At 38.9% G+C, this 260,240-nt stretch overlaps 1 protein-coding gene and 1 long non-coding RNA gene across 3 annotated transcripts; both read left to right on the top strand.

Moving 5' to 3' along the window:
• The first annotated feature begins 5,921 nt into the window (after positions 1–5,921).
• Positions 5,922–12,289, top strand: LOC124164014. Its single transcript, XR_006865933.1, has 3 exons — positions 5,922–6,071; positions 9,031–9,100; positions 12,206–12,289. It is a non-coding gene; the product is annotated as an uncharacterized LOC124164014 (long non-coding RNA).
• A 28,934-nt stretch (positions 12,290–41,223) lies between these two features.
• LOC124163698 lies at positions 41,224–227,600 on the top strand. Of its 2 annotated transcripts, none has more exons than XM_046540764.1 (12): positions 41,224–41,656; positions 67,304–67,962; positions 84,628–84,726; positions 199,835–200,240; positions 212,634–212,770; positions 215,292–215,580; positions 217,122–217,252; positions 219,042–219,255; positions 221,697–223,177; positions 224,876–225,015; positions 225,518–225,724; positions 226,667–227,600. In XM_046540764.1, exons 2-11 carry the CDS (start codon positions 67,941–67,943, stop codon positions 225,674–225,676), a joined length of 3,078 nt encoding a protein of 1,025 aa, XP_046396720.1. In that variant the 5' UTR covers positions 41,224–41,656; positions 67,304–67,940; the 3' UTR covers positions 225,677–225,724; positions 226,667–227,600. The 2 variants fall into 2 exon arrangements, with proteins under 2 accessions (XP_046396720.1, XP_046396721.1); XM_046540765.1 differs by having other exon boundaries at positions 225,518–225,717.
• Positions 227,601–260,240: the final 32,640 nt, after the last annotated feature.

Consider the following 260,240-nt stretch of genomic DNA (forward strand, 5'->3'; position numbering starts at 1 on the left):
CGAGTTTAAGAACAGAATCGATTAATAAGCTTATGTGGAGAAGTGACTTATGCCACTTGCCTCCCATTTTCACGGAGTGAAGGTGAAAACAATAGTATTCGACGAATTTATTCCAGTACCGTTGGCGGAATGTTATCGTATACAGTATTACACTGAAATATGTGTACATTTGGATAGATTCAAACAACTTGATCAAAACAACTTAATTATATACTTCTAGTTGCTACGGCGCCAATTCCCATTAGAGTAATTAAATACGGCCTAGATTCTCGCCGTTCAAAATTAAATGAGAAAGTACGGCAAACCAATCTTAGCTTTAAGTATTTAAAATTGCAAAAAGAATTATTAGAGCGCCGAATCTATAAATATCATATTTCAAAGAAAAATGCGATTTTCTCCAAAAATGAAAACCTTTAGCGAAATATTCTGCGGAAATATCCCTGAAAAGAAATTAAAATATTTCAAAATTTCGAAGCGTCAGTACTGAATGTTTTTCGGGTTAAAAACTCCATTGTCACCATTGGTGGATGCACCAAATGATTGGGTTCCATGATTGGCTGAGGTGGAAGTGACTTTCAAATAGAGAAATTAACTTAATTACACCCATCCTAACTGAGTATTTTTAGAATTTTATTCAAATTCGTAATTTGTAGCGCTGACAAGGAGCTCTCTCACTAGAAGCCTGGGTACGGCCTACATCTCCATGATACTCCATGAGTATTTGAAGGAAATACCCAACTATATCTGGCCCAAATAAAGGTCGAGGAGAGTCCATTGCCTATATATAAATAAAGTTCCTTGCCTCTCACTATATCCAGATTAGAAAGACTTGCCCAGCTACCTCATGGGATATTCCTCCTCTTCGGTAGGCGGAGGCGAGAAGTTAATTCCTTGAATGTTATCTTATACAGTATCACACTGAATTGGGTGTACATTTGGATAGATTCAAACAACTTGATCAAAACAACTTCATTTGGCTAATAGAGGGTAAAGAACTCAAAAAATCCGTCGTTTGGTTAAGAAAAAAAACCTACAGTGGCATGACGCTATTTAAGATCATATACGTATAAGATCATAAGTTGAGAAAATCTCAAATTCCATGAAAGTAAATAATAGTAAGTTAAATAGTTTTGTCAATCGAGAGACATAAAAACTATCCGGAGTCATCTAAAATGAATTTCAGGATAGACCGCGGTTTTTGCAGTAATTAAAGGCATGCATCATGAATTGGTCTAGGTAATAATAAGTCAAACTACGCCAAGTTAAGCTATTGTTGCCTGCTCGTGATGACACGACCCGAAGGCTGATTTGGACAAGTGACGGTAAAGCCCACCCCGTATGAGGCCATAGACGAGTGCAAATAAAATTTGTGAATGGAATCCTTCCTCCCGTCGTTTATCTCATCATCAATTTGACTTCTTCTAGGTTTAGGCACGTACATATATTCTTTCAGAATGTGTACAACATTGGTTTTATTCGTTTACGCAGAATAGATATTACTGAATTTTTTATCAAAGTTTTCGTATAAACCCACTCATATTTATTCTATTAAAACTGTTTTCGACGCTTCAATATGATATTACGGAATAATAACTAGATTTTAATCATCCCAAATTAATGCCAGAATAAGCTTAAATTTTATAATATTAATAATCAGCCGTTAATTCCCACTGCATCTCGCCACCACTGAATTTAATTTTTCAATGTCACCATGTAAAAAGTCTAATGGCAATAGCTAGGAGAGAAAACACTTATCCTCTACCAATATCATCTCTTGTAAACTCTTGGTTAACTCTCTGTTCCATGTTCTAGTCTTAAACTTATGATGTCACCCAACTTCATACTTTTTAGTACTATCATTAAAACCTTCTTCATAGTATTTCCAATGTTCATCATTGAGATGCGGTATAACCAGCAGGAAGTAGCATCTCTCTTCATTATCATGTCATATCTGTCTTATCATTGTTCATTATCATGTCATATCTCTGTATTCAGAGTACCTTCGAATTATATGCGTGTTTCTCATAGGTTAAGACACAAATTTTCTAAAAAGTATTTGCTGCACAGTGAAGTTTGAAGCTAACGTATTTATCATAAGTGTACTTCATTCAACTCCTCATTGCTTATTCAATTCAACATTTTGATTTGGTGGGAGTGGGACGTCTTCCAAAAGAAATGTGGCGCCTCGTAATGACTGGGGTCACGCCTCTTTTGCGCCACAAATGCAACAGCAATGTATAAATAAGCTACTGACTGGACTGAGAAGAAATCAAAGCGCGCAGCAGTGCCACAGAAGTTCCGGCCTATAGGTGTAGCATGTGGGCGAAACATTTCCCGCCGATATTGCCCCAACATTAAATCCCGCAACAGTTTGAACCATAATAAAATCAGTACAAATGCAAATACAAGAAGTGGATAGACAAGTGAATTTCAGGTGAAAGACTATAAAATTGCTGATTTTTGAGGGGCCACTACACCACTTTTTCACATATCCAGAAAACTTGGCCATGTAAACAATATCACTCACTCAGAGATACAACCCGACGGTTGGTTTGATTAGTTGAGGTTAGAGCTTTATCCTGGACAAGGCCACGGATGTATGAACTTCACAAATTCGAGTTAGGGGGCCAGTTCTTTTCACTGGGCCACCACGCTGTACTACCCACCTTATTGGGATACATTTAGAATTTATACTTCACAATCATGAGTATGAAGTGAAATTTACCAATTGTAACCCAATATAATTAGCTCTGAAAATGTATTCATGTTCAGCTCCATTCACGAGAGATTTAAACAACGTGTTCTTTTGGGTTGTAACGTTTAATGGCGAAATATGTTAGCTCCCACAATAATTATGACTGAGTAAAAATGTTTATTTTTTTCAAAATGAGAAGTGTTGTAATTCAATTTCTCCCAAAAGCAGCTCTGGGTTAGAAAGGGTTCAATATGAGGATATGAAAGAATGTTCATACCTGCCGCTTTCCTAGTCCGCGCCGACATTCCCACAGTTAGTAATACCAATACACCGTAGACGGCGCTCCAGCACAAGACATTGGGCAAAGTTCCTTTCCTCTTCGATAGGTGCCACTACCATGTTCGTCCCGCGAAGGCCATTGAAAACTGAAATACAGGTTGTAGAAAATCTTTATTTAAACAAGGTTTTACCATCCACCGCCAGGTCTAGTGTCGCTTCTCATGCTCCGCAAATCAATTGATATATTTATATTTTTTTCACCAGTTATAATTCACTTATTCATAAAAATATATTTCCTCTAAAATTTCTCACGACGTCACTCATAAAGGCTCATTACCGGACATATAATGACTTCTGAATCAAAATACACAAAAATTGTAGATATTGAAGCAGGAGCAATAAAAATGCTGTAAATCAAAATAATGAGAATTACAACACATTCTATTTGTTACTAGAAAATCTCTATTTGTCACGCGAAAGGTGATAATGTTTTCCCCCATGTATAATTATTCTCCTCCATTCGCCTTTAAAAGTTATTGCCGCCATAAGAACTGATGGTAAACTTTAGGCCATGTGCTCCTAACATTGGGCACTCACGCACCCAGAGAAACGGCGTGAAAAAGCAAATTGCAGCTATAAAACTATTTTTCTTATACGTCGAATTGTTTATGAAGTCTAAGTGAAATTTTCTTAATTCATCTTCATTAGTTTGCTTTCCAAAGCTGACGTAAAGTAAATTTTGAGAATGTTAAAACTCCTCCGAAAAATTCTTTCTTGAGATAACATTTTTTACTATCTTTATTCGCTCTGAAATAAAAATATAGCCAGAAAAATGCACGGTCACAACGCAATCAGATTGGGATATACGGAACTTCTGGCGTGGTTATGAAATTCTCAAAAAGGTTTTCAATCACTTCTTGTGGGAGAAAAAATTTTTAAGGGTGAATGGAGGAGAATAAGTATACTTGGAGGAAAACATTATCACCTTTCGAGTAGTGAACAACCCTCCACTTGCTATGAATATCAGGGCAGGTATCGAAAATATTTGCTAACATGCTCGAAAAGTAACCGCAATACATAGATTCATTCATGAGTTATCCAATGCTTTGAATAAATAAAGGCATTATTCACAGAAAAAGTTTTACAAGCAGCCAAATGAAATGATTTAATAAATCGGCAAATAAGAAGACGAGCTCGAAGCTTTGGAATCCTCCTAAATGTACTAGGGAATAATATTATCTTTCACATTCCCTCCTCAGCACTTAAAAATGTCATCCAATAACGAAGACGGAATTTGCGTCAGGTAGATTAACGCAGAAAACTATAAATATTGGAAACTATGCAACGCGAAGGAGATCGAAATATAATTTTTTCCAACAACCTTATGCAGATTTTATCAAATAGAATATAGGCTAACCACATTTTATACATCATTGGACTCCATTACGTAAAATAAGTTACCTACATAAATCCATTACCTACGTAAAGTAAGATGTCCAGACTGACAGCCTAATTCGTCAACGTATATCCCAACCTTATTGCGATGTAACCATGGGGTTTTCAGACCACACTTTCACTTCAAATCAAATAAAGATAGTAGAAAATATTATCTCGAGAAAGAATTTTTCGGGGTGGTGTAAATATTCTCAAAATTTGCTTTAACTTCAGCTTAGGAAAGCAAACTACTGATTATAAAGGAGAGAACTTTTCACTTGTACATAAACAATGCGATGCACAAGAAAAATAATTTAATAGCAATAATTTTCTTTTTTACGCCGTTTCTCTGATAATATTTGGGAGATAATCGCAGTCGCTACTATGTTACACTACGCCGATAGCATTTTGTTCACAGTACTGCCGATAATATCTTGAAGGGATGACAAATGTCCTAGAAATTGAATTGAGGAGTCACCACTCACAGAAAAAACAAAATCAAGGTTTCTTTTCAAATAAACATGCAGTTGGCAAAGGGACTCATGGAATTTTCATCGCCTGAATGTTAGAGAGTGGTAGTAAAAGGGGGCCCTGAACAATTTATCTTAGTATAGGCTACAAGCGATGAAGATCTGGGTTAGAAGAACGCGGAATGTGCGGTTGATGAGTAAAATAAAAAAAGACGCACTGAATGTAATTTGCAAGGAGACAATACCATTGGAACAGATAAGTAACACATAAAGAAAGCGGTTGAAGTAATTAATAAGGGAGAGTGATCCAAAATTTTCGTGTTTCAGGATGGGCGCGGATTTCAGCACACAGGAGAAGAAAGAAAATTCCGATACTTTGAAAGTGAAATATAGGAATGGTACTTTCCGTTATCAAGAACAGGTACAAGATCATACATATCATAGGTAGGTAGAGAGAAAGTACAACATTCAACTAAATCTGTCGTAAAATGTATTTTTGTTAAAATAGCTACCAATTAAATTTAAGGTTTTTAAGTTAATATGTGAGCCTTACAATGTTTATTCTTTTATTTTCCATAACGCAAAGGTTTCATACATTTAAGCCTAAAGTTATAAGTTACAAATCGAATTAATATTAAGACAAAAATAATGATTTCAACGTAGCATTTTTTCGCTTAAGCTTTCAGTTGAATTTTCTCGGTTAATAGCTAATGCATTATTAAAATGAATGCACTTCCTCTGAAAATTTTCCATACAAGGGTTACAAACAGAGAATCCCGCGTGGTAAGCCTCAGTAATAGGGATGGGTAAAGCAGAGATATGAGGAGGACTATACCCAATGGGGAAGAACGTGGGGGTGACGAGAAACCTCTAATTGGCTAGAGATTTGTCAGCTAAGGATGGGATGAGATTTAATGCCGGCGAAAGGATTGAGGGGTTTGGGTTGGCCACAGGTCACGGACATTATGCGCGCGCAGAGAAGCATTGCCGGAAGAAAAAAAATTAAGTTGTCGTTTTTCGTAGACTATATAGCTTGGAAGATGCGAACAAAACTTCAGGCCAGTTTGTTTTGTAGTTGAAGTTGGTTGAAGTGACTAGACAGCCTAAGGAAGTGGAGACGAAATACTTTCGCCGCTGAGACAGAATCAAGAGAAGGGATTCCAGTTGCTACTCCACGAAAACCAACGATAAACGTGAGTGGGCAGGAATTTTTTCTGAACATCCTCGTTGTTTCACAAAAGGGTTTCGTGCTATTTTGAATTGAACTTCAACGTTTCTTTTTTTGTTTTTATCCGTCTCGCTTGGTCCCATGGACCATGGTTTCGCCAACATCTTTGGCGAGGAGGTGGAAATACTCCAATTTCTGAAATAGAGAAGTGGTTGAAATTTCTTGTGAAATCTTTGCGTAGTCTAAATTACTGCTAAAATTCCCTCATATTCACCCCCATTCTACTCGTATTGTATGAAAACATTTTCATTTTTTTCATAAATTCCTTCATTACAGTGCTCACTTACCGATTTTATGAGATTTCTTGCAAGATAATTTTCTAACAAGGCGATTGTGTCTTATGTAATTATTATTTTAGTTTCATTAAGGAAACTGTAATCACAGAGTAAAAGATTGATAAAATTCGCGATTGGGAAAAAATCATTTCAAAATACTGAATTTGACTCTTCCCATTCATCCATTTAAATATAACAGTAGTATTGTCGTACATAGTACAAGCTACCTTAATCTTCGAAATTAATATATAGCACAATTCAATAACAAATAATTATTAAGTATAAAGGTTAACATACCGTTGTAGTAGGAGGCGGCGATTGGTGAAAATGGTACGCCTCTTTTTATTATTTTTAAACTGATAGATACTGATTTCGCTGTAAGTAAATCAAATGCTAGTAACCTTTTGTATTTCATATCTTTTGTTGCATTATTCAATGTCTCTCCACCCGGTTTCAATTGGCCCCCAATTCAGCTTACTTAACTACATAAACAAATACCTCAAATAAAAGCTCTCACTAATGGTTAACGTGTTAAAAAAATATGTATCCCTTTCCAGCATATGACAGAAGCTTAAGGCTACAATCTTAAATTATTTTCATGGAGCTGGTTCAACGATTCGTTAAAATGCTTTCAAACACTAAGTTTCAATAAATAAGAGATACATTTTACGAAACAGCTTCTTTAGTACTTCCCAAACGGATGTTCCAATGAAGGGGAAAGAACAAACGGATAAACGAAAGAGACTGATCAGCCAGTGGCGCTTTGCCCATAAGGACTCTCGGACGCCGCCCCTCCCAAAGATTTGAAAAAGGAAACAAAAATTAAATGTCCATCAATTATAATTATACATCTAATTAACCCAAGTGTTTTTTCAATCGCATACATCGAAAATGTGGGAAAAACACGAAAAAATAGCGCGAGAAGTTCGCATTTGTAGCCGCGGGGCGCTGGCCAGAACGTCCCAATCCATCACCATGCAGGTATATGAGGAGTGGTAGTGGTGGGGGCTGCTGGTGCTATGACGTGTCTAAGCGTATGCCTTAGGGAAGTCATGGGACGCCGCCCGATCATGCACAGAGCTACGTATCTAGTGAGTTGATATCGCCGCGCTGGCCGGCTACTGAATAATCTTGGTGTGGCAGTGTTGCAGAATACCTTGTTTTAGTGACCAGTTGACTTATTGTGTCAATTGTTTTAATGTAAATAGTGCTAGTTGTAGTTGAGTTAATCGAGTTAGTGATTGTTAGTGTTTTAGTGTTAGTGATTGTTTTGTGTATTAGTGAGTCATAATGGTCTCTAGATTGCCTTAAAAACTCACTAAAATACACAAAATATTAAAACATTTTGACCCCCTCCCCGGTGGGGAATGCCCCTCCCAGAATTTGACTACAAGCCGCCACTGTGATCAGCCGTTTATGACGCTTTCCCATGCAACATCATAATTGGTTTCTAAGTAATATTTTCTCTATATTTGTGCGCCAATTAAATATGAGAATTAGTTATTTCAAGGTGACAGAACACCGATGAAAATTCAAAGGGTGAGAAAGGCAGAGAATATTTTGAGGAAATTGGATATAGATAGAGAAGTGATAGGCAGTTAATCAACGTTTTTATACATCTCAGTCCTCCTCTGTCTCCTTACCGAGGAAGACCGAGAAACGGTCGAAAATTTGAATCTACACGTGTTAGTGATTATTTTATTCCTAAGCCTACGAAATAATTCTTGAGCCAATTTGTACCAATTTGTTAGCCTGAGCATGGAAGATTGGTGAAACGTCCTGAGTGGAGCAGTAGTTATTCTAATTACAAGAGAAATTGGCAGCACTGAATTACTTAGCTCAGCTTTGTCAAGTATTCCCCTATTTAGCATATTATACTTTAAAAAAAAGAATATTTCGGAATCCTTTATTTCACTGGGAGCTCTCTCATTGATAATTCAGTCCTTCTCTTCATAGGAGACGAGAAAGCTTTACAATAATGACGATGTATTAAAAGAAAATTGGCATATGAGTGAAATTCTCATGTTCTTAAATCAATGAGCGAACATATTTAGACAATCCATATACATTGTACATAATAAGAGATCGTTGAAGGCTATACTTTGTTCTAATATATGTGAATTTTCATATTGAAATTACTTATCATAAGTAATGTAAAGTAAATAGGGCTAGTTGTATTTGAGTTCACCGAGTTAGTGATTGTTAGTGTTTTAGTATTAGGGATTGGTTTGTGTATTAGTGAGTCATAATGGTCTCTAGATTGCCTTAAAAACTCGCTAAAATACACAAAATATTAAAACATAGTATTATTTAAATTAATCGATCTAATTTTTTATACGAGTTTTGGACAGAGGTCTTTAAAATCTGAGTTTAAGTTATAACTTTTACGTAAAGATTGGCGCATAAGACCATTATATCTGTTTTTAAAAACCTTTACCTTTCCTCCACCACCTTCATTCCTTCTAGCTATATTCTTACAACGCTTATTGCTTTAGGGGAGTTTCAACTGTAATATAAATCTTAATTATTAGAATATGTAATCACATTCAAATGCTCGACCATTTAAAATATCTAGAATAATATCTATCAACAATATTGAGAATGCATTTATCAACCTAATGTTTGATCACATCGTCTATTTTTTTCCAGGTCTAAAAAATGGACAAGGAGGGCAGAGACAATAGGGCGAATCAACTAAACCCAAATAATCCCCAACATCGTAAGTACATCTGCACTAACCGCTTTAATACTTCCTACACAAATTGTGGGGATAGGATATGGAAGCGCTAAATCTAAAAGAGTGGGGAGGGTAATTTCGGTACTTTGAGTCATAAATGCTCAAATAAAATTCATTCACCTTCCGAGTAAGGTTTCTAATCTAAATAAAGTAACAGTCATTTTTTCTAAACTTGGTCAAACACTCATCTAAAAAAAGCCGGAATAGTCGTAGCAGGCTTACGATTTTTCATCAGCTTCATTAGGGACCCTTGAAAATAGTTTTCTTCCATAAATGACATCCATCCGTGTAAGGATATATCAAGCACGGAAAATTAAATGTTTGCATTTTTTAATTTAAAATTTTGAAGCTCTTTCACGCTTCAGCTGACTGTCTTCACCAGATGAGAAGTGCATATTATAATTAAAATGAAAATAACGTGATTTCACTTCTATTAAATTTCCAAATTACTCACAACTATTAAGGTGGCGTGCTTAAGTTTTATTCTAATCATGATTGTCGTGATACAGCGTATTGTAAATCTTTCTTTTCAAGAACCGTTGAGGAAAGCAAGTTTCGCAAAAAAAACTCAAAACACTTTCAATTCAATTACTAGTACAAGGTATCCGTCATTGAGAATTCACCATCTGCTATATAGTGTATCCGATAATGAATCGCTGTAATATAGTATTCGGCGCGTTTATTTTATGTAAGTACCGATTTGCATCATAAATTTACCCAGTTAACTTTCTGTGACAATTCTATTTTTACTTGAAATCCACGCTTTAAGGCACTTATCGAATATTAAGTCTCATATCGAACAATAAGCTTTTGTATACCCACGTCACAGAAAATTGCCGCCTGATTTAACAGACACTGCAAAACTATCGCTTGTGCGATGTCGAATGCCACCATCTCATGGATTGCAGTTTTTGATGCAGGTGTAATGCAGGCTAACCATGTTCACTGCCTGTGACAATTTGGCTTAACGATAATACTGTTCATCATTACAACTTAGCAGGAATGTCAAGATATATGGGGTGCCCCATTTATCTTGACCACCAGAAATAACTTTTTGTCCAGATGTAAATTCAAAAATGTGTCAAGCAAATGTTCATTAGCCGTCAGGGGGCATTAATCAGCATGATTGCCTTCCTTGTAGCTTTGTTATTTACAAAGATATGAACAGCGGTATGTCTTTTTTAAAGGGCACCCTATATTTTTTATTCGGAACTTCATTTCCTCTCCTAAATACTTATTCAAAAATTAGCACAGTGGACCATTAACATAAACACAACGTTATGAAAAAGTAAGAAACTCGTCCACTGACTGTGGACGAGTTTCTTATGACCGGTGTGCATTTTACTATGTTTTCATTTGTTCACCGTCAACATCAGTAAGTGGAGTAGTTCCAATACCCGCGTACCTGCACTAAGCGCTAGAGAGTCAGTCATTTTTCATTACACTGAGTCTTTAGGAGAGGAAATGAATTGCCGAATAAAAATATAGAGTGCCATTTAAAAAAGACATACCGCTGTTCGTGTCTTTGTAAATAACAAAGCTACAAGGAAGGCAATGATGCTGATTAATGTCCCCCTGACGGCTAATGAACATTTGCTTGACACATTTTGAATTTGCAGGACAAAAAGTTATTTCGGGTGGTCAAGATAAATGGGACACCCTGTACATGACAATGCCCTTCCACCTGCAGCCAATTGAACTCAAGATCTCATTCCATCATTCGGTTGGAAATAATTTGATCATCCTCCATACAGTCCCAACCTATATCGCCAAATTACTGCCACGTTTTTTTACATCTGAAGAAACACCCACGAAGTCAGCGCCGCAATAATGACGAAAGCGTAAAAACGACAGTTTTGCAGTGGCTGTCAACTCAGGTCTATGCCGCCGGTATAAAAAAGCTTGTTGTTTGATACAAGTGCCTTAATATTAACGAAAGTAAAGACGAAAAAGAGTTTAAAGTGTGGGCTTTGTTTTAATACATATTTCAAAACTGTACTTTTAAAACGCGTCTCGTATGATATGGCATTAAAACAATAACAATGCTTTGAAGATATCCAAGTGATAAAGAGGACAAGGTATTAACCTACCGATAATGCTTTCCAGGGCTAAATATTTTTCCCATCTCATGCTTATCACGTTTCCGCAATGACTCGAGCATAGAGTTAAGTAAAATGTCACGCCCTATTTTCTATGAAGCATTTTATTTTCTGAAATGCCTGGGACTACGGACGAGTTTTTCTTTTATAAAATAAATTGCACCAAGAAACGAAATAAATGTCCTTTTCATGAGAATTTTAAAATACGCCCATTGCATCGTTTTTCTTCGACTCACAGCCAAAATAAATAACATTCTCCTTGCAAAAATAGCTATTATGGACACTAAATTTGAAACAGCAATTTTTATTCAGCTTGTCACGGCTTAGTGGCACAAAAAAGTGTCTGTTGCTGGTAAAATAAAAAAGTAGGAAAAATATAGTCGCGGTCGCATCTCCTTTATTTAAGCGTATTTATGCTCATAGTTGATTAAATGAGGCATCAAGACCCTTTACCTATTAAAGTCTAATATGATAATTGAAGTATAATCTTTCAGATAAATTGGATTGTTATATATGTATTAACAGCTCATTTTTATATTGTTAATAGCAAACGTTTGTGTGGACAATTGAAATAGTTACGATTAATTTAGTTTTGGCTACATAATTTGTTTCTTGTTAATGCATTCACTGCATTTAAAGTTGATTTTCATCTGTACAAGGAAACAAAAATTAGTTATAGCTGGAAATTGTTACAGGCGCTGGGGTGTGTAAGAATCTAGAACTTTAATCTGATTTGATCAATAAAATGGGTAACCAGTGGCTTTGGGTTTTTGATTTCATATTCCCTGCAATACGAACACTTTATTGAGCTAAGTATTGTTCTTTCCTATATTTTTTTTAATATCGAGATTTAGAATTTAGCGTCATGCGAGCAAATCTTTTCACAGCATATTTTTCTATTCAATTCTAATTTTCTAAGACATCTAAACTTAAAAATCACACTTTTCCGAGAAGTATGTAGACTAATTATTTTTTCAATTTTTTACAGCCGATAATAACCAGGCCTTCAAAGATAACCATGCAAACCAACTGAATCCCAAAGACCGTAACTATCAAGGGAAGAAGTGAAGAAGAAAAATGACTTTAATTAAGAAGTCATAACTTGTGAAAGATCACAAGACAAGGATGTAGAACTAGAAATAAAAATTATAAAATAAGAAAACTCGTATCATTGAAATAACTTTAAAAATATAAGCATATTGTACCCCAACACTTAATCACTAAGTAGGCAGCTTGTGAGTCACCTCAACCGTAATCTGTTATCTACAACGAGCTCAATGTGTTTTTTGACTCTTGAATTGCAAATATTCATGGAAATAATATCAAGATGTGTTCCAGAGAGGATACAGTAAGTAAGAAATAGTGTGGAGCCTTACCATAATGTTCCCTTATACCTCTACCATGAATTAGCAAAAACAAAAACCAACGAGATTCTCACTACTCAATGAAACGGCATTCGAACTTGAATACTCTTACTTGTAAAAATGAAATCACCGCATGAATACTGCCAAAAAAAGCAACATAGGCGAACTCAATAATTGTTGAGAACGAAATGGTCGTGCATAAAAAATAGCCCATGAAAGACATTTAAAATGATAGCTCTTTATTCAATAATTCAATGAGTATGAAAAGCAGAAATTCCAGTAACTTCAAGTTTCTGAAAAATGGAATATCATTATATCTGACTTCAAAATATCCTTCCATCGGCCCTTTTCCTCTAAAAATATTTTCAAACTATTCCTAAAATTCCACCAAAACAATTCACCACTCTCTAATCCGTAATCCCCCTTCTTACTTATATTTAAACATTTCATTTCTTGTTTTTTATTTATTGCATTATCTTGAAGCTGTTATTTATTTATTTATCGAGGAAAGCCAATGTTAAAAGCCTCTGGATCGTTTTTGGTGGTGAAATGAATTTTAAAGAATAATTAAATTTCTTGCAAGGGGAATCGTATAACACGTGAGACTTTTAGGGGATTCAGGGGATCAAGCCGATTCTCAACCAATCTCACGCGTGGGAAGTGTCATGTAATTTTTTTCCGCAAGAAACGGTGCAAAATGTGATCATAGATTACGATCTTAGTACTAGTCTAAGTCTAGTAGATACTAGTCTAATTAATCTTATATAAAATAATTGAACACATTATTACTAATGTATTCAACGCATTGAAGCATAGATTAACGTATTTACACTGCAAATACGCATTTTCAACAATCTCACGTGAGGTTAGGGGGACGGGGTCGAGCCAAATCCTACGATATCCCACTAAGGGGGGAGAGGAGGCCCAAAGATCGCCCAAATCATCTCACGAAACTAATGGACGCGATTGAGATGATGAAGGTCAATTGAGAGGGTGAGAAGCCAAGGGGTATATGAGATTTATTTTCTAAACTGAATTAGGCACAGAAGTTGATAGAAGAAATAAACAAGTACTAGGAAGCAAAGAGACACGGTCAAAGGTAGGAAATAAGGGTTTTAGACGAAACTAACACTGGGTAGCCTGAGAGGTATAGATTACCCGCCAGGGTAAACGAAAGGTGAAGGGTCCCTCCTTCAAATAAATGTTACGATAAATGGTTCAAAGTGGTGAGTTTTACGGCTTTCTGAGGGATAGTTTATAAATCCTTACATTTTTCTATAGGTAATATTGATCCAATTAACTAAAATGGATTTAAATTAAAAATTTCTCTGAGCCTTGGAGGACGGGGGGGTTTATCTCACAAAAAACCCTCGGTGCGCCACTGCCATGGGACATGAGTGAGTCTCTGTTCTGTGCTGACATCGAGAAGAAAATCAAATGCACTACTAAACATCAAGTTGATCTCGATTGCTTTCTTTACCTACTTTCTGTGCCTAACTCTATATAGAACAAGAAAACACTAGTATCTCTTGGCTTCTCACCTCTTCAATCAAGACAACTTGTTGGAGTTTTTCGCAAAAAACTAAAGTATGCTCACAAGCTGTGGCGGATCTAGAGAGCGACTAGGGGAACTATAGCCCTTCCCCTGGGGTATCCAATTCACACGAGATAAAATGGTAATTTGGTTCCGTTGCCAAAAATGTTCAGGAGAGGAGAGCTCCGAAAACCCAAAAATTATTGGATAACTCCTTGCGCCGCGGCACTGACCTTTATAGGCCGCTACTAATCTTTTATAATCTATACAATATGTAAAAGTTTGTTTGTCTATCCACTATGCGCTTCCGTACGGGGGCAAGGACGGATTGCGACCAAAGTTAGCTCATAGGTGCATCTCACACTCCAAAACCCCGTAGTGCTACTTTAGGTTTTTGTCGTTTTCTCATTACCGTTTGTTACGACACGTAACGTAATTTCTGCAGTTTGCCATCCTGCCGGGTAGCCACACCTCTTGACAAGATAGAAGAAAATTGAATATCATTATATCTGGTTATATAAGATTAAAAATTCTGCTATGCGACCATGAATTCCAAATTCTCTGAGTACTATCCTTCCCGAGCAACGCCAGGTGGCCTGCTAGCAAGGAATACAAACGTAACGTATGGATACATGCGCATTACGGAAACCAACTTTGAGGTAAAATTACTAAGAATGGACACAAGCGTTCGTTTTATAAGCTTCATTCTTTGGAAAATTAGTTATGAGACAAAAGCAAGAAAATTAGCGTTATTGCAAGCCTCGAAAGTCTCAAATTTTTTTTAACCTCCCGGACCCCCACTATTGCCGGGAGGTTACCCCTAGACCTCCAACCTATCCTAGACACGCCACTCTTAAACCTATCATAGACACGCCACTGCATAAAAGTCCACATTTATAAACCGAAGACCCCATCAAGGACTATGGTTGCGCATTTTCAATTACCGTAAACCGTAAAAAAAATTTTGCCATTTTTTTCTTTTTCAACTGCTTTCTTATAAGTTTAAATACGATACTGTTTTAAAATCATCATAAACCATTAGTCTTGGTCTCTACTTTCAAAATGTGTGAAAAAATTATGACTTTATTAAAAGCTTATACGTTAAAACAATTAAAAAGAGTTGGCAAGGATTTCCTGGAAATGGGACAATATTACCGACTGAGTTAGAACCAGAGGAAATCTCGATAAAATAATGGATAATTTTTTTGAAGACTCTTTAGTGTGAAGAAAGGTACGTAAAGATACTCAAAACATTAAAATTGGAATGTTAAAAATTCACAAACTAAAATATGAAACGAAAAATTTTATATTTTCGTCAGAAAAGGTAAATATGCCACGGTTTTCATTGTAAGGAGAGACAATTATATCTCCTATGTAATGAAAACATAGGCGCCCCTCTTGGTTAGTTCGGGAACTTGGTAGGGCGTCGAACATAATATTTTTCAAAAACCTGGCAAAACTGTCCCACTTGGCAAAGTTGTCCCTATTTACAGTACCCAATGTGACCAAAGGCACTAAATGGCACCAAAGCTTCTTCAGCGCTCATTTAAACTCTTCAGCTGGTGTGATTCAATAACACACCTCCATCCATGGTCTACAGATTAGAGCGTCCGGTTCGGCTGTCTAAATTTTCGTCCGAGTTTGTCGGTTGGAGGAGGGAGCGGTAAACGCGTGAAGAGCAAGATCTCTGGAGAAAGTGCAAGGGTGGGAATTCCCATGAGCGATTACTCATTCCATTTTTCCGTTCCATTAACACCTGATGCGTAGACGTCTTGACCAAAAGTTAGAGCGTCGCGGGATTAAATCCGGATCCCGGCATCTCCGTCGAAAATCGTCAAGGAGCAATCCTCTATATTATTTTTACTGTATAGATACCTTTTTCTCCACTTATACCCAGCCAAACTCTACAAATGAGGTACCAAAATGCACAGAATTCGTCAGAGAACATGCAACGGCATATCTTACTTCCTAAATATTGCTATTGTTTCCCAAAATTGGTTTTAAAAAATGGCCCTTGATATTTCTCTTAGGGGATGAGGCGATTCGCCATCTTGACGTCACGCACTTGCTCCATGGTGCAGAGCAAACCTTTATTTCAGGATATTTAATTGATACCAATTTAGTTTCAGATACATATTATTATATTTTTTGCCATATAACGCGCTTTCAACATTATATTTTTTGCAATATAACGCCATTAAGGTTTCCTATGCGATGACTATTAACAAGGCTCAGGGTTAGACTTTGCAAAGAGCTGCCTTATTCCTGCCTGACCCTGTATTCTCTCATGGCCAACTTTATATAGCATTCTCTAGGGTAAGATCTTTTCAAAATATTTTGTAAATATTAAGGAAAACATTAAACAAGTATTAACAGAGGATAGTGTAATTACTTCCAATTTTGTGTTTAAAGAGGTCTTCTGACCTCAATTGGTACATGAACATTCCAATTAAATTTGTACATAAGACCCTGCCTTTTTCCTACATTTTAACATTAGAAACGCACCTATCCCTCTGTGGAGCTGTATTGAAAAGAGCGGGGGAAGCCCGCTGGGAGCGGGCGCATCACGCTCGTTTCCTAAATACCATAACTTCACAATGAGAGGGGGGGCCCGAAAATACCCGGACCTAAATCGCTGCGCGCGTCACTCTTGTAGTTTGGGAATATCCCACCGCATGGGTGAATTCCAGGGATGGCAAGTGAAACGAGACGAAAATGTTTAGTTTCGATTCGGAGGGTAACGAAAATACGAGGCCTATGTTAACAAAGTTTCTTTCCCGCAAGAAATTCAAATCAACAAGGTGTTTAGTTTCCACCCGGGACGGGACTTTACTCCCGGGAGGAAAACTAAATTAATCGAAACTATGTTGCTCCTAGTTAAATTTCGATACCAGAAGTTGAGTGGACGGGGATAAAAGAGAATAGTTTCGGCTCATTACGTTTGACGTACGCGTAGAGAGGTTAAAACATTGAGCTTGAAAATCGAATGGCCAGTTTTCTTTCACCGTTCTCCTATTAGCAATAAAAATATGATTACTCCATGCATCTAATGGTGGTAGGCCGAACCTCTAATTTCAAAATATTCTTCCCTGGACTCTTTTCCCCAAACAATATTTTCAAATCCTTCCTAAAATTCCTTCAAAACAATTCACCACTCTTTAACCCATAATCCCCCTTCTTATATTTAATTTATTGCATTCTCTTTAAGCTGTTAGTTATTTATTGAGGACAATATAAGAGAGAATAGTTTCGACTCATTACGTTTGACGCACGTGTAGAGGGTTAAAACATTGAGCTTAAAAATCGAATGGCCAGTTTGTGTTCACCGTTCTCCTATTAGTAATAAAGATATGAGTACCACATGCCTTAAGGCTTTCGTTTAATTAAGTTCAAATATTAATACTGTAACGATACCCCAGCCTCCACGCTCGCCAGATATGGTTCCTTTCGTCTTTTCTCTATCTCCAAAAATATACAGAACCTTAAAGAGCCGTCGCTTTACAAGCAGAGAGGGCATGAAAAACGAATCGCTGAAAGAGCTTAGGGATATCCCAAAGATCGAGTTTCAGAAGTGTTTCGAGGATAGGAAGAAGCGCAATCCAGTGCATAATATCTCATTTTTGAGGGCGAAAATGTTAATTTAGACGAATAATAAACAATTATTTCATAAAAACGAAAATTTCCGTAATTTTCTCAACACATACCTCGTATAACACGCATCCAGTCGCTCCAAAATTTTTGCAAGGAAACAATGCATAAAGGCCGTTTTACCCGGGACAAGCAATTTCGAAGATAAGAACTGCATTAATTTCTCATTATGGCGTGAAATTGCACGAACGCACGAATGTAATTAGAACAGGTTCAATTTTGCCATTTCGAGTCCATGCATTCTCCCGTGCGTTCTAACATTTCACCGCTTTACACGACGCAATTTTGACTGCGCCTTCGTAAACGTCATCGTCATTAGTCAAAAATCTTAAGATTTGTTTGACCCAGCTCTCCACTCCTCTCTCCCAATTTCCTAGCGACGTACTTCTTCCCTTTTACACCATTTATAACCTGTACTATGTGACTCATTCGGGGCCGTCCCTTCCCCTCCTTTCCTTCCACTTGTCCTCCTACGATTGTTTTCATAAAGCCATCATGTCTCATAATGTGGCCTACTAAGTAGTCCCATCGTCTACTCAAGGTTTTTAGAAGGCATCTCTTTTCTCCCACTCTTCCTATCACTACCTATTTACTTACACAGTCAATCCATTTTATTTTCATTATTCTTCGGTCTTCACCGCGTTTCGAATGCCTCCACTCTTGACTTCTCTGCTGCAATTACGTGCCTTGCGTAAAACGGCCTCAACGCCCGCGTTATGATTGAGAATTTTGGGTGGATGTTATTTCCGTTATGTTCCTCAGCTTTCGCTTCGTCCCCTCCGTCATCGGCTCTTCGTTTTCCTCCACACTCGCCTCCAACGTTTATTCTAGAAGCTCCCCTCCATTACAAACACCCGAAACCCGCACTTTCCCTGTCACGTTTCCGTGTCTCCAAGCTTTCGCTTTCTCTCGTGCGCGTTACGTGCGTGTCCCTCCACACGGACGTGCGGCTAAGCCACATTCCCACCACCGGAGTGCTGACTGACTGACCCGCAGCACCACAAACACCAAACACCCCGCCTTGACGCGTGTTAGTTGCATTAACGCCACTACACGGAGAGAAAAATTTGTTGTAGATAACTTACCAAACTTTTCGCAAAGAAATTTGTTTTCCGGCTTAGTAGTGACAGAAGAATTCACTGCTGCATTGGCAATTTGGCGTCCTCTTGACTTCTATACAGCTACACGAGCCAAAGCCATGTGTTCGCAGTCCAACCACATTGGCCCCGGTTACAATTCCGATTTGGTCCTCCAGAAGTCAGGCTTGTTGAGGTAGCAAATCCTTTTTATCAGCATTCAGTAGCTGGTTTAGTAAGTGTTTTGAAAATGTAACATACGATCATAGAGTTTGTACTACTATGGGAGGCTCTTATTAGGTAGCAGTAGCAGCCTTGATTTGCACCCGGTTCCCGCGCATTAAGTTGCACTCCAACTTTAGTCACTGAGAATCGGTGTCAATGGATTTGGCGTCAAATTCCCTTTCGAACTGCATGGTCCCGTGGTTACGGAATTCTACTCCGATACTAATATTCCACGATCGTGTCCCATCTGCGGTACTTTCTTTCATAATTTCTCTCTAATCTTTGAAATACGAACTGTTATTCATAATTGTTTTCATGATTTTCAATAAACATTTTGTTCCCGTGCGAGGAAATTCCTTTTTTGCACATGAAGCATCGGGTTTTTCCCATTTTTTCACGCGGAAGCTTCCTTTGAATTATTTCATTTCCGTGTCGCAAAACGGCGCATTTTAAAGATACAAGTGTACTTGGTTTCCTTTTACGTTTCAATATTGTATTGTGGATTCATTCTTAAAATTTAATCCTACAGGCGCCGCTATTTATTGCGACCGGCGGGAATCAATTTAACTGCGTGAGTGGAGAAATCCTAGGTACAATATTTATCCACAAGAATTTTGCGGCGCTGGTATTCGCTACGTGCGTGTCCCTCCACTCGGACGTGCGGCTATTCCACTTTCCCTTCCACTGGAATGCAGACTGACTGACCTACAGCACACAGAATTACTAACACCCCGCGTGGATGCGTGTTGCTTTCGTTGCAGCCACTTCCCATTCAGTACCAGTGGTAAACCAGCTATACGGAGGCATGGTCTACTCTGTTCTTTCCCGATAAAACAGTAAAACTCAGCACATCGGCGAGAAGGGCCGTGAAGGAAATAATAATTGTTGTAGTACAATAATAATTTATATCTTAATCTACATAATCCCATGCAAGTCACCTCTAGGGTGTTTGGCAAAGGGTGACTACTTACCAAAATGCAGCGTGCAATAGCTTTTCCACGTGCACACTAAATAGGTATTCGGTGGAGGGGAGCGACAGCTGAGGCCATTTGCGCCATGAGGGAAGGGTATGTAAGGAAGGGTGGAGAGAAACCCGGTGTCGGCATTAGCCTGCTCTTAACAAAAGGCGCCAAGGGGACCTCGGCTTAACGTCCCATCCGACGAACGGAGTGTTCTACTTGAAATGCCCTTCACACAATATTCAAGCGGGGTCGGGGATTCCCTGAAAAATCTCTGCCACCGCCGGGATTTAAACCCGAGTCCGCCAGGTGGGAAGCCAACACTCTAGCCACCACAAAGACCCGATCCCCACACACTATACGGTCACAAAAATATACAATTATGAAAATAATGCCAACACATTTATGAAAATGCTGTGAGCTCCCACCAAGCGTGTATTGCACCATGAAAACCGTGACTATAACACTAAGTCACTTACACAGAAAGCTAAACTTTGCCGATCGTTAGCAATTAATGTAATTATATACATACATGCATGGTTAGAATAATACAAAGAGACTATAGTGAAGAAATTAAGGTCAAGCAACACTCAAGGTGCGATATCCAGCAGCAAAAATCCTTCAAAGCGAGACAGATAGCGTCAAATACAGTAATTTGAGTGTTTTCTGCAATCTATCGGGATTAGGATCAATTAGGCATGCATTCGTAACGACAAAAATAAAGCTATGGTAGAATTTTTAAAGGATGCAATGTATTAAAATCGGGTCGGTACTAACAATATCTTAGCTTAAAATTGGCTCACTACTTCTTAGATTCAGAAGAATTAAAAATGATTGGTTTAATATAGGCTTCAATAACGAAATATTACAAGCAAATTCCTATGAAAAAATAATTCATGCAGAATATTAGCACTAGAATACAGGTTTAAAACATGCTTACGAGGAATTATAAACAGAGACTTCCGATTATTATAGTACATACAAAATTTTAACTCAAATAACGTAAAACGATCATTATGAAACTCGTTAATTCGACAATGAGCGCTTGGGGATCGTTGCACACATTAAAACTGATTGGGACAAAATCTTATGATATAAATTACTCCATTGACAAAAACACCATTACATACGCTTAACGGTGTGGAAACATGGACACTTCGGAAGGAGGACGAGAGAAGACTGGAGGCTTTCGAGAAGTGGGTGTGGAGAAGAATGAAGAAAGTGGACGGAAAGGTAGAGGAACGACGAAGTAGTGTACATGGTGGGTGAGGAGAGACAGCTTCTGGATGATATACGAAGGGGACAGAAGGTATGGATGGAGCGAGTTCTTAGTGAGGAGGGGATGTTGAAAACAGTGATGGAGGGTAGAATGTTGAGTAAACGAGAGAGAGGAAGGAAAAGAATAGAATTTTTAGATATAATGAAAGAAAATAGGCCTTATTCTGAACTGAATAGGGAAGTACACGCAGGAAGGGGAGACTGCCAGACTATGGTACTCCATGCAAACCTACGTTGACAAGGAACAGCCATCTAATTACAGGCCGATATCTTTAACGTCCATCTCTTGCAAAGTCCTTGAACACATCGTAGTCAGCTCGGTAATGAAACACCTAGACGCGCAAAACTATTTAATGGGAACTCAACATGGATTCAGGAAAAGCAGATCGTGCGAAACTCAGTGAGCGCTTTTCGCCCACGATATTTTAGTCTCCGGGGAAGACAACATTCCAGTAGACGCGATTTTTCTTGATTTCAAAAAGGCATTTGATAAAGTACCCCACGGAAAGTTAATAATAAAACTGAAATCTTATGGTCTAGACGAAGATGTCATTTCCTGGATTAGAGAATTTTTGAGCGACCGCGTCCAAAGAGTAGTATTAGACGGTGCAGTCTCCAATGAGGTTAGAGTCACTTCTGGCGTTCCTCAGGGTAGTGTCATTGGCCCACTCCTATTCCTTCTTTATATAAACGACATTGGCGAAGTAGTGCAGAGTAAGTTACGATTATTTGCAGACGACGCTGTAGTTTACAGAGAAATCCGTTTCAGCAAAGATATAGATGAACTAACGAATGACCTTGCTGCTATCCAAGCTTGGTGCGATGCTTGGCAGTTAGAATTAAATTTGGAAAAATGCGTCGTAATGAATTTCTGGAAGAAGAATAACTCCCTACAGCGTAACTATATCATTCGGGGCACGCAGTTAAAGGCAGTTGAATCCGTGAAATATCTAGGGGTTAGACTCAATAATGATCTATCGTGGAATAAACATATTCGAGAAATAACCGGTCAAGCTAATCGTAAAATGGGTTTTGTTAAAAGAATATTAGGAAAGTGCGACGACAAAGTGAGAGAAATTAGCTACTTTTCCCTCGTTAGGCCACATCTGGAATACGCTGCCAGTGTTTGGGACCCTCATGAAAAAGACTTAATAACAGAGTTAGAACGCGTGCAAAGAAGAGCTGCCAGGTATGTGAAAGGCCGTTACGATAGTCTTGTTACTGTAACTGACCTCTTAGATAAACTCGGATGGGAATCTCTGTCGGACCGTAGATTGAAAAATAGACTAAACCTTTTAGATAAATTCAAGAGCAGTGTCTTTTCTGACGAAGTTAACCATATCTTGCGGACGCCAACGTACTACGGAAGATCAGATCATATAAATAAAATAAGAGAGATACATTGCAGAACAGACAGATTCCGAATGTCATTTTTTCCACGATCAATAAGAGATTATAACGGAAGCAATAGAACTCGTAAATAGATTGCATGACTTGTAGTGTAGCCTACTAACCTATGTAAAACTTAATGCATGTTTCTGAATTTCTATTCTATATTCTATTTCTAACAGCATATAGTAGTATAGTTTGTTATTATGCGGGACGTTTTTTGGACGGTGTGGTGTGCATGTGGGAGTCCAAATGCATGCTGCATGCTGGTGATTGATCACCCCCTGCCAAACACCCTAAAGGTGGCTCGCAGGGTATTATGTAGATGTAGATGTATTTTGTTGAATGGTTAAATGTCCTATCTTCTCTTACGGCTGGTGTGAATACTCTAGCCATGTTGCTTAGTCAGTTAAGTCAGCACAGTGACTGACGTATATAGCTAAAAGAAAAAGCTACGTTTTAGACTATATCAAACCCAAAATTATTTTACGAGGTGAAGTGAAATAGCGGCTTGCGGGGTAATATGGAGAAGTTGACGTTGCTCCGGAAATGCACCAATGCTCAGGAAATCCTTTGGTAGAAGTATCCATTGCAAGGGCCACCCAGAATAAATTCTTCAGCTGAGGAAGGTATAAACGACTGTCGGGAAATTCCCCATGATACAAACAAGAAAAAAATGGGGTCGCCTCAGGTAGACGAAAGGGAAACTAAAAAGGGTCTGGGAAGGGGTTCTGAGAAAGAATGAAAAAACCCGGATCTAGCGGCTGGGAGGAGCTTATTGAAATCCTAGACTGGCATTCCTCAGAGCTGCGTCAAGTCAAGGTCACGGACGAAAAGGTTCAGACAGCTTCGAGCATCCGCTATTTCGTGCCTATGCTAGGTAGTTGTAGCTCTTATCGCATTTTACAGTATTCAAGCATTTGATCCATCGTCAGTCTTCGATTTGTATAACTTCCAGTGGTGCCAATTAGGTGAAGTAATGATGGCAGAAATGAGACTCAATTATCATACAATTGAAATACTTATGCGCAAAACTGTCTTTTATTCGTATGTTTCGACCGCATTGGCACTCATGAATTACCCCAATGGCGATTGAAATGATGAAATAATCGAGTCACTAACCTAAAATTCTTCAGAAACATCACTATACAATGGATATAAGAGAATAAAGAACGTCCTATTTATCTATTAGACCTATTTATCTATCAAGTTTCCTTCAGAACCGTCAGCAAGTGCGATTGTGGCTTGGAAATGCAGCTTCATATTTTATTTGTGAGACAATCATGGCGATGCCTGCCATTTCATACGAATTATTACGTTTGGATTAAAATTTCATGAAAATGATGAAAAGATGCGCATTAAGATATAAGATAACCGTATTCATTCACTCCAAAAGTGATTCCATCCAAAGGGGGGAGCGGATAAGTGAGAGTAGAATACAACCCAGAATAGATGAATCTCTTCTCTCTACGTGATCTTAAGGCCTGTTTACACGGTACATCAGTTCGTACAATCTAATGTCTTCATGCACGAACGCAAAAATGAACACCAAAATGCACCATTTAACCACCCAACTAGTGCGAACGCATGAACAGAAAATAGAACCTGTTATAATTTGATACATCCATTCGTACATGTTCCGTTCCGGTCCATCAAAATCGTACAAGCAATCAGACATTAACTCGCACGTGTGTATGTATAGTGTAAAGAAGCCTTTACTCCTTGGGCCATGTGCAACACATCAAAAGGCAACATTTTTCAGCCGCATCAGTATATTCCCTTCGTATCGATCTATTTTCTGTCCCCGTTTGTTTTGCTCTCATTTCTTAATCATCATTTCTTCATTTGGTCCCATCAATTCAGAAGTATCCTTATTTTTTCATGATTTCCATGCGGCACCTCTGTCGGCAGACATTCCTCCTATTTACTAAGAATATCTCACTCACCCAACCGATGATTTAACCCGTAGGTATATATAGTATACTGAGAATATACAGGTTAGAATTGAGTTCTTAACCAAAGTGGTGTGATACCAAACATTCGCACGTTCCTCTCAATACTAGGTGAGATGAAACCCAAAAGAAGCCGGAGATAACCTTGGAAAAGAGGAGGGATTATTGTTCCTAAGAATCCTGGGTTAAGTTTTCAGAATAAATTTTTATTTTAGATAATCTAAATTTTAGCTTTTACCTGAAGATAAAAGCACCAAATGAAGGAATTTCCAGCAGTAAAATCATTTGAAATGAGCGGGAGTCGAAGTTAAATGATTTTTTACTTTGAATGCCAATATCTCCCTTTGGGGTTATTGTCTTTGCAAAATTACGCGTGATGAGTACCACCCCCCAATAACAATATTCAAAGTTCGCGGTGGCACAAGGGAAGTAATTTCACCCCCTATCCTGCATTTGTGGTATTATAGGGGTGTAACTATGGCTGAGATAAGACAAAACTTGGTCAAAGCTCCACCCCTCACTTACCTTCGAATTGATTTATTAATTAGGTGCATGTTACGATACCACTTATCATAGCGTAGCTCGTGTAAGTTTTTGCGGAATTTTGATTAAAATTCCTAGGGTTATATATTAGAAATTATAAAAGATACGAAATCCTGAATAATCAGGAAGACGGGATATCCTTACGAAAGGTGACGGAATTTAGCTGTGAGATGGAGTGCATGGAAATCATGAAGGGAAATAGCCTACGTCCCAAGGACTGTTTACACGATACATTAGCGCGTTCATTTTCGTGTGGTACGTTACATTCAGACAAATTGATGTCTAAATCTATGAACATGAGGGTTAACTCCAAAATACTCACTGTAACTTGAGTGAATGCAAGAAAATAATATAGAACATTTTCTAATTTCATTCATGTATTTGTAAATGCTCTGTTCCAGTCCACAAAAATCATTCATGCAATCAGACATTAACTCATACATGTTATTATATCGTGTATACAAGTCATAAGATAATGGAGGCTATGTTAAGACGGATATATGAGGGAACGTAGTAACAGAAAGAAAATCGATCCTGGTGGATGGGATTTGCTGAAGTGGTAAAAATATTGCCTTCTATGTGTTCTTACAAGTGAGAGCAAGCAGAAAAAAAATATTCCTGAACATAAAATCTGGTAGTGCTTATTATATGCCATGCTCAAAAATAATGGCCATCTTCCTGCCAACCTAACAGAATAAAGTTCTCTAATGAGAGGGAGGAGAGAAACCCAGAGAAGAGACCGTGGCCTTGGAACAAAATGAAAAAAGAAAACTTGAAACGTGACGACCTTTCCGGAAGTGTGACAGCATATGGCGTGGAATGAATACTCCTTATTCGAGAGCTTCCACTTCCTAGACGAGCGAATGAGAACAATGGCTAATGCCACCTCGATAAAATGTATCACGTCATTTATTTAAAAAGAAAACAACAAAATCCACTTCTCAGACTGGATACATGTTTAATCCAGGTCTTGGTAATAAAGAAATCTAATAATAACATGCTTCTGTTTATTTATATGTAAGTAAAGTAATTTTATGAAATGTTAAATAAGTTCAATAGCCCTAAATAGATACCGATAGGTATATTGCAAATGTTAATCTCCAATGGAACTGAAAGGAAACAGCGCCGTTACTGTGAGTGACTCCGTACGCAATCACGGAAAATTTTGCTAAGATGGCAACACAAAAGGAAAAAATTCGCATTCAAAGTCAAAAATCATTTCACTTCGACTCCCGATCAATTCAAATGATTTTACTTCAGCAAATTTCTTCTATTGGCGTTTATATCAGAAAGTAAAAGCTGCAATTCAGCTATCTAATTTAATATCTAAAACGGCTTTTTCTTTCAATACACTGTGATGATTATTTCTTAAACTGGACGATTAAATCCAAAAAATATACCAAATCTCTTCTGATAAATGTCCTTTTAGTTTTTAGATTGTCTAAATAGACTGTTCATTATTCTGGTGTCGACATCAAAAGTTATCGTGAAATCGAAGCTTAAATTTCACGCAAACGCAAAACTTTACGCCAAGAAAAAGAGCACGAGCGATGATGAGACTGATTAGAGAAATTTTTGGGAGATAAATTCATTTTTTTCTTAGTGCTCCAAATATAATTCCAGTCATTTTAACCTCCTCGGCCAATGTATGTTGTGTACAATACATCGTCATTTGCATTATTTCACCACCTGGCTAAGAGAAATGTCGTTATTGCGACCAGTTCAGTGCGTCATATTAGTGATACTGTGACATATGACAGCAACATACAGAAGCATGATTCACAGTAGTCGCTAATGTTGTTTGCTAACATCTAATTAACCAGAAATATGTAGATATGTCCCGGGACAGAGTTGGTTAAGGAAGTACAAAAAAGCTATGAAATCTAAATAAAGGTTACGCAAGACTTGTACCTAAAATAATTACCTCTAATCTACAAAAGGCAATTACGCTTACTAAGGGGAGTTTACATACGAAAATTCAAGGAGAAAACTCGAGATTTTGACCCTTTCAATTAATTAGGTTCTAAAAATAATGTCGGTCGAGAATGAGACTAAGCACAATTTTCAGCTAGACGCCTACTTCAAAGTAGACTTTCCCAGCAGTTCATGGAGAATATATGGATTAGTTATTTTGGAATAAAATATTTACCTAATTTTATCAAAAATAAAGCAGCTGTGAGAATTCAACTGACTTTTTTTCATTGCCGTGGTTGCTATCAAAACTTTTTCAAATCGATAAAGCGAATTATAAGAGAAGATATTGGTTCTAAACTCACTTTCAGCTGCTACAAGCTTAAATCATTCCTCCGTAAAACAGCTCTGCCATGGACAGCAGTGTTAGTTCCATCATCAGCTTTTTTAACAACTTATTTCGAGAGTCAACCGTAGATTTTGATAATTTAATATAAATTTGTGAACTGCGTTACTTCTGTAAGAGCGTATCAAGAATTTGCATTGCCTTACTAACCTGATATCTTAATCTGACTGTCCTCGATTCCGTGCATAACTAGGAATTGCATCGATTTTGTTCGATGTAAGAACGGAGAGAATTATCATGCAAGACATTTGTTCGGGAAATATCCTTTAAGTTTGAGCTTTATTGCCCCCAAACACCCCATTACTTCGACCTTCATAGCACTAAAACAGAAATAATTGCAACACGGCATTCGTCACCATTTTTGGAGGAAACCCGCAAGACAATTTGACCAAATCCTAGGTTCTGTATTTTTCACGTGCATATATAGCTAAGGTGGCCATAAATGTTTTGGCCTAGACCGGGACCTCTCAGTACCGCGGGGACGGGTTCCCAGAGAAGTCCAAAAACCTCAAGTCTTACTCAATGGAAATAGGTTTGTAAAATAAAAACTAAGAATTTTTTTATTTTCGTTATTTGAATTTTTCTCCTTCAATGACAAATTTAATTTAATTTCGTTTTGGTTAGGCTGTCAGTGATTAATTAATCTGTTGTTACGAAAACATAATTCCTGCACGAAATTCAAACGAAATTCCTGCATAGTTTTTGCACGAAACCGGGGCATTGTGGAGAATTTTCAGAAACTGATGTGAGGCCCTAAAAAGCGGTAAAATGGTGACTGTCTCCGCCAAACCTGGACGTATGGCCACTTTATAAATGCCCCTTAAGCTAACAGCGCGCTACGTGAAGAGGGTGAGTTCTGCCATCATACACTACCTCGTTGAAAGATATCTTCAAGATAATATTTTTTCAAAACAGAGTCGTTCCGGATTTCACCGGCTAAGTCCTCTCGATCTCTCAAACGCTTTTCCCTTCGTCGTCCGCTTGATTTGTAGTAACATAATTGAGGTTAATAATCGAAGCCAGACGCGAGGACGGAAGGTGCGCAACAGCTGAGTCCAAAGAAGTGAAATTGGTCCGTGCAATGAGAGAAACGGAGGGCAAGGGGAAAGGCGACTAAGATGAAGGGGAACCGCAGCTCAGCTACTTGAGTAGCTTCCACCGGTTAGTAATTCATGCACAGAATAACTTGGATATAACGTCATTTGAGGGACCACACAATAATTGACGCTATATCAGAGTGACATTTTAAAAGGGTCACTTAATTAATTAATCAATGACGTAGAAGAAATAAAAGGTCACGATTTTTCATGAAATTCATACTTTAATGAGATTATTGGTGTAAATACGACTAAATTCATAAGGGAAAGTATTGTACTATTTAAATTTTATGCAAAAAAGTCATAAAAACGGAGTGTTTTTTCATGCAAATAATACAGTATTACGTGAAAGTATAGGCACAATAAAGTATGTTAGCAAAATTTCAAATATTACTTGAAGGTTTAAATGAATTAATACTACTAAAAGAAATGTCTAATTTTCTTTTGAACAGTCCTTTGCTGCTGGAGCCGGATTTTGTTGACGTTATATACGACTTTTTGTAATCTATTTACGATAAATCCGAGGATTTATCAATGCTTACACTTTACGTTTGCTGGGACTTAGGAACGAATGACGTTATATCCGTGTTGACGCTACGGCCGAGGCCGTAATAACCAAGTTGCACTGTAGTATTCACTTTGCAAAATTCAGACTATATTTCACTCGACCCTCTTGGTTATATAACCAGCCTTACTCCCCAAACACATTGTAAACGCTGCACTTTTTATCGTTACAACTCACCACTAATCTGGCCGCCCTGCTTTGTACTCTACTAATTTCAGCAATGAGTCCTCTTCGCGACAATTGAAACATCACAAAATACAACAATCGTATTATACCCGTCATCTTAATGAGGATTTTTGGTCTGGAGGTTAGTCCGAGAAACCTTAAAGAAGATTTCAAAATATGCTCTTCTGCGAGTTCCTCATTGACTAACTGACACTAAAAATAGGATTCCGGTGCCATATTTTCCCGATATTACATTCGTAATTAAGCATTTTTATATTGGTCCTTACCGTTACACTTGTCTAAGATTACAGACTTATTTTATATTTGATAGTTCACGTGTATATTCCATAGTTTATCTTAGCAGATTAACACTAGAATATTTACGTTTCTATAAAACAAAGATATAACGTTCGCTATTGAGAATGATGATAGAGAGCTAAATGTGAAACATAAGTATGTAAAATGAATTAACTTAGGCCTAAATTCAGCCTATATTTTGCTTTACCCCCTTCATTAGATAATCAGCTTTCAGCTACACGCTGCACTTTTTATCGTTACAACTCATCTCTAATCTGGCCACCCTGCTCTATACTTAATTAATGCAAGCTATCAGTCCTACCAGATTTGAGTCCCACACGCTAGCATCATACTTTAAGTGAGGTCTTACTCGAGTCAAGAATCTTCTCTGTATCACTTTTTTATCGAATTCTGTGAGGATTCTTGTTACACATCCCAGTTCATGGTATAAAAAAAAACAAATGAGTAAGACTAGCCGGAGTTAATTACATGCTTTTTCTTAACTTCTTTCGCCTGTTTGATCGAAGGAATCTCGTGATTGATTTATAAACCACTTACCATTGTTGGATCGGCTTGAAATTTTCATTACATATCATAAAAATATAGCATTGCATTCGTACACTATTCCTAAGTCTTCAGGGGGAGTATGAGCCACAATTTTTGACGATTAAAATTTGCTAACTGATCGCTGAGCTTCAGGGTAACTATGAATGATTTCATTCTTCATCACATCAGCAGATGTCATCAGGCGCAACGTCTCCCTAGCGAACAGAATATTACAAATTGGAATCCTGAATGAGTCGGTTCAGAAGTCGGAATTAGATGTTCACTTTACGCTTCGTGCATCGAAGAAGGCTTCACTATTTCGCACTTTATACGCACTTGTATATATGGGAGTATTTGGTATTCTTATAAGACTGACTTTTATGGCATAAAATTATCGTAATAATATTACAATGGGTTAAATATTAATTCAAAATTCACAATAGTATTCTAATCTGCAAACAAGAAGATGAAAATTAAAAAAATATTTAAAAAACACTCTTTTCCCAAAAACAAAATTAAATGCATTAAATTGTAATATATGATAATTTCATCACTCGGAGATTAAGGCGTGGGTGTTAATCCTAACTCACCTATCAGGCTCTCCTACTCATTTTTTATAAACCTTACTAGCATTTATGGAATAAGCCTATTTTTAAAATCTTATTTTATCCATTTATTTTATTATTTACCTCATCGCTGGTCAATAGTCCTCAAATTGGTTTGACGCAGCTATCCATTCAATTGTCCTATAAGCTAATCTTTTCTCACTTACGTATTTCTTCTACCTCACATCGTTCTTTCTCTCTTCCATATATTTTGTTCTAGGCCTTTCTTTTCCGTTCTTGCCATTCACTTGTCCCTCGACGATTGTCTTCTTCAGACGATCACGTATCAAGATGTGGCCTATAAGGTTTTTCCGCCTTCTTATTAAGGTTTTCATGAGGCTTCTCCTCTCACCTACTCTTTTTAGGACTTCCTCACCACTAACTCGGTCGTTTCATTTCATCCTCATCACTACATTTCGAAGGCCTCTCTCCTTGCTTTCTCCTCTGCTGTAATTGTCCATGCCTCACTTCCATATAGGAGCAGCTATTTACCTAATCACTGGTCAACAATCCTAGAATTGGTTTGGCGCAGCTATCCACTCAATCTATCAGAATCTTCTATCAGATAATCTTTTCACACCTACGCACTTCTTCTCTTTTAAGTACTTCTTTTCCTCTTCGTTATATTTCATTCGAGGTCTCCCTTTTCCGTCTTCTTGTCAAGTTTTTCACGAGACTTCTCTCCTGTCCTACACTTGTTAGGTTTACCTCATTACTTACTCATTATTTACCTAATGAATAATTTTGGTAGTCCAAAGATAATAACTAAACGTTACTGAAAATAAAGAATGGGTAACTATATTTTGAACGATCAATTTAAATTTCTGCTTCTTCTAGAATCGTTCACTGCGTGTCGACTGCTCCTATCCTCAAAGTAGTACATATTTCAAATTAACATTCCATTCAGGCGTATCTGAAATTTCTTCCATAAAATCGTATGTCAATATGTACCCGTACCTCGAAAAGTCAGTCCAGATTGCCAAGAAATAGCTTTGTGGACTTTTATTCTGACGTACGATTTTATGGACGAAATTTCAGCTACGATTATATGCGAATTCTTCTCGGACTGTACACCAGGTTAAGTGTCTGAATGACCAAATTCACACTGACACGCCTTTCAATTTGGATATTCAGACATTGAGAATGGAAGACAAGTCGTTTTACGAATTGTCGGCCATTATGTCTGAATTAACCTGGTGTAGAACCCGAGAAGAATTTCTAAATATCATTTACCGGGAAAAATTTAAGTCGTTTAAGATTATATGACTCAAATTTTACACATACGATTTTCTGGACTGGGAAATCAAGATACGCCTTATTGGAATGATTTATTGAGACACTACTTTGCGGCTATGAGCGGTCGATGTGTGTATAATATGCCTCTGCTCTGCTAGGGGCGGATTCAGCATCAATTTTTGGGAGTGAAGACCTGGATACAGGGAGTGCGGAATACCCCCCAGGAGAAGGGTCGTTCTCCCGAGAAAAAATTTAAAATATCCATTTTTTTTACGCATTTTGGAGCCTAAAATTTCGTTTCCATACTTAAAAACAGACGAAATTGAACAATTTCATCTACATCTACATACCACCCCGCAAGCCGCCTAAAAGGCGTGTGGCAGTGGGTGTTGTGACACCAGCCGTTTACTGATTAAAAAATGAAGTGCTCTGACGAAGTTGGGGCCAGCGTTTATTAAAGTACTGTAAGGTTCGGGGGAAAAACGAATTCCCATATCTATCCGTTCGGCAAAACATCTCTCTTAATTTATCGCTTCTATCGGACCTGGAAATATAGAGTGGCTCTATTATTATGTTCTCTATGTCGCCCTTAAAGATATCCATTCTCAATTGTCCAAGCCATCTAACCCTAGCGCGCAGCCTCCGAGTCTCCAACGTCTCCCAGCCTAATTCGCTTAACATTTTCGTAACGCTGTCTGTACGCCCGTTGCAGTTTTTGACGAAACTCGCAGCCTTCCTTTGTATTTCATTCACTTCGCGGATTAAGTCTTTCTGCACCGGATCCCATACGCTCGCTGCATATTCAAAGTGCCGTCGGACGAGTGCGAAATAGCACCTTTCGTTTACTTTGAGACATTTAATGATGCAAAAATTACTAGAATAATAAAAATTAAAAATGTTTGGTAAAATTTGGGGGGGGGGGTATCATGACCCCCGTTACTCCCCCCATGGATTCGCCACTGCGCCCTGCTGTATGCGCGCTGCTGCATTCATTTGCTCGTATCGCTCGCGAGTGGGGCTCGCGTGAACGTCTCGAAGAGTGTTGCGGAGGAGGAGGAGGTCAAGTTATCTCTTTTAGAGCCTCTTTATGTGGGTCACGGAGGCGTGCGCACCTTTGCTGCTCGCACTGGAGCAGGAGGAGGTGGGGGAGGCAGCATATGGAAAGGGGACGGTGGGATGAGGGATTTTGGAAAAGGGATGGGGTGGGGGAAAGGGAGTGTGTGTCGGAAGTGACGAGGGAGAGTGGGAACAATTCGGGGAAGTGAAGAAAATCACGAGATCCGAAAATAAGTCGAGAGAAAATTACTTTACAATGACGGAGTAAGGAACAAAAACACTGCACTTGGGCATTTGAAATTTGCCTGTGATTTTATAGATTTTTCGTATTCAGATTTTTAAAGAAAAGGTAAAACTCGCGTATAACGATGTCGCATGTAACAAAATTCCGTCTATAACGAGGTGAGCTCCCGGTCCTTTTGACTTTCCTATGATCGCCAATATTAATTTCCCCGCATGGAGCATCATCATCATCATCATTAGTCAACAATCCTGATATTGGTTTGACGCAGCTCTCCATTTCTCTCTCTCTCCTATCCACTAATCTCTGCATAGCTACATATTTATTCTCTTTTACATCCTTTATAACCTGTCCTATATAACTCATTCGGGGCCGTCCCTTGCCCTTTTTCCCTTCCACTTGTCCTTCAACCATTGTCTTCATCAGACCATCGTGCCTCAAAATGTGGCCAACTAAGTTGTCCCTTCTGCTTAATGTTTTTAGGAGGCTTCTCTTTTCTCCTACTCTCCTTAGCACTTCCTGGTTACTCACACGGTCAATCCATTTTATCTTCATCATTCTTCGGTAGCACCACATTTCGAATGCTTCCACTCTTGACTTCTCTGCTGCTGTCAACGTCCAAGCCTCGCTTCCCCGCATGGAACGAGTTCTAATTATACAAAATCCCCGCTAATAAGAACTATTCTTCATTCACTTAAGGAATTATTTACTCTTTTATAAAGAACTTACGGCCACCTTCGCTACTTAACCGCCCCTTACCTAATTATTAGTTATTCCCATGTGAGGCCATCAACACCTAGTTCTACTATTGATCTTAAAATCCTTTTAAGATCAATAGTAGAACTTTACAGCCGTTTGACTTGTATCGATTGGCCTGGAGATGACAGGTTTGGAACAGGGACTCCTAATGGGAATTAAGCTGCAGAGAAAGAAGAAGAAAAAATAATATATGCATCTCGTTCATTGCAAAATAAAATTTGATACGCTTCTGGATTATTAAAATTAATAATTATGTTTAACTAGAGAACTTGTTTGAAAGAAAGCATAATAAATAGCTTTAAAATAGTGCGAGACATAATCCCATTCCTATCACGACGAGGGTCAGAACTAACGAACAGCAGTCTGTTCAGCATCGTGGCTTTGAAATTCCCCTGTAGCTATAGAGATTTTTCACATAATACTTTGCAGAGGACAATATATATTTTTTTCGTCCATTACGAGATAAAATTTGTATGGAATTTTGGAAGATAAAAATTAAGAATCATTTTTAAACTGGACAAATTGGATGAAAATGAGCAAAAAAGCATAATAAACATTTTTTTAATATTTTTAAATCCCATAACCAACCATTCTTAGATTAAGCAACGTCATGCTGGAACAAGGAAACAAGGTTGTATTTCAGCCAGACTTTAATATTAATATCCATGATATAAAATGATTATAACGTTAAAAAAACTGATGGAATTAACTTTATTCATTAATAACCAGGGGCATGAAGGAAAAGAAACAATTTCCACATTACAAAAAATTCCAACAAAATTATAATCCCCGTAATATAAAGGATGCTAAAAAAATGCGAAAACGCAAGGGATATTAGGTTTTGCAACTGGCCGATATTTTAGGATATTTTATACGCAACAGGATCCTACAAAACAAATAATGCCGCGAAATTTTCACAGTGGCCTGTTTTTGCTGTGCTCTTCAGACTGACGTCGATAAAAAATTGGAAATTTCTTGTCAAAGTTTTTTTTAATGACACTCGGGAAATCACTAGTTAAAGGAGAAATGTTCAGCGCTGACCCCACTCAGACTTTAACGCACGCTTTAATGGCATCCACAGTTAAACCATCCATTAGAAGTCGCAAATACATGAGATACAACTGATTTACCGCACCTTACAAGGAATTCGGTCGCACTTGCAATGTCAAACGTCTAAGTTTTCCACCTACTCCAGATATAATGAAGTTATGAAGATGAGGACCGAATGGATCGACCCAGTAAGTAATGAGAAAGTCTTAAGGAGAGTAGCAGATAAGAGAAGCATCATGAAAACCTTAAAAAAGAAGACGCAACTATTTTATTTTGAGACATGATTGCCTGATGTAGACAATCGTCGAGGAACAAGTAGATAGCATGAACGGAAAAAGGAGACATCGAACAAAACATATGGAGCAGGCAAAGAAGGACGTGAAAGAGAAGCAATGCGTAGGTGTAAAAAGATTAGCAGAAGTGGAGAGCTGCGTCAAACCAATCTTAGGATTGTTGAACGGTGATGATGATGATGAAGATAGTGTTGAGCCTAATTTTTGGAAAAATTAATTTTAATATTATGCACAACTATTGAACATTTTAATGCTGCAGTGCCGGTTTTATAATTGGTTTCAATCCCTCCACTTAAATTAAAATGCCATAGCCATATCTGCGTCGAAATTTGGCATCATTAATCCGCTTAGTACCGCTGGCCGATATAACGGCTTTTACTTCTCAGCGGAAAAGTGCCACGAACCGAAATATCGGCACTGAGAAAGCTAATTGCTCAAATTATACTGCTACTAAACTCTTAAATAAAAAAATCAGGCTAAACTGTACGGAAAAATTAAAAAATAAGAGTAAAATGTAACAAAAACATCATCTTGATGTACATAAAAATGGAAAAACAGCAATTGCTTCTCGAAGATGCTATATTATATTTAAATACCTCTGGTATTTCTCGCCAGAGCTACTCAAAGTCGGTGACACTAAAAGGACTTTTAAAAAATAGCCGGAGACAGAAAAGGAGTGGAGCGATAGGCCTACAGGGAACAGGGCTGGGCAGTATTTCAATTCAATACAATTTTAAAATATGTATTTGAAATACTTTTTTAATTTTTAATTGGTTTTTGAAATGCATGCCCTGAATTTATCTCGTATTTTGTATTTCAAATGCAGATTTATGGTATTTTTCCATTATAAAATAAAAAATACGCTTGTAAAATACTTTATAAGTAGTTCTGATAACCCTTCTGTGACATTATGCTTCAGAAATTACTCCGCTTCCGTTAGAGTCGTTTCCTTCATGTTTGCAACTATCCACAACGTGCCAGGGCAGGTTCTTTTTTTTACGATCTCTTAGTTTCCATATAAATGTACCTTATATTTTAAAACGTATGTGAAATACTATTTTGCTGTTTGTGTTTCACATACCCAAGTCAAAGGCATTTTGTATTTTGCATTCCAAATACATTTGGAGCAGTATTTTGTAATTCAAATACCTATCGGTCTTTAAATTGCCAAGCCCTGACAAGGAACAGCAGAAATTTTCACTACGGGAGTTCTGGGACTTCTACGTGGGAAGCGTGAGGCACCTGCCGATCCTCTTCAAACTATTTTGCCCCACAGGGAAGACCATCATCCCGGGAGGTTCCCACCACACAGGCGATCGCAAATAGACAAGAAGGAGAGCGGTGACCACGGCGATCAATCAAGAGAGGAAATATCCCAAAGTGATGGATTGCGGTGTCTTTCTTTACAACTGTCAATCCGGATCCTCCACTCCAAATATTGGAGCGTTGAAAAAAAAAACCTCACGGGCCATCCCCCGATATTTCAGCTCCCCTTCCTCTTGCTGACCAGATTCTCGACCGCGAAGATCCCGGACCACCGGAGGGTGCATGAGCCCTACCGCATGGGGGGTCTATTGGGAACTGGGCGTCCACCCATAAGCTTGTCATGAACATTTATAAGAAATTTTCCCGAGCCTCCACGACAGCATCGCGTACTTTTCCAACAACTTCACCCGTCACAGTCTTGATTTGATCTGAATATTTCGTCAAAAATGGTGCCGACGCTGAAATGAGATCAAATCATTCTATAAGGTTATTTTATCTTTGTATTTATTCCCATACCACCGAAAACGGCTCATTTGGCCTTTTAAATCGGGTGCTAAACATATTCAACAATTATACGCGCACGAAAAGCCATGCCCTGGATAAGGGCAACCTACCCCGGCGGGAATCTAACCCGCAACTTCTTGTTTGGCAGGCGAGAACTTTACCCCGCTGCCACCGAAGCCGTCAAAATTTATGAAGATGGCAGGATCGAACTCAGTACCTGTCACGTGTAAGGCGAACGCTCTACCCCTAAACTACATTCCCAGATATAGTTGAATTTAAGGACCGGTTTTATACATAATATCAGGTAAGCGTTCACCAAAACAAGACAAAGCCGTAACAGTCATTTAATGGTTGGCATTCACAGCAAAGAAAATTTTTTCCAAATGAAGCTGTTATAGTAGTGATCTTAAATTGACAACTTAGAAAAATTAGGTTTCCATGCTTCCCAAAATATTAACTAGGCATTATAATTAGCTCTAAGTTTACTTCTAAGGTTTAAAAAGAGACTACATGATTTGTTCGCCGCTTATATTTAAAAAAAAATGATCCAATTTAGGAACTCTTTGACTCAAAATGTACGAATTTGTGACAAAAATATTATTAGAAAAAGCCCCAGGTTCGTGCGACGACGGATAGCCATACCAGAGGCGCTGGGCCAAATGCACTTATTGTGAATTTTGAGGCTTTCGACCCGGATAAACATGACATTTAAGAGACCTTTGGGCAACAATTTTAACCTTTTTGTCGTATCTCTTCCTCTTCATACAGAAAAGCTGCCTCAAAGGCGCCCGCCTCACGCCCCCCGCCTCCTCTAGTCACGGCTATCCGTCGTCGCATGAACCTGGGGATTTTTGTATACTTCTTTTCCTACCAATGCGCACGTTCTGAGATTACGGATGCTTAAATTGGATCGTTGTTTAAATATAGGCGCCGGCCTACTGCATCGTGATAAAAATCACGAGGAGGGGAATATTTTATGTTTTGGCCCAAAAATTGTTTTTTTTTACTTATTTTATGGTAAACGGGATGGATTTCAAGCAAATAATTTAGATTATCCTTTTATATTGACAAGAAATCGACATATTACCGTAATCTTTGTGTGAACCCAAACATGAGGACCATGAATCACACTTTGGTATTTTGGTAAATTTCACGGAACACCAATTGATAAAAACCATCTCGTTTCCTGCAAGTGCTAAGAGACAGCATAATATATCGTGCATAGTTTTTCGATATGAAAACTTCGCCCTTACAGCACATAGTGGTGGACGACGTATGCAAGATCGGAGAAAACTGATATCGCCAGTTGCTCGCCCGGAGTAGATTTCTAGCAGAAAGTTGCCTGGCACACGCAAGAAATGACTGCTTGTTGACCTTTTATGGAGAACTCGCGCAATCTTGCCACCTCTGGAAACTCACCGAGGAGCTGACTTCTTAAAAGCGTCGACCGAGTTGTGGAGGAGATCGGAATCAGTATCGCGTATACTAGTGTACCACACCTTTGATGCCGGGTTTGGAAATGTACTCTGAATTTTCATTGCAACAAATCTATCCTATTGGTAATTGATAACCCATTTTTTTCCTTGGAAAAAATCCCAAATCGTCCCCAATACATAATTTGAAATTACTGAAATCTATAATATTTAAATGCATACCATGCGATTCAAATGCGGAGTAAATGCTATTTTTGTACAATCATTGCATTCGATTACATAAGTGTATCTAAAAGTTGATGTACTAATTGTGTATAGGCAAATTTGTAACGATTAATACAACTCTTGCACCACTCGATAGATACATGAAGGAAGGAGTGCAAAAGGAATGAAGGAGTTCGAAATGTTCGAACAAAGTAGCTATAACCAACTTGGATTTAGATTGATTGGAACAAAAGCAAAGAGGATAGATTCATACAAATTTATTACGCAGGGTTACATTTTAAATGATAAACGTACGCACTTGCATAAGAATGATTCCAGCGAAGTGTTATATACCAACACGTAATGGCTATTGCATGATTGCACTATCCTACTGATAACATTACCTTTTCAGAGTTATTACACGGAAATTATGTTTCATTGCACTAAAGTCTTTCACCATAAAAAATATATACTTACTCATGATTCCCACTCTACCACTGAGCAAAGAGTTTTTAACTTGATCCTAGTAAATATGCCTGGAGCTAATCCCCTGGATTACACTTTTTTGTGAAAATGGCATTGGAGATTCCAAAAAAGCAATACTTAAACAATGAGGTAAAAATCCAAATAATTCTCTCAAAATGCAGCAGTTAGATAACTAATGACGACCATGATAGCGCTTAGCTAAATGATCCGGCCAGACCTCTTCGTTGACGTGATTCGGGTTGAATTAATGGGGATATTGGGGATCGGACGATATTATCATTAATATTAATCAATGAAGGAAATATTAATTCAAATGCAATACAGAAGATATATCTTTTTATAAAATCCACATATTGCCCATTTAAATTTTTTATCTCTTTATAAGCGTAGAATAAACTTACTTTCGCTGAATTTCATAAGTACATAGCATTACAACCCCAGGATTGGTGTGTACTTCAGCCTTCCGTATCCCTATTCCAAGCGATCATAGCAATCATGACATCACTAAATAAAAAAATTTTTTAATTTTTTTATTTAGTGATGTCATAGTGAATATTTTTAAAACCATTTTAATGCGCTAAAGGTGATTTCCAAATATTGGAAGGTAAAAAAAAAACATTGGGCGCAATGAATATCACCATTTCCTTCCTAAGTAAGTTTTTCGGTTCATTCTCAAGTGACTTCTGCTTAGTGGACTTTCATTCAAACAGCACTAGTCCCCAATATCAAAATATATTCTAAAAATCGAGCTCCATTAATTTCCAAGTTATAATTTTGCCAGCGGCAAACTTTTGGTTTAGTTACTGGCCGTCGTTCGCGGCAAAAAAATCAGTATTATGGGAGGAATAAGTACTTTTAAAGTCTTTCGTTAGGACATCTTCAACAATAAGTGTTTCAGAAACTTCTCTGATTTATGTAATGAATTAGATATTCAAGGTTGCTGCTTCACCCAGTAACACCAGCTCAATCGATTAACCACGTGCTTTATTAAGCCAAAATTATTATAGTGAGAAAAATTACCGCTGTCATAAAACCTTAGTACCTACCATTCAGGGCGCTGCGCTGGTATGTATTTCCAAACAGCCTGAGGACTGACTTCGAATGGTAGGATAAATAAAGCCTCGGCAAGCAAAAAACGGCATTAAAATTCGCGTCCAGTGAGACGGCATGACAAAATACATCCAGCAGATAGGGAATCCATAAAAGGCCAATGGTCTGTATAAATAATAGTGACGGTAGGAGTTCTTTGTTTATCATAATTTCCAAACCCGGCATCAAAGGCGTGGAACTATAATATACGCGAAATTGATTAGGATCTTGTACAAAAAAGATGGATACAAAATTACATTTAAATATTGTACTGTTCGAAATTCATGCTGAGATCGATAAAACTTCGCCACCTATTCCAGACAGGTTAACAAGGAGGGGAAAATGCCACATCTACCTGTGCTATTTAGCAGCGCTTCGATCTAGCCTATTCTGTCAATGCTTCAACCCCCGCACACCAAAAAAAAGAACTAATACCTTGCATTCACCTCCAGACACGACTCCTGAACATGAAAAAATAGGCCCTGGCTCCAAAAAAAAACACTCCTTCTCACAGGACTTAGCGCTCAACAGTGCACCCGGGAAGCATTTTTTTTGGCTTCGCAGGGAGATGTGATCCCTTTCTCGAGCATTAAAAAAATAATAAAAACGGAAGCAACACGAAATGAAGAGGGGGATGGGGAAGGGAGAGAGTTTGAGGTGAAAGGGAGAAAGGAGGACGAAACGGAGGGGGGGACCCTTGTTGTGTGTACGGCCGTTGAGGAGCTGGGGAGGGGGATAGAGCGGGAGGGGCTCATGGGAGGACCGGGGGGAGAGAAGAGGGAAAGGCCCAAGGCTCCCAAGGACTCCTCGGCACACTCCACAGCGGAGAGTCGGAAAGAAACGAGGCGGAGACTTGAACGACCGACCTTCCCTTCGGCGGCAGCGGCCCTCTTTCGGCGGAGACTTCAACGGGTGTTTTGTTGAGTGCATCCACGTTCCCTCTGGATCGGGCGCGCGGCAATACATTCGGCAGATTGGCTGCACGGGATTTCCAAGTGAGAAAGTTCACCCGAGGTATACAATATACAGTACGAAAAATCCTCCTTTACTTCGTGGACGACCGAGACGGGGAGAAATTGAGTTTTTGCACGCCGCAACTACTGAAGAAAAGTGAAACAACTAATTGGTGAAAACCACTCCGTCCCGTGACACTATTGTGAAGTGAACTTACTCTTCGATGGTGTATTGAGCTGTGACTTCTGAAGGATTAATGTTTGAGGAGAGCAGTAGGCACCAGCCACAGGAATTCTGCTCGATGTCAGGTAAGATATTATTACATTATTTTGAGGGAAAGATGGCTATGGGTACGTATTTCAAGACAAAACTCGCATTACGCTATCGAAGCTCTACGCTAGCATTACGCTAGCTCGAAAATTTGTTCAGTGTTTTACATGGGAATTTTAACCTATTACAACAATTCTCAAAGGACAAGTGTCGAAGTATTGTGGTAGATACTTGATTCCCTCTCAACTTTCAGATATATATTTAGTGCTCTCATGTGAGGGTTAATATTGTCTAATCGGAAATTAACCCTTTTTTTAATAAAATTTACAGCAAGGATATGCGTAAATTATTACTCATAAACGCATGTACTCTCCAGATGCAATATCAGTACAAGTAGATCAATGATATTTTACAGAAACTTTGAATTCAAAAAATTATACTAAAGGATCTATTAATAGAACAACGGTAGTTTTCTAATGATTTCACAAGTAGCGACATGCTTTCTAAAAAGTTCTACCAAATTGATTAAAAACCATTTTTTGAACGTTAATTTCATAACTTTATCGTTTAAATTTCCGATTGAGAAGGTAGCGTAGACCAGTTGGATCAAAGGCAAGAGACTGCATGTTGTGATAGAATGACATGCATCTAATCCAAAGAGGGCGGCTTGACCCACCCATCCTAAGGTGGGTGCGATCATACCACAAACTCAGTAATATACTTTGCTACGCTTTCACTGCACTTTTTTTCAATCTAATTCCAACTCAGTTGAATATTTTCGGGTTAGAAACCCATATATCTCATCTTCAATATACGTCACGGCTCTCAAGCTAATTTCATTCTTTTTTACGCCTCTCTTGACTACGTGACTATATTTATTGTGAAATATTTTCGTTGATTTTTATGCATTAATACGTGAAAAATTGTAAAAAGTCATATAAAAAGAGTAGATTTTAAAATAAATAACTTTGTAAAACACTTAAATGAATATATTTTATTTAATATCTACCAGTGAATTACTAAAAATCATAACAAAATAATATGATATTTTTTTCATATTTCTTGAGAAATATCCGTCAGTGAAGGGGTTAAACAAATAGGTTATTTAGATATACATCGTTTTGATCGATTCGATTCTCCGTCTTCCACGAATAAAGAAAACCTAACTGAGTTCTTTCGTGCTCAGGATATCATGATAAGTCTTCCATCATACTACCATTATATTTAACACACCAAATTAGGGGAGAAAATTTATTGGAAAAGACGATATTAATAATATCATTTTTATTACTTAAATTTGATCCAAAACAGGAGAAGAGAGAAAAGAGTATATATGGTAACATAGGTAAAACATTCGCCGATTATAGTATCTAGCGAAATTCTAATAGAAATTAAGGTAAATTTACATTGCAAAGGTGACTTCTACTGTACGTGGCTACGTGGAATATAATTTCTCTTTTCAATAAATTATCTTTAAAATAACAGAAATTTGAGAACGAGAACGCCACAGTAATCACCGCCACAGGCAAGTGAAAGTTTTTCCGCCTTCCCTCACCAAAACAGGGGCGTACTGGTAGAATAACTACTTAAGTCAAGAGAAAAGCTATTTTGTAGATTAAGTTTTGTAGATTAGATGTAAATAGAGGATTACTTTTTTCACCATCCTATCCAACCACAAATATTTCTCCTCCCCTTGAGGGGAGGGAAAGGTATACCTACAACAACAGATTCTGCTAATTCAGAATGCACGATAAAGACTGGGAAAAGAATACGTCCTATTTTCATACCACAGTTTTCTAGTATGCTCTTTCTTATGATTGTAATGATTTCAACGCGCTGAGAAAAACCAACATAATTCCCTGGCGCGAGTTGTCTTCGAAATGTATAGGAAAACAATAGTTCACGACTGAGATAAGTGCTTCAATATTCAAAATAGCCACGAAAAGTTCATATATGATGCGTTTACCTAATCCTACTTAGTAAAAATATTTCGTAGTTAGGTCTCCTCATACTCAACGCGCAACCTGAGTTTGACGGAAATAACCCTTGCAAGTATTTATAAGGGGAGCAGGGTAACCTTCGGTCACCCCCAAATAAATTCCTCGAAGAGCGAGGTGGCCCAGGGAGAGGAAATGGCTTTACCATGAATTCGTGAAATTCACTACGGTTTAATTTTGGCTTCAAAACGACTTTCCGCTGTTGTTTTAAAATTTATATCTGGGCTTGTATTTTTATTTTATTTATTTTATTTTAATCTCAAACAACCGGATACAGCTCCTATTGGCCATTTTACACCGGGGTGTTCAACAAATGTAACAAGTAAACGTACACAAACGGCCATGCCCTGGACCAAGGAAACCTACCCAGGCGGGACTCGAACCCGCGACCTCTTGTTTGGCAGAATAAAACGTTACCCCGCCACCATCGAGGCCGGCAAAATGCAATGTATGCTAAAATGATTAATTATATGTTACTTCTAAGAAAATTCCATTTTTAATTCAATTTTTTTTTTGTTTAAGACAAAGTCAAAAATATAGACACGTCAGTGCCATAAATTAACTCCGTGCAAACGTAAAATTAGGCGATTTTTTCATGAACTTTTCAACTCAACCTAGGGAAAACTACACCACGCACTGCATCTACAATAAGTTGCAGAAATCAATGGAGACCCTTAAAATGGCTTTGGCGCATTTTTAGAGCGGATATTTTGTTGTTTATTAACGACAATGTTTAAAAATTATGTAGTCCAGCAGTTTACCCGGAAAGAAAAAAAATTAATCTGATAGAAACACTTTCTAAAATATTTTCATTTTTCTATGATCCATAAATTATAAATATATTATTATTTGTTATTTTTAATTTATATTATTTTTGTGTTTCTGTGTAGGATACTTCCAACCTTCCTTCCAACCAACCTTCGGATAGAATAACTGAGCAAGTGACGAACATACAACAGCGTTTTACAATAGCTTAGCTCACAAACCAATTAGTTTACATACCGTTCATAAGAATAGAGACCGTTTATATCCCTGCCAGCTCCACATTTCCTTCCCCGACTTTTCCTGCAAATTCAAACTTTCTGGCTTAACGAACTTTCGTTCGACCTACAAGCAGCAGTCACCTTGAAAAATTGTGTTCTTTCTAAAGAAAGAGAGTTGGAGAAAATCTTTGCAGGACTATAAAATCAGCATTCCAGAGATAGTAGCGTAGGACGATGGATAGCGATTGCGGCTTTCATCTTCGAGACCCCTTCCCGCCAAGACCTCTGTGGCCGCCTTAACGGTATTTTGCCGCCTCCAACACGGGCCGCTCGAAAACTTTCGATTCCCGCAAGAAAGGTGCGATACCATCGAGACAGTGCCAGCCGAGCACGACGCCAAAGCACTTCAATGGGGATCATTCCATTTCACCAGAAGTTTGATTACTTCAGGCAATGCAAGTACAAGACGGAAAGATTAAACATATGAAAATAGCAGACAATAGGGTGGTTTCCTATTATTTTTTTATTTCCTAAATCGAAATATTATTACTCCTGGAGTACGCATTTCACGCTTTTAGATTTTTAATAGACGATATCTATTTTTCGCGATTAAATGAAAAGTGAACATTTTCAAGCGCGCGAAAAGGCGACGGTTAACTGTGAATGCTGGGAAAAGCCCGTGTGACGTCAGTCTGGTTCCAGCTTTCGCCGTGTGAGGTGACCTTGGGGCGAGGATGTGTACGCCGCCGCAATGCAGGCTGCTAGCAGGTAGCAGAGTACCCTGCTAGCAGGCAGCGCTTGGCTTAAATAAGGATTATTATTCCCCTATCAAACGAAGGAAACTTTCCGACCATTGGCAGTTTTAATAGGTGATTATTAAGACATGTTTCCCTGAGCTCTGTGCCTCATACATGCATTGGTTATCTCAGACGATGTAAAACTCCTATCTACTCGTATAGAAACTAGGTCCCTGTGACGTCACGTGGAGTGGCATCGCATGGGCGACAATCTGGCCTTTTTCAAATGAGGATAAAATTGACCCTTGCCATTCGTCTAAACCGGTTTTTCTAAAACCAAATAATTTGTATATTATGAATACACTAATGGTGGGTAACGAGTCGCAATCAATGACTTCCGTTTTCTTTGATGAAGGAAACTACCCTATTGTCGCGAGCGCAAAAAAATATCTCTATTAACGAAAGTTTACTTCCAGTTGTACAGGACTAACATGAAAGGAAGTTCCGGTTTCATGAATTCATAGGCAGATAATTGGGATAGGATAGCAGAAATAAAGAGTTTTTTATTCCGTCAAGAAGAATTGTCAAACGAAGGAAACTTTCCGACCATTGGCAGTTTTAATAGGTGATTATTAAGACATGTTTCTCTGATCTCTGTGCCTCATGCATGCATTGGTAATCTCAGACGATGTAAAACTCCTATCTACTCGTATAGAAACTAGGTCCCTGTGACGTCACGTGGGGTGGCATCGCATTGGCCTTTTTCAAATGAGGATAAAATTGACCCTTGCCATTCCTCTAAACCGGTATTTCTAAAACCAAATAATTTTTATATTATGAATATACTAATGGTGGGTAATGATTCGCAATCGATGCCTTTTGTTTTCTTTGATGAAGGTAACTACCCTATTCCTGCACATATCACTCACTCAGGGATTCAACCCGACGGATGGTTTGGTTAGGTGAGGATAAAGCTCACCCTGGGATTTCCACAGACAATTCCTCTCAGTCTCACTTCGAGGATTTTGATTTGGGGTGTCCGAAGGCTTCATCTGGGATCTGAACCCGGGACCATTCGATCAGAAGCCATGTGCTCTACCCACTAGGCTACCACGCACGTACAATAAAACAGAAAAATAAGATTGAATATGTAAACTAAAATATGTACCCGATCACTAATCCTATTCGTGAGATGTTAGACCTAAAAGGGAGTAAAAAAAAGTAGTAGCGTGAAGAGACGATATGATTAACCCATTATAACCCAGTGTTGCTTCCAAGTAACATCAAAAATGTATAAATTTCCTCTGTATTTTGGAAATACCTAAACTACGCATTGTTTTGTGGTGTAAATAGTAGTAAAGAAATATTTTGCGGCCACAATAATTATGGTTGATAGCAAAATTTTCAAGTTTTCAAGATGAAAAATATTGGAATTTGATTTCTCCCAGAAGCATCTCTGGGTTAGAAATGGTTAAGAATATAAAGTAATGAATACAGGAAATAAAGATTGTAAGGATTATGACGAAAAGAAGTACGGAAACGCAATAGGATTCGCTATTAGGAGAATTAACCTCAGGTATGCGCCAATTAAATCCAAGGATAGTTGAACAATGGTAATTTGCAATTCTTTGGACGAAAGTGAGGAAAAAATTGGCATGTTACAATGACTAGTGTATATTCATTCGTCATATCGTTATTTAAAGTTGAGGCCGTCTTATAGGGTTTATATGTCTCATGTGAATTTGATAAAATTATCTCAGATATAATCACCTGTCGCGGCAGATGCAAAACAATGTTTCATGCAGTATACAAAACGAAATAAGGCTTTTACAATAAAATTAAAAATATTATTACCCAATGAATAGCACGCGATCTTAATGGCTCTTTAGAGAAGAAAAATATTTTATTGGGCGACTGACATCTATAGAAATATTGTTCAATTATTTCTAAATTTCTTTTAAAAAAGAGTCATGTTTCTGAATTAGATTCCATTAATGTAAAAGCAGTCCCATTAATAATGTGTCATTTCAATATCTAATTTTAGACAATAAAACTGGTGTGATTTTGATAAAATTTAAGGTACACTTCAGAAAAGGTCTTATGTTTTGTTTAGTGTTTCAACTTTATGAACATTACTAATCAACTTAGGGAAATCAACATTGTTTCGATGTTTACCTCTACACCCCATATTAACGATTCAAAGCCAAACATTCGCCTAGTGCGATTTAAATATTGAACATTCTAGGTAGTTTGAATTTCTATTGTTTTTGAAAGTAACATGTGATTTCACAGATTTCTGGACGCATAAAAATCAAAGGAAAAAGCTCTCATAATTGCAAAGAGCCAACCGTGACCCGAGTGAGGTCATAGAGGTGGCTTACAGAGAATTATTTTTAGCCCTATCTCCAACCTTTCTTAATATTGAATTCCTAGAAATTTTTATCGTTGAATTTAGGGCTTAAGAACAAACTCCAGCGTGTTCACAGGGCAGTGCATCATGATGAGGAGGGGATGCCTGAATGCTTGCAGTATACGTACCATAAATATTTGACATCCGTAGAGTAACTCAACCTGGGTATAGGTAGATGAGTCTTAACACTAAACAGGATTTCGTCAAGTATCACAGTTATAATTGGATATTTTGAACAATTTTTAAACTTATTTCTTATTTCTTTTATACATAGCAATTTCTTTTCTCTTCCCTCGGCCACCCATAGTTAAGGACTGAAAACCATTTTCAATTTATTCATTTTTTTTCCTTTCTCTTAACAAATTCCATATTTTTTCAACTTTATAAAAGAAATGCATTACTTACGTCTCTATTTTTCTATAAAAATAGGTTGAGCAGTGACGGCTAATGAACAATAGAAGTGTGTATTAACACCCTAATAGCCGTAAATAGCCTGTATAAACTAAAAAAGAGGCTTAGTGTCTACTAAAGAGTATTTCCTATTTTTGTGGTGCTTTCATTCTTAGCATTGACCTCAGGAATAAATAGACTGAAATACCTGCAGTTAGATTCATATCGCTAACAACGCTTTTCGTTTACAATGATTTTATAACGACTACCCAATCAATCCATTATATCCGAGATTGACTGATCAGGTAAAGAGGCGTTTAGAAAAAGGTGACGTGTCGGTTTAAGAAACTAGCAAACTGTAATATGCAAAAGAAGCTCCATGATGAGACACCAGGCAAAGACCCCGCACCCACGCACCAAAACTCGTTGAGCAGAGAAAAAATAGGTCAAGAAATGAATCATTAGGAATTCTCCGGCGTCTCAGCCACACGGAGACTTTATGACCGCCAGCCGCAACGGTGGATCGTATTTCAAAACAGTCGGCTATATCGGAACACTACAAGTAAAATGCTAGTACGAACATAAAAGATAAGAGGTCATTACATATGCGTCCAACCGGTCCTCATATTCGCCTTCTCGGGCCAGCTTCCAACAGTTTCCAAGAGTTTTTTTTACATTTTTAAGCACCCGGCCAGACACCAAAGGTAACTCCTCCAATCACCTTCAGATTAATAGTACAGTCTTAAGCATTAAAGTGAGTTGCGAGTTTTTTCCATATTTAACTAGGAAGGATTTTCGGTAACGGTGCAATGATCAGAATGGGATTCGAGAAATGCAGCTAGAAAACTACAAGAATCAGCGCCAACACCTCAACAATTCAGCGAATGTATCGCATAATATATTACGCTACAGTCCGTTTCATCGCAAGAATATTTCAGAGATATTCAAAGGAGGATGTATTTCCAAGTTTTACACAAACCACAGTCGTTTCACATAGATACTTATTTGGAATCCCGCTCATGTGCGCTTAATTCATTTTATTTGTAAATGTAGGAAATAAAATTGAATGCTTCTTTTAATATAATGATAGTGGAAATGATGAGCACAGAAACTTATAAGTTTTTTTTAATAAAAACCTGATGATAAGGATCCTCTAAAATCCCTGGACGTGCAATAAAATATTTTATGTGGACCTACTTATTATTGTCGCTCATTATTTCCATTGCTAAGCAAGAAGCGATCCTTGCCGCTAAGTACGACAACAGGTGCCAACTTGAAATAACTGAATGATTTATGTCTATTTTACCAAGTGAATTTTACCATATTTGGCCAATCGGCTGAATTAGATGAAACTCAGAGGATTAAATTCATTATTAATAGTTCCCAAAGGGATTCAAATGAACACATGTTGCTTTAAACACAATAAGCTCATGGAAAAACGAGGCGAATATTTTGGGAAAGCTCATGATATTTGCAGCGTATTCCGATAAATACCACTAATTACAGAGTCAACACTCATTCTGGAACAACATAGGAGTATGAAAGATAGCCGCGGTTAAATGCACACACTCAATTATGCATGTGCTTAAACCGAATCTACACTCAATTTTGCAATCCGTAAGTGCATATTTACGGAACAATAGTTACGTTTTTTGCGCGATTCGCGAGCTCGCTGAGTGCACACAACCTTTCACTTCCGAATGCTAATGGAGTGCTGAGTATATTCACGCAGGAAGCTCGTGATCTCACTTTTAAAAAAAGACAGATGGCGGACTGAAAGTGGCCATAACGCTCATGCGTTGCCGTGGGGTGTAAGTGGGTCGGGAGAAAATAATTTGTGCTCCTTCTCACACCAAACCCGAGGAAACAATCTCTTAAACACCACAAAATATGACACTGAAAGAATGGGAGGGACCGCTTCTGATTTATTTTTAGATGGTGTGAGTAACTTGACACGGGTCTACCTTCTACGTTCTGGCCCACGCAAGAGGAACGTACGAGGATATTACTGAAATGCACTGGCATCTCCTGGACGCATAGCAAATGGACCGATACCTACGTAAAAGATTCGGGTCAGTTATAAGAAATGGGATTTTGATATTTTTTGGGCTGTACAAAAAGACCCAACACATTTACATTCCATTCCTCACAATTTTACACACATCGTTTCGAGTCGAAGGCCATCCACGGTAACAAAAGAGACAACCTTTTAACGAAGTTAATAACACTAAGTCAATCATGTCAGTAGCATCTTATGGTTTTTCGTTCTATTTAAATCAAGAAGACTAGGACCTCTTCATCAAAAATGACCTAAAATACGACGAATGCAGCACCAACATGCATCAAGGAAAGATCTACATAATTATTTTGACATAGAAATATAGATAATAAATTTTTCCATGGACAACATGAACTAACTCTTTTTTAATTATGGTATTCCAAATATGGGCTTCTTGATTGAATAACTATTGCTTATACCAGTTATTTTTTTAATAAATCGACCCGGGTTTCGATGAATAATCATCATCACCAGCAGTAAATTATTAAAAAAGAAACTCTTTGTTGCCATGAAGACAACTCTAACCCGGATGGTTGTCCGTGAGAGTTTCATCAACATCATTCACCCGAAAACCTTAAGTCATTCATAAACAATCGTATTTGTATATAACATAATAAATACCATGAAGTTTCCTCGGGTCACCAATCAATGTATTTAAAGAGAGGGATTTAAAACTGATGACAACATATGTTACGTATTTTTATACTAATTTTAACAAGACCGTTAGAATGAAAAAATACCCAAACGATTAAAAACTTGCTCTTCCCACAAATCGTTTAAAATATATGTTTTTTGATAGTTTCAATGCTCTATTGAAACATTAGCAATGGCTGAACCCAACGATATTTAAAACTATGTCGATCCCGTCAATAATTTATACTCTTTAGATAATGTGGAAAAAAGTACAAAAAGAATGATTACCAAGAGTAGCCTAACCACCTCGGCCTAAGAAAAACTGACAAAGTCAAGAAGCACTTGGAGTTGTCCCTCGGTAGCACACGTGATGCGCTTCTCCCTTTCGAATACATAGGTACTTGAAAACCTTTCACTTGCGATTCCCTAACTCTATTTGCCATCTTCTTAATGTTGTCACTCCTAATTGAGTGTGTTATTCAATAGGAGGAAAGAGAAGTACGTAATATTTTCAGGAATGTGCCCGGTGATCACGTGGATTGGATGGGTAATGTATTGTTGAATTACAAGTTCTCCTGAAGAGAATATTGTATTCTTTTAAAACGAGCGCAAATTTCTTTCTAACGGTGGCATAAATATAAATTTTACAATACGAATTTAAGTATACCGGGACTAGCCACGGTGATAACTTTTACGGGAGTCACCCGCAATGCACAATTGTGCGAAAAATCCACAGAGAAAAAATCATTCGCCTCGACCGGGATCCGAACCCGGATCCCTCGATTTCCGGCCGAGTGCTTTAGCCAGTTAAGCTACGTTTAAAAAGCATTTATTGCTTACTTTGGCACAGTACAATATATAAAAATTTACATATTTACATATTTTTTAAATATGCTTTAAAATCACTTACAGTTATACAAATATTTAGAATAGTTATATGGCACACCTTTATACATGCATTTTTATAAATATTTATATAAAAAAGAGAGTGAAGATATACATAGGCAGCACTATATAATAAGAAAAAGAAAGAGAGAAATGAGCCAAAGCAGAGATCACTTACATTTTTTTTTTAATTAAAAAACATTTTGCAACCACTCCTTCTGTTCCTTTGTAATATTTACAGTTTTGTTTAGAAATCTCACTTTTTCAATTAAACTATACCTGATGTCTCCTCTATAGTGTTTGCTAAAAACATAAGCAGCCACAAGTTCAGTTAAAATCTTTTTCTTCGTGCATGGGAAGAGTTGGAAATTCAATTTTAATAGATCCTCATCGTTAATTCTTCCCGTGCCGAAAGCATCGAATTCTTTATATATGTTTTTCAACGTTTGCCAAAATACATCGTGCTTTTCTTGACAACCAAGAACAGTGTGCGGTATGTCGTCATGCCTCCCACAATCCGGACACTCGTCCTCTGCTCGTAGACCTAGTCTCTTTCTCATGGCATTAGTCACCAGGCAGTCCGAACATATGCTGAACATTATGCCCGCCTCCCTCGCACCACTTCCCAGCCTGGAGTAATTTTCCCAGGTTCTGCTTGACCTTGTGTAAGGAGTCGCTTCCAGCTCCTCCTTTAGCACGCGCTCGTATATTTGTTTAGTGGACTGCAGAGTATTGTTAAATGCATATTTGTCCCCGAAATTATTTGCTTCGTGCACGATTTTCTTAAAGTACCTCAGCCCCCTTGTTTTTTCCATGGAGTTAACCAATAAACGTTTTCTTTCGTTATCATCTGCGTGTAAGATCTTAGCGATATTTTTAATAGCTATTATCCGTGCCTTTATTGCTGTGTTGATTAGGTTTAGACCACCCAGTTTTGGGGGCGCGTATAGCCTTTTCCTTGCAACTTTTTGAAGGAAGCCGCTCCAAATAAATTTGTTCGTCATCTTTATAACGCTAGCGTTTACTCTTTCAGGCATTGGCCAGACGTGAGCCACATACCATAGGTTTGGGAATAGAACTTCGTTGAGTAGTTTTATTTTTGATGTAATCTGCGTGTTGTATTCCGCATAGCCAAATATGGTTTTCCGAATTTTTGCGGTTGCCATGTCCCAATTTTTATTAATGGTGGCGGCAAGGTCTTTCTCCCACCATAGCCCTAATATATTTTGGCCATCGACTTTGTTCCAACCTTTTGTATCAGAAAACTCTATCCCTTTAACATGGATGAGAGCAGATTTGGACATGTTAATTCTCATGCCTATTGAGGTGTATTTTTCCATTATTCCACTTATTCTGTCTAGTTCTAAATTATTTTTTACAAAGACAGTGATATCATCGGCATATATACAGGATGCGTAACTTTTTCCACACCTCCTGATTCCGATGCTGTGTTTCAAGTCTATTATAAGTGGCTCCATTGCCAAAGAAAACAGCAACATAGACAACGGACACCCCTGTCGGACTGAGTTTTTAATCATAAAATGATCGGATAATTTGTTCCCTATTTTAATTTGAGATGTAATCTCATGATAAAGCGTTTTAATCATGCTTATAATTCCTTCTGGAAAATGTTTTTCTCTCATAATCTTAAAAATCCATTCTGTTCTGATGTTGTCAAAAGCCTTTTCTAGGTCAATAGTTAAAATATATAGTGAGTTTTCCTCTTCTGGCATGCTACTTAGAATAATGTCCCGGATTAAAATACAAGCGTCAATTGAGGATTTCCCTTCTCCCACTCCAAACTGATTCTCTAGGCCTGCGCCATTCATTATCATGGTCATTTTTTGGACGACAATATGGGCTAATATCTTATAGTCTGTATTTAACAGAGAGATTGGCCGAAATTCAGTAAGGTGCTTCGCGTTTCTCTTTTTGGGAACCAGTGTGATTAATGCATTTTTCATCCGCTCACACATTTCCCCATTTTTTAAGATGGCGTTAAAGACTGCACATAGAATAGGTTTCATTTGTTCCCAAAATGTGAGATAGAACTCATTAGGCAGACCGTCCTCCCCTGGAGCCTTTCCCTTTTTCAGCTTTAGCTTCACATCGTCTATTTCGTTTACTGTGATCGTTGCCTCGAAGCTCTTCGTGTTTTCGGGGTTGAGCTTGGGGAGGGGGGGGATAGGCGGCCCATCTCCGTCTTCCCATACCCCGTACTGATTATAAAGTCGACTGTAAAAGCTCGTCGCCTCCTCGAGCCGCTTTTCGGAGTCAACTAGCCCTCCCACTTCACCTCCACTCGCATTTTTTATTAATATCCGTATTTGTTCCAAAGTCAGAGCTTCTGATTCACTCGTATCGTACCCTCTCTCCCATTCCCTCGGGGCAAGCTTTTCCACCTCCCGTCTGTAAATTTCTTTTTTTAGTTCTTTAATTTCGAAATTTACACTGGGTGTCCTGCAATTTGAATCTATCAGCTGTTGAAGCACCTCTCTATAAAATGCTATTCCTTCATTTTTCTCTCTATAATAATCACTAGTTAGTTTTTTAAGTTTTTTTATAATACCTGCTTTAAATATCTGTTCCCACCAGGTTAAAATGTCTTTTTCGCTAAGAGCGTGGTTTGAGAGCCTTAATATTTCATATTCAACCTTTTTACAGAATGTTACATCTTTTAGTAAGTTGGTATTTACGCGCCAAATTTGTTCCTTCTTATTGTATGTCCTCTGTGTAACAAGGTCCAGTTTAATTTTAATGTGAATTGCGTGGTGATCTGAAATGGCAATAGGGGTCGTACTATATTGAATTAAATCATTTTTTAGTTTCTGTGATATAAATATGTAGTCGATTCTGGTTTTCGAGTGTGTACCTATTCTGGTAAATTGTAATCTGTTTTGAGCTGTATTTTTACCGGTGTCTATTGCGTCCATATTGCTGACTAGAATTTTAAATGTCTTGTTTATTGGGTATCGTATTTGCGTATTGTTTGCCGAGCTGTCCTCCCTCCTATATATAGCGTTGAAATCTCCCCCCATTATAGCCTTGTCCTTGAAAAGGCATGCGTAAGGCAGAATTTCGCTTGCCAGGAACTCTCGCATGTCCTTCCACATCCCACCTCCTGCAGGGGCATATACGTTAATAAAGTGCGTGTCCCCGATTTGCAGTGCAGTTATCCTCCCGGAGGCATGACGACGCACATTTGTTACCTCTAAAGACTTTTTAGTTAAAATTGCTGTACCTAGAGAGGAGCCATCAGTATTGCCAAATATACAATAATGTTTGCTCTGCCAAGCAGTCGATTCTTTGTATTCTTGGATGAAGATGACGTCTGCTTTTAGATCATTGTACATAAAATTCTTAATAACATTGATTTTTAAGTTATTCGTAATACTGGCCACATTCAGTGACGCCACCGTTATCTCTCGTTTACTTGGAGAGGTACTCATTGTTGTATTTGAAAAAAGTTCTTTCTAATGTTGGGGAAACAAATAGAAACCGTTTGCATGACAGCTTCGGTATTTAAAGAAAAATATTCAAGAGAAAAAATGTTCAAATTTATAAAGTAAGGAATGAAAGTAAAGTCTGGCCCTCGGCATGGTTCATATAAAACAACTCTGATTATCAAAGCAAGGGTTATTTGACAATTTAAATGCATAGTTATAATCAAAGCAAAGCAAGAGCTATTTAAATTAATTAACGTTAGATTTACAAAGACTTTGGAGGAATTATTATCCATAATTTTTTATTTTTTTTTAATTGGACGATTTTTTTATTCCTTTTTGTGCTCACCACCCTGGATTCTGATGCCTCGTTTTCTAAGCCTGTCATTCCACTTCTTTTTCTTTTTCTGTGTGAGGTCCTTCCCAAATAGTTTTTTCGCGACTGCGGCTGCAGTTCTATTCGTTTCGTCATCCTCTGAGGGGGTGAGGGCCGCGTTATCACTAGAGCCCATCTCCTCGTCGTCTCGCTGCGACCACAGCCTGCTTGGACCTGGTTGTGTAAGAAAGGAAGAAAACACTCCCTCCCCTCCCACCCCCCCAACGGCCGAGGACGTTTTTTCTTCTTCCAGCACTTTCATATTGTCATCACAACCTCCCTCCCTCAAATCCATGATTTCGGTCGAAACCACAGTGCCTGAGGCATTCATTAAAACATTTCCTCCCTCCCCTTCACTTATGATTTCCACAATTTTACTATCGGGTTTTCCCCCCTTCACTACAACATTTCTCTCCAACACTACTGCTTCTTCCGTGTCCGTCTCGGTTGAGGAAACAAGCACATTGCTGTCGTTGTTTATGCCGTTGGATATATTTTTCTTACGTTGCCTATTTCTCTTTTTCTCCTTTTTCTTCACTTCCACCCCCTCTGTTGCACTCACAGCACTTTCGCCGTTATTTTGCGAAACATTGCCCCCACTTTCAACCGATTTGGGCGTCTCCTCCGCCACGTGTACTACCCCCCCGTCTTCTACTGGGATGTCCATCCTCTCCTCGTCGTTCTCATCTTCTCCCCCCCCGCCAGAATTTTTAAGTGCATTAGCGTATGACGGTCCCGCCTTCGTTTTGGGGCACTGTAGCCTCAAATGATCTTCACTCCCGCATCTTGAGCACGTTAACTTTTGCCCGTCGTAATGAATGACAGCGCGTTCACCTTCAATACTAATGACACTTGGTATATTTTCAGTGAGGGACATCTTAACGGTCCTAGTGCCCGTCAAAGTGCCCTGGTGTAACCCATCGCCGGCCCACCTATTTTCCACATACGCGAATATTTTTCCATATTTGGACAATGCAGCTTCCACTTGCTCACGTGACACCTCGAAGGGTAGTTGACACACTTTAACGTACGTATATCTCTCGGAAATAGACTCGCACCACCAAGAGAACCTTTGGGGGCCCTTGGTCGGGAACTGGAATTTTTCACCCGCTTTCACCATAATCCTTTCGAAGGTAGTCTCTTGCTTGACTTTGACGAAGATCGACTTCCTTGCCGGACCCAGCCTGATTCCGTATATTTCCTCTGTCTTCAGCCCGAGGTCTCCACCGAGCAGTTGGTGGACCTCAAGGACTGATGGCGCCTCACTCACACTCTCTATGTTGACACGGAGAGTGTTCTTCTTCTCAACTGGCATTGTGACGGCTCGCTCTGCGTACACCGACACGAAACACTGTCCGCACACCCCTGGTACAGGGGTGCGAACCCACAAAAAACAAAGCTTTTGCCTTCAACCGAAAGGCAAAGCACTCCACCGGGAACGCAAAAACCACGTTCCCGGCGATCAAGGGCTCGATCGCCGGGAAAAAAAACCTCGGTCGCTGACTCACAGATAGCTCCGAAACACGTCCACTCCGTCCGAGCTACCGAGGCGTCATTCTTCCCTGTGGAAATTTGTGAACTATACCGGACTATATCGAGGCGAATGATTTTTTCTCTGTGGATTTTTTCGCACAATTTTACAATAGATAAAAAAGTGAGCTCTCCGGCCTCAAGGTCAACTGGGAAACGAAAAAACTCCAATGGCCGAAACAGGGTTTTTTAAATAAATAAATACATAAATTTTACTCCTGCAGTTATCTCAGGAGGCCACTCTATCATGATACTTGGTGACACTATTTGCACGATTTCATCATTATATCTGGGTTTTTTTCCTGAGTTCTGGTATAACCGATCAAGTAACGATCAGAGATAAAGAAAGTCAGGCAAAAAAGTAAACGGGTTCGAGCCATGGTATGACAAAATTCAATTGTCTCAACGTAAGATCAGCGGAAATTTTTAACATAACCATGAAAATTCAATATCAATCATTTAATATCACTAGATCAATTAAAAAAACATTCCTTCAGCTTGTGAAAGATGCTGGAAAATGTTGACCTTCGGCTGTACAATAAATAGAGCCAAGTGATTTATACCACAATTTTTCAATGCGCAACACACATCAACGTAAAATCACAATAATGGAAAAGATCTGTAGTCACAGCAAACTTCAAGGCAATGATCTAAAAAATTGATACTATGGAGCTCTTAAATTATTACCTTTCTGTAACATATGTAAACTACTGAACAGTTTTGTATACTGATGACAAGTCAAGCTGAGTGACTAGTGAGTAAAAATTCAGAACAAGAACACGCGGAATATGCATCGTGAAGTTATTTCGTAACTTGAAACAGTGAAGCCTTTCACTTCCAATTTGCTTACCTTTTACGAGAGTTATTAAGCGGCATAAAAACCAGATGATTGGCCGGAGAAGGTGGTTTTTCCATTAAGCACCATCCCTTTCATCTGCTACTCGCTATTCCGTTCCTTAAGAAGAAAATGCGAAACTCCTCGGGGACAAGACATCATGTGAGTATTAAGAAGCAAAATATTGAAACAGAAAAAGCCATATATGGGCGACCAACTAGTTTTCCATCCAGCTCGTCGCTTCTATGTTACATACGCACCTCCACTCGGTCTGAGGAGCCAAATCGTGTGATTGTATTAAAGTGAACTAATGAAAACTGATGAAAATGGCAATCACTTTGAATAAATATTCTAATTAAGTCAGGAACTAAAATATCTAGATATTAATATTTGAATTCAACAACTCACTAGGCAACTTCATCAACAGAGTCAGTAGTAGGATTTTTGGTTTTGTGACGAGGTCTATATTTAGTACACGTTGAAATTTATTACAATAAACATTTTCCAGGTCATAAGAAGTGATAAGAAATGTCAGGATATGATATTAATTGATCTGACCCGCTTTAAATCAATAATGAACAGCAAAAACTTCAACCGTACCCATTGACATTAATTTAAAGTAATATTTGGGTATTTTAAACATCCCAATGGCTTTAAATTAACCATTTTCATTCTTTACTATTGGTATAACTTACATCTATAAGTGACCAATGGCAAGTCCTGTGGATGAAGGAACGTTGGACAAAAATTACATTTTTAAGTTCAATTGCTAGCATTATGTAAAATCTTTGTTTGAAACATTATCAGACTTATTACAATTATTATTAGGCTTTCTATCTTCTTCATCAAATGATAATTAATTAAATATTTCGCTGCTGTTAACGTCAATTAGTTCATATAATACTTCTCGATGCTAATCATCACCGATGGATAAAATGTAAAGACTGAACGAAGAGCGAAAGATGTAAATGATAGATAAGATGGCTTCCTTTATGAGTTGAATGTGCAACCCAAATTTATGGGAGACCTCCACTTTGTTGAACGGTAATATATCAACATCAGAATGCCGGCAGGTCTCATGAAATGATGTTTTAAAACTTTACGGCGACGTGGCAAGCGTGTGGATGCAATATGGTCTCATTCACTTTTACACGTGGAAAACAGATATAATGGTGATAAAAAACAATCACCAGAAAGTAAAATTCATAAATATTGCTACGAATGACTCTTATTATGCAATCGCAAGGGGGTGCAAAATTTTCTGAATTTAAGAAAAAATACACTAATTTATTAAAAGTTTACACATTATTCATACACATATCGAATAGATAGTAAATTCTACCAACCCATTTGATTACATTTTATCGCTGACATATGTTCGCAAAATCACTCCGTTTGCCTATACCCTTCTCTAATGGCGTGTGTTTACATAAAAAAAGTTCTTTTCTCGAGAGAAATCACAGTGGCAGTTCAGCCAGTTTAACCTTTCTAACCCAGAGCTGCTCCTGGGAGAAATTAAATTTCAAGACTTCTCATTTTAAAAATGTGAACCTTTTCTACTCAATCATAATTACAGTGGCAGCTACATATTTGGCCATTGAACTTTACAGCGCAAAAGATCACACTTCAAATTTTCAATTTATATGGTGAAAAGATCACTGGAAAACAATAAAATGCGGACTGAGACATGCAACTGATTCGATACATCTGAACTGATATCCGAGCCAGTATATGCGAAGGAAAACCTGGGACGTTTTCACAGAGTTTCAGAATGAGGAAACAATTGACAATCGTAGGGCGCTGGGATGAGAAGTAGCGGAAGTTCGCACGCCCGGGTGAAACATTGGCGAGAACGATGGGCTAGAGACGGAATCTTGAGGAAGGCTCAAATGGTAGGCATTCAAGGATGCACGCCCTATAAAAGCCATTCTCCGAATGCTTCGCGGTCCACATTCGCAAACCCATTCACATAATCTGTAAATTGTTTTCTGTTTGCGCTGGGGGTACCCATATTTGCATCTACATGTTTCCCCATTGAATAAAATACACAAGATTATTTATCACACATTCTACGATCGCCTGACATGTTCTTCTGACATCATATCCTTCTTTTCTTCGTCGTCTCAGCGCACTCTCTGTCTTCCTACCGCTTGCGCCTACTGGTTTTCCTTTTAGAACTTGTTTAATAATTGGACACTTTTTCATTCATTCATTCTTCACTTCTTCTATGGACGTGGACCAGCCATCTTAATCTCCCGCTTCTGATGTTTTCCACGACATTTTGGTCTTTGTAAAACTCTCTTCTCTAAACTAATCCCTTAACTAATTCTTCTAAACTTTTCCAACTACTTCTCTAACAAAACAAACTAAATTCTCGATTTTTCTCCTTCTTTCACGGGACAGAATATTCGTCGCAAAACATTGTTTCCAAACGTTTACGAACATTTGTGGATAAAAAAAATAAAGGGTCAATCGCCCAAACCACCTTGGACGTGAGGGAGCAGCACTGGCGTGGCCAGGAATTTCGTTCCGGGGGGGGGATCCAAAACTAGGGGAGGAAATTTTTGAAAAACCGGGCACTAAGTAATGGGTTTAAACTAATTTTAACACTTTTCATTATCGAAAACACTTAATTTGTTATAGAAACATTTTGTAAATTCCAGATTTTTCAATATTTTGTTTTCTTTTATGAATGACAATAATTGTGTTTTCATATTTCGGGGGGGGGGGGGGCTCCGGACCACCCCCCCTGGCTACGCCACTGGGGAGGAGGGAGAAATATAGAAGAGAGGGTGAGGAGTCCCAAGTACGATAAGAGAAACCTCCCCTTTCACCGAAAATGCTTCGCTCCCCTCACATGGGCAAGCGGCGAGCGTTCGCCCTCCGAGACCACCACCCTTTGGACACACTTCCGCACCTTTCAACGAGTGCGTGGCCTCGATTCGAGACGGTAGGTCAGTGATATATACGATACAGAGCCGGCGCCAAGAGAAAGGCAACAGACCCTTCCCCCCCCCCCCCTCATAGCACCTCGTCCCAGCATTAACAACACTGAGATAACATCAAGGACGCCAATCTCGCTGGATGATGAAAAAATATCCGTAATGGGGCAGTTTATGGCGTCTGGAACGAGGTTTCAGGAGGCGACGGGGGGCTGGGTCGTTGGGAAACGAGCAGTTGGTCGCCTATGCTCCGATGGGTTTGGAAATGGGAGTCGACGCCGGGGATTTTACTCTAGCGTCTCTTAGCCAATGAAATGAAGCTTGAAATGGAATTAATGGCTTTATTTATGCTTTGAGAAATCCATTAGAGCAAAAACCATATGTTAAGGTAACATTCTGCTCAAAATACAATAATTAGGAAATAAGCATATCATAAGCACTAGCGTAATTGAATGGAAATATTTTAAAACATGAAATTAATCAGCAAAAAGATTCTTACATTTTAAAAGAACACTGCTAATGTTTTAAATATTCGTGCAATTTCCTCTTAAATGATTCCAGGAAGGAGGTGCATTTTATTGAGGGGGAAATGAATGCCAAAACTTGGATGCTATAATCGGGAAGAAATTCATATACTGGTTCGTACAGACTTGGGGTATGTGGAGAAAGTTTACATTGGCTCGAGTAAAAGTAGTTCTGAGGGTGCATAGGTTATAGAGGTATTCAGGTATATGAGTGTGAAAGAGGGAGAAGAAGAAAGAACCAAGGAAGTAGTTCCTTGAGGAGCCAAGAGGTAGACACTTTAAGGCAACAAAGTACTCTGAAACATGATCATAGAATCGAATCGATCGAGACTGAATATAAATCTAATGTAGCGCTGTTCATTAATCGCTGTATACGAAATTCGAGAACAGTTGTTAAATCGTAACACACAAGTATATAATAGCCCATGATTTGAAAAATCAATGAGGGAACTTATAAGTGAAATTCTTGCGTAAATTTTTATTTTGAATTTTCAATAATTAGAGAATTATATTTCCCATGATGCACATTTCCAATGCATGCTGGTTCCATTTTAAGTTAGCTGAAAGAGTGATGCCAAGGTATCGAAAAGCTTTTTTTAATTAACGATGCTCGTGTGAACGCGAATAGGCGGATGATTATCATTATCGATGCTATTAAAAAGTCTTGAATTTCCGAAAATGATTGCTTAAGTTTTGGGCTTAAAATTTACTTTATCCGATGACTAAAGTAAAATATAAACCTCGATGGCCCCGCAGGTAGACGAACTCTTCGATTGGACGCTTTTGATTGGCAGCGATAGCCCACAATAGATAGCGGACAAAAGAGGGTCTTCTAATTTAGTGGAATATTTGAGTAAGTAGAAAAGGAGCGCTCAAGGTGGCTTCGCAGTGAGAAAAAAGCGGAGAATACTGAAGCCCCCAGCTACAAAAAAATTGAGGAAATTAAAAAAATAGCGTCTTCTTCTTCGTAAGTGTTAAGTTATTAATATTCGGTGGTGGCGGAGTGAAGCTCTCGCCTGCCAAACCGAAGGTCGCGGGTTCGAATTCCGCGTGGATAGGCGGTCCCTGTTTAGAGCATGGTTGTTTCTGATCATCATTAGTTGTTTTTTCTTAGTTTCCCCAGCCGTAAACTCCTTTAATGCGCTTCTTTCTAACTAAAGGCTATGGGGCTATGAAGGTAAATGGATTAAAAAATGGAAACAAAATTTTAAATAGAAAAAAATGTAAACAAAGTCTCCGCTACAAGTAAAACGATGCTATTATCGAAACGCGATTCATTGAAAGGAAATAATTTTGCGGGGGGTTCATTTGGAGGGAAGATAGTTGACAAATAAACTATATATAACAAAAATTTCGGGAAGTTTTGGTACCCCTTGACCACCTTTGAATATATGAGGATATTCTATTTTCCTAATTATGCATTGAAGTGTTCGCGATATGTCACAGAATAGCCTCTCTAGGTGAAACTATGCTTCCGGAATGGCACCTTTCGGGGATCTGGTTGGTGTGGTGGCTAGAGTGCTGGCCTTCCACCCGGCGGGCTCTGGTTCAAATCCCGGCAGTGGCAGAGAATTTCAAGAGATTGCCCGATCACTGCTCGAGTGTTGTGTGGAGGACATTTCAAGCGCAACACTTCGTCCATCGGATGGGACGTTTAGCAGTGGTCCCCTTGGCACCTTTCGTTAAGAGCAGGGTAATGCCAACGCCGGGTTTCTTTCCACCCTTCCCTCCATACCCTTCCCTCAGGGCGCTAAGGACCTCATCTGTCGGTCGCCTCCTCCAAATACCATACCAATGGTACCTTTCACATTTGTAAATGACCTTCCACTTACCCTACCATCCTTGCATTTTTCCGTAAACTATAACTTTGAACTATCCTGAATTTTGACACGGTCAAAAACGTTATTGGTCACTCATGGTTCAGATGCTATTGGTCAATCTTCGGTTATTCGTCAGTCATTTAGTGGTCAATTGTTTGACGTAACAGTCACGGTGTCTGTGGGCGCCGATGTTAATGCCAGTGGACCATTACTACTGAAGCACTTCGCTATCCATCCGTGGAATTACCCGTAGCTCATCTCCCCACCGAAACATGGACATAAACTCAACTTCGGACTGTTCTAGACGAGAAAATTCTTTTTTTAATAGTTTTTCACCGAATGGATTCTATCGTGATTTTAAATACAATGAACTTCGACAAAATATACATCATATACCTATGTATAAGTCTCTTTGTAGGCGTATCTTGGTTTCCGGGTTGTCCGCCGCGTCGATTCATCTTCATGACGGCAGTCTCGCCGGCATAGGCATCTTAAGGGTCAAAGTCAAATCTGAAGAAGTCTACGCTTCATAATCTCAAAACTTAAATGTGCGTGTAATTGTAAATTTTTACCATTAATTCAATCATGTATTCTGAATAGGTTAAGTGGAATTTTTTATACTACTCAAATGTGTACATTGAGTGTTTTTCGAATGAACAATAATCATTATTTTGTACGAATTGTATTTTTTCAAGAAACGTCGACGTTTACGATTAATCCATCTCAGGGTTGAAATTTCGATTTTCGTTGAAACATTATGCTTTTCATTTCGATTAAAAATCGATTGCTCCAAAAATCGACATTTATCCATCACAGTTTCCTGCTGTCCACCGAATTATTTTAATAACTTGCAATACCGAGTCTGAGCAAACGAATCCAATTCGCCGCCGACCCTCCAATGAGTTTTGAGCAATTACAGGCTTCTAACATTAATTCGGGAGTAGTGCTTGTATTATAAACAGTCACGGCCACATAATGTAGAAAGGAATTTACCAATACACCGGCATTGCGTAAAAGCAAACGGAATAAAAATAAAATTTACAAGTATTTCGGAGTATCCTACAGGGATTCCATAACAGAATGGTGCGGTTTTGAACATTGATTAAATGAGAAAATAATTTCTTACCGCAAATTCTTTTGAATTTTTTTAATTTGTCGATTCAAATAGTGTTTTTTATATATTTAATGCATCTCTAAACGCACGCCCTTTTTCGCACGACAAGAGAAAAACTCAGCGTCGGCATTAGCTTACTCCTAACGAAAGGCGCCAAAAGGACCACAGTTCAACGTCTCATCCGACGGATTTGACTTGACTTTTCGTTTCATTTAACGGAAGGAGAGCTGCACTTGTAATGCCCCCCTCAAGGCACTCAAGCAGCATCCTTTGAAAAATCTCTGCCACCCTACCCCTACTTTCATCCTATGAATTACTGAAACCGCACCATTCTATCATGTTAACCTCATATAACTGGAATTAAACTTCCGATAATAGGTTATCTTTAGCACTCGCGACAATTCTTCTTGACGGAATAAAAGACTCTTTATTTCTGCCATCCTATCCCAACTATCTGCCTATGAATTGCTGAAACCGGACCTTCCTTTCATGTTAATCCTGTACAACTGGAAATAAACTTTCGGTAATAGATACTTTTTTGGCGCTCGCGACAATAGGGTAGTTTCCTTCATCAAAGAAAACGGAAGGCATTGATTGCGACTCGTTACCCACCATTAGTGTATTCATGATATACAAATTATTTGGTTTTAGAAATACCGGTTTAGACGAATGGCAAGGGTCAATTTTTTCCCGATCCCGTGGTTTCCAATTTTTTTCTCTGAGAGTTGCTCATGAACACGCCCCATTTCAGGGTTCGTCGGTTTGTCGCTCTTTCTGACATTTTCATGTTTCCGAGGCCGCTTAAGTATGTTCGCCGCAGCACCCGCGTGCCGGGCATATCCTCTGAGCGGGCAAGGCTGACACCGTGGCCGCTTAGGTGTGTAGCGCCCTTAATGCCCCAAGCTTATCGTCTATGCTCAAAACATTTATTTTCCTGGAATCGTCATTTGAAAAAGGCCAGATTGGCGCTCATGCGATGCCACTCCACGTGACGTCACAGGACCTAGTTTCTATATGAGTAGATAGGAGTTTTACATCGTCTGAGATAACCAATGCATGCATGAGGCGCAGAGATCAGAGAAACATGTCTTAATAATCACCTATTAAAACTGGCTAATGTCGGAAAGTTTTCTTCGTTTGATAAGGTATTAATAACCCTTATTTAAGCTAAGCGCTACCAGCTAGCATGGTACTCTGCTACCTGCTAGCATGCTGCGTCGTATCAGCGCGACCCAAGGTCACCTCACTTGCGGCAGCGGGAACCAGAACGACGTCACACGGAGATTTCCCGGCATTCATACTTAGCCGTCGCGTTTTCGCGCGCTTGAAAATTTTCACTTTTCATTTAATCGCGAAAAATAGATATCGTCATTTAAAAATCTAAAAGCGTGAAATGCGTACTCCAGGAGTAATAATCTTTCGATTTAAGCAATAAAAATAATAGGACACCACCCTATTCTTCACGAGGGAACAAAACTCTCTTTATCGGAGGTTTTAAGAGCTGCAAGGCGGAAACGAGCTATCATATTGCGCTCTCAGGGTGCTAACATGCTACCTTTCTATATCCGGTGGTCAGAGTCACGCATGAGATCGCTCATCCTCAACTAAGAAAAAGAGTAACCGACAGGTTCCATTGGAGACGCGTTCAAGAAATAAGATCACTTCGGATCGCTCCTAAACACCGAGTACACTGAGAATACCAGCAGGCATTTCCCAGATGGAATAGAATAGGCAAAGGAAGGGACAGGGGAAGCTATAGAGCTTCCTAAGAGCGCCACCAGTGAGCGCAACTATAGATTTAGATTTTGTAACTAACCCAGCAGAGTGCACCAACTACAACTTTGGTTCTCCCACCCAAACTACCTTGACTAGACGCGTTTGGAGTGACACTCCTTGCCTTTGGTTCTCACATCTAAATAATTAGTTCTGACGTCGTCTAGCATATCCAAACCTCCACGACCAAAGGGGTTTAGGGTGTATCACCCAAACCTGTTTTCTCAATGTAGGAAGAAGAAAATCCCCCTCAAATTTCACAAAACCTATCTCTAAATAAGCTTCGTACATACGACGCAAAAACCAACTAGGATTCCTCGATAAAAAATCACATATTCTGTATCAAATTGAATACTTAGCTCTAAAATGCCGGACCACTTCAGATTCTAGTAGCTAAAACCATATAGTCACTGGATCTTATTGAGATATGTAGGTGACTTATAAAAATAACCTCATCTTACATTTCTGTCTTCTAAGTTCAGAGTGAAAGTCAATTTATTCCCCAAGTTGGTGTACGTACTGAATTAAGCATAAGCGCTATTCTAAATACGTATTAAGAGGAAAAAATTGTGCATGCCGAATGCACCGTTGACCTCCGCCAGGCAAAATAGTGCACTTAATTGAAGAAAGAAGAGAAAAAAACGGTCTAATGGAAGTACAATCTTAGATGCGGATATTGTGATCGTCTTTGCAAAACATTATTTCTACCAGGAGAAGAAATCCCATGAAAGTATGAAACCCGTGACTAAGCGCTCAGCGTCTTTCGGAAATATCTGGAACGTGCTTTATTTTATGTTTGAGCATACAAAATCTTAGGTGTTTGAGTAAATTATTAATTGAATAGGAAACGTTAACGATACTCAGATATTTACCACAAATTAATTTAGTATGCATGATAATAGGAAATTTAAAATTCTAATATTCAAATTCGAAATGAAAGAGCCAGATATGGAAATATATTTTATCCAAACTTACATCGTCTGGTAGTGTATCGATCCCGAAGGTTAATAGGTGAAGGTGAGAGTAGAGCTCCCACTTATCTAACCAACAGGCGAGTGAAATTCACTCAATCGGGGTAGATTAGGGGAAGCCACCATGATTTATGTCTTCATGTCCCAAAATCGTTTCTCGTTTCTCATATACTCGTTTAAAATACGCCCTAATCTCCGCCAATACCTATTTTTTCACTTAAACTCCACAAAACTAACAAGAATTTTTTTCTATGACTTTTCAGGTCGTCTACTCGCACTGCCAATGAACTGGATGACCGACTTGGACAACTTCTTCCGCTGAAAGCCAACGTGCACTGAAGTGATCCTGAAAGCGACAGAGACGGACCAGTGATTCTCATCACTCATAGGGCCTTTAGACTTCTAGAAGGTGGACTCGCCTGTCTTCCCGCATCCCATTTCTTATATTTTCCAAGACGGACATTTGCAGCTATACCTAACCCGGGGGAGCTGCTCGTATACATAAAATTGATTGTAAATAAACAAAAACATTGGGAAACAATAGGGAGATGATACTCAATCAGCAAGAACGCATATATTTGATAGCTTTATAATCAACCTAGGTGCTTATAATTATCACTAAATAAAAAAGTGAGTGAATACCTCAAAGAAATTAGCTAAAGAAGACCGCCGTTTTCAATCGCATTCCATTACGGCCAACGTGTCTTCATATCTTCGACGAGCACACGATAAATGGATTCCAACTACGATTTGAGAGAAATAAAGCAATGAGCTAGAAGTGCATCTTCGTAGTTTTGATTTGGTGACAGAACACTAAGAAATATTTTTTGAAACTTTTTTCTTCAAGAGTGTTGTGAGATCATTCGAACATTTGGATCGCTGGTACGGATACAGCCCAAGATGGGGATCCGGAAGCTTTGGGGTGAGTGAAAAAAATCATTTGTAACTTGTCTATATATAAGAGATTCTTGGTCAATAATGGCTTAAAGTTAAAACATGGTGAAAGAGGAATTTAAAATATGAAAAAATGTGCTTTTAAATTTTAAATCACCATATAATAACAGCATTGACACAGCCACAATATTTTTGGAACGTAAAATTTATCTCAAGAAGGTTACGCAAAATATAAATTAAAATTGGTCAAATTTGAGATGTTAGCCATTTACTATGATTTTCAGTCGTTCAAAAAGTAAGCAAAATAAAATCCGTTCATCTACGAGCAACTCGTAAAAGAATATTTGTTCAATATTCTGGTGAATCACTCGTGGTATTTAAGGATAGAAAATTTTTGCAACATCTATGCAATAAAAATGCTTCAAAAGATAGTTGATAGTAGTTTTACTCAGTTAACGACCCAAAAACGATCAATGCACAAAGGATAGTTAAAAGATAATTGAAATGGATATAATGATGAAGTAGCCATAAATCAAACAGGAAATATTTGTGTGCAGTCAATAAATCACAGATAAGTCAATTTGAATCTATATCATTTCTTCGTTCCTACTGATTCATTACTTCAATTATGTATATCAGAGATTTATATGGATATAAGAAAGATATCGGCAACCAAGTCCTGTTTTCATAACAGCAATGCAGAAAATAAATCTCCATGCTTTTAAAAAGTAAGTTGAAACATGGCATTCGTCCCACAACACGAGTGAAAGCTAGAATGAAGTAAGGCAGATGACGAATTTTATCTTCCATTGTTAGAAAGAGCCATAAAAAAATGTATTAATGTGCCATAAAAAGTTTTATGCAAGGAGAGGAGATAAATCTGACTGTCCAAATATCCGCTTTTCTACAAATTTAATTAAAGAATTAAATAAGGAAATATTTCATCATATTCAATCCTTTACAATTTCTTCTTGCTTGCTCAGCTATCCTGGGAGGCGACCAATCAAGGTATTTATTACGTCCTTGAGCGCAAGTCAGTATGGAAAGACACTAGCATCCGAATTAATTAGTCAATGACCTCAATGAAATCTCGGAACCGTATGTTTGATTTTCGGAGCAATGTTACAGCAAGTTCAATCATTAAACCGAGTGCCTAGAGTGACGTCAGCATAAACATTCATCAATCCGATGGCAGGATTCCAGAAGATTTCACTCCATTCATTATCCAGGCAAGGTCTAGGTTTATTCAAATTCGTTCAGTCCCTTTTTCAGCCGCTAAATTCACTCTATTTCGCTTATACTACGCCAATATCTGAAAAACTGAAGGTAAATAGGAAGAATATTGCGATAACAGCCACAAACACTCACCTTTACTCCATAAATTAACATCTCGGAAGCGAAAAATGCAATGCTGATGTAATAATAACTGTTTTGCGTAAAATATGAGTGTGCAGCATAACCCTTGAGAGAGGCACGAAGTCCTAAACAATTTCTAACCAATTTTAACATAGAAAACCAATCCTTAAAAAAAAACGATCATTAAAGTACCGTTAGAAGGGTTAACTATAATATCTAAAAGGAAATAAATATTTTAACTTCTCCTAAACTTAGGAATGCAGTTTTAAATGAAATTCACAATAAATTATGACGTGAGACAGCCAATTTTTAAGAACGATGGTAATAAAATCGTTAGAAGCATGACTTTTTGGAAGTTCGCTATATCCATGCATCCATGATCCGTTCAGCACTCAACAACCAACCATGGTTTCAACACATTGTGCCATTTTCAAGGTTACCTTAAAAGGTTGAATTAAAAAGTGTGGACATTACCATATGTGTTCTTCATCATGAACGATGGTAAATTTAAGAACATTCATGAAAAATTAACTTGGGTTCGACGTGGAGCCTCATGAGAGGACTGAACACCACTGAAACCTTATACGTTACGTGAAACCGATCGATCCCTATCGAATATCCTAAGCGGCATGATTCGATACATCTCCCTATCTCGAAACTAAGATAGCAGAAAAAAGCTCATCTATCGAACGGCTCTCATCTGAAAGCGGGAGTGGCATCGCTTGGTTTTGCTCAGTGCCCACGGAAACTCCCTCAAACACGGCGATAACCTTGAAAGTCGTGAGGAAGCCGTATCAAGAGAGAAAGTAGGATGATTCCGGTCCCGGATAATTAAACTTTGGGCTAGAGGGCATCGCTGCGGAGGCGAAACGCTTTTTCGCATCAGTTGAGTGACCACGCTTGAGAAAAAACCGAAAGACTTGAGTTTGAGTTTCCACCGAAAAACTAGCATCGAAGAGCAAATAAAAGAAATTCCCTTTTAAGGAATTTGCGTGAAAACTAAAATGCGAAATAGAAGCATGCTTTATCGTAACATCATACTACATTTTTTAATGAAAACTTCTTCCGCACGCATGCACGATTTTTTAAATGACAACAAGGAAATATGAAATGAAAGGGCTAATTTTTATGATCGCTGGTAAATTTTGGAATCTTCACTAAAATAGCATTAACTTCCGCTCCACGAGGAGCATAATAAGAAGATAAGACGTCATACTTAACTGACACCTTTTTTATTTTAAATATTCTTTTCTGATAGTACTTAATTGACTGACGATAAGGAATTGGGCTTTCCACCTTTTTTTTCTAAAATTTGCGATCGAAAATCAAAATTTTTACATATACTCACGGCGACGAGGTACCTACTTAGAATAAGAAAAACTTTTGAAAAACTAGAATAAAAATGTTGCAGCAAAAACTGAAGCAAACTTTACTGCATATTGAAAAATCAGAATAAAAATAAACGGAGGGACATTGCCATACTGCTTGTTGAGTTGTTGGTAAATAACTATTGTAATTGGAGTAAATTTGAAATTTATTTGTAAGAAATTGAGGCCAGGGTCGGGGGATAAAATTTGAATAAGTGTTATTTTTTAAATTGCAGCTTTGAATAATCTACATTCTCTGAACAAGGATTATTACACCAATGGTCGTTATTAATGAAAAAACCATTCTAAAATACTTGCATAGTCTCTGCTCAAAGTTGATCAGTCGCTATAGAAGCTAGAAGCTATACACGGAGCAATGGTTTTTGGAAGTTGAGTAGAGCATGAAAGAGGACAGGCCCTATTCACAATAGGAAAATAAGTAAACAAGAATAATTGTAACATAATTTATAAACGTGGCACGTGTATCAAGGAATAAATTTTTTAAGCAAATCCGATTTTTTTACCGTTGAAATTTCATAATGTAAGAGTAAAATAAAAAAGAGTAAATATCTCATTTTATAAAGCTTTAGTCGATGAATTTATGCATACATATTTTATGCATCACATGACAATGGCGAACAATGTGTACTTGGCTCAAAAATATTAAGAGGCAAACTTAAACACCATGAATAAAATTAGTACTCCAAGATTCATAGCAAATTTAAATACTTTTAGCGAAAGTATTGAGTGGAGCAAAATTGGCACGAAATGTATTCCATTGTCGTCATAACAGTTCCAGACTCGATATTTGAAAATTCCCAAGTGTCTGAAACTCCATCCTTCAGCTATTTCGCATCCGCGAGGCTGAATCCTAGAACTCTCCACGCGAGGATATTCGATAAATGCTCAGTGCCTCACTGCCTTCAGAATGGTCGTGTCGCATTTCACTGCAGCTAGACTCGCGCGAAATCTCCAGCGCCGACGTTTCCATCAGATGAGCACATCTCTTAACTTTCACCCGCATTGCGGCCGCTAGCAAAAGGCGCGCTTTCTTTAGGTCACTTGATCATCATGATACGAAATCCAAGGACACAATACACAGTCACCCTCCGCTTTCATACATCACTTCCTCCCATTAAGGATGGGTCAAGGATCTTTTTTTCCTTTTTCTCAAAAACATAGCAAAACCTCTAAAACACCGCCACTTTTTGTTCCTGGAAAAAATACCGTATTAGGGAGTGGTCGCCTAAGAGGGCATTTCGGGGTATGTAAATTACAAAATAAAAATGAGCATTTCCAATACATGGGTTATATCTTATTTTTAACGACCTTTGTTTACATATTCGGTTAACCGTTATATTTATTTCTTTAAAAAACTGGCGACTGTATTTATTTTAGTCGGCGAAATTTCCATTCCATCAAAATATATTGTGTACAACTTTGCAGCTTTTCGTATGATTCCACCGTAATGACATTGTGCTACTTAACGAATTTTGGTATAAGTATTTAAACTACATGAGTGAACCAATTCCCTCCTTTACGCTCAACTCGGTTGTTTCAATTTCGGTTTCATCTTCTCCACTCTCACATTCATCTACATCTAAGTGTGTTGAAGGGTGATGTGGTGATCGGAAGATACTCTGCGTGGCGGGAAAGGATGCGTGACGCTACTTTTCCCGCCCTGTTATGCGCGGGTCCAAGGACCATTTCTTAGAATTCGGACCATGCACTGGGGTCACACACCCCCCCCCCCCCTCCGCTCCTACCCCCTTCCTACCACCCGTAACCCCCAGGAACTAGATATATAGGGCAGAAAATCTGTCCCGCGGAGAGTTTTTAGGCAGTACAGTAGTGAGTGCGGTGTGTTAGTGCTTGGTATGAACGAGTTCGTCGTTCGGGGACTTCTGCGATTCTCCTCCGGGGACTCTTCGGGACCTTGACGCGGGAGCTGCGGTAGATCTCGAACGACGACTCGTGTGGCACTCGAACCGGGTACGACCAGGACCCCGACCATCAGCATCGCCTCTCCTTACTCGCCGCCACGTAAATTCGATACCCCAGACTTCCACCTCCGTGCGCGCCAGTCTCAATTCCCCCCGGGCAAGTGTAAGGACTGAAGAGCAAACACCAATAAAAGCAGTACGCTGTTATGTAAAGCTGCTGCCACTTCGGTCGCATTTTAATCGGCTTTCAAAAATGTCCGCGGCGCGGTGATGAGTGAAATGCGTTCCGCTTTCTTCCTATATTTAGCAGTGTAATATTTGGATCTGCGAGGAACAGGACTGAAAAGTTATGAATTTGATAGATCACGTAATCATGTAAATATATTTCGTTTAACATCCATTATTATTACATCTTATTTCCTGGTGAAGCTCGGATCACTTTGTCCGTCAGCGACGCGAGTGGCAACTTCTGTAAACCCATTTAAATTCGCGGTAGGTGACAGCACATTTAGAGGCCGACTTGAGGATCCTCTTTTGTAATATTAAAGGTTTAAGGTTTGACTTCTTTTTTCGTATAATGCCTGGAATTTTTCTTAGTTTTGAGATATAGTGGAGATGGCCGTTCGGAGTTGCTTAGGGTCTCTGAGTAATGGTCATTTTATGCCAGTATGATTGTGGGATTCATTCCTGTCCGGGAAAACTGGCCGCTTGGAGAGTTTTTACTGAATGTACGTGAATAAATTTTGAAAAGCAAGCAAAACTTACATTGCCACCATGAGTGCACCAACCGGGGGAGGAAGGGAGACAGGCGGGCTGTGGAAACGAAACCCTTGGGCGGGCTCGCGGGGATACACTCCTGGGGCAGGGACTGTAAGCGCGAGCTTTTCTCCTCTGCACCGAGAAGGGGAAGGACGGGAAGGCACAAGGAAGGAGGCGCCGCCGCGGTGAGAGCCCGACGACGCGACGCCTCCAGGGAGGGGATAGGGAAGGAAGGGAAGGGACGAGGAATCCCGCACCGTCACAAAGGCGGGCGGGCCCTACTAACAGCGAAATAAAATGAAACGCAATTAATATTCTACCAATCCTAGTGGATTTTCCTATGAGGAAGAAAAATCCATCGATCGAATCGGTAGATAGACAGGCCGGTATTGCAACATTTGATTTTGGGGTTAGCATCCCCCGTAAATCAGATATGTGGATACCCAGGATCCAGGATCATATCTAAGGGAGCAGCCATGGTCTAGGGGTGGGCAAGGCATGGTCTTGGGGAGGGGGAAAAACAAGTTGTGACATTGGTTTATGAGATTATTTCCTTGAAAAAATAGTTTTATTTTAGTTACATATCTTATACTAATACATATCATTTTTCGTGGGTTTAAAGAAAATGTATTGAATGCGCTTTCGTTTCAATTCAGCACTGATTTTGCTTAAAGACTTTTGCGATTATTGCTTCTGGGGGGGGGGGGGCAGCTGCCCCTCGCTGGGTACGCCCATATGTGGATATATGAAGAAGCTCTTTCCCGGTATAGATGAGCAATACATTTTCTCGGAATTTCGCTCATATTAAAAACTTCATCGCCGCCAACGTTTCAAAGAGCGCTCCGCTCATCGCCTTCAGGGAAATCTGATGCAGGGATCTACATCTATATACTAACCCGCAAGCCGCCTAAAAAGGCGTGTGGCAGGGGGTGATAGAACACCAGCCATTTACATATAAAAAGGTAATGCTCTAACGAATTTAGGACTAGCATTTACTTACGTCCTTTATGGGTCGAAGGAAAACCGATTTCCCATGTCTATCCTTTCGGCAAAATATCTGTCCTAATTTATCAGATGTATTCAACGGTGTTCGGCGAACTTCTATCTTCTGTCGGACCTGGAAATGTAGTGGGGCTCTGGTTTTATGTTCTCCATGTCGCTCTTAAAGATATCCCTTCTCAATTGTTCGAACACTCTAACCCAAGCGCGCAACCTCCGAGACTCCAGCGGCTCCCAGCCTAATTCGCTTAACATCTGCGTAATGCTGCCTCTACGCCCGTAGCAGTTTTTGACGAACCGCGCGGCCTTCCTGGCTCAGCGGGATCAAACAACCGGACTACTCTACGATATGCTTTGGGTTCAAGCCGAATGCAATTGGTGGATGCGCTTCATGATTGACATCCATGATCTGAGGTGGAACCCTTGGCCTCGGTTAAAAATTTTTCTTTTAGTCAGTCGAATTCCAATTTCCTCCTTCACCTCCCAGTTCCAAAAGCGAAAATGGAGTTTTTAACCCGAGCGGAATCCCGAGAAAAATTCATTGCAGAGATATGGATCACATTTTAATGGAATCTTCCCGATACGCAAAATTATTTGCGTCGTGTATAATCGTAGGTTTTCCCGTCTTATCAGGTGCAGGAAAGTTTCTCGAGTTTTCCACCGGTTGATGTTCTCCATATTTCCTCAAGTTTCAAGTAGCTATGCATTCAGAAGATCCCCTGAGGATGATCGGCGAGCCGCTGCTCGAAACGTAGGGAGAATTGGAGAACATTCTCCGGTGGAAAAAACGAGAATTTTTCCTTACTTTCGTCTTCATCCCAAGCAACTGCGCTCTTTTTTTTAGAACTGTGTGCAGAAGTATATTTAGAGATGATGAAACTACCTCCCATTGAAAAATAAATCTGAGAAAATTTTTATCTAGCCACATATATGATCCAAGGGCGCAACAACGGGGGTGGCGTGGAGAAATTGGCCCTCCCTCCCCAAGCTCATGATTTTACCCACCTCCTAACCATTCCCCTACCTCTCCCAAAGGGAGAGAGATTGCTGCGCCCCTGTTTGCCACATCACAATTTTCATTTAAATCGGCATAGCTGAAAGCTCTTTTGAAAACTGACGGTCGTGATGATGTGCAGTAATGTAACAACATCACCCATAATACAGGATAAGTTTAAGCATTAATTAAGTAAGAGTTAATAAAACTCGGAGAAATGCTTTTTCGAAAAATTCATTCAAAACAATCAAGGTGGATTAAAATGGCATAGCCGTTGGTTCAAATAGATGGAGATAGTGTTAATTGGAAAATTAATGATTTTACTTTACCCTTTTCTCTGAAGGATAGTTTCTATTTTGGAATCCCGAGCACATTACATGCTCAAGCAATATTTTTTTTACAATATTCTGGCAAGTTTAAAATAGGTATCTGTCTTCAATGTAGTAGCGACCTTATTTACTTCATCATGGCCAGATTTCAAAATATAAGTGTGCCTCGTGCGTTGAAATATGTTCAGTGCACCATAACTGAACTAAGAGGGTTAAACTGATTGCACTCCCGAGTAAAATTCTGCTTTGAACTACCATACCACTCTGCGTTCTCTCTCTGCGTTAAAGCTACCATAGTACTCAATCACTAAGTCAGTAGGTTGTCTCTGTATTCCTTACATTTTAAGAGCGTCATAAAGGGTCGAAAAAAGGTGGTCCATCAATCCGCACGTCTACATTCTGCAAATGTCCAGAAGCTGGTTGCTTTGTTTTGTGAAAAGAATTCTCAGGAATTGCAAGGACTAAGCAAGATAACCGGATTGCATTTCCCTCGTGAGACCTCAGAGTACGCTTCCGGTATAAGGAATCCTCATGAGATAGGCTAAATGGAGCTCGAGCGTAAGCAGTAGGATTTTAGTTTCATCAGTTATGCATAGTAAATGCTTCGACCAGCAAGCAAACTACTTTTTTCACAAACAATCACGATGATCTCTGCGGTCAAGGTAGCTTTGGGCACTGTGCGGAAAACAGGCGGCCGTATCAACCGAGGTAGGTAAATAGGATAGTTTCCTTCATCAAGGAAAACGAAAGGCATTGATTGCGATTCGTTACCCACCATTAGTGTAATCATATTTTAAAAATTATTTTGTTTTAGAAATCCCAGTTTAGACGAATGGCAATGGCCAATTTTATCCTCATTTGAAAAAGGCCAGATTGGCGCCCATGCGATGCCACTCCACGTGACGTCACAGGGACCTGGTATCTATACGAGTAGATAGGAGTTTTACATCGTCTGAGACTACCAATGCATGCATGAGGCACAGAGCTCAGGGTAACATGTCTTAATAATCACCTATTAAAACTGGCTAAGGTCGGAAAGTTTTCTTCGTTTGATAAGGTATTAACAATTCTTATTTAAGCCAAGCGCTACCAGCCAGCAGGGTACTCTGCTACCTGCTAGCATCCTGCGTTGTATCAGCGCTCAAAGCCTCACCCCAAGGTCACCTCACTTGAGGCAGCGGGAACCAGAACGACGTCACACTAGGTTTTCCCAGCATTCATACTTAGCCGTCGCGTTTTCGCGCGCTTGAAAATTTTTACTTTTCATTTGATCGCGAAAAATAGGTATCGTTATTTAAAAATCTAAAAGCGTGAAATACCTACTCCAGGAGTAATAATCTTTCGATTTAGGTAATAAAATAATAATAGGAAACCACCCTATTGTGCGGAGTACGTTTGAGTCGAGCCAGCAAACTCTCCACCTTTTCCGAGGTTCGAACCCGGGCTCCAGGGTGAAAGTAAGAAATTCATGCCGCGATAACGACCGATTCTCATATCTGGCTTGGAGGTGTCCGTTTTCCCGGTCCTTCCCTTCAAGAGGAGATAGGTATTCATGGTGTCCATTCCAAGCTATCCGCTTCTCCCTTCCCCACTTCCGACTTGCTTTCCCCCGCAAGTTTCTCGGTCTATATCCCACGTCGCAAGGTCCCCCCTCCCTTCAACACTCACTCCCACCAGCAAACCCTTTTCACATCCACGCCCCGCTCGCCCAAACACACCCTACTCCGTGGATCCTCTGATGGTATTCGAGACTCAAATCAACGCAGGCAGCGCTGAAGACGCTGACGTATTTTGCCAATATGGTCGACGCCATTATAGCGACGTGGTGTGATGATAGCGTTGATGTAACGAAAGGAATCGACGAGCCACTGCGAAAATTAAAGTAGGAATTGTTAAGGGAGAATTGTCTTGATTTTTAGGAGGCATTTCGATATCAAGGGGCAACAAAAAATAGCAACAAAGATTCAGGAAGTAATAAACAATTCCTGAAATATATTCTACAAGCTCACAGTGATTACTCAAGGGATTTCTTGTGACCATAAAGGCGTTACTCTGATAAAAAGACACTGTTATTTATCAGGGTACAAAAATAAAAACTGTTATACGTTAGTTACCTTAAACACCTTGAATCTACAAACCATTGTCACAGTAAATGATGAATTGTAGCAATGAATAGCAACTAAAAGACATTATACATAAATGTGAATGTATGAAATATATTATTTACGATATTATGATAGCTTAACACCAAAAAAATGGGACGAAAAATCATAAAATACCCAACAATACCAATTATTTGTAAACGTAGTTTCCTGAGGAGCACTACTTCCGAAACCGGCCTATAGTTGGCGACTCACTCGCCTGGATTCTCGAGTAGGTACACGACGAGGAAAAACTGCTCTCCATCCGTCCGAGAGCGTACACGTGCGTGCGAGGCGAAAGCCGGTGTTGTGGCCGCTGCGAAAGCAGAGCGTTTTTGCCGACCGCAAAGTCCGCATCACTCCGAGCAGGGTCTTCTATTTCGTCTCGGTAGGGTCACAGTCTAGTGCGGCGAACCCATCTCCTCCCACTGAGGGCTTCCCAGTACTCGAGGTTATTCTGATGGCAATTTTGAAACTTATAAATCATGACAATGAATATAATTTGCGTCCCTATATCTTTATCCACCTCATCACCATGGGCGAATTTCACCCAGTAAAACTGGAGGTATTCCATATTATTCCCCGCGGCGCTCTCCTTGAAAATTTGTTTAAATTAGCTTCTGAAAACAGCATTTTTAGTGCTATATAAGGCTAAAATTTATTTTACCCTTGACATTTTTGTTTTCATTGTACTTGGATCTACAAGTTTCGTACTTTTCTTGGACAAATTACCATTACTAGGCTCCTCTTGGCCTCCCTATTTAAGTAGTCTGCCTAAAACTCCCGCCATTTAAGTAGTCTGACCTTTAATTCTTCTCAGTAAAACCTGTGTTGATTGTAATCTTGTATGAATAGACTAACCATTCGGACCGCAGATTTTAGTATACTTTTATTTACGATAATGCGGTTATAATCAGAAAGATTTTGCTTTCCCGGAATAAATATTCTTCCTTTTTCTCACAGGGAACAAAAAAATAATCAGATAATTTCCAATCAGACAGAAAACGACTTTATTATTCACAACCCTTAAAAAAGTTTGCGGCTGAAGAGCTCAACAGCGGTCAGACATTTCGAGCGCTCAGAGGAAAACTAACAGAGACATGTCATTGAAACTAGAGTCATGTTGCTAAAATATTCTCGCCGCATTTTACAATCACTAAATAGTCCTCCAAGGCAAGGGTAGGAAGTTGCATCATGAATCATAGACATCACAATCTCGACATCACAATCTTTGGCATCGAGAATTATGTAATAAATCCTTCCCTCACCAAACTTTAATCATTACCACAAGTATTATTTGCGATTTAAGCCATTTACCTACATCCATATGAATTTCGATATACGTTCCAGATTAAGTTTATTTCAATAAGTTATGGGTTATGGTTTCACTGTCATGCTTTTAACCTGCATTAATTTCCGTTTTGCATTGATGAATTTTTCGGTTCTAATAATACATTTCATGGCCGACCATTGAAAGAGAAAACACGAGTTAGAAATCTTGAGAACGCAGAACTAGTCTTCGATCTTTTTCATGAAATCAGACGCGATTATCATCCGTAGTGATTGGTCTGCTAGGATTAAACACTGAAAAATTGTAAATAAATAGGGTAAATATAGCATAGAATGATGTTTCAGGAGTTATTTGCTGCTTTTAAAGGCCGTTTTACACGGTAAACGGAATTGCGCAATCTGACGTGCGTGCGAAGGCACAATCAAAATTGCGTCGTGTAAAGCGGTGAATTTCTAGAACATATGCGAGAATGCGTGGATGCGAGACGGCAAAATAGCCCCTGTTCTAATTTCGTTCATGCATTCGCGCAGTTCCACGCCATTTTAGAAATTAATGCAGCTCTAACTTGCGCAATTCCGTGCCCCGTGTAAAACGGCCTTAAGACAATATGATCAGGGGCGCGATTCTGTCTCCATGTCACGTTCTTTTTGATTCTACGGGACCTTAGAAAATGAAGGGTTGAAAACTAACAACTATTTACGCCGACCCTGAACTTCCATTCTGATCACACTATGAATAAGCTCAGAAAATGCAAGCAGATAGCGAAATTCGCAAAACAGAACCGCTCGGGCGGTTGTGATTCGTTATTTTAGGATAGGATTAGGCTTTATGGTGTTATTTAGAATTGCGCAACAGCTCTCGTTGCTAAATTACATAATTTTATAAAATTATTTTCAACAATACCATAATTTAGAGCTTGTAAAATCATTCAAACTAACAAACATACTGTTCTATAAAAAAATCTTCCAAAGATCTTGTCAACGTTAATGATGCTCGTTCGGTAAACATGGAAGCTGCACGCAGGCGTACTCTTTGATGCTTTGAAAACATCATCTATGATACAAGCGCTCCGGTAATTGAAATTTTGTAATGAGAATGGCATAGCAATTTGGAATGAGAGATGGCATAGCAATTACTCAATTTCGCCAAGTTAACGCAGCCATCAACTCAATCCTAGGTGATGAGGTATCATTTTAAATTTCACGGAAAAGGTTAATTGAGGAATGGTGATTGATTTTATCGTTAAAATCACGATCGCCACCAAGATTTCGACTTAAAATCAACGGCTCTAACGGTGGAAATATAAACTAGGACGATGAATTTATGAATGCATGATACTCAAGCAGAAGTGAAGCGGGGATCCTTTTACGGAAAGTGTTTTGAACAGAATAATGATGTCTGTGAAATTGAACAGCACTAAATTATTACCTCTGAGACTCTCTTGACGTGATGCATTGCAACAGGCGGCGATGGTTGGCATTACCGAGCAAAGATAGAGGCATATGGGCGTTATTTCAGTGGGCGGTAGTTAAATCAGGGTGGTGGCTTGTTTCCCCTAAGGTCGCAGGTTATAATGTTCCCTTGGGCGTAGGTACTTGTCTCACGTCAACGACATATCACTCAGATCTCGAGACATGAACACATTTACTAAACCACCATACATACTAATTTAAATATACAAGTACCTAGCCACGGTGATAGCTTTACGGAGTCACCCGCAATGCTCGAATTGTGCGAAAAATCCAAAGAGAAAAAAATCATTCGCCTTAACTGGGATTCGATTCCGGATCTCCCGATTTTCGGACGATTGCATTAGCCAATTAAGCTACCGAAATTTCAGGACTACACCGGGGGCATGGACTGCTCAGCATATGATGCTACAAGCAGTCCAAATCGAGTGTTCAAGAGTATAGTCAAGAGCGAACACCTCTTTGTGTTCAAAGTTCGGTCTTTGCTCCTCGGCTGTAGTGCTGTGCGCATGGATTGGACTGCTTGCCGCACCATACGCTCAGCAATCCATACCACATTGTCCGGTGTAGTCCTCAAATTTCCACATTGAAGAATGACACCTCGGTAGCTTAACTGGCTAATGCGCTCGACCGGAAATCGGAGGATTCGGTCGAATCCCGGTCAAGGCAAATGATTTTTTCTCTGTGGATACTTCGCACATTATATATATAGAACATTAACGGAACCATTACATATACATTCATTAAACCAAAAACGCTGATAATGCTAAATGACGGACAGATTTGTGGGACTTTAACTCGTTGATATAAATAAACACTCGGAGACAAGAAAAATGTTACGATGCGTCATTCTCAGTTAAGGTTACGGTTTTATCATGTTGCGGTTAAAGGTAACGAGACATTGTAAAACCGGTATTATGAGGCACTCATTTCATCCTCTGGAAGAAGTTAGGTTGCAGCAGCATGGGACAGGCTTAAGGGAGCTATTGAAAGGCTTTTTAGAATGCAGGTTTTCGTAGGAGGGAGCCGAAAACGGCCTAAATGAGCATATCATCATACGTCAACAATCCTAAGATTGACTTGACGAAGCTCTCAATTCCGCTTTCCTATCCGCTAGCCTTTTCGTAGAGATTCAGTTCCTCTTTTATACATCCTCTACAGACTGTTTCAGGAGGAATTTGCCACACTTCAGGATGTGGTAGGAGAAACGATTTTAAGCATTTTTTGTCCATACCGCAACTCCTTAGTTACTGAGCTATGGTAACGAAAACATTTTTTCAGATGCACTTTGCAGTTACCGTGAAAAAGATTTTTCTTAGGTATCCAGCCTTTTCAACATTTTTTTAGTACTCCGGATGTTTAAGGGCACTGAATTATTAAGGTTGGACGAAAATGAGCGATTATAATTGTCTGAAACAAATTTATCTCAAAATGGATAAGATTGCGAAATCGTACTGTTGATACCCGCTCAAAGCTCTCGTTTAATTAAGCTTATAGATATGTTGCGCGAAACCCCTGGCTAGTCCCGGTATACTTAAATTCAAAGATATATTATTTCCGATAATTATAATCGCATATTTTTGAGCCACCATAAATATTTAATGTCCGGTGAAAATCCGAAGTAATTAATGAAATGCCGGAAAGGCTGAATATCTAAGAAAAATCGTTTTCGCGGTAGATGCATCCAAAGTGCATCAAGAGCAAATTTATCCGAAAGCCTCCTATCATGTGCATCCAAAAAAATGTTTACGTTGCCATTGCTCAGTAACTAAGGAGTTGCTACCCCATATTTCTGGAAAAAAGGGCTTAATATCATCTCTCCTACCACCTTCTGATGTATTGCAGATTCATCCAAAAAACACCCTGTAAAACCTGTCTTAAGTAGCACCTTCGGGGCCGTCCCTTGCCCTTCTTACCTTCCACCTGCCCTTCTGCAATTGCTTTCATTGGACCATCACGCATGAAAATGTGACCAACTAAGTTGTCTGGTCTGATAAAGGTTTTTGGCCGAGCATAACGTTTAGAATTTAAACCAATTGATATGCTTTCCGCATCTACGCCTTCGTCTATGAGCTTCGCTGAGAGCTTGGAAACTCGCGCTCGGTGATCCCATTTGCGGCATGCATAGATGTCATTGAGGCGTGGGTGAAAATAGGTAGTCCGGGGAAAGTTGGCGAGGGACCGGAGGAAAGGATGTTTCGCGATAACGCTTGCTGCCGGCGAGAGTGGGAGAAAAGCCTAAGGAACTCACCGCGAATTTAGATCTCTACAGCACTCTCCCCTATCTTCCAACACTCTCAAGGTCAACCGTGGACAAGGTGATCTAGACAATTAGTCTCACAAAGCGAGCGAAAATGCAGTGCAAAAATAGCAAAACTGGTTTCTCGAGGTATATATTTCACTCAAGAGTGCCATGGCGAAGAATAACAAGATAGATTTATCTTTATTCGAGCGAGAAACTATACGAACTCCAGGGCTAGTAGCTGAGAACGAACTAGTTGGTAAGACTGCAGCCCGCCAAGACGCAGCTGATTCTAATCTAACGATGGCAATAAACAACGTTTCGTGTATTAAGTGTAGCCGCATATGATAAGTACTCCAGTTTCAATGTTTACTCCATTTTTCGTACATGCAAATCAGATACTACGACAAAATGTAAATAGGTCAGTAGGCTTGTTCAGTCGGCAATTTTTGCCATAGACTTTTGGACGGGTTAAATCATCTACGAGTTCCGATATCAATTTTGCCATCAAAGCTTTGGCAGGGTATCGGTGGAAGTTGATTTTTTTCAGATGAAAATGTTGGCCTTTGATTGTAGACGGCCATCCATAGAATCAATTACTAAGGATTATTCCGTATCATTGGCATTTTTCAATTTCCGGTCGTGGGCGGCAAGGTACTTAAATATTATATTGTTACATTAGAAAACCTCTCTTGAAGAATGATGAAGATAAAATGGATCAATGGAGTAAGCAATAAAGAAGTTCTGAGAAGAGTGGAAGAAAAGAGAGAGCTCTTCTTTAAATCTTCAGTAGAACACGGGACAACTTAGTTGGCTACATTATGGGACATGATGGTCTGATGAAGAAATTCGTAAAAGAGCAGAATGAAAGATGGGCAAGGGACGAATGAGTTACATAGGAGAGGTTTCAAAGAAGGTAAAAGACAATAAATATATCACTATTAAATGGCTAGCGGTCAGGAGAGAGGAATAGAGAGCTGCGTCAAACCAATATAAGGATTGTTAACTTATGATGAGGATGACCTTCAGATAGCCATTGATTTCTATAGATCACTGAGAATCTACAATCATCGACAAGAAAATATATTAGTCGTTTCCCAACAAAGGTGTCTCGAATGACCAGAACTATTCCTGAATACATCAATTAATCCGTCAAAGACGTTGTCAGTGCTCATACTGTTTGCGGCTGAGAGCGCGTATTTCATAGAGAAGTATCAACTATTAGGGTAGCCATTACCAAAAAAGTTCTTTTTGCGAATAAATAAGTTAAAAGTTCAAATAACGAAAGTGTATCAGTAATATCAAAGAGATTTTAAACGAAGGAATGAGGATTGTTTTCTAAACGTGGCAAAAATATTTTTCGATCCTTCAATCAACCAAACTATGGGTTTTTTCTTGGAGGTTTTTCGGGACTAACAGCCCCCGAGAAATATAAAGAAATTATTGTAAACAACAGTTATTGAGAGAAAACTCAAAACCATGGAAATGATACCCAACACACAACTCACCTGAAAAAAAAATTTGATGGTCAGAAGTGCATTTATAAACTGGCTTTTACGATATAACAGTACAAGTGCGTAATGATTCTAGATTCATAATCATATTCTCACACTGCGTAAGAAATGTTTCCATAAATTTACAACTTATGAAAATCAGTGTTTACCTCTTCGAAGTCAAGGAGTAATACTAATTATTCACAAATATTTACCATGCTATATGATAGAAATTATTCATTAGTTACATTTGCGGAGAAAACTGTAAATAGTGTTCAAAAATCTAATCGATAACACCTTTCTATTTCAGGTTTATCATGGATTGTTGCAATTTGCTTTGGAGTTTTAACACCAGCATCTAGTGGAGAAAATATTCAGGACCAGCCAGCACACCGGGAAAAGAGACAAAGTAAGTGTTATGGATTATGAAAAGTACAAAAAATCGGGCCAAATATTATGTTCCTATTCGTACTCTCTTGGATATTATTTTATGCCGTTGTAGTAACATATACATCAACAATTTTATGATAAAGTCGTAACTATGAAAAGCAAGTTCGACAAGCGTGTGAAAGCTTTGTAGGAGATTCAAACTTGATTATATCAGACTGATTGTCAACGAGTTGACTTTGTGGAATTCCATAGATAGTAATCATTGAAACAGCTGTAGTAATTTTACACAATTTTTTGACAGCTCTTGAAAATGATGCGTTAGTATTGAAACCGGTCGAGTAAAATTAAAAAACTGTGTAAAATTACTCCAGCTGTTTCAATTATTACTATTGATTATATCAACTCGATCCCGAAAATAGGGCTTTTACGGAATAGGTAATACGAAACAAATTTATGAAGTAGAACATGAAAAAATAACTAGACAATACATCCTTAATCATCACAATCCCTTATTAAGGATATACAGGTACTCAATTACCCAGGTAAAAAGAAATATAAAGGAGGAAAACTGATGGTTTATTTTCCATGAGCCAAAAATTCCCGATTAGGAGGTGCCACAGATGTTCTATTGACAGTAATACAAGTTATAGCGACTGTAACTTTCCGAAAATTGGTAATTGCGTCTTATTCATTGTTTTTCGCAGCAATAGGCTGAAACAGTAAATTTTGTTTCGTTTTAGTCATTAATACCATGAAAAATTACTCGTCTCACTCCTTCCTACCAAGTTCTCCACCCATTCGAATCGTGGAGAGTTCATCGATAGGGAAATTTATTGCTCCAAATCAGTGGTTACCGACTGGTGGTCCGTGGACCACAATTATCCCGCGGGGGCCCCAGTCGTGGTCAGCACGACTAATAAAACGTTGACCGACAAATGGCTATCTTGAACGATATTCATGAGCCACAAGAAATTCTTGAAATGTTAAAAAAAAAGCTCTGAATTTTAATATGACCAAGGCACCGAGGAGGAGCTGCAAACGATGAGGTTGTATTTGAGTAGGAGTACAATACATGATCTACTTTTAAGGCCGAGCGGTCCGCAACGTGCAACGGGTAGCGAGCGACTGTTCTCAAACAATGGACTGCAATATGAGGCTTTAGGTCTCTAATCTTCAATAAAATTTCATATTACTGAATATCCGTGAGCCAAATGTTCTAAAAATTAAGGCTACTATTTGTTTACTTTTTTTAAATTAAATTTATTGGTTAAGATAGAGGAGGATGCTTTGGAAAACTTAAGCGTCCCTCGAAAAAAATTTTTAATTCCATGATCTGCGATGATTTTACTATCGCGAACGTTTATGATGCTGTATTCACACATAGAAAAAAGGAAAATAGCAGAAGAACTGTGAGTGTTTCTAGGGCTTCCCATCGGGTTAGACGTTCCATTTCTGCCGACGTTTCGATGAAATACTTTCTCATTGTCCTTAGAACCCTGTCATCAACCGGCATACCCAGAATTGGAGTGCCTAACCGGGTGAGAAGCCCTAGAAATATTCACAGCCACCATTCGCCGGGAAATAATCAAATTCTTCTTACCAAAAGGACGATAAAAATCTACAGAACTTTAATGCGATCGCTATGCGAAAATTGCGAATACTTGGGTACATTTTCAATTACCAAGCGATGCATTGATAATAGGTATTTGAAAGGACGCTATAAATCAATTGATTCTCTTACTGAGTGGACATTGCCTAGGATTAATTTCATATTCAGAAATTCGTCCGTATATAGAGATACTCGAAAAATTGCGAAATTATTTCATGTTCCATAAGTCTAAGAGTTATAAAAGAAAAGAATTTCCGGAAGAAATTAAGAGCATTTTTCACGCTTATCGGTATAACTAATAATACAAAGTAAATGTTTAAAAATCAGACATGTGAACCGTGGCGAAAGTTTGTTTCGGGATGGCTTAGGTGAAAGAAACAATACATGAAACGGAGCACGAAAAAAACTTGGATACAGAATGGGTTCGAAAAGAAACGTGTAACCGAACCGTATTTTGAAACTTAACCACTTGAATGGATAAATGTAATCACTAGAGACGCCTTAAAGTCACGAATAATCTGTCTCTCCGTTACCAATATGTCTCCTTCACATTACTAAACCAGGTCTACTAACTCGCGCGTTGCTCCGTTGGAGATACAATACCTTTTGATGGTTACTCAATCATTTAATTGGAAAAATGAGAGTTAAAACTAATTTTAGCAGAGTTAATGTTTTAAAACAATTCTGAAACTGCATGTTTATCAGTCACTTACGGTTGTAGTAAGCAAAAGCGCAGAATTTGGAACGAAGGCACTTCTATATAACAAATTTTAATGTAGTTGCAGCATGGCCTGATCATGACCTTGTCTATTCGGTTAAAAAAAATCACCTCTAAACATCCAAAAATAATGGACGACTAATCAACTCTTTGGATACCCAGGATGAGAAATAAAACAAGAGCAGAGGTATCAGTAAATTATATCCGGCAATCAAAGAAAATTAGAACGATTTTCTGATTAAACACATTATTCATCAAAAACAATACCCCGAGTATAGAATATATACGAAGCTCCCCCGACTTTCAGGAGAAGGGAAACTAAAGAGAAAGGAAATAGAAGGGAACTCAACGAATGAGAAAAAATAAGCAGTGATTGTATGCTTCATTGCACTGGTCTTGGCAGCGGCCGAGCAGAGTCTGGAGGTTACCAAAGTCCCCTTACAGACAATATTAAGACGCAAATCATTCTATCCCTTCCGACGCGTGGGAGAACTTCGCTGTAGGAATAATGACAACACCTCCACTTGTACCTCCACCTCCGTTTGACACGAATGACTCACCGCGATATCGTACTTCACGTTCCACCATTAGTATAGCTAGGCAAACTATGATCTTTTCTTAGCCGTATTAGGAGCATTAATGATGCCAATGCGACGCACTAGGGAAAATGAACAAGATCCAACAATCCAGAAATAAGAATGCGTCAGATGATATGGATTCATTGAAAGAAGACTATACCCAATGTCATGTAATTAAGCGAAAAAGGAGAGTGTCAGATCATTACGCCTCCTAACGATCACTCACGGTATGACGCTACCTCCTGATGCCACCTCAGCAGGGGCGCAGCTAAGAATTAAGGCTAGGGGGGTTTTAGGCGCAACTAATACTTACGGATGTGGGGGTATTGCATACCCTCCAGGGTAAGTGGGAGTTGCGGACGCCCTCATCCAGAAAAATTTTAAGATTAATGGTTCTAAATGGCGAGTTTTACGGCTTTCTGAGGGATATTTGATTAATCCTAACACTATTCTATAAGTAATACTAATCCACTAAGTAAAATGGATTAAACTTAAAAATTCCTCCGAGCTCTTGGAGGGGGAGGGGGGTTTATCCCCCAAACTTCCCCCCCTCGCTACGCCACTGCACCTCAGTATACTCGATCCATACCCGTTATTACAACCCAAGGGCCTTCAACCCGCGGCCCGCCAGCTATTTTCTTGTGGCACCTAGAGGCTAAAGAAAATTTTATATCAGGAACTAAATGTCGACCCACTAGTCAAAAATGGCATTGATTTATTTCAACTTTTAACCAATAAAGGTTATTGCAATTTTACATTATACGTTATTTTTTTTATTGATGTGGTGGTAAAGCAACGTGGAGTATTGTGGCTATCCGGACGATGTGAAATCGATTTTTAGACCTTCTATTCAAAAAGGGTTGAAAGACCATTTTATAACCGATAAAATATCTTTACTTTTGTCTACTAAATGTTCTTTCGTGGCCTCCATTTTCATCACTTAAGCTTGTAGATAATTTCATGCATTGAAGCTGTGATGAATACAAAATTAATTTAATAAAACCTCAGATATAAAATAAAAAATGCTCCCCTCAAGTGCAATTATACAACACTTTTTGAGAAGTATATTATCAAAGACTATGCATTGTACCAGGAAATGATGTCTGATTTCAGTAAATGGAGAAATCAAGTATGCCTAACGTTGCACTGTTCGGATCGATTAGCTTAACGTCTTAGCTGCACTCATGCGACAAAAATATGTTCGAATGCACTAATCCCGTCACTCAAAGTGATACTTCCTGTTTTCATGTCACAATAATATTTCAAGGAGGTGTATTAGGCATTTTCTTTGAAAATGTTCTGATGAATTCAACGAGAGTTAGAAGAGAAATACTCAGAGACAATGGAGAAGGTAGTTGTCGAAACTTCGGTCGTAAAGAAATATCTCCAAATGAGAGCCGACGGATTTTCAATTCATTTGGGATGTCGATTAATTTTTAATAAAATATGAGCAAAATAAAACTGAAACGAAAGGATAGAAAGTTTAACCGTTCGAGTCAAGTGCCACTACACATTAAAATCGAACTTAGGGCATGAAAATAATGCGTTAAATACAACTTAAGAATCAAATTTCCTAAAATTAGCACTGCCAGTTGTTTTAAGAAAAGAATTATTATTTGATAGCATCTACCCCAACAATATTACGAACACTATGAACATCCACAAAATACATTGACTCCCTCCACTTCCTTTTGCTTTTATCAATGTCGAGCTATTGCTAGGTCTGCCAAAATATCTCCGAGAACGCCTTTTAAATAATTTCTTTCAAATTACGGCGAAAGGAAATTGAGACACTTTAAAGAAACTCCGTAAAGCTCTCAAGTTAGGAGCATTGTATGATAATCCCTCGTTTACTTCAGGTTTTTCTTAGCAAAACAATGAAAGGAGAGAAATGATTCAACACTAGTTACGTAAAACGTACAAAAGCATCAATAATTCTATTTAATATCTATAGATATCATCCGCTATTTTAACAGTTCCACAGTATGAAGTCTTACATAAAGAATGGCTTCAGTAAAATCTCTACTTAGTTTTAAGGAATTCCTAATAATAGTGTTTGAAAATTCAAAAGGTATTTATTCCGAAGTTCAACAAAATTATTTTAATGAACTTCCGAAGAATATTTGGCTGGAAATAATTGATGCTCAATAAATTGGTCAAAACGAAATGTCGAACGTGCTCCACCTAATATGAACATTAATTGACTTTGTTATTTAGAATTCTTTTCGCAAAAAAATACGCGAGGAAGAAATTATCGTCACGCATCACGTATATCAATCGTAATGGGTCGAAACTATTCCCTCTTACCCCTCTCCACTCAACTTCTGGGATCGAATCTTAACTATGAGCAAAGGATTTTAATTTGTTTCGATTAATTTAGTTTCGCTCGTAAAACATTTTCGTTTCGTTTCACTTGCCATCCCTGATTTCATTTTTAAAAATTCTATGGAAAAAAAAGCTACGCCCAGAAATATTTGGCCAATGATACCGAAGAGAACACAAAGCCCAGAAATATTTGGCCCACGGTACCGAAGAGAACACAAAGCTTCTCGATGGGACTTGGTTTATGGGTGGAATACATTTGCAGCTGGAGCGGTAAAGAAAGAAAGGCGTGGAGGATCGTCAGGCGGAAGCAAAGGCGACGACGAAGGGTGAGCCCACGCGACTCGGGTTAGATGGGGCGTGGGGGCGGTCGGAGTCCCATTGACCCAGCTCTCTCGAGCGAGAGGCCGCCTTTTGCCTACAGGATCCAAATATCTGTCTCATTATGTGTCGCCCTCCACCACCGACGATTGACCTCTCCAACCAGGGGAAGATGGAAGGGCGCCCCAGAGAGATCCCCTCGGTTTAAATATGCACAGGGGAAAAATAATATTGGCAAACTCATTTAGAACTGCGAGGTATTCCATTTTAAGGTTTCTTGGCTGGATAACCATTATTTATGCCAATTCGTTTTTTAATAAAGCGATCCGGGTTTCAATGAAGAATCATCATCATCAGGGGTAAATTATTACCTATTTAAATATATCATTATTGTAACCTCAGTTACGCAGCGGAAGAAGAGATGAATTATAAAACGGACGCAAGAATAGGGGAAAATGATGGGTAAATATATTCGTTTATGGGAGTGTTTTCATAGTGATTAAAAATGTAATTCCTCTATTAATTTTCAGCAGTTAGGAAATTAAAAATAATAATAATAATAACTTCAGCGATGGTTTTCAGTGACCAAAAGAGTTTCAGTGACCAAAATACCAGTCTTTTTCTGAATCACATGGTCATTCCAACCGTCCCTTTTTTCCATCGCTTTTACGGTCAATTTCCAAATATGCAACTCATTGGCGGATCTACGGGGAGAGATAAAGGGGCTATAGCAGCCCCCACCCTAAATTGGGTCGAAACACACACAAGTTAAAATCGAAGTATTTAGGGGTTACCACTTTGCATAAAAGTGTTTAGTTATATTTTCCTACATATTTACTTACTTTAACAAAGTGAAATACAAATTAGCTCTAAACTTATGGCTTATTCTACATACTTTTGGTACATTAAAATCCAGAGGTGGATCCAGAGAGGGGCTAGAAGGGGCTATACCCCCCTAGGTTAGGTATTTAATTTACACTAGATAGAATCGTAATCTTAGCCCCCCCCCCCCCCCTTTGTCCCTATCCTGGATCCGCCACTGATGCAACTGTCATTCATTAAAAAGCCAACCGTGGCGTCACAACTGCTGTTAGCGGCCGTGCGTTCTGATTGGATGAAGGACGGTGCCATCGATGGTTTCAGAGACGGAAAAAGGAACGTACCGAGGACCCTATGGGAAAAGTGTTGGGATTTCCTTCCCTCGAGCCATCGTGGAAAAATGATTGCGAGAAACGGTCATTATTTTCGCCCTCATTGGAGAGATCGCTGGAACTATTGCTCGGAAGGGACGTAAAAAATGATCGCGCGATTCAGGCTTTAGGATATTAAATATAAATAGAGGGGAGTCTTGGGGTAAGACTCAGGGTAAACATATGAAAGAGCGTGTATCGGTATCTGCGAGTGAGAGAGTGACGTAGCCATGGGGGGTGTCTGGGCCCACCTCCCTCCCCCCCCCCTCCCCCCCCCGAAATATAAAAACACAAGTATTTTCCTTCATAAAAGAAAAATATACGGAAAAATCATGAATTTTTAAAATATTTCTGTAACAAATAAAGATTTTTCGGCCATGAAAAGTGTTAAAATTAATGCAAAACCCTCTACTAAGTACCCTATTTTTAAAAAATTTTCCCCCCTGATTTTGGACCCCTCCCCATCTCCCGAACGAAGTTCCTGGCTATGCCACTGGAGCGAGACGAGGATTTAAATGTCAACATCCGAGATCAAGTGAGTGAGATCCGCGTCGGTGCTCTTCATCCTAGCAACTCAGTACAAGGGCCTATTGTTATCCTGCGAGTTATACATTACAGTTATATCCTGCGAGTTATAGGCGTTTATACGGTAGGTACTTTCCGTCGCTAATATCTCGAAAAGTATTGAGCCTTGGCTGCTGAAACAAAAACTACACCTCATGGGCAGTGTAGCGTAGCGTAGCCAGGAATTTTGTTCGGGGAAGGTCCAAAATCAGGAGCGAAAATTTTTTAAAAACGGGGTACTAAGTTGAGGGTTTTAAACTAATTTTTATACTTTTCCTAATCAAAAAAACTTCATTTTTCAAATAAATATTTTTTAAATTCATTATTTATCAATATTTGGTTTTCTTTTGTGATGCTAAGTTATATATCCGTACTTTTGTACTTCGGTAATCCGTAATTTTGTATTCGTACTTATATATTTCGGGGGGTCCGGACCCCCCGTACCCTCCCCCTCGCTACACCACAGTTCACTACGCTTCTGCACTGGGTAACCATTTCCTATCACCTAGCAAAATTTGAACGAGATCTGCTGACACATGAGGAACTGGGAGGGACGGAAGAAATTATCGTCTGATTAAAGCTTAGTAGTGAATATAAAATGAGCACTCACTGCGACTACATGGTATTAAAGTAACGAAGACAACTATGGAAGTTCCAACCTCTCAATATTTCGATACTATTGTGGAAAATGTGAAAAGGTTGTCGAGCCTTAAAATATCATTTAAATCCATATATCTACATTCCCTTCGTTGTGAATGTAAAATTTCACTCCCACGGCATAGATGATTTGGTCGCGAGAGGTCATGGGAACGCAAACGCCACCATGTCAAAGCTGCGGCGGTACACACATCACGGGAAGAGTCGCGTGAGTTAAGATGTTTACTCATGCTGTGGGACATCTGTACACTGGCATCTGAGACCAAAGCCATGATGCGCGCGCAGTTTCAGGTGCGACAGTTCCCTCGTAAAACACAAGCAGCGTGAAACCCGATCCCATATCACATGAATGCGTGATTTCCCCGAGAATTATTACTTAGCGGGAGACGGGAAGGTCTTCAAACAACAACAGAAAACTCGTATTCAGACTTGGTCGCTGTGGAATGTTGTTTTTGAGCGCTGTAACAAGAAAAATTAATGTTCTAAAGATTAGCAATGAACTGCCGCTAACCTAACATGAATCGTAATATTTCAAATATTTTATATCCTGGTGAGAATTGCCCTTATCTTACCTTAAAGACTGCCGGCGAGTTTATGATGCCAGTTTTGCATTTATAGAGGTGAAATTCTACGCGAAAAAAAAGAATGAGAGATGCCGTTTAAAGTTCCGCTTCGATTCTCGCGAATAATAGAGAAGCAGGTCATAAGAATGAGAATTTAAATAAATGAATAAAATTGGCGTTTCATATGATATAATTTTACTTGAACTTTATACAACGCCAATGCATAGAACGTGATCCATGTATCCTCAAAACGGACTGATCGTTACTTCGCAATGTCCGGCACAAAATCCGAAAGGTTAAATTAAGCCTAATAATATAAGTTAACAGGCTAGGAATGGATTTCTATCAAGTATACCTTCTATGAACACAACACGAAAAGTAACGATGAGATTATATTAATGTGGACTTAAAATCACAGCACATCCTGCATCTAATTGTAAGTATCTTAGTCTCGTAAATCTATAAAGGGAAAGTATACAATAAATATCTTACTTTTAAATCTAAATAAGAAGGAGATTTTAGGCCCAGCGCAAAATAAAGATGAATTTGATGTCATTGGATTATTGTTAATGAAGTTGGATGTAAATCAGGCATTACTGCTTACTTGACAACATAACTACATCGAGTTCCCGCATATTCCTCCAAATATTATTACGTGTGTCGGATAAGGTACGAGACTCAGTGGAGGGATTCAAAAGCGAAATAAAGAATAGGATCAAATTCCGATTCAATGATCTTTCAACCGTGAATCTCCATTTTTTCCTAGACCCCGAATGGCGAATCGCTTTTGACGATCAATCGCTTATTTTCATAAAATTACAGAGCATACTCGAGACTCACATGCCAGCCCATCCACTACGATAAATGTATCGAATACTTTTCAACAGTAGAATATAAAATGCATTTTCATCTAAATATGTTTTTTTTGTATTCACAGTTATTTAATATTTATTTTAATATTTTACGAGACAAAAAAGCAAACTGGGGTTAAAAGGTGTTTATTTTCCCCGAAACTTTTTATATCACGACGCGAAAAGTTCTATTTCGTCACTATAATAGAACCACACTGTAGTCTTTCGCGACGCCTAGTTTCAGCGTATACGTCAGGGTATAGGTCGCGTCAGTAGAGATTTTGTGACATTAATTTCATCTCCTGTCCGGGATACGCTCTAAGGTCGAGAGGTGATTATTTTGGCCGATATACAAGTACATACTGGTGGCTCGCTGAAGTTTTTCCTGCCTATGATTCTGATTGGCTGGTGGTTTAAGCGAACGTTTCCACACGGAGGGATGATTGTATTCTTCTCCTCTAAGAAGTTATTCTCTATTAAGAAGAACTTTTGTAATGAAAAGTCAAATTACGCGACTGTAATTGAAGTTCACCTTAGAATTGCACATGACACCAACCTAGCTCTGCGTGCCACGCATATGATGGTTCGCAACCCCCGGCCTAGATGGTAAAATATTTGCGAAGCTAACAAATGTATGCTGTCTATTCATATTAATTCTGCGTATCAATTTTCATCTATCATCCTCTATGCTCGTAGGGGTGTAGCCCCGAGTACAAGTTGTCCCGAGGCGTATCCGCCTCGACAGCACCCCCGCTGCCAAGGCAACCCAACAAACGAGAGTCATTACAGGAGTTCGCATGCAAGAAAAGACCAGGCTCAGCATAAATTCCATCAAAAATGGTCGGAACACGACCTGACCTCCACTAAAACAAACTTGGATACTGAGCGTTATGACCCAGATATTATGACATTCCCAACGAGGAAATAAGGATATGCGAACTCATAAAGATATAAGTAGCGACCATAAATATAATACGCATTCACTGCAAAGGTAAATTCACTTGACTAGGTCTCATTCCGGATTTTTCATCATTTGCGATGATCAGGTAATATTAGCAGCTCAAGGTAATCATTTGTTTTTAAACCGTTTGGCTAAGCGATGAGAAATAATGCGAAATATCTCCAAGAGATACTAGCCTGGCTTATATGAAATAAAGCAGACATACCACTGCTCGCAATAAATCAAATTATGGTCCATGATAATTAAAAGTCATTCACTAATTCAAAAATAGTAGATCTAATATTCTACGTCACAAATAATAGTATTAGCCAAATGTGATATTATAATTTAAGGCAGAACAAATGACAGACGGTTAAAGTATATGAAGTTATGCTTTCTAAAATATACCCGTCATCACATCGAAGCGCTCGTAATTAATGTCGGATAAAAAATTGAGGGAAAAATTGATGATATGGAAATTAATTTTTATTATAAAATGCGTATACATTCCTGCAAACAATAATGATCGAACGTAAAAATCTATCTCCAGGTGAAACAAAACCTCATTTAACATTATCTAACACTCTCAAGAAGCAAAAAGTTATTATTAATAGGATATTTATGATAACAATAGAACATCATTAAGGTGTTTAATCTACCAGTGAGTTTTCGAGGCAGGTGCATAGAAAAAATTCAATAATCACGTCTTTTATTCGAGAAATTACCTGGCGTAAACTTGTGTCCTTATACTTCCTTCAGTAAAATATCTTTGCTTGAGAACCGGTTCAACTACTGATAGAAATTTATTCACCGGGATGAATGAAATAAAATTAAATTGTTAAAATACAGTTAAGATAACCTGATGGTGATTTCTTAATCGAGATGAATTTGAAAAACTGTATTTTTCACAACGCGATTGAGGAGTGGATGAATAACATATCCACAACCGGAGGAAATGCAGTGGTCCGCACCGCTTCTGCATAGATGTCCTCATATCTGAAGCGAGACAAATACTAATGCAGCATCCGCGATTTATTTAATTCCTCCAAAAATTCTCCCGCAGGCAGGATAGATTAGCCTGTCGTGCCCCATGTCTGTTACTCAAGTATGCCATTCAAAGCACCATCACCCACTGCGCATTTACATGGGTTGACTAAAGTCCCCCTTCCGAATTGCATGGGGAAATAAGTTTTAATTTTAAACCAATATATATATTCGAGATAATATACCAAGATCTTAGTATGCAGCAGAAGAGAAGAAGTCAAGACCAACATTAAAATAGGGAGGCAAAAACTGATAGAGGTGGATGAATTCTGTTATTTGGGAAGCAAGATAACTAGTGATGGGAGAAGCAAGAAAGAAATTATCAGCAGAATAGCCCAAGCGAAGAGAGCATTCCACCAAAAGAGAGACCTGCTTACAGCGGGAAACTTAAATATAGAAGTAAAGAAACAATTCATAAGAACCTACATCTGGAGTATGCTCCTATACGGAAGTGAGGCATGGACAATGACCGCAGCGGAGAAAGCAAGGATAGAGGCCTTTGAAATGTGGTGCTACAGAAGAATGATGGAAATCAAATGGATCGACCGAGTTAGTAACGAGGAAGTCCTAAGAAGAGTAGGAGAGAAGAGAAGCCTCATGAAAACCTTAATAAGAAGACGGAACAACCTTAAACGCCACATCTTGAGACATGATGGCCTGATGAAGACAATCGTCGAAGGACAGGTGGAAAGCAAGAATGGAAAAGGAAGACCCCGAACAAAATATATGGAACAAGTAAAGAGAGATGTGAAAGAGAAGAAATACGTAGGTGTGAAAAGATTAGCTGATAGGAGAACTGAGTGGAGAGCTGCGTCAAACCAATCCTAGGATTGTTGACCAGTGATGATGATGATGATAATCTATCGAATTCATTACTTTTCGTTGCTATGCGTCGCGAATGGAAATATTCCATTGCAAACATTGCGAATACGCTGATCGCTCTGCCTTCATCGCCGCGCTGCGTGCAAATCGAGCGAAGTTGCAGCACAAATCAAGGTTCTACAAGAAGGACGGAAATTCCTCTCCTCGCTTTGTCATTCCCATTTGCAAAGATGCGTGCTCGGCGCAAACCCAAATATTGTCTCGCAACTAATGAACACCATCTGTATTCAGTATAATAATATGCGGAAATAGCGATACAGTTTCTTTCCAATAAAGTTACGCTACGACTACCCAAATCCCAGAAAGTTTTATAACCACAATTTTCGAAAAAAAATTCAAAACCTTGTGGTTTTATCAACGATATCACTCTATGTGAAAAATCAAAATGATGGCACAAAGTATTTTTTTTTAATTAAATATTCTATTTTCAAATTAGTATGTACCTCATTCAACTTTGAGCCGACCGGTGTGCCTCTTTCGTTCAACTAACGTATTTCTCCTTCCAAAATGAAGTTAAATTCAATAATATAACAAAAATTACCATGGTTCTAAGACACAATTTTGAAGATTGCTATTACTTGACACCAGTTTGAGTCCAAGCGGCGTATAAATTATCATTTTTAATCTATCTTTCTTCAACGTATTTTCAAGCATACTCATAAAATTCTAGGGAATATTTCATTTTTACATAAGATTTCATGTAAACATTTAATGAAAATACAACATTTTTGAAGGACAACCAATCTGGTACAATTGTTAAGGTCTACTTTGAAGTTTCACGAAAAAATCTTATCACCTACTTCATTGATGAAATATTGCAAGCCCCACTGCACATTACGTGAGCTATTGGACGTTATAGGACATTAGCGGATTCTGTGGGGTATCAGCGAGGACAAATAGCGAGGATCCGGAGATGCTGGGAGTAGTATAAGGGGGACAAGCTCTCGTGACAGGGCCTGAGTTGTCGCCGGGGTGTACCGTAAAAGTGAACGGCCGAGGGCAGGGTGGTGGTTTTGCGGGGCACGGAATAAAAACAATTGCTCGTAAATTCGCTGAGACGAGTGAGGTGGTGGGCGGAAAGAGTTTAACCAATGGACACGTGACCCCGGGAAGAATGAGAGAAGGGTAGCGGAGTTGCAGAAAAAAAACAGAATGGTACAACAGCGAGAGAGAGAAGAGGGTTGAGGACATGCATCCACCATTTCCAGCATGGATCGTACAAGCATGCGGTATAGATTAGAGGTGAGTAGCGATGGAAAAATGTCGGTAAAAATCGATTTGCCTAGCAATCGATTTTTCATGAAAATTCAAAGCTCGACTTTTCAACGAAAATAGAATTTTTAACCTAAAGGTCGATTAATCGAAAAAATGGCGGTACTTTTTTAATACAGTTTTTACAAAAATATGTTCATTATACTTTCGAAAAACACATTTGAGATGTAGGTATAATATCCAAAAAAATCTACTTAGAATACATGCGTGATTTCTTAGAAGTAAAAATTAACAAATGCACGCACATTTAAGTTTTGGGATCGCCGATATTTACAATTCGTTTTCATAAATTTTTTTGATAGATCAACTGATTGAGATGCTTTCTTAAGGTGCGACCGAGAGCGCGATTTCCAATTTTACCGGCCTTTGATAGAGATCGAAGTCGAAAAATCGAGTTTAGATCGAAAGTTGAACATCAGGGATCTATCTCGATTTCCTCGGTCTTTGGCATTAATAACTCGATTTTCGATTTTAATCGAAATCGATTTTTCCATTACTTGAGGTGAGCGCCGCCGATACTAAATACGCTAGTCCACGCCGCGTCTCCTATCCCACGTCTGATTGTGATAGCCCGGAATATACTCATGCATATGATATTTATTTACTCGATATAAAATGTTGACACTGCCCTCCTAAATTCTTGGAGATCAACTTTTAGTGACCATTGGATACCGTAAAATCCATCGGGATAAAATAGCAAAGATAAACAAAGATGGTGGAGGAAACAGGAGCTTAAGGGCCATATTCCAGAACTTTACTGAATATTGAGTCCTTACTCTGCCTCGGTGTTAAGCAGCGTGAGATCTCAAACTTGAGTTGAGTTTGAGTTAGAGTTCGTATTTTAGAAACTAACTTCAACTCAACTCACTCGAGCTAGATTAATTTTTGGAAAATTTACAAAGTATAATGCATTAATTGTTCACCAGAAAATAACAATCTAGCAACGTTCTAGAATACGGCCCTATGATGAAAAACGGTTGAGATCCGCGAATCCGCTGATGGTGAAGAGGAACCTAAAGGTGTCTAAAGGCGATGATAAGTAAGAAATCGTTGATTGAGCGATTTAAAATATCTAAAATGAATCTCCGTCCGAATCACACCCGAAGAATGTAAGCAACGCGTTGACGTGAGGCGAATGAGAAAGGAAAAATGCAAATTTGGGTTATACTTCATCCGAGAGAACGCTGTTCCACAGTATAAAAAAAATAATCTCATAATATACGGGACCGCCTCGATGCGTCAACTTCTATGAATTCGAAAGATGTTCTCTTGAGCGAGCTTATTCTTTTGTTTACGAATTGGGTCGATGCTAGCAGCGTGTGTACGTATACTGTCTGTAATGCTCATGAAATAATGGAAAAAATTCCTCATGATTCCTAATGCCACATATTTGCCCGCGATGAATTGGGTGGTCGTGCGGTATGAGGTTAATGATCTGGAACGATCCGGAACAATTACGCGCGATTTGTCCACGCCAACGAGCCAAAGAAACCTGTTTGATCAATACACGGGGGTCGTCGCGTATTAAAAACACTGCATTCCAGAAGGCCACACAACCATGCGCCCTCAGCTCGATTGGAGGTTAAAGGTTTAGCAAGAATAATGATTGTTTTCTTCTCAATCCATCACAAAAATCGTATCAGCGAAATGGCGTGGCTGACCCACTTCAACAAACAGATATGGAAGACCCCTACAATTGGAATTCACAGTGATGGAACGTAACTTCTCCATGAATTTCGGTCAGAAAAATATAAATACATACTGAAGTTTGATGAAGAGTTGATTAACAAAATGTAAAACTAAGCCATGTCATAAATCTGCATTGAAAACAATCCGACATTTTCTCATATTTCTTACATTCAACTGTGCGTCGCGTCTACGTAGAGCATTTGTGTCGCATTACCAGCTAGGGATGCGAGCAGGTGGTAAATATCTGTAGGGGGCACCACTGGTTTCGAGAGCGGAGTGAAGTGTGGCCGGAGTGGCGGTGCTTGGGTAGGACAAACCACGCCCACTTTGACCAAAACATTGACAATCCCATAAGGGCCAATGTTTTCTATTTGATGAAATTTTGGTCATAAATCGTTAATACTTTAATATAACTTATGGAACGCACAATGTAAACCTGGTTTTTCTTAATTCATCGGTAGGCTTCACGAAATTATGACTCTAACTTCTTTTCCCACGGAAAAATTATTATCAATCTCCACAGTTACGTTCTACAACCAGCTCAGCTGAAAATAAAACTTTACGAGTGTAATTGCCATTTCCCTGCACTTATGCTGGATTTTAATTTTATTATAGCCAACGGAAATCTAACAATTACAGTAATAAAGTAAATTTTCAAGGATATTTCCACCAGTAAAGTGGCTAACAGATACAGAGTATATACATTAATAGAAGTATCGTGAATGATGACAAATATCCTATGAAAATAACCAGCGAAATATTAATGATTATTGTAACATTTTTCACTTAATTTAGTTCATTTTTGTGACAAAACTTAGACACCTAAAAATATCAGTCGGAGACTGACAATGAGTCCGAAAATTGTCAAACTAAGTGGCGGAACATTGACCACACTAAAAACTCGGAAACAGCGCCTCCAGAGATTTACAACCTCCTCGAAGGAATCAAAGATAAAAACAAAACAACAATGAAACGGATGGATTAAAGGCGTGGAGGAGTAATAAGCGTCTATTTTTAAATCTGAAATACGCTGACGAGTCACAGTAAAGACGTCTATGAAATAATTAATAAACCCTCGGTATTCAATTCAAAACCATAGCAAATATTTTATTGGGGAAGAGACATTATTCGAAGGTCAGAGATTATCTAATACGTCACGTACTTCAAACACCATTTCATCAATCACCAATCACATACAACAAACACTTCCATTCAAAGAAATTCGGAGCTGGTTGCAGAGGTAGTCCAAAGTTACGGCAAACAATGAGTTTTATTCTGACAAATATTTCTCGGGTTTGCATCCAGGTTAAAGCTTTTAACAACCAACTCCCGAGCATCACATTTACCATGGAGGTAGAAGAGAATGGGTGACTTCCTTTCCTGGACATCCTAATACATAGGAAAGAAGATGGGAGCCTAGGTCATTCCGTTTATAGGAAGCCAACGCATACTGACCTGTATCTCAACGGACAGAGCCACCACCATCCATCGCAGAAGGCCGCTGTATTATCTACCTTGGTCCATAGATCCAAGTTAATATCAGATAATACAAGCATCTCAGCCGAGTTAGACCACCTTAAGACAACATTTTTACGGAATGGCTATGGAAAACAAGAGATTTTTAAGGCCCTAAGCAGACTCAACATAAAACAAAAGAGTTGCCTGGATGAGCCGCCTGAAAAATCGCTATCAACAGCCTTAATCCCATATGTGTCAACCATATCTGGTAAGATCCACCGCATTCTACGACGGTATAACATCAAAACTGTCCATCTGCCACCACCTAAATTAAGGCACCGCTTGGTTAGGGTGAAAGATCCGATTGGGTTGAAGACACCAGGGGTTTATGGAATACCTTGTGGATGTGGTAAAATGTATGTGGGGGAGACAGGCCGAACGATTGAGACGAGGCTGAAAGAACATCGGAGATTTTTCAGATTAGCGCAACCAGAAAAGTCGGCCGTGGCGGAACACAGCATTAATGAAGACCATGTTATTAAATGGGACGACACCAAAATCCTTTGCCATGCTCAACGTTACTGGGACCGCGTAGTTAAGGAAGCAATAGAGATCCGCCTCAATCCCAAAAATTTCAATCGGGACACCGGCTTTCATCTAAGCACTACATGGAGACCTGTATTCAGCTGTATGAAAAACATAAGGGTTAAACGTGAAGAATTTCAAAAGACCTACAGCCAATCGGACGACACCTGAGCCGTATTGTTGTTTCCGTAAACGGTCGATCCTGTTCAGTGTGAAATTGAACTTCATTCAAGTAACACAGCCTTGAGGATGGAAGACAAGTCGTCTTCCGAAACGTCGGCTTACATAAAAGCTTTAACCTGGATGCAAACCCGAGAAATATTTGTCAGAAGTATTCACCAGGAAAAACTTAAATCGTTTAATGAGTTTTATTGTTCTATGAATACGCAAACAGCATGTACTTACCGATTATGGATTGTGTTTACCCAATGAAAAGTGGAATTTTAATTAATATCGGTATTAAATGCGCGGTACTCGGTAACATAGAGTAAGAGACTTAGTAGAGATACTTACTCTATGTTACCGAGTGAAACTAATGTCGGCTCTCTTCTTAGTAGTCTCTTAAGTGACTAATGACGGCTTGAAACTCGGGATACAGACGCCACATCAATCGAAATTCGGAAGACGACCATGGACATTAGAGGGTCGGGGTGTTTACTACTGCTTTTATCCTCGCAAAATCGCAATGGAAATAATGATTTCCTCGCCAGTTTTCCGCAGCCTTGGCCAAGTTCTACATCATTCCTGCAATAATGAGAAATGTCAACAGTCGATAAACTGTTTGCGAAATGTGAACATTTAAATAAAGCTTAGAAATCGGTTGCAAGGGGAATCGGGAGATAACAAGTAATGATAGGCCGTGTTGGAAATTGGAAGATCTCAATTATGGTACAGTAGAACCGCGCTATGTGCTGAGTGTGAGTGATAATAGGGTGGTTTCCTATTATTTTCTTATTGCCTAAATCGAAAGATTATTACTCCTGGAGTACGCATTTCGGGCTTTTAGATTTTTAAATGACGATATCCATTTTTCGCGATTAAATGAAAAGTGAAAATTTTCGAGCGCGCGAAAACGCGACGGCTAAGTATGAATACTGGGAAAAGCCCGTGTGACGTCATTCTGGTTCCCGCTTCCGCACTGTGAGGTGACCTTGGGGCGAGGATATTGTGCGCCACTGCGATGCTGGCTGCTAGCAGGTAGCAGAGTACCCTGCTAGCTGGTAGCGCTTGGCTTAAATAAGGATTATTAATGCCTTATCAAACGAAGGAAACTTTCAAACTTCAGACAGTTTTAATAGGTGATTATTAAGAGATGTTTCCCTGAAGTCTGTGCCTCATGCATCCATTGGTAATCTCAGACGATGTAAAACTCCTATCTACTCGTATAGAAACTAGGTCCCTGTGACGTCACGTTGAGTGGCATCGTATGGGCGCCAATCTGGCCTTTTTCGAATCCGGTTAAAATTGACCATTGCCATTCGTCTAAACTGGGAATTCTAAAACCAAATAATTTGTATATTATGAATACACTTACGGTGGATAACGAATCGCAATCAATGCCTTTCGTTTTCTTTGATGAAGGAAACTACCCTATTGCAATTAAATTCCCAAAGAATGATTGTTGCTGTTCTGGAAGACACGGCAGAGTAATATGCGACGCAGAAAAACTCAGTCAGTCATTGAGGCTGCGTCTGCAGTGCCAAAAATAGACCAGAAGGAGCGGGAGGAAGAGGATGCGCTGAAGATACACGAAGTGTGTGAGGATCTTAATGTGTCGCCGCAGGTGGCCAGACGTAGGTTCTGAGACAAAGGATACTGTAGAATCTCTTCCGCTCCATCCCTAAACACAGCTGACCCAAGCAGGAGATAACATAACCTAATCTCGTGAAGAGGATTCATTTAGATCGTCTGCCGCCCACAAGAGAGTACGCTGATGACGCGAGCTCAGATTGGACGGCTTAATTGAGCTCTTCCAAGCCTTTATGACTGAGTCAAGCGGGTGCGAGAACCCTCCCCTCTACGTTAACGCCGAGGCTGAGAAAATAAGGCACTCCGAGTCGTAAAACGAGGGAAGAGACTGAATGGGCGATTGAGATAAACTGAAGAGATGGAGAAAGGGTCGTTGAGAAAACGAAAACAATACGTACTTTAAGTAAGCAATGCGAGTAATGACTCGTGGTTTGCAGTAGGTAAAGGTATTGGTTGACCGCGATCATCTGTGAAGCCAAAAAATAAAAAAAGCTATAGATTAGTTAAAAATTCAACGGGTTGGTTGTTTAAATATACAACTCATTGGAATTTTGCATTCCACTGCATAGTTTCCTAATAATGAAGGAAGAGCGATCGATAGATTAACGAAAAAGAATTAAATGCAACTAGTCATAGCTGAGATTGAGAAAGGATCGTTTACGAAACGAAAACAATGCCTACTTCAAGTGAGCAATACTAGTTACGACCCATCGTATATAGCAGGTAGAGAATTGGATGAGCGTGATCATCTGCGAGGTCAGGAAAGTAAAAAACAACAGGTAGGCTAAAAATACTAATGGATGGTTGGATAAAAGTCCAACGCATTGCAATTGACCTCCATACCATAGTATCCCTAGTAATGAAGGAAGAACGACCGATAGATTTATGAAAAGTTAATGCAGTAAATGCAACTAGTCATGGAAATATATTCTTTCAATCGATGTGGATTGCAGGGGATGCAGCGATTGCAATGGTGTATACGTGGGACAGTTAGGAAGAAGTTTTGAAATCAGGAAGAAAGGACATTTAAGTGCTGAAGATGAAAAAAGTAATTTTGCTAAACACTTAATATGCAACCGCCATAGGAGCGATTTTTAAAATGAATATTCTAAAATTTTGCAATGACCGCCGTGAATTGGACTCTAGGGAGCAGTTAGAAATTTTAAAAATTATTGAAAGTCAGGACAGTACTCTTATCAATGAATATCTCTATCCATCCTTTTCCCCTATTCTGGCGTTCGTTTTAAAATTCATAAAGTAGCTAGGTAACAATAATAAGATAAGTAAATCATAATTTTCGCCTGAAGATGATGACAATGCATCGAAACACGTAGCGCGGTTCTACTGTACGATAATTGAGCTCTTCCATTTTCCGACACTACCTATCATTACTTGCTATCTCCCGATTCCCCTTGCATCGATTTCTATGCTTTATTTAAATGCTCACATTATGTAAAATGTTTATCGATTATCGATATTTCTCATTATTGCGGGAATGATGTAGAACTTGGCCAAGACTACGGAAAATTGGCGAGGAAATCATTATTTCCATTGTGATTTTGCGAGGATGTAAAAAAGAAGTGGTATAAGTAATTATTGAATGAAATAAAATAACTTTGTTTTATTCCACACTTTATTTTAAATAGCACGACCCGGGTTTCAAGATCTAGTGTTATCATCAGGTACAATTTTTAAATAAAGTGTGGAAAAAAACAAAGTTATTTTATTTCATTCAATAATGAAGCAATTCCACAAAATAACGCCTGAGACGGTGTCTTATAGTATAAGTAGTTGTGTGATATCCAGGAAAACTTAAAATGGAATGCCACAAAGTTAATCAAGAGTTAGTAGATTTTGGACCCATAAGTCCCCCATCACCCTTTCAACGCATAACATATCCGATCCAGGTGAGCCGTTTCACCTTCCCGCACAAAATCACCCCCGGAACAACAGGACGCTGCGCACCCAAGCACCCTTCTCCCACCCCCCAACGACTGATTGAAGCCCGTTCGGACGGTCGAGAACTAGACGATCGCAAATGGGACGAGCACGAAGATAAGGCCGTGTTCTTCGAAACCGTGGAGAAAAATAAAGGAATACAGATTCCCGTTAAAACGCAGGCAGGCGGTCGTAACATGCACACTTTTCCCCCGTTCCAAGCGACACCCATGGCCGGGGAGGTACCTACGCATAAATTTCCGGCCGCGAAAATGTTTCAAGGCCCTGAAATTCACGAGATCGCCATGGGAATCGGTTCTTCTCGGAGTCTTCCCCATTGGGAATTGTCTCGATACTTCCTCCGTACCATGGATATGAACTCTTTGTCCCAACATTCCCTCGGTCTTGAGCGCCGTATGGAAATGTGGCATAAGGAAAGGCCGGAAGGTAGGAGGTAGGGTTAGGTTGGAATAAAGATGTTGCGCCCCTATATAGGGCAAAAAATACGTATTACCAATTGAGACCGTGAATTCAAAACAGCAAAAGTGCATTCCGCAAAGTTTTGAGACAGACCATATCAGCTCCTCCGTTCTCCGCATATTTTACCTGCCTCGGTAGATTAAAATGTCCGTTTTCCACACAGCGCCCAAAGATGTCTTGACCGCGACTTTCCGTATTCTGAAAATTACCCCTAATCCAAATTTCCAAACCGAGAGCTTCCGAACTTCTTAGAATCCGAAGAAGATATTAGAAACCGAAGATTTAAACTTGAAGAAGTGGAATTTTTCCACACTGAAATAAAAACTTGCAGTTTTTCACGATTATAAAATTTATTCCGACCTAAGTTTCAATGTTACTACATAATATTAAAGGTAAAAATGGTGTTTAGGGCATTCACACTAACTTTGAGATATAGTTTCGCTTGTACTGCCATGCTAGCGTTTCGAATAAAATCCGAAGATCCAAGCGTGATAAGGTGGAATTTTTCCGTTACGTAAATCTTGTTTAAAACTTACGCTATTATCTTGAAACTGCAAATAACGCAGATTGAATTCTTTTCAAAATAGGCCCCTATATCTAAAACAAAAATGTCACCTCGGAGTAAATTATGGGATTAAATTTTCATTGATGACGTACAGGCATATTTGTATATATGTGCTTCATTCGGTGTGACCTGAACATTTTCCAGGTGTAGTCCAAGTTTTCGATTAGTGATAATTCACGAAAAATCTAGTCGATTGAGAGTAAAGCATGTTCATATTTCTCGATGTTAATGGTTTCAATTACAAAAGATAATTGTAGGTTAAGGCTTTTTGCATCTAAGTACGTTTACTTATTGGTTTAGAGACACATGTATCATGATTTCCTCAGCAATGAAACTGGTAGGCTTCCGGAAATAATTTTTTTTTACGGTAACGAACTCTAGATTGCTAAATTTAAATTATTATTCGCCGTGAAAGGAAATTCAGAAGACTGGGAGTACATGAATGAATGAAGATAGGGTAGGTTCGATAAAAACTGAGATTCAACATGGTCCGACGGATGAAGAACGAGATTTCCAATTATTTGTTGGCGGAAGAGTTAATTGCATGCATCGGGTTGAGGAGACATGTGCGATCTAGCTTTTACCTTCCATTATCCGTGACTGGTAGGAATGCACCGACCTATTTTATAAGAATTGACGGTGCAAAATGTTTAGACGCAACACGCCGCAATGAAAATGGTAACTCATGCGCAACGCATGCCCCGTGTATGCCTTGGATTTTTCCTTTCGCCTAAAACGCGCATGGCAACCGTTGGGCTCCCTTCTGGGAATGGCGAAACTGTTGGGATTCCATCACGAGTCTAATTCCTATTTACACCTAAATGCTGCACCCCAAGCCGCCTCTATAAACGTGTGGAAGTGTAAGGGCGCCAGCCGTAACCCTTAGCGAGAATAATAAAAATCGGAGCGTGTTATGAGAGGATGCAGTGGCGCAGCGAGGGGGGGTTTGTGGGATAAACCCCCCGCCCCCCATTGCTTAGAGAAATCTTTAAGTTTAATCCATTTTACTTAATGGAGTAGTAGGTATTACTTATGGAATAGTGCTAGGATTAATCAAATATCCCTCAGAAATCCGCAAAACTCGCAATTTTTGAACCATTAGGTAATCTTAAAAGTTTTCTGGAGAAGGGCCCCCGTAACTCCCACTTACCCTGGCGGGTATGCAATACCCCCAACACCTCCAAGTATTAGTTGCACCTAAAATCCCCCCCAGCCTTAGTTCTTAGATGCGCCCCAGAGAGGATGGACTGCCTCAGTACGAAAAATATCCTTTAATCTTCGGGGGAAAAAGTAATGAGGAAAGCTAAACGCATGGTATGGTCATGAATGTTACAATAGAGGATCCTCAAGTGTGCCTTTAATGTGTTGTCACCCACCGAACATCTAAATAGGTTACAGAAGTAGCAACTCGCGTCACTGGCGGAAAAAACGATCAGAGTTTCATGGGTAAATAAGGTATATATATGGGTGATGAAGTTGTTTCGGGTTTTCCAACGGGTGAGGCTCTCCATCTCTGCCGACGTTTCGATGGCCTAGTCGTCCATCGTCATCACGGAGAGCCTCACCCGACGGGAAACCCGAAACAACTTCAACATCATCATACGTCGGGAAAGCGTCAGATTTTTCTTATGATTAGGGGTGTCAAACGAAATTCAACGCAATTTTTTTTAGTGGAACGCATTGCACTCAACACCGCGCCACGGAGTTTTTAGGAACCCGATTAAAATGCGACAGAAGTGGCAGCAGAAATCAATCTCCTATGGAATGGTATTGTGACTTCTCTATGCAGTCCCCTAGGGTATGGTATTTGGAGGAGGCGACCGAAAGCTTGCGCCATTGGGGAAGGGTATGGAAGAAATGGCGGTGACAAACCCGGCGTTGTCATTAGCCTGCTCTTAACGAAAGGCACCAAGAGGACCACGGCTTCACCACAGAATAGGGTCCTACGGGCCCTATTTTGTGACTTAACGTACGAACTGATGGACGGAGTGTTGGGCTCGAAAAGTCCTTCGCACAGCATTCAAGTAGGGATCGCGCAGTCTGAAAATTCTCTGCAACCGCCGGGATTTGAAGCCGAGCCCACACGGTGGGAATTCAACACTCTAGCCACCACACCAACCCAATCCCCGAAAGATTTCCGTTTCGGGAAAAATCCATCTTATATCATAGTTTCTCTCGGACTTGGAAAGTTAGAGCAATGGAAATGATGCAATTTCAGATTTGCGCCTAGTAAGAGCTATGATAAAGATATTGAATTACTGAGAAAAGAAAGAAGAATGAATCATAAACGATAACACAAGGTATTAACCTGCCACACTATCCACTAATTTTTATCACAGTAATTCAGTTTGGGATGGTGGATGAAGATTGACGCCACTTCAATTTGCCAGCTGGAAACATCTCTCTGATCTCTGTTAGGCCGTACATACTTCCACTTAATGACATCAACATCTAAATCACCGATCGTTTATCCTCCCTCTTTCTGGTTTAACCAGCACTCAACTCTCGGTGAACGACCCGCAACGTCTCCTTACCTCCAATCATTTCCTCCCGATCCAATAATCTTTCCTATTTTATATCTCTCAAATCAACTCCCTATCCCCTGCAGTAATTCCTAACACTCACTCGTATGTCTTCCAAGAAGCAAATCGAAATTTATCCACACCCATACTTCCAAGTATTTGATGCATTCCCATCCTCTACCATGATATTCAGTGTTTAGTTCGTAGATTATACTAGACCACATATTAGATCCCTAACTAGACGGAAAGCACAATTTTCTCAAGGATGCACCAATGCCTCTCCTGAGAGAAAGCCTCTTCCGCCAGCATTATTCGTATAATATTTCATAGATCATCTATACCGCCCGGGGACATATATATATATTAATGCCCGGGGACAATTTCCCCATTACATGCTATTATCGTACATCACTCCATTGTTAATCACACTACAGGAACCGGAGCTTCCTTGGCTCCTCGATTAAGTATGTCATGGGGTCTGTGAGGTGGGAAGGGAAATATCTGTTAATAAATTCACTTCAATTTTTAAAATACGTAACAATTTACAGTACCTAGAGCTTATTAGCTGCATATGTCGCCAGAAAAATATATATCCTGTAGAGGCACTTTACAGAGTGTGATTTATGCCTGGAAGTTACATATGACAGACAGTGTCCATGGGGCTAGTAAGGTTAAGAGGACACATCCTCCCGGTTGAAAGGTCTTTCCTAATTCCTTCTTCCTACTTATTACTCGTACAAAACGAATTCTACAATATTGAAAGTGGCATGGTATATAAATTGGACCCTGTCGACATTTAGCTGGTTCTCAAATTTAAAAATTGTGTCGCTAATTTATCAGATGTCATTGTTTTATACGTGAGACGCAGGAATTCACAGGGCTATCGTAAAATAATGGTGCGTTTTTTTACAAGGTTTCAATGAAAAAAAAATCACTAGCTGTTTCATTTTTTTTCAAATTTTTCGGCTCGAGGAGTTTTTTTTAAATGTTTTATAAATTTTAATATCGGGACCCTTAGTCGCTCTACAAGAGAGTAACGCGGCGTCGACATTAGCCTACTCCTAGCGGAAAGCGCCAAGGAGATGACGGCTTATCGTCCCATCCGACGGACGGAGTGATGCACTTGAAATGCCCTCCTCTAGGCACTCAAGCAGGGATCGTAAAGCATCTGAAAAATCTCTCTAATGCCCTGATGAAGGTATAAATATAAACCGAAACGTTGGCAACAAATGCATTCCAATGTTTTCAAGATTTATCATTAACTGTAGAGGTAAAACAAAACTCAAGATATTTTTTAGACAGCGAGGCCACTTTTTCCCCGCCAGTGCCATTAAATGGAAGAATGGTTGGACACACTAGCACTACTTTTGCTTCGTCATTTCACGGATCACGAGCCGGGAGAGGGCGTTCAGTAACTCGACCTTCTTCAATCAGCTGTGCAACAAGCGTGGTTACTGAAATACTACCCTCCCATGACCAGTGATGGAAAATCGCCAGTCGATCCTTGATCTTCGAGTTTCGATCAAAACTTAAATTTTCGACTCCGATCATTGGGAATTTCGTTGGATCTCAACAGCGCCACAACCGCCCTATGATAACGCCATTCGTCCCGATTGAAAGACTTTCATCAACGACCGGTAAAATTGTAAAGCACGCTCTCGATCATCAAGATAGCATCGCAATCTGTTGATCTTCCTGAAAGAAATTTAGAGGAGCTGAATTGCTCCAAGCGGAAATCCCAAAACTTTAATTTCCGTGCATTTTTAAATTTTTATTAGCCATAATTCACGTTCAGTTCGAAGTAGATTTTTTGGGATATTTTTCTACTCTTTAGATGCGTGTATTTTTTGAGTTATCGAGGGTGTAGTAAACACGTTTTAGTACAATCTGTATTTAAAAAATAGAACCGTCGATTTTTTCGATTAATCGGTCTTTGGGTTCAAATTTCGATTTTTGTTGAAAAGTAGAGCTTTTCTTTTCGATTAAAATCGATTGCTGGAAAAATCGAATTAAACAGGCATTTTTCCATCACTACTTACGACCGCGAAATATCCCTTAGCGGATGATTTATGCCAGCCTGCCTAAGATGCAAATCTAAGGTGGCATTCCAATAACATTAGCTAATGATTTAAACACGTATTGAGTCACTGCCGGTTTTTATTTAATAACTGCTCGTTGCCCTCTTCTTACCTCGCGCGAAACTCCGAGAGATCAGTAAACAAAGTTTACGTTGTACACTTTCACGATACAAAAAAGTTTACATTGTTCTTCGAACTTTCGCTCTCACAATGATGTGTCAGCAAACACTGACACCAAAGAAAGTGGGAAAGCAAGCAAAAAAAATTACCGTACGTTTCTCTCCCATTTAGGAACGATTCTACCAGAAACAACGCGTCATATGCTCGTATACGACAATTTGGTACCATATTTCCCATTAAAATCAGAACAACTATGCTATTTCCTATATTTGCATCGTATTATAGTTAAAGATAATTTGTATACATACAAGGCTCACCAATTTTTTCAATGTCCCATGCGGACCAAAATCTTACTCCTTCGTTTTATCGTAAGTCCTTCAAATAAAAGATTTTTGTGAGCTTTCAAGTGAAATTACCTTTTATGTTCAAGGTCCTTTAAGAATATACCGAAGAATTCATGTTTCTTGCCTCTCAAAAAGATATGTTTCTTGCCATGTTTAAATGGTTCACCCTGAAACATTTATTTTAAATATCCTCTACCCGTATCCAGCCTGGGTTTTACTTTATTAAACGTTTCTCGCCTTTCTATTTATGAAGCAACCTGCTGGGTATTTTATGGAAGGGTAAGTTAGGAAGGATGGAGAGAAATCCGGCATTAGCCTGCTCTTAACGAAAGGCGCCTGGGGAACCACGGCTTAACGTCCCATCCGCCGGACGGAGTAGCACGCTTGAAATGTCTTCCACACAACACTCAAGCAGGGATCGGGCAGTCTCTGAAAAGTCTCTGCCACCGCCGGGGTCTGAACCCGAGCCATCGGGGTGGGGTGAGGGCCAACAAATTAGCCACCACACCGACCCGATCCCCTATAACCTGCTAATCTTAAAGAGTCATCTTAAATGAATCCCCTTGTAAAGTAAAACTACAGACACATAAACACAACATCCAAGTTAAGTGAAATCAAGCTATACTTCTTTTTATATAAAGTACAATCGGCTCTTCTTTTACTACACGAATGGAGGTCTCCTCATAATAGTAAAGGGCTCCAAAGTTATCCAATAACGGCTTTACCTACCTACCTGCCGCTAAAATGACATTAATGTCAATACTTGATTTCAACCATTCAGTTACATTGATTTGTGACACTTCTCCAAGCATTCCTGAAGCCATGAATTCGCATCTCACTAGCGTGTTTTCAATTCAATGTCAACAGGGGGGATACAGGATTTTTTTCTGGGGGAACACAAGGGTCTGACAGGTCTTCTCATATTTGAGATTAAAAACAAAATACAACAATGACTGTAGAAAATATTCTCTTTGATATGAAATTTATTAATATTAAATTAAATGATAGACGCTCGGTAATACACAAAATAAAACGAACGTATTGATAACCGTATTAAAAATCTGGTCTATTTTTCAATCGTCTGGGGGGCACGACCCCCTGTGGACCTCGCCTAAATCAGCTTATGAATTTCAGCATTGAACTGCCCATATTATCAATAAAGTATTGTCATGAGTTGGCCGATTTATTTCATCCTTATGGCGCACCTTCATCTGTTTGTCGTCAAAATAATAATTAGTCTTATTTTCCCCTATTATTCTACGTTCTAGCATTGCAACAAAACCAGTTAGCAATGATCAGCTTTTCAAATACAATTTTTCACAAATAAAAAGAGGAAATGTAATTTCTTCAAATCTAGTCGGAGGAGGGTACTTAATTTGTAATATTTAAAAATCTTTGCGAAGATAGCAATCTCGCTTGTTTCAGATTAATTTTGATGTTGTTTGTCGACAGACCTATCCCACCCGCACATCCCTGAAGGCATCAACATATGAAATACGAACGACAAATTTTCCGTAACAAATATCTACGATAAATTTTTCCAAAGACAACTTGTCTCTCCGCATTAAAAACTAGTAAGTATTTTAATATATAGGATGTGAGCTATACTCTATCATTTCTTATCACAGCTCCTTTTAACTAGAAAACTAAAACTAAAACTGGATATCTGTGACGAATATGACCATTCTTCGGAGATACCCAGCATTCACGCAATCTCAAACGATACCAATATCAATAAAATCAATGGATACCCTGTCTCGTAAAGCGATAAATTTAGAGCCATCAGCGAAAATAAAAGTAAAAGCGGAATAGTTGAGGAATTTTTAAATTCTCAAATATTTTTGCAAGGAGTCAATATATTTCATAATTATTCGATTAACTTTCTTACCAAATTCCATTTATTATTATCCAACATAAAATTTTTATATTTTTAACTATAATAAAGCTTCAAAATGTATACGATACTATTTTCAATAATGATAAATTCACTTGCATTTAACAATATTGAAATAAGCGTCAAGTGAAAAGTAATGAAGATACGCAAAGATGGCTTATGTAAGCGCAATTTGAATAATTAATTAATTAATTATTATAACGTGACGTAACAATTAACGTAAAGCAATTAAGACTGATGCAGAAAATAAATTTCTTTTCACTGCTCCCAATATAAACGAGAGTGGCGTAATGCTTATGTAATCATGTCCCAGCATTAACACGACGTTAATTACTACAGTGAATTGAACATGAATGAGTGGAAGACACTACCCATTAAAGCGCGAGTTTTAATTATAAATCCCATGAATATGAATACTGCACATCGAAGTCTATTAGGCAAATTAATTTTTTTACTCTGTACCCTTGCGTAGCTGTCTTCTTCAAACGCATGAAATGACAAACTCACATAATATTTTGAGCTAGTTAACTTAGATAAAGATGGATTTCGACGGAGATACATGAAGTAAACTGTCTTCTCATGAGGTTTCGCGCAAAAACGAATTTCCAGTCATTTTCATGAAAATTGAAAAGGGAAAATACGTTCTTCATATTGTACTTCATACATTGACGTCCAAAAAGAAGGGTTACCTTGCCTTGCCCCTTGGGTCATCCCATTTGCACTAGATAGAATTTTAATTTTTTTCGGACCCCACTTTCGGACCCCCCCCCCCCTTGTCCCCATTCTGGATCCGCCACTGCAGCTTGCCATATTTTTCGGAATTTGCATTTGAAAATCCATATTTTTACAATTGATTTCATAGTTACTTGTCTGAAGTAATAGGGGGCTCAATAGATTTGCACATGAAAAATTCCCTGAGATTTCCAGGTTTTCCAGACATTCTTTATTTTCCCAGTGGAGATATTGATTCTTTTACGTAAATTATAAGAGAATTTTTTATATGTATCTTGAATGATTTGCTCTAATGATCATTTTTTAACTTGCATATTAGGTAGAAATAGGCATAAAATTGGTACAATACGAAACTAAAAAATAGTCTTAGAGAAAATCATATCGCTACCCTTCTCTAGGCTATCCCTATCGCTACCCAGATTTAAATGTCACGCTGGCGCTCGGGAACAAGGATAAGTATCAGCCAGATTGGGCTATTAAGAGTATAAATCAAAAGAATAACAGCTAAAAATTGAAGGAATAAAATTTTTCGGGGTGATCGCCTAAGTTGGATTACAATAAATTAAATAAAAAATATCGAGAATCCAGAATTTCCAAAAGCATTTTATTTGTAAGAAGGAATGCAAAATAAAGCAACAGCGCGAAGGAAAGGCTTCGCAACTTGCAGATATAGGCATGTTCCTTATGCCGCCAATAACATGACAGCCTGGCAACTGAAACGCGAAGTAACAGGGACAAATCTACGGTCTATTACCATTTCATTTCGCTTAAACAATAGATGAAGACGCTACAGATACTCCCACTGAATATCAATGCTAAGACGAAAGCGTTATTCTACAAGGAGGCGGAAAAACAAGTATCCTATGGAGAAACCGTTTTGATATTCAGCTCTGCATCCGTTATAATAGCAGCGTTCTGAAATTATTTCCTGCAGAGGTGGGAGGAGCCTGCGACCAACTCAACCTTCTGCCGATGACAGCTAGGCCAGCGCACCCATAATGCCATTCGGTGGGTTTCCGTCGCCCAGAATAATATGCATCCATTTTTTTTTCTTTTCGTCGCTGCTCTCTCGCGCGCGCGAGTTGGAAACGCCAAAAGGAATGGGCCAAGATCCGGCAATGTCTCAATGTCTTTCAGCCGGATCTACTCCTAAAGGTCGTCCGCGAACAGTGCAGAGCCCCACTCCACTACGCCTGCATAACACCGTCCTCTTCCTATCGAGAGAGCCGACTCGGAATGGGAAATGGGGTGTTCCGAGAATGAAGGAGAGACCGAATGGAAGAAAAAAAAATTATACAAAAGGGCCAAATGAAGCACCGCATTAGTCACCCTTTCTCTGCCTTGACTCGCAAGCATCCTCTGGCGCTCCTATTTAGAAACTGGGACCTGGAGACAAACGTCGATGCAAGGGGGAACCGACACTCGCCAGGTGTCGAAACATATAGGCGCCGGGTTAGTCTCACGACATGCCCGCTTCGATATGAATCCATCGAAAACATCGGACAATCCACGACCGCAGATACATGACAGCGGGCGACACCTTCGGCGCTATCTGAAATGCGATACCGTTGTCGCCACGCGATACGCTAAAACATGAGGGAAGTCGACCCAAATCGACAGAATCCATCGCTGTCCTAATATCTTTCAGAAGGTTTTCGTTGACATGGTAGTCTAGAAGACACGTCAACACGTCGCAATTTTTAGCACAGGAGAACGAATTCTAACTTCCATTCGTATCTGGGCAACCTTATAAGCCATATCTTGAGGCATGATGGCCTGATGAAGACATTCGTTGGGGGGTAAGTAAATTTCTTGATCGGAAAAGGAAGACCTCGAACTAAATAAATGGAACAGGTACAGAAGGATGTGAAAGAGAAAAAATACGTAGGTGTGAAAAGATTAGCTGATGGGAGGATTGAGTGGAAAGCTGCGTCAAACCAATCTTAGGATTGTTGACTAGCTATGATTATGATGATGCGTATCTGAATGTTATGGAAACAGCAGGCAAGTAGAGCGAGTTTTATTCTACGACGATTCAAATACAAAATCCCAAGATAATTCATTCAAACATTTGTGAATGCATTCCTCCATTTAAGCAGTAAAATTATCTTTAAACAAACGACCAATCAAGAATTTAAAATATTATCGTACATCGTCAAATGACCTTTACCTTCGATAATTACATAGAAAAATCATCACGTTGTACGCAGGTTAATCAAGAACAGAACTTATTTCGAGTCAGTTCCTCAATCCTTGTAGACATTTGCGATGAAAGTAACATGAGTAGATTACTCGCATGCAAATTTCCCTCCATTACCATAGACCAATGAGTAGTATCGCACTGCAATTAATTTTATTTCATAGCAATTCTTACGCGTTTCATCAGCACGGACGATAATGACTAAAATAATTGTTCTATCCTAAGGAGGGTACAAAATCGGAGAGGAGTAAGAGAAAATTTACACTTCAGTAGGCACGTATGATCTCAGATGGTAAACGCAATTAAAATTATCTCTCTCCTCATCCCGAGAAACTTTGAATTTTTCAATCGAATAAGATGATAGTTACACGCCGTGAAAATGCTATATACACTATTTTTTATATTTTTCCTTGTAAATATAAAATGTCAATAATTAATTTAAATTCCACGAATATATTGTACGGATAGATATGAAGTAATAAAATTGACAAGATAAGGTTGGATGTGATAAGACTCAACTTAGGCCTCATTAACAGTAGAGGTTGGCTTAATTGGGTTTAATGCTAAATAAAAATACAAGTCACTATTGAAGTCCTGAGAGGTTAAAACGTTATGCTTAGTGAACTCTATTCATCTCAAACAAAAGTTTTCGAATTGACAGCTGAAAGAAATCCTTGCACATTTGGATTCAGGAGCGGCATTGAATCCGTTTACATGATGGCACTGTTAGCTATCTCGCATTGAAACTCATCTCAGTTCGAACTTTTCAAAAGCAAGCTCCTTGACACAATCATTACTTCTGGTCCAGAAAATATCATGTGAACAATAGAGTGAAGGATATTCATCCATCTTTGGAATACAAACTATAGCGTTCAAATTTAGGGCGCGCGTAACACTGGAAACATATCGTCTTTTATTCATAGCAGAACCGTCCACGCATCGCATGAATAGCCTTTCTTCCTCCGTCGACCACTGAGGGATCCTTTTAAATTTACCATCGACATCACGTTCTCAACAGACGAATGCACAAAAAAATCTTGGCCGCACAACATGGTGATGCGTGGATAGATGCTCCCAAAAGGTACACAGGTCTTTGCTAGCAGCAAAATCTAGGAAAGGTGAAGTTTTTACAATTAAAAAATACTAAAATGTATTGCATCTACAATTATAGCCACAAAAAATGGAATAAACACATGCGGCTTCTGTTTCGGCACGCGAACGGACGAGGAAATGAAGGCCCCCAGCGTAGTGAGTCATAATATTAGAGCCCCACCATATTTCCAAGTCCGACAGAAGCGATAAATTAAGAGAGATGTTTTACCGAACGGATAGATATGGGAATTCGTTTTTCCCCCGAACCCTAAAAGGACTTTAATAAATGCTAGTCGCCATTTCGTTGGAGCATGGAGGAAATGCTCTTTTTATGTGTAAATGGCTGGTGTTCTAACACTCCCTGCCACACGTCTTTTAGGCGGCTTTGCAGGGTAGTATGTAGATTTAGATATCTAATTCTCTGCGCTAATTCTTTCCCGACTCAAGACTGATAATAAAAAAGCACAAGCCATTCGAAAGACACAGCCATGAAAAGGTTGATTTAAGTATAGTATAGTTTAGTCAGTAGCCCATGGACAGATTTTAAGCTCTAGCATAAATAAAAATACTGAAGGAAATGACCACAAACTATAAATGTTGACCAAAACCCTGAAGAGCCCTTGCACTTTGAAAATAAGGACTTGTTAACCCACCATTCTTTTTTATTTACTTTTTTGTCCCAAGTTAGGAATACTTCCCATTACTTCGGAGACCTTTGCTTTTTATTGTTTGCATTATTTTAAACTGAAATCCTCTAACATGGGACACTGTAGTAGGTTTTTTTATTTACATTTGATTGTAACATTGGAAAAAATCTAATAAATCAACATTACTCTTTTTGAATGCAGTATGATCATGCAACAATGGATACCACCCTGAGAACTTAAGCTGTTTACATCATGGCAGCGGACATTTAAAAGTAAAAAGTTCCCTTTGGTCCCAAGTTAGATCCCTATCCCAAGCATGGGCTACACAGTGTAACGAATTATCTATCATTTAGGGAAATTTTAACATGCGAGCAGTGGCGGTTGGTTGCAATATATCCAGGGTGTGCATTAAGGTAGTATTCACCATAAGGTAGGATTTTTCTGAGTGAGAAATAACGTGCAGTTCTGCCCCAAATTATTTTTTCACTGACTTCATAATTGACTGAATCGGAAGGATAACTTTGGATAACCATTTGAAGAGTAAGTTTCCTTTTATCATGTTGTAGAACTATCTTGAAGCATAGCATGGTTGCACTGCAGCGAAAACAACTTATTACTTCGTTACGGTATCACAAAACGCACGATTCATTAAAGTGGTTTTCCGCTATCACTTCGTACCGTTTTAATCCCTCTCATTACTTAGTACGTTATACCCCACCGAAAGTCAAAGCAATTCAAAAATATATTCAAGCACACATATAAACGAAGCATTCCGTCGTCTGCGACTTCCAAAACAAATCATGTGGTCAGAAACGGCATTATCGTTAGAATCGAAATACATTATCGATAGTCGCACCAGTGTGCATCACTTCTGCGAAGAAAATTCGCATTCATTCACCGTGTAAAGCGGCACCGGCGAATGAATTTAATTCGAATGAACATTTGAATGAAAATTCACCCTGTAAAGCGGCCTTTAGAGAAGATACACGGTGATGAAAAAGAGCATGAAGTTGAAATGAAGGTTGCTAAATGGCACTGAATGCATTGACGGACTAGGATCCTGAGCGCAGGTAGTGTAGGTAGCAGCTACTTTACCAGCGAGTTTCTCACCAAATACGTCGTGTTGAGTCTGCTCCCAGCACCCATTTGAGCATGCCATGCTCCTCCGCTTACCTCGTCCCGCCCAAGCACCAACAAGCGATCGCGTAGACCAGGGGTCTCCAATTTACAAGGCCACGAGGGCCACATTCCAAGTTCCGAATCGCCCCGCGGGCCGGATAGCAAATTTGGCGATGACTGAAGTATTCGATACCAACGTCTACTGAAGTATCCGGTATTTCTTGTTTACGCACAGTTGAAGGCGATTTTGACGTGCAGTAAAGCGCTTTAATGCTCCTAGCGGCGTCTCAGAGTTAAACGAGCGAGAATCGCGCGCTACTTGAAACGAGTGCGCTAGCCGGATGAGAGCCCTTCGAGGGCCGGATCCGGCCCGCGGGCCGTATTTTGGAGACCCCTAGCGTAGACCTAATATACGTCCAGCGCGATGCCATGGGACCGCACACTTATAGAGCGGTGAATCCGCCAACGTGATAACTCTAGCGTTTTAAGCTACATATCCTATCTATTTTTTGACAGGATTTTTATCTTTCTCGTTGTAAAGGAATACATAGTTTTCTCTTATAATTCTTAATACATAGTTTTGGGTGTGCACTTGCTAACATCCGTATATGCACGCGCTGCCACTGCATGCAAGGTCGTTTACTTTTAAAATCAGTTCTTAGCTCATTTGGAGTAAGTCATTTCATTTCTTCTCACAACAGCGGCATTAATTTTTACGGTTAACATATTTTTACTTTCGGTACTAATAATTTATTGCACTACCCACACGATATGTATAAAATATGGATACCTACTTCTGCTGGGTAAATGCTCATTCGATATCCAACTCGACCGCTAATTATTTTACGTCAAACACGGAAGATGATCAACCGAAAGGACCCAGGGAGCATAATTTACCTCTTGCGACCAGAGTAATTACTACCTCAAACATTTGCATCTGCATATACGACTTCCGTTTCGACGTGCGCACGGAAGAGATATGATAAAGAAAAAAATGCGCACGTTTTGATAGCCATCTCGCGGCGAAGAAAGCGGAGAATGACCACCGGGAGGGGGGCAGGATGGGAGAGGAGGGGTTCCCCGGGTTGATTTATCGTTCGCGTTCCTCCTCCCATATCTTCAACCATTCCTCCTCACTTGCAAGTTGCTGAGGGCATACGCACACAACAACATAGTTTCTCACAAGACAAGTGGTTTAAAAATCGGACGACCTCGATTTCCCTGCTACCCAGCCGAACATCAACCCACCTCTTTCCCTGCGGACGGACCAATACGTAACTAAATAACTGTTCACCACTCAAAAGTCGCCTTGGGCAAGGACGTATCTGGCGCCTGGGTGGATACGAAAAAAAACAACACACACACACATGGATACTCTCCCATCGCAGCCGGACTCTCGAATCATACGGTTGGGAAGAGCGATGGACGAAAAGAAAGAGGTGGTGGGCTGGGATACGAGCTCTTAGAACGTTGACCTCAAATGAAGGAAGACGTAAACAACGGACTTTTTTTTCTCTATCTTCAACGCGTGAATAGAAGGGGCTTTGGCTAGGATTTTTCTACATCTCTCTCCCTTTTAGTATTTAATTTAAATTGTCTTTAATTTTTTTATTGTTTTTAATTAATGAACGGAAGACTGCTAGTATCAAAGATATATTTTACACGTTTTACCTATTTATTAAACTACTTCATTCGTTTAAATATCCTTATTTATAAACTATTTATTTATCTATTTTTTACTCGTTACATATGAGTCAAACAGGTTGCTGTTGGAGAATTGTTGAAAAATGATTAACTAGGCTTGACTACATCATACCGTCAGTGCCGGAGGAATTAATTGTAATGAATTTGGACCTACTATACAAAAAACACTTATCCTGCGTGATAAAATGCCTGATGCAACTTTATAAAAGAGTCCGGGCCTAGGGGTGAAGAAAAGGCCAGATTGTGGCCTCGCCTGGGTCTGGAAAAATAAATCTCAAGTCAATTTCCTCTCTCTCTCTCTCGCCACAAACTTACTGCCAAATCTCTTCCTAGACCGCTAATTAATAGATACAGCGTTTGTTGCATCCCTACCTTGAAGAAGGAGAACATCACAAAGGGGCTATGGGGGGTGGGGGGGTGTTGGAGTTACCGTGGCGCCAAGGAGATTACGCCACGCGATAAGGCGTGCGAGAGAGAGACTTGACTCGGGAAAGCATCCTCATTCGCCTCGATTTCGAAAGGGGAAATTTGTTAGGCTCCATGACTCGTGCAGGGCCGAAAATTTCAAACAAGGTCACCAAGAGAGTAACATAATGATTGGTTTTCTTCGAGTGTAAATAACCTCCTCATCGTTTCATACCAAAGGCACACTAGAGTAAATTAATTTCCAAGAATTAGCAATAGTTATCTATGATGCCGGGTTCCAGTCCCGCCTGGGCAAGGTTTTTTTAAATGTGTTGTTGAAATATATTAAAATGATCGTAATTGGGTGGAACCTGTGATCATTACGGACATTATTATTTTTATTTCCAGTCCTAAGTTAAGCCTCAATCACAAGATCATTTTTTTTCCGTCACCCAGAATGATAGCTCAAGCGATAGCTTTTTACGGACCGAATGAGTGATCGCCCGACCCATCATTTTCTGAATCACAAGTTCATTCCCACCGACCTTTTTTCCATCGCCTGTTCATCACTTTCCGTACTTACAACTGTCATTCAATTAAATGCAAAGTGTGGTATTACAATAATCGTTAGCGGCCTGCATTCTGATTGGCTGAAGGACGATGCAAGCTATGGTTTCGGCGACGGAAAAAAGGACGAGCCGAGTGATGAAAGAAAGAGGTGGTAATCCCATCCCTCAAGACATCGCGAACAATTATCATGATAAATGGTCATTTTTCCACTATCACAGGAGCTGCCCTCCAAGGGGATGGTAAAAGATGATCGTGTGATTCAGGCTTTAGGCATGAGTTTCGTGTAGTAAGCTGGATATAAACGTCAAGTGGACACCCATTCCCCTTGACTTCTGCTCCGAAGGCAACCGATTCGAAGTTATTTTTCCAACGGAGGGGAATATTGAACCCTTTTTAAACTCCCAAACTAACAGGTCGATCACACGCAGTGTATTAATCACTTTTCCTTCGTTTCCAGGACATGTCAGTCCATGAACTTATGCCAAACGGAGCAAATAATACGACGCTTCTTTTGACTCGCCAGAATCAGAAAAATTCACACAACTGCAGCATTATTAGCAGAAGAATTAATTAAAAAGCAGAAAGTTTGAAATCATTAGTTTAGGGCGAAATATTGCAATATTTGAGTTCACATTCTAGCAAGGCGAATTATATTTTTAATCCCCACAACGCCTACAGAAAGGCTTAAAAACCTTTTGTTCCTTTAATGCTGCCTATCTTAATTTTCATAACTAGTAATTATTTTAATACTTAACAGCCATTTTGGAAATATTTCCACAGAAAATATGTCATAAAGACTGAAAAAAGGTACACAGAATCACCAATTTAGGACAGGTATCTCACAGATAGATGCAAAAAAGACACTACCAACGCTAGCTTGCGGCCATTTAACAAGGGTTTCTAGTTGGAGATAGTATGAGTACTCATGCTTGAGTAACCTATTAAAATTGCATGTACCATACGAGGTGTGTTCAAAAAATATCGCGACTTTTGTTTTTTTTCAAAAATTATTTATTTATTCATGAATATCTATGAGTTCTTGCCACAGGGTAGAACGGTCAATAAGGAATATTACCTGCAAGTTATGCGCAATTTGCGCGAAGCAATCCGCCGGAAACGCCCGGATTTGTGGAAGAACAAAAATTGGCTTTTGCACCACGATAACGCCCCTGCTCACACATCGTTGCTTGTGCGCGACTTTTTGGCCAAAAACAACACACTAATGATGCCGCAGCCACCGTCTTCCCCAGATCTGGCCCCCTGTGACTTTTTCTTGTTCCCTAAACTGAAGATACCCATGAAAGGACGACGTTACGCTACGATTGACGAGATAAAGACGGCATCGAAGGAGGAGCTGAACAAGATAAAAAAAAATGATTTTTTGAAGTGCTTCGAAGATTGGAAAAACCGTTGGCACAAGTGTATAATATCTCATGGGGATTACTTTGAAGGGGACAAAATAGATATTCATGAATAATAAATAATTTTTGAAAAAACACAAAAGTCGCGATATTTTTTGAACACACCTCGTAATGTGGAATAAACATATATTATTATTATTATTATATATTACAAACAGTGATCAAAACTGATCAGGTACCCCGGTTTAGAACATTCACAGCGCATCAAGCGGCATCGTGATAAAATGGGAAAATGGTGAAATTACGGTAGCTAATTACGAAAGTTATCAAGGAAATAAGACAACGGTAATTCACTAATACAAAGTATAAATGGATTGACGTTAATCAGGGAATAAATATAACCAGACAGCAGAGAATGAATGAAAACCGAAATAGTCCAGAAAATGAAATATTATGGCAGGTCATGAGTGTTTCGGCCAGTGAGACTACATCTAAGATTCGCAACATTTTACAAGAGTACCCGTTAAAAAGACCGTAACTCCATAATTGACCCAATAAGTTGGCCCACTCTCTCGCAGCATATTAAAATGCCGCCCTAGGTTTGAAAATAACTTAGCTTCCCTGTCTTTGATTCAACACAGCACCCAGATCAACCCAAAGGGTGCACTTATTGGAGGATTTAGATTTCACAGACAGAGCAAATTTCTCGCAGCTTTCATTTCTTTGAGCGATAAATATACTTAGGAAACGCCGACCGAGTAAAGTACTCAAACGAATGAGGTTTTCTTAATTCGTGGTCCAACTAAATTAAAGCTTACATTTTTAATTTAATGAAAAAGAGAGATGGGAATTTAAAATTTTACAATTTGCAACAATATATACGACACATTTCGACGTGGTCGTAAAGCGTCGTACATCTATAAATATAAAAGAAAACGTCTGTTTGCCTGTACGAAATGCGTTTCCATACGGCTGCATGGATTGTTAGTACGTAGGTGTATCTCATGCTTTCAAAGCCCGTAGTGCTACTTAGGATGTGTCTGATGCGTCCTTTGCGTCTTTTGTCATAACCGTTTATTACGTCACGACACACAACTTGTGGTTGGACAACCTGCCGGGAAGGCACACATTTTGATATGGTCCTAGTGAAAACATAACTCAAAAGATTCTACTCTTCTCTATTAATCCTCTCGGTGCAAATCTTTTGTTGGTATATGCGTTTAATGCGCCCGCCGTTTTTGGTCTACGCACGCACATAATGATCAATGTTCAAGGGCGGGGTGTAAGCTGATCCCGTACGCGATATACGGAAATCGTTTTTCCATTGTCTGCTGAATAACGTCTTCAACCCACTGTCATATTTCATTTATGAGTCAACCGTAGGATGCAAATGGGGGGGGGGGGTAAAAATGGGGGTCGAGGTAAAAATCCTTTTACGTGATCGTGAATACTCAAGTTTCCTACTTCACTGGGTACTATCCTTCCCGAGCAACGCCGGATGGCCTGCTAGTTATTAAATAAATTTGTGTAACAAATTCCATGTCTTCTTTTTTCATTAAATCAGGATTTCAGGTTCCCACTACACTCCTCCTGCCTTAGTTGCTTACATTTTTAAATTTCACGGCGCGTTGATTTGGGAAATTTGAACTTGGGACGGAAATAGTGCCATTACGTATTCAGTCCCGTCACGATGGAAAGAAAGGTTTCAGGACACCAGCATGCTTGGCTAGGTTCTAAGTATGCGACAGGGATTTCTCGGGTCACCGGATCCCAAATTGGGTGTCGTAATGAGGATTAGGTACGCTTCAACCGTCGTATATCGAGTGACTGATGGGAGGATAAACTGCGGACCGCTGTGCAATTTCCATTTAATGGCTAGGTCTGCTCCCCCTCTCTACCGCACAATTCTCCGCAACGATTCCCATTCTCCCCAATTACCCACTTTCCAAAATGTTACAAATGATCTCAGCTGTCACGTGCACCCGATGGAAACCGCCTCTCGTCCTCCCCGGCGAAGATTTGAGCAAACAAGATTTAACCTCAGTTTTCACTGGGCAACGCATCTTCGTTTTTGCATCGCGGCGCGAGAAATTTTTATTCTCTCATGCATTTTTTCCGCGCAGATCGGTGAAACGGGTCCTGGATAATTTTTTGACCACATCGCGAGGGACTTTTTCCCATCACGTCATTCAATGAGGTTTACCTCTTCAAACACCTATTTTTTCCCCAAATTTCTTCGAATAATAGCCACGTTTGATTCGGTGTTATCTCCTTCCTAAACTTCATAGTATGCTATAATTACTGTTTATTTCAGAGGCTGGTGAATCTTTCATAGAAATTTTTTTCTATGCATCTACCTAACACTAATATCGTTAGTTTCCTTATCGTCTTCCGATAATAGTCACGTTTGATTCGGCGCTTTCCCCTACTAAAACCTAATCGTACACAATGGTATAATTATATTCAGAGACTTAATAAATATTCCACAGCAATTCGTTCCCACGAATTCAACAGTAATCGAGGTTTTTATAAATTGTTTGATACGTTAACAAAGAATTCTTTAGCAAAATTCTCATTATGAAATACAAAAATAGCAATTTACCATCAAATTACCAAAAATTTCATTACCAAATGTGTTGCACGTTTATTACGCTTACTTTACACTGTAAAAATTTGTAAGCACACAATATACGATACAGTCTAAGAAAAATACCTTTTCCAACCCATAGATGATGCTACACCATCAACAAGTAGGTACATGCTGATGAAGTATCCTCTGTAGATAGGTACGCACGTTCACTTTTAAAGCTGAGAAAAACATCGCTATGCAGGTCACTAGGAAGATGAAACTTTATGAAGTATATTTCGTTTGGGAAGAAAGCAATATTACGTGTTTATTTATAAGCTGCTGAGTGAATGGCGTCGAATTTCACATTAATACTTAGGAAAAAAATATCAGGAGAGAGAATAGAGCTACGAACCTTAGAAGTTACAGTGCATAACGTAGTCCACTACGTAGTCGAGAATGCTACATTCTAGAGGAAAAACGACACCGAAAGCCATAAAACCCTTGCAATTGCCACGAAAATCATGAATCTTGGATAGAATATATCTCTCAATCACTGCTTCAAATTAAAGGTAAATTTGGATGGGCAAGGGTATAACAAACCATGGGACTATCCTTGGGCGGGCGAATTTCATAAATTGAGAGTAGAAACCCAGCTTCTTTACTGTGCCGCCCCTCACTTCGAATATTTTAATTAGAGGTTCATCACAATCTATTCTTCTACATTTGGGCTTAACACGGGATTCATACTCAAGACCCTTCGATCAGCAGCAAAGCACTCTAACAACTAGTCCACTAATCTCCCCACACGTTAGCACAGCGGCACGGAAATCCTGGATCAACCTTTCGATGCGTTAAATGAGAGTTGGGCAGAGTTTTCAAAAATCAAATATAAATAGTTTCTTTAAAAAAGTTTCCTTCATACAACATCTTTCAAACTACTTTTTTCAAAAAAGTATAATAATAATATTTATTACCTCTGACTGCAGTACTCCTAAAAGTACCAATTTACATTTACTTCATTCGACTAAATAATATTTTTGAGTGGTTCAGGGCATTTTTATTGTGACGGACCAAAAGACAACCCTGTACTAAATCAAAAATACTAGTCAAGTAGCAACCAGTGTACAGGAATAGTCCAAACCCGTCATCTCTCACTGCCTAGATCAAGTTGGAAACGGAAGAACGTAGACAAATGGGTTAGGAGTAAAGTGTTACAGAAGTGCCTCCTCCTTGCCTCCTTCTCTCTTGTTGCTTTCATCCCATGGTATAACCTACTTTTTCTCAGCTCTACCGGGCTCTATAGACTTTTCCAACAGTGAGTAACAAATTCCAAAACTTTATTTATCTAAAGAAGATTCTGTTCGTCTACATATGAACATTTCTCTATTCGTGGGTAATAGAGGTATCCTAAATAATGTCAACATAGTACCATACAGTGGCCATATGACCATATAGTATATAGCAGAAAATAAAAAAATGATGAAGATTTGAAGAAGAAAATGTGGCGAATACAGAAATTATTGCGACATAGATATAAAGATTTCTGAGTAAGACGTAGAAATAACCCTCGGTAAAAAATTAATTTTCAGCTTTCGAGTACATTTTAGTACATAGCTACAGCTATATCAGCTAATTTCACCGCACTAGAACCGCAGAATCATATGATAAAACACATTATTACGCTCTATACCAAACTTCTACTATTAAACGGCTATGTTAAGCTAGTTCTATTTGCAAGAGCTGGAAAAAAAGTGGAGATATCAAGCCCTTCCTTACTTCCTCAAAATAATTCGTCGTTTCAGTACAATTCAACTAGATGACTTGATTTTCAATTCAGTTTCAATGCAACTAGGTGATTTTTTCAAGCGCGTCTTACGGCATAATAACAATGAGTATTAGACATGAAAGGACATACCGAGCATTTTGGTGATAAAAAACAGAAAAGCAAACATAAATTTCTCAGTATTTTCCATGGAAAAATTTTCTCTCAACCGGGAATGAAACCATGGACCATGGAATTTTGTACTTCCTTCATATATCCAAGGGTCCATGATTCGATCCCCGGTCAAGGTGTATTTTTATCGAGGCAATTAGTGTAAATTTCACCACCGTTCACACGACAGGTCCGAAATATTCCACAAAATATTCCCAAGAACGTAAAAAAATACTCACTATTGTAGCACCTTCAGAGACATGAGAAGTATCGACAACACAAAGCCGAAAATTTCGTCAGACAAGGGCGAGAGGATAAAACATAGATGTTTAAGAGGCGGGAACCATTATCAATGAAGTGCTACTCCCAGAAAAATTATTTACGTATAAAAAACATTTAGAGGTTACATCGCTTGGATAAAAGCTAGCCGTGCTTTTAAAGCTATTTAAAGTTTCCTAGGCTGCTACATTTAAAAATAGCTTTTAAACCGGGATATGCTTTCATTACGTGAAGGTGCTATTACACTGCGAAAAAGCCAGCAATTAATTGCTAGTAATTGGGGCAATTAAAGAAAGGTGAACGGGAAAGGGTGCGCAGATATTGGCCGTTAGCAATGGTTAGCATGTGACAGTCGGCGCCAAGGGGCTTACGCTTAGGCATGACGTGTGAAGGGTTATAAATATGTCTAGAGCGTAAACACAGGTTTCCTTCGACAAAAATGCAGATTGAGGTGGGATAATGAATTCTCATACCCTTAGAAATCCATCACTAAACGTGATGAATGATACGCATTCAGTATAACTAAGCTAACTCATACCAAACTTATCATATTTTCTGAAGATTCTTTTAATGAAATTCAGTCAGTTAAATTATATATTCTTATAATAAGCTCATTCTTTGAAAGAATAGATAAAAATTGACGTATTTTTTAATGAATCTAAGTAGGCCGTGGATGTAAACATTTTTTTTCACTGATCCTCTTCTTAGATGACCGGAGTATAATCTAGGATCAACTATCCTCTCCTTTAGTTCCATTAGAAACCTTCACTCTATTTTCAAACAAGATTTTCATTTTACCGCTACGACACTCATATCGTAGACAAAAAGTAGCAAAGATGAGAATTTTTTTTCGACAGTAAATAACTTAGTATATTATACACTATACTTTTATACGTAACATGCATTTCATCGTTCATGTATTTCATGCGGAAGTCACAAACTTATGATTCCTTCTTTCCTAAATTACTTATTTCCACAAAATGAGGTCTACATCAGCTTCTTAAATTCGATAATATAAAAAATCTGAAGGTTAATAATATCCGTAATATCACCCTATGCATACGCGCCGTAGTTTTAATTCAAATCTTGCAAATCAAAACGGTAAATTGTATCACTGACTGGTGTGCACATGATGAAACGTGTCCCGGAAAAAGGGAGTGTTCAGAATGCAATTACGATTAGGAATGAAATCTCCATGAAAGGTAATGCGGTTGCATCAGTAATTTATACGTTTCGCTCCAATACTTTATTTTTAAAAATGGAATACGAACTTGAAAACTGATTAGAACCGGGCAAAAAGCCCGCATGATTAGTCCAATACACAAAAATAAACCAGGAATACGTTTATCAGAGTTCTGCTCGCGCCAGGCACGGAAAACTTGCCTTTCACTAAATGGATTCCAATAAAGCCTTATTTTATGTTTTTTTCCTCAAATCACGATATTAAATCGAGGTCACTATAGAAGTTTGTGCGAGAAACGAATTAAATGTCATTTTCGTTAAAATTGCAAATTATACTCTTTTCACTGCACTCATCTATTTTCGGTCACAAAATTCATACTTCCCTCACCATATTTTCTGGAAGTTTAATTCGAAAATCCGCATTTTCACAGAGTTCCTAATAATAGTAATTCCCTAATCATTGTACAAATGCTGATTACTGTGAGAATATAGAATATTTTGACATAAAACTTTTTCGCCATGCCATAACAAACAAAATACAACTACAATTAAGGAAAACCGCTGCACCTTACCACTTTTTTTACTCTTAGCAAATGCGTGCAGTAATTTATTACATTATCTACAAGAACATAGAGATATAGTTGACTCAAATAGGTGAAAAAATTGTTTTAAGTAAAATATAAGGAGTGACTTATCCGCATTCTAGGCTCCCTGATTTTGCTTTTTAACCTCAATATACGCAATCTTTTATGGCAATGAGATTTTTTAAGAAAATATGCGACAGGTCTTTGTATTGAATCGCGAAGTTGCGAACCTATCTCCTCAAAGCCAAACAGACATTTGCAAAATATTTTATTGAAGGAATACGCAGTACTTTTCCAATTTAAAGGCCACTGATTCACCAGTCCATCAGACGGAATGGATCAGTTACCAATGGAAATACATAATGCACAAAGCGTACGCCACGCACATCATTACACTCCTCCGAATTTCCAGTAATCAAATGACCAGATCACACGCCGAGCAGAGTTACTAGCTCTATTGGTAGCCCTCTAGCTCTGGTATTTGACGCAACGGTAAAAAATATACTACTTTACATAGGCAAGGGATATAAACTACACTAATAGAAAGAAAATGATGAATTCTGCTACTACTCCGTATGGTGGATGAAACTCAACAAAAAAATTGGCATCGCTTGACTCAGCTACGGCTTGAGTTAGGAAATACTTAGACGGGATTTCTTTCAGTCGATGGAAACGAGAAGCTCAAGGGATAACTTGATGATTAGAGGCACTCTTTCCGAAGGCGTCAAACAAAAAACTTCCGCATTTGTGAAGAACAAAATGTTTTTTTTATACCTGGAGAGTGTGAAAAATAATTTAATTCCGCAAATATTTCAAATTTTTTCTGATTCCCAAAATATATTTTAACTACTTGGTGGAATCCCTCCTTGCCAATTCATATAGTGACTATCATGCATAAATAATATTTATCATTTATCTCTTTCGCAACCATTGATGATTAATTCACTTTCTTTCTATTTATAGGTAAGTGTAATTCCAGATCCTAGTCGAGTCGATTCCAGAGTCGTAGTTGAGAATTTTCTCCGCAGCGGAGTTAATGCAAACTGTAAGTAATATTATGCATTCACCAATGAAGAGTTCTCTCAAACATAGGAGGGAATAAAATATTAATAAATTTATAGTCTTCGAAGAAATCAATCTGAAAGGCAGATATAAGTCATGCGATCTTCTTTTCTTCCATGCCACTGCTAGCTAAATAACATACCTATTTTAAGCTTTTAGTGACTTTTAGGATTCTTCATTACTGATATGACCACGAAAATATTTGTACTATTATATTAAATATAAATTGCGAAAAAGCGGAGAAATGGTTAAATCATAAGATGGAAGATGCTACATTTTAACTCATGAATTTCAATGGAGCAATATGTTGTATGCGAACGCATGTTATGAGTTTTTTCACCTAGCCATGTATTCTCTCATTCTGTATTGGTGAAATAACTAATAACATGCGTTCTCAATTTCCATAATATCGCTATGTCCAGTCCATTATTATATATACAGTAGTTCATACAGTTTTCATGCGAAGATAATTCATCATTCACTGTCGTTATTTTCCCAACCTTAGTGTATTCTGAGGTAGGGGCCACGCTTAAGATAACGCCTTACTCCCTTTTCACAAGCCGGATTCATTATTTAATTCCGACGAATTACTCCATTAAAACTCACGTCAAATCGTCTTAAAATTTTCAGAGTACATAGAAAAGCCACTAGTCAACATCTTTCTGTATCACAGGAGTTAAAATGAATAAAAACTTAGCTGATTCCATATTATATTTCATTCTCTCCGACGATAGTTTCGTTACAGAGTAGCATTATCAAGGTTAATCTTAGATAATGTTACTGTGCAACGAAACCATGGTCGGGAAGAATAAAACATCATTTGGAAACAGCAAAGTTCAAGTTCCTTCAACTCCTAAGATAAAGGATTTCGGCCAAGTCACACCCGCTAATATTACTTATTTTTCTGTTACTTAAATATAAAAATATTACATCAGATAAGATGCCGAGGTAAACTTTTCAGTTTTGGGACACGAGAAATGTTTACCATGTTTCATTCATTAATTATGATTTTTTTATTAATTATTATTTTATTTATTAATTTTTTTAAATTTTCATTTCAAGTACCTTGAAAATGACAAAAAAGAAAAGTCTTGAGGCCTGTTTACACGATACATTAACACGCGCGAGTTAATGTCTGTTTGCATGAATGATTTTTGTGGACCGGAACGGAACATGTACGAATGCATGAACCAAATTAGAACAGGTTCTATTTTCTGTGCATGGATTCGCACAAGTTGGGTGGTTGCACGGTGCATTTTGGCGTTCATTCTCGCGTTCATACATTGAGACATTAACCCGTGCGTGTTAATTTAGCGCGTAAACAGGCCTTTAAACCAGCGAGTCTTCGCAAGAACACACGGATCGTGCGGGATTGATGTGTCCTTTTGAATCCAAACCTCCAACGCGGAGAGAGAAATACGATACATGGGCGATCCTTCCACGCGCACACCGTCCCCTTATACTCCAGGCAACAACGGGGGCGTCAACCAACCCGTTCGCCTTTTCGTCGAAAAGCACTTCCGATTATTCCAACGTCCTCTTCACGACTCCCTCCACTCTCTCTCTCTCTCTCTCCTCCCTCCCTACCTCTTCATCTCACAATCGAGGTTTTTAACGTTTTGCCCCCAACACAGTCAGTCGCGTGCCCTATATGCATTCACGAACTCCGCGGCCCGGCGGCCGGATGTCCTTCATCTGGTTTTTTTTTTTCTCTCCCCCCCCCCTTCCTCCCTCCCTTCGATATTTGTGTGAGCTCATCCAAGCCCCCCTGCAGGTGGGAGCCCCCATCTCAACTCTGCATTGTTCGATTGTTGGATGCAGAAGAAAATCATCCCAAAGCACAAAAGGCCCATTGGTTTTATTCGAATTTCAGATTAAACTTAGTCACTAACCAGACAACTTAGTCATTAACCAGTCAGCAAGGTCATTAACCAGGAATCGTCAGTACAAAAATTCCGAACCAATTCCAATGGTTTTATTCGAATTTTAGATTAAACTTAGTTATTAACCGTGAAACGTAAACCAATATTTTACCAAGTAGCCTCCTTATTTTTTAGGCGAAAGATGATTGACCCGTATACGATTTTACCACCTCTAGCGATGCGGAATAACTTCCTGAAAACTTCGCTAACACATGCGGTTCACAGACCTATTTATATCTCTGATAATCAAATAAAAATAATATTGAAATTTAATGTATTGTATTTAACGAAAAAATAAACCTAAATAAAAATGCTCGATCGTTCGATGCAGTAGGAAATCATTCCCAGGCACAAAAGGTCTCAACCAATTCCATTGGTTTCATTCGAATTTCGGATTAAACTTAGGCATTAACCGGGCAATGTAAACCAAGATTTTAATCAAGGAGCATTCTTATATTTAAGGCGAAAGATGATTGCCCCATACGGTTTTACCATCTGCAGCGACGTGAAAAAAAAACTACCCGCAGGAAACCTGTGCAAACAGATGTAGTTCTCATTGTCAGACTTATTTGTATCCATGACAATAAAATAAAAATAATACGTAAATTTAAAGTTAAGCATGATCAAAGTCTCTAAATGTACTGTTTCCATCGAAAAATAAAATGATGAAAACAATGATGGCTAAGTGAATGGTCTAATGGCATTCGAAAATGATAATAAATTAGAATCATTTATAAGCTGACCCATTTCATAAAGAAAAGAGGACGTGAATGTAAGATAGCGATATTTAGGAGTTCTCGAAGAGCCACGGTCTCCAAACACAGAGACAAGGTGATGAGGAATTGCACTAATATATTTCTAAACTGTAAGATGTAATTTCTGTCAAAATATTCTGTTCAGGTATGGGTTTCAATGTATCAGAAACATAATGTAAGTTAACACAAGTTTGGAGGCGTTTTTAAATTACTTGATTCCTTTTACATTCCTTAATTGAAACAGGGGACATCAGGCTAAATTAAGAGAAAGAAAAAATCGATAACGGTACCCGAAACGCTAAAACAAAACCAAAGCCCTTAAAACAAAACTCTTACAAAATATAAATGAACTTTTAAGTATAACTTATCAGAAAATCACTATGAACCGTCTTTAGGCCTCACAAAAATTTATAAGAGCGAATCCGGCATAACGGTGGCAACCGGAGTTGTCTAAAATATCGGCTACATACTCAAAATGGGACGTCATATTTCGGATCAAATCAACCGCAGAATGATGGCGGTATTTGGCGGGAAAAAGGATGAAATGGAAGAACCAAAGATACTAACCACAACCACGCAGACAGGTCTGTCTTTTGTCAATCGCTACCCAATCCTAATTTTTAAAACAAATGGATCCCAGCACTTCCTTTTCATTTTCAACGAACCCATCGGACCTCATAACCAAAATTAAATCCATTGAGAAATTTTGATGATGATGATGAAAAATTAATAAATTATGTTGACGATAAAAGTGATAAATTTCTTCAAGAATCCACCAACCTCAATATAAACGAATGAAAGGGTGCTGATTTCAGAAGGCAGGCATAGTATCTACATAATATCACTTTTTTTAAATATGCCAACGCCGACTTTATTTTTTGAACTCTTATTTGGCCACCCAATTATACCCTTCCCAGCGTTGCAAGCAATAAGTGAGGACAAGGCAAAAAGCAGAGCAAAAACCTCTAACATCCCTCCTCTCAGCTTCTCTATTCTCATAAACACGCACTCTTACCTATATTTTCTAATGGATAAAACAATGAGGTGCCCTTATTTCACTCATTCGATCAAGAACTTTACGCATCGCATCAAGCTTTCAAGACAAATTCTTTTGACCTATTCATTCAGGCTACACCCTTGTTCAGTAATGCATTACTATACCACTCAACCTCTCCATGTCACGTTTTCATGCTACAATCAGTTCCATAAAGGGAAGTGGAGAAGATAAAATTCTCAAACAAAAATCCCAATACAACGTCAATTTGTGCTTCAATCTTACGTTTGGTTAGATGAATGAGGGTGGATTTTCCCGCCCTTAATGCATCACCACTTTAATAGGCACATTCAGGATCCCATTCCATTCACTCGGCATCTCTGATTTACCACTACATTCTAAAAAGAAGAAAAATCGCATAAAAGTAAAAATGCAATATCGCATTTTGATAACAATTAATAATTTTCTTTGGGGTGCTGAAATAATTCTTTTTTTATTTTCTTTTGTATTTTACACGGAACTACGGGACAGATAACCTTGAACTCTAACCACTAGAAGCCTATGAATATGAATTATTCAAATCTGTAAGAGACCATACATTGATAGTCACTCATGTTTATAAAACATAGGGTGCTCTATACAGTAGGTCACATGATAGAGTAAATTTACTCTACCGTCACATACATACATACATACCACTAGAGATCAATTTTTTAGATAAAAATATCATGATAAAAGTAGATAAATGGTCTGTCTGCAAACCAAAATTTTTTTATGCTAATGACGAGGCATAACATACGTTGACAGCGCAAAATACCTGCTTGAGGTCATCGCGCTGTCAGGAGTCTTCAAATAATTCAAACTTGGTAAGCAGTCCTGACACACGTTGATGCCAGCGGCCTGGAATAGTTGGGAGCAAGGCAGACCAAGAGGGTTCCCGCAGTGCGACCACCTTTCCACCGCTGTGTATCCATCTCAGTCAATCATCTCTTCTAGGCCAGGCCTTTCATGAGTACATGTTGTCCAATTTCCATTGGCATCATCAATGTCAGCACACTTGTTTTTTCCCAACACCTAAAAATATTAATGGTTTTGAAAGCGCAAGTAAATGTAGAGTAGGTTTAAAAAAAATAATTGACAAGTAATTCGGGTAATAAATCGATCTCCTTTCCGTATGAACGAGCGATTTCAAATTTAATGTCCACAATGTTCTGAGACCAATTTCATGAAGATACGCAGCTTAACTATAAAAGAAATAATTATAACTCACCCTTCACATTTAACTACTCTTTGGACAATGTATGCGTTTAATTGTACACAAACACTGGATGTTTCAGGAGGAATCTGGAATAATTTAGGAGGTGATAGGGGACAGGGGTGGATTCAGGATTTTTTTCTGAGGGGAGGGCACAAGGGTCTGACAGGTCTTCTCAAATTTGAGATTAAAAACAAAATACAAAAATTACCGTAGAAATTTTTCTCTTTATTTTGATGTGAAAGTTATTAATATTGAATGAAATTATTGATCCCCCGTAATACACAAAATAAATCGAATGTGATGATAACCGAATTAAAAATATTGACTATTTTTAAAGCGCCTGGGTGGGTATTTGCCCCGTTCCTCCCCTCCCCCCCACCCCCCAAATCCGCCTATGATAGGAGAGATGATTTTAAACATTATTCCTCTATAAAAATGGGGTCGCAACTCCTTAGTTGCTGAACGACTGCAACGCGAACATTTGGTTGATGCAGTTTGCAGTTGCCATGAAAACGGTTTCTCTAGGGTATCCAGCTTTTTCGACATTTTATTTAATACTCTGGATTTTAAGGTCATAAAATAATTAAGGTTGGATGAAAACAAGCGATTATAATTGTCTGAAATAATTAATCTAAAATAATTAATACCACTGGCCGTATGTGTTTCACCCGTAAGATATCCCGAGTAATGGTGACCATTAAGTATTTTACCAACTCAGCAATCGATAGTTGGATCCCGTTAGCGGTGTAACTCTAATCTACAGGTTGGTGTGGTGGCTATAAAGTTGACTTTCCGCCCTATAGTCTAGGTTTCAAATCCCGGCAGTGGCGTATATTTTCAGAGGCTTTCCGATCCCTACTTTGCTTGTGGAGGGCACATAAGTAAAGCACTCCGACCGTCGGGTGGGAGGTTAAGCCGTGTTCCACTAGGCGCCTTCCTGTAATAGCAGACCAAAGCCGACGCCGGGTTTGTTTCCGTCCATTCTTACCTACCCTTCCCTACGGTGTAAATGACCTCAGCTGTCGATCGCTTCTTCCTAATGCCATACCATACGATTAATCAGTAACGTATAACGGAAGTCGCGAATCTGCGAGTCTGAAAGTTTTACCTAAAAAAACCAAATGGATTTTACTTCAAACAATGTGTGTTACGTTTGATGCTTCCTATCCCTCTGATACATTGAGGTTCATTTTTTCGAGTTCCATACTCAAGGACCCGTATCGGCATTCGCCTAACGTGATTGTGTTTCTACAAGAATTCAATGAATGTACACGAACAGGGGCGGATACAGCATCAAATATTGTGGGGGGGGGGTTAAAATCGGGGTACGGGGAGTATGGAACACCCCTCAAGAGATAGGAGTGTTTCCCTATGTAAAATGTAAAAAACTACATTTTTCGTGCATTTTGGAGCCTAAAATTTCATTTATATGCTTAACAACAGGTGAAATTGAACAATTTATATTTAAACAGATATTTAATGATACAAACACTTTTGAATGATATAGAAATAATAATTATGATAAAATTTGGAGGGGGTCACGACCTCTGTGCCCCCCCCCCCCCCCCCCCCCCCGTATATCTGCCTCTGTAAACGGAGATAGGGTGAGAAATTCAGAATGTTACCCTTCTGGACATGAACAGCGGCGTACAGTGCGGTGGGCACATCCCAGCTCGAACACTTCGCATCAGTGTGTGACTCGAAATTTCGGCCACTCTCCCACCACACAACAACATTCAAATGAACGACCTTCACGCCTTCCCCACAGGGGCGCCCCCATTAATATCCCCCACCCCTCGCCCCAACCCCACCCCATCCCTTCCAGAACTTGGGGCCCGCAACAACACACACACTCTTGCCACCAACCACCTCCCCACCTCCAGCGACTCCACCAGGCACACAACAACTACTCCCTTCAGACGATGCAGCCGGAGAAGAAGAAGGCGGCGCAGATGCCCCCGAGGGTCGTCATATTTTCCTTCGCGGCATCCTCCCCGCTGACCCAGAGGGGAGAAAAAAGGAGGAGTAGAGAAGGCGGATGACGCATCGCAAGGTTGAAATGGGTCCCAGGCGAGTTTAACGCGCAGAGGGATGGGGCTTGAGGAGGTTCTACGGCGACTGGGCGATACAAAACAAATACGTAAGGCTAACGCTTCGAGAATAAAGTTGAATGAATCACAGCTTTAATAATAGTCACCAAGAATATTAAAATAGAGGATCCTTAAGTCGGCCTCTGAATGTGTTGTCACCCACCGCGCATCCCACCCTTTATAGCCCAATGTTGCTTCTAAGCAACATCAAAAATGTTTAAACTTTAAGCTCTACTGAGGAATTATCTAAACTACCTATTATTTTGTAGTGAAAATTTTAATGGCGAAATATTTAGCTGCCGGGATAATTATCATTCAGTGTAAAATTTTCAAGTTTTCAAACTGAGAAATCTTGAAATGTGGTTTCTTCCAGAATCAGCTCTGGGTTGGAAAGGGTTAACCTCTTCAGTGGTACGCCCGGAAAAGTTCCGGGCCTTGCCCCACTGCCCAAAACGTTCTACCCCGGAAGATTTCCGTGGTAAACTTAGAATCTAGTTCGTTCACTCCCGAAACCTTTCCGGGGCAATGGTACTATTATGCTTGTAGTTTATATGTTGCCCATTAGATGTCTCACTCTTATTAGGAAGCTTATACCACCTAGCGGTGTTTTTGGGTATTGTTTAGTGATATGTATAGTATGGTGTGCACTGTGCAGTGTAACCCTGAACGATGGCAAAAAGCAAAGAAAAGAAACTTCGCCTTGATGAAATTTGTTCTTTCTTAGAAAGAGAAGATGACTCAGAAAGTGAATATAGCCCATCTGAAAGTCAATCTGACCTAGAGTGTAGTAGCAGCGATGATTACGAGTCATATGAGGAACTATCTGACGCGGAGAGTCCAGACATTTTGCCGCAAAATGTTTCCCCAGGTACACAAGAACGTAATTTCCAGTGGACTCAATATGACATTGACCAAGCAGAAGATGGGTATGGGAAACCAATATTTGCTGGTGTTGCAGGTGTGTGTGTTCCACTTAGTTCAGATGTTTCTCCTCTGCAATGCTTCGAACTTTTCTTCACTGATGAGTTCGTGCACCATGTTGTCGTCGAGACAAATAGATATGCCAATAAGTGCCGCGAGGATGCTCTAAATTCAGACGTTGGTTCCAATGCGAGGATAAGGTTGTGGAATGATACATGTGAGAATGAAATTAGACTTTTTATTGCATTGATTTTGGCAATGGGTATTATTAGCAAGCCCGAATTGAAGCTATATTGGACCAGAGACTACATACTTCAGACTCCTATTTTTTACGAAACGTTTTCTCTGAAAAGGTTTCAGTTGATTCTGCGTTACCTGCACTTTGTCAATGATGAAGATACGGGCAACACTGATCGCCTCAGGAAAATTAGGCCACTGCTGGAAATGCTTCGATTATCTTTTAGAAAAACCTATTTGCCGGAACAAAATATTTCGGTAGATGAAAGCCTTATGCTATTCAAAGGAAGGTCACTGATGAAACAATATATTCCTCTAAAGAGATCAAGGTTTGGTATAAAAATATTTTTCATTTGTGAATCTCAATCAGGATATGCCTGGGACTTTTTCATTTACACTGGTCAAGGGGAGGAAAGGCGGGGTGATGAAAGTGCTTCGCGGAAACTAATAAGCCATGCTTCTGTTACTAAACTTGTGATGTGTCCCCAACTTATTGCGAAAGGATATGTTATATTCATGGACCGGTGGTTCTCAAGTCCAAATCTATTCCAAGAGCTGCAATCTCATGGTTTCGGAGCCTGTGGAACAGTTGACTTGCGAAGAAAGGAAATGCCGAAAGAACTGCAGACAGCAAAATTGAAGAAAGGTGACGTACTATGTTACACATCAGGAGTTTATTCTGCAATAAAATGGCGTGACAAAAAAGATGTGACAATGTTATCCACGTATCACAGGGGAAAAATATGTGAGACAGGAAAAGTAGACAGGAAAACCAAAGAAGCAGTGAAGAAACCAGACGCCGTGATAGAGTATAATGCTAATATGGGAGGAGTGGATCGATTGGACCAAAAAATAAAACCGTACGAGTGCCTCAGAAAAAGTCTCCGATGGTACAGGAAGCTATTCTTTCATTTGATGGACATTAGCATTGTAAATGCTCATATTGTGCATGGAAAAAGTGGCAGAGAAAAATGCACTCTCCTACAGTTTAGGCATAAAGTCATTCATGGACTTCTAGAGAAGTATGCCATGGAAAGAAAAGTGGCCAAAGGAGGAAGACCCTCGAAAACTGACCCACCTGTTCGTCTTACTGAAAGACATTTCCCAACGCATATACCAGCCACAGAAAAGAAGAAGTTTCCCAGTAGAGTATGCCGAGTTTGTCCCGGAAGGAAAGAAACTAGGTGGGAATGCAAACAGTGCGGGAATATTCCATTGCATCCCGAACACTGCTTTGAAATGTATCACACAAAAAGAAAGTATTAGATTTTGTTTGAAATAGCATTAACATTATTTGTTTAAATTGGGTATGCTTATATTAATTTACATCATGGGGCACAGTATGATCATACTTTAAATACCTGTAATGTGCTTAATACTATATTAAATATATTTTTGTAAGACGTATTTACTTTTTCAATCCATTTTTAAGCTAAACATTATAAAAACCCGCCCTGGGGGTACAACTTGGGGAAAATTTAAACACCACTGAAGGGGTTAAATCGGTTTACGAAAGTCACCACTCGCGTCGCTGACGGACAAATTGATCCGAGTTTCACGGGGAAATAAGTTAAAATAATGTATGTTAACCGAAATTAATATACCATGATGATATATACCAAATTCATAACTTTTCACTGCTATTCCTCGGAATTTCAAACATAATAATGCAAAATATTGGGAAAAGATGAATCGCATTACACTCATCACCACACCGCGGACATTTCGACAGACAACTTCTCAGGTTTTTTGACATCAGACTCGGTTGATGATCGCAATTTCGTAGAAGTGAACGAGAAATACTAGTAAAATTAGATAATGCAATATTTCCATTGGATTTTATTTCAACATGACTCATTTCATTGTTACAAACAACGCTATCAAGCGTTTGTAACAACGAATCAAGTCGAGTTAAAATAAAATCCAGTGGAAGTATTGCAATGTCTAATTTTACTAGTATTACGAACTTCCACCACATCGTGCCTCACGTCATACTAGATGAACGAGAAATACTGTTTAAATATCGCTTTGGGAGGACGAAGTTGAAACGTAGTGATATATAACCAATGAAATCTGTGGAAACGAGAAGGCTTGACGCAAAGGAGACTGTTTGCTAGGGATAGCAAATACATATCATTTAAAATAATAAGCTACCCTAATGCCATGAATGATCTTATTCTTCGAAAATAATTTGTTAAAAACGGATAGGCTATTGTTTATCTGTACCTAACTTAATTGTTTAGGTCACTTAATTGCATAGCATGAAATTACAGTCCGCATAAACCATACCGTAGACTTACCTACTGAAGAGAGGGGAGCTGTAGCGGCCAGAGACCTTGTCTTCTCACCTCAAAGTCACGGGTTCTTATCCAGGGTGAAACCCTGTAACACCCCGAACAAAAACCACTCGATGTGCGAAATGGCCCAGGGAAAATAAAGTGGCTCCCATACGTTGAATGTGTGAAGATATACACAGCTTAGCCTGGGCTTAGCTCTACCCCTACCTATCATAACCACCCTTCGGGTTAATTCACTGAGAATGAGTCAGTGAGGAGATCGGTTTGGTGTGGTGGCTAGCGTGCTGGCTTCCCACCCAGTCGTACCAGGTTTATATCCCGATAGTGGGAGAAATATTTCAGAGGGAGTCCGATCGCTTGCACTTCAAGTGCAGCACTCCGTCCGTAGGATGGGACGTTAAGCCGCGGTCCCCTTGCAAGGCCTTGGCGCCTTTCGTGAAGAGAATGCTAATGCCGACGCTGGTTTTCTCTCCTACCTTCCTTCCATACCCTTCACTCATGGCGCTAATGACCGTGGCTGTCGGTCGCCTCCTCCAAATACCATACCATAAGTCAGTGATACTAATGGGAGAAATTGGACAACTTAGATTTAGGGATTAACTGAGGGCCTTTCCTCGACCCCTTTTAAGCGCAGAAAACATACATAGTTGAGATAAAATCAAGTGGGAAGCGTGATATCAGTTTTGAAGATTTCAAGACTTGTATCGGGAATAGCTAGCTCTCTTACAGTGACAGTGACAGCTTTCTTACAGCATAACATTTTTTAAGATAACCTCTTACAGCAGTGCTGCTATTTTATAATGGCCAGGAAACAATACATACATTTGAGGACATACAAGCAATATAACAAGGAGAAACAACAATCAAATTTACAAAAAAGGCTACGAAAATCGGCAGGAACAAGCTATTTAGGTGACAGGTAGGAGAGTGAAAGGCTTATGAAGGATTACCCACCCCCGAAATATAAAAACACAATTTATTTCCTTCAGAAAAGAAAACAAAATATTGAAAAATCATGAAATAACAAAAGATTTCTTCGAAAAGTGAAGTTTTTTAGATAATGAAAAGTGTTTAAAAAATTTAAAACCCTCTGCTTAATACCCTTTTTTTCAAAAATTTTCCACCCTGGTTTTGGGCCCCCGTCTCTCCCGAACGAAACTCCTGGCTACCCCACCGGCTGTGAGTCTATGGATAGTGAAATTAGGGATAGAGAGAGAGGAGAGAATAGAATTAGTGGGCATGTTGCGTAAATACGGTTATCTATTTATGACCATTTTAGCAAAGAAATTGATGATACAGTCCAGGAATGAGTGACTAGAATTGAGGGGGTGAGCATCAAGGGCTACAAGTGATTTTTTATTCTATACAGAGTTCGGCACATAAAATAGATAAATGAAAAGAACGAGATCAAGTGGATACTTAGTAGTAAATTAGATTTTCAACTCAATGTGAGCGCAGAACAAAGAATTCACTAATTTTTTTTTATATTTCCTCAATCAATTTCGAAAACTAGCAATGTTTAGAAAAAATAATCACTGGTATCCTTTGGCTTCTCACCCCGTCAATTGATTCATTCTTGGAAGTGCTTCTTTGTATGTAGCTGGGTCTGATTTCACTTCCCTTTGCCGATGGGCAAGGAGAGGCGGAAATCTGTTTAGGCTGCCCCTGTTCTTTTCGCCGCCGACGACCCATGCCGCCTGATTTCCCTCCAAAGACTTCACCCACGAGGACCGGATGCGAGCCAAACGTAGCATCTCTCCCTGCCGACCTCAGGACCTCCCTGCACCTCAGCAACCCGTCCACTCTTCCCCCCATGACGTCCCACTATCATCTTCCGCATGATCGGAAGACATACCAAACGTAAATGGCAACGTCACTCACTCGTTGGCAAGTTTTGCCATTCCATGAATGTGGAAGTGTGTTTTTTTGGTGTTCGTAACATGTTTATGACTGAGTAGTGTGCATGTGGGAATCCTCTTGCATACTGCAAGATATTATTTGATCACCTTCTGCCTAAACACGCTAGAGGTTGCTCGTAAGATGTTATGTAGATGTAACGATGTAGAACTTATCACCAATACCAACTAAGAAAAGTAATAGTAATTAAGAATTTAAGAGGCATAATAGTAATGAATAACGGGGTAATTCTGTCCCTTAAAGTAGAAGTAACTTACACAACTGAGTATGTCACAGTGTTCAACTAAATACATCCATATTACTTTCATCATCATAAATCAACAATCCTAAAAGACTGATTTGCTACAGCTCTCCATTCTGCTTCCCTATCGGGTAGAATTTATGCCTGCCATATTTGATGGAAGGAGATGAGTTTTCAGGCTGCCATCGTAAATGACTATTTATACCTCGCATTTGACCGTACCTACTCCAGCGAAATAATGCGAGAAAGAATGCCTATGCTTCTCTCGAAAGTGTCGAACACATACTTTTCTCCAGACTTCTATACTTGTGGTCTCTCTGAAAACCAAATAACAATCAACTTAAGATTAACCCTACCGTGACTGTGCCTTGAAAACTTACGCGAGCGACTGTATGGGGTATCTTAGGTACTCCATTTATAATTCATACATTATTCGTTATATTTTAATATTTCCTGTAATTCAACCCTGTGGCTCTTTTTAATCATATAATATATAGTTTTGAATAATTTATAAATACGTTATATATCAGAGGAGCAATGGACAGGCGCGAGGTCACAATACTGGTACTATTTGACCTATCTAAAGCCTTCGACATGGTAAACCACGAAATACTACTCTGTAAGCTTATTAAGTACAATCTCTCTTCGAGTACTGTAAAATGGTTTCGGTCTTACTTAAGCAACCGTACTCAATCAGTCATCGGAACAAACAACACCAGATCCAACTGGACATATAACCGCAGAGGGGTAATCCAAGGTTTAGTCTTAAGCCCCCTGCTATTTTCCTTGTTTATAAATGACCTTCCTGAGGTTCTAATGCATTGTAAATACCATCTCTACGCGGATGACTTCCAGATTTATTGTCATACGGCAGTATCAGATCTATCTTCCACCATAACATTAATCAATAATGATATCCAAAGAATAGCTTCCTGGATGAGGAAAAACCAACTGCAACTCAATGAAAAAAAAACTAAAGCTATTATATTTGGTCCTAGACATCTTATTACTCAAATTGATGAATCCGCTCTTGGAAAAATTCAATTAGAAAATCGTGTAATACCGTACGAAGAAACGGTTAAAAACCTTGGTATAATATTTGATAAGGAACTCAAGTGGAAAAAACAAGTCCATGTCACAAAACAGAAATGTCTGAGCATACTACATCAATTGTATAGAACCAAGAACATAGTTCCGCCCAAAATTCGAACCACCTTGGTTCAGTCACTAATTTTTCCTCACCTTGACTACTGCTCCTCTCTGTTTACTAATCTCTGCGAAGAAAGTAACAACAAATTGCAAGTAACAATGAACTCTTCAATGCGCTACATTTATGACCTAAAAAAATGGGATAGGATATCTGATACTTACGTTCGATTACGTTGGTTGAAACTAAAACAGCGTCGTTTATACCATGTGATCCTGCTTGCCTATAAAATTTTATCCACTCGTAATCCCGTTTACCTAGCTGCTAGATTTACCTGGAAAAAAGATCTACATGCAGTACCCACTAGGAATCACTCCGTAGATCTTCACATCCCTCAACATAGCACACTTCACGTAACTAAATCCTTCACAATAATCGCCTCTAGAGTATGGAACTCCCTACCATCCAAAATTAGAAATACTAAATCCATACATGCCTTCAAAACCCAGGTGTACGATATCTTATTAAATAACCCTAAAATGCTGTCTGTCTAAAACTGATTGAAGTAAAATTAAAACGGTGTTTAATCGAATGGCTCTAACATATGGTTGCAGAAAATTGAGTGTAAAATTATGTTAAATTTGAGTGTCATACTAAGTTGTTATTTACTTTTTTTGTTTTTTTTTTAAATACTGTTTGTCTGACACTATTGTTATATTGAATTATCGCCTTGATTTCTTGCGATGGTTGGTCAGTTACTCCGCAGTATGATGTTTTCCCTTATGTTGCTGTTGTTTTGCCGTATTGTCTGTGTGCTGACGGCGGTTTACAACGAGTAAATGTTATGTATTTCTTTTCATTTTTTGTTTTTCTTTATGAATATGATGTCACCAAGGAGGGGAAACTAAAGTATCTCCATTTTGGAAACTGTTTCTCCTTTCGTTGGTATTGTGTTTGCCTAATTGTCTGCAAGTTGGCGGCTGTCCGCAACAAGTGTATCTTATGTGTTTCTTTTTATTTTTTTTTCTTTTCTTTTGGGAATGTAATATCATGCTTAACATGTGAAAGTTGTGCAATGGTTTTCTCATGGGCCACAGGCCCACGAAATAAACGAATTTATTATTATTATTATTATTATTATAGGCTACGCTTAGGTTTTTACATTGATTTTGTGCGAAATGGCAGGAATATGTCATATTTTGATATTGTAATTGTACATTGACTAACATCCTATGAAAAAACAAGTACAAAAGGTGCCATCATGTAGAATATTGGCGTTATTGATGCTATAATATAATGAAATTTATTGCATTCGACTTTTATCCTTGCACTCATATAAGAAACAAGTCTTTTTTCTTCCTGCCAACAGCGCGGGGTAACTGATTTACCCCACCAATAAAAATTGAAGTTTTCAAAAACAATTTAAATGTTTAAAAAAATCATTTGTCGCCAAAATAAAGACTAAGTGATTGAGCTCAAAAACAAAAAATATCAAAGGGACAAAGTAAAAAAATTATACAGCATTAACATAATCTGGGGTAAATGAATTACCCCGCACAGTCACGGAAGGGTTAAAATCAGTCTCAAAGGATGAGACGAGTTTATCCTGAGCTAGAATCAATATTTTCTGTACTCCACCGCTACATCCACGGCGGATAAAACTGATATTCCATGAGGACTGCATAACCAATTCCATATCACGATACTTCATTTTTAAAGGCTTATTAAGTGTTAACAAGAGTAACTGAGTACCTACAACTTGTAGGCAAGATTTGCATCAAAATTTCCTGAAATCTTAATATGAAAAAAAATCCCTCTAGAACTAGTAGAATAGAATTTCATCAACGCGTCACGCGAATTTACCAGAGTTCGGGACATCCGCAATAGTAACTGGTCACCCCATTAGTTAGCTGGTGAAAATCAAGCCCGAGCGAAATCGTCTTTTGGGCTCGTCATTCCTGGAACACTTACTTCAAACAAGATTTACTTGGTCGACGTGATTGTGAAAGGAGGGATCCGTAATTCCTTGAATTATGGGTTTATGATGAGACGACGTTCTTCGTTTCTCGTAGGCTCCAGCTGAGTCCCAAACGACTGGACACTAGCGTTAAGTATTTTTTCTCGAGGAGAAATTTGACCGTATATTTTATTATGCTAAATTCCATGCGTAAAATTTTTGAAATCCATGAATTGTTGAATGAAGTAAAGAGGAATGAATCAAGCTGGCATGGAGTAGTACTTTGACGAATTACTTCCCATTTTAATGGTTTTCGTTCGATTCCCGGCGGTGACCTCAACCTATATCTTCACATGAGAGAATTCCCCCTTGGATACAAGAGAGATCACCCAAGTACACATATAGATAGAATTAAATACTTGTAAAATTATTATACAACTGATTTAAATACAGTCTCAATGAAAGACTGAACCACGTTAATGAGTGCAAATTACTTCACAGCGAAAAGTAGCAGAAGGGATATAAGAAATTATACAACTCAAAAAGCACGCTTTCAGCAAAAAAGAGCAAAAATTAGCATTCACGCATGTAACAGCATTGCTCATCTAAGAAATAAACCACATATTTTTTTCAAAAACTGTAATATGGCTTTCACGTTACCACCAATAAAAACATCAATGTTGGTTAAGATCTTAGGTTCAACGGAACTTTCGTTTGCAATTGCAATGGGATGATTTACATGATAAAAAATATGAAAGCATATGCGAGTTGCTCGAAATTTTAGGCATATTAGTTATGTCGACGTCGCTCCATCAAGGGCAGAGATTGATTTTTTTATCCAAGATGATTGCAATACACATGTTTTCTAATAATTAAGCCACATCCGGCTCATAATATAAATTAATTACACACAAAGAAGTAACGATAACTCAACACTTGTATCGAGAACCTTGATTTGGTCTGTAAATTTATCCAGGTATTTTCAGCATAAATTCAACATTTTCCTTGTATTTTTAATGCATCCTTGTTGATTAAAACCCGTTAGAAGAATAAACCCCTCGTTGGCCACGAGAAATTTGTCCAATAAGGGAATCTTGTATTATGTTTCCCTACGGTAGAGGATTCGAAAAGATATTTCCTATTAGTTTTTTTCTCGCGATGCATTACAAAAGGGCATAATGAAGCGGGATATTTTGCAGCTTGGACTGATTTTCTTACCTACTGCCTGCATTGCTCTCCCGCAAAGAATTCGACCTTTTTATTTGAATCGAGGCCATGAATCACGGTCCAAATTTCTCGAAAGACACAGCAAACAATGACCTCCGAGCAGCCTTTCCGTGAACCTTTTGGAAAAGCAGAAAAGCACTCGAGCGGGCCAATTCGTGTGCCCAAAAACTCTCCCAAGCATGTGACAACCCACAACCGAAGTGCTACCCTTTCTCAGCGATGTCTTTCATACAGCGCGCCTAATATTTCTCACCAACTTCATCTCATTGCGTCGTCTCACTCTAATTTTTTTTGTGAATAAAACTTGTTTCTATGGCATCTGAACTCTAGCAAGTGATGGTATTGAATTTAGGTAACTACAATTGGTTATATTAAATAACCAATTTAATTAATAACCAATTAATATTACATGCCAGCGTGATTCATTCGTATTTACTTTACTCAATAATTAATTGTTTTTAAAAAAATTTACGCATGGAATTTACCGAAATAAAATATACGGCCAAATTTCTCCTTGAGGAAAAAACTTAGCGTTAGTGTCCAGTCGTTTGGAACTCACAAGAAATATAGAGTAGGATGAATTTTACGATTTTGAGCAATAAAACACTAAAATCAATTAAGTTTAAATAAAATAACATGGCTCAGCAGGGAAACGCTCAAGACAAACAATGGCTAGTGTAACAGCTTTATTTTCTTCGTGAAAATAAAACTTGTTTCTATGGAATCTGATGTATCAAGCGTGTGATGGCATGGAATTTAGAGTAGGATAAATACGATTTTGAGCAATAAAAAGCTTAATATCTTGGACGTTTAAAGAAAAAAATAGTCTCCCGAGAAATGCCCCATAAAAACAACGGCTAGGTTGACAGCTTTGATTTCCTCAAGGCCTAAGAAGCTATTCGGGCAGAATACCGGTTACTGCACCACATTGTGGCCGACGTTTCGACACCCTAATGCAAAGTCTTCCTCAGGGTGGAGTGTGTTTGGACAGCAAGAGGTTACCGGGAAAGCCTTCGAGTTTATTCCAAGCAATCTATGTTTTGAAAATAATTAATCAAGTAATCTCAAGCCCTCTGTAAGGCCCGCGCGAATAATATATCACCTTGTTAAAATGCCTGTTTGGAACTAAATATCCGAATTATGCGAGCAACTCAGGTATGGAAACATTTAAAAAAGGCTTTTTTTCAAAATCAGTGTATAATGCACTTAGAGGCTAAAAAAATTATCTTTTCATCACTCGGAGAATAATACGTGGGTGCTGATTAAGTTCACTGGAAATGAGTGTAGAAGATACGTGAGGATTAGCACGAAATATTTATTTATATACCTAATCAGCAGTTTTTGGAAAAGTGTTTAGTTTATTCTCTTCATTTAATTTTTTAATTTTTAGTAGTGAATCGTATTATCGATTAAACCAGAGTTGATAAAGAAGGCAAAAAGTTTCTAACCAACGCCATCTGAGAAAATTCAAAACTAGCTTTCATTATGGAGATATTTTTTATTAATCAGAGCACAATGGAACAATATTTAAAATGTCGGATTGATGAATATTGCATTGTCATTAGAAGCAAGGTAATGTTCAAATTTGAGCTATATGCTCTCTCTTAACTTGTTCCCTCAGTTAGTCTGTTTCATCGATGGAATCTTATGATTGATTTTGAATCCACTTCCCATCGTCCGATCGGCTTTTAATTTTGCACACTACCTTGCTTCTAACAACAATACAATATTCATTAATTCGACATTTGAAATGTTTTCCATTGTGCTCTATGTAATTAAAAATACTTCTTCATTGAAAAATAGTTTTAATTCCAGGGTTAAAATTTCGTGGCACAATTTTTCTCCAACATCTATAGTTCCACGTTCCAGTTCTTTAGTGGGGGAAAACTGATCGTGACGTCCAGCTTAAGTCGTTTCCTAACTTGCCAAACGGTGTTAACTTCACTCCGTTGTGGATGATAGGCGTGCAGGGATCTGGGAAAGGCGGAGGAATGAGTTGGTTGTTTGAAGAGGGCGTGCATTCCTTCGGCAAGGCGGGATCCTCCCAGTTACGCGTATACTGACGACCGGGTCTGTTCGCGCGCACGAATCTCTCCCAGCGGAATGCAGCCGGGAGGGACGTTGGAGAGGGTGGCGGAGGTGGATAGCGGGATTGGCCGCGGGGCTTCGTGGGCGGCTTACGGCAGGAGTGTGTGTGCGTTAAGCGCCACATACAGACGATTTCTACTCCATTTTCTCCCTTGTTTTAACTCTCAAAATCCTGATACCATCCACTCTGAGAAGGTAAATTATAGGTCAACGTCAGAGGAGCCTGATATAATAAGGGTAATAGGTAATCCCATCAGGATTACAAGTAATACCACCCTAGTAACCAAGACCGTAACTAGGAAAAAATTTCGTGGGATAGAAGAGTGGCTATTTTATTTTTACAATCTCAATTTTCTAAACGACTATGTCCTTTTGTCGATTTAACGTCATTACTTTAAAAAATAGTAGGCAATTAATAGTTCTTGGTAAAATATTTCACCCTTATTCTGTCCTGAATTTTTGATTAAACGTTCATCAGCCCAGGGTAAATTCGCGTAAAAGAAAAACTCTTACCCAGGTAACTCGTTTTTTGTCAAAGAATTAAATTCTCACTCGGTTTGCTGCATCTGAACATGCCAAAGGTAATGGGTATTTCCAGCCAATAGGATTCAGTATTTTGATGAAAGAGGGCCTACATCAATAACTTATGGAGAGCTCGTTACTTTACTGATAGCAATACTAAAAAATAGCTTGCTTGAGTGCAAAAACATTAGTCGTGATCATCACATATTGGACGATAAATTTTCAAAGCTTAGCTTTCTTTTTAATACGCACGGGATAAACTTCGAAAGCATAAAACTCAATTACATATAGTTGACATCTAATTTTCTATTCCTTATTTTCTATTCTAGTATTAATACATGTAGGCATACTCGAAGAATTATGTAGTTGCACCAGCTGTATACCGACTATTGATAGGAATTTACTTCGTGGCAAAACAAAATTGTCCTTAATTTTTACGTCCCTTGCCCCAAAAAGTGAGCGCGTGTTGTTTTACCGGATGCTCTCCTAAGTTTTCCCTTGATCGCTCACGCGACTCAATCGTGGTTTTTTAGCTTTAAAACAAATATTAATATTTAAACAGAGATTCAGAATGGTCGAGTTAAAATGCGAGCCAAAAAAAAGTATGTACTTATAGCACATATATCAGTCAGTTTCGCACGATGTGCACCATTCAAGTCGCCACAAAATTTTTGATTTCTGTCGAAAATTGATGCGGCGAAAGAGGTGATTTAGTCTGCATTAGTACAAAAATGTATGGCATTCGTGTACCTTTGCAACTTTAATAGGACTGTGCGATAAATCAGTAAAAAGTGATATACCTAATTCAATATATTATTCGGTTTATTTTGCAATAAACATTAGCAAAGTAGATAAATCTTAGTTTTTTTTAGTCTTACGTGTTTTTCTTCCAGTAAATTTCTTGATATTAGATATATTCCTAGCCTCCTCTATGGGATTCACTTGATCGATCATGTAGTCTACACCTAATAATAAATCAGAATATTTTGATTTCAATTACGAGATTTTAATCACTATATTATTAAGCAGTAAAGTATTACCGATCATAAATACAACACACTAATCACTCACTTAATCAAACTAATTCCATGTAAGTGATTCATTGTCTCAGGCGTGACTTCGCGGAATCCACTTTAATTAATTAAATGTAAAAAACTTGGTAATTCCACAAAACTTTAATACTTTCAGGATAGGACTTTCTGGAATTCGCTTGCATAGTGAAATTTAAATAAAAAACCTTTTTAATTCCACATAAATAATATACTGTACGATCTAATTTTTGACAAGGCACGTCATCATCTGGTGAAACCTAGCTCGCACAGTATTAAATTTATGTGGAATTAAAAAGGTTTTTTATTTACATTTCACTATGCGAGCGAATTTCAGAAAGTCCTATTCATTTTTATAATAATAAATATGTAATGAACACAGGTGTCCCAGTAACGATCATTATGATATATATGGACAACACATATAAAAATACCCATGCCCAGGCGGAACTCGCACCCGCGACCATCGGTTTGGCAGGCGACAACGCCGCCATCGAGGCTGGCGATCATTACTTGTCATGCACCTATCATCAAGCATTCTTCATGAGAGTTTTGCCAGTCTTAATTATCAACTGAATGCGGTGGTGTATCTCATCTCATATTTGGAGAGGCGTCCACTAGCCTCGCTTAGACTGGAATGCCGTCGCTTTGCTGATTTGTCCAAGAAACCGAACCCCCGACCCCATGTCCTTATTTTGGGGAATTCTGCGGTGTGGAGCGGATCCTGCTCCTCTCCGTATTTCTCTTTTTATCTCTCTCCCTCTCTCTCTCTCGTCTTTTTACGAGGAGTTCCCTAATGTTGCCTCCTCGAACCTTGCTTGCGCCATACGCCCTGCCGGCGTCCTGATTTCCCCGCGGGGGCGTCCTCGTCGTCCCCGGCTTCGAGTCATGGAGCTCTCGGCATCCATGAGTCACGCCCGTCAACTCCTTTTTCCTCGTTGATAACGCTAATAAAAAAGGAAAAGCGGCGATGGCTGGAGAACACTGGCCGCGTGCCCCCAGTCAATGTGGCAATCGAGGTGGCTCTTGTCGTGTCCGGGAAGTTGTGTGGGGGGAGGGGTGTTAGAGGAGGGAGGGGTTGTGAGGTCCGCTCACGCATCGCGTGCTTCACACCTCAAATTGTAACTCGTGTTGGTTCAAGCTTCACCACTTTTATAGTTCCGATCTGCCACCATAGGCAGAAAACGTCTCTTAAGAGAGTAAAATTTGCAGATTCCGGCGTAATTCGGTCGAAATCTTTGATATTTAACATAATGAAAGTACTCATTGAAGACTAAAATTCTGTAGAAACTTACAGAGCTAGTTTATCTTCATGAAGTACTTTCATTATGCTAAATATCAAATATTTCCACCGAAAAAAAACTTTTTACATTTCCACAGATTTTTTTATCGGTCATCATCACTACTGGTCAACAATACTAAGATTGGTTTCCACTCAATTCCCCTATCAGCTAATCTTTTCAAAACTAATTATTTTTTCTCTTTCGCATCTTTCTTTATCTCTTCCATATATTTTTTTCTAGGCCTTCCTTTTCCGTTCTTGTCATTCACTTGTCCCTCGACGATTGTCTTCATCGGACGATCACATATCAAGATGTGGCCTAAAAGGTTTTTCCGCCTTCTTATTACGGTTTTTATGAGGCTTCTCTTCTCGCCTAATCTTCTTAGGGCTTCCTCATTACTAACTCGGTCGATTAATTTGATCCTCATCATTCTTCAATAGCACCACATTTCGAATGCCGCTATCCTAACTTTATCCGCTGCTGTCATTGTCCATGCCTCACTTGCATATAGGAGCATACTCCAATGTAGATTCTTATAAACTGTTTCTTTACTTCTACACTTAAGTTTCCCGCTGTTGGCAAGTCTCTCTTTTGGTGGATTGCTCTCTTTGCTAAGGCTATTCTGCTGAAAATTTCTTTCTTGCTTCTCCGGTCGATTTTTATTGGTACGACGCGTCGTGCCAATGAAAAATTCTTTGGAAATTCACGAAACTTTTTACCTTCGTTCAGTATGAATTTTCACCGAAAACGAAAGCCGAAACTATCGATTTCATGAAAATACTTGTCTATTATTTCACTTCTTTATTTCGACCGATCAAGGTTTCGGCACATAATGCGATTTTTAAGGTCAAGTCCTCATAGCAAAAAGTGAAAATGGCATTATGTGCCGAAACCTGGGTCGGTCGCAATAAAGAAGTGTGGAAATAGACATGCTCTTTCACAATGCTTAATGTCTTTACAGGGCTTTCACAGGTGAGGAAAATCAACTCTGATGGTTGGATAAGAAGATTAGATGTTTGCAAGCTGTCGGGTAAACTGTAGGTTGCATGCAGTGCCTGCGAAGGAAAAATGTTTTGGAATGTAGACTACAAAAAACCAGTCGTCTCACGACTAACTCAACACGCACAAGAGGACTACATTTCACAGAGAGGTTGAAATCGTTAAAAATATAAATAATAATTCAAAAGATACATTTTATGCAACATTTTCTCATATGGTAAACTCTTTATTCAGAGCAATAATTTCGGTTAGACAACAATCCAATATGATTTAGTAAAAACTCTGCACGTCGATATTACAATCTCTATCATTTTCATTATCATTGAAAAAACGTATTATATATTTTTCATTTTCATTCATTTATTCATTTTAGTATTTTGCTGAATTCTTTGATTTTTCTTAATTTTAAGCCTAATTTGACTTTATACTTTAGTCCGTTTATAAGGGACAACGTGATATGTGTATTGCTTGGAAATTCATTAAAAGACACTATATTAACTTCATTTCATTAACTTAAATTTTAATATGAACTTCATTTAGCACGTTTAGTATTTACAGGGCTCTCAATGCCTTCACTAATATTTCCTTCCTATACACATTTAATTTTTAATTCTGAAACGGACTTTTTTCAACTAAACCTAATCTAAACTAATCCTTTTCAGTAAATTCAGGTTTTCCACACTGAACGTGAATTCTCAGTTATGGAATCGACTTGCTTCTTTGAAGCTTACCTCATTCACTCACTCCACTTTCACCTATCAAAACTTAATTTTTACTTTTTCACCACATAACATTCTTTTCCCAGTGTTCCTCACAATTCAACTTGCAACGAGCAATGTTCATAGTTTACAATTTCAAATTTGATAAAGATTGTATCGGCAAAACATGAGGGAAAAACAACGACCCACGAACTTTTGGGTCGTTAGGGCGTTCTCTGATAGTTTAAATGTTAACCCCATATCGAAACATAATTCATTGAAAACGTAACCTTTAGTGAGCTCGCTAAAGTTTTTTTATTAATCCATAACGGACAGAATCCGAAGTATATCGCCGATATATTTTAAGTCCACACACAATTAATTATAAAAAGTGAGAGCACACTGAACGTTGACATGCAGGAGAAAGCGAGATCAATGGCCAAGGAAATCAATGACCCAGAGTATGCACAGGCATCTTATGACTGTTCGCACGCTTATTCGACCGCAGTAACCACCGCACGATTGCGGGGAACTTCCAGCGATTGCATTTACGAACGCACAGCAACAAAGGTAAGACAGGTGGGCGCATTTCCGATTCAACGGTGATGAGAAGCATAAGAAGGAAAGAGGGAGACCAGGCCACAAGCCTGAGAGAAATCAGAATCCAGTCAATCAACGCACTTTCAACTAGCAGGCATCAATCTACTAGGGTTCAATTTCAAAAGCTCACGTCGGTCAAGCCTCCCGAGTATTTTCCCTCACTTCCTATACCTAATTAACTTTCGCAGTTGAACACACACACTTACCACAAGAAACTTCATCATATTGGAGCGAAATGAGAAAAGAAACTATCGCTCTTAATAAGTTAAATTCGCCGAAGACTAACTGCTAGACACATATGAAATTGTTTCAGGCTTGACGTGGTACAGACTATGGTTTCGACACAATTGGTCATTTTCAAGGAAAAAAAAACTGAAAATGAAGGAGTGTCGAAAGTATGGTCGGCAATGGAATTATATATAAAAGTGTGGAAATTACAATTTTTGTTTATGTTTTACAATGCTAAAGGCACATTTAATTCTTGCCAATACCATAGAGTAAGTATATATACTCTATGCCAATACTAAGCATCATGCTTTAATCAGTAAGTTCGGATTTTACGGTACCTTGGTGCAATTGAGGTAGACGAATCTACTTATTTTTGCTCACAGGTGGGTATTTTTTACACAAGGGATGGAGGGATAAAGAAATTTGGCGATACATATACGGTAGGATGGAGAAAGAAGATAGCGATAATTTTTTGTAATATGTATGCAGCTTCGTGAAATCATAGAACCCCTTAAAATAGCAGCAGGTTAGGAAAGAAACAGATCAAAATTGCGTTGCGCTTGAAACAATTAGTACTTAAGTGCAGGGCTCATGTCTTGACATCTAAGTTTTTTCCATTTAATTAAATCATAAATAGCATGAAATACTTGCTTATAATGTTGCCATTATTTTACCAGATTGATTACAGTTTTATTTTAATAAATAATGTAAAGAGAGACAAAGTACGAAAGCAAATGTGGGAGGGTTTACATATGATATATTTACATATACATAATTTTTCCATTAATACGAGGAATCCATTCAAAAGTGGCTCTAAAAAATTTACACAATAATTGAACGCCGCCTAACGTTAATAAAATACCTTTTTCAACCAGAGGAACTTTAAATTGGAGAACCATTAAATCCACGATATAATCACCTTTACATTAATGACTCTGCAAACTCTAATGGACAACAAAGGCTGCGCTCTAAACTCTAGCGAGACCGGGGGTGGATCTAGCATCAAATTTGCGGTGTAGGCAAGGCCGTAGCCAGGGGGGGGGATCAAGGGGATTGATCCCCCCCCGAAATGCAAAAAATTACATGGATACTTTATACTCGCTTGGTGCTCACACGACGATATTATATAGCGGCGCAGGAACATCTAGTAGTCCAATGCGACTAAAGTCAATAATTATCTAAGCGAATTTGTAGGTGCAGTGTGTGTAGTTGTAGTGTAGTGTGTGAAATAATAGTGCTGTGAATTAGTAGAGAGGTGAGTGACTTACGAGCCTCCTGAGGGACCGCAGAATTGACATCGACACCGAGGAGTTAATTCATTTGGTCGCTGCAAAAAAAGGTACAAGGCTAAATTAATAATATTTTTATATTTTCCTTTAAGGATTTATAATAATTATGTATATTTAACTGTATACGCTATTTTATTTATCTTATAAAAATAATTTTATGTTTGTCTACTATTCCATAAACCCACCCCCGAAAATATTTTCTGGCTACGGCCTTGGGTGTAGGGTTAAGACCAGGGTCCGGAAGTATCGAATTCCCCCGGGAGAGGGGGTGTTTTTACAGTAGGGAGTGCTACGCACTACGATAAATACAACTCCAACTTATCTCACGTTTTGGATTTCTAATAAAGCATTTGCACATATGCCCCCTTTACTCCTTTACAAGGATGCAAATTCTATTAAACTAATAAAAATTTTATAAAATATTGGTGGTCATGACCCCCCTAAATCCGCCTATGAGCGAGATGCTCTCTGCCCTTAATAATAATTTGAACTTAAAAAAATATGAAATACATAACTGAACTAAAGAAACAGTTGGCACCGTTGAAAAAATATCCAGCCAATGTTACACATCCTTCCCAGCCAACGAGGTAAAAATTAGGAAATTTCTTACCGTGGACCCAGTTTTTCTATACGATATTACTAACTTCTCCCCCATCACCGAGTACATCCGGAAGAGACTGGCCTCTCGGGAGATGATTCAGCGAAGAGGATAAGTAACGAAGGCATGAAGGAATAGGCAACGGTGGGAAGGTTGATCTTTGCCCTGATTCACCGAAATGGGGGGATTGTGACCACATGAATCACTCAATCCACGGCGAGGATGAATGCGTATTGGATTCACTCCATTAAAGAAAGCCGGAGAATTTGTGCCGATTCACCCACGAGCAAAGGGAAGAATTTGGACTAATTTAACGGTGCTGCGTGGCTAATTTATTGGGTTCAAATTACCACTAATAGCATTAAATGACCATCGAGATCACCGATGCGTGATAGCTGGCAAATATCATTCATACTGATTTAATTGTACACGGGAGTATATTTTTCCACTCTTGCGTTTTATTAATAATTGAAGGTAAAATATTTCAAGCAAGTCTGAACTATAACCTCGACTTTACCACACTGGTCACTACGCGAAAAAAGACCTTTAAAAGGAACAGGGCGAAACTTTACATTAAGGTCTCCTCTTCTGCTCCGCGAATATACGAGAATAAAATGCTTTAAGATATCTTCAACCTCCAAAAAATTAAATCCAACTGGATTACAATTATCCACAGCAATATTAGCATAAAATATTTTAAAAAGCGTTTGGCATCAACATTTTATTGTCAATATCAATTCATTGCATTAGCAAATGACCATTAAAAGATTTGATCCATTATAATACTTGAAATGACGTATTTCCATTCAACCTCCAATAATCAACTGTGGTCGTCTCAAAATATTAGTTAGTAAAGACCAGACGAATCCAACGTATAATACACCACTAGAGCCTTAACTTCAATTTTCAGGCATAAAAAAAACTACGCATCTCGCCAAGTCATTTCTCAACACGGTTGCCTACTTTTACGCCTTTGAGGGCGTCCATTACTTACGTGTGGTGATTTTGGCGATTTTTGAATGCCCCCTCCCCTCTTACAGTGATATCGATAGATTTGTCTCGACCCTTTCCCTCTAACCTCACGCGAGATTGTTCACAATATGTACTTTCAGTGTAAATGCGTTCATATGAGCTTCATTACGGTGGATTTATAAAAAAAACTTGTTTAGTTATTTTATTTAAGATTATTTAACACTAGTATTTAAGATTACTAAGATCGTAATTTTACATTGTTTCTTTCGGAAAAAGATACATGATACTTACGAGGACCCCCCTCTCCCCCGCATGAGATTGGTTAAGAATCGGCTAGACCCCCTCCACCCTGTAAACCCTCGTACTCTTCCGACCGCACCTTGAATATGCAGCAAGCATATGGGATCCCGTGCAGAACGACTTAACCCGTAAACTGAATAAAATACAAAAGAAGGCTGCGCGGTTTGTCAAAACTGATACGGGCGTACTAACAGCGTTACCCAGATGTTAAGCGAGTTAGGCAGGGAGCCGCTGCAGGCTGTGCGCTAGGCTTAGATGGTTTGGACAATTAAGAATAGATATCTTTAAGAGCGACACAGTGCCCTAAACCATCCGTAATCCGATCCGCACATTCTAATGCTCACTCACTCGGTGGTTCGACCCGTTTTACGTTCACCGATAATGATTTCCTCTGAACCTCTGTCGCATAGAACCCTGGGAGTGCCCAAAGAATCCATCCACCATTAGATCCCGGAATCTTTTCGTAGCAAAGGACTCTTGGCCAAAGTAACAAGAGAGGGCTGTGCGGTTCGTCAAAAACTACTACGGGCGTACTGACAACGTTGTTACTCCAGATGTTAAGCGAATTAGGCTGGGAGCCGCTGGAGACTTGGATGCTGCGGGCTAGGCTAACTTTCATTGAACAATTGAGAATAAATATCTTTAAGAGCGACAAGAAGAACATTATGTTTGAGCCCCACTATATTTCCAGGTCCGACAGAAGCGATAAATTATGAGAAATATTTACCCGAACGGATCCTTATGGGAATTCGTTTTGCCCCCGAACCACAAAGGTCTTTAATAGATGCTAATCGTAATTTCGCATTTCCTTTTTATGTGTAAACGGCTGGTGTCCTAACACCCCTCTGCCACAGGCCTTTTAGACGGCTTGCGGGGTAGTGTGTAGATGTAGATACGTAGATGTAAACGCCTCACGTAATTAATGGATGCCCCCTTTTCGGTCACATCTCACACGCATCCTCTAAGACTTTCTTCGCCGCGTGACACCAGTGGCGCCACAGAGTCATTTAAAATCACAAGTCTATCCCTTTCTCGCGCTCACATTTTAATTTTCTTCTTCCTTTCCCAATCCCAGCGGCTTCCCAGAAAAAAGAAGCCTCAAGGCAGCCATCGAAATTTACCTGTCGCTATGAATTATGGAGGAGAGGACCTGTTCCATTAAGAGACTGAAATGCGATAGCGGCCGGAGTAACTCACCTATGAAAGAAGCTAAGGCGATTGAGAAGTTTCCACCGGTCACCTGTGCGAAATGATGGGTCGAATTATAGGCGCCAAGGCTAATGCAATGGCCTGTCATGAGTGAATTTAAAAATCAAATCCGGGAAACGGAAGAAAATAATTTTCAGAACTAAAATCAACTAGTTTTATGGCCCCACTGGGTGTAGGATGCCAGAAATATACCGTATTTACTCGTAGAAGCTGCGCGCCTTTTTTCTGGAAATGCCGGTGAAAAAAGGGGACGCGCGGCTTACACGAATCCTTCATATTTTCATGAAAACCGCGCATCATTTCCTCTCAAATACCCATCGTTTATTTCTCCAGAGTTTTGCATTGACGTGCATAGCTATGTGAATAGGTAAGTCGATACCTCCACTGCAATAAACCGAATCAAATCCGCAAATCTAGGAGCCCAACAAACCGAATCCGCTGAGATGGCAGTATCCGGAGCATAAACGCTCACCTCCAAGCTTGGATAATAGGAGATAAGCGTTTATGCTCCGGACACTGATAGCTGAGCGGATTCGAATTGTTGGGCTACTAGATGAGCGGGTTTTATTCGGTGGGCGATTGTTGAGCGTTTATTGCAGTGGAGGTATCGAAGTATGATAGTAGTAGTAGTAGTAGGCGTAGTATTGCACTTGTAAACAGTCGTCTATCTAATTGTAAGTCTGGGCGTGCAACGGTACTTGAAGAAAGGAAACATCACGTTAAAAAAGCACTACCGGTGTGTACAATGTACATCGTGTTAAATACGACATACTTTAGGACCAATGCATGTTTAAATCTCTTTTTACATTGTAACCTGTAAGCTGCCGTAAAGGAAAGTGGCGTCTTGAGTCTTTTCAAAGTCGTAATCGGAGTTTTCTTCGGCATCTTCGGCAAAATGTATCACGTAATACGTAGCCACTTCAGTGTAAACATTAAAGCTACATTGAAAACAAAGTATTAATTTCATAGCGGCCATTTATTACCATACGCGCTTTTCTTTACACGAGGGTGCGGCTTATACGAGTAAATATGATAGATACGAAACGCCATTTTAATATTTGATGCTAATATTGTTGAAGACAATTGCCATCCCATTAGACTTAAAGGTTTTGAGATTGAGGATTTCTTTAATTATTTTCTTTACGTGCATTCGTGGAACAGAAGAAGAGACCTTGATTTAAAGTATCGACCTGCTACCTTTCAAGCTCCAGTTACCCCGAGCATACTACAGCTGAGTTTATTGTTCAAACCTCGGTGAAAAAAATTCTACCTTAAAAGCTAAATAAAATATAAGAGTGAAAAAATTATACTCCCGCGCATAATAAAATGCGTAATAATGACTCAGGCCAGCAATCACGCCTCGGTGATCTCGATAGTCATTTAATGTTCTAAGTAGAAATTTTACCCAACATATGTAATAATTCCCACCCAATAACCAAATTTAACCCAATATAAGCCCCCCTCCTACAAAACTGGGCCTCAATATAAAATTATTTCGGAAAAATTTGGTTTTTACTGTTCCAAACTTTTAACTAATGAAGTTTTTAACTGATGAACTAAATAAAGTAAGTTATTTTAATTGCTGTTTAAAAGTTCTTCTTCAAGATGCCATGGAAGATTTAGTCGACCACGAACTTAAGTGAAAGGAAAACGAAGTTAATTAGCAAAAATGGAGAGCATTCAAAGGCACATTCATGTGGATAGTATCCTTTCGGATATTAATGAATAAAACGGGGCTCTCGAAATGCTGAGAGTTTCTACTAGTTCTCCCGATACATTGGAGTCCGTTGACTGATTCACTAGTAGACGCCGGCGCCTCTCAACCACAAGAGTAGAATAAATTTGCATACTAAAGTGACCTCGACACTCGGACGTAGTCGACAATGGAGTATCTGGTACCGAAAGGAAAGAGGATTACATCATTAGATCAGCGTTACCTCACTTTTAATTTCCAAGATCAGCGTATCAAAAACATAAGTCGTCATTTAGCATAACAGATTGGTGAACAAAACTTTTTCTTTAGTCACTTTTTTAGTATTCCACACAAATTACACAATAAATAATTATTTTTTATTATTAATAAACTGATTTTTTTCAAAAACCTCTTTCACGTGATTTTCTTCCCAGTATTTTACAGCTCAGTCCCAAATAGATCCTTGAAAAAAAACGGGCAGCAGAGGGCCCATAATACCTAAAGAAAATTGACAACTTACGGCATATCACGTCGGCTCTGATTCGTAAATAAAAATGGGAGAAATCAAACTGTAATACATGACGTAAGTTATAAAATGAACACTGTTCGAGAATATTAACAATTAAGAGCAAAATAAGTTATATAAACACAAAAAATAAGCCGCTGCCTTTTTCTTAGCCAAATGATAATACTTGGTTTTCCTGCATACATAATTATGTATAATGAAATATAATTACGCTTAATTATATAATTATGCATCAATAGAAAAAATTTTATTTACCATGTTTTCCACTATATCGCACCGAAAACAGCTGTGTTCACTTTCATGGGAAATTTTCCATGGAGTGCAGGGACTTTTTAGCACTTTTTCTCGGAGTAATCAAATTCCAAGAATTCTCATTTTATAAATGCGAAAATTTTCATCTCAATCATAAATATCGTGGCAGCTACATATTTCGCCATTAAACTTTACAGCACAAAAGTTAGCGTAGCTCAGATCTGAGCTAAGACCAGCCAGGTTACGTCATATTATGTAATAGTGAACGTGACTTCACCTCCATACCTTGCTGGCAATCGGGAGATCCGGGTTCGAATCCCTGCTGGGCGAAATGATTTTTTCGAGGCGAATTTCATCCTTGGAGTATATATACATCTCATTAAGTTGTACTGCTTGATTAAGTTATGGTAATGGAGCGCTGGATCTACGATGCGTCCCGCACAACACTATACCTGACCGGTAATCGTGAGATCCGAATTCGACTTCCGCCAGATCAAAATTATTTTTCACGGAGATTTTCATCCTTGGCATTTATACAATACACTACACATTACCTCCCCATGATCTCATTTGAAATAACTTAAAAATTACCAGATTTCAGGCGAAAGCTTGAATATCAATTAATTTAAATGATAAATAAATTATTTTTTTTTTAATTTCATGTGGATATCAGAGAAATATACCAAATAGATATAGCATGGTGGTTAGAGATGCAAATTTACAGACAGTTAATTACGAAATCTGTTTATTTTTAAGTGATCTCGAATGAGATAACCGGGAGGTAATAAGGGTTAAGTTGTACATCAGCATCTACATAATACCCCGCAAGCCGCCTGAAAAGCGTGTGGCAGGGGGTGTTAGAAGACCAGCCGTTTACAGCTATAAAAATGAAGTGCTCTAAGGAAAATAACGACTAGCATTTATTGAAATCCTTTATGGTTCGGGGGAAAAACTAATTCCTACATCTATCCGTTCGGCAAAACATCTCTCTTAATTTATCGCTTCTATCGGACCTGGAAATATTGTGTGGCTCCAATACTATAGTGTTGGATCCACGATGTGTCCCGTCAAACATCGAATCTCTAACTACCCCTTGGTCCTCCTCCCAGAATTTTCGTCCGGCACCCATCTGCCCCTCACTCAATCAGACGAATAAAGGAAAAAAGGAGCGGGAACTTTCGGAGAGCTATCCGTGGGCTGAAAGAGAGAGTTGCATGGGGGAGAGGAGGAGGGGAAAACTTGAGGCGAATGAAAAAGTGGCCCAGTGACACAGATCGCGGGAGAAGAGGACGAGTAAGAGGAGGGATGAGGGAAGCCTTTGAAGACGCCTGTGCGAGTGGAAGGGGGAGGGGGGGAACGATCCGTCCCCCATCTCAGGTACACAACCATCCACCCACGCCCGAAAGCCCAAAACAAAAGCACATAGCCTCCTACCGCCCCACCCCGAACGCGCGAGGCAGCCACGCCATGAAATCTGACTACGGTCTCGACGGGTGTCATTTACAAATCTCTCGCTTCCACTGCACTCGTGTTACTAAGGCAGGAGGATGATGGGTAACGGGGTTTTGGAAATCAGTGGAGGTGATCCATCGCCCAGGGTACATTAAAGCATTACAGTCGAAGACGCTGTCCAGTGGTATAACAAGATGTGCGCACAACATGGAAACATCACACATCAATAAAACTCTTAACTCATCAATGGAAAACACAGTGACGGCTTGCCCATAAGGACTCTCGGACGGCGCCCCTCCAAAAGATTTGAAAAAGGAATAAATACCAATTCAATTATAATTATACTTCTAATTAACCAAAGTGTTTTTTGTCAATCGCATACATCGAAAATGTAGGAAAAAGACGCAAAAATAGTGCGAGAAGTTCGCATTTGTAGCCGCGGGGCGCTGGCCAGAACGTCCCAATCCATCACCATGCAGTTAAATGAAGAGTGGTAGTGGTGGGGGTTGCTGGTGCTATGACGCGTCTAAGCTTGTGCCTTATGGAAGTCTTGGGACGCCGCCCGAGCATGCGCAGAGCGACGTATCTAGTGAGCTGACATCGCCACTACGGCTGGCGGCATTATAATCTGGCGTCTACTTGGTGCTCCAGTGTTGCAGAATACATTGTCTTGGTTTACATTTTATTATTATAAATATTTACATTATATTATCTTAAATTAATCAAATTTAATACCTAGATAGCCTTAAAAACTCATTAAAATACACAAAACATTTAAAAATTTTGACCCCCTGGTGAAGTGTGACCCCCCCGAGCATTTGACTCACGAGCCGCCACTGGGTAAACAATATTCAGATTGTTTTGAGGCAGCTCTGCACTTAAGTCTACTATTGTCAAATCTTTTCACACATACGTATTTCTTCTCTTTCGCATCCTTCTTTACCTGTTACATACATATTTTTCGAGGTCTTCCGTTTCAGTTCTCGCCAGAATTTAACACGATCTTGGGAAACTTTGAGGTATTCCATCACAAAATTTATTCAGTGAGGACACACATAGTACTACACCACATAAATAAAGTAAAACCCCCCACCCTTACTATCCCCCTCCCTTCCTTCCGCCTCCACCACTCCGTTCCTCCTCCCCACCTCTTTGCCTTCCACCTACCCTACTTACTTACAATTGGGTATTTCACGAATTACGTTATGTGGATTTGTAACAATCTGATTATGACGCTAAGTCGTTGAAACCCGGGTCGTGTTCAAGTTTTACTTTATTTATGTGGTGTAGTAAAAGTTTCCTCACTGAATAAATTCAGTTCTCGCCATCTACTAGTTCCTCGACGATTGCCTTCATTAGGCCATCATGTGTCATGATGCTGCCTATTAGGTTGCTCCGCCTTCTCATCAAGTTTTTCATGGGGCTTCTGTTCTCTCCGACTCTTTTCAGGACTTCATCACAACTAAATCGGTCAATCCATTTGATACTCTTCATTCTTCTGTAGTACCACATTTCGAATCCCTCTTTTCTTAAAGGAAAAGTTAAATTAAATGTATTTTAGCTCAAATCTTGATAGGCCTTCTCCATCGTAGGCGTAACATTCAATGGATAGAAAATTTTTAATCGAAATTAAGAACAAATATGCACTAAATCAGCTTCTCAGCAAACTACCCAGTGATGGCAAGGTCGCATGGGTGGGAGATCACGTGAAATGGTGATTTTTTCAATCTTTGATCGCATGCACAGAAGCCGTAAATCGCTAATCCTGGTGTTAACCATATATCGCATCTAAATAATTTATCTCAGAGCGAGCTCCAATTCCAATACAAGGGGGTTGAAATAAACTGGAGGTGTTCCCGATGACGTTATGCGAGGTCAAATGTTCGCTATCCTGGTATGACATTTTTTCTGTACCTGTTCACCCAGGGCCTGCTTCGCTATTGCCGTAGCGCAGTGATTGACCACGATGGGTTTAAGAAAAGAAGGTATAGGAGGAGAGTGGAGTATGTTTCTCTACCAGAGGGATGGACAATGCTAGCAGCGAAGAAACTAAGGGTAAAGGCTTTCGAAATGTGGTGCAATAGAAGAATGATGAGGATCAAATGGATCGACCGAATTAGTCATGAGGAAGTCCTAAGAAATGCAAGAGAGAGGAGAAGACTCATGAAAATCTTTAAAATTCGACGGAACAAAGTTTAGGACATATCTTGAAAAATAAGCGCCTGGAGAAGACAATATTCGAGGAACAAGTACAAGGGGACTGCATAGAGAATTCCATCCCATAGAAGGCTGATTTCTGTAGCCACTTCGGTCGCATTTTAGTTGGTTTTAACAAACGTCCGCAGCGCGGTGATGAGTGCAATGTGTTCCGATGTTTTTCAATATTTTGCATTATTATATTTGTAACTGCAAAGAAAAGCATTGAAAAGTTATGGTTTTGATTTTTTTTTCATTATCATGTATACAAATTTTGGTTTACACACTTAATTTAAGCTTATTTCCCCGTGAAACTCAGATCAAATTGTTCTTCAGCGACGCGAGTGGCGACTTTATAGTGTGTGTGCCGTAGGGTGGCGCACGAGCCCGCCGGCTGAGTCGGTCCCATGTACAGTTTTTATGGTCGGTCCTTTCCTAACCCCGGCGCTCGCAGCTCGCGGACCGACTCAGGTAGCAGACGGGCCCGTGCGCCACACTACGGTATACAGACTACAGTAAACCCATTTAAATGCGCGGTGATTAATAGCACATTTATAGGCCGACTTGAGGATCCTATTTTTCACATTCGTGGGACAAGTAGATGGCACGAACGGAAAAGGAAGGCCTCGAACAAAATATATTGAACAGGTAGAGAAGAATTTGAAACAGAAGATACAAATAAGTGTGAAAATATTACATGATAGGAGAATGGAGTGGAGACCTGCGTCAAACCAATCTTAGGATTATTGATCAGTGATGAGATATTCTATCAGTGCCTGAGTTGAAGAATGAATGACGGGAGTGCATAAAATAACGCAGTTGTAATGAGACAATTAAAAATTATTTGTCAATGCAAGCGTGGAACGCACCTCCCCAAACACCGCAATTAACATAACGCTCGAATGCAATTCTCATTTCAAACGACTCGACTCTCAATTTGCCGCCTCAATGACTTTTTCAACCGCTTCCCTCGAATCCAAAATGGAGTAAAAGTAACAAGGAAAATTTCACATTTAGTCCCTCATGAATCTGCACTTCTTAATTTTTAATCAGACGTCCCTGATGATAACCTAACACAAACGTTAAATTGGCCACATTTTTCAAATCTTATGGCCACAACCAACTTTAATTTAACACAACAGGTTAACGTATTTTCTAATCGTGATAAACGTAAAATATTTCCCAATACTTAAAGATAAAAGGTGCAAGCCAACGATTTCTAATCGTGTTTCTACAATTGAAAGGTAAAATTCATTTTGAAACTAATTTTGCCAAGAACGATCATATTTAAGCGATTGCAAAATACGCAGAACTAGGATCGCTTCGCAGGCGCACCAGGCGAAGTTACAACCCTAAATTTGCGAATAACTAGTTCAGTTCAGGGTGCGCTGTACCATCATCAATCATACCGACAATCGGGTACAAGGAAAAGAGGGAAGTGTCTTTTCCTATATTTTCCTTTTTGTAATATATTTATCACTTATAAGTTTTGAAGCGAAATGATTTTTGCTCATCGTACGCAAAGTCGAATGCAGAAGTACCGCAGCGAATTCAGCGGCGACTTTTGCCTCAGGTCGGAAATGGAAGTTACGTATTCTCTTTAGTCTCCGAACGAGGAAAGTTAAAACATCATTCATGTATTCCATTATATCTTAATTATTGTATTATTTAAGAGAATTAATCACAAGATTATGAAGCATTACGTTTGCATCACGTACCTGAGATAAAAACCATTACAAAGGCTAAATTTAATCTGTATTCGCAAATCACCCAATCCGTTGAAGAATACTTCCTAACATTAACGCTGCATTCCTTTATCATGAGGCATATCGAACAAAAATATAGATAAGACTTATCGCATTTTTAACTGAAAACACACTATCTATCACAATTAAGCATGTTCTGATAACACTCTTCAGACGATTAGATTCACGGCATCGTTCTCGTGCAACGAATCAGGAAACATCTGCATGAAAACCACTCAACATCGTGACTCGTGGCTCAGTGTTAAAGTATCCCTTTATAAATCGGATAAATCATAACTGCGGTTCATATTCTACTGAGACCTGCATTTCCACAATGATAGAAAAGAGTAGTTGCATGCTCCTCCTATCCAGCTGCAGATCGAGGGTAGGGACAAGGAGGGGAGGGCTATGTGGGTCGCATCTCCTGTATATATTCGACAACTGAACAAAATTACCATTTATCTAGTATAAATTGAATACCCAAGGTGGAGCTATATCCCTCCCCCCCCCCCCTAGCTCCTCTAAAATATCAATATCAGGTAGGTATACATATTCTACGGCATCTACTCTTCAGTCTTACAATCCGAATGTAAGTTACGATTTTAAGGACGATTGGGACTGTCTTTTGCTCACTGTGATGTTTTAAATGATAGAAAAAAAAATATATATATATATCGCCCGCATTTCTTCACTAATTATTAAACACCGCCCATTAACTCTTCAGCTCATCATCAAAGCATTAACTTGTCGTTTGTAATCCGATTTTATTTATTTCAGTTAGCCTATTACAGATATGTCGTAAGAAAAACCCAGGTCATTGTAATTCTTATAGAAGAAGCCGACCGTTTTAACCAACAAGTAATATATCATTCAGAGGTTCACCTTAAAATGGCGTAGCCAGGTATTTTGTCCGGGGGGGTCCAAAACCAAGGGGGAGAATATTTGAAAAACAGGGATCTAAGTAATGGGTTTTAAACTAATTTAAAGACTTTTAACAATCGAAAAAACTTAATTTTTAAAAATATTTTGCTAATTCATGATTTTTTTATTTCGTTTTCTTTTGTGAAGGAAAATAATTGTGTTTTCATACTTCGGAAGGGGGGGGGGTTTGGACCCCCGGCTCCCCCCCCCTGGCTACGCCACTGTCACCTTACTTGAAATGTTAATCGTCAGATGTCACATCGCAAACTAGTTGGGTGTGACCAAAATGACAGCCTTAACCTCCCTCCTCTGAAACATCTCGGGTTTGCAATTAAATTGAATTTGCGACGATGTTTTTCAAAAAGACCATTTCATGATACCTATGATTGGTATTTATGTACAAAGTGGCACGAACTCAGCCAGGAATTAAGGTTTGGGGGGAATTAAGGTTTAGGGCGCAATTAATACTGGGGGGCCTGGGGGGCATGTAATAGCTGCCAGAGTAAGCGGGAGCTGCGGGGGCCCTCCCCCATAAAAAGTTTAAGATAAATGGTTCCAAATGGTGAGTTTTATGGCTGTCTGAGGAATATTTTATTAATCCTTACACTATTCTAAACGTAATATTAATCTAATTAAGCGAAATAGATTAAACTTAAAAATTTCTCTGAGCTCTGGGGTGGGTTGTTTCCCCCAAAACGCCCCTGCAAAGTGGAATAATAGCTGATTATCTACACGTGTAAACACTACAATTTCGCAGCGTTTTGGTGTCTTTTATGTACGCAATTTGGTGTCTTGTAACTTCGAAAGTAATGGTTGTACAAATTTGCAGTTTGATATTTTTCAGGGCTAACGAAGGTCACATAAATTTCCAATTTAAAGGAGAGGGTCGGATTGAAAATGTAATTTTATTCCGCCGACGTAGGATTGCCACTTTGGCAACCGAATGCATTTTAAATACTTCGCATGCAATTTAAATCCTCTTAAAACTTTCCACTGCAATTAAATTCTCCCGATCCCCATGTGTTAATATCAACGGAACTCCGGATATTACTGCACTGCGCCGAAACGATTGAAAAATCTCGAAAGTCATGAGGAGAGAGGAAGTGGAAGGAGTCACTGGCTGACAGGGGGTGTGAGGATGTACGGGAAGGGTTTGAGGGTGAGATAGTGGGCGTTAAAGACGGAGTGTGAGAGTCGGGGCGTGACCACAGCGCGAGCGAAGGCGGCGAAGATGGCGTGTGGATCCGTTACAATTGCTATTCATAGACGGCACGCGGGCGGTATATTAACTCGGGCGCCAAAACCTCTCATCACCATGACAAAAGTCCGCGCGGATGGACGCGAAAAAAGGCAGCTACTTTCGTGAACGAAATCAGAAAATATAAAGGCCCCTCTTTCCGACGCACTCATTAAATGGAGTAACCTTTTCCCCAATGTCATCCTAACTGCAATCAGGAGAGACGGTCAAAAAACAACGTAATTATAGAGGGTCAAGACAGGTCTCACTACCTGGGTGCAGGGGTCAAACCTGGACAAATAAACACAAGCTCTTGGTCCTTAAACTTTCCTTTAAAATTAGTATGAAAAACACATTTATGAATGTACCAAGGTATACCTACAGTATGGGATATATGAATGCATATTTCCTTTTTTCATTAACATCGCAGAAACTTTATTGAAAATAATAAAAAAATAAGCACATGTTCGTGTACGTCGGAGTAACCGTCAGATCGAAGCTTAAGAACGTCAAAGGCATATTTTAGGTGTTCATAGCATAAAAATTGCTTCAAATGTTATCAAAGTACAAAAAACTACATTTTTAGTGATGCATACTTTTCGTACGGATAGTATTAAACTCGATGCAAGAGAAAATCATCAAAAAATCCTTTTGCAAATACGAATTTAGCCAAAATAATCTTCTGTGGACTCCTCGGCTAGGGCTTAACCACTCACTTGGTATCATGATACTTTTTCCAATACATTCCCAGTTATAGCAAATTATGCTAACAACCTCTTGAATAGGACAGCCTCTCCTGCAGCCTGCATCTATACGCTTTGCAAAAGTCCTGTACAATCCTTTCTAAGATATATTTATGGAATGAGTTCAAGAGAGAACTGTAACGATGACATTTTCTAGCTACCGGGATACATAAGATGTCGATCAATGCTTTCGGAATTGCGGATATCGACCTCGAATACCGCAACGTCCTTGCCCGGACGATTTCCGATCTGAAGGCTGCTGACGCTACTAAAGGCGCCTCAAGGTGTAGGAAGATTGGAGCACGTAACATGCATGGCGGAATGTACCGGGCACTTAGGCTCTTTTCCATCGTTCCACCGAGGCCGCGAGGCGAAAATCATCTTCAATACATCCCACACAAAGACCCTTGAGATCGGGAATTGCACGCGGAAGCGAGGAGTTTCGCTTCAATTACAGATATTTCCCCTCCATAAGGCTCATCCATGTTTTTCGCGGGGCTTCGAGGATTCATAGCGTCATTCCTTCGTATCTAGCGCAGCGATCGAATCGGAGGCAGATACTTAACTTCGTCGATGAGTTAGATAACCATCCCATCTTCATCATTCAAACCCATCTTCAAAACTTAAACGCAGGAAAACTGTATCCCGACTTGGATGCATTCCGCAAAGTTTCGTAAAAACAAAGAAACCCGAGAAGAAAACAAACCCATTTCAGTAGAGGAATGTGCTGACCCTCCAGCCATGATTGTCCTATAATGCCCGGTCCTCATTTGGCGAAAATATCAATCAATTATTTTGTTCCAATTTATTATTTATTCATTTTATTTTTTATTTGCTTCGTTTTATTTTTGTATTTGATGCCATTATTCCGGAATTCTGCAAAACAGCAGAAATAGTTTCAAAATTTAAAATATATGGCATAAAAATTTTTTCAAAAATGACACGGTAAATTTCCTTCCTTATACTTCTAATATTTTTGTTTCAGCTTTCTTCTTATTTTCCACTTTTCCTATCTCACTTCTCCTTTTTTTGCAAAAACAAGTTTTTGTTATGATCTCTACCTTTCTCCTTTCTTCTAATGATCCCACCGAGCATTGCATTTTGGTGGCCATTTTCTTTAACTAAACCCCAAATTTAATTTTAAACGAACGGATAATGAAAAATAGAAAAAAAGTTAGGGTTTCGACATTTTTTCTAGAGTCTTAGACGATTTTTGAGGGGGTCGATTCTATGACTTTTTGTCGTATCTCGTCTCGTTCACCCTAAATGAGTTTGTGTGAGTGAGTCAGAAAGAGGCAGGAAGTGGAATATAGTACATGGACATAAACATTAATTAAATAATAAGAAATTTTCTATAATTGCCGACGTCTGATTTTAAAAATCTTTTAAATACCTTTACACATATACTATTAAATAAGAGGTCAAGAGAAGAAAAAACTCACTTTATCTCATAGAGTTTAATGTTGGCATGGTTCTACCTAGACCATTTCTCACCCAGAGCTGCTTAAGAGAGAAGTTGAATTTCAAGACTTCTCTTTTTTTTATTAAAAATTTACCCTCAATAGTTGTTGTGGCAGGTACATATTTCGCCATTGAACTTTACAGCACAAAATAACACGTAGTTTTAATCTATCCTGAATTGAGCGGAAAATGTACTTATATTTTTGATGTTACTTAGAAGCAAAATTGGGATAAAATGGGTGAAATACCCTAAGTAAGCTAGTTTTAAGTCAGGAAATTTTCTCGAATTAGCAGTCGAGTGGTAGTGATACATCGTCTTGAGTCGTGAGGGCTTTGGAATGTAGTGTGTTTGGCCGAGGCCACCTCTGGACGGGGAGGCCGTGTTCTGGGTGGGTGGGGAGGGGGTTCCGAAGACGACCCTGACCTCCACAGCGAGCACAATGAAGAGAATTCTTCCTGACACGCTCCGCTTACTCAAATCCGTCTCGCGCATCGCGCACCGTCCATTTTCCTTTTCCGGTCCCTTCCTTCCTCTTCGAAACGCTCTACGAAAAATGCTCTCCCGGCGGCATTTGACGGGCGGTCTAACGCCCCCGCGGCGGCCCTATTCTACGGGTGACGGCCAACACACCCTGCTCTGGGGCGGATGACCCACTTCCTTGCGGCGATGGGAAATGGTCTCCAGGGAATTTGCATATAATCCGATTTGGGCACAACGGACGAGTGAATGCCAAACAGTGTCCTCCCTCTCACCTATAGAGTGTCTTAATTAGGACTGCACGTTTGGTAAAGCATACAGGGATAACACTCGAATAGGCATCTAATTATTTTTTTTTACTTTTCCAGGATTTCCTGACTATTCATAATAGAAATCTGTTTGGCAGTGAACTTTTCTCAGGTCTCACACCGGACTTGGTCCTCCATATCTCCTCCCGACATTTCCTTGTGAAACTCCCTAATTGTCCTCAGGGATTCAGGAATCCAACGCCATTCCGTTCGTGACTCGGGGTTTTAATGCAAATTCCGTGATTAGGAGCGGTTTCCCTCTCAGCGTCTTCTGATTGGCCACCTGTCTCCTCAGATTCGGAAACGTTTCAAGGAGATATGGAGGGCCGTTTGGTTTACATTCATGCTTTATTTCAAAAGGACTGAATTGACAACAATTTTTGTCATCATCTGGGTGGCAGACGTAACTTCCACTGGGTCAATTCTGTATAGATTACACACATTCTGTACTAATTTCCAGTTCTCCTTCCCTAATTTAAATTTGATATAATTCAAGATAATATATATTCGCATTTCAGCATGATAAAAAGCATCACCCAATGCTAAAATACATTATTCGCAAAGCTAATTGAAAAATTTTGGTAAAATGAAATTAAACTGGTATCGAATACCATTTAAATAAAATTAAGGGAGTGGATGCTTATATATTGTACATATACCTTTACGAAAGAAGATGATAAAAATCAGCATTTAGCGTATATGACTTTTCCAGATTTCTTTTTCATTTTCCCAGGCATTCCAGATCTCGTAAAGTTTTATAAAAGAGTATCCACCCTTTATAAATAATAGATTTAGATGCTAAACATAAATTTTATGAAGCAACTTTATCAAGGGAAACATAAGGCTTAGCGGTTAACATCCCTTGTTAAACATAAAAACCACCAGAAGTTAAAACTTAATCATATTATCTACGGACTCCTTATCACTCTTCTCCCAGTTTCATCAGGTGCCAATGTTTCCCTAATTGTGTTAGCGGGGAAGTAAAATTGTGTTGACTAAGAAGGGTAAAATAGGTACGAGAAATTTAATGGTGACTATTAAATTACGCTAGACTCGTATACATTTGCACTTGAATTCCTCCAACTTCGGCGAAGCTGATCAATCTTAGAAGTACCTCCTAAGTCAGTGTCGCGCAATTTTTTCTTATATTTTTCCTTCCCAAAAGTAAAAACATACTTTATCACTTTGCTATTTTTTTATCTCGTGATTAACTTCTCATTATGAGAAAATATTGAACAATAATAATAACCAAAATAAAGGTACGCACGCCACATATTTTATAAACAAATAGTTAAAAAATAAAAAATAAAAACTTCATAAAAAACTACATTTTTTATTTAAAAAAGTAGATACGAATAATTATGTCGCTATTTTTTAACGCTAATTATAGTTGTATACACAAATTCAAACAATGCGGGTATGCATCGTAAAAATATACCAAATGCGCTGAAGGACAGATAATACAGCACATTTTTTCGTACGGCGATGAAACCACTCCTTAGACTGGAATTATTCCTTTAGGTACCGTTGAGAGGATCCTTCAAGTGTGTTATGTACCAACTACTGACCCTCTAGCTTCAATTAGCACCGTCCGGCAAAAATTAGCCAAACACATAACAGCGGTTTCAGTACCGCTAAAAGTCACCAGGGCTGCACCTAACTTAGTTACTCAATACAAAGTGTGTTCTGCAATAACGATGACAGTTCTGAGACTCACAGCTTGGGTATCTCCAGGTTCATAATACAACACTGTTAATGAATTAATAATAATAAAAATTCAGATAATAAAAATGACTGATTAATTAGACTTGATTTCTTTACATTACTTTAGCAAAACTTTACAAAACTTTAGCAAAATAAGAAACCCCGAAGGTTGCTCCCCACTTCTCATAATTTGAATACGCCATTAGAGATCTGGCTCATTAACTAGTTCATGGAGACTATTTCATTGAGTGAAGGATTCGCTCACGAGATTTTAAATAACAACGAACCACCACGCGAGCCCCATGCACCCGCTATAGGAGTGGCATGAGCTCGTGATGTCATCTACTTATCAGCAAAATTTGAATCCTTATCGGATTATCACAAAAGGCTAACGATTTTTCGTCGCGAACAGCTGGAGAAGTATGCGTCGGATCGTAAAACGGAAAAATATGTCTCTCAAAAATTTTCAAACTCTTATCACAACCGACAGTAAAATAAAATTGATAAAAGAGCCAACTGTCACATTCACAGAGTATCTCGATGCACCTTGACCACGTCTCCAACCGGCCCTGAGTAGTGTGATTCACTCTATTTTAAATTACATCATTGATATGTCCAAAATTTAATAAATGAATGGTGCAGAGTTGTGACTTTAGCATCGTATTGGCGTTCTCGGTTAATTTTCTCTTAATTCCAACTTCCTTGGAGTAAACACCAACGAATTTATTCATAAAGACCATTTCAATGTCATCATTAGCTATGGATTAAATTTAAAAATCTATAACTAACACGCTCATTTTACTCACAAGGAAAATAAATTCCTTTGCTGAAAGCGTAGCCGTAGAAGGTATGTCAGTAATATAAGTTGCAGAGCAGTATGTCAGTAATAGGAGTTTTTTATTAATTTCATTATACTGCGCTTAATGGAAAAAATAGTGACATTGTTCTGTGAATATCTTGTTATGAAGTTACAGATTAAATCCTTTTCCATGCACCTCGACATTGAAAAACAATAGAAAAGGTTGTAAATGTAAGGGTTAATGTTATTTTCCATCCATGGCTGCATAGCTATTGGTATTTATCGTGAATAAAAGAAAAAGCATAGTCTACACACCTGAAAGTTCCCCACTCACTCAGATAAGACAAGCAATAAAGATGGTGCACCAGAAAAAAATAACACAAAAATGCGCTCTTCCCAAACTTTCAATTGTACATTTTGATAGGCCTCTTGAAAAAGAGAAAACTTCCGTAAGGCATGAGGACGTTTGAACATCGAAGTTGTCCGAACATTGCAACCATAATTCCGCAGTTGGTTTTCAGGTTAGAGTATTTCTTTCCGCATTCCATGCTTTTTATTTTTACGCCAATGGATGAATAGCATGTGCATTTCCAGGTACAAGTACAGATTTTATATCGCTCCGTCACCAATATTTGTCCGAATTTCAATTTTGGAAAATTTTACCTCAGAATTTTCTCTGATGAAAAATTCTTCATATTTGAGGTACAGGAACATTTTGGACTAGGTCCCTCCATACACTCTGCGCAGTTAAAGATGAAACCGTAAGTTTAAAATGAGTGATACGTGATAAAAAGGACAAAATACGACGGGTAAAGAGGAAGTGATGCTTCCTCGTTATCATTTTCCTTATTCCTGAATATGGCAACAACATGTTGGGATATGACCAAAAAAATTATCATTGGATTGATTATTAAAATTACTATCCCCTCATTCCACCATGTTTAGTGCCAGTAATTCACTCAGTGGCCTTGTATATTCAAGTAAATTCTGCAAAAATATGAACATATATACGACAAAAATGGCGTCTAAGAACACGACGCGAACTTCTTAAGTGGAAATCGCCCTTATTCCATTTCATCCCCATCTCCTTACATTTCCTTTCTGAGAATATGACTCGACCGTCGCTCACGCGGAGTGAAAGCCATTGGAAGTTGTTCGGTGCTGGATCGCGTGAAATGCATTCCTTCTAGCAGAATAAGTACGCCAGGTGTTGCTCTGATAAGGATCCGGGTCTGCTTTCGTCTTAATTGACCTACCTATATATACCTCCATACACATACCATATTAATACACCTGTGAAGCATGAGATGGAGACAACCATCGGCACTTAAGATAACAGGGTATCTCAGCATTGCATCGAAATCTCACCTTCAATGAGAAGGATAATATCTGATAAGGCCCTAAAGGTGTGACATTGGAGGCCGGAAAGTTTAAAGAATTTGAACCAACACACACCGAAAGAGGATCCATCCTCATGTAGCAGCAACTACAAAAAGTAGAAAACCAACGAAAATACGAATTTTATAATGAGGTGGTATATTGAATGGTTTGCATTAAGCATGACAAAAGTGTTAGGCACAATTCCACAATTCTTTACACAGGCACAAACTGCGAATTACCGAATCATATCCTTATTATTATTATCATATCCTTTCATGGAGGCTCCCTCCATGAAAGTTCCTCCAATTACCTCTTCCGTAACAACTACAACGATAATTTGTAGATCATTGGTACAGAAAATTTTATAAATAACAGAACCTAGCAAGTCTCATACTTGTTATGACAACACCATCATTAGAAAATCATTAGAAAATAGAAAATAGGCGCACCAGGTTAATAAGCGCGGCAGTCTCGCGCCAGGCAAAAAGAACTAACACAAATCCCAGCCCAAACCATTGATTCTCCGAACCGCTGATCGAATGCATGTTAATAATCACTTCCTTCCTCATTTTTACCACCCGATACCCTTCCTATATAAAAGCAAAATTGTGACTCTAAATCTAGAGCTAAACAGGGTATTTCAAGTGGAGTCCGCAATACTTCAGGAGATTGTAGGAGAGACAATTTTAAGCATTTTTTGTCCAAAAACAACATCAACAAAAATTCCAAAATGGGTGAGTTTACGTAATTGTATTGTTGATACTCGATAAAAGCTGGGCTGAGCTCGAGCCTCACCGATTCCATCAAACTAACCCTCAAGTCTAAAGATCAAGTCTAACACTGATCTAAAGTGCTAACACTATAAACAGTTACATAGGAACGTGAATTTTACAGCTGCGCTTAAAAAATTTTGGCTGCGGAAATGGAATCTCCAACCGTTAAATAATAAAAATATATACTATGTCTGATGTATTTTCTAAGTACCCCTTTTTTAAAAATAAAATAGAGCATTATTTGCAGTGAGCCCGGCAGGTGACACAAAATCTGTTTCAAGTGAGGTACGCGGACCTTTTTGAAAAACTTCCTTTTTCTTTTGGGTGGATTGCGATTGTTTTTTGTTTATGTGCATTATGTTTAAAAGTTTTCTTTAAAAAGTTTTTTATAAGAATATTCACTTGACTTTGAAGTGAAAGCGTTTAGTTTTTATTTTTGGAATATCGGTATGGATACCATTATCATCTATAATTCATTAATTTTACTATCATATTCTCGCTAGTACATTATTTTTGTATTGTTAATGTTATCTGTTTTAAGTATAATTATATCAGGGTTATTTTTTCATTTTATTTTTATGAAGTAGATTGATCATATTAGACAATTTATAATTTTGCTTTTCTTTTTTACTAAAGCTAGTTTTTAGATTTTTGCATTGAACTCTAGTTTTGTTTCTAAAGGTGAATTATTCAGTTCAGAAATAAAATCAGAAGAGCTAATCGTGATGGTGCGGAAATTTATTCAAAGAAACATTTGCGATACAATCCATAAATAGCTCAGCGTGTTATACGAAATCTGTTTTATAGCAAGGGGTGCGAACTTTTTTTTTAAAAACATCCTAATAATAATAATGTCATCTATTTTCGTGAGCACCATGCCCATGACAAATTAACGGTACAACTTTTTACGTTTTTATAATTGATACATTCATAAAAGAATAAATATATAATTAAAAATTCAAACAAATGCACCCTGTGCGGACTGCCGATAGCATGAAGACAATTCGATTAAACAATATTTAAAACAAAAGACAAAAGTGAAATCAACTGCTTATGGCGTGACTTGATGGAACGTAGAGATATTCATGGTGAAGCAAAAACTCAATATTGTTCCACAAACTTTTATTTGCTATCGACTACTTTTACTAGATTTGCTATTTGTATTGATAATGACGCTATAGCCGTCGCAACAAGTCGACAGCAGATAAAAGTTTGTGGAACAGAACGGGGTTTTTGCTTCACCATGAAAAGAGGAAAGATCACGCCGTGAGACAGCAGACTAACTACAAAAAAATAAGGCGATAATTATTTATGAAAATAGTGTCAAACAAACAATACGTTGTAATACACAAAAGCTCAATTAATCATTCATTCACATGCTTGTCAATAAAAAAAATTAATTAACCAATGCATGAGCACAAACAAGAGGACTTCAAAAGGGCGTTATTGCGATCGTAGCTAGTAGCCCGTATGCGTTATGTTTAAATTTCTTGATGTTTGTAACGCTTCTAAGTTGGACTGAAAGAGAGTCCCAAATTTTAGAGGCGGTCACTGAGAACGATTTATAAGGCGTGCGATGTTGTGGCTCCTTGGCTCTTCTGGGGCAGAAGAAAGTGAGATGGCGATAAACAAAGCGAAATGAAGGAGATTCGCGAGAGCGAGAGAACGCGACGGAAAGTGAGTGTTTCGCCGTTCCGCTGATACCACGGTCAAGGCCTGACGTTGACCAGCGCGGCGCGGATCACGGCGCGGCAGCCGAAATGGACAGAGGAGAAATGGACAAGGTGTCCGCCATAACCCACTTCCCTCCCCACCCAACTGCTTTCGTTTTCCGTTTGGCGAGTTTTCACCGGCCACCGGGCTTGACCTTAATTTCCAAGGGACCCCAAACTTTTTCCACCGCTGGAAAAGTCGCTTGCACTTTCCGATGTTCCCTTGGTTTATGAATAAAACAGAGATGAATTTATTAAAATACGGTTCAGGCTCCTCTTTGGGGGATATTTTTTGTTTGGACGCTAAAAGAAAGAAATAATGCTTTCTTAAAAGGTTATTCTACGAATCTACACTCAATATTATGGCAGTGACACGTAGTTTCTATGCCGCTTGATTTAATTATCTTATGCGTACCGGGTACTTAAATTCCTGGGAACGCCGAGATTGGAAATATGTGCCTATTAGGGTGCAATGCCTTTGTTTTAAACATGGTTAAAAGGCTAATGTTTAGAATACAACTTTATCCAATCAAACGTTATGATGCATCAATTTATTATGAATAACGAACAACAACTGAAAACGTACTGACAACTACGTATTGTATGCTTTAAAATTGTTTAGGTTGACGTGCCTAAATGACGAGAATCTTCGTCATCATTCCGGAACGTTCGGGAAAAGAAATGACGAGAATTCTCGCCCTCCGTACGCAACGTGTTAAGCGATAAATAACTAACATATATATATTATAAATCCGACGCACTCCACAATGAGTGGGAAGAAAGGAAAAGATTGTACTTTTGAAATCGTCCTTTCTAAATAAATAGCGATTGTCTAATACTTCATTCGCGGAAACATGTAATATTTTCAATAATAGTTATAACAATAACCACAGCTCAGAGTAGAGAAATCTCGAGTCTATCTTGGTTAAAAAATCGCATGAAAATTGACCTCCTCTACTATCATTTCCAACTTTTCATTGGCCTCGATAAAGTGCACCCATCCAAAATATAGGACGAAGGAGTTAAAAGGATTTTGGGCGGACGAAACGATGTAAAGCATCAACATTTTATTTCTATTTCGTTAATAATAACAATAAAATAGGAAAAAGAGATTCATATCATTCTCTCGACCGATCCCCAGCAGTTCAGTGGCCTTTTTTTTCAAATATGCCATCAAATAGTTGTAACTCTAACCTATATAGGGATCGATATGACCAAACAGGTAGGGCGTTGGGATTCTTATTACCCCACGTTTGAACACTACCGAACACAGTATCAATGCTGTGCGCGGTTTCCGAGGGAAAGGAATCAGTCCCCCAGCCCTGAATATGAGGCGTTTAAAATGTGCTCTTTGCTTAGTCCCGGGTGAGCTTTACCCTCATCTTTTCAAACCAATATTCTGGAAGAAGTACTTACTTAAGAAGTACTTGAATAAATATGAACATTTTAGAGCTTGCTCTTCATGCTGATTTCATTTATGCATGTAAGCAATAAAGAAATAAATTTTCTGCGGCAAAATCATTTGATTCTACAGGAATTCGAACCCGAATTCCTCGATTTCCGGTCCGGTGTGCCACTTCGGGTCTGACCCCGGTCATATCAAATGCTAGCTTCAAGGGAAATTTTTTTCTTCTACGCTTATCCTCGCACATATGTGCGTGACTGTGTACCAAGTGCCTAAATTATGAATTAATTTTTAAAAAATTACCATAAAGTTAACTATTCAGAAGCTTTGAACGCAGGCTTTCGCAGCGAGGGGCATCGTTGTTAACGGCTTTCGGGAGCAGTTGCGTGTTGCGCTTAGTCGTGCGAGCTTTCGCGTCCATTGCAGGCCATATAATCAGGCGATGAAGTACATACTTTAAAATTACTATTCAGTACTTAAAAATTTAATGAGTTGAAATGAGGACAGGTGACTCACGGTAACATCTCGTAGAGTAGATCCTTAAGGAAATTGGCTGGGAAGACTAATAAGTCAGAACGAAAAATTAGTTGAAGCAGCACCAACGAGCACCGAAATCACCAGGAAGTGAAAGTCTTCTAGCGATTCTGAAGTCATTGCTGACACTACTTACTACTGTTCATGATTGAGCTCGATACGATTCAACCTAAACTTCGCGGCACGCGGTCAAACGCGGTGACAAAATTCTCCGCCGCCGTCTGGAAAACCCTCTTACGATGAACCGATTGCGACAGCACGAAAAGGCACAGATTAAATCCTTACAATGTGGGAAAATCCAACTCACCCAGTGGCGCCGACTCCATGGGGCCTGAGGGGGCCCGAGCCCCCTCAAAGATTCGTTTGGGGGGGCGGAGCCCCCTCAATAATTCAAGAAAATAATTAAGTTATATTATGCTTTGTGAAATCACAAAAATATATTGGTAATTTATATTTCCCATGTTTGACGATAGTTACCTTTTAAAATAAATTCAACAATGTGTGTTGAAACAAATAATTATAAGGTTAAGTAGGTTAACTGAATCAAGTGGTGTAAATAATGCTAGTGTTTCGGTGCTGCGACACACTTTGAATATAACCTCTTCCCGGGGCAAGACCTCCGATATGGGCCCCCCCAATATTTTTTATAAGTCGGCGCCCCTGAACTCACCCACTACCTCTTCGCATCCGAGTGTACAAGTGAAAACAGGTGCGCTTCCTATGCCATTATGTCGTAAGCGAGATAGAAAATCACGACAAAGGGCGCTGACCATAACAACAAATAATACTGTTGAAGTTTTATACTTTTCTAACGGCGATTTCACTGTTCTGTAAAAAAAATAGTTCAAAAAATTCCCGGCTACTATTTAGGGTGTTTCTGGCTAATTTTGGGTCGTTGAATCCGAAAATGACCTCCGTTTTTTTCTATCACCCTCCATTTTTACGCAACCCCTAAATTGGGGAAAACAACCCCTTATCTAAACTTATCGCTTTTCAAGGGACTTTTACTAATGTTATCTGCTAATTGAAAAAAACTGACGTTTTAAGGCTATCAGGGTCAAGAGAGAGACAAACTTCACTGGAGTTGAAAAGATTTAGGGGGTGAAAATTGAAAAAAACTAAAAAAACACTAACATTACCATTTTTCTTCGTTTTTTATGACATATGATCTGGTAGTTAACGAAGAAAAATGGTTATTTTAGTGTTTTTTTAAGTTTTTTTTCAATTGTCACCCCCTAAATCTTTTCCACTCCAGTGAAGTTTGTCTCTCTCTTGACCCTGATAGCCTTAAAACGTCAGTTTTTTTTCAATTAGAAGCAGATAACATTAGGAAAAGTCCCTTGAAAAGCGATAAGTTTAGATAAGGGGTTGTTTTCCCCAATTTAGGGGTTGCGTAAAAGTAGAGGGTAATAGGAAAAAACGGAGGTCATATTCGGATTCAGCGACCTAAAATTAGCCAGAAACACCCAATATTGTAGCCGGGCATTTTTTGAACTATTTTTTTGCAGAACAGTGTTTTTACTGTAAAACTGATATTTTTCAGAGTTAAATCAATATCTAAACTTTAACAATTGTTTTTTTTCAAAAACCTCGTTATTTTGTTCAAATTACAGTTTTTATTGTCTCACTCCTTCAAAGAACTTTCCCTCTTACTTTTCTCCCCAAAACTCCCCCTATTCTTTTTATCAACATTTCCCTGACGACAGAAAATAACAGTATTTTAATATCAAACGTTATAAAACATCTAATAACAAATACACCTAATTTTGGCGTGAGATCTCATGTCTATTTCGCTCAATATAAGTTGCTGAGCCAACTTCATAATTTTTCTATGCATTGAAAGAGATTATAATTTCCACTTTTATACCAAAGTGGAAATTTTAAAAATGATACTTTGTAAGATCCACCTTACGAATTTCAAGTGAACTTTACCAAGTATTATTTTTAATTTTACACATTGGATTGATTAAGCATAGTTCAACCTGAAGTAACCAGTTATATAAAGTCAACTAATTCGTTGTGAACAACGATATGGGTTCGAATCCCGGTCAAGGTAAATGATTTTCTGTCTGGTGAATTTTTGCACCTTATGAGCGTTTGCGGGAGGCTCCGTAAACGTGCGATACTATCTAGTCCGCGGTTATTTCCTTAAATAGCTGTGTACACTTGCTAAAAAGTAATAGGATATTAAAAGTCACACACATTTAATCACGTCACATATTATAACAATCATAATTAGCAATTACATACAAAGATGAATTTCTGATAAACTAAATTTATCCCTATCATATATTATGTGGTTTATTCCCAGATCCTAATTAATTAATCCTCGATAATTTTGAGAAAATTGTGAAACAATTATAATCATGACATTCAGCAAATGTGAGCAAGGACTGCTTCCGTACATGTGCAATTTAATTTGCCCAAAATATAAAAGTATCGAAAATTACTAACTTAGTTTTTTACATGCTGTTTAAGAGATATTAAAAAAACTTACAAAGCGACGATTCTAGAAGTGAAAAAAATGCAGATAATATACAAATTATTTGGTTTTAAAGATCCCAGTTTAGACGATTATTAATGGTAAATTTTATCCTCATTTGAAAAGGGCCAGATTGGCGCCCATGCGATGCCACTCCACGTGATGTCACAAGGACCTAGTTTCTATACGAGTAGATAGGAGTTTTACATCGTCTGAGGTTACCTATGCATGCATGAGGCACAGAGCTCAGGGAAACATGTCTTAATAATCACCTATTACAACTGGCTAAGGTCGGAAAGTTTCCTTCGTTTGATAAGGTATTAATAATCCTTATTTAAGCCATGCGCTACCAGCTAGCATGGTGCTCTACTACCTGCTAGCATCCTGCGTCCAGTGGCGGCTCGTGAGTCAAATGCTGGGGGGGGCGCAATCCACCGGGGGTCATAGTTTTTTAATATTTCGTGTATTTTATTAAGTTTTTACGGCAATCTAGGAATAAAATTTTGTGATGCCATATGTTCCGTTTATTTCAACAAAAATACCTTGTTTTCCTAATAAAGCTTGATTAATAAATACTAAATGCAGAAGACTCTCGGTCATACGGATCGGCTTTGTCCGGACTCTTGATTATACTAATCAATGATCTTGAAGAATAAAAATATATTTGCTGCGATATTTTGCATATACAAACGAAAATACGTAACTTTAGGTTTTAGCGCCTAAATTCTTCGTGCGGATATGCCCGCAATACACTTATGTTGTTCATTTTGCAATCATAATGCGTTATTTGTCAAATCTATTCAACATTTGCAAAGATTTAGGTAGCAATGACACTTGTAACACCTGAGGAGGGAGGGGAGTGTCACTGACTTCCACTAGGTAACAAACACTACTAGAATGCGCGCGCTTTGCTATTGCAGATGTAAACTTTGATTTCGGTGTACGCGTTGCTTCTTGAATACAGTATGATTTAAAATCAATAATTAAACATTTCTCACACATTTTTAACAAAATCTGAAATACTCACATGCCTTTAGTTATATTGTAGAAGTCCATCCTTCTTTCCTTTTGTCCAGCGAAGTGATCAATTACACGTTCGTTGAAATCAGCGCCGGACAACAATTTCTTTCCGATTGAACACATGGTAAGGGCACTAGTCTATAAATAAACAAGGGACGACACAAAATGAGCCGACGAAAAATACGACCAAAAAGAACAAGGTGCCTGTACACAGATTTGGGGACATTTTTTCCCTATATTTCCCTATAGCAAAAACGAGCACTGTTGCTTAATTCAAAATTGTCTTCTTGAATGTACATACAGCACTAAGAAACTTCTTAATCGGCAATTAAGCACAGTTAACTCCTCAAAAATGATGTCTGAACTCATTTCACTCCGTTCTTTCCGAGAGTCTTGCCGTTACTATAAGGAAGACTCAAGGGATAGAAGTCGTGGTCCACTAATGCTGATTCAGCTGAGGGACGAATTTAAGGTCAGCAAAGGCATTCAAGCAGACGTCACGGACCATCTCCTTGAGTCTAAGATTCATATGTGGTAAACACACGAAACGCCAACGGTTCGCACTTGGAATAACCATGTCTTCGAAATCATTGCCATGATATAATAGAATATAAATTCTAGATCGTAAAAGAAGACGACTCTGAACCACAGATAGGAGCTGTAAGGATCTCCGCACTGATATGAACTCTTCGAAGCCACTTAAATCAGACCCAAGTGGACATTTTCCGTCAGACAGCTACCGCTCTGCCGCTGAGGAATTAGGTGAACATGAACTAATAGAACAAGGATGGCTAGAAAAATGATGACCCTACACACAAAAGGTGCATTGTACGCGGAACTTCTTGACATTCATTGAATAACTCCATTTAAAGTCATGTATTACGGGTAAAATCATGTTTAATCCTTCACCCTATCACGCACGCACCTATTTCTTAAATTATTAATCAGTGGGGAATGTTAACTGATTTTCCTAATACTGCAGGTCTTTTGATAAATTTATCTGAAAAATAGGTACCGCATTTCTAAACATCGGGAAGATATGAATACATTGTTCAGGCCTAAACATTATAATATTAGTTTCCCCAAGGTTCTTGAAATTCGTAATCATAATAGAACTGTGGCAAATATTCGGGAATAGTTTTCCTACATCAATACGGCCTTTAACTGGTTGATTTTATGTGTTCCGGAATCCAAACACCAAAAAAAACGCAAGCATAATGGGATAATTTATTTTCTGTAGCAATACCTACCAGTAATTAAAAATTAAAATCGTATAACTACACCCAGTACAGTGACCATTCTGATTCCGTACGTCCCTTTTCTGTGGCAGCACCAAGTAGACGCCAGATTGTACGCCCGCCGGCCTGCGCAGCGATGTCAACTCACACGTCGCTCTGCGCATTTTCGGACGACGTCCCTAGAGTTCCATAAGACACAACGTTAGACGCGTCATAGCACCAGCGGCCCCCACCACTACCACTCTCCATATAACTGCATGGGGATGGATTGGGACGTTCTGGCCAGCGCCCCACGGCTACAAATACGAACTTCTCGCGCTATTTCTTTTCGTGTTTTTCCAACACTTTCGATGTAAGGGACTGAAAAAATACTTTGATTAATTAGATATATAATTATAAATTCATGGATATTTATTTTTTTTTACTTTTTCAAATATTTGGGAGGGGCGGCGTCCGAGAGTCCTTATGGGCAAGCCGCCACTGCCTGCGTCGGATCAGCGCTCAAAGCCTCGCCCCAAGGTCACCTCACTTGCGGCAGCGGGAACCAGAACGACGTCACACAGAGATTTCCCAGCATTCATACTTAGCCGTCGCGTTTTCGCGCGCTTGAAATTTTTACCTTTCCATTTAATCGCGTAAAATAGATATCGTCTTTTAAAAATCTAAAAGCGTGAAATACTTACTCCAGGAGTAATAATCTTTCAATTTAGGTAATAAAAAAATAATAAGAAACCACCCTATTCCAAGATCCTTAATGACTTTTTGATTTTACGTGGTATTTCTTTCGTGTAAAATAATCATAGAGATGAAAATGTACCTGAAAGGGCTACACGATGGTCAGTGCTCTGTCTTTAAGTTTCTCCTCAAAGTTTTGCTAGTGACTGGTGAGAGAAATGACTTGATAGCTTCAAACAAAGCTTAATGGAATTTTATTGCTTTTAAAGTAGTATCGTAAATCTTTCATAATCCTTGATTTGCGATTCAAGGGCAGGATTTCGGATCGACGTTTTTTGCAGGTTATAAATAATTTTGTGAACTCACGTAAAAAGGATATGCGCAGTACGTGACTGAGTTCTAAAGAGTCCGAACAGAAGCTGATTTTCGGCCTAGTACTGCATCAAATTTGTTGGAATGCCTCCATAGAACCAATATGACCAAAATTCCACCTACTGGCAGACTTAAGGCACTCCTAAACGTACTTTTCGCATGCAGACAGTGAAGAGTCTTCAGTTTTATAGATATGAAAAAACAATATCTTATTCCAATCATATCGCTGAGTAGATATGATTGGAATAACATTAACATCAGACCTTACTCACATCAAACTAGATATGGCAATGATATAACGATACCATGCCTATGTTTAATGCACCCATATTTGTAAATATAACGTTTCTCATCTAAGAATATTGGCTGGAACGAGTGAATGTGTCTTACATGACTAACAAATAGTTACCGGTATGACGTCTTCCAAAAAGCATTTTTATTCAGAAAAGCATTATTTTTTCTTATAGAAGAATAAATGCTTATAAAAACTGTGACACAACGCAATCAGAGTGAAGAGTCCTCTAAATATTTTTATTCATTTTCCCTGGCTAACTCATGTTCTGTAACGAAATGCATGCATCGCGTACTCCTTACTCAAATTCCTTATCGTTCGCATCTCTTGATTTGGTGCCGATACATTTTCAGATTAAAACTTATCGGTATAGAAAAGGACCCAATTTAGGGGCCAGCGTCATAAATTTTGTGCAATTCTCGTCGTTCATTCCATAGGACCCGTACTCTAAAAATAAATCATTAACATTCTTCCTCGCTAACTTAGAACAAGAAAGTTCTAAATGAAAAAAAATCTAAATACTTAATATCAGTATAACAGGAGAGAAATACCTTCACGGGATACATAATTTCATTCACAAAAAATTACATGGAATACAAAATATGATCCTATTCAGATCATGAAAAGACAAATGAAAAAAGTAACCGTAAATATTTCTTATCCTCAAAATAAAGGTACCTATATCCATGATTTGTGCAGGTTATAAACCTAGAAACTGACCAAGAGTAACTATAACACTTTATGCTTCTCGAAATAGAGGTTTTTGAATGACAATGAATCTCGTTAAAATAGGCTGAGCACTAGAAAGCATTCCAAATTATCATGAGCGGTAGTTAAGAATAGCAAAATAAATTAAGAAATAGGGCATTTTTTACGGATGGAACTACAGTCAGTATGCAAGAAGATAAGCATCCTTCCGGATTATTCCAGGGCAAATTATAAAGAATGACTGGCGAGAACTCAAATGCAGAAAACAATAGCTTCGTGAGACATGACGATGCGTTACCGTGCAACCTTGACCCTTGCGACTGACTACACGAAAAAATTTTTCTACCCAAGACTCCACTCGTCCTAGTTATAGAAGGCAAGGCACATATCCTGTTACTTACTTGATACCGAGACCGAAAACATAAGTGGCACTAGTGGCAGCCTAGGCATTGTATACACAAACAATGAGGTGGAGTGAAGGCCTATTGGGTAGGAAGAGCGAGAAGAGCGTTTTGATGGAGACCGAAGGGTTCCAGTTTTAAGTCCTGGCTAAGTCTTTTATAAATTAGCCAAATGATTAGATCATCTTGGCATTTAAACCTACGACCTAGGAAACGCTGATTCATGAGCCCTTTCGGTTAGAACTAATGAGTAGATGCAAAAAGATTTTCACTTTTGAAATAATTTATTTTTATTCAAATTAATTACGAAAACCTGTGTTCTAATGAAAAAATAACGCTTTTTATGTTTTAAGCCGTGCAACGACAAATAAATTTCATTTAGCACATTACTGAAAACAAATGAGACACGATACACGATTATGGACGAATTTCATGAGTGTTCACGTTCAGCCGCGAGTAAATAATTCGAAGAGCCTTGTTATGTTATAGCTTTCCTGAATTATACTCTAAAAATTATATTCTAACTGTAATAGAGCAAATCTCGCGAAGCAATTCTCAAAGACATCTGCCACCCAGTGTTACAGTTCTTCGCTGCCAAGGTAACCCGTTTAGAAAGTTAAAATTGTCGCCATGTATTGTTTTGCAGAATTCACGCCTAGGTATCACTACATTAATCACTTTCCGCTCATTGAATATTTAATTTAAAGCATGCTATTGATTGTCGCAGTCAATTAAAGCTTAAGTTTTATTACCGTACCCTCAGGGACAAAATATAACTGAATTACAACTAACACAATAAATTATGCGCATTTTAACATCGCACAGTAAATAAGATCATTTTTAGACTGCATGAAATTATCATCATCTTATAATGCCTATGATGTGAGGTTTAGGATGCTATAAAAACTTATAAATCCAGAAATATGGTTATTTCTTAAAGACGATGTTCCAACTAGCTGTGTAGCTCATGCTTATATCGACATAAATTGCATCTACGAAGTTCTATTTCCGTTTTCTCCGACTACATTTCGAGTGCTTTCTCGCACTGGTTGCACAACGACTCTAAGTTGCTAATAAAATTAAAGGCTTTGTAAATTCCAGCTTTTTCAATGTCGACAAAAACCAATGAAGATTTAATATTAATCGGCCAGGGTACTTATGATGATGTCCATTCCATCGTTAGTGAGCTCATTAATACTAACAACATTATAAAGGCTAAAAAATAAATAAGGAAGTGTGGAAGGGATACATAAATTTTTATTTTACGAAAAGAGCAATCACGGTAAATGAAGCGAAAAAATTACGTAACATGAATGTAAAACCCAATTGAAATCACAATCCTAAGGCCGGCTTCTGCAGTATATTTTAATCGCAAAGTAAAAGCAGTCATATAAAGGTTGCAGACGTATGCAAAGTTGATTTCTCTGGAATTCAACGATTTTTTACTTATAGACCAAATATTCTCATGTTCCCAATGAGCAAATGAAAACTTATCGATTTTGACCCAATCACTTGATTTAAACAAAAGCCGCCACATTTATTTCGTAAGAGATCCCTCCTGGTCGTCGCCCCACCAAATTCAAACGGCATCTAAGGTCTTCACCGATTGGCAGACTTTTTGACCGCCAAATGATCTAATCCATCGGTTCAACTATCGCAACCCCGACAAAAATATAAGGCGGTGCCAGTTGACAAAGGGAACTCAAAAGGAAAATACTACAGTGAGGCGAAAATTATTACATTGGTGAAAAAAATAATCATTAGCTTCATTAAATTTTTCCCTTTCTGTGTTTTTATATGGGACTTAAAATCATATAATCATGCAGGGCATCCACCTTTATTCCCACCAAAATCAAATTTCAGTTTCTATTCGACTTGGGGAGACCTAGTCTACCTACGGTTTCATGAATAGAATGAAGAGTAAAAGGTTAAACTGAAGGAGGAAATTAAAAGTAGTAAAGGGGACCAGCTTGTGAGATTATGTTCCAGGTAAACCAACGATAACTGGTAGTTCAAACCGCACCCGAAATGTTAAGGCGATACATTCAAATGTTACCTCCACATGAACGCCTCCTGAAACGCCTATCCCCAACGTAATAATAATAATATCGTTTATTTTCGTAGGCACTGGGGCCCATGAGAAAATATTAGTACAGCTTTCTACATTTCACATTGAGATAGATAAATAAAAGAAAAAAGTAAATAAATATATATACATATACAGTCAAATGCGAACAGTGCATATCGCCTAGTGCATGAAAAAAACAATACAATATTTTCGACAAAAAAAATAAATAATCTCACTTAGATATAACACACTAATTACAAAATTTAAGGTGACAAACAAAAGAAATATGAACAAGAGATATGAACATAAGAAAGTGAATATAAACAAGAAATATAAACATAAGAAAGTGAATATAAACAAGAAATATGAACATAAGAAAGTGAATATAAACAAGAAATATGAACATAAGAAAGTGAATATAAACAAAAGAAATTTAACTTGGGGATAAGGAGGCATTCTTCAGAAACCTATAAGTGCTGTGTTTAGACCTATTGATATTTGTACTGCTTCTTATTTGGGCTGGGAGAGAGTTCCATATTCGTGAGGCGGTTACTATGAATGATTTGTTCATATGTATGAATGATTTGTTAATAACCTCCAGAGAGAAATTCTATCTAAGGCGTTGATCGTCTCATTGTCCTCGGATGATTTTGGTTCGATTCTCATTCAAGGAGACTTTTCCCGTGGCAATTTATGTGAATTACATGATCCATGATAAACTACAAACAAAAAATGGGAATTTTCACACTTTAACCACTTTAACTAAATATAATTCCACTGCCGACCATGGTATTTCATTTTCAATGAACACTGCATAGAGCATCGAAAAAATTATCCACAGTTTTGTTATATAGTTAAGCGTGGAAATTACTATTTCTTGCTTATATTTTATGATGGATATATCGCATTTCCACCACGTTAAACCTGAAACGATTTCGTGCGTGGATAAGATGAGTTATTGAACGAAAATTGAAGAAATTTCTCCCGAATTTCTTTAGTGAGAGTTTGATACCCAGGGGAATATTTCTATGATTAGCAGTGGAAGTGACCTAAAAAAAAGCGTGGAGAAAAAACGGGGGGATTCCCCAGCCGTTGAGGTCGTGCGCGTGCGGTGGTCATTATTGCGTGCGCTATCCGAGAGAGGAGTCCACGTCTCACTCTCGCTTTCCTCCGCCTCCCCTACCGCTCCCTTCTCCACACAAACACATACAAAACCCCTTCCCCTCTCCCAACTCCACCGACTCCGTCCTGGGCACCAGAAGAAAGCTAGCCGCGAGAGATTTCTCCCGGATGCTAAGGAGTCAGCCCACGGTTGGGGGAAATCCATCAGATTTCCTCACGGAACCCCCGGCGTGTGTCATCTCGTATAATATCGTGATGAGTTCGAGAGAAATATAACACTCCTGTTTGCCAGGGACGGCAAGTGAAACGAAACGAAAATGTTTAATTTCGACCCGGAGCGAAACTAAATTAAGAGGCCTGGGTTTAGTTTCGTTCCCGCTCGAAATTAAAATCACTAAGGAGTTTTGTTTCGACCCGGAACGAAACTTTACTCCCGGGAACGAAACTAAATTAATCGAAACTCCGCTGCTCATAGTTAACTTTCGACCCCAGAAGTTGAGTGTTGGGGGATAAGAGGGAATAGTTTCGACCCATCACGTTTGACATGCGTGTTGAGAGGTTAAAACATTGAGCTTAAAAATCGAATGGCTAGTTTCCGTTCACCATTCTCCTGTTAGTGGTAAAAATATGAGTGCCTCGTGCATCTAATGGCGATAGGCCGAACCTCTACTTCATTCAACCATACTTCGTACTCGGTGTGTGGGTCAAAACTAAACTGTTTGAAGGTGAAGCACGTGATCCCTCCGGTGCGAAACATTATCTGTGTTTCGTTTCGTCCCTGAGTTTTAGTTTAGTTTCAACCCGAAGTAGTTTTGACTCCAATATCGTTTCCACCATGAGTTTAGCTCCCCGGGTTTAAATCCATTTCGTTTCTACATTTCACTTTCGGGAACGAAACTATTGAATTTTACTGGTTCTGACTTTCGTTTTGTTTCGCTTGTCATCCCTGCTGTTTACTAGCGTCTTAAGAAGACGCATCACTCCTACTCGACGGGTCTTTTTGGTGACGTATTCTTCGTTTGTGACGTATTGCGACTTAGTTGCCACATTATGATACATAATGGCATGATGAAAACAATCGTAGAATTACGAGTGGGAGGGAAGAAGAAGACTGCAGGATTGATAAAAGGATCTGAGGGAGAATTTAGGTCTAAGAGCAATATGTTCACACGAAGGAAGCCGGTGATCCAATGGTCCAAAGTAATGAGTGCACGTCGTAATCATCACTTTTTTTAGGAGCTACAGTTTTCACAGTCTTAGGATTAGGATTACATTAAGATGATGGTAAACTGAAAAAATGTTTGTTCCGAACATAGAAGCGGAAATTAAAAAAAGGACTGCTTCATCATTATCTGCATCTTTCCATTAAATTTCGCTTTCAATTAATTCATTCATTCTTACATCGAATACCAGTGCAGTTGAATGTTTTCTTTAGCAATTTCACGTGAATTTCATCCACTTTCAGGCAATAGTTTCGATATGACACATTCCCATTTTCACAAGAAGGGAACCGTCACCGCCATTTAACGAGGATAATTATTAAAAGGCAGCACATTTACACTCCAATTAAACATTCGCTGTGTCTTTAATGTCACAGTTCACTTCTATATGTATAAACTACCCTGCAAGCCGCCTCAATCGGTGTGTGGCGTCGGTGTTAGGACACCAACTGTTAATAAAAAAAAGGAAATACTCCAACGATATCAAGCCCAGAAATATTAAAGTAGTTTACTATAGGTGAAAAATAGGAAATCATGACTTTTATCGAGGACTGCCACCAAGTTATTCATTCATAGCCAATAATTTGCGACGAAGAACTCTATAGGTAACGATTGAAACAATTTTCCATTTAAATTTAACCCTATTACTTGCGAAAGGGTGGAATTTCTCAATCAGGAATTCACAATTTCATGAGCACGGAAAAGCACATACTTATAGGAGCTCTAGTGTTAGCTAATTAGAGTATTTCCTGCCCAAAAGATTAGAGTATTGCTTATTAAAACACAAATACTTATAAATAGACACATAGTAAAAATACATATTATTGTACAAATTAAACTATTTCTTACAGATCTAGCAGAGAAAACATACAACCATTCATCAAGATAGCTCAATAAACAGAAAATTCATGATGCCTCGATGAATTTATATTTGCAGGTTTAGTGAATTTGACGCGATTGAGAGGTAATGCACCAAATCGTAGTAGATAAAAATAAGTTTCGGCAACACCCATTTCCATGAAAAAAATTTTGCAAACCGACTTCCCGAAAAATTTACTAAGGTGCCGTATTCAATCAACGTTTATGACTAATTCCTCAGAAGAATAAAAAAGAAACGCCTCCGGGAGGTCTCAAATCACGCATCATTTGGTTAACCGAACGCGCGAGCTTCTTGTAGCACGGAGAGCGCGTAGATAAAATACCTTAAAAACAAAATAAAAATGAGGAGTCCATTAATATTCCCTTCATGCACAAGCTTTCGTATTCACGTAGTCGAGATATCGCTGGTTCCCGCCACTGAGCTGAAGGTAGCTCTCAAGCTCTGAGGGATAATATTAATCATCCGAATTTCACTCATGACTTTCTTTTTACAAGACATCAAACTGAGTCACTAAGGAAAGGGGACTGTATAGTGGAGGCCCAATTCCATCCCATAGATGGTTAATTTCGGTTGCCACTTCGGTCGCATTTTAATCGGCTTTCAAAAATGTCCGCGACGTGGTGATGAATGCAATGCGATCCACTTTCCCCAATATTTTGCAATATGTTTCTGCATGGAAGCGAGGCTCGGACGTTGACAGCAGCGGAGAAGTCAAGAGTGGAAGCATTCGAAATGTGGTGCTACCGAAGAATGATGAAGATAAAATGTATCGACCGTGTAAGTAACGAGGAATTGCTAAGAAGGGTGGGAGAAAAGAGAAGTCTTCTGAGAATCTTAAGCAGAAGACGGAACAACTTAGTTGGCCACATTTTGAGGCATGATGGTCTCATAAAGGCAATCGTTGAAGGACAAGTGGAAGGGAAGAAGGGCAAGGGACGGCCCCGAATGGGAATAGGACAGGTTATGAAGGATGTAAAAGAGAAGAAATATGTCGCTATGAAAAGGTTAGCCGATAGGGGAGAGGAGTGGAGAGCTAGGATTTTTGTCTTAGACGTCTTATTTCGTTGACTAATGATGATGATGATGATGATGATGATAGTCTCTTCAAATGTAAGAAATAGCATTGTAGGGTTATGAATTTCATAAATCACACCATCGTCAATGAAAACTTCGGTTGACATCCCTAATTATACCTATTTCCCCGTGAAACTCGGATCAATTTGTCCGTCAGCGACGCGAGCGGCGACTTCTCTAAACCCATTTAAATGCGCGGTGGTTGACATCACATTTAGAGGCTGACTTGGGGATCTCCTTTTTTAATATTCATGCACTTAGGGAACAAGAACATAGCTACACCTTATGGTTTGACAAAGGATCCATATTTCAATGTGGCTTTCTATACCTACCTCAGAAAATGCAAGTTAAGAAGACTCGTCACTCCCTTTGAAAGGGTCTTACTTTTTTATACTAAATAAACCTTACGACGTAATCTTAAAAGTTTCAGGTTGTACAGGACATGCAACGAAGAAATAATTTTCGGGTTTCCCACCGGGTGTGGCTTTGAGTAGCGTAGAGTTGAGTAGAGTAGTAGTAAATTTCAGACACAGACAGCCATGAGCGAGGGCCTTATCCTGAATAATCGATTTGATAGCGTAAAGCTTTGTGGCTTTGTTACTGACTGAGTTAATTGTTTTGTTTTAGTGTTTATTATTAGGGTTCATTTTTGTATCAAAAGAAGCAATTCATATTCCTAAATGATAATTTTGTTGCCTTTACTTCTGTTGTTAACAATTCCAAAGACAATTTCCCATATTTGTCTCGTGAGTGGCTTACACCTCGTAATTTGATACAATGTTCCAAAGGAGTTCACACATTATATAATGAATGAATTTATATAAAGTTTTGAATAATCAATGAGTAACGAAAAAACGACCGGTAAAGAGGGAATAACGCGTCCTCTTTATGTAACTGCATGATTTCTTTTCCGCCATTTTTTCGGGGTAATTACATGGGGAATTACAATGGAAGGAGGGAATAACAGACTGTGAGGAAAATTCGGCACAGTGATACATATAGCCGTACCTACTATTTTATCACCTGGTAAGGTATTTGGCGGAGGCGATCAACACGGAAAGTTATTTTCGCCATGGGAGGAAACTGAAGAAAGAGGACATCCATTAATGACGTGAGGCGTTTAGGGGGGGGGATGGGGTCAAGCCGAATCTCACCCAATCTCACGTGGGGGAGAGGGTGGTCCTGGCAAGTATCACGTAATTTTTTTGTCCGAAAGAAACAGTGCATAATAGGGTGGTTTCCTATTATTTTTTTAATGCCTACATCGAAAGACTATTACTCCTGGAGTACGCATTTCACGCATTTAGATTTTTAAATGACGATATCTATTTTTCGCGATTAAATGAAAGCTGAAAAATTTCAAGCGCGTGAAAACGTTACGGCTAAGTATGAATGATGGGAAAAGCCCGTGTGACGTCATTCTTGTTCCCGTTGCCGCCGAGTTAGGTGACCTTGGGGTGAGAATATGTGCGCCGCTGAGATGCTGGCTGCTAGCAGGTAGCAGAGTACCCTGCTAGCAGGTAGCGCTTGGCATAAAAAAGGATTATTAATACCTAATCAAACGCAGGAAATTTTCCGACCATAGGCAGTTTTAATTGGCGATTATTAAAAGATGTTTCCCTGAGCTATGTGCCTCATGCATGCATGGTAATCTCAAACGATGTAAAACTCCTATCTACTCGTATAGAAACTAGGTCCCAGTGACGTCACGTGGAGTGGCATCGCATGTGCGCCAATCTGGCCTTTTTCAAATGCGGTTGAAATTGACCATTAATATTCGTCTAAACTGGGAATACTAAGACCAAATAATTTGTATATTATGAATACACTAATGGTGGGTAACGAATCACAATCAATGCCTTTTATTTTCTTTGATGAAGGAAACTACCCTACTGCGATCTTAGCAATCTTAAATACTGGTCTTAACCAACCTTAAATAAAAATAAACCATAAATAACAGATCCAACGCATTTTAAACTTATTTACTCGGAAAATACGCATTTTGAACAATCTCACGTGAGATTAGAGGGAGGAGGGAGGGGTTCGAGCCAAATCTCACGATATCTAACCAGGGGGGATCTTTTATTCGGCAAATTAAACAAGGAATTGAAGGACTTGAATAATTAAGACTCACCACTCTCTCCACTTGAAAAGCTCCGAGAGTAATCAAGCAGTTATCACTCTTTCATCACGAAGTTTCAAAGAGCCGCGATGACTTTCCGCGGGAAAGGACGGTGTGTTTCAGTTGCGCTAATGATAACCTGGAACGAGTGAGAAAACTGATGAGCGATCATTACAGACTTCAGAAAATCACTTTCGACCGCTGCCCCCGATTTCAACCACGACTCCTCTCAAAGTATTCCGCTCCGTTCCGAGAAAGTGTTCTCATTTTCTCTTTTTTCGGCCTCCTTGCAAATCAAAATCACAACAAACAACTCGCATTTTGGATGGTCTCTACTGGTTAGGCACGCGAAGGACATGGCTGAAATGAAACTAATCTGGGACCTATCACAATGTTTCTGTTGATGTGTAACCGGCTTCTGTATCTGTAATCTGTATCATGGGTATGGTCCATGCATGAATACAGTATCTTCATGAAATTTCCTACAAAACTGATTTAGCTCCAATTTATTTTAATGATAAGGTTTAAATTAAATATTGACCGCAGTGGCGTAGCCAGTATGAGGTCCGGGGTTCCAGACACCCTCCTCCCCCCACGAAATATATAAGCACAATTACTTTCTTTCATAAAACAAACGAAAATATTGAAAAATCATGAATTTACAAAACATTTCTTTGACAAATGAAGTTTTCTCGATTATGAAAAGTTTTAACATTAGTTTAAAACCCATTACACAGTACCCTGTTTTTTTTATTCCCCCCCCCCCCCCCTTGGTTATGGACCCCCATTTCCTCATTTCCGTGGTGTGCCGTGATTCCCCACTTATATTCGCCGTTTATGTGCCTCGACATAGAAATAATATAGAACTAATTTAAGAGATATCCTTTAGGCAACAAATGATGTAAAGTAGTTATGCTAAGGCAGTTCATCCTTAAAAAATTTGGAAGAACTGAGACGAAAAAATTACCATTCCAACTTCATAGTGTTAAAATTTATGAGTTACAATACTAGAATGAATAGTCACAGAAAAATGTAAAAACTACTCCAGATAAAAAATTATTTATATAAATATTGCCTTAAATATAAGGAAAATTCAGTACAAATTGCCTGACATTCGATGCACAATATGCCGGTTGTCCACCTACAAATTCACTCGTTGTCGATTGGAAAGCAATTCTTGGAGGTATAACCCGGGAAATGCTTTTCACCCACTTACCTCTGACTTTCACCCGTGAATTTTGATTGAATTAAGTGCAGATCATTTCTTGGAAGTTGGGCATCTCTAACTTTCATAATACCAACGGATTCTTGGAAACATTCGATTTTTACCACGTCTACTATGCATACACAGCAAGGTAGACGAGTAGAGGTGAGCTCTTAATTGTCTCCAAGTGAATGTTTCTTATGCTAGGAATTAATAAGAAACCATACTACACAAATGGTTTCCTACCATTGAAAATATCGAATAAAAAACTACCCAGGAAATATCTTCTTCGATTTTTAACTCTAAGCCACCGTTGTGTATGTATGCAAGGTGTGATCGTCCTTACGTGGGTCACAAATAAATCTAATACAGGCATTTAATGCTCATTGAAGATTTTTATCCAGTTGTTTCAATAAATCGCCACATAAGAGGGTGTATTGAAAAGTAAGGTCTCCAACGATGCCACTTCCGAACGCGAGTCGCTAGGCAAAATATTACTATACCACTGCATTCCTTGGTTCCTTCGCCAAAGTGTAGGACCACCCCTGTGACCTTAGGCCTCTCAGTCGCTGCGTAGAAGTCGTTTAAGGCCGTTTTACACGGTACACGGAATTGTTCAAGCTGACGTACGTGCGAAGGCGCAATCAAAATTGCGTCGTGTAAAGCGGTGAATTGCTAGAACACATGCGAGAATGCGTGAATGCGAGATGGCAAAATAGCCCCTGTTCTAACTTCGTTCATGCATTCGCGCAATTCCACGCCATTTTATAAATAAATGCAGCTCTAACCTGCGCAATTCCGTGCCCCGTGTAAAACGGCCTTTAGAATGGAGAGCTCTCATAGCTCGCCCGCCAGATGCGATCACTCAGCCATTCGATTTTTGGATGCAAAAAAAAGTTTCTCCGATTGAAATTTGTCACCAGTTAGTGGGAGTGTACAGTGAGAAATGCATGGGCATCAAATACGTGCAGAATGGTGCCGAGAGTTTTGTGATGGACGGGAAAACGTCCACGGTGAGCAGCGGTCGGGGAGACCGAATTTGCCAGAATCAACGGTGGCTCGAATCGAAGAGATGGTGCGCCATAACTGGATAATAACTCCTCATGAGATAAAGTAAGGTCTTGATGACGAGTGTGGCTACTTATCCGTGCAGAATATTGTGTCGAAGGCCCTCGGTTACAACAAGATGACCACCTGTTGGGTTCCTAGGCAGCTCACCGATGAACACAAAAAAAGCGCGTCCACATGTGTCACATCAAACGATAACCCAGTTCAGTTGGGATAACATGGACCTCAGTCCTTACAGCCCGAAAGTTGCCCTGAGTGACTACCACCCTTTTCCTGCTTTCAAAAAACTCATTTGGTGACAAAAATTAAAGTCAGACAAGTAAGTTCAAGACGCAGTCGTTAGGTGGCTTCGCGACACGGCGGAAGAGTGGTACTACGTCGGTATTAAAAAGCTGGTTACAAGGATGCAAAAAATTATTGATCATCAACGCAACTATGCAGAAAAATAGCTAAATGATCAGCCTTTACAATGATGTATGCAAAGTTGAGAATAAATTGATTTTCTGATTTTATAAAATAGACCTTACTATTCAATACGCCCTTGTAATAACGAGCAGTAATTATAATTATCTGTGAAAAAATCTAAGTGGCCACTATCTTTCAAGTATTGACATTGGGAGTTTTCATAGCACCGAATCCTCTCCTGACTGCGCCTCTAATCTCATGTTTCCTCTGCTCTCTGTATTTTTCAGTTTCCTTCGGCTCCGCACCATCATGGTCGTCTCCGTCAGCGCCCTACTACCACAGGCCCGCACCTCCTTCGGGCTCTCCGAGATACCAGAGCCCCTGGGGCGGTGCGGTTAGGTTTGGGGGCGGCGGGGGACAGCGATTCGGGGGCGGAGGCTTCGGAGGTCGTGGGGCCGGTGGAGGCGGCGGGGGTGGCCGCGCAGGAGGCTGGGGATGGCCGGGTGAATTCGAACCCTCTGGCCGCCACGGGAGGACGGCCGACGGACCGCTGCTGGCCCGCGAAGAGGACGTTGGCGGAGGAATAGGACCTGCCCCAGGATCCGGAGCTGCTGTTGAGTCTGGGAGACTCCTCTCCTCCGATTCCATCGCCACCATCTCGGAGACGCTTGGTGCAATCAACACGGTCGGGAGGTGAGACATCACAGCGGCAGTGTGCCGAATTTATTTATTCACCAGCAGGTAACCCGGAGTTGCTCGGGAAGGATTATACCCAGAGAAATGGGAAATATGGAACTTGGAATTCAGAGCAGTGCGAGTGCAGTCCGATGTTGCGAGGTAAAATTTCGGGGAAATGACATTTGCCTTTATCATCATCTATATCAGCGTCGTACCAGTAAGGCTCATAGAGACCTTTGACCATGGAACGGAGTTCTTCTTCCTCATTAAGACATTTCCCTATAATTAAAACTAGCAGGCCACCTAGCGTTTCTCGGGAAGGATAGAAGCCAGATAAATGGGAAACTTGGAATTCATGGTCACATGGCATGATTTTTAGGTGAAGGAAGAAAGCAGGTAATATAATGGTATACATATGTAACGGCAAACAATGGATATTACGATTTCCGTATACCGCGAATGGCATCAGCTTATGCCCCACTACACAACATTGATCATTATGTGTGTCCGTACGTGAGCGAACCAAAAACGTCACGTGAACGCATGTCTCAGCAAAATGTTTTGCACCATGAGGAGTTTATCTTTCCCTTTGAGCGTGTCAAGGGGTTGGCCTACCCGGCAGGATGTCAAACCACAAAAATTATATTACATGACGTAACAAACGGTAACGAGAAAACGGGATCTAGGAGCTTGAGATGCACCAACTTAATAATTTTGGTTTCAATCCGCGCATACAAATGAAAATGCATAGCGGAAAGACAAAGAGAGGTCCTCTTTTACAAATATTTCTAGTCTCCAATTATCCACCAGATGAGCTGTCAACCTACACGCATGAAATTGGGTACACAAAAGTCAAAACTCGAGACGATGACGTTAGCGCGACCCAGGGGGATTTGGGGTATGAACCCCTAACCCCCTCAAGAGCTCAGAGAATTTTTTTAAGTTAAATCCATTATACTTGATTGGATAAATATTACTTATTGAACAGTGAAAGGATTGATAAAATATCCCTCGGAAAGCCGTACAACTCACCAATTTGAACCATTTACCTTAAAATTTATCTGGAGGAGAGCCCCCGCACCTCCCGTTTAGCCTGGCGGGTATTCCAAATCCAGCAGTATTAGTTGTGCCTAAAACTCCCTCTAGCCTTAATTCTTAGCTACGCCTGGAGCCACCTAAATCTCTCATCAAAATATTCTCTAATAAGGGTTGTTAACCGAAGTTTATAATTTAACGACGTAATATGTTGCAGTATCTGTTGAAGTCACAACTTAAAAACGCATTCAACGCGAGTTCAAATATGCTATTGGAAAGAAATGGATGGCTCTGCGCTCATCGCCGCGTTGTCAACGTTTTGGAATACCGATAAAAAAGCGCGCGAAGTGGCACGATAAGTCAAGCTTATACCTGCAATTCGCAAACCCGCGTTCAAAGACATCACATGAGGGGGCATCCATTAATTACGTGAGGCGTTTAGGGGGGAGGGGATCAAGCCGATTCTCTACCAATCTCACGTGGGGTAGAGGGGGGTCTTGGCAAGTATCACGTAATTTTTTCCACAAGAAACAGTGTGAAATTGCGAAAAAATAAGTTGAATTGAGCAAAACGTGTTTGTGTACTAAAATATGACTAAATTCTACATAATAATATTTAATAAATCCAACGCAATGAAGCATATAATAACGTATTTACACAGAACATACGCGTTATGAACAACCTAACGTGAGATGTGAGGGAGAGGAGGGTGGAGGTCAAGCCAAATCACACGATATTTCACTAAGGAGGGTAAGAGGGGTCAAAAAATCTCCAAAATCACCTCACGTAATTAATGGACTAACCCTAAAAGGCAGAGAAACGGATTAATTATTTTATTCGTTTTAAAGATTCCTCAAATTCGTGCAGGTTGAGAAATTAACACTTGAGCACTCTCACGTGACTATCTTGAATGAAATGAAGTCAAGATTGCGGAGAAAAGTTATGCAACAATAATAATATAAACTCTATGACCCCAAATAGCATAACTTGTTAATGCCATGTCCAGACAGTATTCTACATAGTAATTCCCTCATATGACAGGAATGCTATTATCCGTAGCTCCAGAGGTTATTCTTGAACTCTAGAAATATTAACAATTCAACAAATTGAAATACGTCAGCTAAGTAGGTAATTACTGCATGAACAGATGTTCTTAATACTTACAGTTAGAAGACCAAAAACTTTTATCAATATCCCTCATGGAAATTATAATCATTGTAAAACGTTAAGATATAATTACATTTATTACGATATGAGCGTAAGTACATATTAATTATGACACATGGCACAATTAAGACCTTTGGAAAAGGAGTTGGAATATTACATGGAGCATAACGTGAAAAGGTCTGTATTCTGTGGTAATACTCCGTACATGACGTGGAAAAATAACTAATCACAAAGTCTCAAAAAATTATGTTCAGTTGATGATATGTCTACGAGGGAAGAGTCAATGAAACTGCGTAACGTTATCATAGTAACCTAGTTCAGGGCAGCAATATACAGTTGACATATGAATTTTGGCAGGTGAGCACCTTAAGAAGAACCCAAGAGGTTTGAGAAGACAACTTTACAATTTTGTTTTACTATTTAGCATTGGCTATCTACGAATTCTTCTCCTTAATTATCAGAAACAGTTTTACATTGCAGTCTGCAGGCTTCGTTAGGGCTTATAAAAACTACGAAAATCTCTGATAGCTATGCCAGGTTTCAATGGTTGCAACGATATATTTTAAAAGCAAAGTTTTAATTTAAGCGGGAAAAAATATGAGGATGACTGTCATTAAAACAATTTTAACTCAAATTCTCACTGCGAGAGAGGTGGAAAATCAACCACCAAAGGAACACAAGACTTTAACAAGAAATTAACGCAAAAGTTTTGAAAAGGTTTTCAACTTCAGAAACGAGAAAAATTCACTAAATAACCATCATGACGCTTAATTCAAAATAATATCCTAACTCATAAGATAAAGGAATGTGCATATTCTTTGGTCCTCTTATATGGCCTCATGAGTTCAATCATGTATACGACTATTCTTATGAAAATATAGAAAAGTACCCAAAAATGAACTATGATGATTTTTCTCCACGCAATTTTTCGCAAAAGTAAGTAGTTCATTGCTCTATCCCCGAGTCCAAGAGCATTTTTATCGATATTTTTTTCAAGGGTTACAATTGTATAACAATACTAAAAATTCCTCCTTTGCGACAAGACACCACAGTGCTTAGCCTTCACGTGAAAGTACATTAAATACATTACAACGGTGCAAAAACCACTCGCAACTTTACAGTCCGCTAGATGGATGGATATTGAATAATGTATATGCTATTTTTACCCACTGTAAAAAATTCTAAAGTTTTCATTTTATCTGTCGCAACTTTGTTTAGCTTCTTTCAAAGGGCGTTATTTTCGACGAAATACCGTTGTTTTCAGCCTTCAATAAAATTTTTAGTAGCATTAAAACTAATTCAATTTCTTCCCAGGTCGTCTGATTCGACAAAATTACCTCCAAATACCACAATAGATGATTGGCCCCATTGCCCTATGATTCCCATGGTTACAAAGAGACCGCGCGAGCAAATTTTCCGGGGTCGTAACGACTTGACTTGCGTAAAGAACAGGGCCAGAATATTACGGTCACCCGAATCGCTTGCGGCAACAAATTTTCTTCCAGGCATTCAGAGAACTACAAAAAAATAATGACGACGTCGGTCCAGACGTTTCCCAAGAAAGGTCATTTGCCGGAATTGGCCTTCTATTAGTCGACACATGCGAGTGGGTCACTTTCGCTTGCCTTTCGCGTGCCCAGACCACGGGTTCGGGCGGTAGGTCGATGCACCAGCTGTGGAGGGCGAGGAACACGGGGTGGGAAATGGAGGTAGGGGCTTGGGAAACCAACAGTCTGGTTGGGATAGCAAAGGCCAGACGATTTTTATTTCACTGACGGGGCGCATAAATCTTATGTCACCAAGGCACATTGGAGTAAAATACCTCCACATATGGCCAAATCGGCGCAAATGTAAACCGCATTCCGAATTATAAACCCGAAATTTTGTCCTAAAAATGGTGAAGACTACCAGCAACCTACTTTCCCAACATTACGAAATCGAGACTGGAAAGTTTACCTCAGCCATGAAGTAAAACTTAAGTGTTTTGAGAGAGCTTTTGTAACAATTTTTAGGAAGAAAATTCTTTCGAAAAGTTAAAAACGAGCGTTCCATTTGTGACGCTGAGGGAATTTTTTTAGCCACAGGGATAACAGAGAAAAGTATTGTGACTCCTGTTAATTAGAAATTCGTACGTAGGTTCATTCGTATAAGGATATGTGGGGCTCTACCTACATTTTAAGGATTCAACAAAAATCAATACGAAAGACGATGTTGGACTTATGACAGAAAGATGGATAGAAAAATCCTATGTAAGCGTTAAAAAAATATATAACTCGATAGTTCGAACATTCAATTTTAATCATGGATATTGGAATTACCTTGCATAGCGAGGTCCACTGCCTCCGAGTCTTACGTAATTACTTTTTATGCTATTTAGTTCCCATAACACTGAATTTTATGATACCGCACAGGTTGAATGAAATGCATGTGGAACTAGCAATTATTCAACGTCAGCCATCAAGGCAGTAAAGAGCAATGCACGTTGTAGATTGTCACAGCACGCTATACAGGAAGTTTCAGGAGGAATCGGCAATACTTCAGGAGGAGGTAGGCGAGACAATTTTAAGCATTTTTTGTCCTCATAAGCATGGTGTTGCAACTCCTTAATTACTGATCTATGGAAACGCAAACATTTTTTAATACACTTTGCAGTAACCACGAAGGCGGTTTTTCTTGGGTATACAGGCTTTTCGACATTTTTTATAACTCTGGACTTTTAAGGCCATTAAATAATTCAGTTTGGACGAAAATTTGGTATTATAATTGCCAGAAAAAATTAATTCCAAATTTTTGAGATTGCACAATCCTAGTATTCATACTTATTCTAAGCTCTCGTTTAATTAAGCTCAAAAGTAGGGACTAAGGAAAATTATTCCCAAAGTAAAAATAAGGTGGTCATTTTCAAAAATTGAGAAAGATGAACTTTTAACTTGAAATCTCATCACAAATAGGAGAAATAATATTTTTCTCTCATCTACGATCATAGCCAATGAGTGAGTACAGAGTTATTCTCGAATTTTCAACTATTAAGGTTAGCAATTTTTATGCATATGAGTCAAGTTCATGAAATACACATTCAGTGGCGGGGCATTATGGGGGGGCATTACGGCATAGATGCCCCAAATCCTCAGAGAAATAAAAATGTTATTTAAAACTATTGTCCAGTCTTGAAATTTAATAACTGCATCTGCTTAAAGTTAAATTTTTGGAGCCAAAATGATGTAAAATGTATATCCAGGTATGTCATTTTTCAAAAATTTCACCGGACCCCCCTATGCCTGGGGGGGGAGGGGTCGCCCCCCAGGCCATACCTTAACCCTCCCCAAAGCATATTCCTAGTTTCGCCACTGTACACATGAATATAGCTCAGAAATTATGGAATAACGTTACGTTGATGGTAACATCTTTAAAACCCAAGGCCGTTGCTTATTACATAGAGGGACTCCTCACTTTAGGCGTTTATCCTTCATGATATTCGATGGAATTCTATCTATTCTTCATCATATTCATCATCATCATAAGTCAACAATCCCAACATTGATATGACGCAGCTCTCCATTCTTCTTTCCTATCCGCTAGCCATTTTACAGCGACGTATTTATTCCCTTTCACATCCTTTATAACCCTTTGTCCTATGCAATTGCCTCCGGGCCGTTCCTTGCCTTTCTTCCCTTCCACCTGTCCTTCTACGATCGTCTTCATCAAGCCACCAGTCTACAGCCACTACTCATAATGTGGCCAACAAAATTGTTCCATCTTTTCCTTAAGGATTTTAGAATACTACTCTTTTTTATCACTCTTCTTAGCTCTTCCTTATTACTTACTCGGTCAATCTATTTCATCTTTATCGTTCATCGGTAGCACCAAAATGATCTATACTTCATCTCTAAAAAATAAAAGAATAACTACCCAGTTTCGATAATCAACCACTGTTGTTATTTTTTTGTTATCAAGTCACCTCGTTTGCTAATTAATAATAATATCAGGCACTGTAAAGCTATTTTTTTATATTTTGTGAACAAGTAAAATTAATAAATGTGTAGGTTTTTTGGGAAATAATGAAAAAGAAAATCCATAAGAATTGGACTTATAACGAAATTAAAATCATGTCAGCAAATACCTTCACTAAAAGATGGTATTTATCTTATTAATTACGATACCTAACCGCGCATTTACTCAAATGGGATGATTTACCTCGGCTCACCTCAATTTTCATGCTTCGAGATCATTCAGTGAAGTGAATAAGATTTTCACTCGCTCTGAACGACGAGTGAAAACGGACTCTGATACAATGAGAGAAAATGAGGTTAGTAAAAGCCATGAGAAGTTGAATAGGAATTCATTATTTAGGTTGGCGTAGGCGCTTGAAGCTACATCACAATAACCGGTGCATTCTCCGCCACGAAGGTGACAAAACCGGTATCTCACCAGCAGTCGCTAGGAGACTATCCAATATTATGCAAACAACTCACGTTAAAAGTCAATTTTTTTCCGCAGAGATAACGTGGAACAGCGTATTGAATGATGCACAAAATTTCATACTTTATTACTCCACTTAATTGTAATTTCACAAATCCTACTACACGTGTCTCGATTGGCTTACAAAATTATAGTATTAAAATATGGTAGTACCTAATTGTGATTGGGAGTCAATCGAAACACGTGTAGTAGTTTGTGATATTACAATTAAGTGGACAGTAAGATATTTTTGGGTATCATTCACGTTTAAAGCCTAACTCATTACATAAATAACCTTGGCTCATTGTTTTCTTGTCGAATTTAAACTACCATAATCTAACACTTCAAGTTTACTATGTATTTCTACGAAAAAAATGCAATTTTTTCTTTATTAGAATTCGAGAACTTTTTTCCATCAATGCATCGTATCAGGAGAAAAGGAAGGGCGGTATAGGTTGAAACTAAAGAGGCAAATCGTGTTCCGTGGATCATGTATGGATACTTCAATCATTCACATGAAATATATGTCGTACCAATGAATATACCCGGGAATCTTAAAATAAAAATATCATAAAACACTAGTACCCAGAAATGGTTCTGGTTGTGGGATTTAATAGAATTTTTCTGCCAATGCTAGAGCACTTCTGAGGAAGCTTATTAACAAACACTATTTTATACGATAAAAATTAATATTATTCATCATATGATAGGTAAAACAATATCTTTAACAATAATTTTAAGTAATAGCCCTGATGTATTCCTCGGATAAAATCAATTTGATTAAATCTCGATCAATAACTCATTTTGACTCTATAGAGAGGATCTACAACCGACGACAGCTCACCACGCCACACATTAATGATAGAAGTGAAATTATGCCACACCTACACGTGCATCTCCACACTACACTCATTTATTCACGAATGCGCGCCATATGTGAATACCTAAAAACCACTCATCACAATTGATATGTATCTACTTCGAATATATACAAGAAACCACCTCTGTTGATATTGCATAACTAACGTGCTATACAGATATGATTCACAAATTGGTTTTGAATGCATTAGGACAATTTCAGTCGTCCCCAAGCTCAATATTTAAAGCGAAGCTGATGATTACGTGTTTTTGCGCATAGCACCGGTAAATACAGTATCCAAGATCATTATTTAATATTACCGCGAAAATGGCACATACGGCAAATGAAACAAAAAGAGGTTGAGTCCGTTCAAAGGGCAAGTTTTATTTCTCTTCATACTTACAATCATCGTTAAATACCTATTCGCTAAGATTCATGAGAAATTCACTGCATCTTCCTCTACCAGCCTAATAAAGTTGCTAGTCACGTCGAAAAATGAAAGTGCGACAACAAGTAACACCTTCTTATGGTACCTGAAATATGTAACCTCATTCGGTTGTTTGCCATGCTTATTTTCATGGAATTAAGTAATCAGTACCTCGTTACGGTATAACGTAGCTTTTTAAGTCACCACTGAAAGTTAAGCAAAGGAAGTTGATAGGCTTTACTTTCACCGTGTCACCTTGATGCCTTTTTTCAATTCTTCCTCTTTTTTCAGTACCCTTTCGAACCTTGTCAAGGCATATCGTAACTTCTTAAATCAACACTGCAAGATAAAAAGAGGTGTTAGATTTTACTTTCACTACGTGTCACCTTGATGCTTTAGCTGCAATTCTATTGCATGCAATAGGGTAGTTTCCTTCATCAAAGAAAACGAAAGGCATTAATTGCGATTCGTTACCCACCATTGGTGTATTCATAATATACAAATTATTTCGTTTTAGAAATACCGGTTTAGACGAATGGCAATGGTCCATTTTTATCCTCATTTGATAAGGGCCAGATTGGCGCCCATGCGATGCCACTCCACGTGACGTCACAGGGACCTAGTTTCTATACGAGAAGATAGGAGTTATACATCGTCTGAGGTTACCAATGCATGCATGAGGCGCAGAGCTCAGGGAAACATGTCTTAATAATCACTTATTAAAACTGGCTAAGGTCGGAAAGTTTTCTTCATTTGATAAGGTATTAATAATCCTTATTTAAGCCAAGCGCTACCAGCCAGCAGGGTACTCAGCTACCCGCTAGCAGCCTGCGTCGTATCAGCGCTCAACTCGCCTCAAGGTCACCTCACAGGGCGGCAGCGTGAACCAGAAATACGTCACACGGAGAGATTTCATGGCATTCATACTTACGCGTCGCGTTTTCGCGCGCTTGAAAATTTTCACTTTTCATTTAATCGCAAAAAATAGATATCGTCATTTAAAAAATCTAAAAGCCTGAAATACGTACTCCAGGAGTAATAATCTTTCGATTTAGGCTATAAAAAAATAATAGGAAACCACCCTATTGTTTCCTATCACACATCATCATGGAAAATTGAAAGTGAAAAAAGTCCATGAATAATAAAATCCGTGAGTCCCCGATTTTACTTGCTTTAGCTACATCAGCGAGTGACGTAAATGGGTTAAGGGCCGCATGTGGTCGCTACCTTGGTGGCAATGACTTCTCACACCTGCTTGTGGAGTTCGCCCATAAATAACTCACCGGTGGTATTTAGTTTTCAATCGATACTGGCTGTATTATTGGAAATTAAACATGCTTATTTCACATAATTATGTACTGAGATGGTAAGATGCCAAAAACTACATAACATGAGTCTTTGAAATCTTACGCTGATTTGGGCGCCAGGGATGATTAGCTGCAAATACTACATATCACTTCCGGAAATTAAGTTATGGAGAAAGAACGAGCGGGCATCGAATACGCATAAATAGAAACGAAGTTGGCGGAATGGAATCAGCAAATACACAGAAATGCATGCAGCTATAGAATTTATCGGCCTGATGCGTCCCAACCAGGCTTACTTCGGCAGGAAAAAGAGAAAAGTTATCCGTCTTCATATTTTTCCGTCTCTTAAAAAAATAAGAACCTAGAGAAATAAAAATGCCAAATATAAAATGTGGTTCCAAGACCGAAATCAAGACCGAAAAAACAAATGTTCTCGAATTTTATAGCACACATGGTTTTTCTACTGTAGCAAATCCAAATTAGAATTTTCTTATATTAGATTGTTCATCGAAGTCTTTGACCTATTAATATTCTCAAATAACTAATATCTTCTCATTTGAGGCCGTAGTGAAGTAATTGCAGAGCAGCTATTGGCCCATTGATACTGGCCCAATTTAAGCATTCGGATACCCTAGCAAAAATCATAGCAATGCGAAGAGGACCAAGGAAACGAACTAGTCCCCCTACCTGAATGCGTGAAATCTTCACGTCTGCGGCTTGGATTGGATTGATAGCTTATTCAACTTAAGCTCTTATTCAAACCAACCATTCGGATGAAGTACTGACTGAGTGAAAAAGCGGTGGCTTCGTTAGTCATTCACTGGATCACGACTGCATAGTGATCTAAATGCGAGGAATATAACGAGATAGATTCATACAGTTCGGTCAGTGCGCGTAGTGGCTTTCTAGGCACGTACATACAGGGTGTGTCCTGAAAGTAGTAGGACTGAGTCGAGAACAAAAAATGTATTTCTCATATAGGTACATCGCTTCAAAAATCTTCAAAGTAGCCCCCTTGGGCATCGACACAACGCTGCCAGCGAGTTTTCCACGCAGCATACGCTTCCTGGAAGGCTGACTTCGGGATGTCCTTTACAGCACGCGTCACGGCCTTTTGGAGAGCTTCCACCGACCCGTGGTGACGCCCTTTCAGGGGGGTCTTGAGCTTGGGGAAGAGAAAGAAGTCCGGGGGGGCGATATCTGGGCTGTAGGGTGGGTTGCCACGCCGTGTTTCGCCAGGTAGTCAACGACAATGAACGCGGTGTGGGCCGGCGCATTGTCATGATGAAGGATCCACGAAGCGGCGATGGCTGGTCCGACGCGGAAGATGCGTTTTCGCAGTCTTCCCAGTACTTGCACGTAAAAAGCTGCATTAACGGTTTGCCCTGGTGGCTCAAACTCACTGTGGATGACACCTTTCGAATCGAAGAAGCACATGAGCATGGGTTTTTGCTTCGATTTGGGCATGCGAGCTTTTTTGGGTTTCGGCGATGTCGCTGTGTGCCATTCTTCACTTTTCCGCTTCGTTTCTGGGTCGTATTCAAATGTTGAGCGGTTGATCTGCTCATGGCACTATCCCCGTAAGCTGCCTTGATGAGTTCATGGGTCTCCTTGCCGCTTTTCTCGAGTTTAACGCAGAATTTCACTGCGTAACGCTGCTCCACTAAACGTTCCATGACGCACCGTGACGAGGTCACTTGACAGAGGTCTGGAAGAAATACGATTCACACTCCGCAAGAGCTCAGAGCCGACTGCCGCGCGTTCGCAGCGCTTTGTTAGAGTCCCTTCCACCAATTACAACCCAGAAAACTCCCGTCAGACCGTCCGTGTGTGTGGGAAAAAATCAGTCCTACTACTTTCAGGACACACCCTGTACTTTCCCCTCGCGTGATATACGGTGTCTGTCTCGTGCATAGTAAGACAGCAGAATGCTATAGAGTCCTGTGCGATACGAAAGCGCAAAATTTCAGCGTTTAAGAATACAATGTGAACCATATTAAATGGAAGGCTGGAAAATGGGAAATTTAAAAGGCTGAACTTCGTTCGCACTTAAAAAACAAATAAGAATTTACCTAATGAAGTCAAAAGTAAGTATTGATTACAAAACTAATATGTTCTCGAATTTTATAAAATCAAGACCGTAAAAACAAATGTTTTCCTCCGATTTTGTGTGGCATACTTGTTCACGCGGTTGTACACGCATGCTAGGTTATACGTACATAAGGTTATATCCTCGATAGTGCTTTTCTTTCGTACGAACGGCGATCATGTGTTGAACGTCATTCTTTGCTTTCCACTTCACACACTTTTCGTAGCATTGAAGATGCAGGTTCGTCGAATCCTTCGATGGCATCAGTGAGTTGTTTTAGAGAGAAAATTTTATTCCTCTCTTCCATCAATTCAATTCCTTCTCCTGGGATCGTTTCTTCCCCCCCTATCCCCCCATGAACTAATATCTTTCCACTATGAAGCTTTCCTTTCTTACAATTACTTCGAGTCTTTTCTTCTCTTCCATTACCTAAGAAACCCTCCGCCATATCTTCTTCTCAGTTGTACCTTCATCTTTTATGCGGTTTTCTCCAAGTCCTTCCTTACTCAAAGTGATGCATCCTTTTCCTCCCAAAGATAATTGATGAACTGTGAAATGTTTTGCATTATAATTACAAGCTACTGCCCGGGAATCGTCCATTATATTTTTCGTAGCTATATTGTTTTGAAGACACTCTTTTATGATTACCTACCGTATCCTTTTCGATATTTTGAAATGCTTCTTCGTTACTTCTGTATTAGTTATCTTTGCCTAAATTTTAGTTCAGTGCAACGAAATCGCTAGTATATATACAAAATCTCCCATTAAAACTGTTATAGTGCCCTATTTTTCGAATTCTTAGTAATACAGGTTTTGTTTCAGGCATCCTTAGTAGTTCCATATTTTTATATTTAATTTTACTAACTTTAATCCCTCGTTGCAAACTTCAAAAAATATAAGATTTAATGAATTACGTGTTCATACGTCAAATATTACAAAGAATCAGCACACGCTGAAGCAATAAAAGCGGATAAAACTAAAGTTCCATTACACGATGACCACAAGTAGAGGTTACTTGAATTATTTACATGGATATGCAACTAACCAGACGTTCTTTATTCTTCAGGTACTTGGTAAACATGACGAGAAGTGGAGACACCTCTGTGATATACAGCCCGCCTCCGACGCCGACAGAAGACTTGCCAGCTGCCATCTACACCATCAGCAAGAACGTTCTGGGTAGAAATGTCACGGATACTATAGGCGAGTTTATAGGGAAGTGTAATGAGGATGTGTCTATACATTGGAACTCATTGCAGCTCATTGGGAAAGATGATGGTTTTCGGGTGAATAGAGTTCACCGAGTAATTTGCCAGATGTAATACAATAATAGATTAATTACAATCTGAGCCAATTGTAATTCATATTGGGTTAAATGACGTTAGAGCTCAACCCAACCTCAGCAATAACCGTACCAGAGTGGTCACTGCAATTTCAAACTAAAATTCCTAGACTCGCTCAGAATTTTCCCGCTATTTCAGCAACTTTCAAGGCTCATTCATGTTTATAGAAGATAAAAGTGAAAATTACGTGTAGTTGAATATAAACCAAAAATCTAATTGAGTTAATTCGCAATATATTAACGAATGTTTACAGCAATGAAATGCATACTTCCAAAAAGGCATTCCAGGAATAGGATATATGTATACAATTATCAGAAGATGTAGGTACCAATATTTATGAGGATGTAGAAAACTCGCCATCAGACTTTCTCAACAAATATGAATTTTACATATTCTAATTTTCTCTGTTATTCCAACTTTTTTCACATAATATGAAAGTCCATGGCTCTTCTGAAGAGTGGCCATCCTGCGAATGAATTTCAATATTCATGGTATTGCCTGCCTCTGAGATACCTCTTGCTGCGGGATTATGTTTGATGATGTCCTTATGTCTCATCAGGGATTTGAAGTACCCAAGCACTATGCAGAAAGCCACCAAGCTTCTCTCACGTTATCGTTGAAAGTAAAGTCAACATGGTTTACATTCACAACTCATTTTCTCAAAACATGCATCGTTCAATTCTGTGCGCTTAAGCTCACAATTCTCCATTGATTTCTAAATTAAGCTTTCGCTTTCACTCCCTGGAGCGCTTCAATTCGAAGAGTCGTTATGATAGATTCAATACGTAAAGGGTATAATGCTCAATTACAAAAATTTCACCCACTCTAATCAGTTATTTCCTTGTGCCACCAGGTAACACGAGTATTATAAGTAGGCGACCGACAGCTAAGGTCATACGCCACGAGGGATGGGTAGAGAGGGAAGGGTGGAGAGAAACCCGGCTTTGGCATTAGCCTACTCCTAACGAAAGACGCCAAGGGTACCACGGCTTAACGTCCCATCTGACGGATGGAGTACTGCACTTGATGTTCCCTCCACATGGCAGTCAAAAAGACATCGGGTAGCCTCTTAAAAATATCTGTCACCGCTGGGATTTGAATTCGGATCATCTGGGTGGGAAGCCAAGGAAGTGAAGGTGTTTTGGATATACAACCAGATGCCTTGGGCCACCAGCCGATACCTCTCCCCATTAGGCCATCACAACAACATCACGTTTTATAATCAAACCTAAATCCTATTCAAAGCAGGTTTAGAGAAAACTTAACGAAAAATTAAATTAAACGCTGAATTAAAAATAAGGGTCAAAGCTGTTGAGGTATTCATAAGAAAACTAAACGTACACTGGACGCCCTCGATCACTCTTAACAGAACTATTAGCAAACTACCCCAATACCCCATGCACTCAATTTAAATTTAGTAGTTTTCCTTAGCTGCCTTTTCCGCGGCTTAATTCTCCTTTCTCTTACTGATAAGCATGTTATTTGTCACTACGAGATGTATTCTTCCATGGCTCAGATAAAGTTTACAAAACATGAAAGAGATTTCTACGACACTGCTCACACAAGATATTTCACGATTGAATCAAAAAACGACCAAGCCTTATTCTAATCGAATGTTTACCCTGATTTCACGTTATTATTCTATGACCGCCGCCACTGACCTTAGAGTAATGTAATCTTATGTTACGTGGTGCCAACTGTTAATTTATCGCTATTTTTTTCTATTAAGTACAACATAATCCCGGCATTTACAATAAAAATGGCTGATGTGCCAATTGTAATTCTAATAAGCTGCTGTTTTTCTCTACGAGGCAAAATGTTTCTATTTGGCGCACCAAAAATATTCACAATCAAAACATATAACCATTCTTCATGATCCCATATCATAACCGATTTCGTGTAAATGTCCATATGGACTAATTAACGGGCAAAATTGAGGGTGATAGGACAAAATAAAACTTTTCTTCCAAGAATGAAAGGCTTACATTTTCGATTGGTTTAAAAGTGACCGTTTCCCACATCCAGTGACTAAAGTAAAAAATTATTTAAAAATATTTGTGGGGGATTGTGTTGGTGCGGCAGCTAGAGTGTTGGCTTTATAACTCTTGGGGCTTGGGTTCAAATCCCGGCCGTGGCTGATAATTTTCAGGGACTGCCCGATCCCTGCTTGAATGTTATGTGGAGGACATTTCAAGCGCAACACACCGTCCGTCGGATGTGACGATAACCCGTAGTCTCTTTGGCGCCTTTCGTTAAGAGCTGACTAATGCCAACGCCAGATTATGTAGTGGCTAAAAAGATGTGCTTCGTTTAACCCTGTGTACTAAAAATTCGCAAATCTCCCGGAATTGCCAGTCAATGTTCTCGCGTCCTCTTTACAGCTCCGTTCGTGAGGAGCGCCATTCCTACGCTCGGCAAGGTGGTGGTGCCGCCTCCGACCAGTTCCTCCACGGCTTACCAGCAGTACCAAACAGTAAGCAGTGGGGGCAGCATCAGCGCGAATAGCCACCTGCCGCGGCCGTGCAAGACGCCAGACGGCAGAGCTGGGAACTGTGATGACCTGAGCGACTGCCCTCAGCTGCTCCTCGACTTCGCGGGCCTACGCGAGTCCATCTGCTTCAAGAGCCTCTTCTCCCCAGGGGTTTGCTGCCCTCGACCAGGCGCCGAGAGGTGCGACCACACACAAAAACTGATCCGAAATTAACAATAGCCACAAGACTAAAGTTTCATATCGATGGCTAAGTTACAGCAACACGTATCTCAAAAATAGAAACTTTTCAGGAGAGCAAAAAAAACGATTAATGTCTTTCAATTGCACACTGAAATTAAAAACCAAATGTATATCCAACTGAAAAAGAAGCGTTGATTTGTAAATTAAGAGTTGTTCTTTGCTTGTATTATATTATTTAATGTTATTACACTTTGTTTAAGACACCTGTCTCAAACAGGCCGAATCTGAGATACGTGTTGTTAGAACTTAGCCATCGATATACAATGCGATCCGTAGTCAGGCATGATCTCCGGGGTTACTCCGTCGCTTCCCGTTTGAATGGAGTTTCAAAACATTATAAGTAATGCTTAGGCCAATCACAAATTTGAAGAATAATATACACCGCAGCAATTTTATGCGGATTCCAATTCATCTCAATCAGGGGCGGATTATGTATCAAATTTGGGGGAGAGGGGTCATGGCCTTGGTCCGAGGAGTATAGAAAACCTCCCTTAGAGAGGAGCGTTCTTCCCTGTAATTTCTTAAAGTATTAGGTACAGGGAGAATTTTTCATTTTTTAAATCTGGATATACACTCCTACTCCTTCACAAGGATAAAAAAAACTATTAAACTAATATAAAAAAATTAAATTTGATCAAATTTGGGGTGACCCCCCAAATCCGCCACTGGCCTCAATTAATTTCTATAAGTAATTCATTTTCGAATAGGTATATATTTTGAACTATTCTATTTTTTTCCTACGCGTTTCCCTGCCTAGCGGCGTAATCGGAGTAGGTATTATATATATGATTCATCTTTGTTTACATCAAGAGAAATAGATTATTCGCATAGTTGCGGGTAATATTATAGCATAAAATATTTTAAAAAGAAATGTTTAATTAGCGTAAAAATAATAATAATACATTATGAATTACTAATAAGAATTTAAATTCAATGATAAAATACTACCCACACAAGGACAACAATTACTTGCTGTTGTTGTAAACAAAATGATTCATGTAATTACGGGAGGATGCCCCTAGGCGGAGATACGAATAAAATTGAAGGAGAACACAAGATTAATTCTAAACTGAAAGTCATCTACTTCTGCAAATGAACCCCTAAATATTCAAGAGGCCTCAAAAGGCTATAATATTTTTGCTCTTTCATGAGGTTAGAAAAACCCGTATTACGTACAAGAAGCTCATGGATCGATCAGACTTTAATTTTTTCTGGATTTTTCCCCCGATTTGTGATATTCATTTCTCAAGTGAAAGTTGATTTCCGAAATTTTCCGTCCAAAATCTTCCTGTCCAACAGAATTTCCAAGGAGTGTTGAAAAACTAATGCCGGAGATCATTCCTTCTTTTTTCAGGGCTATCGCACTTACCTATTAGAATTTGAATTACTTTTAGGTTTATAATTTTCTTCCAAGTGATCGCATTAAAATAGTAAAATTACACGGGGATAAGTGAAACCGTATGTCTCTTTTCATGGCTAGACCGGTGACGACTACCACCACCACGACTACAAGGAGACCTGTAATCTTAGCGACAGCTCCAACGACCACGAGGAGGCCTCCGGTAACGAACCCACCAGCCCCAATCTCGCCACAGATATACGGACCAGAAGGTAAAGATGGAAAATAATTCTACTAGCGAGGTATGAATGCATCTAATTTAAACAGCGACATCGACTCAAAAAGTAAATTAATGATAGTAACACTTATGAATACGGTAAAACTACGGTATTTCTAATGTAAAGCGTTGACATCTCGCGACTCTAAAAAATACCTTAGGCTCCCGAGCATTAATGATAATTCATAAATTTTAAATTTTAGGTCAGAAGTTTGCAAACTTGTTAATTAATTATAAACCAAAAATTAGGCATTTATATCATAACTGTCCAAGAAAGGAGTTCTATCTTTCCATGCCTGAGTACACTGGATTAACTAGCTCCCCCCATATGGCTCAGAGAAATACAAAAATATTTTAAACTATTTTCTAGTTTTGTCATATAATAAGTGCATCTGCTTAAATTGTCAAAATGATGTAAAATGTATTTCCAGGCATGTCGATTTTTTTTTAATGTCTGACCCCCCGGACCTGGGACTCGGTTGCCTGGGGGAATCGCCCCCCCAGGCCCCCTATCTCTCCCCAAAGCATATTCCTAGCTACGCCACTGCCTGAGAATAAATATGAGTTACTTTCAGTGGAGCACCTCCAAGGTTGATTTCCTATATTGATGAACATCCAATAATTGGCCTCTTAGGTTTCCATGGATTCACAAAGTTTACCTTCTTGGAAATTGAATTTAAGATAGGATTATCGAATGAAATAAAATAACTTTGTTTTATTCCACACTTTATTTTAAATAGCACGACCCGGGTTTCAACATCAAGTGTTATCATCTGGTACAATTAGATGGGTGGCATGCTCTTAAATAGGTAATCGCGGGTGGAAGGGGGGGGGCGAAAAAGGGGCGGGTGGGCAGGAACATTGATGAGGGGTAAAGCTGTTTTTTGAAGAAAGGAGTGGGGGGTGCCTTGGGCTGGCTTGCATGGGATAAACGACAAGGAAAAAAAGATAAAGGGAGGAGGGGTTCTCAAAGGTTTAAAAGACATGAGGGAATCAAGGTTGAGGGTCGTCGGGGGATGGTAGAGTGACGTTAAGTAATGGTGACTGGGAGGGGAACGTATGGTCATACCAAAGTTTAGTTTTATTTTATTTCATTCAATAATGAAGCAATTCCACAAAATAACGCCTGAGACCGTGTCTTATATTTTAAGATAGGACTTCACATTTCAAAGTTTTTAGTGCATAAATATGTGAATTAAAGTGCACTCCGAATTTGGAATTGGGAAGGAAATTGCAAGGAACACTACAGATAGTAAAGTTCCCAAAACTGCCCGTAAAAATAAACGTTCTGGTAATTATTCCTCCTTAATCACAACGCATCGCCCGAAGTTGACTCCCGAGGAGAGAATGGCAATTGGATCAGGTTCCTTAGCGCACCACGCAGATACACCATCGAGGCTCAAAAAACACTTTTAACGCCCCATTCCACAAGATGGGGTAGGAAGGGAAGGAACATAAACAAATATTTGTGATGATAATAAAAAAAATATAATAGCATGAATGTTAAGTAGATTCATAAAACTTTTATCAAGTGGAAAGACCGCTTCACACATGCGTAGAAAGTAATTTATTGTAGTTATATGCTGGGAAAAACATTCAAAATGGCAATTTTGATAAATGTTTCTTCAGTGAAAGACTACGTTACTGTACCTAAAAAGAAATGCAAATGCGGATAATATGACAAACATTGATCCTAAAAACTAGCTCTTGATGGACTCGGATGGTTTGGAGTTTTCCATGCGGTTTTCAACGATACTAAATGACATTAATCCCTCGTCCAAAAGATGCCAACGGTCTGGAAGACTGCGGATTGACCTACGGGATGTCATCGTTCCGGATCGTCGGTGGATCTGAGGCCCTTCCAGGTCGGTGGCCGTGGGTGGCCGCCATATTCCTGCACGGGCCGAGGAGGACGGAGTTCTGGTGCGGAGGCACACTGGTCGGTAGGAGACATGTTTTAACGGCGGCGCATTGCACCCGAGACACGCGACAAAGACCGTAAGTATTTTGGGATGGTGGTTAAAAAAAAAAGAAATGCCAAAGGGAAACGAGCGAAATATTCGCCAAAAATAGAACAATCCGTAAAAAAAACTTGAAACATTCTGGAATAAATCCATTTGTTCCCTCCTCCGCCTTAATAGCTTAATTGAGAAGGTGAGACGCCTAGAAGGGGTACACGTGATTTTTTTACAGAGTTAGTTAAAAAAATTGATACATGAAATACACAAAAACTTGGTGATCGAGGGATACGAGTGAGTCTCTTTTCTGAGCTGTCATCGAATGGAAAATCAAATGTACAGATCTAGTTGATCTCGTTTGTTCTCTTTATTTAATTTCTGTGCCTAACTCTGTTTCAAAAAAAAAATAACACTTGTATCCCTCGGCTTCTCACTCCCTCAATTAGAGTCCGGAGTCAGATTCGCCCACAAACCCCACTCCATTAAAGACTTCATTTCCCATCTAATATCTGATTTCAATGGAGCAAAACCATTCAGACCTGTTAGAATTTACATAAAGTTCAGTTACCGGACGGGTAGTGTACCTATATTCCAAGCGAAGTCTCATTTTCGCCGCCTACGGAGACGATGATTATGTGTACAGCAATGAATGCCCTTGCCAATTACAAGTCAAATATTTCATATAATTTTAGTTGCGATATCATGCTTCCATTAAGTAACAAGCTCCTTTGATTGAATTGGTATTGATAGCGTAATCAATATTTAAATATCAAAATACTCAGGGTTATCAACAGCAACGACATATCCTCATGGGTACAAAATCATATTTAGGAGTATTTCCTTCAATCAAAAGTGCTAGATCCTTGTCAGCTGTTACGATAAAAAGGCGTGATTGCGACATCTTTCAACAATACTTGAACATATTACGTCAGTAAATATTCTAACACTTACTCAATTTCCACTTTAGATCAAAAATCCATACGTTATTTATGAACTCATGACGAAATCAGGTTCGATTCATAAGTACTTGCTCCTAATAGGGGACATCATCTTGCATTCATATTCAGCGCGTTATGGTTCATTAGGCAGAAAGCGGAATATTCCTTACTCATATGAGAGCCATCGTGAAGGTCAAAGTAGAGAAGTGAACACTCATATAAGATGACCCCGGAACAGCAAGACGGGAAGGCTGCTCGTCCTTCGCGACTCTAAAGCGATGTCAGAGAACAACATCTCTGCCGCATTCCAAAACACGCTTTCTGCCACGTTGGTCCCGAAAAGATCACTCACTACCAATCAAGAGAAATTCTGTACATCAGAATAAACTGCTTTAATGATCTAAATACAAAACCAATACGTAATTTACTGAAATTATCATTAGCTAAAACAACTGCAATGATGAAAGATGCAACAATATATTTCATAGGAAGGGGGGGGGGGGACTGATCTTTGCCAAAATTGAAATAAACATATGCAATTTTTCACGATTTTAATTGCGAGTGTTTATTTAAATTATAATCGTAGAAATCTGCACGTATTTATTTCAATGCGGAAAAATTCCACTCCGTCACGCTTGGATATTCGGATTTTATATGATCTTAGCCCCCCTGACGAAACTTCTAGCTCCATCCCGAACCGATTATGATGACAACCGATTGGAATAATTGTGATCGATGTCCCTCCAATACCTCTCTGCACCTGGAGAAATTGTGCAGGGAGTGTCCAAAGACTTAGACCGGGACTCTTTGGTCCGTAACCAAACGATCTACCCGTCAATCAAACCCCCTCTACCGCACTTTGGTGAAGGAAAAATATCGGTTAAAATCAATTCTTCGAGCAATCGATTTATAATCGAATTGGTAAGCTCTACAAATGTCTAATTGGTACAAAAATACTGAATGTTAGAAAAGATCGAATGCAATATTTTGAAGAAATGCGTGGAAAACGTGTTTATTATTCATGCGAAACATGTACATTATTTATACATTTGAATAGTAGAAAAAATCCCAAAAAATCTAATTGGATTACATGATTGAATGTTTCGATAATAATTTATAAATATGCAAGCACATTTGTTGGAATATCTGCTTGGAACTATTCGGCCCCATAAAATTTTTAAGAATGATCACCCGATTAAGATACTTTCTTAATGAATAACGGCTATGATAATAAGTCTTTCACTCGGGACGGATGACGTTATCATAGGCTGGTAGTCTGCTGCTGCTTGCACACGCTGCTGAGGTCAAACGAAATCGTCAAGATCGAAGTAGAAAAGTCGAGTTTGGATCGAACCTCGAAGATGGCTCGATCTCAATTTCATCGATCTTTGATTATTAAAACTCGATATTCGATTTTAATCGAAATCGATTTTTTCCATCATTGCCCGCACTATCGCGTCATGTATTTGGGTAGAAGTTTTTCAAAGTCTGCATTTCATGAATTTTGTCATATGTGGTGACATTACATGCTTTTCATTTTCAGGTTCAACGCGAAACAGTTCACCGTTCGACTCGGCGACCTCGACCTCAAGCGGGACGACGAGCCATCCGCCCCCGAGACCTTCGGCGTCATCGAGGTGAGGGCGCACCCAAGATTCTCCCGGGTGGGCTTCTACAACGACATCGCCGTGCTGGTGCTGGACCGGGTGGTCGGAGGGAACGCCCTCAGACGAAACGGAGAGGCCGGAGGCTCCGAGGAAGAAGAGGCCGACAACGAGGCCAGGAGAGCCGCCAAAGGAGAGGACGACTACGGAGAGGCTCAAGAGGAGGAGGCGGTGGAGGCCCTTGTGAGGCAAGTGGGACTTGAGGAGACTGCAACGTCCGGAGCCATACGCTTCGCCGAGGACGACCCTAAAGCGTACCCATACGATTTCGAAGACTCCGAGGAACAGGACTTGGCCCACGGCGAGCGGGAGAGACTCAGACGGTATGGAGCCAGCGTTGGGGAGCGACAGGACCTCGGCTGGAGGCCCATGAGGGCCTTCAGGAGGGCCCGGAAATTCTGGCCCGATGACAGAGAAGACACGGAGCAGCCCGCCTCCAGTGGAATCAAGTTCAAGCGCCACGCTCAGAAGGATGAGGAGACCAAGAGTTCGGAAGGATCTTCTACCACTACAAGCCCACTGAGTTCCCGACTGGAGGTCCTGGCCGACGCGCCGAGTCCCGGAACGAGCAGGCAGGGCCGCCAGGACTCTTCAGCGAGCCTCAACAACTCTACCCAGGCCAACAACACTTCCCAGGGTAGAGGTAACAGATATGGCGAGGTGGCGTTCGAGCTATCAGTGGGTACGGGTACGGATACCGTAGTGTTCAGCCGGGCCCTGAGGATCAGGCCGAAATCCTTAAACGGAACGCAAGCCAGGGGGAGATCTCTGAGCTCCACGAACACGACATCGGCGAGCCGAAGGAAGAGGGAAGCATCCGAGGAAGAAGAAGAGCTCCCTCAAAAATTTGGAAGTCCTTACAATGGATACCTCACCCTGAGGCCGTCAAAGGCATCCTTGGGGAAAGAATCCAATGGTAGAAAAGCTAAGTCTATGGATAGTAAGAAGGAAGTTGAGGAGTTGAGGAAGGTGCTCCTGGCGGAAGAGAGTGGGGAAAAGGTGGTGGAAGATCCTTTCAACTCGTTCCGGGACGAAAAGCCCGCGGGAGAAGCCTCGAAGAGCTCCGAATCGAGAGAGTCGGAAGAAGAGGGAAAAGAGGTGGAGAGTGAGTCATCGGAGGAGGTGGCCACCAAAGAGGAGAGGATCGACAGGGTCGCGAGGATGTTCAGGGGTGACGAGGATCCATCCCTTGCCGGGAGGAACAGGAGGAGGGCGGGGATCAGGGGTGAGGGAAGGGGTGTCAGCGCAAGGAGGTGGTCCAGGTACATCGCCCCCATCTGTCTCCCGTCCGCAAGGTTCAAGGATGAAACGTTCGTCGGGGAGAGGCCTACTGTCGTCGGCTGGGGAACGACATACTACGGTGAGTGAGACCATAATTTCTGGGAGGGTTCTTGGATTTAAAAAAAAAGTTAAAGAGAGGTGCTTCTTTGCACTCATCAGGCTGCACCTCGAATATGAGCAAATCATATGGGAACCAGCAAAGAATGATAAAACCCGTGATATAAATAAAATACTAAATAAATACAAAAACGTTCACGAACGAACAGGGCATTTTGCGATTTGACATTTATTGGGCTAGGAGCCGCTACAGACTCGGACACTACCCGCGAGTATTAGATTACTTGAGATCTTAATTACATGTATAATGTAGATCGACCGGAGAACATCATCTCTGAAACGAATTAAATTATCACATCCTATAGAAACGAAAAAAATAAGAGCAATTTGCCGAACGGATTGGTGTAGGAGTTTGTTTTCCCCCGTGCAAAAAATATTTTATTAAATGCTAGGTCGCAGTCGGCCAGACAAATCACTCCAACGCGCGCCTATTTTTTTTTTTTGTATTATCTCACAGGTTAACGGCAGTTGTCCTAATAACTCCCGCTGCACGCCCTTTGAGGAAGACTTGCAGCGTAGTATGAAGATATAGGTTTAAATAAGCTGGCAGAATATTCTATGAATATTCATTCAAGCCGTAAATTTATTTGCGAAACTAACTATTGCAAGAACCTGCCGAAGAATTAAAGTTGACGGGAAATGATTCTCAAGATAGCGAAAATCGATTGCTCTTTACTAATTGTAAGTATTGGAAAATAAACTTTGAACACAAGAAATCGTAGCACATATATCTCAAGATTTCCTGCAAGTTACTTCCAAACTCAATTTTTAATTGCTTTCTGATGACGACTGTAACAGGTATGAATAATTTTTAGCACAAGTATTTACTCATTTATGAAAGGCCAACCGACAAAGGAATGAAACAAGTCTAAGAAAATGGTTTTCTATAATCTGTGGGGACCACCGATTTATGCGGAAAGTTGATTTAATATTAAGGGCTGTTTCTTTAATTAAATTACATTACAAATAGGTAGATGCCTAGAAGTAATAAAAATATAAATGCTTAAAATACACATTGGTGACACTGAAGTAACACACACCGCAATAATACACTACAATGACACAATAAAAGTGATCTTATCCTTAAATAAGCTGTGTATTTGCGTCTAAATAATTTTTAGGATTTAAGAAAGGGTTCGAAAATTTCAACAGACAGCCGATTCCAATCAAGAATTTAATTAATCCCCTGTTTAAAAAGTAGTACTTAGCTGTGTTTGCCTTAAATTATTAATTCTGTTTTATATGAGTATCATATTGACTTATACAGTTTGGTTATTTCTATTTACCATCTTTTAGCTCACCCCAACCCTTGTCACCTATGACAATCCTGGAGATTTCACTCAATCTATTAGCTTTCCTTTTTGTTTGGACATTGTCCCATTCCAAGACTTTAATCATATCCATCACGTTGTCGGTTTTCTTGAGACGTCCTAATACGTATCTTGCGGCCTTCCTTAGTGCCTTTTCATTCTTTTAAACCTTATTTCATGCATGCGTATATAATTTACCATTAATATTTCACGTAACATACATCATTTGACGATCTTCTAAACCCGTTTTTTAAATTATTTTATAAACTGAAATATTTCCTTCCCCAATTGTTCCCTGTGAGTTTTCAGGTTTTACGTCGATTTTTAATGAGGGCGTCGATTCTTTTCAGGTGGTAAAGAAAGTACGGTCCAGCGTCAAGTAGATCTACCAGTGTGGCGCAATGAGGATTGTAACCGGGCATACTTCCAGCCTATCACGGGAGCCTTCATCTGTGCAGGACTATCGGAAGGAGGGAAAGATGCTTGCCAGGTGAAAATACCACCGAGGGTTTCATTTCTTATCCTGTTTCAAACAACCATCTAGACTCGTCTTCATCAAATAATTACCTGCCTACTAATTCCAATTCACGCGGTTACTATTAAGCAGGGGCGCAGCTAGGAATTAAGGGTGGGGGGGGGGTTTATGCGCAACTAAAACTGGGGGGTCTAGGGAATGCGCGCCAGGGTAAGCGGGAGGTGCTGGGGACCTCCCCCAGAAACTTTTTTTAAGGTAAATGTTGAGTTTTGCTTCTTTCTGGAGGATATTGTAGTAATCTTTACACTGTTCTGCCAGTAATGTCAATCCAATTAGGTATGTTAAATTAATTAAACTTAAAATTTTCTCTGAGCTCTGGGGGGAGTTTTATCCCCCCACTAGCTGTGCCACTGCTAATAAGTAATTACGTCATAGTGAGAACGCTATATTTTTATGTGTATAGTAAGAGTTATATTCAAAGAGCATAACTGATTTTTCGACGCCTTTGTTCATTTAGGGAGATAGCGGCGGTCCTCTTATGCTGAAGAAGGGTGGCAGATGGATTCAAATCGGTGTGGTGTCTTTCGGTAATAAGTGTGGAGAGGCTGGCTACCCCGGTGTCTACACGAGAGTCACTCATTACTTGGATTGGATCAAACAAAACACAGCCGACTGAGATGGTAGAAACCTGGAATCCTGAGAAAAGGATAACGAATGGTAATGGGTGAGTAAAATGAAGCAATATCATCTTCATAATGGTTCAAAGAATTATCAACAGTAACTTATGCCATTGAATAAAGCCAGTCAAAAATGACAACTGTGAACCTTCTATGCCACAGAGATTAAAAGATATTATTTTACGGTTACTTACTCTCCAGACATCGTGCATACGATCTCTTCATCAAAATTACCGATAAAATATCAAGTTCCGAGAAGCGAAAGAAACATCTTATAACATTTACATCGAAAAAGTAGATGGGTAAAAATTGCACCCCTGAACTTGATCACACAATACAGTAAATTATATAGTTAGAAGTTATTGAGACCAGTAGTCACCTACTAAGTTAATTCTTTCGTCGTAAATGATACCTTTCCCATTATCTCATCGCGATCGTAGCGTTTGGACGGAATATGAAGTGTAATTTATTTCCTCTTCCCCTTAAAAAATAAACAGTAGTCATATTATTTCAACGCCTAAAAGCTTAATACTAGTGCAATAAAATATTTTTAACCTAATACTCTGAGTATAATGCCATTTTATAGACGAATTACAGATGCCATGAAGTGAGATTAACTTTTTTTTTTATTTGAATGATATCGCAGAACTTCACTCACTCACCTACACAGTGATTTAACCTGAAGCTTGGTTTAGTTAGGTGAAGGTAAAGCTCACCCAGAACTATGCCAAAGGCATGTGAACGCTACACATTCAGGGTAGGGCTCCTTTCCATGATCCAAATCGTACTTAAGAATTTAGATTTTGGTCGTGCGAAAGCTTCATTCGGGATTTGAACGCTGGACCTCCCGATCAATAGACACGTACTCTACCCTCGACGCCACCACGTCCCAACTACAGATCTTACACATAGTATTTTTCTACTTTTTTCGTATAAACCAACCAACCCAAAGCTACAAACACAAGTCATACAAGATTTTTTTCTTTCAGGATTGGGAGGCGTGGAGGAAAGCGAAGGAAAGGAATGCCCGCTTTGAATTTGAAGAACGTTAGCAAGTGAGAAAGAAGCTTTAAGACAAGAGTCCAGAAGAAGAATGGCAATGCTAGCTGAGAGCATGATTAAAAGTTACCGTTCCCCATACAGAAAATTTTATGACATTAATTTCGGTGGCAATCGTTCAGTCAAAGATAAGGGATATTCCACTCACGTAGCTGAAGTGCCACTATCACGAATGAGTGGACCCCCACCCGTCTAAATGTATCCAACGAATTCAAATCTTGGTGTTTGGTGCTGAAAGGGCCAATGTCAAAAATTTACACTTTTGTAATTATACCTCGATAGCACTTAAATCTTCGGAACTATGAATTGTAAAATAATAAAGTAATAATTTTCTGCAAATTCCAAGTCGGTAACTTTTTTAGCTTCGGTTTAAAATAAGTTTGAATTTTCCATTATAACTTCGGACTGTTCTCCTGAAATGGCAGGGATTTATGACATTGGCCCTAATAGCACCAATCCACGGAAATATTTTTTAGCCCACTAGTATATACCCTTACACGGCCCTATCTAAACAACTATCCGACAAACATACCATTTTAATTTATCACTCAAAACATTACATTTTTGATACTTTACAGTAAAATAATGTGTTTTGCATTGCAAGTTTTGCCTAACAAAAATACCTGTTTTTTTATACTGATGAAGTGTCAGCAAGCTGCTGTGATTGAAGAATGGTGAGAAAATTTGTTGCCATGTAACGAATGACATGATTCTGTTTTATTGAACGGATTCAAATGACCAGTGATGAATATTGACTGTATGTGTTTTAACTATTAAGTGGATGTGAATGAATATGAGCATATTTTATTTTGTCTGTAATGTAATGTACATAATTTATAAATATATATATATTGTAATATTTGACCCTATCCATGTCATTTCAAATCAACAAGTAAGTTAATTCGTATAGTATATCTCAGAGAGGTTATGTCATGCTAACAAGCAGGCAATATTAGTCAACCCACCTCGCAGATAATTTTCGTAGAAGGAAAACTTAAAAATAATTTCAAAAAACATAAAATATTTACAATGCCGAAATGAGCCGATGCATCAATAGTCATAACTAAATTACAATCAAGAAAAATATTTAGTGCTGTATAATAATTAAACGTATAAACATGAATGATAATTAAATTGTAGTGATACATTTATGAACACCAAAGAGGGTAAAAATAAAATACAAACTGAATAGAAACCATAATACAAACTTCCTCAACCGAACCAAGCACTTTACTGTTGGTCTGTTTAAATAAACAAACATATCGATACTTTGGTAACTAAAATCGGATTGAAAGTCTATAGATATTTCATCTACACTAATAACGTAATTATTAACAAGATTTTAAATGACCGTTTTGAAAGAAGATCCAAGTTCATTCGGATACTATCATTTAAATTCGAAGGGTGTTTAATGAGAGATGCCCTAACATAAGTTAATACTGTACTATTAGTGGCAATAAATTAGTTGCAGCAAGTTGCGGCAAAGAAATTAAGCGATGCAGCAAGCGTCTTCAGATTTGAAACTTCCGACCTCTAGACACCTACTGCAACGCTGACGAAACTGTCGTCACGAAGATGAATCAACGCGAAGAACAATCCAGAAACCTAGCTGCGCTTACATCAACAAAGGTAAAGGTGTAATTACTGATTGATAATTAATGGAAAAAAACATAGGTATGCAACTAAACAAAACGTTTGATTTTTGTTTCTTTGGTAAGGAATTGTTTGGCATAGGCTTCATAGATGGGCTATGGAGTGAAACACTTTGCACTTTCCACATAAATATACAACTTACAACTTTCCACATAAATATACAACTTACAACTTTCCACATAAATAAAAACACTTTGCACATATTTATTAAATTACGGTCGACATGTTTCGCTGCACTGCAGCATTAACTAGGCTAAACCAAGAAATTAACCATACCAATATAAATACAAAAATTTACACTGAGAAATTGGGGATGGAAGGTGGGGTGGAAAGGAGGGTTGGAAATTTAAAACTGACCGTCGGTCTGGAGTGAGGTAGGGGAGGGGGGGATGGTGACTATTTTCAGGTGCTCGGAGGGTTTTTTTTCCATTAGCTGAGGGAGGTCAAGGATCGGAGAATGGAAGGGAAAAAATTTTTCCCACCCTCCACCCCTCCTTTCCACACCACATTCCACCCCCAATTTCTCAAATGGTTGCGAGTGTGCAATTTGTGTATATATATTGGTATGGTTAATTTCTTGGTTTAGTCTTGATAACGCTGCAGTGCAGCGAAACATGTCGACTGTAGTTAAATAAATTTTTATGTGGAAAGTTCAAAGTGTTTCCCTTCATATCCCATAATGGATCTCCACAAAGTATCTGCCTCATCCATCCAATTCATCTCCATAGATGGGATAATTTTGATTATTCGGAAGGCAAACCTCATATTATACAATGACTAAGTGAGAAATGGTGGTTGTGGTATTATCAGGATACAGTTTAGTTGATATCCCGCATTCTTAGGTGAGCATGAGACTAAAAGTTTTGTGGAAAATACGCATAGTAACGGCAGGGCTTCAATATTTAAATGTCATAACCTAGCATCTACTCTAACATTAACTAACTATAAATATTAGTTAATTGTGAACAGAAAGCTTCACAACGGAAATGACATTTAATAATTGAAAGATATGGGACACCTAAGGCGATTTTGCCACGACAAATCTATAAAACAATGTTTCACGAACGGAACACTTAGTTGGATAACTCGAGTTTTAGATCAGAAAAACATATAAGCCATAAAATTAAAGGTTTTATGAATCAATAAGAACGGAATCAAATGTAGGCCTATGATAGTGCGAGATAGATACCAAGTTTTTCCATTATGTCGGACGGTGGAATTTTAATTAAGTTACTCATACAAAAACTGATAGCCAATTAAGCTTTGTACTACACATATATTTAAAAATATTTATTTTGTGAGACATTCAAACGGAATTCCAATTTATATGCAATAAAACTGTTGCAATTTTCTCAGCTCTCATGCATAAATTTTGAATTAATACATTCAGAGCAAGTGAATCGCATGTAGACAGCGAAATGGTACAAACGAACAGCACACACATCGGTCAGTTTCTTCTGGCGGAGAATCGAGCCACGTTCATCCACTTCAAAAGAAATTCACCAAACGATATAAAAGATGATGATAAAATTTTGGCAATATAAAAAGTCTTTCAATCCAGCTTTTCGAAGCCATATTGATCATCTAAAATGAAGATCCCGATTGTAACCCAAGACCCATTCCAGTAAAGTATAATAAGCATAAAGTGTTAAAGTGTTTTTGAATAAGTAAGGAAAGGAGTTATTATCTGTAAAACACTAGTGAGTGAGATTATGTATTTTCGTAAACACATATGGCATCGAATGAAGGCAAACTGATGAGTGGGAGTTTTCGGAAATAAAAATATTGGATAAGAGCAGAAAATAATTATAGAAATTTACTACACTTTCAGAATTATTTCGATAATTTGCATAAAAAATCCGTATTTTCTCCTGCGTGAATAAATGGATGTCACGGAATGCTTTAACGCAACAATTTTCAATTTCTTTTTCCCTGCGATGCTAGCATTTTCATTCGCTGATGACCGCATGAGAAGTAAGACAGGAAAACGGGAAAAAGTATTAGCTGCACAATTTTACTTTGTAGTTTGGCTATTCACTCCATGTTTTCAAAATATCCATCCACTCCGTAACTACGAGCTCGCAGAGACTCTGTAATTCGTAACAAAGAAGTAAATGCGCGCCCTCTCACTTTGAGAAAAAGTAATAAATCCTATTGGAAACTCGACGACAGCTCCCTAGAGGATCGAGTACATCAGACAATCGCGTGCTCCTAACAGATAAATCAACTGTGGACTATATGCGGGCGAACAAGGTAGAGAAACTTGGCAAGAGGCTCCTTGAACCTAATTTTAAGCCTACCTTGCCACCACGGCTCACGAAATTTCGGGAGGGACTCAAGACCCCCCGGGAGAAAAAAACTGAAGTCCCGATCTCGGCCCATCCAATCAAGGTCACTTTATTTGATGGCGAAGGAAGATGAGGAATGGCGGGAGGATTTTTGACTATCGTTGGAGGAAAAGAAGTGAGGATGACGGGATCTCTTTCTTCTTCGGTCAGAACACGTTCCTCGGGCACTACCTATTAGATCATCCAAAGGCAACCACTTGGTTCCTCACGAATGGATACGTAAGTCCTTTTAACGGCGAAATAACGAGTGCGATTCGGGATATTCGTGGATGCACTGCTAATAGCACGGTTGATGTAAGATCCGTTAAGGCCCACACGGACCAATCTCTGTCACTGTAATGCGATTCTCTGATTATTTACGACCTGCCCTACGCGGGCAATAACCTCGCATTTCGAAGTTAGCTCGAGAGAAATCTGGTGCACAATTTGGCCATCAAGCCACGCATCGCATACGATCGTATGAGCGACCTGCGCATAAAGCCAACGGTGCATTTCGAAATATCCGGAGAAACTCGCACAATAATAGCGAAAAGATCGCAAATTTGACAAAAATGCATGAAAATCGAAAAAATTGTCAATTTTTGGAATAAATAAGAAGCAAAATAAAATGAATACCAGTCTATGAATAAACAGCAGTACTTCATCAGAGAGGTATGATCAAGGGCCCCGAAAACGCCTCGCTATCCCAATATCCCTGCCTTAAAGGAATAATATTGAAATCAGAAATTTAACCAGAGAAATATAAAATGACAATCGAGTGTTAAGTAAAAAGGATGATCAGAAACAGTCTAGTGTGTCCATTTACCATAAATTTATAGCGCTCGACAGGTATTACTCTCTCATTAAAATCTGTTGTTAATTTATTTCATCGTTTGTTTGTTTGTTTGACTAATGTTTCACTAAAACGAAAAAAAACATCTTACTCGCCCAGAGGATTGTGAATTGCCCTTGATTTTGGGTTTCTCTGGGTACTTATCTCACTGCAGCCTATCTCTTAACTAATGAATACGAGGAGCACAGCAATAACTCGCGAAAAATATAAAAACCCACTGAGTGAGATGTCAATTATGCAGCGCCAGCACAGTACCTATCGGGAGTTTGAAGAAGTATAGCTATATACATTTACGAAACGAATATGCTATATATACGTAACATATACCTTATGACATTTGAAATGAATATTTAACGCACAAATAATCATCAAACGTATATTCTTACCTAGTTATTGCATAGGGGTTAAACAGTATTTTAACAAAAGCGGATTTTTCTAAGAAATAGAAAACATTCGATTGTTAAAACACTTCTGCAATTACTTATTTTTTACACTGATTTAATAAAATACCGCGGTGAGCATAAACCATATATTTCTCTATTAATATACTAGCACAATAATCCTACTAATTTTTCTTGTCATGACAAAACTCCAAGTTCCGAGGTGATTCTTTCTTCAAATGCAAATAACCCCGAACACCACAGTAGCGATTCCTGACTCTTGTTCTGTTTATAATGGCAATACATCTGCCGTTGATTTTTAAAACAACCGCAGAGTTTTCAGGCACAAGAGGCAGTGTCAGCGTTTCAGCTTCAACACAATGAAAAAAAACTATGTCAGAAGGCAGGCAAAAAGTTTAATTAGTATTAAAAACATATCAGGGTTTGACTTATTGTGCCAACACCTGACGCAAACTAAGTAAATGGGACTTCCCAAAGATTAAAATTTACCTATCTCTCTTGACATTCGAGCCGTAAACAATTAATTTACATCCGCACGGTTCTATATCGTTATCTTCCATTTCAAAATAATACGCTCGATCGTAAAGAAAGGCAATTGAGATTGGAGCCCAGTCAAGGTAAAAAAAAATCCTATTCCATAACCAGGAGTGCCCAACCATGTTAATCTCGGTTACCCATCTAGCTATATTGCTATCGACAAATGATTCTACATGCTCAGCAATTCGCCAAAGAGATATTTTACAGAATAGTAACACTTCCACATTATGGCCAAATTACAACCGAAGGACATTTCCACAAGGTACTATTTTATTTTCATTATTTCCTTCTAGAGTAAAACTATTCGACATTGACACCTACAATGACAGGTATTCCACATCAATACATTCATTTCTCTTCCGGATCCGCATTATTAAAAAAAAGCCAATTGTGTTCATAAGCCTGTTTTATAGAGTGAGCTCATGCGCTAGATATATACCACCAACAAAATGAAAAAAATAACGGATTTAAAATGAACCACAGTGCCTTATGATAAGATCGATAATAAAAGCAATATTCTAATGAAAGTTTAAATCAAAGTGGTGTCTCACATTTAACAGAACGTGGTGTGCCCTCACATTGAAGACTGGCTAAAGCAATGCTGCGATCGTATTACTGATACTCGTACAAAGTTCTCGTTTAATTAAGCTCAAAGATTTGTTTCAGACAATTATAATCGGATATTTTCATCCAACCTTAATTACTTAATGCCCTTGAAAATCCAGAGTATTAAATAAAATGACCAAAAGGCTGGATACCAGTGGAAAAGTTTTCTTGGTAAAAGCATTCAAATATATGTTTTCGTTTCCATAGCACTGTAATGAAGGAGTTGCGACCCCATGTTTATGGACAAAAACGCTTAAAATTGTCTTCTCTACTGTCTTTCACTGAAGTACTGCAGATTCCTCTTGAGACAGCATGAATCGTGAAATTAAGTAATTCTCTAGCTGTGTACAGATGGCCGAGTTTCGGTCGAATGAATCTGGGGTTCCTGCAAATGGGTAGGGGAAAGACATTTTGAGTTTTGTGATGCGTGAAAAATTTATGGTTAGCGCTTAATTTATAGTTCAATTAATACAGGTCACGCAGCCTCAGTACAATCTACTTAAAAGAAACGGGGCCGCTCTGCAGGCACTGAAAATACGAGTTCACATACAAACTCTTGGAGACGCTTGACTGCGATGTGTCATACTTTGTAAGTCACCTCACACAATGGTTGCGTATTGTAAGATTTATGTGGGTGGTAACCTCTCTTTTTCTTGGAGTGACTAGTTATTGAGTTCTAGTTAAGAGTTCCATGTTCCTGGTAGTGAGGCCTATGCCGAGTTCGTCATGATTTGCGCTAGGCAAACCGACCATTGAGGAACAGTCAGCTGTTCTACTTTACTGTTAGGTAATTTTCATGTCAGATATTTACCCATTTACATCTTGATATAATTCAGGTCATGAGTCCTGGGCGTTTATTCATGAAGGACTCGATTGTCCAGACTCACTATCCAAGCTCACTTAACCAAAGTAACTATTACTTTGGTTGGTACTATCGGACTTATCCAAGCTCACTTATCTTTTTTCAAGGTAGAATGCGTTATATCGTAATGGAAGATAAAAATCTAAATCCATGCGGCTGGAAATTAATTGTTCTCGGCTCGAATGCCAGAGGAGATAGGATAATTTTAATCTTTGGGAAGCCCCATTTTCTCAGCTTGCGTCAGGTTTTGTCACAAGAAGTAAAATCCTGATGCGTTTTCTGTGCTTAAGAAACTTCTTGCCTATCTTTTGTAATAATTATTTCATTATGTTGAAAGCTGAAACGCTAACCCGGCTGGTCGATTCATTTAATGTTCAAGTAGTCCGCTCAGTATTCCAACTGTAAAATAGTAGTATAAACTCTGATTTGAATAAAGGTGGAGGATGTTGTCAAGGCGAATCAAGGAAATTTTCAGACAGGCGAAGGATCTTACTCATTTGAATGCTCTTTCATAATTCATTATGAGGATTTTGATATCAGCAGTAATTCGTAAGCTTGAACATTTTGTTCTTATTGTAAAAAATTGGGCTTTATTCCATCTGAACCAAGTGTCATTCATTATTATTGCGCACTAATAACTGATTTTTATATCTACTAGCATGGAAATGAGAGGATGCATGGTATTCATCGTAATACTGAATATATGATGTTTAATCATTTATTGTTCTGTCACGCATTTCTAATTTAGTTCTACACACCTTGGAGAGGAATAAAGGTCTCCATTATTTTATTGCAGCATCACCGCGTATTATTCTCGCGCAGTCTGGGATATAATGATTCCAAAGATAAGCCTTCCAGGAAATATGCGCTATTCTTCACCTCACATCTCTAGATCATGAGCTTCATATCCTCTGGAGTTTATGGTCGAATGAGTCTCTTGATGATTCATAATTACTATTTTTTAATATATTCTTCGTTCCTTTACTAAAATGTGCATAAACGTGCTGATCCCGTTGTTGGTTCGTGCTAATAGATTTTGAGATAATTCCTGTAGCGAACTCTGACGAAAGCAGTCGATGGGTATTATATGCGAACCTTCGGGCGTGAAGTGGTTTCCCTCGATAGGCGACGCTATAGGGAAGTCCGGGAATGGGCGATGATGCCACTGCATTCTCGATTGTGACTATAATACCCAAGTATCGACAAAGGTCGCTGCCCACTTCATGCATTCCCCTCACCTGTACAGGTGAACTGCTATCGGCTAAAAATCCATTCTCTATTAGGTCACTATCTTCAGGGAATTCTTTAGATGACGCGAGGGAGTTAGCTTCAATCAAAGCTTCGGTAAATTTAATATTGTCGTCCCCGTACCAATTTAAGTTTTCGTGTTTCCGATTCAGGGGGGTTGTTTTATTTTTTTCTAGTGTTTTCACGCCGTTTACTTTAGTTATAAATAGTTTCTGCTTTACTGAAGTCTTGGTGATTTATATATCCCAACATTAATCTCATGGTGAAAAAGGTGGTAAGCAATGTAAAAAAATAGCTTGTTTAGCGCGAAGCGCAAATAAGTTTCTTCGGTGCAAGTGTCATTCATTTTTGTTTGCATATATAACACTTCGACAAAGCGCTTCAGTAGCGAATCGGTTTTTAATTGACTATTTATTCACCCTGATAACTGTATAATTATGGTTTTTGATAGACGTGTTTTTAATAGATTATGACAGTATTTTTACTCTCAGATGAATTAGAGTTGACATTTTTTACCACGTCGGAAATTCAGATGAAGTACTAAGCAGTAAAGCGACAGGATTAAAGTTTCAAATTTATTAGATTTCAATTTGCATCAGTGTAATCAGTCATCAGCCGCAACCAAGGGGGTACAAGGCTTCTTGGGTTCCAAGAGAATAGAAAATGCAAAAATTATGTACGAATGTAGCTACTTAGGCGTTGCAAAATCAGTTTTTCACTCCATTGATAGTGGAAATTGTCGTTAGGGTGTGATAATACGCTGAGGAACAGCTATTGCCAATTAAGTTTCAGTTTGTGAACTTATGGTTCAATTGAGTCATCTATCAACTTTACCAATGATAATTTTCAGTGCTTCTAATTACTTCAGGTCGTAATACAATGTTCTATCATGCATTTGATTTTTCCCGGCATATGATGCCGAAGCAGTCTTCACGAGTTCTCCACGGCGAAGTGATCTTGCTATTGCCACGTTTTTATACACCGAGGACGATATCAGAGTTGGGTGTCGAAACGTCGGAAGCTGTCGTCTCACTTAAATCGGTGGACTATCCGCGAATACTTCATCAGGATGGCGTTCCCTTCGCATTCTTCATAATGTATCCTCCGGAAGCACGAGGAAAACTAATAGCCCTGTAATATTTGCCATTATTTGGTATTCGTATTCAATTTCAAATAGTTATTTGTATTTTTTTCTTCTTGTCTTGACCCCTATTATCCCTAGAACGACGGACTGGGTCCAATGGACCCAGTTGGTAGTTTTGAAAGTTTATAATTATGTCAAAAATGCACGAAACAGATTTTGACGCCGTGAGTTTTCCTAAATGTATGTCCTCTAAAATATAGCAAGAAATAACGAAAATGGGCTCATTACATTTTATAGTATACTACAAAGTTACATAGTGGACGGACTGGGTCCATTGGACCCAGTCGACTATTTTCAATGCTATGGGTAATTCATTTCAACTTATCAGCAATTTTCTTATTTACTTTGTAGTTTTGGGAGATTCAATGCTTATTTAGTTATAAACAAAGTAGTAGGCGATACTTATAACCAATTAGTGGGCAATTTTTATGGATTTGCTTGAAGCCTTTCATATGCTCTTACAATGTCACATTTAGAGTGATACGGTCACAAACATGTATCCACATCGTTTCGTAATGGGTAGTTTTTGCAACTTACTCTGGTTTGACGCATAGACAGTGTAAATTATCTACATTCAGTCCCATAATCTGTCAGCTTTATATGTGAGACTGCTCTAGCATCTAGCATCTGAGGTGCTTTCGTGGTGGTCAGTCAGAAGTTACGCTCGCAAGCTGGAGTGGTCTTGCTGCCTGCGGACATTTGCTTTTATTCCAACTATCTAACTGAAGACATTGAAGAATTTTAACTCCATAATTACATTTTGATACCGTACATGGTAAGTAAAAACCTCTACGGATTATATAAAAGATGATAATCTTTCATTCTAATGTACTATTTCAGTATCTACCACATTTACGAAATCGTTTACTCTTCAGATGGATTAGTTAGATGAAGAATGATTTTCATCTACTATGATATACAGCAATTTCATTATTCCTATCTTTACAGGATGCTTAGTGGTACCAAATTTTGTGTTATGTGGTATTGATGTGACTGAATTCATAGAGTGACAATTGATACACTGTGTAGTTGAGGAACTAAGAAATCGGCGTCGCCCGGCGATATTACAGTCAAAATAACTATCAAGATATTTTTGAGGTAATAATAAAAAGCATTGTTTATAATTATTGTAAAAATTAGCTATTCTAGTAAAATGATTGAGCTCTTAGAATTGCTTGATGATATCAGAAACATAATATGAGACAGTGCTTCGCTAATTTTTTCCTCAATTCACAACAAAGGAGTAGCACAAACAATGTTATATTCCTTTCATATCTAAGTAAAGTGTGGAAGAAAAAATTGATAAATTTCATTGTCACTTTATTCACAGGCTTGCTTATAGTGACACACATTTAGATTGCATTCATCTAAAGATTGTAGAAGGACATGTTAGGCATCTAATCATACAGCGCTGACAGGAAGAGGGTAGTGGTGACTCCGGTGGAGGTGAAGCCTAAAATTTTGAAAAAGAATGGAGAGGAACTGAACCTTGGGCGATTTTTTCTTCATCTTGCTGAGAAGATGATAAAAATACGAAAATGGGGAATTCCTATCGGGATAAATTTTTTATTTCATGCAATCTGAAAGAGGTGTGATAAACAAAACCTCATTCCACTAAAAAGGGTAGAATGCGAAGGCGTAATATTTTGCGTCATATCCTGAGTGCCGTGCGGAATTTTTATTCTGTCTTCTGCTCTTTTGCTAATTTTGCGTCCAAAAATCTTTGATGTTGTTTGAAAATAGACCACCAAAGACGCACAGTTTTTCAAGCTTTGCAGAATGAAGAAAATGACTCTGAAATAAATAAGACTCTGGGACTGCTAGTATTATCATTTTTACAAGTCAAAAATGAAAATGTTTCACAACTTTGGAGTAAACTAAACGGGTGACCAATATTCAACAGTATTATAGAGTCAAAATAATACTGCAGGTTATTCGATTTGATAATGCGACAGGAATGAGGAAAAGCAGAGGCGAAGATAAGTTGCAGACTATTAGAGAGATATTTGATGGGCGAAATGAATATTTGAAATATGCATCCGTGCCAAGGTTCTGCATGACAATTGACGAACAGTTATTGATGTTCCCTGGGCGCTGTACCTTTAGAGAGTTTGTTTCATCAAAACCAGGAAAGTATGGAATTAAAATTTTGAATAAAATTCAAATTTTGGCTGCAAGTGGTAGTAGTGATTCATACAAGTGGAATATCCAAGTATACACAGGCAGAGACTCTAATAAAAGTCAAGAGGTCAATCAAGGGAAAATATTAGTTACAGGCATGGTTGTGGGACTAATCAGCCAGAAACATAATATGTGAAAGTAGACCGCCTACTATTCAAAGGTTTAGCGATTGTAGAGATCATGAGGTAAAATAAACGAGGGATTCCACCCGAGCTCACGTCTGTAAATGCCATACAGCCTACAGGGTTTCCTAACAAAGTAGAATCTCATGAATCTCATGGAATCCAAAATAAAACCAAACATAGGAAGAATTTACATCGTGAAAAAGAAAATGTGACACAGTCCTTGACAACCTTAGCAACCAAGGAAAATAAGTGTCGTAAGTGAAACTACAATTAAGATAGAAATACATGAGCATCCCCATCACGATGTGCACAAAAAATATGCCAAGAGCATTCAAAAATTCTATGCAATCAGTGCTTGTAGTAGCATAACACTTTTTAATAACATTTGTAAATGCATCATACATTTGTTTCATTTAATTTGTTCCATGACTTATGTATCATTGACAAATAATCCATGTTGTAATTTGTGTAAATGTAATTGTGCTAATGAACTTACATGAAAATGGTAAAAGTGGAGTGATATTTCTGGTAGAAGGAATAATATTATGCTTCGCTGCAGTAATGTCTTCAAACAAAATAACTAAATATTAATAAAGAGGTGAAGAAATATGTTGGGGAAGTAAATAAGATGGAAACCATCACCAAACTTAGCCTAAATTCATCATAAACTAGTAATATTGTGGAAAAAATGTTTGAGGGTCCATTGGACCCAGTCAGGCCACTACGCGATAATTTTTTTTCAGTCTTCCTAGGGTTATATAATGATCTTAAGTTCTTGAAGTTTAGGCCAAATAATTCAAAAGTCATTTGCTTACGTTTCGATTTATTTTAAACCATCCTCAATCTAAGTCAAATTTATTTAATGGAAATTGACGGTAACTAAGTTAGATAATAACTTAGGGACTATAAATAATCAATCCTGGGAAAATAAGGTATTTCAAAATTCTTGTGTCTTCCCTCTTTTTACTTATTATTTTTTCATTATATTATTGTATAAAAATATATTGCTTGCAACCTTTTATTTATGTACCAATATTGTACAATCATTCTTTCATTTAAAGCCCTTAGAATGGTATAAAATAAACCGAAACGTAAGCAAATCACTTTTGAATTATTTGGCCTTGACTCCAAGAAATTAAGATCATTAAAGTTATTTGTGTTTTTTTTTCTTTCACGAGGCTATGCATTATAATCCGGTCTTCATTCGGACATTATTTGATCGATAGAGCCGATATTCTCCATAGAATAGACTATTTACTCTGACTGACTAACTACTACATAAGGGTTGGGACGGATGTGAGTTCCATTCTCGGCGTTGCTTGCACCTTTTCAAGGAAAGCCTGGTTCTCGGTAAATCTCGGTGCCCATTGGATCCACCCCCAGGTGTGAATAATGACTTTCCTGGAATATGGACCTCGGCTCCGTGATATTCTTTCTTTGCAGTGGCTGACAATATTCAGTGGAGTTTAATATGGCTTAGTTATGCGGTCATTAGCCAGCAGCTGTCAATTCGATTTCACCAACGATTCTAGACTAATAGATATTAGTAAAGCATTGGGAATGAATATAGCGAATTTAGTTCTTCTCATTGCAACTTGTTTAATTCAGTTCTTCGAATTTCAGAAACATTACATTTCTCCTGGGAAAGCTGATACAATCTCACCCATTTTGAGTTCAATTGTTTCAGACAAATATAATCGCATATTTTTTGTCCAATCTTAAATTTTTAATGCTTTTGAAAATTCAGAGTATTACGTAAAATGTCGACAAGGCTGGATCTTAAGAAAAACCGTTTTCATGGTAACTGCACAGTGCATTTAAAATATTTTGCGTTGCCATAGCTCAGTAACTATGGAGTTGCGACCCCATATTTACGGAAATAAAAGCTTAAAATTGTCTCCCTTTCCACCTCCTGAAGTATTGCAAATTCCTTCTGAAAAAAAACCTGCATAAACGAAATTGAGGGAGCATGTAAAATCGCCGTAGACGTCATCGGATAACAACGGCAATTAACAAAATGATATTAGTGACACCATAATGACCGATGCATTAAGATGAAAGGAAATACCAACTGATCACGTTGATGATATCAGCACTAAAAGAATAAAATTCAATGAGGAAGATTTTAAGGGGACTGGAACGAACAAGAATATTGAATAATCAAATTAAAATTAAAACAAAATCATTTCGGGCTCTAAGGTTCAGAGCGGGAGGAAAGCGGTTTAATAAGCATCCTAAACACAAAGTCGGTCGTAAAATTTAAAGTCGCGAAATGTGAATTCACGCCTGAAAAGTTTTTCCTATACCACCACGAAACACTATAGGTAGTTTATGGCCATTCTATCTTGGTATTATGGTGGGGATTGTATAAAAAAATTCCCAACACCCTTCAATTTTATAGAGAACTCATCCACATCCGTTTTATTGCCCGTATCATGAACTGCTTTTTGGAGAGCTTCAAAGAAAAATTGAGTAAGATGAACACTGGATCACATCATGCTAGCATCAAATTCGCTTTATTGTTTAAGACTTGCGTCATTAACCGTTTTATGGAACTGGCTGTTTTGCCTCGGAAAGAGTATTTTGATTCCGCAAGGTTAAGTTACACGTTAAGTCCGTCACTATAGGTCGCTGATGCCCTTCTCGGAGCGGATAACGCCCTAAATGCAACACGAAATCCCTATAGCAGAACAATCACGTCATCAATCAGGTTTATCATAGAGAAAATATCGACAGGGAGCAAAGGTAAGAGTAATGCAGAGAGTTTCGGATGCTTTGCAACGGATTTAAAGAAAGGAGAAACAATTCCCAAAATTATATCTAGTCGAGACAAAAATATGACTACAGTATTTTAATTCTTCAAAATGATATCCCATCCCTTAGTACCACAGGGATATCCGTATGCATTCAAATGAATAGTCATAGAATATGAATAGTCAATACACAATGTCTTTTATTAGCAAGTTACAACATCAACAAGAGCCAGCGGGCAGGCAAGTACGCCACAGCATAATTTGTATCGTAGGAGTGGTTGTTCTCAGCTGTAAAGGGGTGGACGAATGTTGCTGAATGTAGCCGAAAATCTTTCAATTTTACCGCCGCACATAACATTTTATCGTGAGAATCCAAATCATTGAAAATAAAGGATAGGTAAAAAATAAGTATATATAGGAGTAAAGTGAATATAAACGTTTAATTACGGTCTTAATAGATGACTGAAACAGTTCGAAGAGCTAAAATATCTTGAGGTAGGGAGATTCAAAAATGACTTCCGACCAAGGAGAATGTTCCTACGTTTTCAAAAAAGGTTTTCGTAAATTGAGTCCTCCCTTTACACGTATACAGTAATATTAATGCGTTAAATTCCATCCACCCCTCCCGCCTTCGAAGGAAAGATAGCCACCCAACAGAGGGTGGCGAAAATCCCAGACGCGGAAACAATTTGGCAGTGGTATGCGATGGAAGGTTAACAGGGCAGACATTTCAAATCCGGGTAGCGGGCGGCCAAGGGTCCCTCTCCAAGCGGACGAGACATCCGGAAGGTCGTTGCGGACTTGAGAACGGACGAATACGACGAGTGGGTACGAATGGCAGTCTCAAAGATGTCCCCAGAGGTAAACCGAGCCTCCCACCCAGTCCATAAATCAGCAATTCCTCCCCGACACCATGGAGCCAGTCTCCATGTTCTCGCCTTATCGCCCGGCACCCCAGCACGCGGATCGAACGGGATGATAGCCACACGCCTTCGGAAAACTATGCGCATATCATCTTACGCAGGGTATCACGGAAGAAAACGCATGCCTCGAAACCTGGCCAGGGCAACGAGGAAGAATCCGAATTAACTGTATTTCATCTAAATTGTGTCATAATGAAATTCCTGAGAGAAAGGGCATTACGTTCCTCGATTTTGCGCCGTTACACGATACTCACATCATATAACCGCCTGGGAAGCCGAATTACCATCGATGGACGAAACAAAAAAAAATAGTCAGTAGAATAGCGCAGGTGAAGAGGGCTTTCTGCAAAAAGAAGAACTTTCTTAAAGTTGAGAGTATAAGCATAGAAGTAAGGAAATATTTCATCAAATGCCACATATGGAGCATGTTCCTCAATAGAAGCGTGACTTGGACGTTGACAGCAACAGAGAAGTCAAGAGCTGAAGCATTCAAAATGCGATGCTACCGAAGAATGATAACAGTGAAATGGATTCACCGAGCGAGTACTGCGGAAATACTAAGAAGAGTGGAGGAAAGAGAAGCCTTCTAAAAACTTTAAGTAGAGGACGGTGCAACTTAGTTGGCCACATTATGAGGCATGACGGCCTGGTGAGAACAATAGTAGAAAGATAGGATATAAAGGATGTAAAATAGAATAAATATGCAAATGTGAAAAGGTTAGAGTATAGGAGAGCGGAATGGGAAGCTGTGTCAAACAAATCCCAGGATAATTCACGATTATTGATGATGATAATGATGCTCAGAATTACTTACACTTATGGTCAAAACTCTAAAATTAGTTCGCGATGTAAATAGAAAAAATAAAAATAGAATAATAGCATCAAGAAAAATCATATGCCAGAAGTTTCTCAGTGAAATAAAGAGGAGTTCCATTCCAAGGCAGAAATGTACTCCAATAAGGTCGATTTTCCATTCATTTTTGAAGACGTAGAGCCATTAATTTTAAGAAACGAAGATATCTTTCCTCCAAAATTTTTAAGGACACCTTTATACACGCAGAAACCATTCAGTTTAGTTAAAATAGCAGTTGAAGAGTTAGTACAATATTTTCCCAATAGGCTCAGATGAATGACTGCGATTTATACATAATATTTGCATAATAGGGTGGTTTCCTTTTATTTTTTTATTGCCAAAATCGAAAGATCTTGGGGCGAGGCTTTGAGCGCTGATACGACGCAGGATGTTAGCAGGTAGCAGAGTACCCAGCTAGCTGGTAGCGCTTGGCTTAAATAAGGATTGTATTAATACCTTATCAAACGAGGAAAACTTTCCGACCTTAGCCAGTTTTAATTGGTGATTATGAAGACATGTTTCCCTGAGCTCTGTGCCTCATGCATGCATTGGTAACCTCAGACGATATATAACTCCTATCCTCTCGTGTAGAAACTAGGTCCCTGTGATGTCACGTGCAGTGGAATCGCATGGGCGCCAATCTGGCCTTTTTCAAATGAGGATAAAAATTGACCGTTGCCATTCGTCTAAACTGGTATTTCAAAAACCAAATAATTTGTGTATTATGAATACACTAATGGTGGGTAACGAATCGCAATCAATGCCTTTCGTTTTCTTTGATGAAGGAAACTACCCTATTGGCCAAATGAATATATTTCTCATCTTCCACAGCACGGCATAGCGCAAGTAATTTTGTACGCAGTCATGCGTACGGGTACTAAGTTAAATGCACCAAGGATGTTAATCGCTTTTAAGAAATCATTTGGCATAGCCGAGATTTGAACCCGATCTCCCGATACACTACAACTAAACGGCTGAGCTGTTCAATATAATTTCACCGCATTACTTTAAAAATACTTTTGAAGTAATAAGTGCACGCAAATTGAGGAATGTTGATCATCTTTTTAGGTATTTTAAACATTTTTGTTCATCATCATGGTGAATGTCCTCCAGTTAAATTATCTCAAAAAAATAAAAAAGTAATGAAAAAACTGTATTATAAACGCATTTGTAATGGAACCGAGATCGAAAGTCACATAGGCACGAAATGGCATGGAAAAAAATAAATCTCAACCGTCGCAAAATAATGCCATCAATAATCAAGAATGCGGAATAATATAATCTGAAAGCCCATAAGGCATCGACGAATTTTTATGCACGTGGACCTGGTGCCTCTGCAATACATACGGATTATCAAACTGAGAATTTGGAACCATAAAGCGCTCAATCATTCTCTAGGATAATCGAATCTGAAAGATATTTGGGAGGCAAACATCTCCCAGGGTTACTATTACCTACACGCAAAAGCATAATAATGACACACTCCGATTAAGCTTTTATCCTTGACCGCAATACCTGCTCCCCAAGTTTAATGATTCACGATCTAGTCGGAATGTCCGATGTGATTAAAACTAGGGTGTATCTTCCAGCGAAGCCGAATGAGACAAGCCTCGACCTTTAGAAGGTAGAACGTCGGTCCAAGGGAAGCAAATGAATAAGCAATGAATACACCCGCCCAAGCGAATAAGACAATAGAGAAAGTTACGAAAGAGATCAAAGACAGGCCGTCATTGGTCCATAAATCAAGGCACTGATTGGAGAAGCTTTAAACGATGGGTTATAAACAACCGGCAGAGGATTGTGAATAGAATTTGCCAATACTGACACTGACTGCAAAATACCGTCACCAATCATGACAACTTTCCTCATGAATTATTTACGTACAAGTTTATCCTCCAATTCGGTTTTTCGATACTCAATTCAGTTGCAATAAATCCCTCGCTTCTCCAATCATTGTCCTGATCTTGCATTTACAAAATTGAAGAATGATAAGCAGCGGAGCAATTCTATTGATTTATAAGGTTCTTCATTTTGCTAATATACGTTGCAGGTAACCTTCCCTCAGATCTTTTACAAATATTTTACGTTGATGTAAATACGAAATTTATCTTTTTCAACGAAGGATGCCTACATCTCTGTCCTCCGCTGCAGCATACGCAAATATTATATGGAAAATTTGTTACCATGCATGATGGGGAAAAAACTATTTTAGTTAATTACGAGGCCGCAACGCGTTGCTATCACCTCATGTGTTCCCCTTAAATAAGAAGCGAGACTTCCTTGTTTTTACATAGAGATACCATATGATAATCTTATGCTATGAAAAAATAAAATGCTTTCTCAATATCTCTAGGGACCACAATGTCCTTGAACTTTCATTTTTTTCAATTTAATCTTTATTTTATCTTATGAGCATGAACATGGATGCGGAGAGAGAACCAAGACCTTTTGGAATAGCTTTCACCCCGCATTACGCAGAAAAATGACTAGCAGGTGAAAAATAGTTTATGGCACGATACTTCACTCCGTTGGTTTTCATATCCACGAAGAAAAGCGACTTTTCAAGAAATGGTGACTAGAAACGTGGACAAACCTTTTCGAGGGATAAAATTTATTCGTCCTACCTTGGAAGGAATGGAATTTTAATACGACAGCCGATGGTAAAGCATCACGGAAGCATGACAAAGAGGGATGATGTCACCTCGTCCTCCAAAGTGACATCCATAGTTCAAGAAGGAACTTGGATGACGAGAGGTAACCCCCAAGGAGCAGAATTCTTTCTAAATTCATACGGCTACAATCCAAAGAGTTTTCTCGTCTCCTATTTTTTCCATGAAGTTAAATAAATATAGAAAAGAAAAATTGCACTGAAGGATATTCACATGATAGACTATGAAGGAAATAAATATCCCTTCCTGTAATAAAGACGTTTTGAAACCGGCAGATAAAATACCTACTTTTGTATACATACACATGAAGATACAATGGAATGATGAATGACGACTCCTGGGAATTCACAGTGAAATGTTAGGTACGCACATCCACTCAAAATATCAAAAGAGCTCTCCCAAGAGGGAAGTCGCTATAATTCAGTCATTTCTGAGATTTCCCATTCGACTTTCTCCATATTTTTTTAGGACAATAAGAATATTTCAACGATATAAAAAGCGTGAAAAAATGCCACAAAGGAAATATGAACACAATTAAAATTTTCAAATTACACTAATCTGTAGTACAATTTAATTTGCACTTTTTTATCAATTACATATGATAATATAATTTCGTAGTGATACGAGGACCACTACATAAACTTAGCAATTTTTTACATAAATTTTGATAAAACGACACATTAAGGTAATTTACATTATTCGAGTAAGAACAATGTTTCCTTGAAAGCCACGATTTCAGGAATGTAATGAAACCTGAGAGGCATTATTCTTCATAAGAATCCATCGCAAACTTGAATTACGAGTGCTGATGAAAGAAGCAATAACAACAAGCAAAAGTGCTAGCAATGACACGATCACTACATCGGAATAAGAGAATTAAATATCTACCAACAAAAAGTTTAATTAATAGACCATACCATTCGATTCACATAATTAGGATACAAAGCCGTAAGCACCTCGTCATGTGAGGAGTAAGTGTGTTTTTCAGTGTAATTAAAAAGTTAATTGCTTTCGTTTCTCTAGTCTCATGTCTCTAGTCTCTAGTTTCTCTACTGTCTTGAGTTTCACGCTTCACTTTATTGCACCACGATACTGAAAGATAAAGTTCACCTTGAACGTTCCTCACTAATAATTTATTTTTTACTATGGTTTCAGCAATTACTTATGTGAACCTTGAAAAAGACATGCCTAACAGTCGAAACTATGATTGGAATTAGTGTGGAACGTACAAAGCGAATTTTATTTCCCAACATTCCTAGTGTTACGTTTCCCTGAAAAGCAAACGGCTGATGAGAAGCAAGCAGCGTAGCTCGGATTTTGAAATGAGGGGGTATACCGGAGATTTCGGGACCGGTTGGTATATAGGAAACACCTCTGAGCGGAGGGGGTACGGGGGTCCTACTCCGGAAAATTTTGGGATTTTTTATGCTAAAAACATGATTTTAAGGACTCAAAAACAGTAATTTTGTACGAGTATTTATTTATTGAGGCAATCTTACTCGTTTTTGGCGCGTCTTTTAAAGGCTTAAGGGGAGGGGGGGGGTGTAATCCACGAAACCCCTCCCCAGCGGGGTCCCCGTGGCTACGCCACTGCGAGAACCAACTAGCCCGGAATTGCCATATCTATCAGACCGCAAATTAAGCATTAAGTGATACATGAATAAAAAGGCAAAGAGGAACGAAAAATGACACAGAAAAATTGTCTTTGAGGCCAGATTTTAAATGGAAACCTAGACGTCAATAATTTGGCGTCCCGACCAGTTCTTGAAATGGACTGCAATCGATTGTGGGCAAGGAATGACTAGACTTAATTTTTCCTTTGCTCTTAGCTGAGCGTCATAATTCACTTTACAGTCGGGCTTTGCATCCGCAAGTGAATCATCGGTGAGTAAAAATATCCACGGCGCGAATTCTGACACGTATAGGTGCAAAACCTTTATGTAAATAATTGGTACGAAGAAAACTGAATTATTTCTCTGCTTCTCAGTATGTCAGCCACTCCGAAAGTAAACTATGAGGGGAAAATTCAAACGTCTGATTTTTTTCCCTAACCATCAGTTCAACACCAAACAAGTTCTTTTACTGCGCATTTAACTCCGAAAAACCGCAAGCGACCCTCGATGGAGAAGACATAAAAATAAAGACATATTCCATTCCTCCGCAAAGTACTGCCTGCACGTAATTCGGCCCTAGGCTAAAAGGCCCGAGATGAAAAGGATACGAACAGCACTTCGAATTCTTCGTAAACCGGCTTCTTAAAGCATTTAGATCATTTAAAACCAGAATTAAAGGTGGGAGTGATGCTCAAGAGTCTCCAGCTGGTGCAAAGTGCGAAATCAGAGATCGCAGAGATGGAACGTAGCCAAGGCAGTAAATAGTATAAATTGAAAAATTACGTTCAGTCGTCCGTTTATATGCGGAAATACAGCTCTTCATAAGACTGAGTAATAGCCTCGCACAAGCATTATAAAAGACCAAGTTCCTCAGAATCCAAGTGCTATAGTAATGAAGAGTTTCTCAGCTGAGAAAAAAATCCTATCACGTCGCGAAAATTTCGAAATGTGCTAAAGACTCTTGCTGTCACCTTCAATGTTATGAAGGTCCCACTCCGTCAACATCATAATGTGATTACAAGGAAAACAAACGTGTCACAGCGTTACGAGCGAAGATCACAACATCGATCCGAATATTCATTCTATTTTTGTCCGCATAGGAATGCAAACGCATTACGCCTTCGACTATGATCGACTACGGCTACTCAGAGGAAATCGTATCTGCAAGAGGTGAGAATTGGTGAAGTATCAAATAGAGATACATAATGCATTATTATCGTAAGTATTATTGCATAAGTATAATGCATTATTTCAAATGTTTCACCTAAGTGATCTGTAAAATTTACGAAAAAGTTAGACAAGGGTTAATTAAAGTTGAGAGGAGTTAGCAGGAGCGCAAAAACCTATTGCCAGTTGACAGTATTATCAAGAGTAGGAGAAGATGGAGAATTATCCAGGAAACCTGCATATTTTTAAATTACGTAACTCATTCAAGCAATTACTTCATTACGTTATCACAAATGACATATCATTTACATCTAATCGCCCTCTCCTATAAACGGTAATCTTAATGAGGTCGTTCACAACGGACACTACAACGAACTTAAATTCATGGATTCTGAAGTTGGATAACTACCTGGTGTGCGATACGGCAAAAATCCTCTCCGTTCAGCCGCCGAGTTATTCATTAAATGAGAAAAAAATTATTGCTGCGGTCTAACAATTGATCCCAGATTTGGCTTAAAGATGGGATTACAATTTTAAATGACGCTCTGATTTACGAAAATGTTTAAGTTTACACGTTACAATAAAAAAGGATTCAGTGCTCATCAATGTTTCTGTTTCTAAAACCACTTCACTCGCACAAAATAGCGATCATCGAAGCCGCGAGCGAGCAGTTAGTAGTATCAACTGCGGAGAGCCGGGGTCCATGTCTTGGATAGGGAAGGAAGAGAAATGCTGCCTATTGGATAGGAGCATTGTGTGATTGCAGCAACTTCCTCTGACCCTACCGGTGAAAAAGGTTGAGATCTTCGATGTTTCGCCACCGTCAACTCGAGAATTAGGAGGAAAATAAAATAAAAATATTTGAAATTTTTGAATCTCATTCTCTGAATTTTACAGCCAGCAGTTCTAACACAGAACTATGAAATGCCTTGACATTATTGCTAAAATGAGTAACCGCGGCTAAAATCTAGAAATATATAAGCAACCACGTATCTTATAGCTAAATAAATAAACGTTAACATAACTTAACGTATCACAGCGATTAAATTCAATATAAATGTCACTTAACACTGTATTTTAATCTTAATCTTATTGTTCATCCACTTCAAGATGGCTCTCCTCTTAACAATCTCTTATTTATCTCTCATCACCATAGCATCAAATCCGCAAAATAAAATCAAAATAAAAATAAACATGCTCACAGACAAATAAAACAAACAACAAATGAACTCAAAAACAGAAAACAAACTACACATATACAAAAGTGATTCCGGTCATAAAGACACATGCATCAAACTTTACCAGTAGAAAAAATGTACGGAGAATTTTGAACACCCAAAAAAATGCCCGTAATCTTCTTTGGTGAAACACATGACCTAAAATTCCGTTTCGTCAACCGTCAAGGAGAATATTTAATGAGCTGAGTCACCTACGCCCACGTCACCCACGAAGTATAAACACTCGGTGAGACGAAGGGGCATACTAATTCTCGCGCTGGATTCGACGAAAGTGAAAGTGTTAACGTTGGGGGAGAGACGGAGTTCCGAAACAGTTCCAAGACGGACTCGCGAAAACGCATCACGAGAACACCGGTGTAGCCTCTTTCTCCAGATAAAATCTCATGATGGTCGAAAGAATCTTCACCAAAACTATAGCCTCTTCGCAAAATCTATATACTAGAAACGCTGAACCAAACATTCAGAAAAGCTACGCTAAAAAACCATCTGGACTACATTGACGTAGATATTACAAAAAGGACTTCGAAATTTTGATTTTCCTCATGGGAGGAAAGCTCAGAGGGAAATGGCCAGACGCAAACTGTCTACAACTACATAATACCCTGCTAGCCACCTATAGGGTGTTTGGCAGGGGCAGATCAATCTCCAGCATGCAGCGTGCAATAGGATTCCCACATGCACACCACACCGTCCAAAAAAACGTTACGCATACTAATAAATTATACTCCCTCATTCATGCTACTATTACCATACTATTATTCATTGAGTCTACGTAGATAATCACAAAAAGTAGTGAAATAGGGAACAAGCACCACACCCTTCCACTTGGAGAGTTTAGCTCACGGCCTTAAGAAATTCAACCAAAATATATCCACAGAAAGTCGGGTTCGCACGGCGATGTTTGTCAGTCAGGTTTATACTCAGAACATATCTGAAAAGCTCTTTTTCGTGGTGAATAAATTTTTTTATATGTTATCAACGGAGTAGGTCCGACCACATCTTAGCTTATAACCTAAAAATGAGCAGAGAAATACTGTACCGTAGAAACCATGAAATTGCGCAATCGAAAACACAATAAAGATAAGTTTTTTAAGCATAGTATTCGAGCGGATACTCTTACGGAAACATCATTTTCCTTGACCTAAACTTTTCTATATGAAAGTATAGATGTTACTTGCTAAAGCTTAATGAATTTATTGACTCAGACGGAGAGTTAAGAAATACTGGTTACATATTTGATAGCGTGAATTATGTTTCGGGTAAACTCAACGGTACACCATTTCCAGCTTATTTAAAATGTTTTTATGTTGAAAATAATGGATAGCACTGTTTAGGAAACGGAATCCAAAGATCAGGTATTAGCACATGCAAAGATAAATATTGGAGAAACATGGAATATGAGGTTACATAGATATTTGAAATGAAAATTTTTAAAGTTTTTCAAAAAGGATTCAGCAGTATCTTAGTGGGAGGAGCGGCTGAAGTTCCGAATATGGAAGGAATTCAGAAAGCCGACGAAAAAAATATTAGTATGGGAGAAGAGGGTGGAAAAAGATAATTTCTGATTTCACGATAAAAAATCAGGGAAGAGTGCCACATGGAAGTCAATAAACAGTGAGTAGTACACAAGAGACGTAAAACAAACAACAATAGACTTCGTTTCCTGGGTTGTTTTCCACCCAACGAGCAAATCCAATGTGAATCGCAAAATACAACCGCTTCCGCAAGTCTCTAATACGGATTTTCAGACAATAGGAGCCTTGCAATTGAAATACAATGCCACGCGTTTGCAGAGGACCATAGCTTTTCCTAGCTCTTGAGTCCAAGCCAATTCGCTCGCTGATGCATCGAGATGAAAATTAGCTCGGACTTCGCTTACGATTACGTCAAATAACCTTGGCGAAAGCATGACATGTCCAATTGAATGAAGCTATGAGAATAAAAAGTCGATCGCATGTTCGATAACATGGCGATGATAACCAGCAAATTTAATACAAGGAAGATGACATAACAGCAAATTTTATCAAGCAGCACATCGAGAAAGTTTCCGAAGAATTGGAACCACATATTCATAATAAATATAGAGGACAATAGTAAATATAAGAAGAAATATTAAATGTAAATGTAAGATAATAAAGGAAAAGAAGCAGACAAAGGACCACAAAAAAGGCCGTACTTGTCATGCAAAATGGAGGAAATATTTTTAACAGACACACATAGCGCTTCAACACGAAGTTTGGTTTGAATAGGCGAGGGTAGAGAACAGTTTCTTTCCCTGGGTCAACTCGGAAATGGAGGGGTTAACTGGGTGGGTTTACTAAATTGAATTGTAATATGCAATAACTATACAAATACGGGTAGCGTGAGGGCGCAGAAGGTGGGGGAGAGAGAGGGCGGTTAACCCTTAGCCCAACTTTCTGGCATAGGTTTTAAATACTTATTTATGTTTTTACTGCGTGAACATCATTGAAATGATTAGCCCACATACACGAGGTGTGTTCAGAAAATAATGGGGGGTAAATAATGGGCTTGTTTACCACTTTTATATTAATGTCAATTCGGATAGTTTAAAAAGATAAGAGAGAGAGCCGTATTTGTCCGTAAATCTAATGAATTCTTTCGAAGAACTGCGATGTTTGGTATGATTGAACGACCCTTTTCGCAATAGCTTATAGTTAATGAACTGGAACTCTCACGACGCGAAGTCATCAACTCTTAAAAAAGGGCGCCATACTTTGCGCTATTTATTTTAATTATTAAGGGAATAGCTGAATGAGGAAGATTCAATTATTCATGATTGTAAGTTATGTTTACCTTTCATCTGACAAATTATTTCGAATAATTTCGATTTTGGGTAAGAGTGATCGGCATGCTGGCGTCTTCAGGTCAGAAGTGCTTGCAGGATGGCTGGAGAAACTGTCTTCAACTATGGACAGCTCAACGCGGAGGAACGCCCGAAAGCCGAGACTCTTATGAAGAAACGCCGCGGAAACCTCAGATCAAACCAAGGATTAAATTTTCCATGAAAAAATCATTTGGCTCAGCCGACATTTGAACCCAGATCTCCCGATCGCAGGTCAGGTATAGTACCAGCTATACCACCATGCCATCTTCTTCCAAGGCGAATCTATTCCCACCCGTGGTGAGAGGCCTCCATGAGCCATGCTGGTACGCCACTGATATAGACGATGATAAAGACAAATGCCCCGAAATTTAACCTCGCAACAACGGACTGCACTCGCTCTGCATTCTATAAAAAAATAGCCGCGGCCTTGGAAGACCATTTGCGGCGCGCGTGTCTCGCCCATGCATCCGCTTTGATGGTCGGCCGTTCATAAAGTGCGGCGATGGGCTGTCCCCTTGTTCGCCCGGCAGTGGGAGATCGACTCGGCGGATGAGAATAGCAGGGCGGTGAGTCAGCCCCAGTTTTCCTACTCGGTTCCCCGGCCTGCAAGCGCCCCTACCTTATGGAGTCTTAGATTGGTTGGGGGATTGCACGTGCTGTAAGCTGTGTAATTCCATGAAAACTAGGATATTAAAATATTCACGCTAATCCCTACAATTGTTCATATGTTCTCGGAGCACCATAATCGCAATTGTAAATACATATTCATTCGCAGAGGGCGAAAGACAGGGAGGACAGCACGACACAAAACGGGCAATAGTGAACATCTACATAATACCCCGCAAGCCGCCTAAAAGGCGTGTGGCAGGGGGTGTTAGGACATCAGCCGAAAGAAAAGAAGTGCTCTAATGAATTTACGACTAGCATTTATTAAATTCCTTCATGGTTCGGGGGAAAAACGAATTCCCATATCTATCCGTTCAGCAAAACATCTCTCTTAATTTATCGCTTCTGTCGGACCTGGAAATACAGTGTGGCTCTAATATTATGTTCTCCGCGTCGATCATAAAGATATCCATTCTCAATTTTTCAAGAAATCTAAGCCTAGCGCGCAGCCTCCGAGTCTCCAGCGGCTCCCAGCCTAATTGGCATAACAAAAGTGGATGGGGGCTATGTTTTGGGCAGAGCCAAGCCCCCCAACTTATATGATAATTTTTCCGAAAAAAAAAACGAAATCTATAGAAATGCTAAAACACTTAACCTAAGATAGTACTTAAAATACTGTTTTCATGGGCTAATTTAAACAAATTCCCCCATCCTAAGGGGTTATGGGATACTCCCCGTTTCACTGGGGATTATTCCACAGCCCTCGACCCCCGGTAGGATTGCTCTCAAAATGACACTTAACTCCGGCCATGTGTGGAAGGTGGTAGAAGCCGAAAATCATAGGGTGAAAATGTGGTTTCAATTGGACCCAAAACCTGCCGATGTCGCGTCCGATGCTCCACCTGTTACACTTCAAGGTCAATAAGGATTATTATGATTTAGGCGGTAAAAAATCTCTCGGAGGATATTTTGAACCCAAAGTGAAAAAAAACATTTTCAACGCTAGAGAAAGTCGTAAAGATTACTCTTGCGGTCTATTAGAAAAGCATCAGGTAGGAACCTATTACTTCATTCCTGTCACTTACAATTGATATATAATCTGTCATTCATTTTAAGCAAAAGTATTCTTATTGGCTCAATGAAAATACGAACGCAAACACATTTATGGAGTTGTATTAGTACATTTAATGAGTTACTGGCAACAATTCCATGAGAAAATTTAAATAGCTCAAAAGTATAAACTCATAAGATGGGGAAAAAATATATCCCTTCCAAATGATATATCCCTTGTACCAATTTCCCCTTCACTCACTTGATGTTAACGGCTTCCCATTCCAGAGTAATGAACCGGACAAAAGGATGTTTATTAAAGATATTTTCCGATTTTTGTCACAACATCAGCGAAAGTGAATAGATGAGAACCCCTTCAAAAGTAGAAATGAGAAGCACGGGGCTTTTGCATCTTTTTTCATATCAGCAAGGCGATGAGAAAACCAAAAAGATTGAAAACGGATTCTTAGTTTTACAACTAATCCTTTGGGGCGAGCCTCGTTCTCTTTTCTCACTTAAAATCCTATCCTTCGAGAAATAAAAAATCGCATGATTAAAACGATGGAGTTGCAGAAATGCGTACCACGAGCTACACTCAAGCGTGTAAATTAATCATTAAATGAAGCTAATCTGCTTAATAAGGATTTGAATGAGGCCCTCTCCGCAGGTCCATCGAGTTTTGCAAATTCGCAAATTATACATAAAATTGCCACTAGAAAATATTCCTCTCGAAATTAAGCCACAAACCTAGGCATTAACCTCCTCGGTCCAGGCTAATTGTGCACAATATATCGACGTTTGATTTCTTTCCCTACTAAGTGAACTGTCGTTATTGCTACTAATTCAGTACTTCCTGACATATAAGAGCATCATGCATTAAAAATAACGATAGACATGTCCCGGGACTGAGAAGTTTAAGAGACTAGCGTGGCGTGTTGATTTGTGCACTAACCCGGATATCCAATGGTTCGAGGTTACAGCCTCAGTCCAGGTGAACTTTTTCCCTTATGAATTTCAACACATTTGAGTCACAGCAATTAATATGAATTTCGACACAGTTCATGCAGAAAGCTCGATATAAATCACATTTACGGCTTTGGCGCAGATATATTAGGTTCACTGCAGCCAGTGACCTCTGAGGATCCCTATCTCTGAGTTGCGATCCCCTCGGGACCCAGAGTGAATTTTAAAACAAAAAGTACCGTGACGATCGGAAAAATTACCACGAAAATTAACCAACCTGAATGACGCAATCAGCGGTGAAAAAAGCTCAGCGCAATGGACCGGAAAGCCAAACGCCCGCGGTTCGATTCCCGGTGAATAGGATATATCTCCTTCACAATAATTCTTCGTTAAAACTTTCGCGGGTACTCGTCATGTTGGTGGTCGCTTTCTCACAGAAACTTCAGCATCGGTCGGGAAACGTTGGGGCCACCCAAAAATTGACGCGGCGACATAGCTCAAAAGTTTTTATTTAACTTCACAATAATTGTCTGTAATAATTTAATTATTAATGTAAATTTCACCATAGTTCGCAAAACAAGTACAAACTTATCACATTTTAATTTTTAATGTAATTCGTTAAGCAATGATTGCCTAAAAAAAGTTTGTATAGGTACTAACGTAAACCTGAGTCAACCTAATTCCGTGGCCAGAACTAACAATCGTCATTTTAAAACAGCGAATAACTTGCACAGTCGCCTGAACGAATGGAATGATTAAGTTGAGCAACTAATTGACGAAATCGAACGAAAGAAAGAAAATACAAGGATATGACATCGTAATACCAATCAACGTTAAAAGTAAAAACACTACCGAAAATAGACCATTATCTAAAACAGCCGAAAAAAAAACTAGTTGCGAAGATACATTTCCACCCATCTTGAAATGACATTTGGATTTCCTGCCTTCGGACTGAACGAATAGAGATTAAATACACTATGTTCTATGCCATTCAGACTAATCATAGACGATGAATTCAGACGATTGTGCACGAGGCACAGACGTGTAAAATCAACCCAGCCTCAGCCATTAGAGCGAGGGGTAGTCGTTTTAGATCCGGGTTTGAATGCAGGTCAAGAATACATTTTTTTCGAGATGTATTCCCCCTCTCGAGAGCAATCTCGCATGGAATTTCGCGTTTGTAACGCGCCGCTGCAATATTACTTAAGCTTCGCATATTGTGAACTTCATCGAAACAAAAATGCCTGGCCCATAATGGGATTCCTATCTGAGTGCCTTTAACCAGAGATTTTCTCGCGTGATCTTATCGCGCACTTCACTTCCACAGAAAATAATATGTTAGAATATGAAGCACAGCAACCACAACAGATTATAATTCTCAAACTTGTGTTGAGATCGCTATCAGACGATCTTTGACTTCACGGACAGACCAGCAGCTCTTCGAAAAGTTCTACGGGATGTCCCTAATCGATCAAGTCCACTGTATCAAAGATAGTCATATAAACCCACAATCAAGAAACAATATCACAATTATAGTCCCATATTTTCTTCAGCATGAACATTTTTTGTTATATGCGATCCTTAGAGGAAATCGAAATAATTCAAAAGTAAATATATTCGCATTCAATCGCTAAGATTTCAACTAGTAAGAGCAAATCTATCAGTAAACCACTTAAGTACTAATGATGAAATGCTTCGCTGAAAATCCAAATACCGTTGGTTCTCAGAAGATCTAGAGGAAAAAAAACTAACGGCTTCGTAAGTGGCCATTCTTCATTCTAAAAACGTTCGAAATCATATTTCATCACCGCCATTCATTATGAATGGTTGATTTAACAAAATTACGGCTCACACACTACAATTTACAACCTAGGTAATCCTCTAATTTTATCTTTCTATATCCCACAACTTGATTCACCGGAAAGACGTCTTTCTCTAATCCGAAGAAGGATAGAAAAAATAACGCCACTTTACATTCACTCGTATCTGAGAAAGCGGATGTAATTAGAACAACGTACTTATTTCAATCAGTTGCCTCATGTTCTCCGGAGGACGGGAGAGCCCAGTTACGACACTGTTTCCCTTGTAGAGATACGATGAATGGGAAAAACTAATACTAATAGTCTTAAATTACGATATCTTATAACAGACCCTATAACTGGAAAGCTTAATCAGAGAAGTAGGAATAACACGGTCTCTGGCGATCATTATGCTTCGTCATTAGCAATATCAGATTGTCTCAATTTCACTCTCGTTTTAAATGTTAACTTCCGGAATCAGATAGTTACTCCAATTGTCATATTTTAAACCTACCAAAAGTTCATATGTTGCAGAGGGAAAATAAATTCATTTGGACCGGAAATCATATGCTTTCATGTGTGTTTCCATGTAACTGCCAAAGCGACTGATTTGAAAGATTAATGTATCCGAAAGGTTTCAGGCTTTAATAGGTTAGCACCATAACTTATTTACTAATTCATTAAGAAGGTGATTAACTAAGAATATTAGTTGAGCAAATAAGACGGAAGTAGGTTTGAATGGAATGAAAGAAAAATTAAGAATCATCCAATGAAAGGAGGGACAGAAAAGAGGGCATAAACCTAGCATTAGCATTAGCATACCATTTAAGATGACTATCAGGGGTAATAAAATGTAAGAATTTGTCGAAAAGACAGGGATAGGCATTGCATCAAAGGATAAATAAAATGGAATTCGAAAGAAAATGATGATGAGAAAATGCAACTCCTCCTTGACAATAACTTTTCTGAAAGAGTTAGCACAAAAATTTTCCTTCAAAAAGCATTTAATAATTGCGATAAAATTAGTTTTATTTAAGAAATTTATTAATTGTATCCTTAAATTATCTCTTTCTAGCCATATATACAAAGCCGCTTTCTGTGGGAAACCAAAAACTTGTTGTATAACACGATATTTTGTTTTATAACATAATGTTACATCTAACTTTTTACACGGATTATAATATGATATTCTTTAACCGGTACTTCTTTTCCATGTTTTGAAATAAATTCTATGGGTATGCTAATGATGATTCAATGATTTGGAACGCTAAAGCACTTGGCAACAGAGCAAAACACGTTTCAAGATTGCCACTGAAAACAGAATGACTTATCTAATATTTGAGTATCGAAAATCCGCCGATTGCAAAGGGATGTAGATGTCACCTATGCGATAAAAAAGTCTACTATCATGAATATTGGGATTATTTAGCGAAAACAAACGGCGTTATATGTAAATGGCCTTAAATACAAGCGGCCTTAAATATAAATACAGCGTAAACAAACGGCCTTATACATAAAATAATTATAAAAAGATTACATTAGCAGATTAAATTCCACAGGGGCTTCAAAATCGTGACGGTAACTTTTACATTAGACCATTTTACGCTAAATCAGGAATGAAGACAAAAAAATACACATGAAGATTACGTAGGGACAGTCATGACATGTTCATAACACGTTGCACAAACGCAAGGGCCAAATAAAAAATATTTTAACAAGCTCCAACTGACTTGAATGTTAGGTACAGATTATAAAAAACTTTTATCTTCTCCGTGCCCAATATTTGACCAGTTTGAAACCCTTCCTCAGATCTGTCAGATGTACTGTTCAAGGTTCAATTTTAGAAAAACGGCTATCCATTTGGCCTTCATCACAGTGAATGATATGTTCCCAACTCACCTCCCATCTTAAATTCACCACAGTCGAGGCATCAAAATTGGTGATGAAGCGCTTTTCCCTCGAACGGTTAAGGAAGCACCTACTCCATCACCGTGAAGAAATAAAACCACAGCCATGACGCGGGCTCGAGTCAATATCACTGGTCGGGGTCGGTCAAAAAATTATTGCAAGGCTATCCGAAGGAAAGGAAGAGCCTAAGGAAAAAAAGTCAGTGCCTCCCAGATTCTCTCATCTGAATTAATGAATTAAAATTCGAAACTAGAATGTTATTTCAACACAGTTCTCTTCCCTATTCCTTGCAATTATTTAACAGCAGTTCTCCCCTATCCCTCCACACATTTTACATCTAATTCACTTCCTTTTTTTACTACCCAACCTATTTTCCCTCAGTCTCTGTTAAATACTAACTTTTCCTCCTATTTACCGTATTTTAAGTCTTCAACGAGTTTTGTACGTACCACATTTAAGAAATTTATTAATTGTATCTTTAACTGATCTCTTTATAGATATATATACAAAGCCGCTTCCTGTGGGAAACCAAAAACTTGTTGTATAACACGATATTTTGTTTTATAACACAATGTTACATGTAACTTGTTACACGGATTTGTAACTTTTTCTTCAGCACCTTCAGGGAAGTGTGTACGCTTTTGGTACTATCTTCTACATGGTCTAATCCGCATAGCGCTACTCGACTAACAAATGCTTGCGCGCAGTCTCTTCCCTTCATCCTTCCCTTGGTATTTCAATTTTATATCAAATCTGGCTTTTTTCATCAAACATAATTTATTTCTCAAATGCTGGTGTAATATATAGCCATGTAACTTCCCTTGAGGAAGAAGTATTCCTTCCACTCACTCGAGCACCAACCCTTATAGCTATTTGTCCGTCTGCGGCACCTCTACCCGCGCACAAGGAAATAACTTTTTCTACCGATCACACTATGCACATATGTTGTCCAATTACGGATGCATATTTCTGGGATGGCAGGGTATCCTCGTCAAAGAATATAGCTTCGTGGCAATAATCTCTTTCGGACCGAGAGATTACAAACGGAATAGGGTAGTTTCCTTCATCAAAGAAAACGAAAGGCATTGATTGCGATTCGTTACCCACCATTAGTGTATTCATAATACACAAATTATTTGGTTTTTGAAATACCGGTTTAGACGAATGGCAAGTGTCAAAT

Source organism: Ischnura elegans, chromosome 8 (genome assembly GCF_921293095.1).
Source record: "Ischnura elegans chromosome 8, ioIscEleg1.1, whole genome shotgun sequence".
Classification (NCBI taxonomy): Eukaryota; Metazoa; Arthropoda; class Insecta; order Odonata; family Coenagrionidae; genus Ischnura; species Ischnura elegans.

Excerpts from the sequence above, each read along its gene's own strand:
- LOC124163698 (XM_046540764.1), top strand. The coding sequence starts at position 67,941 with ATGGGGATCCGGAAGCTTTGGG. Across the intron at positions 212,771-215,291 it reads AAATGTCACGGATACTATAG|CTCCGTTCGTGAGGAGCGCC; the intron begins GCGAGTTTATAG and ends TCCTCTTTACAG. Across the intron at positions 219,256-221,696 it reads CGAGACACGCGACAAAGACC|GTTCAACGCGAAACAGTTCA; the intron begins GTAAGTATTTTG and ends TTTCATTTTCAG.